At 44.8% G+C, this 288,358-nt stretch overlaps 1 protein-coding gene across 1 annotated transcript; it reads left to right on the top strand.

Annotated features, from left to right (window-relative positions):
• Positions 1–54,823: 54,823 nt before the first annotated feature.
• LOC309565092 (AP-2 complex subunit alpha-2-like) lies at positions 54,824–255,923 on the top strand. The gene is made up of 24 exons (XM_082269852.1): positions 54,824–55,106; positions 109,852–109,920; positions 144,210–144,352; positions 152,354–152,547; positions 156,474–156,603; positions 158,383–158,484; positions 164,438–164,546; positions 185,175–185,325; positions 191,197–191,365; positions 192,608–192,745; positions 192,833–193,015; positions 196,976–197,073; positions 197,494–197,725; positions 202,761–202,931; positions 204,306–204,455; positions 213,572–213,738; positions 214,497–214,574; positions 226,456–226,538; positions 229,656–229,745; positions 236,453–236,576; positions 240,537–240,653; positions 252,308–252,377; positions 253,019–253,153; positions 255,751–255,923. The coding sequence occupies exons 1-24, from the start codon at positions 55,040–55,042 to the stop codon at positions 255,826–255,828; spliced, it is 3,048 nt and encodes a 1,015-aa protein (XP_082125978.1). The 5' UTR covers positions 54,824–55,039; the 3' UTR covers positions 255,829–255,923.
• Positions 255,924–288,358: the final 32,435 nt, after the last annotated feature.

Raw genomic sequence — 288,358 nt, 5'->3', positions numbered from 1 at the left:
TTGTTTTCCGAATCTAGGTGGACCTGGATTAGATTGGTGTCAGCCTGCCCATATGTCTGAATGGAGCTTTTGATCAGGTCCACCTGAAGAGCTGAAGCTGTTGCTTCCTGTGGCCACTAGAGGCAGAGGAGAGCACCACGTGGAGAGGAGAGGGGGAACAGCTGAGGGAGACTTGGACAGAAGCCAGTTAAGCCAGTGACTGAAGGGGGACTGCCGACGCAACCTGACAGACACCAGGCGGTGGGAACAGTACTGGAGGCGTGCGGGGACTGACTGACCGGACAGGAGACAGCAGAAATGTGAGTGTGCTGAATCAGCTGTTTGGCTGAGTGAGGGGGAGGGGGATCACACAGACAGGCACAGACAGTGTGTAGAGAGACTGACAGGGGGAGGCTGCAGGATCTTCCATCAGACGAGGACAGACCAGGGCAGACAAGCAGTAGATTTGACAGTACCTAGTACCTTGATACCTGCACGTACCTTGGTACTGGGAGTAGTACCTTAGCAACCAAGAAAAATACCTTAGACTGACGTGCTGCGGGGGGAGACGTGCGGGAGACCTTCTGGGGGGAAGCCTGTGACACCTGAGACCACTGAACGGCAGCGGAGGACGGTCAGGGGGGCTGAAGGACTGGGAGTGAGCTGGTGACCCGGAACAGGAGCATGTGAGTAGATGACCGATCAGCTGTTTGGCAGCTGGTGGGGGGGGAACCGGAGGGACTAGCTAGGGACTGTAGGCGACTGAGTGTGCTCTGCGACTGCGACTGACTGTGTTCTGCGACTGACTGTGTTCTGCGACTGACTGTGTTCTGCGACTGACTGTGTTCTGCGACCGACTGCTCTGCGACCGACTGCTCTGCGACTGACTGATGGGCGACTGAATGCTCTGGGCGACTGACCGGGCTGTGCGACTTTGAGTGTTGTGCGAATGTGCTCTAAGACAGCGACTGACCGGGCAGTGCGACTGACCGGGCTGTGCGACTGTGAGTGTTGTGCGACTGACTGGGCTGTGCGACTGTGAGTGTTGTGTGACTGACCGGGCTGTGCGACTGACCGGGCTGTGCAACTTTGAGTGTTGTGCGACTGTGAGTGTTGTGCGACTGTGAGTGTTGTGCGACTGACCGGGCTGTGCGACTGTGAGTGTGGTGCGACTGTGAATGTGGTGTGAGTGTGGTGCGACTGTGAGTGTGGTGCGACTGTGAGTGTGGTGCGACTGTGAGTGTGGTGCGACTGTGAGTGTGGTGCGACTGAGTGTCAAGTGAGTGTAGCGGAGTGCCAGAGGATGAGAAGGTAGAGTTAGGAAGCCAGGAAACAGCCACACAGGATAGACTTAGATTACTCAATCCCCATTAGATTAGATTAGTAGGTACAATGCCCGGCGGGTGTGGAGATGCGACTCGGTGTACATCTTGTGATATGTATGCGTTCCTCAGACATGTGATCGAGGGCGAATACAAATGCGCAAAATGTAAGCACGTTGCTTCCCTGGAAGCTCAGGTCCTGAATCTAGGGAAGCAGCTGGCAACACTGAGCCGAATGTCTATACCAAAGGAGAGCCGGGATCGAACCCATCAGGCGCAGGCAGGGGCCTGCACAGAGGTGGGCGGAGTATTGGAGGTGCAGGCATCAGAGCAGAGTAGAGGGGTGACAGTTAGGAGGGGTATAAGGGGACAAGGCAAGGAGGCCTGTCCTGGGCTGGAGCACCCCAATAGATACGCCCCGTTGCATGATGTTGGGGAAACCAGTCAGGGACCAGCATTGCTGGAGCAGAGCGACGCCCCTAGCTGCCAGGGGAAGAACTCCTCCAGTGAGGCCGGGAGAAAGGGAAAGGAAAGACAGGTGCTGGTGGTAAGGGACTCAATCATTAGAAGGACAGACAGTGCAATCTGTCACAAAGACCGTGAGCGCCGAATAGTCTGTTGTTTACCGGGTGCTCGGGTTCGGCACATCGCGGATCAGGTGGACAGATTATTGGGTGGGGCTAGGGAAGACCCAGCTGTCATGGTACACGTGGATACGAATGACATAGGCAGACGAAGATGGAGAGTCCTAAACGATTTCAGGGACTTAGGCGCCAAGTTGAGGAGTAGGACCTCCAAGGTAGTATTTTCAGAAATACTACCTGTACCTCGAGCCACACCAGAGAGGCAGCGGGAGATTAGGGAAGTTAACAAGTGGCTGAGGAGCTGGTATAGTAAGGAGGATTTTGGGTTCCTGGAGAATTGGGCCGATCTTCTCAGTCGGCCACCGGCTCTATGGTAGGGACGGATTGCACCTAAATGGGAAGGGTGTAGCCGTACTGGGTGAGAAGATGGCCGAAAAGTTAGAGGGGCTTTTATACTAGGTGATGGTTACAGATGTAGAATTAGCCAGTGGAAAGCAAGATTCAGAGGGCACAAATGGGGACATTAGCGGTAGGGTGTTCGGAGCTCGTTAAACCCAGGGTGAGTATGGGGAAAAAATCACAAGAGCAGCCTAAAAACATCAAATGAGGATATATGTAAACAGCCAAAATTACGAGGTTTATATACCAATGCCAGAAGCCTGGCCAACAAGATGGGAGAGCTGGAGCTGCTGATGTTTGAGGAGGACTTAGATTTTGTGGGGATAACAGAGACTTGGTTCGACAGCTCTCATGACTGGATGGCGACCATTCAGGGGTATTCCCTTTATCGCAGAGATAGAGAAGGTAAAAAAGGGGGAGGGGTATGTCTGTATATTAAGAACAGTGTACAGGTAAATATGAGGGATGATATTAATGATGGAGCTATGGATGAGGCAGAATCCCTATGGGTAGAACTTCAAAGGGAAGGCACTGTGGGGAAGGTAATATTGGGCGTATGCTATAGGCCCCCCAACCTGAGGGAGGAGGGGGAGGTGGACCTCCTTTTACAGAATGGATTAGCAGCAAGGATGGGAAATGTCATTATAATGGGGGACTTCAATTATCCAGATATAGACTGGGCAGAAGGAACCGCGCATTCAGCCAAGGCTTGGCAGTTCCTAAATGTTTTGCAGGACAATTTAATCGGTAAGATGGTGAATGCACCGACAAGAAACAATGCGGTACTTGACCTACTGATTACCAACAATACAGACCTGCTCACGGATATAGAAATACGGGGCAACTTAGGAAACAGTGACCATAGGTCAATTCGTTTCAGTATACAGGTGTACTTTTATGAACGGGTGAATTTTTTTCTCTGTTGGCTTCTCTGCAGTTCTCCGGGGAAAATGATCACCTCTGGCACCCTTTTTATGAAGCGGAGAACTTCAGTTCTCCCAGGGTGATCAGAGGAGAACGGTTTTCTCAGAGATCTGTGTAGAAGTCAATGGAGCGCCTGTAATCTCGTGAGACAAAGCGAGATTACAGTAGTATGAAAATCCCTGGCGCGCTTTAACAAGCAGTGATAAATGATCACTGCTGAGTACACGATCCCCACTAAGGTTAAAGCTATAGAACCAAGAGGTGCCTGCACATACAGTGGGTACGGAAAGTATTCAGACCCCCTTAAATTTTTCACTCTTTGTTATATTGCAGCCATTTGCTAAAATCATTTAAGTTCATTCTTCTTCCTCATGAATGTACACATAGCACCCCATACTGACAGAAAAACACAGAATTGTTGACATTGTTGCAGATTTATTAAAAAAGTGAAATATCACATGGTCCTAAGTATTCAGACCCTTTGCTCAGTATTTAGTAGAAGCCCCCTTTTGATCTAATACAGCCAGGAGTCTTTTTGGGAAAGATGCAACAAGTCTTTCACACCTGGATTTGGGGATCCTCTGCCATTCCTCCTTGCAGATCCTCTCCAGTTCTGTCAGGTTGGATGGTAAACGTTGGTGGACAGCCATTTTTAGGTCTCTCCAGAGATGCTCAATTGGGTTTAAGTCAGGGCTCTGGCTGGGCCATTCAAGAACAGTCATGGAGTTGTTGTGAAGCCACTCCTTCGTTATTTTAGCTGTGTGCTTAGGGTCATTGTCTTGTTGGAAGGTAAACCTTCGGCCCAGAGCACTCTGGAGAAGGTTTTTGTCCAGGATATCCCTGTACTTGGCCGCATTCATCTTGCAACCAGTCGTCCTGTCCCTGCAGCTGAAAAACACCCCCACAGCCTGATGCTGCCACCACCATGCTTCACTGTTGGGACTGTATTGGACAGGTGATGAGCAGTGCCTGGTTTTCTCCACACATACCGCTTAGAATTAAGGCCAAAAAGTTCTATTTTGGTCTCATCAGACCAGAGAATCTTATTTCTCACCATCTTGGAGTCCTTCAGGTGTTTTTTTAGCAAACTCCATGCGGGCTTTCATGTGTCTTACACTGAGGAGAGGCTTCCGTCGGGCCACTCTGCCATAAAGCCCCGACTGGTGGAGGGCTGCAGTGATGGTTGACTTTCTACAACTTTCTCCCATCTCCTGACTGCATCTCTGGAGCTCAGCCACAGTGATCTTTGGGTTCTTCTTTACCTCTCTCACCAAGGCTCTTCTCCCCCGATAGCTCAGTTTGGCCGGACGGCCAGCTCTAGGAAGGGTTCTGGTCGTCCCAAACGTCTTCCATTTGAGGATTATGGAGGCCACTGTGCTCTTAGGAACCTTAAGTGCAGCAGAAATCTTTTTGTAACCTTGGCCAGATCTGTGCCTTGCCACAATTCTGTCTCTGAGCTCTTCAGGCAGTTCCTTTGACCTCATGATTCTCATTTGCTCTGACATGCATTGTGATCTGGAAGGTCTTATATAGACAGGTGTGTGGCTTTCCTAATCAAGTCCAATCAGTATAATCAAACACAGCTGGACTCAAATGAATGTGTAGAACCATCTCAAGGATGATCATAAGAAATGGAAAGCACCTGAGTTAAATATATGAGTGTCACAGCAAAGGGTCTGAATACTTAGGACCATGTGATATTTCAGTTTTTCTTTTTTAATAAATGTGCAACAATGTCAACAATTCTGTGTTTTTCTGTCAGTATGGGGTGCTATGTGTACATTCATGAGGAAGAAGAATGAACTTAAATGATTTTAGCAAATGGCTGCAATATAACAAAGAGTGAAAAATTTAAGGGGGTCTGAATACTTTCCGTACCCACTGTATATGTAACGGCTTTCTTTGCTCCCTCTACAGTTGAATGCCAGGACAAAACTGTGTAAATCTACAGTACTACCTGATTGTAATTTAACTTGCCCTCCCACCTTCTAAATATTCCTATTGATCATTCAAAGTCCATTATAGCGTGTGTCTAGATTAAATGTGTAGTAGAAGAGATCAGGCAACCTGCAACACTACCTGGAAAGCTGTGATTTCTGTCCTACCTATATGTATTTTTTTCTGTTGTATTGAACTGTATAAGGTTACTTTTGTTCTATAATATGTGGACATCTAGTGGTGGTTTAGAGCCCCTACAATTTGTTTACTCGTGTGAGTATCTCGCTCTGTCTGTTTTCTCACAATTCATAAGACTGAAAAAACAGTCCCTGTTCTCCACTTGTGAGAATTAAAGAGAGTATAGCAATGTTGCAGGCCAAGAAGAGTGTGACAAATGAAGACAATTTTTCTTTAATTAGCAGTAAAGAAAAGAAATCTCACAACCAAATTGCAGAAAATGTACACAAAGGGTAATGTGCTGGGAGCTTAACAGAGGAAAGACACGGATGTAAAGCTACCCATAAAAAGGCACAAATGATCATTCATGTCTGACAGCGTGTGTAATCACAATCGAGTAAAGCATGACAACTAGCAGATCATTTATTTAGAGGTCTAGAATAAAAGAGCTTTCTAAAATATGAAAATTCTCACACAACAGAATAAAAATTCAGAAGTAATGTAATGTATTGTGTTTGTATTGTGATTTTGGACGAAAACTGTACTGATTAACCACTGCCTGTCTGCCCGCCAACAGATGATGGCGGAGCAGTGCGGCTCTCGTTCTGGGACGACCAGTTTAGTCACAAGGGCAATCGCAGGCGTGCCCCAAGATTGGCTCTTAACCCATGTGATCGCATCTAAACAAGAAGGTGCCGTTTATCGGCTTTTCCTCTCTCACACTGACAGAGTGTGAGGGGGGGGGGGGGGGAGCTGACAAGTGGCATCTCCTCACAGGAAATACGTGTAAAGGTAATCAAGGCACTGATCATCAGTGCCCTGATTACAATGCAGCCCCAACAGTGCCCATCAGTGATGCTACTCTGTGCCTATCAGTGACATCAGTCTGTGCCCATCAGTGAGGCCAATCTGTGCCCATCAGTTATGCCAATCAGTGCTGCCTTTCAGAGTCTGCCTATCAGTGCCACCTATCAGAGCCCATCAATGCTGCATATTAGTGCCTCCTCATCAGTGCCACCCCATCACTGCCCTTCAGGGAAAAATTACTTATTTACAAAAGTCTCTTTTTAGTTTTTTTGCAAAAATAAAAAACCCAGTGGTGAATAAATATCACCAAAAGAAAGCTCTATTTGTGTGAAGAAAATGATAAAGAATTCATTAAGATATAGTGTTGTATGACTGCACAGATGTCATTCAAAATGCGACAGCGCTGAAAGCTTAAAAAGCTTAAAATTGGCCTGGGCAGGAAGGGGGTGATAGTGCCCTGTATTGAAGTAGTTAAACAAAAATCATATGAGAAAAATGTTTCTCCCTCAGCTAATTTCGGATGAAAGCTGCGTACGAACGATCAGATTATCGTGTTTATATGTCTTAAGTTTGCTCACCTGTAGACTAGAAAATATATAAAGATATCTGCTGACAACTGATCACTTAAATGAGGGGCTTTCCAATTATAGAAGCTATCATTGCTTATCCTAAATATTGCATGTAAGTATTTTAAATTTACCAATTACAGCCAAAAGGTGGTAAGCATCTTTCAGATTAAAGTCCAACATCCAACTCCAAAAATTAGATCAAATATACCATTACAGTGGGCTCCCCCTGCAGTGCAAGGGTTAACTGCTTGTTAAGTCAAGGGGATCAAGAATAAGCAGAATTGAGCAGACATCTTTAAAAATATTTATTCTACCAATAAAAACCGCAAACAGGGTACTAACACTTTCTCCAAAACAACAAGCATGAAAAAATGACAAAGAAGTGGTGTAGATTTGTTTCAAGCCAAAAACATGGCCGACCTCCATTCAGCTATGTTTGCCATTTGGCAAATTTTGTCATTTTTTCGTGCTTGTTTTGGAGAAAGTGTGAGTACCCTGTGTGCGTTTTTTATTGGTATAATAAATGTTTTTAAAGATGTCTGTGCAATGATTGCCCTGTTATTTCTCCACGTATGTGCCTTGGAATCTGTACTTATGTGAATTGTGTGATCGGATCCAATGTCCAAGCGACTGACAAATGCTTTTTCTGACTGCTATCTAATCCAGTGTCATCTGGTAAGAGGCTGCATGTTTTAGTTTCCTTGGTGGTGGATTCATTGATTCCTTTTCACAGTGTTTATATATATCTCACTGGAGGACTGTTTGGAATACACACTCTGAGCACTGCTGTTTAACTTGATTGTACTACACTATCCTCTACCAATAGGACATTGTGCTAGCAGCTCAAGACCCATTCATTGGACCTACATTCATTACTGTTGATACATGTCTTTTTTGTCCTAGCGCAATTTCTGGATTTTTTTTATGTAGATCTACGTGATTATGTGCACGTGGTCTTGCCGCCGGAGCCGCGTTCCCGCTGTGATTCGACACAGGCCGCCGGCCTCCCGCAATCTTCACAGAAACTGACAGAAGACCCGCCTGCTTATGTAAACAGAAACCCTGATCTCTCTCTGCCTGTTACAGACCCGCCCCCCCCCCCCACAGTCAGTAAGCACAAACAGGCATACATTTAACCCTTTGAGCACTGCCAGTGTTAAACCCTTCCCTGCCAGTGGCATTCATACAGTAACAGTGCAGATTATTTAGCACTGATCCCTGTATTAATGTCACTGGTCCCCAAAAAGTGTAAAAAATGTTAGTTAGGGTTCCGATCTGTCTGCCGCAATGTCGCAGTCCCGCTAAAAAAAAAAAAAAAAAAAAAACAAACTGATAAAAATTTTAGATTTTTTGAATTTTTTTTATTGGGAATGTTTTAAAGCAGAAAGTAAAAAATATTGTGTTTTTTTTCAAAATTGGCGCTCTTTTTTTGTTTATAGTGCAAAATGTAAAAACCGCAGAGGTGATCAAATACCACCAAAAAAAAGCTCTATTTGTGGGAAAAAATGACATCAATTGTATTTGGGTACAGCGTAGCACCAGGCGCAATTTTTTGTTAAGGTAATGCAGTGCCAAATCGCAAAAAATGGCCTGGTCATTAAGGGGGTAAAACCTTCCGGAGCTGAAGTGGTTAAGCGCAGTGTTTTTCTATTTCTAGCAGTATGAAATTAACCAGTTGCCGACCACCCGCCAAGGTGGCTCGAATGCACGAAACGAGGTAACTGTACGTCGGTCATGCCCGGGGCTAGGGGGCCCACGCCCGCCATCCCCGCGATGTGCTGATTCGGTTCAGAACCGATCAGTCATCAGGTCCAGCCTACTGTCCTACGCCACTTCGCTGTCAGTAGCCATATGTGTTTCTGCTTGTCCAGCCAACACAGCTTGTTGTGCCTTTACATGTAAGTGCATATATTTCTTTTGTCCGCAATAAATCTTTTTATACAGAGAGCTCTACTCCTTGTCCCTATCTCCCTTATATCCTCATCATGAATGGCCTGAGTATACAGCAGGATAAGGATCTGTACCGTTATGACCACTATCTGCATATCGGCATTAGGATTTTATCCCTGGAAGGGAACAACTAGTTCTTATCTGGTGAAAGGGGTCAGAACTTGAGGTGAGCGTCCGTCCATCCGTTGATGAAGGAGAGCAAAGACACGGGATTGATTGCAAGAGCACTGGCACTTTATTTTGCATTTGCACGAGTTTTGTACATTTGCACATGTCCATTTTGTACAGTTGTGGGACTTTTATATTGTAATTTGATATTCTTGCACACACATTTGTATGATATCACTATTTTCTAAAATCATCATCACTTTTGATATGCACATTTTTATTTAGATCTGATCAATCAATTTTAGTGGGGCAGCACTGTTTCATTATCAGTCATCAGGTCCAGGCCAATGATTTTTGGCCTGGACCTGGTGATCGGTTCCGATCAATTGCAGAGCATCCTGTGCCCGTGTAATGTAAACACAGGCACAGAAAATGATGCAATCTTCTCTCCTGGAGCCCTTTTCAGTCCCAGCGTGAGAGAAAAGAGCATCAACAGTGATTACACAAGCACTACACTGACACCAGTGCACATAGGCACATTTGTTTATTGCAGAAGGGGGGGGGGGGTTTGCCTCAGATGCCTAATATGGTAGTAAGGTGTGCCCACATCCCTTTTAAACAGTTTTGAGATTTTGTTGGTTCCTCAAGCCAACAGAGAAAAGATGGGACTTTTAAGGCAGTAGAGAAAGAAAAAAATAAGAAGTATCATGCGATTTTTGTATAAAATATATATATATATTTGTTCGTGCTAACATAGATCATAGAATGTGCTTCATTTGGGCAAGTGGCCCAAGAGTGAGTCGTGATAAAGAGTAGAAAAAGTGAGATTTGGTGACTTTAAAGAGGAAGTAAACTCTGCCTTCCTTTTTGCGATTTTCATCTACTGTGATATGAAAATGCATTTACAATCATTGTACAGTATAATGTATGAACAATTGCTTCTTACTTACTATTTTTTAGTAGTTTGTAAAGAATGTTTCTTCCGGGATTAGGCTGCGCCATCTTAAGTACTGTTTTCTGGTTCAGCTTCGGATGTAATTTCCGCCCTTCATTGTTTCACCTGCTTAAATCTCGGGCATGCGCGACAGTGCATTATGCAAGCCTCTTTCTCAACCCGACATCACTATGGCAACCAAGCTCCGCTGTGTTATACCTCTTGTTTTGCCGCTGTCATTCGAGGCTATAAGCTGCAGATGATTGCGGCTGACAGAACACCGCTATAGAAGTCTCTATGAAGCCCTGGTTTACTCCCCGTGTGACAAGGGGAGAACCAGGAAGCTCTGCATGAATGCCCAGTCTCGCGAGTCTTCGAAGCTGTGCCGCAGACAGCAGAACTTTTGTACACCGGCGCATGCGCTTTCCATCCTGCAATCACGGCACGCTCTGTGTGCTGTCTCCCCATTAACAGCATGCCGTGACTCGCAGGACGGAAAGCGCATGCGCCGGTGACGTAATCAAGCATTAGGGAGCAGATTTCAAGAACATTAAACAAGTAAGGAAACTTTTAAAGGCAGCAATGAATATCTTTAATAATGAGGATTGCAATGTGCTGAAGTGGGTTTGGAGGGTTTACAACCTCTTTAACCACTTCCATACCGAGTCATGTAAAATGACGTCGGCAAAGTGGTTGTCTAGATCCGGGCCGATCAGCGGCGCGATCAGGGATGAGGCTCGTCCCTCGGACATAGCCCATCCCTGATCAAGGTAAACAGCCAATAGAAATTGGCTGTTTACCACGTGATCGGCTGTGTCAATCACAGCCGATCACATGAGCGGCTCCAGCACGAGCCGCTCGTTCTCTCAGCAATGCGCGCCCCCGGGGGCGCGCAGAGCAGCGATCGGGGACGAGGCTCGTCCCTCGGACAGAGTCGATCCCCGATCTAGGTAAAGAGCCAATGATGACAGGTACTCGAGTACTCTGATGACAGGTACTCGGGTACTCTGATGACGGGTACTCGGGTACTCTGATGACGGGTACTCGGGTACTCTGATGACGGGTACTCGGGTACTCTGATGACAGGTACTCGGGTACTCTGATGACGGGTACTCGGGTACTCTGATGACGTGTACTCAGGTACTCTGATGATGGGTACTCGGGTACTCTGATGACGGGTACTCGGGTACTCTGACAGGTACTCGGGTACTCTGATGACAGGTACTCGGGTACTCTGATGACAGGTACTCGGGTACTCTGATGACGGGTACTCGGGTACTCTGATGACGGGTACTCGGGTACTCTGATGACGGGTACTCGGGTACTCTGATGACAGGTACTCGGGTACTCTGATGAAAGGGACTCGGGTACTTTGAGTACCTGTCAACGGAGTACCCGTCATTAGAGTACCTGAGTACCTGTCACCTACCCATCAGAGTACCCGAGTACCTTCCACCTGCTCATCAGAGTACCTGACGCCTGAAGTACCCGAGTACTTGCCGCCTGCTCATCAGTACCCATCACTACTCATCAGTACTCATCAGTACCTATCACGTATCAGTACTGATCATCAGTACCCATCAGTACAGTTTTACCTATCACCTATCAGTCAGTGAGTACTACTCATCAGTACCTATCACCTGCCTGTCACCTGCCCATCAGAGTACCCGAGTACCTGTCACCTGCCTATCGGAGTACCCGAGTACCTGCCACCTGCTCATCAGTACCCGAGTACCAGTCACCCTTCATACAGCCACCATGTCCAAGTCCAAAAAGGTTTATATACGTCCTCCGTTTAAACCTAAATACCGGTGTTATGGCAGCAGACAGCTGCCATAACCCTGGTATTTTTTTAAACGGTGGACGGTTGGCTTTCCGATAAGGGTGGTCCCAGCGGCATATTCGCCGTGGGATCACCCTTCCGGGATGGCGGAAGAGGCGCCCCCCCCTCCCGACGCGTTCCGGTCCTTTTCCCCGCTTACCGGACCCGCCGGCAGCGGGGAAAACGATCCGGTCCCGAATCCTCACAGACAGGATGTCGAGTGAGGGCAAGCTTGCCCTCACTTGACTCTATGGTCTTGGAGGACCGGAGCTACGGAAAATGTTGTTGCCTAGCAACCGGTTTAAAGGTCCTTTTTTTTTTTTTTTCATTTTATATTATAATTATTTTTTTTTTTTTTCTATCTTTTAGTGTACTTGTGAGATCTGAGGACTTTTTGACCCCAGATCTCACAAAAAAGAGGTCCTGTCGTGCCTATTTCTATTACGAGGAATATTTACATTTCTTTTAATAGAAATAAAAATGATCAATTTTTTTTTTTTTTAAACGGTGTAAAAATAAAAAATAATAAATAAAATAAATAGTAAAAAAAAAAAAAAAAATTTAAGCGCCCTGTCCCCGTTAGCTCGCGCGCAGAAGCGAATGCATACAGAAACCCCGCCCACATATGTAAACGGTGTTCAAACCACACATGTGAGGTATCGCCGCGATCGTTAGAGCAAGGGGAATAATTTGAGCCCTAGACCTCCTCTGTAACTCAAAGATGGCAACCTGTAGAAATTTTTAAATTGTCGCCTATGGGGATTTTTAAGTACCAAAGTTTGTCACCATTCCGTGAGCGTGCGCAATTTTGAAACATGACATGTTGGGTATCTATTTACTCGGCGTAACATTATCTTTCACATTATGGAAAAAAATTGGGCTAACTTTACTGGTTTCTTATTTTTTAATTAAAAAAAGTGAATTTTTTCCAAAAAAATTGCGTTTGGAAGACCGCTACGCAAATACGGTGTGATAAAAAATATTGCAATAATCTCCATTTTATTCTTTAGGGTCTCTGCTAAAAAAAAATATATAATGTTTGGGGGTTCTAAGCAGTTTCCTAGCAAAACAACTGATTTTAGCTTGTAAACACCAAATGTCAAAAATAGGCCTAGGCAAGTGGCTAGGATGCATGATGGTGCGCCTTGGATGTTGGGCCCCTCTATATGGCTAGGCTGTGAAAAAGTCTCACACATGTGGTATTGCCATACTCAGGAGGAGTGGCAGAATGTATTTTGGGGTGTCATTTTTGCTGTGTACATGCTATGTGTTAGGAATATCCTATAAATTGACAACTTTGTGTAAAAAAAAAAAAAGTTTTCATTTTTTTCCCACATTTTCCAAAAACCTGTGGAAAAAAATGATATGTTCAAACGACCCATAATGCCTCATAGAATATACGTTGGAGTGTTTGCTTTCCAAAATGGGGTCATTTTGTGGACTTTTCCATTGTATTGGTGCTCTAGGGCCTTGAAAAGTGTGATAGGTAGTAAGAAAGTTTTATGTGTATTTATGCTCCTAGAACGCCTGAATGTGCTTCTTGGACGTGGAGTCTCTTTTTGTGGCCAGGCTGTGTAAAAGTCTCACACATGTGGTATTGCCATACTCGGAAGGTGTAGCAGAATGTATTTTTGGGTGTAATTTTTGCTTTGTACATGCTATGTGTTAGAAATAGCTTATAAATTGACAACTTTGTGGGAAAAAAAAGAAAAAAAAAAAATTTTCTTCATTTTCCCAAGAATTGTGGGAAAAAATTACAACTTCAAAAAACTCACCATGCCTCTTACTAAATACCTTGGACTGTCTACTTTACAAAAAGGGGTCATTTGGTCGGTATTTGTACTGTCCTGACATTTCAGGGCCTCAAGAAAGGAGATAGGCAGTCAGTACATCTGGTGTGATCAATTTTCAGTAATTGGTACCATAGCTTCTAGACTCAATAACTTTCACCCAGACTAAATAATATACACTAATTTGGGTTAATTTTACCAGAGACATGTAGCAGTATACATTTTGGCCCAAATGTATGAAGAAAAATTTATTTTTTGCAAAATTTCATAATTGAAACTAAAAAAAAGTGTTTTTTTTTCAAAATTTTTTCTCTTTTTTTGCATATATCACGGAAAAAAAAACCCCAGTTGTGATCAAATACCACCAAAAGAAAGCTCTGTTTGTGTGAAAAAAATGATAAAAATTTTGTTTGGTTACAGTGTAGCATGACTGAGCAATTGTCATTCAAAGTGTGAGAGTGCTGAAAGCTGAAAATTGGTCTGGGCAGGAAGGGTGTCTAACTGCTCTGTATGGAAGCGGTTAAAGGATGCTCTGTTTATCCATGCGATTTCTGGATTCTACATGAGACATCCCATTCTATGATCTATGTTAGCACGAACAAATAAATATATATTTTATACAAAAATCGCATATGAAAATCGCATGATACTTCTTATTTTTTTTTTCTCTACTGCCTTAAAAGTCCCATCTTTTCTCTGTTGGCTTGAGGAACCAACAACATCTCAAAACATAGGCACATTTGTCACCCCCTGATCACCCCCCCCCTGTTAACCCTTTCACTCCCTTTCACAGTGTCACTATATACAGTATACAGATAATTTACTGATCACTGTATTAGTGTCACTTATGACTTCAGTTAGTGTGAGAGGCAGTTAGTGGTAGTTAGAGTCTGTCCCAGATAGGTTTAGGGTACCCGCCATACATCCCCTAATAAAGGTTTAACCCCTAATCACCCCCAGTTAACCCCTTCATTGCCCTGTCACAGTGTCACTATTATAGTGTGCAGATCATTTTTCTGATCACTGTATTAGTGTCACAGGTGACATCAGTTAGCATTAACGTTAATTAGCGTCAATCCAGGACAGCGTCAGATTGCCCGCCACATATTTGGTAATCGATTTTAACCATTTGTTTGCCAGTGATACGCACACTAAACACCTCCATTACTAGTATAGTGTCTGAACAAATAAATATCTTTGATCAGATAAGAACTATAATAGCGTCCCTAATAGTTTAGTATAGTGTTCCCAAAATGCAGCATTAGCAGGATCAGCCCGACACCTGCCAGCACCTGCATTTAGCCCATCCCCCAAGAAGTGCAGTATCAACAGATTACTGTCACTTCTAATACACAGCACACTAAACCGCAGCATAAGCAGAATCAGGCCTGATCTCTTCTAGCACTAGCAGTTACATTTTTTGTAAGCGGTTTAAACAGTCCTTTACAACCAGGTACTTTTTTTACCTGTGAGTCACGCTAGGTACCTACTGTATAAATTTATTGGCCAAAATGTCCAAACAGAGGTACACTAGTGAAGAGGCCTACACAATGCTGAGCATGACAGATGAGAGCGATGGGGAAGCCTCACTGTCAGAATCAGGCTCAGTATTCGAACCTGTAGAGAGAAGCGGCACCCTGACAGATAGCTCTGACAACGGAGAAGTGGTCCCTGCTAAGATCAGGCATACCTGACCCTGTTCTTCTGTTGCTGAGGTGCAACAATAGTGGGGTTCTCGTATGCAGAATGTCAGTACTAGTGCCACTCAACCCTCAGGTGAACTGGCAAGCATCAGCAGCCTTGTACATTGTGGTCATAGTCAAACCAGCACTGCAGTAACACTTTTTGATGTAGCGAGTCCCATAAGTGCAGTTTAAGCTGGTGCGGTGGCTAGCACAAGTAGTGTTCCGCAGCCACCAATTGGTCGAAGACCGGCCCATAGTGTCCATCCAGGTGTGCCTGAAAATCCCAATTGGGAGCCCACCACTTCTGCAGCGCCCGTACTTCCCCCATTCACTAGCCAACCCGGAATTCAGGTGGAAACAGATGATTTTACTCCCCTTGGTTTTCATGAGCTGTTTTTCACTGAAGATCTGTAAAGATCTACTGTGGACCAAAGCAATTTATATGCCAATCAATTAATCGCCGCAAATCCAATTTAACCATTGCCAGAGAATTTGCATGGAATTGTATCACTGTTTCCAAATTTAAAACCTTTCTGGGTCTATCCTTCCTCATGGGCATTACTAAAAAGAGGGAGTTGCGGTCATGTTGGTCCACTGACCCAATTCATCATATGCCCGTGTTCTCTGCTGCCATGGCCAGGTCTAGATATGAGCAAATCTTGTGGTTCATACACTTCAGTGACAATGAACTCTGTCGTCCTCGAGGTGACCCTGGATATGACCAGCTCCACAAAATTCAGCCCCTCATAAATCACTTCAACCAAAAGTTTGCAGCCTTGTATACGTCCCAGCAAGCTGGCTGCGTGTATGAGTCCCTTATTAAATTTTCTGTTTCTCCCCAGCAAGCCTGCGTGGGTCAAGATTTATAAGCTCTGTGAAAGGGCAACAGGTTATACGTGTAGTTTCCGGATTTACGAGGGAAAAGATAGCAATGTGGAGGCCCCCCAACTGCCCAGACTACATAGGGAGCAGGGGCAAGATTGTTTGGGACTTGTCACCCTTATTCGGAAAGGGGTACCATTTTTACGTGGACAATTATTACACAAGCGTGCCACTTATTAGTCACCTTTTTGATTTTGGAATTGGCGCATTTGGCACCGTGCGACCTAATCGCCGGGGCTTCCCAACAACCACTTGTAGATTCCCAACTTAGATGGGGAGAGAGAGCCTGCTTGAAGTGTAATAAATTGCTTGCAGTGAAGTGGAGGGACACACGGAATGTTTTTGTTCTGTCCTCCATTCACGCAGATAAAACAGTCCAAATTGCAACAGCGACTGGTGTTGTTGGGAAGCCCCTCTTTGTCCACGAATACAAATTTAACATGGAAGGGGTGGACTTCAACAACCAGATAATGGCGCCGTGCATAATTGCCCGTAAGGCCAGACGCTGGTACAAGAAAGTGTCTGTATAGTTATTCCAATTGGCTCTGCTGAACGCCTATGCGGGTTACAAATCGTCAGAAAGAAGTGGATCCTTCCTATAATTCCAGGAAGAGATCATCAAAGCCCTTCCGTATCCAGAAGGTGCTGTGGCCCAAATTCACAATACAGATGCAGTGAACTGGCTGCATGAGAGGCATTTCCCGGATGTCCTCCCTGGTGCCCCTACCCAAAGAGCACCCCAAAGAAGATGTTGTGTCTGTAGAAAGCGTGAATATAGGCGTGATACCCGATATATTTGTCCCTCCTGTCCTGGCCAACCTGGTTTCTGCATCGTGGACTGTTTACGCCCTTAGAAAACCTGAAAGCGGTGATTGGTTTTTGGGGTCCTGTACGCGGCTAGACTGCCAAAAAGTTTCACACATGTGGTGTCTTCGTACTCAGGAGAAGCAGCAGAATGTATTTTGGGATGTCATTTCCCCAAAGACCCATGGCATGTTTGAGCATATACCCATGATATGTTTGAGCAATAAAGGACATAAGTTTTGTTTTGGTACAGCATTGCATGACTGCGCAATTACCAGTTAAATTCACGCAGTGCCAAATTGCAAAAAATGGCCTGGCTATTAAGGGGATAAAACCTTTCGGTCCAGAAGTGGTTAAATAGTCGGGCCAAGGGCTTCACTGTCATTCATGGGAAGTCTTGCGTATATATCAATGACAAAGGTTTTTTTCTGATTGGCCAATGTAGAAATTGCAGTTTTATCCACCCACCTCTCGACCTAAGCAAATCAGAGGAAGCCTTGTATTCACTGATAAAAATACAACACTGTAAGTCTCTGTGGGGGGGTCTCTGATGTAAGGGGATGGGGCTCTGTGTGGGGTATCTGATGTAAGAGGGGGTTCTGTGGGAGGGGGGTCTCTGATGTAAGGGGGCTCTGTGTGGGGGGTCTCTGTGGGGGGTATCTGATGTAAGGGGGCTCTATGATGTAAGGGGGTCTCTGTGGGGGGTCTCTGGTGTAAGGGGGCTCTATGATGTAAGGGGGGCTCTGTGTGGGGGTCTCTTATGTAAGAGGGGCTCTGTGTGAGGGTCTCTGATGTGGGGGGGTCTCTGATGTAAGGGGGGCTCTGTGGGGGGTCTCTGATGTAAGAGGGGGCTCTGTGGGGGGTCTCTGATGTAAGAGGGAGCTCTGTGGGGGTCTATGATGTAAGAGGGGGCTCTGTGGGGGGTCTATGATGTAAGGGAGCTCTGTGGGGGTCTCTGATGTAAGGGGGGCTCTGATATAAGGGGGCTCTGTGGGGTTGGGGTCTCTGATGTAAGGGGGGCTCTGTGGGGGTCTCTGATGTAAGAGGGGCTCTGTGGGGGTCTCCGATGTAAGGGGGGCTCTGATATAAGGGGGGCTCTGTGGGGTTGGGCGTCTCTGATGTAAGGGGGGCTCTGTGGGGGTCTCTGATGTAAGAGGGGGCTCTGTGGGGGGTCTCTGATGTAAGGTGGCTCTGTGAGGGTCTCTGATGTAAGGGGGGCTCTGTGGGGGGGTCTCTGTAAGAGGGGGCTCTTTGTGGGGTCTCTGATGTAAGAGGGGGCTCTTTGTGGGGTCTCTGATGTAAGAGGGGGCTCTGTGGGGGGTCTCTGATGTAAGGGGGGCTCTGTGGAGGTTCTCTGATGTAAGGGGAGCTCTGTGGGGGTCTCTGATGTAAGAGGGGGCTCTGTGGGGGGTCTCTGATGTAAGGGGGGCTCTGTGGAGGTTCTCTGATGTAAGGGGAGCTCTGTGGGGGTCTCTGATGTAAGGGGGGCTCTGTGGGGGGGGGGGGAGTTTGTGATGTAAGGGGGTCTCTGATGTAAGAGGGAGCTGTGTGGAAGGGTCTCTGATGTAGGGGGGGCTCTGTGGGGGGTCTCTGATGTAAGGGGGGCTCTGTGGGGGGGGGGGCTCTGATGTAAGAGGGGCTCTGGTGTAAGGGGAGCTAAGTTATTAGTGATCATAAAAAAGTTCCAAGAAAAGCCCAATGAAGTGCAAAAAAGGTGCAAGAAAATGTGTAAAAAAGTGCAAATAAATATTTATGCTGACAAATCTTCAACAGAAGGTGTGCGCCTAAAAAGCACCCTATGTGCTGCTTCCACCAATCACCCCAAACTGACTCACCAGACATAATTAAAAGCCTATGTATTTTATGGAATCACGCTATTAATTTTTTGCACATTGTAGAGGTTATGAATATTTAATTGTTATTTATTTAGTAGTGGTATATGTATACTGTAGAAGCCATGCAGATTTAATTATAAATTTAGCACTGTGCACTTTTTACAACAGAAACAGATTTGGGTGACATATTTATATATCATTTTAGGGTAAATACTTAGAGTATTTTTGTGCTGAATTTTTCCCTGTTTTTATCTTGCTGCTGCACCCACTTGCAGTCAATAGATACAGCCATGTTTAGGGGGGCAAGGAGTGAGGATGGGAGAGCGCCACAAGATTAGCTCGCATGGGGCGCCTGAACACCTAAGACCGGCCCTGCATGAGTCACTCATGCATGCAGTGCTTCTCTATATTAAATGAAAAACTTCAGTGCTCAGTAATAGATCTTGTGCAAGGTCCATCCACCTGTTATCCACCTTTGAGTACAATGTGCGCTTGCCTATAGCACAATGATATCTCGCAGTATAAACAGCCACTCTACACAGGAGAGTCCAAAATCTTCCCTTGAATCCTCCTCTACCCAGGATAGTTAAACTCCACGGTTCAGCCAATGCCCCCAAGTACACAGCACAATGTCCTAGTCCTCCTAGCACACAGCACAGGGTAAGGAGCTGTGTGTGCAAAAATATTGAGAAAACAAGAATATGCAAGGCGTTTTGGGAGCTGAAAGAAATCAAAAATCATGATAAACATGGCAAAATAAATCAGTTTTCATTGACTTCTAGGATAACTGGACCTCTTTTTGTAGATATCATGTGATTTCCTAGTGAAGTTCACTTTCCTTTTTTGGGGGCCCAGCTTTGTGGCAGAGTTGAGGAAGTTCAGTAATCAAATCCAACCAATGCTCCATGACTGGTGGATATACGATCCACAACCATCTATACTTGTTTTCAACCCCCTTAAAGAGTCAATTTAACATATGTTATTTGCTGCCTACAAAGAACCAGAAACCTGTGCTTTACAAGTGTTTTGCTGCCTTTTTTTATCATGCATCAGCTATAAAAGGGTATATATGAGGCTGACTACGGTGAATGGTAAGTCAGCCACGTTAACTGGATAGAAAATTGAAACACTAGGGCTTGTTGCAGCTGGAAAACATACCCAAAGGGGGAAGAGGGAACAAACATTTCAAAACCAATGGGAGTGGGACTAAAGGGCAGTCACTCACATGCAGCAACAACCAATACCTGCAGGTAGGGAGAGACACTGTCAGAAGGGAAAGAGCGCACCAGCGGATGAGCAGTGTGACAAGAATCGGTCAGGTGACAACACAAGAAAGATGCAGAGATGTATAGTAACGAAGTAGAACTACTTAAGTACTGTACTTAAGTACCGAAATGCGGTATCTGTACTTTCCTAGAGTATAATTTTTTTCTCCTACTTCTACTTTTACTTCACTACATTTTTTCGATGATTTCGATACTTCTACTCAAGTATTTTTTTTTGTGCTGCATAGTTACTCGTTACTTTTAAAAAAATTACCACTGCCAGAACAGTAGATGGCAGGTTGCATAAAGCTCAAAAAAATGTGTATAATGTAATTTGTAAATCAGCGCATACGAAAATAAAGGCTGTGTATAATAAAAGCTGCTATACCAAATCTTTCCAATAAAAAGAAAATATGAAACAAACAAATAAATGGTGCTACAGCGCTTAAAGTGCATCAAGAAACTACTAACAAACACAGGTTAATCATTTGAATAAATCATTTGAAATAATAAAAAACAATATGATGTTCAAACTTTTGACTTCTTTCTTTAATAACTACATAACACAGTACTTGTACTTCTACTTTCAGTACTTGAGTAGAAATTTTTTTTCAAAACTACTAGTACTTTTTACTTTTAGTACTTAAGTAGCAAATTTTTTGAAAAAACTACTTGCAATACTTAAGTAAAAAAAATGTTGAATACTTTAGTACTTCTACTTAAGTAACTTTTTCTGTGAGCACTTCCACTTCTACTCAAGTCACTTTTTGATCGAGCACTTGTACTTTTACTCAAGTAGAAATTTCGAGTACTTTATACAAGTCTGGAAAGATGCCAGAAAAGTTATAGTGAGTCAGTGGTTTCAAACAAGACAATAAATAGACTTGTGAAATAACATGGTGTAAAGAGCAACAGTGTGCAGTAATCAACAGCAACACTTTCTCTCTCATTATTCCACACATGCTGAACTGCTGACATCAGGACAAAGGCAAATATGGACATCTGCTTCATCTTTGCACCTGCATAGCCTTTGCACTTGCCTCAAAGGCTTAAAGGCATATTCACCTTTACCAATAAACTGCCTATGCAGGTAAGGGGCACCTATACATGAAAACAAACTGTGCTGCTTTAATTTAAAGAGGTTGTAAACTCTCATATTTTTTTTTTTTTTTCACCCTGCAAGAGAAAGACATAATGAGCTAGTCACGGCACGGGACTCTGAAGGAATGGCACGAGCGTCCGTTCCTTCAGAGCGCATGCGGCAGTGACGTCACTGGCTGCATGTAAGGTAAATATCTCCTAAACGGTACATGTTTAGGAGATATTTACAGTACCTATAGGTAAGCCTTATCATAGACTTACCTATAGGTACAAGTTGTAGAGGAGGGTTTACTTCCTCTTTAAGTTGGAGAAAGTTCTTGCTATAGGTGTAGGCCATTAAGTACCCCCAGAAGCCTGGCTGCAAAACTCCCAGTGATGGCAGCATCCTGTCCTGCTTCATTGCCTAACTCACTCCCAGCTGTTACTGCTCACCGCTACCATCACAGGAGCGAGCTCTAAAATCCCTTGCACATGTGTGGTCCACTATCCCCTCCATTGCAGCATTGCTGAGCTCAGAACTACTGCGACAGGGGAGAGAGCACGCATGTGAGGGGGTTTGAATCAGCTAGGAGTGTCTTAGCAACATCATAGCAATAAAGGCAGGATAGGAGGATGCCATCTCACAGTTTTCAGAAGATATGTAAATAGTCTACATCTATTGCAAGGGCATTTAAGTTTGGTCAAAGCTGAACGGTTTGTTTTTATCTAGTCCAGTGCTGTATTTTAGCCTAGGCCAACAAGGCCTAGGCCTAGGGGGGGCACTTTGCAGGGGGGCAGCAAAATAGCCACCCCCGCCTCCACCTGAGACTCCCCTGGCCACTGTTTGCTAGAGCCAGCTGGTGTCTAGCAACCAGTGACGTCACGGTCATTACTCCCTGGCCTTGCCCATAATTCCCCAAGTGGAGGAGGATTTACCTTCCTCCTCCTCCGCGCCTAGTACTCGTGGGGCCCAAAGAGTCCCACTGTACTGGGGACAGCGGGGTGCAGGGCAACAGAGCAAAATCCGCCAATCCACCGCCAACAGGAGCAGCTGCTTAGCTGCAGCGTCTACACACAGCGAGCGTGCAGCCGGCCGTCCCTGGAGGCTGGCTAGAACTGAGAGCCCTGGAGGGAGAAGACCTCCACTGCCACGGCACCACCCTGTCCTAGGCAGCAGCGGGTGCAGCATCCCTGGTGCCTCCCAGAGCCTGCAGTCCTTCTCAAACCTCCTGTCCGCTCCCAGCTGGGACATCATCAGGAAAACAGGCTGACTGAGGGCCCAGAAGACGAGGACGGGCAGGAGGTAGGTGCATCACACACACCTACCCACAGACAGGGGGGCACAGGAGGGACTGCAGGCAGGGAGTTTCCCACCCCCCTCTCTCTCCCTCCTCTCTTTCTCTCTTCCCCCCTCTCTCTTGTCCCCCCTCTCTCTTCCCCCTCTCTCTCTCATCCCCCCCTCTCTCTCATCCCCCTCTCTCTCATATCCCCCTCTCTCTCTCCCTCATCCCCCTCTCTCTCTCTCTCTCTCACCCCCCCCCTCTCTCTCACCCCCTCTCTCTCACCCCCCCCTCTCTCTCTCTCACCCCCCCTCTCTCCCTCTCTCTCTCCTCCTCTCATCCAACCTCTCTCTCCTCTATCTCTCATCCCACCTCTCTCTCTCTCCTCCCACCTCTCTCTCTCTCTCTCTCTCTCATCTCTCTCTCTCTCTTTCTCATCCTCCCCTCTCTCACACCCTCCCTCACCCATCCCCCTCTCTCTCTCCCACCCTCGCTCATCCACCCCCTCTCATCCACCCCCCCCCCCCCATGAGATCTCAGGGGTTTTTGCTGGGACTTATATTCCTTTAATTTTGGAGGGCGTCACATCCGTTAAACAGGAAGAGGTGGGCAAATTTACATAGGAGGGGGGCACTCAATTTTAGTCTTGCCTAGGGCAGCACAAAACTAAAATACATCACTGATCTAGACGCCCCTTACCTGCATAGGCAGTTTTTTTTGGTAAAGGTGAACTATCTCTTTAATGTGTATTTGTTGTGTCAGATTAAAAGGGAACTTCAGACAAACATAACTCCTCTCCCTCCAGTAATACAATTTTTAGAAACTTATTAAAGCAAAACTTAGCCCTGATTTGAATAACTTGAAGGCAGGAAGGATTTTTATTGCAAAAGCTATATACTATTGTCTCTGCAGTAACGGCTTCTTACCTTCCACCTTGCAAGATGCTATAGAATATACGCTGATTTGTGCATTTGCAGCTTAGTGTACATTCTGGGCACACCTTGGTGCCAGGACATACAAACTCCCGCATGCATGCGAGTTGCGTCCGTCCAGCCCAGCCAATCAAGATGGCCAAAGACCCCGAGCCTGGGAGAAACCAAAGAAAAGGTCTGGGCTGCTTAGCAACTGTAACATTGATACTTCTTGAGGTGAGTTTGTAGTTTGTTCTAACATAGATCTCTGTTGTCACCGTTTCTCAGGGTTCATCTGAGTTCCATTGCAATTTTAGCCGTAATGAAGGATAATAGAGTTGCCTCTGAAACATGTTTTTATATGACTTGCTTCCTAACTATTAAAATTATTTTGAACTCTTTCATCTGTTTACTAGTATTTTACCAGCATAATTGCTCAAATCTGCCTTTATATCATCTTCCTACAAAACTCTGCACAACAGAAATGAAAGGTAGGTTATGCACTCTGAGCCAATCCAGCTTTATTACATTTTACAGTGCTGTCAGGCTTATTTGTTTTCAGGCACTGGGAGCTGGGGGGAAGAGGGGGTGTGAATACAGTTCACAATAATTTTAAAGGCTTAGTTCATCTTTACAGAAAAAATTGTAAAAGTGAACTAACACCATACACCCTCCCCACCCCCGTTCCTGAGCTGTCAGAACTCCCATAGCTGATCCAGTGGTCCAGGGATTGAAATCTCCACTCTTCTCCCTCTTCTCTGTGCAGCGCTTTCAGGATGGACCATAGCAATTTACTGTATATGTGCTGACCAATCACAATCCATTAGATCTGTTCCAGAAGCACTGAACAGGGAAGAGGGAGAAGAGAGGGAATTTCCAATCTCTGGACCGTTGGACCAGCTGTGGATGCCCTGGTCACTCAGAATTGTCAGAGGTAAGTACAGCGGAGCCTGGAAGGGTGGGGAGCATATACGGTGTTAATTCATCTTTACATTTTTCCTGTAAAGGTGAAAAAACACTTTAGGAAGCATGATGATGCCAGCTCAATGTCCTATGTGCATGTTACTGGCACCAGGGTGCCTCAAGTACTGCAAACATCAAAATCTGGGGATCGCTTATACAGTGCTTGAAATCAGATGGTGCAAATGTCAATGAAGCAAAAAAATTGGGGCTGCTTAGAGAAACCTATCGGAGATGGTTTTATTAAACCAGATAAATAGGATACCAGATTGGTTGCTCTGTGCAGTAACAACACTTTACTTGTACAGTATTCTCTCCTTTATTTTTATACATCTGCTGCTCCTAGTTAAATATATTATACATTCACTCAGATTACAGCATAAAATCGTGTAAATTATTCTAAAATCATAAATAAAAAAGTAATAAATAATAAAGCAGCTATTCTAGCAAAATTCACTTTCAATGACATTGAACAACAAGTTGAAAAAAAAATAAAAATGACCCGATTCCCCCATCCACACATTCGACATGGAAGGGGGAATCACTCCTGCTGTGCTGTTGTGTTCTGATGGCGGGGAGCCTTCCCCACTGTCAGAAGACACTGATCAGTGTTGCCGGCTATAGCTTACGCCACTGATCGTTTGGGGGAAAAACAGACAGACTGGTTGTATGGCAGTCAATCAGTAGACTGACTTCTGTACAACCAGGGTGCCTATACATAGATCCAAATTCTGCATCAATAACATGTTTGCAGCTGAACAGACCGGAAAATGCCTTAGTGCCTGTGATTAGCACTGTGCAATATCCGCTTACTGGCAGGATCGGGCAGGTGGGTTGGGACTAGGATCCCGAACACGCCGGAGCCGATCTCTACTGATATGTAGTGAAGCCAGGATCAAAATGACAGTCCCAGAGCCTTTATGAACCAAGTCAGCATAGGCAGCTCCCGTTTCTCCATCCTTAAAGGATACCTACCCAGTATAAAATGATTATAACATGTTCTGAATAACTGACCAATACAATAACAAATCATATACTTTGGCTTCTTTCACACGGCCGCTCCGCTGTTCTTATCCGCTGCGGGACTTTTTTTTTTTTTTTTTCACGGAGCGGATGACACTTGTGTCATCCGCTCTGTGTGTCCGCATATCATCCCATCCGTTTGCAGATGATATGCGGACATAATGTAAGTCTATGGGCATTTCGGATGTCAGCGGATGACACCGCTGACATCCGATTTTCCTTCCTTTCCGTTTTTTACGCGGAGGAAAAATAGGGTTCTGTTCCGTTCCAAAAAACGGAACAGAACTGAAAGGAAGAAAATCGGATGTCAGCGGATGGTATTCCGCTGACATCCGCAATGCCATTGACTTACATTATGTCTGCAAATCATCCGCAAAAAAATAGGATGATTTGCGGACAAGCGGAGCGGCCGTGTGAAAGAGCCCTTAAGCATCAAAAGTCAAGACCATGGATAAGATGTGAGCTGTGTACACAGTACAGATAAACATTGAACTTGCTTCCCCACAGCATGGGCATTTTCTATTTACACTAGGGCAGCTTCTAAGCACTTTAGCTGGGCAAAAGCATTGAATTCTGTGACAAACTTCTTAATCAAGCTCATCTGGTGCCAGTCCTCATAGCAAGCAACCAAGCAGCTTCCCCGGTTAAATTTTTCTGCACAGCTTAGAAAAAAAAAAGCTTAATCTATTGCCACCTTAATCCATATTGATAACAGAAACAAGTAATAAAACAAAACCTTTTTTTTTCACCACTTGCTGTGTCGAGCAATTTTGACTTGTTAAAATCAGCATTTTATTTGCTAGAAAATTACTTAGAACCCCAATCATTACATACACTGCTCAAAGAAGTTAAAGGAACACTTTTTAATCAGAATATAGCATCAAGTCAATTAAACTCCTGGGATTTTGATCTGGTCAGTTAAGTAGCATGGAGAGTTGTTAATCAGTTTCAGCTGCTTTGGTGTTAATGAAATTACAAACAGGTGCACTAGATGGGCAACAATGAGACAACCTCCAAAACAGGAATGGTTTTACAGGTGGAGGCCACTGACATTTTTTCCCCTACTCTTTTCTGATTGTTTTCACTAGTTTTGCACTTGGCTAGGGTCAGTGTCACTACTGGTAGCATGAGGCGATACCTGGACACTATAGAGGTTGCACAGGGAGGCCAACTCCTCCAGGGTAGCACATCAACACGTGCCATTTCCAGAAAGTTTGCTGTGTCTCCCAGCACAGTCCAAAGCACATGGAGGAGATTCCAGGAGACAGGCAGTTACTCTAGGAGATCTGGATAGGGCCATAGAAGGTTCTTAACCCTTCAGCAGGACTGGTATCTGCTCCTTTGTGCAAGGAAGAACAGGATGAGCACTCCCAGAGCCCTGCAAAATGACCTACAGCAGACCACTGGTGTGAATGTCTCTGACCAAACAATCAGAAGCAGACTTCAAAAGGGTGGCCCGAGGGCCCGATGTCCTCTAGTGGGCCCTGTGCTCACTGCCTGACACCGTGGAGCTCAATTGGCATTTGCCATTGAATGCCGGAAATGCCAGGTCCACCACTGGTGCCCTGTGCTTTTCAAAAATGAGAGCAGGTTCACCCTGAGCACATTTGACAGATGTGAAAAGGTCTGGAGAAGCCGTGGAGAATGTTATGCTGCTTATAACACTGTTCAGCTTGACTGGCTTGGTGGTGGGTCAGTGATGTCTGGGGAGGCATTTCCATGGAGGGACGCACAGACCTCTGCAGGCTAGACAATGGCACCCTGACTGCCATTAGGTAATAGGACGAAATCCTTGGACCCATTGTCAGACCTGACACTGGTGCAGTGGGTCCAGGGGTCTTTCTGGTGCATGACAATGCTGGGCCTCATGTGGTGAGAGTATGCAGCCAGTTCCTGGAGGATGAAGGAATTGATATCATTAAATGGCCTCCACGCTTGCCTGACCTAAATCAAATAGAACACCTCTGGGACATTATGTTCGGGTCCATCCGATGCCGCCAGGTTGCACCTCAGTCGTTTCAGGAGCTCAGTGATGCCCTAGTCCAGATCTGGGAGGAAATACCCCAGGACACCATCCGTCATCCCATTAGGAGCATGCCCCGATGTTGTCAGGCATGCATACAAGCACTTGGGGGCTATAAAAACTACTGAGTACCATTTTGAGTTGTTACAATGAAATTTCCTTTAATTTCTAATACATTACCCAGTTCATATCAGTATAGGTATCCAGCAGGAGATTTTCCCCCATTGAGATCTGAAGTGTTTTCAAAGCGTTCCTTTAATTTTTTTGAGCAGTGTATTTTATGAAAGAAGAAGCCCTGGAGAACAAAATGGTGGCTGATGCAATTTTTTTATGTCACACGATATTTGAGAAGCCTTTTATCACATGCAAAGAAAAAATACACTAAAATTAATTTTGGTGCACACAAACACACTATCATACCCAATTTGTTGGTATAGTATAAAATATGATGTTGCTTCGAGTAAATAGATACCAAACATATCAAGATTTAAAATTGCACACACCTGTGAAATGGCGAAAAACGATGGTACTTAAAATTATCAGTTATTACCAGTTTAGTGAGCTTTGGGGGTAGAAATATTGCTCTCACATTCTCGGGGATATCACACGTGTGATGCAGTCAGCATTTACATATGTGTGCAGGACCTTTGTGCATGAGCATGGGGGGGGGGGGGGGCTGGGGTGCTTTAAAAAAATGTTTTCATGGTATTTAACATTTTTTTTTTACACTTTAAGTTTTTGTTTCTACTTTATTGCTATCATAAAGTGTGAACACTACCCCTTTTGATAATTTGGCCATTGACATCTACCTGTTATGATGAGATTGAGGGTCTATTATACCCCCATATCTACAATTTTTTATACAGTATTATTCTATGGGATCTGTCATTTTATTTTTCATGGATTTGGGCCGAGTGTGCTGAGTTTCCTGGTCCAAAGGAGCATCCCAATTGGTCCCACTGTGAAAGAAATACACCGTTTGAATTGGGCATTTGATGATATACATTCTGGTAAGAAGTTTGTACAGCCAGTGGTCTTCTCATTTATTTATATTAACTCAAGGATTATATATACAGGGACTTTTTAGACTTGTTGCTCTTAATATACAAGTTTCTTTTATTATTGAACTATTGATATACGATTTACGAATCATATATGTAGCACTATTTGTCACTGGTCACAAGGGTGATATTTAATAATTCAGGGCGACTTACTTTTATTATTTCTAATTTGTGTTTGTCACACTTTAAGTTGCTGCTCGTTTTAGGAGCCTAGCGCGATTAATATCCTTTTTTTCCTATACCCCTGATCCCTCTGCTGCCCTCCAAGGCAGCTGATCAAACAGGGATCTGTTTTATTTGCTGCTTCCTTGGCTGTACTGGCCAGGAAAACACAGCACTGAAAGGGGAAGTGACGAAATCCTCATCACTTCCGACTTCATTCGTCACAAGGGAGATCAGAGAACAGATTGTTCCACCATAGCTCCTCCATCTCCTTTGTGTCAGTGCTCAGACCATACACCGCACACTGCATCAAATTGGTCTGCAGGGCTGTAGTCCCAGGAGGCCTCTTCGAATTATGATGCACAAGAAAGCCTGCAAACAGTTTGCAGAAGACAAGCAGACTAGGAACATGGATTACTGGAACCATATTATGTGTTCTGATGAGACCAAGATAAACTTATTTGGTTCAGATGAAGTCAAGCGTGTGTGGTGGCAATCAGGTGAGGAGTACAAAGACAAGTGTGTCTTGCCTACAGTCAAGCATGGTGGTGGGAGTTTTATGGTCTGGGGCTGCATAAATGCTGCTGGCACTGGGGAGTTACAGGTCTTTGAGGGAACCATGAATGCCAACATGTACTGTGACATACTGAAGCAGAGCATGATCCCCTCCCATCAGAGACTGGGCCGCAGGGCAGTATTCCAACATGATAACGACTCCAAACACACCTTCAAGATGACCACTGCCTTGCTAAAGAAGCTGAAGGTAAAGATGATGGACCGGCCAAGCATGTCTCCAGACCTAAACCTTATTGACATCTGTGGGGCATCCTCAAACGGAAGCTGGAGGAGCACAAGGTCTCCAACATCCATCAGCTCCATGATGTCTTCATGGAGGAGTGGAAGAGGACTCCATTGTCAACCTGTGAAGCTCTGATGAACTCCATTCTGAAGAGGGTTAAGGCAGTGCTGGAAAATAAGGGTGGCCACACAAAATATTGACACTTTGGGTCCAATTTGAACATTTCCACTTAGGGGTATACTCCCTTTTGTTGCCAGTGGTTTAGACATTAATGGCTGTGTGTTGAGTTATTTTGAGGGGACAGCAAATTTACACGGTTATACAAGCTGTACACTCACTACTTTACATTGTAGCGGGAAGTGTCATTTCTTCAGTATTGTCACATGAAAAGATATAATAAAATATTTACAAAAATGTGAGAGGTGTACTCACTTTAGTGAGATACTGTATGTGAGTTAGGGACCATAGATTGTAAGCTTCCTGAGGGCAGGGGTTGATGTGAATGTATAATAAATATCCAAAGTGCTGTGTAAATTGACACTGCTTTATAAGTACCTGTAATAAATAAAATAATAAATAAAAGTGGCCTTATTTATTACACAACAAAACATTCAATGTGCTTCTGCCAATAGCACCAAACTAAAGGATCTGAGAAGTTATGTGTAGATATACAGTTTATAAATAATGTATTTGTTAAATCCTATTATCTTACTAGCTCTGGGTTCTGGACCTCCAAAAGTATATAACAATGCACAACAAACATCCTATATCAGAATAATTGAGTACACATTAATAATTTAGAAACTGATACCTGGCAAGTTAGAACCTGGAAAAGCAATTACTTCATGCGACACTAGGGGGCAGCAACTCTCCAGCTTCATCAGGCTATTTAGAGATGTGCATTCTGGTCAACTGGGGTAAAACAAGCTGAGATTGTGGAATGAAGATAACTGAGATTAAACATACATAAAATGGAGGTGGACTCTGCAGGCTCAGCAACAAATTAATAATGTAACAGTTTGCAAATCATGTAACTTAGCACTGCCTGGATACTAAGGCAGGCCAAAGACGGTGCAAACTTCTTTCCTGCAATCGCGGGTTGCAGGAAAAAAAATTGCATGACCCCCTCTATTAACACAGACAGTGCTGACAGGGGAATCCGTCCCACCGAGCAATTGTCTTCTCCTGGCGTAAGTAAGTATCGCTAAATCGATTCAATTGGTACATTCAGCCTGACCATTAATGGTTTGAGTTTCGGCTGGTTCCTGCTGAACTGGCCAAGATTCGAATTGTGTATTGTTGGCATTAGTCCCCTTTCACATGGAGTGGATTCCATTCCGATTAGCATGGGGTCAGTGAACAGATCCCTTGCTGATCAGAGCAGAGAGGATGGATGACCAATCTTTGTCCGCTAGAGTTGCCCTTTTTTCACATACACAGCTGGGAGGGTAAAAACAAGCAACTGAGCTGCAGTTTTATTGCCCTCTCTGAGCGCCCAACTAAGAGATGACATACAGTAAAAATTGTACCACAGCACTGCCCCCAAACATGACCCATTCAATAAGGAGGGCCACACCACAGCCATGAGCCAAACACGGCTCACAGTTGTGGTGCAGTATTTACTGTCTATACAAAATCCCCATTTGGTTTGAAAAATAAAGAAAACAGCCCATGAATGCCAGGCTGCCTGCCTAGTTGCTTGCAGGAGGACTCAGGGATACTGCTTATGTATTGAGCAGAGGCTGCAGGCAGATGGCGCCTGTGAGGTGTGACAGGTCTGTAGAATCTCTCAGAAGGATAGTCTGTACGTGCCAGGATCAGGGGCCAGGGGGGTAACAGAGCAGACAAAGTCAGTAGGGAAGCTGAGATCAAACACAAGAAGCAGGCAGAGGGTATCCACTGGACAAGCCAGGGTTGAGGACTGAAGCAGGCAAGAGACAGGTCAGGAACAAGCCAGGTCTGTAACTAAGGATCACAGGAGCAAGGAACCACAGGAAACACAGGTAAAAAGCTGAAAATCAATCAGCAACTTTAACCACTGGCAGGCTTCCTTATAAAGGCCCTTGTGAAGTGCTGGTAGAGATGCTGGAACCTAGAGTCCTTCTCCTACCATTGGTACCCTGACACATAAGCAATAGGTAGCAGCTGTAAAAGGAATGTCTTTAGTTCCGAATCTTCTGCCGTCCTGCCTTGGGGCCCAGTTGTACCAGTGGTGCATATGAGAATACTCTCAATCAAGCCTTCAGGCTTCAAAAAGGCTACTAGATGGCTGTATGGTCAGTTCATAAAAGGCTCAGTCTCTCTCGCAGCAGATAGTAAATCCCCACAGCAGCCGCTCACGAGTCTCCGCAATATTACACCTCACCAGTCACACATATTGATTAGTCCGCTCTCTGCTCTGTACCCAGATGACTCTGGCTGTCGGCACATCTGAACTCAGCACTCCAGATCCTGCTCAGGCCGCCGATATGCAGCAGTGGTGCACACAGGGCAACAATATGCACTCTCCATTTTCACTCATGGCAAAAGGTAGGCATAGGCGTGCGCACAGGGTGGGCCGGGTGTGCCTGGGCACACCCTAATCACCTAGGGCACATTAGCATTATCGCTGTTTGCCAGTGAGGAGATGGGAAAGATCTTCCTCGGAACTGCTCTGCCATAAGAGAAGTGCCACACACTTCTATTTCACTTTGCCAGCAGGGAGAGTAATGTACCGGGGCCATATACATGTAGGCCAACAAATGCATGTGTATTTAAACTTTGGGGTGCACACCCTAATGCAGGGGCGTAACTACAGGGGTTGCAGGGGTTGCAATCGCTACCGGGCCCCATGCTCCAGGGGGCCCGGTAGCAAACCAGTGGGTGAACTTCTAGGATCTCAAAGGTCACACTTGCGACCGGGCCCTGGCATTTCACCACTGTGGGGAGGCCCCAAGATTGCAGGAAAGGGGCCCACTGCAGAACTTGTGAAAGGATCCTGATGCGGGACCATAATAAAAGGCCATGCAATGAGATTAAAGAGCCCCAGGATTAGTGGGAAGAGCCCCGGGCTTGAAGGGAAGGGCCCCGGCCAGGGGTCTGGGGGGCCCTTCATGGTTTCTTGCATCGGGGCCCTGAAGGTTCTAGTTACGCCTCTGCCCTAATGCAATAGGCTGCGCACACCTATGAAGGTAGGTGTGTCCTCTACAGCCAGAGAAAATGCATTTTTTTCCTCTCTTTGTGGCAATTTTTGTCTGGGAAATGCAGTTCAAAAAGTCTTGATTTCAGTAGATTCTCTCTTCTCTGGACTACAATTCCAACTCCCAGGCAGCGCTGGTATATTACGGTAGATCATAGATAGGACTGGCTTCCATATCGTTCTGACTCCCGTGCACCTCTCATCTCTGCTTCCCCGCACCTGTGGTGTCTCCTGGCTATTTCCTTTTTTTTTTTTTAATTGTATATATTGTGTATTGCATACAGCTAATATTTTACTATTATATCCCTAGAAGGTGTATATATTAAAATCCTCCTGAGGAAGCGGACTACAACCGCGAAAAATGTTGAGGAATATACATCCAGAACAGATTCATCACATGGTGAATCGCAATCGCAATAAGTACTGACCGGATGGATATTGGTAAAAATCAGCCTTGATTGATATGAGTTATATTTTTTTTGTAGAATGAATGTTTTTGAAATTATATTTGTTTGTCTTCATGCTTTTTAACCATGTTGTGTATCAAATAAATGTTGTACTTTTATAATACTTGCCTGTTGTATATGACACTTTTATCTGAGGTACCGAGAAAGTCCAAATCTTTTGTAGTTCTCCTTCCCCTCAATGGTTGGAGACTGCAGTATATTTTGGGGACTGTATTTTACACATCTATTTTTTTGTATTTCAATAGAGCTATTAATTTATATATTTGATCCCTCTCTGATTATATTCCTGTGCACATGTAGCGCTCTTAATTATATGCTGCTGGCAATCTAGAGGATCACTCCCCCCCCCCCCTTTCGTTCCCTCACGTCTTATACTGCTATAGGGGCGACGGTTTATAGAATAGCATAAGGGTTATTTGACTTTATTACAGTACCCTTCTTTACCTATCTCCAGCTGAGGTGAGGTAGCAGTGGCATTTTTATTTTTTTGTTTATATGCATACAGTTCCCAGGGTGCAATGCTGCCTGACTCAGTCATTGAACTCCTCCTGCTCAGCAGCTTTCTCCTCTTGCTGACATAACTGTCAATCAGTTCAAGTGAAACTTCACCCCTCTTCCCCCCTCCTCTGCCATATTTGGAACATATTTTTCTTTTGGGGGGGGGGGTACCTGTTAAAACAAGGTACCTGCCCCCCCCAAAAAAAAAACATGTCCCCCCCTACCCTGCCCACAGCCTTCTAGGACACATCACAGGTCCCAGAAGGCTGCAGGACCATTGACAAAGCACAGCGTGGCTAGCGCATGTGCAATTGGCAGCCGGCTGTGAACTGTGAAGTCACAGCCAGTTGCCCACAGTTAACATTCTGGCGGTGGTGACCCCGAAGAAGACTGGTGAAGACCCGGCCCGGGTGAGGACAGCTCTGGATCCTTGGACAGGTGAGTGTTTTTTTATTAAAAGTCAGCAACTTCAGTTTTTGTAGTTTTTCTGAAATGACTGAAGGATGGATTTAAACACCACAGGGCAGCAGTTGCAGAGAGCAGCTGCAGCCAGTGTTTCTCACATTCTCTCTTCTTAGCCAAGCAACTGGCTACAAATGTCTTACCAAATTGTTATCTTCCCTAGATGTGAGAGTCTCTCATTACAGGTGTTACCATAGCCGGCTCTAGGCTTTGTGAGGCCTTAGGCAAAACTTAGACATGAGGCCCCAATCACGCCCATAATGGGAAAAATAATTCAAGCAATTAAATTTTTATAATAAATTGCACTGCACAGTGTAAAATGAAATGATGGCAATTCACCCATCGCCAGTCCAGCATGTCATTGGATCATATCACACCAGGATATGCACTGCAACACAAGCTCCCTCTGTATAGTGATTGTCACTTACTTCCATCCCTTATACCTACTTTTTACATTACCTTGGCCATAGATCCATCATCTATTTTTCCAAACCTACAGTGGGGGAAATAAGTATTTGATCCCCTGCTAATTTTTGCCCACTTACAAAGAAATGACGGATGTATAGTTTTTATCATAAGTGTATTTTATATGATAGAGACAGAATATCAACCAAAAATCCAGAAAAAAACACATGATACAAATGTTATAAATGGAGTTGCAGTTCAGTGAGTAAAATAAGTATTTGATCCCCAAGCAAAACATGACTCAGTAGTTGGTGGAGAAACCCTTGCTGGAAGCACAGAGGTCAGATGTCTCTTGTAGTTGGTCACCAGGTTTGCACACATCTCAGGAGGGATTTTGGTCCACTCTTCTTTACAGATCTTCTCAAAATCTTTAAGGTTTCTTGTTTGTCGCTTGGCAACTTGAAGTTTCAGCTCCTCCATAAATTTTCAATAGGATGAAGGTCTGGAGACTGGCCAGGCTACTCCATGACCTTAACCACTTAAGCCCCGGAAGATTTGGCTGCTCAAAGACCAGGCCCTATTTTGCGATTCGGCACTGCGTGACTTTAACAGACAATTGCACGGTCATCCAATGCTGTACCCAAAAAAAATTGACATCCTTTTTTTCCCACAAACAGAGATTTCTTTTGGTAGTATTTGATCACCTGTGCGATTTTTATTTTTTGAGCTATAAACAAAAAAAGAGCAACAATTTTGTAAAAATAACAATATTTTTCAAATTTTTTTATATGAAATTCTCAAAAAAAAATTTAAAATACATTTTTTTTAACATTTTAGGCCGATTTGTTTTTTGCTACATATGTTTGGTAAAAAAATCGCAATAAGCGTATTTTGATTGGTTTGTGCAAAAGTTATTGCGTTTACTAAGGGAAAGATTTGTGTCATTTTTATTGTTTTTTATTTTTTACTAGTAATGGCGGCGATCAGCGATTTTTTTTGCGGGACTGCGACATTGCGGCAGACAGATCGGACCCCTGACTGACATTTTTGACACTTTTAGGGGTTCCAGTGACATTACTACAGTAATCAGTGCTATAAATATGCACTGTTACTGTCAAAATTACACTGGCAGGGAAGGGGTTAACTTTATTGGTGATCAAGGGGTTAAGTGTGTCCCTAGGGGTGTGATTCTAACTGTGGGGGGGCGTGGCTTGTGATGTAACTACAGAGACATACGAACCTACATCGTATGATCTCTACAGTTACACCAGGGAGAATGACAGACGGTTTTGTTTACATCAGCCATCTGCCTTTCTCCCTCTCTAGCGGGAGATTGCGAGTGGCCGGCGGACATCGGAGCCGCCGGTCACTCGCGCGGGGATGCCTGTGAATGAGTGGGGGCGGGAGCATGCCCCCGGCGGCGCGCTCTCGCCCCCTACAGGCGGCTGAGCGAGTGACGTACCCCTATGTCACTTTGCCCAGCAGCGGCTGCCTGCCGCAGTATATCTGCTATGGGTGTTACTCACACAAGGTGTTCATTCCTCGCACACAAAGGAAGATACTCCACAGACTCAGAGGGCTTACTAAACCAAGCCTGGGACCTGCTGGGTGAGGGTCAAGTGGGATAAGGTTCCTCTTTCTGCTCTCAGAGTGTCTTCAGTCACCACCCTGGCAGCTCAGCCCTGCAGAGATCTCTCAACTGCAGTTCTAGGACAGCACTACATCTTGGGTAATCTGGATTGTTCTGCTCTCATAGCCCAAGTGCACTGGGCCCAACCCACAGCTGGCCTATATAGAGGCAATATAATCACCCATCCCATTACTACAGAAGGGTACAAAAATGTAAGTAGCAATAAACCCAAGCACAATCTTACCAATTATTAGATGTGGTGGCTGCATTGGTTTTTCTTTATAGGCATTCTTTCAATTATTTTCACCTGGTGATCTGGCCAGTAAGTTTGTTTTTCAAGAGAACAAGCTCTCTTGTAAATATAGCAGTCAGAATGTTGAGGCAAGGCCTAGGGCTTTCCCTGTGGTTTGACAAAAGGACGGACCCTCGAAACGCGTAACCACGCCCCTGACGAAGAGACGTCATCACCTCACCCCCAGCAGAGAGTGGCGAGCCAGCTGAGGATACTGAGAAGCCGCCGCTCTACAGCGTTGCACTCGGTTTCGCTTCCCCAGCCACAGCGCTCCTGTCTGCTCTGCCAAACTGCTCCTTGGCCAAACTCTACATTTCAGAAGAGTGTCAAGCAAGTCGAGGACACCCAGACGCTGATTCACACCACGCTGCTGGCCTCCCTATTCTCCAGCGTATCCTTCTCTCCACCCAGCAGCTTCCTGGCCGATCTCTGCACAACACCAGCCGATTGTCTGACGATCTCTGCTAGAGATGTTTGGAGTTTTACAGATAACAAGCCGATACTTCCTCCATCAATTGTGAGTGCTTTATTTATTCATTACTACCAAATAGCTGTTTCCAATGCTGCACACTTAAATAGAGGCGCCCCCTGTTTTTTGTGTTTTCACACACTAGGTTTACTCAGGACCTATATAGGGGAGCTGCCTCTTCCCTCCAAATGTTGCTGCATTACTGGTCTGGTTACAGCAGGGCCATCATTTTTTCACACTGTTGAGACAAACCATTTACTACTGACAGGGGTGCTTACAATGACCAGCTTTTCTTTATTTAACCACTTAAGCCCCGGAGGATTTGGCTGCTAAAGGACCAGGGGTTTTTTTGCGATTTTTTACTGCGTGACTTTAACGGACAATTGCGCGGTCGTGCGACGCTGTACCTAAACGAATTTGACGTCCTTTTTTTCCCACAAACAGAGCTTTCTTTTGGTGGTATTTGATCACCTGTGCGATTTTTTGATCACGCGCTATAAACAAAAAAAGAGCGTAAATTTTGCAAAAATAACAATATTTTTCACATTTTTTTATATGAAATTCCCCAAAAAAAAAAGTAAAAATCAAAATTTTTTAACATTTTTCGGCCAATTTGTTTTATGCTACCTATGTTTGGTAAAAAAAATCGCAAAAAGCGTATTTTGATTGGTTTGCGCAAAAGTTATCGCGTTTACTAACAAAGAGAAAGATTTTTGTCATTTTTGGTGTTTTTTTTTTTAACGCGTAATGGCGGCGATCTGCGATTTTTTTTCGGTACTGCGACATTGCGGCGGACAGATCGGACCCTTGACTGACATTTTTGACACTTTTGGGGTTACCAGTGACATTACTGCAGTAATCAGTGCTATACATATGCACTGTTACTGCAAAAATGACACTGGCAGGGAAGGGGTTAACTTTATTGGACAGGGAGGGGTTAAGTGTGTCCTAGGGGCGTGCTTTCTACTGTGCAGGGACATTCCTATTGGTGTAAAAGCAAAGATCAACCGTTCTACATAGTAGAACGGTCAGATCTTTACTTTTACACAGGGAGAACTGACAGGCAGCTTGTTTACACAAGCTGCTCTGTCTTTCTCCCTTCACAGGAGCGATCGCAGTGTGACTGGCGGACATCGAGTCCGCCGGTCACACGCACTGACTTGCCTGTGAACGAGCCGCGGCGGGCGCGCGCCTCGGCGGGCGCGCGCCCGCCCGCGATAGGCTCGCAAGTCAGTGACAGGCGAGTGACGTACCGATACGTCACTCTGCCTGGCCGGGGCTGACCGCCGCAGTATATAGTCGTGCGGCGGTCGGCAACCGGTTAAAACATTTGTCCCAAAAAATTTTGCCAATTTGTTAGTGTATTGAAAATCTGACAGTCCATCTACCCCCCCCCTTCCCCACCTCCTCCAGACTGACAATGCTGCTGTCCAGAGGTTCCCCCTGTGTGCCTTCATCCACTCTAATACAAGTTACAGGCCAGATTACCAGGGGAACACAGAGGGAAAAGGCCTAAAAAAATAAAACGAATGCAGCCACTACATTTAATGATTGGCAATATATTACATTTTCTATTTTGGGCTTGATACTGCTTTTTAAGGGCACTAACACCTAATAACACACTGGCCTTTACTGAGAGCATGCATTACTCATAGAAGGAAAATCACCTAGTTCACGTCATACATGCATAGAAACTGATAGTAAAAACATGAAGATTGACTTATTGAGACAGGAGTTTACATGAATCTTTATGCACATTGACATCAGTTTTTATGGGCGTTTTTACACTACATCCTGTGTCATCACTTTCTCTTCCCTTTTGTGGGTTGAGAAAAACTGTAAGGGGTTTTGCTCCATGTCAGACCTTCAGGATTAAGATCTGACATGACTATCAGGGGGAAAAACCAGCACCAAAAAGTAAAAACAAACAATGTATGGGGTTTCTCTCCATACCAGACCCTCATCCAAGATTAAAGTCTGACATGAATACAAAGGGGAACACAGCAAAAATTAACAAAAAAATGCAGGGTTTATGGTTTGATATGAATATAAGGAGGAGTCCCCCAGAGAAAAAAATAAAAAAAAGTGTTAGGTTCCCCTATCCATATTAGACCCTAATTCAAGATTAGGGTCTGATATACTGTAAATATTAAAACAAATCCTGTGCCAAAATGAAAGTTAATATGTATGGGGTTTCTAAAAGACTCTAATCTTGCATGCAGTCTCAGAAAGGGGGACAGGGAGGGGTCAGCCCTTCACTCCTGAATCATATTAGGACACACGCCTGTAACATGGGGAAGGCACCTTGTGATGGGGGCCTCTTCTCCACAACCCTGACCCATTGGTTTTGGAGGTCTGTGGGTGGGAGGGGATTATCAAAAACTGGAGGCCTTTTTTAACTTAAAGAGGAGTTCCAGCTCAGGGGAAAAAAAATGTAAAAGTCAGCAGCTACAAATAATGCAGCTGTGACCGTAATAGCTCTCTAATAAGACTAACTGCAGCGCTTGCTGAAATGAATATACCTTTGTTGGCATAAAAGTGCTATATGAAATATATGGGCAATAATACTAGGCTCTTAACCATAATAAAAAGTGCTAAGTGCAATAGATGAAGCCGTAATTAAACCAACAAACATCAATTAGGTATATAAACACAAAAATATAACACACTCAATGGTATATACTGTAAATAAATAAGATTTTACACTGTGATGTTGGTTTAAAAGTGCACGTGACCCATAAAAGTTAAATCAAGTCCATGTAAAGTGACTGTAGTGATCAAAACTGTTAAAAAAATATATAATCCTTGTGCAGGTATGCTCATCTAATAAGCTCAAGGTGCAGGTACTCGATGGGATTTTATATTCAATATCCTTTGTGACATAGATCTTTCCACCGTGGTAAGGGTAAATTGGGTGACTTACCAGAAATAGTGGGTCCTATATGCCTTATGGCATTAAGACCACTTACGCTTGAGTGGTCCTGAGGACGTCACAGGAAGTGACGAAATGTGTTAGATTGGAATGCACAGCGTGACGGTGTCACGTCAGGTGGAGCGCAAACCGGAACCTCCGCTCGCCACTCTGCAGAGCGGACGTACAGCCTGTCAGTTACACTGCTCTGCATCGTTTTTATGCTACTTTTTATGCCTTTACCCATGGATTGGGAATAAAGCAATTTTAAACAATGTTACTACACCATCTGGGGCATTTCTTTCCCTTACATACCTTGGCCCATACCCTGTGAAAGGTGAGAGGAGAGGAGGAGAGGAGGAATCCTACATCACCCCACTACCCTACCAGAGAGCCAAGGAGGAATCTATCTTGGCCCTGGGGGCCACTCAAGCGTAGGTGGTCTTAATGCCATAAGGTATATAGGACCCACTATTTCTGGTGAGAGGAGAGGAGGAGAGGAGGAATCCTACATCACCCCACTACCCTACCAGAGAGCCAAGGAGGAATCTCTCTTGGAAAACAACAAGAGAAGGGCACACCGACCTTGTGCATTACCACTTAAAAGTTTATCAAAATCAAAGAAGGGTAGCGTACAATATACTCACAAACGTAGCATATGAACAAGCATATAGGAAATGGGCACCGTTTGCTTCCAGGACACTTCTCTACTGCTGGATAGCGTGATGGCGTCCTCAAAACCTGATGTGGCTTACGCATTTCGAGGGAGGACAGAGTGGGTCCTTTTAAGTGGTAATGCACAAGGTCGGTGCGCCCTTCTCTTGTTGTTTTCTTGTAGTGCCTTTTGGATACCCTTGGTCCTGAGGGGGGCAGCAAGACCACTTCTTTTGTGTCATAAAACCACCTAGAAGATTCACCTTCCCGCATACCACTTGAGCACAGGAGAAATATTGTTGTTTTTTGGGAATCTCTCTTGGCCCTGGGGGCCACCCAAGGGTAAGTGGTCTTAATGCCATAAGGCATATAGGACCCACTATTTCTGGTGAGAGAAGTGGAGGAATCCTACATCACCCCACTACCCTACCAGAGAGCCAAGGAGGAATCTATCTTGGCCCTGGGGGCCACTCAAGGGTAAGTGGTCTTAATGCCATAAGGCATATAGGACCCACTATTTCTGGTAAGTCACCCAATTTACCCTTACCACGGTGGAAAGATCTATGTCACAAAGGATATTGAATATAAACTCACATCGAGTACCTGCACCTTGAGCTTATTGGATGAGCATACCTGCACAAGGATTGTATATTTTTTGAACTGTTTTGATCACTACAGTCACTTTACATGGACTTGATTTAATTTTTATGGGTCACGCGCACTTTAAACCAACATCACAGAATAAAATTGTATTTATTTATATACCATTGAGTGTGTTATATTTTTGTGTTTATATACCTAATTGATGTTTATTGGTTTAATTACGGCTTCATCTATTGCACTTAGCACTTTTTATTATAGTTAAAAGCCTAGTGTTATTGGCAATATATTTCATATAGCACTTTTATGCCAACAAAGGTATATTCATTTCAGCAAGTGCTGTAGGTAGTCTTATTATTAGGCTATTATGTTCACTTATCATCATTATTCTATAGCTGCTGCTGCACCATTCACAAATTTTAATATTTATATTCTCATATTACTCACCACTTTCACACACCTCCAGGCGCGGGGAATATACCTTGGTATATTTTCTTTCACAAATAATGCAGCTGCTGACTTTTAACCTGTCATTGAAACTTACCTGTCCAGGGATCCCGTGATTTTGGCACCCCAAGCCCATCCGTCCATCGGCTCCGGGTGCAGGTGCCGGCATCTTCACTAAGGGAAACAGGAAATTAAGCCTTGTGACTTCACGGCCTGTTCCCTACTGCGCATGCGCGAGTCATCCCGCTGTCTTCTGGGACCTGTGTGTCTTCAAGGAGGCAGCTGGGGGAAGGAGGAGTGGCTGGAAATTTCGTATATTGCCACACAACGATTGTGGCCATCTTACCCGGAAGTGGAAGCGGGTACCTGGTTTTGGCAGGTATCCGCTCCCCTAGAAAGGTGCAAAATGTGGCAGCGGAAGGGGGGTTACATTTCTTTAAAATAGCAAACATTTTAAATTTACCTGCTCCATACCTTCCAACCATCCCAGATTTGCCAGGACGATCCCAGGATTTGATGTAAGTCCTGGAGTCCCTGCGAATAGAGGCTAACTCCCGCTGGCACTTGGCTTCAGGGACTTGCACAGCAGGGGCCCACTAGCGTGGGCACTAGTAACATCGGTCCACGGCTTGTGCGGGGTGTCTGCGGTCCGCTGTAAGCAAATTTCTATATGGCAGCTGGCATCTCTCCCGGCCAGCTGGCTCTCACACTTACAGTGAAAAGCGGCTGAACCTACCTCCTCCTCGGCTGTGATCTTTTCCTGAATACAGACAGGAGAAGGAGGCAGGGAGGAGGGACGCTACTCTGCATGTGCTGTGCTGATCTGAGGTCTGTAGAAAGCACAAAATACAATAGACTTTGCAGGGGAGGGGGACACAGTGACTGGGAAGAGTGGTGGTGGGGGGCAGGCAACAAAGAGGTATACTTTGGGGGGAGAGGCACCATGATTGTCCCCTCTGTGGCCCCGTAGGGCTTGCTGTATAATGACTTGTTGGGCCTCCTCTGATTACCAGCACACAGTCACTTAGGGTACTAAGGGTATTCATCCTTACTCCCAATGGATCGTTGCTCAATAAACAGTCCAGGGGTGTTGGTTTTTAGTATTTATAGTGGAACTTGGATGGGAGAAGTGAACAGTGGGATACTTCAACTGGAACTATGTACATTGGATAAGGACAACTCTCACTTGGCCTCACCAGGTTGCTTGTGTAAGCAGTCACACTGCTTAAACCATACTGCTACATGTATAGAAAGGGTTAAGTCTTCTTGCTCTCTCTCTCCAACAATAGACTTGGGGATCTACATTATCATCGGAACACTCACTAGCATCCTCTTTACTGACACCTGTCCACTGACTCTTCTAGCTGCAGGGGTGGCCCCCCTCAGGTCAGGCCCCTTGACACAGATCAGTACTCACTGTACTGCAGAATCAGATCATCCAGTGTCTCCCCTATCAGTCAGCTCCACCAGACCCCCGAGTTCAGTTTCTCTCAGGCTCTCTAGGCCCTCAGGTCAACTACCTGAGGCCACATAGCACCTCTACAGAGGAGGATGTAGCCACTCCCTCCCTCCGGGACTCCGCTATCCAGCCAAAAGACCCCGGGCACATGTTCTCCTGGCTTTTACAGTATCCCAGCATGCACCGAGGCACTTTCCTCTGCCAAATCACCAGGACTGTATCAAACGCCTGTGCACTCATTCCTCAGGTTTCCAATTTGCCTCTCTATTGGACCAGTGTGAAATACTCTGCAGACAGAGCACAATGAGCAGACCTCACTAACAGATCCTGCTCTCTGGTAGGCAGAGAACAATATAAATTTACCTGCAATCCCTCTGGTAAGCAGACAGGATTCAAAAACTATACTTTCTCTCTAGCACCTACCTAGGAGGGTCTACATGTGCAAATAAACACATTGCGTTTACGACCTACATTTGGGTGTCGTTAGGTTTACACTGACACTCACTGCAGATCACAGCTGCTGACGGTTTGAAACGTGGGTTTCCCACAGCCCATTCTGGTGTGAACTGGCCCTTATTCCAGATTAGCTGGATTTCGTTCATATCTTGGGAAGGTCCCACCAAAACTGGGACAGTTGGGTAATATGGATTTATATTAGAAGGAGAGAGGATTTGTGTTTTTAGGTTTTGTATTGGGAGGGGGGGATTTGGGTGGGAGGATCTGCAATAAAACTGGGGAGAGGACTTGCACTGGCGTAAGAGATTTGGGGAAAAGAGGATTTGTGCTGGGGAGGATGGGGGGGGGGGGGGGATTTGACCCATAATGGTAAGGGGGGATGTGCTGGAAGGGAGGACTTGGGGGAGAAATTTTTTTCTGGGAGGGGGATTTGGAGATGGGGGGGGGGGGGTGGATTTGTCGTGGTGGGTTTTGAAAAGGGGAAAGAAGGGTTTTTGCTTGGATAGAGGAGTAAGGTGGCTTTGTGTTAGAGGTGGGAAGAGGTTTGAGCTGGGAGGGGATTTGGGGGTGAGGTATTTGTGGCTGGAGGGGGGATTTGGGGGATAGAAGAAGGTCTGTGCTGGGAAGGGGAATTTGGGGAAGATGATTTGTGCTAGAAGTGGAGAAAGAATTTATGCTGAGAGGAGGATCTGTGCTAGAAGAGGTATTTTCGGGAGGGGGGATAAGAAGGGTGAGAATTTTTGCTGGGAGAAAAAATTTGAGGGGATTTTGAGGGGGGGTGCTGGATTTTTTTTTCTTGTGGAGGGGAGGGAGTGGAGTTGCCCCCAGAGCAAGCAGCTTGCTCATAAGCCACCACTCTGTGTCTATAAGACACACAAAGCGCGGCTCAGCCTTGCCCCCTGCTACCGCCTAACTGGCTGTGATTGCTGTGTCTTAGCCAATGAGGAGGGAGAGACCCGGGAGAGCCGGGGCTCCAGAGCACAATGCAGGATCGAGATGGGGCTCAGGTAAGTATTAGGAGGCTGAGGGGGGAGCTGCACACTGAAGGTTTTTTATCTTCATATATAGAATGCATGAAGGTAAAAAAAACTTCATCCTTAACCACTTGCCGACTGCTCACAGTAATCCTACTGCAGCAGTGCGGCTCCCATGGGTTGTCTCAGCGGCGCGCACGCGCCGCCGGAGGCTCGCTCCCGCTGTGTTTAGACATAGCGGGAGTCGGGCTGGAGGAGGAGAGGCAACGATTGCCGCCTCCCTTCCCCGATCGTCGGGGAAAATGTGAGATGTAAACAAAGCAGGCGGGTCTTCTCAGTGACAGATAGAGAAAGATCACAGGATTCAGCATAGCTGAACCTGTGATCTCTGTCTGTGTCACAAAACCCCCCTCCCCCCCACATGTCAGTAAGCATGAGGCATACATTTAACCCTTTGATCACCCATAGGGTTAACCCCTTCCCTGGCAGTGTCATTATTACAATAACAGTGCATATTTATAGCACTGATTACTGTAGTAATGTCACTGGTCCCCCCAAAAGTGTCAAAAATATCAGTTGGGGGTCCGATCTGTCCGCCGCAATGTTGCAGTCCCGCAAAAAATCACAGATCGCTGCCATTACAATAAACATACATAATACAATAAAAATGTTATAAATCTTTACCGTAGTTAGTAAACACAATAACTTTTGCGCAAACCAATCAAAATATGCTTATTGCGATTTTTTTTACCAAAGATATGTAGCAGAAAACAAATTAGCCTAAAATGTTAAAAAATTTTAATTTTTCAATTTTTTTTTTTGGGGAATGTTATATAGCAGAATGTGAAAAATATTGTTTTTTTTTTTTTTCAAAATTGTCGCTATTTTTTTGTTTATAGCGCAAAAATTTAAAATCTCACAGGTGATCAAATACCCCCAAAAGAAAGCTCTATTTGTGGGGAAAAAAAACCGTAAATTTTGTTTGGATACAGTGTCGCACGACCGCGTATTTGTCCGTTAAAGTAACGCAGTGCCGAATCGCAAAATAGGGCCTGGTCAGGAAGGGGGTAAAATCTTCCGGTCTTAAAGTGGTTAAGAACCACTTTAGGAGGCTTCCAGATATCTGGCCACCCCCTCCATGTAAATCGGTTATTCATTCACAAACAATGTAGACTGTAAATAAAACACAGTCACACACACACAAAAAAATCCTTAATTAAAATGACACATTATTAATAAAATAAAATATTCTTTATTAAGAAACCTAAATCCATCCCACAGATGAAGATTTATTCTAAAAGCAGAAGAATCAAAATAATGGACACATCATAATAACTGAAGGTTTACCTCCTTGTGCTAATTTTTTTTTATTTTTAGATTTAGTTAAACTAATGCCTCGTACACACGTGCAGATTGTCGGCCGAAAAGATTCGGCCGACGACCGATCGGCCGATTTTCGGCTTGTTAGTATGATGCTTCCGACAGCCGTCAGCGCACTTTCGGCCGAACAGAATCTGTCGTGCAAGCATTAAAATTTTTGTATGCCATACCAGAACGGCCGATTGTTCGCCAGTCAGTACAGAATTCGGCCGACAGACAGCAGATTTGCAAGACTGGGCATGCTCAGAAAAGAAAAAACACAGGGAAAGTTAACCATCACATGACATCACTTCTGCAGTCGGCTGTTGTTGGCCGACAATATTTGTGTGCAGTCTTTTGCAGTTTTCAACAGACACGACAGACCTTGGACAAAAGACGGCCGATCGTTCGGCCGACAATCTGCACGTGTGTATGAGGCATTAGGCTTTACTCATTGCAAGCCCAATGCAAAAACACCAAGTAAAAAAATTGTTCTTGGTGTAACCTGTTCACATCTTACAAGAGTGTTTGTATGCACTGAAAAAAAATGCAGCATGTGCAACAGACCTAAGTGCATAGTAATACACGAATGTGCATAGATTTAAATGACCCTAAACATTATCCTTATTTAAAAGAAATAATTTATAATTTATACACATCCACTACATAAAGGCTAAGTTCACCTTTCAAAAAAATTTAAAAAAGCACATATTTTTGCAGGTAAAAAAATGCCCATTTATTATTTTTTTACACCGCAGCCTGTAAAGCATTGCCCCCGTAATCAGCACATCACAGGTGCAATGCCAGGGTCCTGTAGACTCCCAGCTGTCTGTCCATACCTCCTGTATGAGCAGACAGTTACTGAATTGCAGAAAGAATCAATGAACTACAAGAGCATTCATTAGAGCCCTCACAGTTCATTAAGAAATACAAGCCTTGTCAGCCACAGCGGCCGGCGGCACTTGTAGTTCATTAATTCACAGGAAGCTCTGAATGAATGATGCACCTGAGTGAGTGGCCACTGCACAGCTGCATTGTTTTCAGTGACGGCGGGTGCGGGGAGTGCTGGCGGCGTGAAGCGAGTGTGGCGGATCGCCTGGCACCCCGCCTTGGTGCTTCCACCAAACAGTACCTCCTGCCCTCCAAACCCTTCCAGCAGACCGAGAGCTAATACCAGCCCTTTACCCCAAGCAACCTACATATGCACAATACAAATTAGGGACAGACCGATTATCGGCAAGGCCGATATATCTTTGGGCAATATGTACTTTCCCCGATATATCGGTATTGGCCCTGGAACTGGCCGATATTGCCGATATTTTTGTGACGTCATTCTGCCTTCTTAGGCCGCCTCCATCGCCTTGGACAGCCTCGTCTGGAGTCAGGACTAGTCTCGCGGGAGTGTACACAGCCATATACCCACCCACAGCAGCCCGGTGCCAGCCAGCCACCCACATCCACAGGCCCTGTACCAGCCAGCCAGCCACAGGCACTGTACCAGCGAGCCAGCCAGCCACAGCACTGTACCAGCGAGCCACCCAGAGCCCCTGTGCCAGCCACCCACCCACCACAGCGTGCCAGCCAGCCAGCTACCCATCCACCACAGGGTGCCAGACAGCCAGCCACCCACCACAAGTTGCCAGACAGCCAGCCACCCACAGACAGCCAGCCACCCACAGGCCCTGTACCAGCCAGCCACAGGCACTGTACCAGCCAGCCGCCCACAGGCCCTGTACCAGCCAGCCACCCACAGCCCCTGTGCCAGCCACCCACCTACCACAGGGTGCCAGCAAGCCAGCCACCCATCACAGGGTGCCAGCCAGCCAGCCACCACATGGTGACAGCCAGCCAGCCACCCACCACAGGGTGCCAGACAGCCAGCCACCCACCACAGGGTGCCAGACAGCCATTCAACACAGGGTGCCAGCCAGTCACCCACCACAGGGGGCCAGCCAGCCAGCCATTCACCACAGGGTGCCAGCAATTCAGCCACGCACCACAGGGTGCCAGACAGCCAGCCACCCACCACAGGTTGCCAGCAAGCCAGCTATTTAGCATTAAACAAAAATGAACATGTTCAGTACCAGATTTGTGTCAAAAATTGTCTTTATTTTTCAAAACTTTAAATATACAAAATATCGGCCTATATCGGCCGATACCAATACGTTGTCACTAAAATATCCGTATCGGTATCGGCCCTGAAAAAAATGTATTGGTCTATCCCTACTACAAATCCCATAATCCATAGACCTTAGCTCATCTAGAGAACGAGCAAGAGAGGGTGGCTATGTTTCTGCATACAGTGGACCATGGACAACGAGTGTATCCACCCTCTAACAGAAAGTCCGATCACAGCAGCAAAAACAAAGGAATTTGGAGATTTGGTTTACACTGAGAGCAATAGAAAGTACTTTTTTAAGCTAAGAATACATTAAAATAAGAAAATGTATTTTTTTCTTTTTAACGGGTTCCTGACTGGCCGCCACCTATTTACTGCAGCAATGTGGTGTGGCTCTCCTGCGCAAACTGACGTAGGGCTACGTCGGTCACGAGCAGGGAGCTAGGGGGCGCGCTCCCACCCCCATTCGGCAGTGGGGAAGCTGATACACGGGTCAGGCGGCTCTGATTGCCGCCTGACACCCACAATCGTTCCCCTCTGAGAGAGAAGAATGGTCGGCTATTGTAAACACAGCAGGCTGTTGTTCTCTCTGGAATGAACACAGAGCCCCTGTCATCCTTCTATTTAGGACCACAGATCTCTATGGTCATTTCAGAAGCCACGCCCCCCCACAATTAAATTAAAATTTAACCCCTTGATCACCCACAATGTTAACCCCTTCCCTCCCAATGTCATTATTACAGTAACAGTGCATATTTTTAGCACTGACTACTGTAGTAATGTCACTGGTCCCCCAAAAAGTATCAAAAATGTCAGTTAGGGGTCCGATCTGTCCGCCGCTATGTCGCAGTCCCACTAAAAATAGCAGATCGCCGCCATTGCTAGTAAAAAAAAATAAAATAAATAAAAATGACATAAATCTTTCTCCTTGTTTGTAGGCGCGATAACTTTTGCACAAACCAATTTAAAATAAGATTATTGGGATTTTTTTTTTTTAACCAAAAATATGTAGCAGAATATAAATTGGCCTAAAATGATAAAAAAATTTGATTTAGAATTTTTTTTTTGAGAATGTTAGATAGCAGAAAGTGAAAAATATATATTTTTTTTCAGAATTGTCGCTCTTCTTTTGTTTATAGCGTAATAAATAAAAATTGCATAGGTGATTAAATACCACCAAAAGAAAGCTCTATTTGTGGGAAAAAAAAGGACATCAATTTTGGTAGGGTACGGCGTCGCACGACCGCGCAATTGTGAGTTAAACTAACGCAGTGTCGAATGACAAAAAATGGCCTGGTCATTAAGGGGGCAAATCCTTTCGGCCCTTAAGTGGTTAATAACACAACAAAACGATCGATGTGCTTCTACCAATAGCACCAAACCAAAGGATTCCAGAAGTTATGTTAAAGTAGAACTGCAGGCAAAATCTTTTTTTTTTTTTTTTTATTTTGGCTAGAGTTTGGCTCTGTTCACGTATTGGCATCTCAGGTCGCAGGCTGAATCATAGCAATTCTGCCCGCGATCCCGAATTATTACAAATCGTGGGACGCCCAAGTGATTCCCGTGACTTGCAATGGCACCCCAAACGGGGTGCGATTTTAACGCAATTTGTCGGACGACAATCGCAGTAAAATCGCACAAACAGTATCGTGGGATGCCTGTCGCCCAAAAAGTTAGGGGGCCATTGCAAGTCACTGGAATCGCATGGGTGCCCCGGGATTTGCAATGATTTAGGATCGTAGGCAGAATCGCCATGAATCTGCTCGTGGTCTGAGACGCCAAAGTGTGAACGTAGCCTGAGGGAGGGTTATAACTTCTGTCAGTTTCTTTGTGATGTGTGTCTCATTGGGGAGATTTACCTTCTCATAGCCAAAATAGGAAGTGAGAGGAAATCCCTCTAAATTAAAGTATAACTAAAGGCAAAACTTTTAATCTAGCTTTGGATAGAGTGGAGAAGGCTTAACCCCGTTCAGCTTTTATTGCTGTCTGTGACCCTGTTAAGTAGACTCCTTCACTCCATTTGCCCTGTTTACCATTATCATTGAAAGTGAATGTAAAAGAAAATCCTAAATATTGGGTTGTCCCCCGAAAAGTAATAGAAGGGAAATCTTCCAATGGAGACACTAGTTCTAGTGACCTGGGAGTCCCTAAGGAATTCTCTTCATTTGCAGGGATTTTCGCTCACTTCCTGTTTAGCTATGGCACAGGATGTGAAGGGAAATCCCTGCAAATGAAGGAAATTCATTGAGGACCCCCAGGTCCCCAGAAATAGTTTATCCATTGGAAGATTTCCCATCTATTACTGTTTTGGGGACAATCCAAAATTTGGGATTCTCTTTTACTTTCGGTGATAGTGGTAAATAGGGCAAATAGGGAGAGTGAATCTCCCTACATGGAGGAATAAAAAACTGACAGGTGTTATAATGATTTTCCACTCTGTCCAAAACCTAAAAAAAGTTCTACCTTTAGTTAATTGTTTAGGATATATACAAATAATACATGTGTTACATTTTAGTACCCAAGCCCTGAGATCTGGAATCCAAAGGATCAGAATGAGCAAAATGATGCTTGGCTCAATATGGCAGGAAACATTATGTCATTAAATGGGTCCACCAGTCTATGCATATATGATGCAGGATGTATTTGGAAGCTAACTGCTGATTAATCTGCCCACATTTTTTTGCTGATAAATAGAAATGTTATAGGTGGATTCTATGAAGGCTTGTTCACACTGTGCTCAGCGCTTAGCTCCCAACTGTCCCTGATTTGGAGGGACTGTCCCTGATTTGGGGGGACTGTCCCTGATTTGGGGGGACTGTACTTGATTTGGAACAAAGTCCCCCGTCCCTCTTTCCTCCTCATTTGTCCCTCATTTTGGTCTGATCTATAGAGTTGTATAAAAAATGCACTTTTTATCTTTCAAAAAGTGTTTCCCAGTGCTAAACCTTTCATTCAATTTCTAAATTGTTGCATCTGTAAAATTCAAAAGCCAATATAAAGGAATAGTAGTGGTAAAAAAAAAAAAGCACTTGTAGGTTTAACTAACTGTCTATTCATAACTGAACCATAGTAAACTGTGTTTAGTATGCTTCAGTTTGTGAATGAACAGGAAGCCGCTCAGCACAGAGAACTTTCTATTCATTCACTGTCCAAGGCAGCTGAAGCTCTCATGTGTGTTTAAGCTATGGGGTGCACACCTTAATGCGATAGGCTGCACAGCCCAATGATATATATATATATAAAGGATTCTTGCAAATGGGCACCTCATTCTGTTCAACAAAAATTCTGGCGTTTCATCCCTTGTGACAGCAATAGGCAGGTACACTTTATGGAAAGATCTGGGGTCTATAAGACCCCAAATTTCTCCTCTGCTCCTAAAAGCATTTGATCACACCAAGATCAGTGAGACCAAATGCATTTGATTTTTAAAAATGGCGCTGAATACATCTAGGTAACCCTGAAGTGATTGCTTCCAGGTTACTATATCATAGAGTCCAACAAAGCTGATTGGGTCTTCGTTGGGCTCTATGATTAGCGCCGGCTGGTAGATCGGGATTGGAGTTCCCTGTACAGCTACAGAAGGCTGCAGAAGGAAGGATATCCCCTCCCATTGCTTGTAAAAGCAATCCGGGGGCTAGTTAAAAGCTAGGATTGCTTTTGCAAGAGAGCCGACGACTGGCTCTAAAAAGATGATAATAGGATGATGCCTGCTACTGCAGTAACCACTTGAAGTCTGGCGACGTATGGGTATAACGCTGGATGGCTAGTGTTTAAGGCTAGATTTACACTTGTGGTTGGGGAGGCAGTAAAAACACTAAATTGAGCCACATTTATCCCAAACCCTCAACAGCTCCCCTTTAGGCCTCATTCACACGTGTGTACTGAAAGGGTTGATTAGCCTTTAACAAGAAATCTGTGTATGAAGATATGGCACTTCTGATGGTTAGAAAAGCCTGTGGATGACCAAAGTTTAACAATGCAGTGACGTAATGGCGCTGCTTGGCGCCTCTTATAAAGTTACAGCAGGGCTGGGGGAGCCAGGAGGAGTGGACTCAGGACACTGCATTGTGTAATACAGGGGAATGGAGAGATCTAATTGGATGATCATGCCTGTAATTCAGTTGAGTAAAGCTGATGACTCTGTCCCCCCCCTCACCTCCATCCACCTGGCTCCATCTCTTCCTCTCATTTGTCCACCTGGCTACATCCTCCCCTACACTTGGCTCCATCCTCCCTCTCTTCTGTCTTCCTGGCTCAATCATCCCTTCCACCTGGCTCCATCTCTCCCTCTCTTTTGTCCACCTGGCTCCATCACCCCCCTCTACCTGGCTCCATCCCCCTCTCTTCTGTTCACCTGGCTCCATTCTCCCCTCCACCTAGCTCCATCCCCCCTCCACCTGGCTCCATCCCCCCTCTCTTCTGTCTATATGGCTCTATCATTCCCTCCACCTGGCTCCATCCCCCCCTCTGCCCACCTGGCTCCATCCTCCCCTCCACCTGGCTCCATCCCCCCTTCATCTGGCTCCACCACCCCTCTTCTGTTTACCTGGCTCCATCCTCCCCTCCACCTGGCTCCATCCCCCCTTCATTTGGCTCCACCACCCCCTCTTCTGTTTACCTGGCTACATCCTCCCCTCCACCTGGCTCCATACCCCCTCTCTTCTGTCCACCTGGCTCCATCCCCCTCTATTTTGTCCACCTGGCTTCATCTTTCCCTCCATCTTGCTCCATCCTCCCCTCCACCTGGTTCCAACCCCCCCCCCCCTCCATCCTATTTTGTCACCCCCTCCTCCTGGCTCTACTCCAGTCCTCCATCCACCTCACTCTGTCCCCCCACCCCCTCACCCCCTCACCTCAGTCCACCTGCCCCATCACCTCCTCTCATGTCCACAGCCTCTAAGCATCTCCTGTATCTTGTCCAATGCCTCTATTCATCTTGTGTATCATGTCTGCAACCTCTAACCATTTCCTGTGTCATGTCCACAGCCTCTAACCATCTATCATGTCTGCAGCCTCTAACCATCTATCATGTCTGCAGCCTCTAACCATCTATCATGTCTGCAGCCTCTAACCATCTATCATGTCCACAGCCTCTAACCATCTATCATGTCTGCAGCCTCTAACCATCTATCATGTCCACAGCCTCTAACCATCTATCATGTCTGCAGCCTCTAACCATCTCTTGCCTTCTATTGTGTCTACAGTTTCTGGGGGGGAGCCTGCAGAGGAGTCAAGATCTGCCAGACGTGTGTGAACTGTGAAGAGGAGACTATAGAATGAAACCAGAGCCACCAAGCTGGAGCCTGGAGAGGACAGTCTTACTGAGCCCTGCGCACCTGAGAGGAGGCAGTGACAGCGCTGCAAGGCTAGTCTGGGGGGGGGGGGTGTTCAATGATGTAAAGGGGGGAGTATACAGTATACAGAATACAGTAAGGTAAGGGGGGACTTAATATAAAGGTTCTCCCTTATATCAGTAACCCCCCTCAACAGAGTACTCCCTCACATCATAGTTCTCGGTGTTCCCCCTTATATCAGTGTCCTCAGAGATCCCCTTTACATCAGAGTTGGCAGGATTCTGCCTTACAGTGCAAAGAGGAACTCTGCAGACCCTGATGTAAGTGGGAACTCTGATGTAAAGAGGAACTCAGCGGACCCTGATATAAGTGAGAACTCTGATGTAAAGGGGAACTCTGCAGACCCTGATGTAAGTGGGAACTCTGATGTAAAGGGGAACTCTGTGGACTCTGATGTAAGGGGGAACTCTGTGTTTGGTTATATTAATATCATGCAAAAGGAGAAATAAGTTTTTTGACTTTTGTTATAACTTAAACACATTGCTAATCACACTAGAAATATGTGTGTAGCTTAAATATTGATATTTGCACTGTTTTGCACTTAAAAAGGCCATTTTATGTATTCTTTTCAAATGCCAGTAAAAAATATTTCTCTGTCAGTAAATTTTATGATGTTTGTCAGTATAAATTGGTGCTACTTCTAAATTTTGGGCATCCTGTCAGTAAATTTCTCTTTGGTGGGTTGACAACACTGATGACCAGGCCATTTTTTGCTTTTTGGCAGAGCTGGGACAAGGGGTGGGCTGGAGGGACGGCTGTCCTGGGCACTGTGGTATCATTTGAGTTGGGGGGGGGGGGGAGATTGGGGTGGAGGAGATTTATGTTGGAAGGGGGCATTTGGGGGTAAGTATTGTTCTGGGAGAGGACATTTAGGGGGGGAGTGGTGATTTAGGGGGGATTTATGTTGGGAAGGGGGATGGGGGAAGAAAGTTTGCGCTAGGAGGTGGAATTTGGGGGGGGGGGGGATTTGTGTTGGGAGGGGGAAATTTGAATTGAGGGGGATAAGATGTGTACCAGGAGGGCCCATTTAAGGGGTAGAGGATTCGTGTCAGGAGGGGTACATTTCTTTTGGGGGGGGGGGGCATTTGAGCGAAGGTGATTTGGGGGAATTTGTGCTGAGGGGGGGGGGGGGGGTTATGCTTAGAGGGTAATCATGCAGATTAGTGCTCAGTGTTTTTGTGTAAGGATTTTTGCTGACACATAATGCTCACACATTTGGGGGGGGGGGTGCAGTTTGGCATGTTTGCCCTGGGATCTAGATGACCTTGTCCTGACACTACTTTCTGGCATTGCGTTAGATTCACTGAGAATTGTGCGGTCATGCAACGCTGTACCCAAATGACATTTGTATCATTTTTTTCACGCAAATAGAGATTTCTTTTGGTGACATTTGATTACCTTTTTTTTTTTTTTTTTTTTTTGGGGGGGGGGGCTATGAACAAAAAAAAGCAATATTTTAAACTTTCAGCTATAAAACCATCCAATAAAAAAATGTAAAAAAAAAATAAAATCCAATAAAAAATTAAAAAAATCAAGTTTCTTCATCACTTTAGGTCAATATGTATTCTGCTACATATTTTTGTTAAAAAAACAACACCCACTAATCATATATTGATTGGTTAAAGGAACATTATAGCATCTACAAACGATGGGATATATACTGGAATTTTAATTCATTTATTTTTTTACATTAGTAATGGTGGTAATTTTTAGGGGTTAAAACAGACATCAAACATGGCTAAAATGCCCTCTGAAGAGCGATCTACTGAGTGTAAGTGACCTATAAATATTTAAAAAAATGTAATGGTCTGAAATGAATGATAGAATTATAAATTCAGCATTTATTTATAGACGTATATGATGGAAATCTCGGTCACGCGACACTCCTATTAAATTAATCATTGCAAACTGAGCGGAGCCGCTAGCCGGGACCTGTCACTCACAGACTGAAAACCACGCCCCTTTATTCCTCAAGAAGGCGGGGACAAGCATCTCACGGGCACGCGCCTCCAGTACCCTTATCTCTGCGCCGCCTCTCCTGCGCGTTCGCATCCCCGGCTTAGCGCGTTCCTGGCGGGCTCGGAGTACGAGGTGTGAAGTCGGGGGCGCGCCGGGGTCGGAGAAGACACAGCTAGATAACCCGGTGGTCGCATTCCAGCCAGGCACACCGGCCCGGGGCTTCTCCGCTGCTTTTCTGGGGTCCGGCCATTGCCTCCTTCTCAGTGGGCGAAGATGCCTGCCGTGTCTAAAGGAGATGGAATGCGGGGCCTGGCCGTGTTCATCTCGGATATCAGGAATTGTGAGTATGCGGGAGAGGGCAGATCCGCCCGAGAGACATCACTTGTTACCGGGGAACCTGCGACGATGGCCGCCAGGGGGCGTGTTTCATGTCAGGGGCTAGGCACTGCTGTCCTCTGGATGGGGGATGATTGGGGGGTCAGTGACTAACCTTCTACCTGGGGCACTGGATGGGGGATAATTGGGGGTCAGTGACTGTTATCCCCTCTACCTGGGGCACTGGATGGGGGATAATTGGGGGTCAGTGACTGCTATCCCCCTACCTGGGGCACTGGATGGGGGATTATTGGGGGTCAGTGACTGCTATCCCCTCTACCTGGGGCACTGGATGGGGGATTATTGGGGGTCAGTGACTGCTATCCCCCTACCTGGGGCACTGGATGGGGGATTATTGGGGGTCAGTGACTGCTATCCCCCTACCTGGGGCACCGGATGGGGGATAATTGGGGGTCAGTGACTGCTATCCCCCTACCTGGGGCACTGGATGGGGGATAATCGGGGGTCAGTGACTGCTATCCCCTCTACCTGGGGCTCTGGATGGGGGATAATCGGGGGTCAGTGACTGCTATCCCCTCTACCTGGGGCACTGGATGGGGGATAATCGGGGGTCAGTGACTGCTATCCCCCTACCTGGGGCACTGGATGGGGGATAATTGGGGGTCAGTGACTGTTATCCCCCTACCTGGGGCTCTGGATGGGGAATAATTGGGGGTCAGTGACTGCTATCCCCCTACCTGGGGCACTGGATGGGGGATAATTGGAGGTCAGTGACTGCTATCCCCCTACCTGGGGCTCTGGATGGGGGATAATTGGGGGTCAGTGACTGCTATCCCCCCTACCTGGGGCACTGGATGGGGGGATAACTGGGGGGTCAGTGACTGCTATCCCCCTACCTGGGGCACTGGATGGGGGATAATTGGGGGTCAGTGACTGCTATACCCCTATCTGGGGCACTCAATGGGGGGATAATTGGGGGTCAGTGACTGCTATCCCTCTACCTGAGTGTGTGTGGGGGGGGGGGCTAAATGGGAGGGTGGCAACTGCTGCCATTGCCTGGGGTGATCAAGTCGGTGGTGACTGCTGCCCTCAAATCCTAAATTGGGGGCAGGGGGGGTGGTGTAATTGGAGGTTAATGACTGCTGTTAATTGCCTTGGATGCTGGATCTGGGGGACAGGGGCGGATAATTTGGAGGTTAGTGACTGCTATCCCTTTGCCTGGGGGCACTGGATGGGGTATAATTGGGGGGTCAGTGACTTCTGTCTATTGCCTGGGGCACTGGATCTGGGATGAGGGAAAAGGTAAATGGAGGGTGTCGACTGTTCATTGCCTGGGGCGCTGGATGTGGGGGGGGGGGGGGGGGGATTTGAGGTCAACAACTGGTCTGTGGAACACATACAGTATCTCACAAAAGTGAGTACACCCCTCACATTTGTGTAAATATTTTATTATATCTTTTCATGTGACAACACTGAAGAAATGACACTTTGCTGCAATGTAAAGTAGTGAGTGTACAGCTTGTATAACAGTGTAAATTTGCTGTTTCCTGAAAATAACTCAACACACAGCTATTGTGTAAACCGCTGGCAACAAAAGTGAGTACACCCTTAAGTGAAATGTCCAATTTGGGCCCAATAAGCTATTTTCCCTTCCCGGTGTCATGTGACTCGTTGGTGTTACAAGATCTCAGATGTGAATGGGGAGCAGGTGTGTTAAATTTGGTGTTATCACTCTCACTCTCTCATACTGGTCACTGGAAGTTCAACATGGCACCTCATGGCAAAGAACTCTGAGGATCTGGAAAAAAGAAAAGAGTTGCTCTGCATAAAGATGGCCTAGGCTATAAGAAGATTGTCAAGACCCAGAAACTGAGCTGCAGCACAGTGACTAAGACCATACAGAGGTTTAACAGGACAGGTTCCACTCAGAACAGGCCTTGCTATGGTCGACCAAAGCAGTTGAGTGCACATGCGCAGCGTCATATCCAGAGGTTGTCTTTGGGAAATAGACATATGAGTGCTGCCAGCATTGCTGCAGAGGTTGAAGGGGTGGGGGGTCAGCCTGTCAGTGTTCAGACCATATGCATTACACTGCACCAAATTGGTCTGCATGCCTGTCGTCCCAGAAGGAAGCCTCTTCTAACGATGATGCACAAGAAAGCCTCGCAGACAGTCTGCTGAAGACAATCAGACTAAGGACAGGGATTACTGGAACCATGTCCTGTGGTCTGATGAGACCAAGATAAACTTATTTGGTTCAGATGGTGTCAAGCGTGTGTGTGGCGGCAACCAGGTGAAGACTACAAAGACAAGTGTGTCTTGCCTACAGTCAAGCATGGTGGTGGGAGTGTCATGGTCTGGGGCTGCTGCACTGGGAAGCTACAGTTCATTGAGGGAACCATGAATGCCAACATGTACTGTGACATACTGAAGCAGAGCATGATCCCCTCCCTTCAGGGACTGGGCCGCAGGGCAGTATTCCAACATAACGACCCCCAAACACATCTCCAAGACGACCATTGCCTTGCTAAAGAAGCTGAGGGTAAAGGTGATGGACTGGCCAAGCATGTCTCCAGACCTAAACCCTATTGAGCATCTGTGGGGCATCCTCAAATGGAAGGAGGAGGAGCACAAGGTCTCTAACATCCAGCTCCGTGGCAACCTGTGAGAACCCTCTTGGGCATGGAGTTCACCAGAGCTTAAGGCAGTGATGGAACATAATGGTGGCCACACAAAATATTAACACTTTTGGGCCAAATGTGGACATTTTTACTTAGGGGTGTACTAACTTATGTTGCCAGTGGTTTAGACATTAATGGCTGTGTGTTGAGTTATTTTGAGGGGACAGCAAAGTTACACTGTTAGACTCCGTTCATACTGGGGCGACCTGTCAGGCAACCTGGTCGCCGGACAGGTCGCCGTAGGTCGTCTGCCATAGAGAAGCTGTGGACCCGTTCTAATAGGAGCGACACAAGTTGCTCCGACATAGAAAAAGGGTCCGGAGCTTCTTTGGGGTGACCTGCACTGACTTCAATGATATGAAGTCCGTGCCGGCCGCTCCGAGGTCGCTGTGCACCGCGACCTGTGAGGTCGCCCCAGTGTGAACGGGGTCTTATACAAGCTGTACACTCACTACTTTACATTGTAGCAAAGTGTCATTTCTTCAGTGTTGTCACATGAAAAGATACAATTAAGTATTTAAAAAATGTGAGGGGTGTAATCCTGTTTGTAAGATACTGTACATGAACAGGATGGGATATATGTGATCTGTTCTAATTCATTGTGCACCCCCCCCCCCCCCCTCCGAGTGATTAAAATGCATGGTGTGCCAAGATTTGGTTTTGTTTTCTCCTCTCCACCTGCAGAAGCAATGACTGGATAAACATTCAGTATGTATTCTGCTCTGATCATCTTTGCTAGGCTTTAGTTGCTCACAAATGAGATTTCATCTTGTGTTTGCAAGCCGTGGTCAGGCAGCCCCCGGTGACCCCTGACTACATAGGATTGGTGGTTATGTAAGGGACCATTGACGAGGATTACAGTCAGGAGCTGGTACTTGTAGTTCCTCTGGTCGATTAGCTATGTCTGTAAAATCTCATTTGATTGTGAATATAGCAGTTCAATTCCCAAACTTATAATTCATATAAATGTAGAGGAATGTTGGGGGAATTTAAAATGAAACTAAAGGCCACATTAAAAAAATAAATGGAATAAATGAGGTTATGCTTGCCTGCTCTGTGCGATGATCTAGTATAGAAAGGTCACTTTCCTCTTCTGGCCGTCCCTGTCTGCACCATCGGATTCTCCTTCCTTCCTGTAACAAGATTGTGCGGTGACATGTGGCACTCTCCATGTCTGCATTTTCTGTCGGCTCACTACCCCTCCCGGACTACAATGTGAACAGGACACCGTTATTTTGTGTGTCATAGTGGTGATATATGTGCATCCAGTCATGAGTTATTAGTTGTGATGTTTTGATGAAGGCTCCATAGCTGAAACGCGTCAGCATATATTTTGTAGCTTGCAGCAATAAAGTACTTTTATTCAAGAGCACACGGTGTTGCCAGCCTTTAATCGAACTTTCAAACTAGCGGTAGAGCTAGGGGGACTTTTTTTCTTGCCTTTGATCTTCCCTATGTGCATCCAGTGCAGTAAAACACAGGTCACCACACTATGTGTGAACAGGGCATTGGTTTTTAGCCACTTTAGGACCAGGTCGTTTTCTGACATTTGTTTTATAAATAGAAATCTGTATTTTTTTTGCTAGAAAATTACTTGGAACCCCCAAACATTGTGTGTGCATATCTATAGCTCTATAAGCAGAGACCCTAGAGAATACAATGGCGATGATTTCAATATTTTATATCAATATTTATTTGTGTGGAGGTCTTTCAAACGCCGTTGTTTTGGAAAAAATACACCTTTTTAATAAATTAAAAAATAAAAACAGGAAAGTTGGCCATTCATTTTTTTTTTTTTTTTTAATAATTTGGAAGATGTTACATTAGATACCATGCTTTTAAAATTGCTCACACTTGTGGAATGGCGACAAACTACAGTACATAGAAATCTTATTAGGCGATGCTTTAAACCTTTTTACAGGTTACCTTTTCAGAGCTAGAGGAGGTCTAGTGCTAGAATTATTGCACTCACTCTTAACGATCACGGTGATACCTCACGTGTGGTTTGCACAACGTTTACATATGCGGGCACAACTTTTGCATGGGATAGTGCGCTTTTTGCTTTATTTATCACATTCATTCCTATACCAGGGTTTGTAATAGACGGGCCCTCTTTATTGAGAAAGCTGGGGTAAAAAAATAAAACTGCTCCAATCTCTCATTTACCTTTTTTTAAAAAGGGGGGAAGAAATAGATTTTTGACTTAACCGTAAAATCTTTTTCTCTGAAGTTCATTGACAGACGCAGCTCCATATAATTCTTTACCATTGAGTTATGCTGCCCCCTACAGGAGTAGAACACCTAGCAGGAAAAAGCTTTACCACGCCTACGGGGCCATCCCTGCAGGCATACACCCACACACTCTGCTATAGGCTTCAGTTTCGTTGCAAGCAGTGTTTAGAGGAAAAACCCCAACCCACTCAAGATAGAGGGGCGGGTACTGCGTCTGTCAATGAACTTCAGAGAAAAGGATTTTACTGTAAGTCAGAAATCCAGTTTTCTTTATTATTCATTGACAGACGCAGCTTCATATAATCCTTGACCACTGGGACGTCCCAAAGCAGTATTTGCATGAGGGGTGGGAAAACAATGCAGAAAAAGAACGTAATTCCCAAAAAAGCAAAAACTTTTGCCAACCAGAAAACATGGAGCTCCACAAGGAATAACTGGAGCTCACCTGGAAAAAAAACACCCTCAGACTAAAGTCTTTCAAACAGCAGCCTGCAAAACCTTGCGGCCAGCAGAAGCATCCGAGGATGCCAACACATCTACTTTGTAGAATTTAGTGAACATGTGCACAGACGACCAAATTGCCGCCTTGCAAACTTGTATTACTGACGCCTGATGACGAAAAACCCAAGAAGCACTCGGCGCCCTAGTACAATGCGCCTTAAACAGGGAAAGGTGGAACCTGACCCTTCAGTGAATAAGCATGTACCACCGTTTGCCTGATTCGTCTGGATATGTTCGCAGCAGATGTAGACAATCCCTTTGGAAGAAACGACTGATTCGATCGAAGTACCACTTTCTCTGTGGACTACCAGATACGGTGAATGGCAGGATAGCGCCGCCAATTCAGATACTTGGCGAGCAGAGGTAATAGCCACCAAAAAGCCTGCCTTCTGTAACATTGAGAACATTAGGGAGATTCCTCTGCTTACAAAGGGAGGTTTTCGTAGAACAGACAGTACCCAAGGCCAACCGTTGTTCAACCCCTCTTTGGAGAAAGGCCAAAATCCTAGCTACCGGAAGTAAAAAAAAAAAAAAAAAAAAAAAAAAAACAGCGAGGATGCCTCTTCAGCGATTCACACAATGAGATGTACGATGGTAGATTTTCTAGCCTTCAACAGTGTGGGAATCACTGAGTTAGAAGTTAGAAAGACCCCTGTCCTTCAACACCTGGCTTTTTAACAGCCATGCCGTTAAAGCCAGTGACTGTGAAGCAGGATGGAAGAACAAACCTTGAGACAGGAGAACTTCCCTGAGAGGAAGTCTCCGAGGAGCATTGGCAACCAACCTTACCAAATCTGAGTGCCAAGACCGGTAAAGCCAATCTGGGGCTTCCAGAATGACATGAATCCCTTCCACCTCTATTCTGGGTAAAATCTTCGGCAGGAGCTTCAGCTGAGGGAGCGCATAAATCGGCAGATACTGACCCTCAAGAAGCCACCAGAGCATCTGAGGCATCGGCCAGAGGATCCTGAGACGTGGCTTCAAACCTCTGCACCCCCCCCCCCCCCCCACACCAGACACATAGCAGGTGAAACGCCTCCGGGTGCAGGGACTATTCCCCCCCCCCCCCCCCCCCCGATTCAACACCTGACAACTCAGGTAATCTGCCTGCCAGTTCTCCATTCCTGGATAGATATGCAGGGCTGGAAAAATATGTTCTGCCCATTTCAGGATCTCTGCCACCTCCCGAGCCACCAGGACACTCTTCTTGCCCCCTTGATTGACGTAAGCCACTGCTGTGGCATTGTCCGATTGAAGCCGTACTGGCCAACCCAGCAGATCATTCATCCATCCAGTGACGGCCCCATAGGCGTGGTAAAGCTCTTTCCTGCCTAGTGTTCTACTTCTGTAGGGGGCAGCATAACCCAATCGTTAAGAATTATATGGAGCTGCGTCTGTCAATGAATGATGGAGAACACATATTGTGTGTGGTGGTTGTGTGTTTTTTTTTTTTGACTTGGGCTCCTTTCACACGGTCTGCCTCTGGCAGGCTCCGTGCTGCTCAGCGGGGGATTGATAAACAGATCCCCGCTGAGCAGGCAGGTGACGGCTCCCTCTCCTCCCCCCCCCCACCAAGTGTCAGTGTCAGATTTGTCAGCCGCAATGTCGCAGACCCGCTTAAAATCGCAGATCGCCACCATTACTAGTAAAAACAAAACAAAAAAAAAAGTCCATTGGTTTGCACAATTTATAGCATCAATATACTTTTTTTTTTTTTTTTTCTTTTTACCAAGAACATGTAGCAAAATGCATATTGGCCTAAATTGTTTTCTTTTCCCAAAATTGTTTTTGTTTTATAGCGCAAAAAATACTGCACATGGGAGCAAATACCACCAAAGGAAAGCTCTATTTGTGGGGGAAAAAAAGACATCAATTTTATTTGGGTACAGCCTCCCACGACGCGCAATTGTCAGTTAAAGCAACGCAGTGCTGTATCGCAAAAAAAATGGCCTGGTCATTAGGCGGTAAAACCTTCTAGGGCTGAAGTGGTTAAAGGGGGGGGGGGGAGGAATTGATGTCAGAGGTCAAATCCGGTCCTCCTAGGGCATAGAGCCAAGTAAGGACCATCTTGCCCTCACTTGATTTCTTGCCCAGCCATCGACCAGATCGCTTCTGGGATTACCCAGGGGGGGGGGGGACCTCTCCCCTTGTTTTTAAAAGTCATCCCGTGGCGAATCTTCTGCTGGGATCGCTTTTATCGGTAAGTCGGCATTCGAACAAAAAAAGATACGCAGGTTATGGCAGCAACCCGTAGCTGCTGCCATGCCCATAACCCTGGTATTTAATGTAAAAAAGATGACGTACAGTTAGGTGGTCGGCAAGTGGTTAGATTAGAACTAATTTAATCGCTTGCAGACCACCTCACAAGTAGGGTGGGAAAGTGCTCTCTAAATCTGATACGTGATACAACTCAGGTAGGGCGTGCGTGTGCTGCCCAGCTGTGCTGTGATTGGGCACAAGCCAATCAGCAGGTCCTGGTCAGTTGTTGATGGCCGGAAACTGCCTATTGGCAAAGCGGATTGACATCAAATTTTGGGTTTTAGGGCTTTTCACTAAAATGCCTTTTTAGTTTGTCGACTAAAATCTCCAGTACATTTTATTTGACTAAAATCGAATAGGTTTAGTTAAATTATTACACAAAATTTAAAGTGGTTGTAAAGGCAGAATGTGTGTGTGTGTGTGTGTGTGTGTGTGTGTGTGTGTGTGTGTGTGTGTGTGTGTGTGTGTGTGTTTTTTTTTTTTTTTTCTTTGCTGGCAAATCTTTTTTTCTTCTTCTTTCCACAGTGTTCTGTTGATCCACCTAGGTCTGCTCTGCCCCCCCCCCCCCCCATTGGCTCACTGACTGACAGCAGTGAGAGCCTATGGCGCCCGCTGTGTGTCTCACCCATTAAGGAGGGAGAGTCCCGGGCTGCCGAGTCTCTCATGCAACATTGCCGCATCGAGATGGGGCTCGGGTAAGTATGAGGTGGGCTTCTGCACATAGGTTTTTTTATCTTAAGGCATAGAATGCCTTAAGATAAAAAAAAAAAAAAAAAACCTTTTGCCTTTAGAACCACTGTAAGGGCTCTTTCACATGGGCGTTCCGTATGTCCGTTTTTCATCCCCATCCGTTTGCGGATGAAAAACGGACATAATGTATCTCTATGTAAATACGGATGTCATCGGATGATCATCCTCTGACATCCGTTTTTTGTCAGTTCAGTTCAGTTTTTTTGAACGGAGGAGAACCCTATTTTTTCTTCCTTTCAAAAAACGGAACTGAAGCAAAAACGGATGTCAGTGGTGTCATCCGCAGACATCCGTATTTACATAGACATGCATTATGTCAGTTTTTCATCTGCAAACGGATGGGATGAAAAACGGACATACGGACCGGATGACACAAGTGTCATCCGTGTCCGTTACAAAAAAAAAAAAAAAAAGGACCTGATCGTGCAAAAAAAAAAGGAACGCCCGTGTGAAAGAGCCCTAAGGGTGCAGCTACACTTTAAAACAGGTGGTGACAAGTTTCAGGCAACCACATTTGATTGACCAGGAATCCAATATATGATCAACTGGTTGCTTGGCGCTAAGCATCTACTACCCATGCGTTTGCTTGGCCACCTGAATTCAGTCCCTAGAACTTTCAAAAAAATTTACAGCTTCAATACAAGTTATTGTAAAAAAAAAAAAAAAAAAGTTATGAAAACTAGAAGAAAAATTAAAGGCTGTTCTTTCTTCTAAAGCTATCTGCTTGCGGTCGAGGGAATTCACCAATTTTTATGTCTAATTTACGAAAAAATAAAAGGGAATGGAAAGTAATAATTGCTCAAATCAACTTGCCAGCTTAAGACCTGAGCAATGTATATTTTGCTTATGAATATTCTTTGATCCATTGTTTCGGGCCTGGCTCCTAATCTTATTAGGACTTCATTTTAAAGGAGATTTATAAATGTCAAACTTTAGATTAACATTGTTGCTGTGTTGGTGCCACCATTGCTGCTTAGCTTTATTTTTTTTTTTTTTTTATAATTCTATCATGTGAGAAACCCTCAGAAGAAGGTGTTGGTGTTGATTTCTCCCCTTCCAGGGAGCTGAGCCAGATTTTTTTTTTTTCCATTTAGTTCAGTGCTTCATTCTCTTTGTAATAATTGGATTTATTTTTTTTTTTTTGTTAATTTTCCCCTGGAGTTATCTCTATAAGGCCATGTGTTCAGCAATTTTTTTTCTATATACTACAGTCTGATTATTTCTTGGAAAGGTCATCTTTACCAGAGCTGGCTGAATGTTCGGTAGCCGGTACCATTTAGCCAACACGTTCGACAAAAATGTGTAATTTCCTACTTTTGAAAATGCTAGTTGCCTGGATATCATACTGATCTATTTCCTTATTCTTTCTGAAGCACTTGCCTGGAACCTGCCTAGTGTGATCAGTTTATTTATTTTATAGGAAAGCAGAGGGACTAGCAGGAACATCAGGGATTTCACACAAAGGAATCAATACAAAAGAGAACAGGATACTTTTTTCATACAAGTACATGGTACAGCAGGCACATATTAAGAATATGAAATGTTTTACATACTCCTTTTTTTTTAAAGTGGTATTCACCACTTCTCCTAAAAAACGAGTTACCTGTACCTCGGCTTGAAGAATTGGTTGTACCAGGGTGATGCCTGCAGCTGCAGGCATCAACCTGGTATAGTTCTTTTAGAGCCGGTGGTCGGCTTTCTAGAGATAACCGATGTGGCTCAGCAGACTCTCGGCCGTTATCCCAGCGAGCTGGAGGGGACGTCTCCCACTGACTTCTGCGGCTCTGCCCGGGTCTCCTGTTCCCATCGAGAGACCCGAGCAACCAGCCGGCGGACGTGTGTGGTTGGAAGCCCGAACGAAGCCGGATTCGGCTTCAATCACTTAGCTGATCGTGTAACCCAGAAGCGGCGTCATAACGTCGCTTCCGGTTTGTTTGGCTGCCAATGGCCCTGATTTAAAAAAAAAAAAAAAACGACCGTTTTCAAAAATGCAGATTTCGGTGTTTTAATACTTTCAAGTGCAGTGGGGAGGGGTCTGCACTTGAAAGTATTAAAAACGCCAAAATCCCCCCCAGATCCCTCCATAAAGAGTACCTGTCACTGCCTATTACTGTCCCAATGGATGTTTACAGCATGTGACAGCAATAAACTGATCAGATTTTTCTTTAAAAAAAAAAAAAATGTTTTAAAGTGTCCCGTGAGCTTGTGCACCAAAGAAAATGCATATGCAAGTCGTGCCTGCAAATAAACTGTTTTCAAATCGCAGTATCGCCGTGATCGTCAGAGCGAGAAAAATAATTCTAGCAAAAGACTTCCTCTGTAACTCTTAAGTTAAGTGGGGAATGGAGGACATCAGCTATGACGAAAGACTACAAGCATTGAACTTATTCTCTCTGGAGAAGAGACTGAAGGGGGGGATATGATATCAATGTACAAATACTGTACTGGGGACCCTAGCATAAGGAACAAACTTTTCAGAGTAAGGGAATACAATAAGACACGTGGCCACTCACTAAGACTAGAGGAAAAAACTGTTTAATCTTAAAATACGTAAGGGGTTCTTCACTGTAAGAGCGGTAAGGATGTGGAATTCTCTTCCACAAGCAGTCGTATCAGCAGGGAACATGGATAGTTACAAAAAACGATTAGATGGGCACCTTGGAGACCACAATGTACTTTTTTTTTTTCTCCCCCCCCCCCGCCCCCCCCCCCCAACTTATCTTTTCTGACTGTTTTTCACTAGTTTTGCTTTTGGCTTGGGTCACTGTCACTACTGGTAGCATGAGGCGGTACCTGGACCCGATAGAGGTTGCACAGGCAGTCCAACTTCTCCAGGATTGTGCATCAATACATGCCATTGCCAAAGGGTTTGAGGTGTTCCCCTAGCACAGTCTCAAGAGCATGGAGGAGATTCCAGGAGAGCTGGACAGGGCTGTAGAAGGTCCTTAACCCATCAGCAGGACCGGTATCTGCGTCTTTGTGCTAGGAGGAACAGGATAATCACTTCCAGAGGCCTACAAAATGACCTCCAGCAGGCCACTGATGTGAATGTTTCCTCAGAAACAGACTTCATGAGGATGGCCTGAGTGCCCCAACGTCCTCTAGTGGCATTTGCCATTGAACACCAGAATTAGCGGGTCTGTGCTTTTCACAGATTAGATCAGGTTTACCCTGAGCACAAATAAATAATTCCGCCAAGCGCTCACTTCAAAGGGGAAGACTGGCGTGCTGCTCTCCTCAGGCAGGGAACGCCAAATTGGGTACATGAAAGGAAAGGAGGCACAAACACCTAGTGCATTACCCGTGGTACTGTATAAAATTTTTAATGAAAATGCCAAATGCATACTCGCAAACATGAAGAAATAAAATCGTGTTACAAATTCCCGTCACACGTGTGCTGGAACATGTCCTTTAGGATGCGACCGCTAACGCGTTCCCCGAGTCAAGCTTCCTTCTTCAGAGCTGGTCATGACCATAGCAGATGCAAGAATATATAGAGTAGCTTCATGTTCCTCCACCCATTCCTGCTCCCCCCCCCCCCCTAGAGAGAGGGGGCGGGACCATTCAGTGTCAACTAACACTCCTACTGTGCCTATGTGCCTTAAACCTCAAAACTTCTATGCTCACTGGTTGTGTGTCCCATGGGACAGTTCAAATGAAAACTGCCCTCAGAACTTATATCAACAACCAACAAAGGGGTCCACAAAGCAGGGAATGTACGCCAGAAACGGCACTCTTATGTGCAGACAAAAGATCTCATAAAATCATATGTACATTCTGGGTATGCTTTCCCTAATTCTACCCTGAGCACATGTGACAGACCTGAAAGGGTCTGGAAAACCCATGGAGAACATTATACTGCCTGTAACATTGTTCAGCATGACTGGTTTGGTGGTGGGTCAGTGATGGTCTGAGGAGGCCTATCCATGGAGGGACGCACAGACCTCTGCAGGCTAGACAATGGCACCCTGACTGCCATTAGGTATCGGGGATGAACTCCTTGGACCCATTGTGAGACCCTACACTGGTGCAGTGGGTCCTGGGTTCCTCCTGATGCACGGCAATACCCTGCCTTATGTGGTGAAAGTATGCAACCAGTTCCTGGAGGATAAAAAAAAAAAATGGGTTACCATTGAATGGCCACTGCGCTCGCCTGACCTAAACCCAATAGAGCACCTCAGGTACATTATATTTTCGGTCCATCTGACGCTGCCAGGTTGCACCTGTTCAGGAGCTCGGTGATGCCCTGGTCTACGGGGAGTGCAGAATTATTAGGCAAATGAGTATTTTTTAAGGATTAATTTTATTATTGAACAACCATGTTCTCAATGAACCCAAAAAACTAATTAATATCAAAGCTGACTATTTTTGGAAGTAGTTTTTAGTTTTAGCTATTTTAGGGGGATATCTGTGTGTGCAGGTGACTATTACTGTGCATAATTATTAGGCAACTTAACAAAAATCAAATATACAGTATACCCATTTCAATTATTTATTTTTACCAGTGAAACCAATATAACATCTCAACATTCACAAATATACATTTCTGACATTCAAAAACAAAAACAAATCAGTGACCAATATAGCCACCTTTCTTTGCAAGGACACTCAAAAGCCTGCCATCCATGGATTCTGTCAGTGTTTTGATCTGTTCACCATCAACATTGCGTGCAGCAGCAACCACAGCCTCCCAGACACTGTTCAGAGAGGTGTACTGTTTTCCCTCCTTGTAAATGTCACATTTGATGATGGACCACAGGTTCTCAATGGGGTTCAGATCAGGTGAACAAGGAGGCCATGTCATTAGCTTTTCTTTTATACCCTTTCTTGCCAGCCACGCTGTGGAGTACTTGGACGCGTGTGATGGAGCATTGTCCTGCATGAAAATCATGTTTTTCTTGAAGGATGCAGACTTCTTCCTGTACCACTGCTTGAAGGAGGTGTCTTCCAGAAACTGGCAGTAGGACTGGGAGCTGAGCTTGACTCCATCCTCAACCCGAAAAGGCCCCACAAGCTCATCTTTGATGATACCAGCCCAAACCAGTACTCCACCTCCACCTTGCTGGCGTCTGAGTCGGACTGGAGCTCTCTGCCCTTTACCAATCCAGCCACGGGCCCATCCATCTGGCCCATCAAGACTCCCTCTCATTTCATCAGTCCATAAAACCTTTGAAAAATCAGTCTTGAGATATTTCTTGGCCCAGTCTTGACGTTTCAGCTTGTGTGTCTTGTTCAGTGGTGGTCGTCTTTCAGCCTTTCTTACCTTGGCCATGTCTCTGAGTATTGCACACCTTGTGCTTTTGGGCACTCCAGTGATGTTGCAGCTCTGAAATATGGCCAAACTGGTGGCAAGTGGCATCTTGGCAGCTGCACGCTTGACTTTTCTCAGTTCATGGGCTGTTATTTTGCGCCTTGGTTTTTCCACACGCTTCTTGCAACCCTGTTGACTATTTTGAATGAAATGATTGATTGTTCGATGATCACGCTTCAGAAGCTTTGCAATTTTAAGAGTGCTGCATCCCTCTGCAAGATATCTCACTATTTTTGACTTTTCTGAGCCTGTCAAGTCCTTCTTTTGACCCATTTTGCCCAAGGAAAGGAAGTTGCCTAATAATTATGCACACCTGATATAGGGTGTTGATGTCATTAGACCACACCCCTTCTCATTACAGAGATGCACATCACCTAATATGCTTAATTGGTAGTAGGCTTTCGAGCCTATACAGCTTGGAGTAAGACAACATGCATAAAGAGGATGATGTGGTCAAAATACTCATTTGCCTAATAATTCTACATTCCCTGTAGATCTGGGAGGAAATACCCCAGGACACCATCCTTCATCTCATTAGGCGCCTTAGGACGTTGTCGGACATGCAAACAAGTATGTAGGAGCCATACAAACTACTGAGTACCATTTTGAGTTGCTGCAATGAAATTTCAGCAAAATGGACTAGACTTATGCATCATTTTTTTTCACTTTTGATTTTCGCAGTGTCTTTGAATTCAGCCCTCTGTAGGTTAATTTTCGTTTCCATCAAACGATGTGCCATCCCTTTCTTCCTAACCCATTACCCAGTCCATATCAGTATGGATATCCAGCATCATATTTTGTCTTCAAAGTGTTCCTTTTTTTATTATCTTTGAAATGTATGTATCACACATCCACACTCCACCCCCCCCCCCCGATTTATTTTTCAGGTGCGCCTGCCCAGCTGTGCTCTCATTGGCTCCCGCACATTGCGATCAGCAGTTCCTAGGCATTGATTTATTGGCTGGAACCCAGCGATTGTCAAAGCGAGTGACTGGAGAGAGCTTTGTGTATGTAAACACAACACACTCTTCTGACAGCAGGGATGTGCTGGTTTGTGAATAAAAGCCAGATCTTTGCTAAGTAAAATCAGCACACATTACACATAGTAAACCTTGTTAGGCACGCATGTAACCCCTTCATTGCTCCAGATGTTAACCCCTTCCCAGCCAGTGTGAATGTATCTGTGTATATTAGCACTTACCACTGTGTTGGTGTCACTGGAGAGGTCCGTTGCAGTTAGCCTGTTCTCACAAAGTGTCAGATTGACATAGAAATGGTATACATTTTGTTTGAGTGGTCATGCAATGCTGTATGCAATCGCCAGTTAAAGTAGCTCAGTACCGAATAGAAAAAAAAATAATGGCCTGGCCATAAAGAGGGTAAAATCTTCTGGAGCTGAAGTAATTAAAACAGTTTTCCTTCGGCCCTGGCCTTCACCCTATTTTAGGTTTGACTTTAATTTGTCAAACTTTGGCAGAAGGGCTTAAAACTGAACTCCCGGCATACAACTTTTTTTTTTTTTTTATGTTGTTGCTAGTAATTTTAAGAGAAAATGAATGTACATCTATTTAAATCACAGGCTTCCTTGTGATTTTCTTTTCGGTAAGACCGGTGGCTGCTGCCCCACCCCCCCATCCTCCCAGCTACCAGTCTTGTAAATTCCCCATCGTAGTAATGTACGAGTGTAATGGATGGGTCTTGGGAGTCTCAGACTCCTGGTCTGTACCTCCCACTCATAAGCATCACAACACATCTCTGTCCTCAGCTCAGACCCAACCCTGCTCTTCTCTCAATGCAGAACTCCTCTCCACCATCAGCACAGCCCAAGCTTCCCCCCCCCGCACACTCTGCCATGGAATCCTGTTTCTTCCATTGCACCATGGGAAATGTAGTTCTTTATACCCGCATGGATGAGATGTGTGGCAATGCAGATAGTTGAAGGGATTTTTTTGCCCTAGCATGACCTCACAGGGTTCTGAAAATCAAGGAATGCAAAAAAAAAAAAAGTAATACCGATTTGACTTAAACTTTAGCAGTGTTTTTTACAGCTGCTGGGAAGAGGATCTGAATAAGATAAACTTGTAGAATCCTGAAGTTCAGCTTTAAATCCCTGGAAATCTCTCCACTGTGGTAGTGGAGCCTTTCCTGATGGGAGCAGTTGTCTGGAGTCTTAAGGCCCGTACACACGAGTGGAAATTCGGCCGGGAATTTTCGTCCAACGGCCGATCTGCCGATTTTTGGCTTGTTAGTATGGTGCTCTCGACAACCGACTCCGACTTTTCGGACAAAAAAATCCTGGTGTGCAGGCTATAAAATTTTTGTCCTCCATCAAAACACGTCCGATTTTCATGCAGTCAGTAAAGATTTAGATGGGGAAAAATCTTATGAGCAAGACTAGGCATGCTCAGAGATGAAAGAACACATACAAAGCAATCCAACACGAGACGTCACTTCTGAAGTAGAATTCTGTCGTGCGGGAAAATTTGTGTGCAGTCTAGAGCACATTCCAACCAACAGACACCACTCTGGACAAAAGACGGACGACCGGTCGGCGGAAATTCGTTGCGTGTGTACGAGGCTTTAAGCTTCAGCTGGCACGAATCTAGGCTTGCGCCTTGTACGAGTCTGTCTATACACATGCAGACTCTGCAGAGAGCTAGTTTAAAGTGCTATCATGCAGGCACTAGGTCTAAGGAGTTCACCTACCTCAGCGCAAAATCTAAGGAAAGGTTGGAAAGTCCCATCCTTCACCTACCTCTGGAGTAGACAAGATTATACCCTCTAACCCTGGTCATCTGGCCCACCTGGAAGTAACCTGCTAAACCCCCTGGGAAGCCTTCAGCATTAAGGTGCACCTCCTCCGTTTTCAAAATAAGGCTTGTTTCGTAATCTTTGCAGGTTCGGTCTCCTCAGTCTTATCCGTGCCCTCCTAGAGTTCTCCAGAATTTTGGCTCCTGTGTTTACAGTATTGCCTTTTCATTGCATTCCCATTCTAGGACACTGACTACTTGCTGTTGAGTCTTATTGGGAGCTAGTGGACATGTCCCTAAAACCAGGATGGATAAAAATCATAATTTTTTATTAAAAAAAAAAAATGAATTTTACTAAAATGTTTTTGGAGTTAAAATCTATCTAAAGATAGCTTTTTAGTTAAGATCCATTAATATTTGTTTATTTAGCATGGAATAGAGTTTAGGTATGTAGCATGAGGCTCTTTATTAAATTTTTACATTTATAGTAAACTTGTTCAATGAATGCAAGCTGAGAGAACATGCACTGCATTGATGCATTCACACCATTTCAGAGTAACCATGAGATAAAATGACATTCAGGAATATTCCTTTATCCCATTGTTTTGCGAATCTATGTGCACTAAAAACTTGTTTTTTAAGCCCTGTCTGTTATGTCTCATTCAAGTGCAATCTACCGAGAGCCCAGTCTTCCCCAGCTGGTTACATTTGAGCGTACCGCAGTGGTCCACGCATTGAGGTATGTTTCAAATTTCACATTGTAGGTGGAGGACATTGGAGGAGGGCCCCATGATTCTCTGGGCTATCTACATAACCGGTGTCCTCCGACAGTAACTGTGAATGCCTTAAGGATTTTAGGGGTCTGTTCACCTGGGTTTAGGCCCTTCTTTCCTGGCTATTTTGAAACTCTTAAAGCAGATCCCTCTGGTGATCTTCCCGGTTTTAGGTTTTCCCTGGCAAATGTTCTTCACTCGCTGTCCTAAAAAAGACTTCTGACTGACGGTTTTAAGGCATCACTGGATCTGGGGAGGCAGAGTCTCTAATGCTGTGACTCTGTGATAGTTCAGGATGGGCTACTTAAGGCATGCTCCAGGGGTGCTGCTTTCTCTGCCGATAGGTGGGAGTTGAGCTTGGTCCTCAGCTCTATCACAGCTGTGTTCCTCTTCACTTTCTTTCAATTAGACCTACCTATCTACACAAGTACACCAAATGACAACTAACATGGCAGTCACATGGTGAACTGTTGCAAAATTTCCCTCTTTACATTGTCTTATTTCTGTTTGTTCATGTATATAAAGTTAATTGACTGTGAACCCAGGCTTGCAGTTCATAGTATTTAGGAATTTGCTGCGTCAGCACCATTCTTGTTTTGACAGACCTCCCATTGTCCAGGGCTTGACAAATTTTCTTTGTATTTAGGAGCCAGCTAAAAAAGTTAGGAGCCAGTCTTTCAAATCAGCTGCCCGGGGAGGGGGCAGGAGAATGGGAGAGTGACCGGGAAGTAGGGGGGGGGGTTAGGAGAAGGGGAGAGCAAGCCGGAAGTAGAGGGGGGGGGTGGTGAGCCAGAGGGGGATGGGGGGGGTGGGGGTGAGAGAGGGAGAGAGTCAGTCTCAGGCAGATGTGTATATGTACAGTGAGGTCCCCTTGGCTCTATGGTGTGTACAGAGGAATCCTCCAGAAGTGTGGCACTCTCCCACCTCTACCTTCCTCACTTATACCCAGAAAATGGCCAGCTCTGCTCCACCACACACGTCTATAGGGAGAGGGAGAGACCTGGCCAATTAAAGGTAAACTGTGCCCCCCCAACTACACGGCAGGATGGACTCAGTCTGCACTCCCACCTCCCCCAGGGGCTGAGGAAGCAGTGACACGCAGGCAGGCTGGAGGGGTTGATACATAAAATTCTGTGCAGAGCCCAGGCCCGATGCACCATTCCCCTGCCTCACACACCGCTCAGCCGCGGGATCTGGTACTCTTACCTGATATCAGATAGATGTGTGCCGGGTGACCGCAACGAGGAGGGCTTGACAGTGGCAGAAGTCGAGCAGTGCATCCTATGGATGTGGAGAAGAGGCAGCCAGTTCTGATTGGTCAGCGCCGGCCATGTGATGGTGCTGACCAATTAGAATGCCTCTCCGTACACTGAGAAGTATGGATGGGAGCCGCTGGGATTTCAAATCTCTGGATCAGTGAAGCGGTGTCCTGATGCCTTATAGCAGATGGCTGAAATCCTAGGCGCCCGGACTCAGTTTCTAGTCGCCGATGCGACCTGGCACCTGAGATTTGTTGAGCCCTGTCATTGTCAAGTAATGAACTAATTTGTTTTTAATTTTTTTGCCTTTATTTTAAAAGGTTCAGTATGTAAGCGTGTTGTGCTTGTGTGTGGAACTCAGTAAAATATTTTACTGTTGCTTAAGCAAATATCTTTAAACTCAGGAGAGGAAATGTCCTGCAGTCAGGAAGAAGATTCTATCAGCAGGAATTTTTTGCCGCCTCCCTACCCTTCTTTTTATTTTATTTAGTCCACATCTAGATCAGTGTACTTAAACCCAAGAAGAAAAATGTAATATATTGCAGCTTACTAGTTCCTAGATATTCGGACTGTAGGAGAACTAATGCAACCACCACATCTAAGAACAGTAAGCAATGGGTACTTTCATGTTTCTATCCTGACAGACATTCTTTTGAAAATGGAAAGATGTCAGATCATCTATTTTAAAGATCCAGGGTGTTTTTGTTTAAAACCACCTAAATTAATATACACTTGCTGCTTTCCAGAAGGTATTCAAACCATAGTTTGTCCTAAATATGAGTTTTGACAGACGTAAAATAAAACACAATGCCAATCTCCCAATATGGGCTCACTATACCGAAGATGTGCCTACTTTTAAAATTTTTTATTAAACCTATACAGGGTATAGTTGGGCAGGTCATATAGAGTTGGTGGAAGTTGCCTTTAAGCAATGCCCGTAGAGCATGGGTGTCCAACCTTTTGGCTTCTCTGGGCCACATTGAGTGTAGAGAAATTTTCTCGGGCCGCATATAAAATATATACTATAGTTAAGGTATACAAGTAATAAAATGCCGCCGTGCCCTTCCCGCGCGGCCGCACACCCCCCTCCCCCCGCACTAATTTAACACAACTAGAGGATGATCAAATGAAATGGAATCGGTATACGGAGGTTTACTTCTTCTGACAGATATTAAAGGAACACTCTGACCACCATGACCACTTCAGTGATTTGAAGTGGTCATGGTGGTAGGAGTCAGAAACACTGCACATGCTCGCATCCCCCCCCCCTCCGAGGCAGCCTCTGCCTACCGTTAGTTGGAAGTTGCTGTGGCCATGCCCCCGACCCGACTTCCTTCCTCCCCAGCAAAATAAAAATTGTCAGGGGGCAGTGGGCCGCATTGCCTGGGGTTCTGGGCCGCAGGTTGGACATGCCTGCCGTAGAGGATGCCTTTTTATGTTTTGGATAAATATGCTCCTGGATAACTTCGAAAATCCTATTGTCTATGGAGGACAAAGGAAGTCATTACTGTCGCATTATACTGTCACCTACAAGAGGAGTTGGACATTGGCAAACCAAACTAGTGTCCTAGGACAGGGGTTTTCAAAATGTATAAACAAAGGGCCAGTTTAATGTCCTTCAAGCTTTAGGGGGTCGGGGGGGGGGGGACTGTGGCAAGCGGTTATAGAAAATGCCTTTGCATCAGTGGAAGTAAACATTGCCTCCTCGTTGCTTTTTAGTGGCAGGCATTGCGCTGCATTGTTGGTATCAGCAGGAGAATTGCTGTTCTATTGTTTGGTATGTAGGAGAGGAGTGGTGCCCCGTCAATGGCGACCGTGGCAGGAATGGTGCCTCAAGTGCCGGATAAAGACAAGCAGAGGGCCACTCTGGGAAGAATTTAACCTTTATTTATTTATTTTTTTTTTTTTCTTCAATCAAGGTTCTTTGCTATATTTCTTCTTGAACAGGTTTCCACAATTGCATCTGTGTATCAGCCTAGCTTTCGAGTGCTGTACCCAGACCCTGTTGGTCTGGACATAGTTTAGTTACCATGGAAATGAAATTGGGCCACTGGGTTCCACTTTTGGTGTTGCACAGACCTAGTGGGGATGATCTTGCTGCAGTGGGTTACCCCCAGCTTATGCTTCAATAATTCCAGAGACAGTTACTCTGTAGCCGTTGAAGGCACTGATATCTGTTGTGTAATCTTTCAAGCCCGTGGTTATTGGATCTACTTTTATCATCGTCTCCCCTAGCTCTGTCCGTTAAGGCCAAGCCTCTACCTTGTTGTCGGGGTCCTCTATAAAACCTGGCAGTAGTGGCTTCCTGGGTGTCTTCAGGGACTGTAAGAAAAGGATTTTGCGTGAAGTACAAAAATCCTATTTTTGACGTAGCCTGCTGACCTCAATAGTTGCACAAATAAGCCCATCTATAGCTGTCCTTGTTTCATCACGAATACTTGTGAAACCATACGCAATGATGAGAAAGCAATTTTAGAGTCGTGTTTGCCAGAATGTAGTAAACATTGCTATGCTATGATTACATTTTGAAGATTTCACTCTATAGAATAAGAAACCTAAATGTGCTGCACAATACTGTCAGATGTTTAGTACATGATGGATGAAGTTGCATCTGAGCTATTCTTTAGGCTTTTGGTCTTGCCACTTTTGGTCTTGCCACTTTTGGGTGGCACACAGTTTTACGGCTGTAACGGCTGTGACAGGATGAGTTTGGTTTTTGATCCTACTACTGGTGCGCCTCCACTTTCCATGTTCTACAGAGAATATGGGCTGGGGAAGAAACACTGCTATAAATTACATCAAGGATTAGAATGGTCACAATAGTGGCTTACTGGCTTTGCAACACCTGGCACAGCCTAGCTAAGCAGGGTTGAACAGATCTTGGTGGACAGCTCATCATTAGGAAGTAACTTTTGTATGAATATTTGTACAAACATTTGTACAAAAATTCTGATCAGTGCTTTTGATGACTGGATGAATGTCGTTCACAAACATATTTGCTTTTTACCATTTTGTTTTTGGGGTAAATTAACTTTTCTTAAACAAAAATCTCATTCACTGTTAGAAATTTGTTTAAGAAGAAAATTCCTCTTTGCATTTTTTTGTTTGACTCCACTAGTGAATACTGGGGATTGATGGGGAGCAAACCCTTGGCAATGCATAGTGGGTGGAGTAGCTTTCTATTAACCCTTTCACTTCCAGGCCCTGTGCTCCACTTGTAAACTTAGCTGGCCAGGCTATTTTTGAAATTTATCCATTGCTTTTTTTTATTTTTTCCCTTACAGCTTACTCATATTTTCTGAAAGTACATGACCAGTAGAATACAAATAAGGTGCTACTGATTTTTAGGGCACAATGATATTTGCGCAAATGTTTATCTAAAAAAATTTCTCTTTTCGTTCATTGAAACACAGTTCTTCATCTTCTTGACCGTAGGGTTTTTTTTCTGCCTAGTCAGGTGTAAGGACCTAGTTCCTTGCTGGGATCTCTGATCCTGGCAATTTTTTCTTTTTACATGGAATTTTTCCTCTTTAAATTTTGTTCCTGTGAGAGCTACATTCAAGTGCTGGATTGGGTGAGGAACTGAATAATCTAGATCCTTAGGGCACCCCCGTCCGGCCAGCGAGCGTGTGCAGACCACAGCTCCGCGCTAGGTCGGCCACGACATAGCCCCACTGGATGGGGGCTTGCCTGGAGTGTTTTTGGGGAGGGGGGGACTGGGCCCCTCCCTGGGATGGTCTGACCCCCAGCCCCTCTAAACTTTCGGTGGTCAGGGGGTTGAGCAAGGTTTCCTGCCACCCTGGGGGTTGGTGACTAGGGCAGGGGTTTCCTCTAAGCTCCCTGTTTGGGCTGGGGGAGCAGATGTTTTAACATCCATGGGTATGCGCCTCACACAGCTGGATCCGGCCAAAACTTTAGGCTGCGGCTTTGCGGCCTACTCACTGGAAACCTATGTGAGGCGACCCCTTTTGAGGGTGGCTGATGTCACTGCCTCCCGTTTGGGCATCCACCTTCCCCTCCGCTGCCCCTGGGTGGTCGTGTCCGCTAGGGCTTGCGCCCTGACTACTGGGCGCCTTCAAAATTTTGTTTTGCAGCCTAATGACAGCCTTGCCGCCATTGTGTGTGTGTGTGTGACACCTGCCCTGTTTTAGTGAGGGTGCCCTGCCTGCCCTTCTGTGTCATTGTGGGCAGCCCCCTTTTTAAGGGGGCGATTTCTGATTTATGTCCTCTATGGAGGGCGACCCTCTTGTTTTTTTTTTTTTTTTGCAGGGTCTAATAGGTGGTCCATTGTGGGCCTTGGCCGGTGTCCTCTTTGCTGGACCGCAGTTGGCGGCCTCCCCTGATTTGTTTTTGTATTTTGAGATGAGCTTAGTATATATCGACCCTACTGGGTCTGCTTTCACGTACTCTTGAGTGTTTAGATAGTGAAGATGATTCCTCTGCACTTAAATAGGCGATGGTGGGTGCACTTTGATTTGTCAGTGCGTGAAACTTTAAAAATGGAGGTTGTGGCTCATGCTGCGTTGGAGGCACTGTTTTCTTTTGGGCCCCAAAAGGGCCCTCCCAAAGCTGCAAGGGTATTCCTCTTTCCGCTTACCTTAACTGTACATTGTCACAAAACAGTGAGGTTGTCCCAAACGCAGTGGTTGCTATGAGGATTAACTGCGTTTACAGGTGGACGGTTCCATCTATAGTGGACTCGCCAGTTTCAAGGCCAAATTGATCTACCTTCATTCAAGTTGAGTCCCCGGCCTTTACAGGTCCAGCTAATAAGAGGGCAGAGGTTCTGGCCCACCATATGTGGCTGGTTCGGCGAGTAGGGCAGTAATTACTATTGCCCTGGTGTCGCAAACTCTGACCGGGTGGATGAAGCTATTACGTCAGGACCTGGAGGATTACCGGTCCCCCCTGCCTTGGTGGAGCTGGCGGATCAGTTTGTTTAAAGGCTACAGTTTGTCTGTGATGCCTCTTTGGATGCTGCTCCCCTGCTTTCTAGACTGTCTCAGCAGTGGTCCTGCGGTGCATTATCTGGCTGAAATGCTGGTCTGCGGACCAGGCTTCTAAGAAGGCCTTGTCTGATCTTCCATTCATGGAGGATCACCTGTTTGGAGCTTCCTTGGATGACATCAAGTGCCTCACAGGGGGAAGAGTACTCTTCTTCCTCAGGCTTCCAGGGGTAAAGAGTCCCGCCACAGAGGGCTCACAAGGGATCCAAGACTTTTCAGGCCTCCGCTGGGGGGTCCAAAAAGTCTTGGTCGTGCAAACCATGAGCAGGTGCTGCCAGACTTGTGGGCAAAAATTCCTCCGCATGAAGGGGCGCCCTCACCCATATCTGGGGTGGGGGGATGTATGCGCTGCTTTCCTACATCTGTGGACCTCCCTGATCCAGGACAAGTGGGTCCCCGAAGTCATTCGCTCCAGCTACAAAATTGGGTTTCGCTCATCTCCTCCTCCGGAAAGGTTCTTCCCTTCCAACCTGCACTTATCCCTCACTTGAAGGCTCTCTATGGGGCGGTGCAAGATTTGTTTCTTCAAGGGGTCTAAAGATAGTCTCTGACTTTCATCTGAATGAAGACATTGTGTTGCCCTCCCTGTGTCAAGCCTAAGCATCCTAAGGAAGTTGCCTTTCACTCCCTGGATGTGGTTTGGGTAATACGGGTGTATCTGGCAGCTACGGAGTCTCTTGGGAAATCAGACCCACTATTTGTCCTCACTGATGGACCTCGCAAGGGGCTGGCTGCTTCTGCTGTGACCATTTCCAGATGGATCAGACAGACACTGGTTCAGACTTATTCTATTAAGGGTCAGGTTCCTCCTTTCCCTGTCAAGGCTCACTTTACTTAGTGCTTAGTGCCTCCTGGACCTTTTGTCATCCGGTGTCAGTGATTCAGGTTTGCAGGTGGCTACCTGGTCCTCTGTACACGCATTCACAAAGTTTTATAAAGTTAATGTGTTTGCATCTGCAGGTGCTTCTTTTTGCCATAAAGTTTTGCAGGCTGCTGACTTGTCCTCTTTTGAGGGTTTGTTGTGTTGGTTTTTTTTTTTTTTTTTTTTTTCTCAGGTGAGCTCCAGTTGACCGAGCTCCAAGTTACCAGGTTGGCTATGCTTAGCCTTGGAAGTTTATTTTTTCTGCTTTTTTCCACCCCCTGCTTTGGGATGTCCCTATGGTCAAGAAGATGAAGAGCAGTGTTCATCAATGAATGAATGAAAGAAACAATTGGATTTTTGTCTTGGATTTTTGTCTTACCGTACAAGCCATTTCACTAATGTTTGACAGCCACAGCACCCACCCCTCTATGGAGTTGGATTTTTTTCTTTCTGACACTGCTTGTTACAAAATTGAATACCTATAGCAGGAAGTGGGAGTATACCATCAGGGACTGCCCCATAGGCGTGTTCAAGCTTTTTCTCTGCCTAGTGTCCTACTCCTGTAGGGGACACTATAACCCTACAGTCAAGAGCTGTGTCCGTCAATGAACATCAGAGAAATTGATTTTACAGTAAAACAAAAATCCCCATTTTTCACTAAATACACTAAAACCATTATTAGCAGATAAAAACACAGCCTATTTTTACAAAATTTCTACTAAATATAAAAGCTAACCTGTATTGAGTTAATAAATAACCACTATTTGTAAATTTTAGATTGCGCCTTTTTGCAAAATGTTGAAAATTGAACAAAAATCTAGAGGGTTTTCATTGTTCCCTTAAAGCTTTTAGAGTTTGAGGACCACCCTTCCCCTCCCAAACCATATATTTTCTAAAAGCTGGACCGATAGAGTAAATGGAAGGTGCTACTGATTTTAACGCCCTGCGACATTTGCGCAAACGTTTATCAAAACAATATGTTCGCAAAAAATTATCTTAAATCAATCATTTTTAGCAGATATAAGCAAAGCAAATTTTACAAAATTCCTACTAAATATAAAAGCTTAACCTGTATTGAGTTAACAAATATTTGTAAACTTTTTAAATTGTACCTTCTTTGCGAAATGGTGAAAACTGAACGTACACGCAACAACTATAAATAACCAAATTTCTCAAAAAAAACCTCTAAAAGCAAAAAATGAAAACCTCCAGATATTTAAAGACCTCCAAACCTATACATTTTCTGAAAACAAAGGGCTAGTAGAATAAATGGAAGATGCTACTGGTTAAGGCCCTGCGATATTTGTGCAAATGTTTAACAAAACCTTTTCGCTAGAAATGCACTAAAATTCTTATTAGCAGATCTAAACACAGCAAATTTTACAAAATTCCTGCTGACTTCCTTCTAACTATACAGCTAAACCTGTATGGAGTTAAAAATGATAAATATTTGTAAATTTTAATTGGAGGAAAAGTGTAGTTTTGAAGTCCGTTTTCTAAACTTGATGTGCGTTGAAAGAAAATTTGAATGGTAATTGGCCTTATTCGATGAGGGGTTGCCAGGGCTGCTTTAGAATGACAGAGCCAGCCTGATCACTGATAGCAGAGTACAGTGTGTCCTACTTTACCACAGATCAGATAAAAGGCTAGGCACATAATAGAGAAACTGCAGCTACACATGGGGATTTACTAAAACTGGAGAGTGCAGAAAACTGGTGCAGCTCTGCATTGAAACCAAACCGCTTCCAGGTTTTATTGTCCAATCTTAACTGAACACACTGAAGTTAGAAGCGGATTGACTACCATGCACAGCTGCACCAAATTCTGAATGCTCCAGTTTTTGTAATTCTCCCCCATGGTCTTTCGTGGCTTGATTGCTTTCTGTGTGGGATATAGTGACTATCGTGACTTGTATACATTAGTAGAATTTAGTGTTTATATTTTTCTTGTTCAGGAACGTTCATGTGATTTTTCTACTCGTTAGTGGTTTTCTTCCACCCGCAGCGATGGGAAAATTTTAAGGAGCAGGATTTTTTGAACAAATGCGTTTCTAATATTGTATGTGGTTTTTCATTCGGGAAAGTCCATTCTTTTAAAAATCGAATGTTGCAAATTAATTGTGAAGTACTTTCAAATGATACTCATCACATTCTCAGATGTACTGAGAATTTACATACAATGATGCATGGAGAATGTCATAGCACCACTCTCTGCATTGTTGAATACCACCCACAGCTGGAGAAGATCTAAAGAGAACTCTGTCTATTACATGAAGACATCTGGAAAGGTTTGTCTCTCGTTCATTGACAGACACAGCTCCTGATTCTTTTTAACCATTGGGTTATACTGGCACCTACAGGAGTAGGACACTAGGCAGGAAAAATCTTGACTACGCCTATGGGCAGTCCCAGGGGGAATACACCCACACTCTCAGCTATAGGCACTCAGTTTTTGTCTACCTAGTCAGGAGTAAGGACCTAGTTCCTTACTGGGATCTCGTCCTGGCAAATTTTTTTTTTTGTTTAAATGGAATGGAATTTAATTTTTTCCTATCTTTTTTTTTTTTTTCTTAACTTTGTCGTTTTTTTTTGTTCCTGTGAGAATCTACAATCGCCGGACTGGGCAATGGACTGAATAATTTAGATCCAGAGGGTCCCTCCAGTCTGGCCAGTGAGCGCGCACTGGCCTCAGCTCCGATAGGTTGCCCAAGACCTATTCCCACTGGACGGGGGGCTGGCCTGCGTGTTAAACGTCCCGCGAGGCGCATACGACCTGGCCTGGGCTTGAGTTGCAGCGTTCCCTCTGTCAGTGTTTCAAATTTAAAAAATGGGGGTTGCAGCTGATGCTGCATCAGAGGCGCCAGCCAGTCCCTTTCGGCACCCATAGGCACTCCAAAGCAGCGCGGGTGTTCCCCTTTCAGCTTACTTTGACAACATTGTCACACAATAGTGGGGTTGTCCAAAATGCAGTGATTCCTAAGCGTTTTTACCTTGCGGTATCCTTATGAGGATTGACCTGCTTAAAAGGTGGACGGTCCCACTTGTAGCGAACTCGTCGGTCTCCAGGTTGAATAAAGCTAACTTCATTCCGGTTGAAGAGTCCCCAGCCTTCACAGATCCAGCTGATAGGAGGGCCGAGGCTCTGGCCTGCCATATGTTTGCTGTGGCTGGTTTGGCACTTAGACTGGTATTTACTATTGCCCTGGTGTCGCAAACTGACTGAGTAAGCTAAACTTTTACGCTGGGACCTGGAGGGGAAACCACTTTCCCCTGTCTTGCAGAGGAGCTGGCTGATCAGTTGATCCTGGGGCTACAGTTTATCTGTGATGCCTCTCTGGATGCGACTCCTTTTGCTTTCTAGGCTGTCATCAGTGGTCCTTCGGGGTATTATCTGGCTGAAATACTGGTCTGCGGACCAGACTTCTAAGAAGGCCTTATCTATCTCCCCCTTTGTTTATAGGGGATCGCCTGGAGCTTCCTTGGATGACATAGTTGAGTTTCTCACAGCGGGGGGGGGGGGGGGGGGAGGAGGTAATCTTCTTTCATCAGCTATCAAGGGCAAGGAGCCCGTTGTAGATGTGGGCCATTCTCCTCAGCTCATGAGGTTTTTTCCGTCCCTCAGGGCCCCAAGAAAAAGGATCAAAAGTCAGGGCCTCCACCGGAGGTTCAAAGAGGACCTGGTCTGGCAAGCCACGGATGGGCTCTTCCAGAACTGCGGACAAAGCTGCCTCTGCATGAAGGGGCACCCTCACCCCTATCTGGGGTGGGGGGGGGGATGTCTTTGCTGGTCTCCGGATCCATGGAGCTTCCTGGTACAGGACGAGTGGGTCTGTGAAGTTATTAGGTCAGGCTACAAGATAGTTCGGTCTTATTCTTTGGAAAGGTTCTTCCCTTACAACCTGCACTTGTCCCTAGGTCATTTACAGGGTCTCTTTGGGGCAGTGGAAGACTTGTTACGTAAGGGGTGATTGTTCCGTTCCCGACTTCTGAACTTTTTCAGGCGTCCCTCCATCAGGTTTTCTTCTCGCTTCTCTCGACATCAAGGATGCCTACCTGCACATTCTATAATGTGTCTGTCACCAGCGCTTCCTCCGTTTTGCTGTGGGCGTGGAGCGGTATAGGTTTGTGGCGTTTGACCTTTTTATGTCTCGCCTTCGCTCCTCTAGTCTTCACAAAAATGTTTGCCCTAGTGCTGGCATTGAGTCAGCGGGGGATCGCGGTACTGGGGTACCTGAGTGAACTTCTGCAAGCAGAGTCTCTGACTGCTCTGATGGACATCAAGAGATTTCTGTGCGAACTCTGAATGAGATTGGTTGGATTCTGAACCTTCAGAAGTCTGTTTTGGTTCTGGTGCACACAGCACACAGAGGATCTCCATTCCCACAAGATTGCCATCACATTTAATCAATAGAGATTGCTATTAAAGATGTATGCTTGGTGCACTTGAAGCACCCACTAAATGTGAGTATAATACTGCTTTTATTCAATAAATATTATTTGAAAGATATACCGTATTTTCTGGCGTATAAGACGACTGGGCGTATAAGACGACCCCCCCCCTAATTTTCATCTACCAGTAATACTTATACTTAGGTTACCTTGGAGATATTATACTCGGCGTATAAGACGACCCCCCCATTTTTGGGGGATTTTTTTGAGGTTCAAAAGTAGTCTTATACGCCAGAAAATACAGTAAGCGCTATTAGAGTTCCCCCCCCCCCCCTTTCTTTCATGTGACATTGCATGGTAATGTGAGGGACATCAACCAAAGTGAAACCCTCTCCTGGGAGGCTGACATACCACCGACTCTGGGACGGTAAACTGCGCTATATGACCTGGCTTAGCCGCTAGGTCACAGGAGTGAAGGTCATCGGAGGCTGTTATTGGATGCACTGTTTTAATGGACTACTTATAGAAGTCTGTGGAAAGTGCGATACCCAGCACTGGAGATTAGCATCTGGCACTTTTTGCACCACCTATTTTGAATAAGTTTTTTACACTTGGATTTTTTCACTCATATTTTATTAGTTCTTAAAACTTTTTATATAATTCTTTATTTATTGTTGATCGTATTGGCACGTTATGCACTTTATATTTGATTGATTACCACTACAAATATTGAATGCACATTTATATATTTATTGCCACTACATTAATATTGAATGCACTTTATGCAATAATTTATTTATTTTATACTCGGTGATTATAATTTGTATATATGTATGTGTGTGTATATATATATTTTTGGAGCACTTTAGATTGCGCGGCATTATTTCTATTTATGGTTTAACAGCAATTGAGTACCATCAAGGACCAGGTATCGGCTTGGCGTGTTCCCCCCCCCCCCCTCCCAACGACCTTTTGGCTACACACTCCCTGGTGCATACCTTTCTTCAGGTTGTCTGCCATTTTGGTTCCTTCAGTGTGTGCTCCGTTGCCGCCCTGGATCTTCATTTGGTGCTTTCAGCTCTACAGAAGCCTCCCTTTTGAAATTATTTGGGAGCTTTTCCTGCTTTTGCTGTCCCAGAAGGTGGCCTTTTTGGTGGCTTTTACCTCTGCGCTCAGGGTGTCGTAACTGGCGACATTCTCCTGTCATTCACCTCATAGAGATTCACTAGAATAAGGTGGTGCTTCGCCACTGTCTGCCATTCCTTCCTAAGGACTTTCATTTGACAAGACATTGTGTTGACTTCCCTGTGTCCCAGGCCTAAACCTTGCCCAAGGAAATTGCCTTGGATGTGTCCGGGCAATTAGCATGTACCTAGCAGCTACGGAGTCTTAAGCTGGATACACACTATCCAACTTTTGTGGTTGGATTTCCTTCAGATTTACCTTTTCTATGTAGTGCAAGGGCCTGCCAGATTGCATACAAATTGAAAGTGTTTAGGTTTGATCTCCATATTATATGGTTTTGGTAAGTCTAAAGGAAAAGTCTTCAGAAAATCTTATAGTGTGTATGGCCCATTAGGAAGTAATGCCCCGTACACACGTGCAGATTATCTGAAGACTTTTGTCTGCAGACTTGCCAAAACCATATAATATGAGGTCAAACCTAAATACTTTCAATTTGTATGCAATTCGGCAGGCCCTTGCACTACATAGAAAAGGTAAGTCTGCAGACAAAAGTCTTCAGATAATCTGCACGTGTGTACGGGGCATTAGACTCTCAATTTGTGCTCACGGACAGACCTCCCAAAGGGTTGTCTGCTTCCACTGTGACCATTTCCAGATGGCTCAGACAGCTGGTGGTTCAGGCCTATTCATCAAGGGTCAGGTTCCTTCCTTCCCTGCCAAGGCGCACTCTATTAGGGCGTCTCATTTCTTCTGGGCTTTCCATCATCAGGCGTCAGTGATACAGGTTTGCAAGGCGGCCACCTGATCGTCCGTGCACACGTTTTTATAAAGTGGATATGTTGGCATTTGCGGATGCTTCTTTTGGCCGCAAGGTTTTGCAGGCTGCTGTTTTAGAGGACCTGGTCCTCTTTGAAGGTATATTGTTTTTCAGGTGAGCTCTAGTTTATGGTGGAGCTCTGTTACCTGATTGGCTATGGTTAGCCTTGGGAATTTTTTTTCTGTTTTCTCGCCCTTCATTTTTAACACTGCTTTGGGATGTCCCAATGGTTAAGAATCAGGAGCTGTCTCAGTCGATGAACGAAAGAAAAAATGGCATTTTTAACCTACTGTAAAATCCTTATTTGAGAGAATCCTTATTTGAGAGAGGGAGATCTACCACCACATTTGTGGGTTTGCAATGGTACTGGGTTTGCCTGCTGCTTTTTACAGTGCATTTTTGGGGCGTAGCTTAACAGGTTGTCAAGACTCTGATATTCTGTGGGCACAAGCACAGCTTTGACATCTTGGGAAAAGGCAAAATATGCGTAGTGCTGTGAACCTGAGTTTTGGGGTCTCTCAGGGTGTGCTGATGGAACACCTTGCAGTTATTAGTTTGCAGCTAAGGTCATATTTCTACTTTGTCACCTTTTTGGAAGCAGGTGTACTTTAAAGTTTTGGTTATATAGAACTGGCATTTTAAAAGTCCAAAATTATATATTTTGTTACATAAGCTTAGTTAGTGCTCCATAGTCTAGGAACATATTCTATATTATGTACATTGACCTGTGTAGCATCAAAGTGGTATTGGAAAAAGTATATTTTGAAGAATTGGGCCTAATACATGCATACTTCTGAACCTGCTGAATTTTTGTTAAGTGTACCGCTGTCTAACAGAAGCCAACGACTGACTTCTGCTGAACGGTCATGCTGGACCACCAGCATTAGATCAGCACTCGCAGCCAATGACTAAGTACTGATCTTTGTATTCTGAAATCGCAATACAGCAAAACAGCAGGGGAGATGCCTGCATCAACATTGCTTGTGTTGATGCGGCGATCTCTGTCAGTTAAAAAAAAAAATGTACATGTGTACCCTGGTTGAGGCTACCAGAAACTGTCAAAGATGCTGGCATACACATAAGTTTTATGGATCTCCAGAACTCTAATGGTGAGGATCTCTTCATGTGAGTGCCTAGGTCTGCACAGCTTCATTGGCCATTAGGGGTTCTTACCCTCAGTGCTGTAGTATTTTGACCACCATGTTACACCTATCACTTTTCAGTGGACTGACCTTATTAGAGGTTTGCATTGTTTTCTATGGTGATTGCAGGTGTGACATTTTCTCATTTTGAGCTTGGAAAATATTGGTAAGGACTGCCTTATTCTGCTGCAAAGGTCTAAAGCAACGGCCTGCTTGTAAGTTAATGGAACGCACAGCCTCTGTTTGTCACATACAGTCACTATAATGTGAAAATAAATGTCTGCTTGAGTTTGTCAGCCCTGACCTTTGTAAAATCATTAACACATTCATTACAACGATATACCCAGTATCCCAAGGATTTCCATGTTGCTTTTTCTAGAAGCAGGCAAAGTTGGAAATCCTTGCCCAAGATAACATAAAAGCCTGTTTACCTACAAATCCAATACAAAATAAGTACTAGGGACCTAACTTGCCTTCAGTGTGATGAGTCCCTTGTGCTTCAGACTTCTAGATCAGTAGAAGTCAGGCACTCATGAAGAGTGCCCAACTATGTCTGCCATTTAGTTCCAGCTCCTCCCCTTCATAGTGTTACTACAGCTTCTATGAATGAAACCAGATGTATTAATGGAGGGGGCAGAACTATCAATCATCCATCTGTCCTCCATTCATTGTTTCATTCATAGAAGCTGTAGTAACGGCTATTATGCATGGAGGAGCTGGGTAGTAGGGGCGGGCATAGTTGGGTACTTGTGATGAGAGCCTGACAGCTCCCTCACTTCTTTTGCCCCCTGCCACATCAGAAGAATACAGTGATGGTGGTGGTGGGGGGCATCAGAGGACCGAAAACAGAAACACATGAGACATATCACATTGAAGGTCAATATCATCCCTTGTGATTTATTTTTTTTCCAGGTAAACTTGCAGCTTAGCATTCCTGGAAGTTTAAGTTCTATAACTCATAACATCCATTTAGAATGCAGTTACCTGATCAGACTAAGGCTGCATTCACACTTTAGCGTAGCGTTTTTTACCGCAATTCCAGGCGTTTTTTTTTCCAGCGTTTTTGGAGGCAGGCATTGACATCTATCAAAAATGCTGGTAATCAGCCCAAAAAGAAGCTCATGTACTTTTTTTTTTCAGCTACAGGGACCATTTAAATTAATGGGGATTTACTTGTTGGGCGTTTTGGAACTTTTTTTTTTTTTTTTTTTTAAGAGTTTTTGGAGCTGAAAAACGCTCAAAAACGCCCAGGTGTGAATGGAGCCTAATATGTTATAATTTTAATTTATTGTTATGGCACTTTACATAGTGCTTTGAGTGTTTTGTGAAGCAAACCTGATGGTTTCTCTTGCACGTAGGTTTTCTCTTATTGCAGGCAGCGTGACACAGAATCTCTAGTAAGTATGTTCTGCTTTTTAACCTTTGAACTTCCTGTGTTAATGACTTTACAAAGTTCAAGTCTTGGAGAGTTATTCATATTCCACGGCTTGTTTCCTTTTCCAGTTACTATTCAACTAACCGTAAATGTGAGCCTTTTGCGCAGAAGACTTAACCACCTGAATTAGTTGCCTTTGGACTCCTAAGCATCACTAGCTGTACCAGTGGTCTTGTCCAATGTATCATATGTATAAGCTATATATGTGTGTGATAGAGAGATGTACAGTATCTCACAAAAGTTACTACACCCCTCACATTTTTGTAAATATTTTATTATACCTTCATGTGACAATACTGAAGACATTACACTTTGCTTCAATGTAAAGTAGTGAGTGTACAGCTTGTATAAAAGTGTAAATTTGCTGTCTGCTCAAAATCGCTCCCCACACACATGTCCAGAACCAGAAAAAAATAAAAATGTTCTTAGAATTTTTAGTAGCACAGGGATATGGGCATTTTTGTTGCAGGCATTTTTTGGGCGTCTTTGGAGGCAGGCATAACTTTTTTTTTTTTTTTTTTTGATTTAGTGTCTGCCCGATAAACGCCTGCAACAAAAACGCCCAGGTGGAGCGGAGCCCCGTCCCTGTGCTACTAAAAATTCTAAGAAAAATCTTTTTTTCTGGTTCTGGACATGCTGCAGAGCTGGAACTTCACAGGTACACTTTTTAGACCCCCCCCCCCCCCCCCCCAGACACTAAATCCAAAAATCTTTTTTTTTTTTCAATATTTTTTTCAATAATTGGCTCTCTATCAAAAACAACAATTTTTAAGAACTTTTTTTGGTGTGATTGAGCATGACCCAGAACCATCATATTCTGATTGGCCAAATACAAAGTCGTACAAAGTCGTCTATCATACAAGTCGCGCTGAATTTGCGCAAAGTCGCGCTAACAAGTCGCCCCTTATGAGGCGACTTTCTGGTCGCGATAGTGTGAATGGGGTCTTACCGAGCTAACAATGGGTAACCAATAATAAAAAAAAAATATTGCAGCGCTGGTGATAAAAAATAAATTAAATTGCAATGGATATGTGAAAAAAGTTTCAAAACATAAAAGTCAGTATGTGAAAAAGAAGCAAAAATTGTGCAAACATATATTTAAGTGTATTGTGACAAAAACTGTTAATGATCATGAAAGTGCATACAAACAGTAGATAATAAAAATAAAATGCATATAGTCCATCCCGTTTTAAGAATAAATGGATATAAATTTGTCTGTAGAAAAGTGCAGAATCTTCTTAGAAGAAATATTGTGATCTCTAGTGTATGTGACCAACACCGGGGGAATAAAGTAGGTACGGAGCTTACCAGATTATTAGGCCTCAATAGATTTTATACTCTTTAGGTCACTCCCATACGTATATGAAGAAAAATGGTTGTCGCTGTATTGCTGATGCTGGAATGCCTTCAGTGCTCTGGAACCGCCTCCAAACACATCACACCATCCATATAGGAAAATCAATGGGTAACCTCTTGAGATCACACCTGGGATATCCTCTGTAAAAGCTCAATGCAATAGAAAGCCCAAATAGTGTGTACCAGTAAAGGAACCATTTGTTTTAAAAGTAGGAACACTTACAGTAATATTCAATGGGGAAAAAACCCTTTTAGATAGTTGACAAAGTAAACGCAAGCCCTGTAGCTGACCCAAGCCCTGTAACTGACCCAATGTGTTTCGTCTCACAAGACCTCATCTGGGGTGTCTAGCTGCTGGTGTTGCTACAATAAATGCCTTTTGGGGACCTCCACAATTTAGACTCCCATGTAACTTCCGGATTCAGCTCCGCTGTGTGTATGCCTACACTTCCTGTTTATGTCAAAATGGCAGCGTTGCGTGCTTTCCAAACCTCGTTTTGGAGAGCGTAGTTGAATAGCGCTGGATCTGAACATGCGTTCCAAGTCTCAATGTCTGTCCCGATACGGAACCACAGAGAGGAGACGAGATCCAAGCCTCATCATGGGAGTGTTTAGAACCGGATATGGCTAACGCATCCACACTCAAGCCTCGTTTTAAGGAGGAATCAACGCTGGCTATAGACATGAAATCCAAACCTCTCTATCAGTCCCAAAGAGGAGCATCATAGAGGGAGGGCACGGGCCAAGCCTCGTTAGCGTTAAGCCCCTTTTCGATCACTCTCCTAACAGCTCAAAACAGCCCAACCTATTTTTATTAGAAGTAAGGGCAAATCAAGAAAAACACTTAACTGGCAAACCAGTTCTAGTTAATCAAAAACGAAAAGTGTATAAAAACGGGACTGAATACTGTAAAGGAGCAATGACTAGTGAATGGTTACTAAAAAAAAACGTGTACAGTTTTTATTACTGTATACTTATTTTCATGTGTTCCTTGAGCCTTTTGTCACTGCTCTTTCTAGCATAAATCCGCTTTTGACATAAAGCTTAGCTTTCGCTTTGTTTAGTGTAGTGTTTAGTAAATGACTTTGTTACTTAATCTAACCAGCTGTTGATATTCTGGTTTTACAGCAATCCCAGGGAAAATGCCTATCCTATAGTTGTCACCGGCTTGCATTCTAGTTGGTTGACTAGTGAGCAGAAGTAGCTAAGGTAAAATGCATGGTTGCTTCAGCACTAGTTGTGTATCGGGTCAGATTTCGAGCCAGTTCACACTGTAGCGATGCCAGACTTGCATGTGATTCGCACTCCTGTGCAAATCGCATGCGATATCTGTGCGATGCAAATTCAGCCATACAGATTGTATGGCTGAATTTGCATCGCATTTGGACCAAATTTGTGCAGGACCCTTTTTTTTTTTTTTTTTGGCCCGCACCAGAATCTGATCGCATGGGTTTGCATTGCGATATGTGAACTGATGGGGGGGGGGGGTTGTCATTAACTTTTGTATTGACACTCCCAGCGGTTTGCATATGGCAGCGTGAATGGCTTGCGAGTCGAGTGGATTCGCAAGGTTCCTGCATCGCACCAATGTGAACCGATCCTCAAGTAGGAATTCATCAATTCTTGCTTTCAAACTGCACATTTTTAATACCTGCTTTTATGCACACTTTAGTGTCTGTTCACATCACTTGTGTTGGGCTGCCCAGCACAGTCCCAATGCAAAGACAAGGTAATTTGCAGTGCAATCCATGGCACACCAGCGGCTATGCATTCGGCAAAACTTGCTGGTGTGAAAGGGCCCTTTTTTAAGGTAGATTAAATCCCTCATGGGATGAAATTTTTGTTTGCTAAATAACAGTGTATCCTAAACAAGTGCCATTTTCACTCCTGAAAAATGCTGTTTTCAACGTGTGTGTGTGTGTGTGTGTGTGTGTGTGTGTGTGTGTGTGTTGTCCCATTGCAGTGTTGCGCTTTTTGTGGGGTCCCCCTGGTGACCTAAGGAGTCTTTGAAGCACATCTCCCCACCTGATCCCCTCTTTGTCCCAACCATCCATCGACAGCGGTTGTGGAGCATTACCAGTTTGCCAGTTTGTGGCATTACCCTTTTGATCTAGCCTCTTCTCCTCGGGTCTTAACAAAAGTGTTAGCCACGGTGCTAGCGTTGTTACGCCAACGGGTGATAGTGGTACTGGACTTTTTGAACGACCTCCTTCTGCGAGCCGAGTTTCCTACTGCTCTGGTGGGTAAACCTGGATATCACCATACAAACTCTGAGGGAGTTTGGCTAGATTCTGAATTTTCAGATGTCTGCTCTAGTTCCACCACAAATCTGGCCTATCTGGGTCTGACTCTGGACTCTGCCTTAGCCTGAGTACTCCTTCCTCTGGACAAACTTCAGAATTTTCAGGCTGCAATTCGTCTCCAGCAGATGGTTATCCATCTGGACTTGCATGCGGGCGCTGGGCCTGATGGTGTCTACTTTGACTTTTGAGGCAATTCCGTTTGCACGGTTCCACACGAGGTCCATGCAATGAGAGATTCTGGCCAAATGGGACAAGGCGCCGCAGTCCCTGGACAATCGGATACGACTGAGCCGGGGAAAGAGGCAGTCCCTGTTATGTTGGCTTCGTTCTCCAGCGCTTCGGATGGGCAAATCCTTCCTCCCCTTGTATTGGACAGTGGTCACCATGGATGTTAGCCTGTCCAGCTGGGAAGGCGTCCTCTGCAAAAATTCTTCTCAGGGGATCTGGACACTGGAAGAGATCAGACTGTCTGGACCATTGGCCGGATCATCTTCAGGGATGTTCAGTGCGCATTCAATCGGACAATGCCATGGCCGTGGCTTATGTCAATCACCATGGGGGCACCAGTGTCCTGGCGTCTCTGAAGGTAGCCAGCATTCAAAGGTGGGCAGAACGGTTCGTTCCAGCCCTCTCCGCCGTACACCTTTCCAGGGTGGAAAACTGGTAGGAGGATTACCTCAGTCGGCAGGCTTTGGACCAAGGGGAGTGGTCTCTTCATCTGGAGGTGTTTCATCAGTTGTGTCTCCGGTGGGGCATCCCCGAGGTTGATCTGTTGGCTTCCCGGCTCAACAGAAAGGAGCAGAGGTTTGTGGCCCTGTCACAGGATCCTCTTGTGGACGCCACAAATGCGCTGGTGGCTCCCTGGGGGCTCGTCCTGAGTTGCGCTTTTCTATTTCAAGCTTCTGCTGAGATTTCTACACAGGATCGAGGCCGAAGGGAATTTCGGTCATCTTAGTGGCCTTGCCGGACTTGGTACACCTGTCTGGTGCTGCTGGTCGCCGACGTTCCTTGGAAGCTTCCCCCTCAGGGAGGATCTGCTGTCCTAAGGACCAATCTTCATCCTGCTTTTATGGTCGCTGGCTTTAACGGCTTGGCTGTTGAACGCCAGGTGCTAAAGGATAGAGGTTTGTCTGAGTCGGTGATTCCAACACTGTTAAAAGCTAGGAAATCTACTTCTAGGTAGATCTACCATCGTATGTGGAAGACCTACATTGCGTGGTGTGAGTCTTTTGGGGTTCATCCTCGCTTTTGTATGGTGGCTTGGATCTTGACCTTCCTTCAATGGGGGGTTGAGCAGAAACTGGCATTGAGTACTATCATGGGTTAGGTGTTGGACTTAGCGGTCTTCTTTCAACGGGCCGTGGCCACATACTCCCTGGTGTGTACTTTTTCTTCAAGGAGTTAGGCACTTGACACCTCCAGTGCTGCCTCTGTTGCCACATTGGGACCTCAATTTGGTGCTCTGTCCTCCAGAAGCCTCTTTGAGAATCTTCTGGAGATTCTCCTGCTTACGCTTTCCCAGAAGGTGGCCTTTTTGGTGGCTCTCACCTTTGTGCCCAGGGTGTCTGAATTGGCGGCCTTAGCCTGACGTTCACCTTACAGGTGGTTCACATTTGGTTAGGTGGTTATTCATCCCTTTCCATCATTCCTTCCTCAGGTTGTCTGATTTTTCATTTGACTGAAGACATTGTGTTGCCTTTTCTGTGTCCCAGGCAAATGCATCCAAAGGAAATTGCTTTGCATGCCTTGAATGTGGACCGGGCAATTACGGTGTACCTGGCAGCTATGGAGTCCTTTAGGAAGTCCAGACTCTCACCATTTGTGCTCATGGATGGGCCTCAGAAAGGGTTGTAGGTTTCCTTTGCGATCATTTCCATATGGGGTAAGGTTTCTCCTTTCCCGGTCAAGGCGCATTCTACTCTGCCACTCAGTGCCTTCTGGGCTTTCTGTCATCAGGTGTCAGTGATGCAGGATTGCAAGGTGGCCTCCTGATCTTCTGTGCACACTTTCGCAAAGTTCTATAAAGTGGATGTGTTTGCATCTGCGGATGCTTCCTTTTGGCTGCAAGGTTTTTGCAGGCTGCTGTTTAGAGGACCTGGTCCTCTTTGAGGGTGTATTGTTTTTTTTGGGTGAGCTCCTGTTTACCTGGTTGGCTATAATTTTAGCCTTGGGAGTTTCTTTTCGGCTGTTCTCACCCCTGATGTTTACACTCCTTTGGGACGTCCCAAAGGTAAGCAGATCAGGAGCTAGGTCCGTCAATGAACGAAAGGGGAAAATGGGCTTTTGACTTTATCGTTAAATCCATTTTTTAACATACTTGCAATGGCCAGTTATAGTCACCACTAGAAGTGCATATGACCATGCAGTTGCTCTCCTGTTTTGTGCATTAACCACGTGCCTACTGGGCATGTTTACCCCCTTCCTGACCAGGCCAATTTTTAGCTTTCAGCACTATCACACTTTGGAGCACAATTGTGCAGTCATGCGACACTGTACCCAAACATTTTTAGCACTTTTTTTTTTTCACACATTTGTTTCTTTTGGTGGTATTTAATCACTACTTGGATTTTTTTTTTTTTTTTTTTTTTCAAAAAAATACAAATAACTTTTTCATAGTTTTGTTAGAAAAATATTGCTAAACAGGTAATTTTTTTTTCTCCTTCATTGATGTGCGCTGATGGGGTGGCACTGGAAGGCAGTACTGATGGGTGGGCACGGTTGGGACTGCACAGATAATTGGCACACGGATTATCAGTGTACATCTCCCTTTTTAAGAGAAGCCAGTTATCGTCTCTCCATCTCTCATGCTGTCAGCCGATAACTGGCTTCTGTTTATCACGTGATCAGCCGTGTCCAATCACAGAGGTAAAGAGCCGCTGACTGACTCCTTACCTCGGTGCACGCGCCCTGCAGCGAGTGCGTTTACGTGAGACCATCACTTGGCAGCCTCCCAGAACTTGCCGGTTGCGCTGTAGCCATCGTTCGGAAGGAATAGTGCCCAGTGCCCCATTGTTGTCAGTGGCAGGAATTATGCCCATCTGTTGGCATCAGTGGCCAAAACAATGCCTCAAGGGCCGCATAAAGGCATTTAAGGGGCCTAATCTGGCCCTAGGGCCGCAGTTTAGAGACCATTGCCATTTAAAGTGGAGTTCCGGCCACAAAAAAATATTTTCAATGAAAATACCCCCGGGACAGTCAGGGCTAGTACATTCCACAATGGATAGCCTCTGATCTGTCCCGGTTCGCACTTACCTGCAAGAAGAAATACTCCCTTTTAAAATTTCTTCTCCAGCGTTGCCATCTCTGATGTGGGCAGTTGAAGCCAGCGTGATCCTCTTCTGCGTCCTCTTCCGTGTCCTCCTCCCAGAATGCACCTGCACCAGCCCCTCTCGTCACTTCCGGTGCGGCGCCGCGTTCCTCCACAGCTTCTGGGCATGCCCAGAAGCTGTTTAGCAGGGAATGCGGCGTCGCACCGGAAGTGATTCCTGGGAGCGATGACGTTCAGCTCCCAGGAATCATTGCAAACCGGAAGTGACGGCGCAGGCTGCGACCGCCGAGGGAGGAAGTGGAAGAAAGGTGAGTATATTTTTCTACAATAACAAGGTAAGTAAAAAAATCCTAACTATCAGTTTCCTTTTCTGGTGATGAAAAGCAAGCGGATGGCCACAAAATGGGATTATGTCGATTTTGTGGCCAGAACTCCGCTTTAAGACCATGCTTCTTTTGAGGAACGTGTTGTAGCACACAACAAAGCAAGGTAAAGCACTACTGTGTGTTGTGGTCTGCTGCATCAGGAAAAATAGGCATGCAGCATGTTCTCTAGTGCCTGCTTTTGTGAGGACTAAATGAATGTAATTTTATTATTTTTTTTTTTCCTTCCAGTCTTTGGTTCGCAGCAGCAATTCCTGCTGTTTATGCTCTCTGCTACTAGATGTTCTCATTGATTCTGTTTTTGTGTAGCTTGGATTTCTGTTTGTGCCTAATGCATATTTTTACAAAAATAACAGTATTCGTGAAATTTTGTATATTAGGCTTTCTGCTGCAGTGAAGCAGAAAATTCAATTACGTTTTCCTGCCTTGTAGCTGTGTGCTAGCGGTGAATGTTCTTGAAACTTCACTATATAAAGACAGGATTTCAGAAGCACAGCTCTACTGTGTTTTGTCAGTGCTCTGAAAAGCTAACGCATAATTAAAAAGCAATAGCTAATGTAGACTGTGAACTAACCTATGTTAACCAGTTGGGTGTTCATGTTTCATTTATTCACCTGATGGTTGAATATTAATTGTTATGTAGTCATTGTAGTGTGTGTGTGTGTGTGTTTTTTTTTTTCCTCTAATTTAAAGTGACCTTATCCATTCTTTCTGTATGTGGATGATGGCACGGTAAATATTTTGATTAAAAAAAAAAAAATCCAAGGTCCCTTCTTTCCTCATTGATACTTTATAGCGGTCACGTGACCCAGCTCTTTTGCAACCTGTCTGTAGGGAAACCCTAAGCAGTAGGAGCTTCTAGTCCCCTGCTGCTGGTCACATGTTAAAAAAAAAAAACAAAAAAACAAAAAAAAAAAACAGCCTTGGAAATACAGAGTAAAAATAAATAAACTGTTTGTTTTAAACTGTCATACAAATGCATATATATTTAAACTGAATTTTTTTTTTGGCAGTAATGTGGTGTAGGTGGATTTTTGACAACCGCAGGCTGTCACACCCCACGCCTGTGTCTTAACAGGGAGATGAAGCCTCCATCAATCAAGATGTAATACCCTACCCCCATTGTGTTTAGCTGGGTAGTGGGCTGTCATTTACAATTGTGTGTTAGGGATAAACCGATATGTTTTTTTTTCAGGACCGATACCGTTTTTTTTTTTTTTTTGGCCACAAAGTATCGGTATCGGCCGATATGTTCATTTAACGTTTTGAAAAATAAGACAATTTTTTACACAAATATGGTACTGAACATGTTAGAGCCCATTCACACTAATACGACTTGTCAGACTGACAAGTCCCGGTCCCATTGTGTGGTACAGGAACGGTTCTAATAGGAGCGACACAAGTCGCTCCGACTTGGAAAAAGGTTCCTGTACTACTTTGGGGCGACCTGGAGCGACTTGCATAGACATTCATTCTGTGAAGTCTGTGCAAGTCGCGCTGCACGCGACTTCACAGGTCGCCCCCAAAGTCGTGCCGCGTTGGTGTGAACCGGCACTTAATGTTAACATTTTTAACATAAAAGGCTCGTTCTTCACATCTTACCTGCATGAAAACTGATAGGAAAACCACGCAGCTTTCACATGCAGGTACATCAGTTTCACATCATGTGAACGAACGAGTCCTAGAAGAGTAGACCACTGTGAAAAATAAAGTGCTGGGAAAATAACTAAAGGCTTCCCAAAACAAAATTGACAAACTGCTGCAGTAGTGCACTCACTGTCTGCAATGATTAAATCTAGTAGCTGCAGTGCAAAAGAGTGGACTGGACACTAGTACTACTCACTTCCAATGCTCCCAGTTAAAGCGGTAGTATACCGCTTTTCTTTTACTTTTAACTGCAGGTAAGCCTATAATAAGGCTTACCTGTAGGTACCCATTAATATCTCCTAAACCCACACGGTTTAGGAGATTTTTGCTTTGTATGCAAACGGTGGACCTTCAGAGTTCCTTTCTGAGAATTGCCGGAAAATGACTCCCGCGCACATTCGCGTGAGTGACGTCATTTTCATTTTCTGTATTCCGCTGACATCCGCAATCCCATAGACAATCCGCAATCCCATAGACATTCATTATGTCCGTAAATCACCCGCAAACGGATGGGGTGATTTACGGACACACGGAATGTCTGTGTGAAAGAGCCCTTACTGTGATTATGGCTGAAGAGATCAGCCATAACCCCAGTATTGATTTATTTTTATTTTTTTCAACAAGTGGCTGTTTCCTTTGAAAGTGTTCTGAGGGGCTCATGAGCCGATGGAATCCTTTCAGAAGTGGAGGAAAGGGATGAACAACTAACCACCCTTTCTGCCGGCTCGCCTGAGAAATGATCTGATGGTGCTGTCAGCTGGTCAAAGAGTAGATCATCTTTGATCCCCCTCTATATCCTTGGAGGATCAGAGTGATGTCATGATGTCCCTTCCAGACCAGGGTGGAAGTAAACACATTTTCTCTTACGTCCTCCGACAGTCGCCGCCTCTTCATATTCGTCACTAATGGGGGTTATTGACCTTTGCTCCGTAGGAGTAGCTAGGCAACAGAATATATTATCAAAGCTTTTAGCATATCCCACCCCGAGGGGGTGGTCCCCTCAGTCAATACCTCCCTGCTTCCTGCATACCAACTCAGTTTCATATGCCTAGCTCAGGAGTATGCAGGCTGTTCCTGTGCTGGGGCTCTTAGTCTCAGCCACTTTTCTCTTTTTTGATTTTATTTGAAGTTTTTTCTCTTTCTTCTACTTAGCTGTTTATTTTCAGCATTAGTTAGTTCTTCTGATGAAGATCGTGTGGCGCTGGGTCTCAGTCTGGCCACCCTGGATCCCAGGGCTCAGGGTCAGGGGCTTCCCAGCCTGCCATCGAGCGTTCAGCTTAGGTTTTGCCCTGGCACATTGAACGACCCATCCCTGTTCGCTGCAGGGATGCTATCGGTGAGGTGGCCACCTCACTGGACGCCATTGCCTTTTCGCACCGCAACTCCACTGCGTCAGGCTTGCGACACTCCCTGTCCTCAGTACTGCGGTTTGGTCGCTGGAGCAGGCTCCCCACGCCATCCGAGATGCTTCTTTTGGCCGTAAAGTTCTTAGTGCGGCAGTGCCTTAGGGTCCCTTGTTTGGGCCCTTGGCTGTTGGGGTGTTTTTACCCCTGGGTTACTTGTTTTTTTCCTGGGTTGTTGCTCCTGTTGAGCACGTTTTCCTGTTGCCCAGTTGGTTCTCTTACTTTGGTAAGGTTCCTTTCTCTGATGTGGGTATTGCGTTGCTTTAGGCGCGGCTGCTGTTTTCCCACCCCTCATGTCTACACTGCTTTGGGACGTCCCCATTGGTGACGAATATGAAGAGGCGGCGACTGTCGGAGGACGTAAGAGAAAACGGAATTTTTGTAAAATCTTACCTGTAAAATTCCTTTCTCTGAGTCCTCCGACAGTCGCCGCCCCCGCCCCTCTTTTGGGGTTTGTTTATGTACTCTACTGCTATTCTACTGAAACTGAGTTGGTATGCAGGAAGCAGGGAGGTATTGACTGAGGGGACCACCCCCTGGGGGTGGGATATGCTAAAAGCTTTGATATTAATATATTCTGTTGCCTAGCTACTCCTACGGAGCAAAGGTCAATAACCCCCATTAGTGACGAATATGATGAGGCGGCGACTGTCGGAGGACTCAGAGAAAGGAATTTTACAGGTAAGATTTTTCAAAAATTCAGTTTTTTTTTGTTCTAAAGCAAAAGATCAGTTTTTTTTTTTTTTTTTTGTTTTTTTTCTGGTTTTAAAGGTAAATAAGAGATTTGGGATCTTTTTTTTTACCTCCGATCACTTTGTAAAGAGGACCTGTGATCCTTAGTCCCATTACAAGGAATGTAAACATCCCTTGTACTAGAAATAAGTGCCGGTTCACACTACCGCGGCACGACTTCGGGGGCGACCTGTGAAGTCGCGTGCACCACGACTTTGGCGCGACTTGCACGGACTTCATATAATGAATGTCAATGCAAGTTGCTCCGATGTCGCCCCGAAGTAGTACAGGAACTATTTTCTAAGTCGGAGCGACTTGTGTCGCTCCTATTAGAACGGTTCCTGTAGCACTGCATGGACCGCGACTTGTCAGGCTGACAAGTCGCGGTAGTGTGAATGGGCACTTAGGCCCCGTTCACACTGGGGCGATCCGACTTCCCGGGGCGACCTCACAGGTCGCGGCGCGCTGCTCGCACCGTGACCTCGGAGCGGCCGGCACGGACTTCATAACATTGAAGTCAATGCAGGTCTCTTCAGGTCGCCCCAAAGAAGCTCCGGACCTTTCTAAGTCGGAGCGACTTGTGTCGCTCCTATTAGAACGGGTCCATAGCTTCTCTATGCCAGGCGACCTACGGCGACCTGTCAGGCGACCAGGTCGCCCCAGTGTGAACGGGGGCTTAAAGTGATCAAATATAAAAATAAGGGCATAGTTTAAAAATAAACAAATAATTAAGAAAACATTTTTTTAAATAGCCCCCATCCCTCTGTGCTCGTGCATACGTAAGTCGCACACACATATGTAAGCAGTGTTTGCACCACACATGAGGTATTGCCACGAACGTTCGAGTGAGAGAAATAATTCTATCAATAGACCTCTGTAACTCTAAACAGGTAGCCTGTAAGGGCTCTTTCACGCGGGCGGTCCGATCAGATCCGCCTGTCAGTTTTTTAGGCGGATCTGATCGGATGCCCCATGCATCCCTATGGAGCAGCGGATGTCAGCGGTGACATGTCCGCTGACACCCGCTGCCATCCGCATCCGATCCTGTCCGTAAAATCTGGACGGATGGAAACCCTATTTTCCATCCGTCCTGGGGATCGGATGAAAGCGGACAGGTGGTCCGCTCTCATTCGATTCCCCATAGAGAGCAGCAGGGGCTGTGACACCTCCCTCTCCGCACTGCAAGTGGAGACGGAGCTGTCATCCGCGGGATCGGCGGATCGATCCCCGCTGAGCAGCACGGATCTGCCTACGGAGGCGGACCGTGTGAAAGAGCCCTGAAGGTGTTTAAAGCATCGTCTGTGGAGATTTTTAGGTACTGTAGTTTGTCGCCATCCCATGAGCGTGTGCAATTTTAAAGCATGACATGTTGAGATTATCTATTTAGTCCATGTAACATCTTTCATATTGTACAAAAAATTGGGGTATATAGTGTGTGGTTGTTTTTTTTTTTTTTTTTTTTCTTCGAAAACAATTGCGTTTGAAAACTGCTGCGCAATTACTGCGTGACCTAAAAAAAAATTGCAAGGATTCCCATTTTATGCCTTAGGATCCCTAAGGGAAAAAAATAATATATATTATAAATATGTGTGTATTTTTTTTTTTATTTTTTTTTTTTTTTTTTTATTCTAGCAAAAAATACTGATTTAAACTTGTAAACAAAAAATGCCAGAAAGGACTTGATCAGCTTACACACGATACTCCTGTTAGAGCATCTACGTTTTCTGGCGTAATTGTAATGCGCGCATTTCCGCGCTTACGCGCTCGCGTAAATGCGCGTAAATTTATTCTAGTGTTCTTGATATTCAACTGGCATTTTGGGTCATTTGAGCATATTTGCGCACATCAGTCTTAAATTACTGACCAAAAATGCAGATTTTACTGAAGAAAACGCGGCGTTAATTTACGTGGCTGTGTGCATAGGCACATTAAGAATGAATGGGCTCTATTTTAGCTCAGGAAAAAAAGTGTACTGAGCATTTTTAAGCTGCAGTGTGCAAGAGGCCTAAATGGGTAATTTAAATCCTCTGTGATATGGAAACTTCTGGAAATGTTGAGCTCCATGGTCACCAACCTGCTGGCATCCTTGTCCTTGCAAAATACAGCAATTTGATGTTTACGGATATTAAATGGCAGCTCTGGGTGTACTGGAGCTCTGTGACTTGCTCGTCATTTCTGCATTATAAATCGCTTTTCTGCAGAAGCTTGATGAATTCAATGAATCCACTTAAAGTTCTTTTTAGTGACATCCTCCTGAACACCTTCATTTATAATTGGTAGCTGAACACTCCCATTCAGTTTGGGACTTATGTAGATAGGGATAAGGTTCAACCTACAAATTGATATCAGTTGCAGTGTGCTCTTTGTGGGCATTTGACACTCCCTGTCTATAGATCTCAACGTGGGCTTGCCTGGCTTTGTGCCATTTGACTGTTGAAAGCCGTTATCTCCCAGAGCTGTGCGAGAGTTTTCTGATCTGGGTTGTGAGATGTCTTGCTAGGTTGTTGCATGCATTTTTTTTTTTTTTTTGTATACTGGGAACCGAGGAGAAGGGGGGGGGGAAAAAAAAAAAATATATATATATAAAAATTTTTTTTTTTTTAATTTTTACCTTGCAATCTGGCTAGTAAATTTTGTATTTTTCATCCTTTTAAAGTGGAACTAAACTGCAAAATACTTGCCTTAGCTCCATCAGTCTGATGCATGTGAGTTCTCTTGCTGGCGCTGGAATCTTCTTCCACCATCGTGATTGGCCAGTGTGGGTTGATGTAACTCCCGCACATGCCCTGGAGTCCTGTCATCCCGACAGACAGTGCCTGAATGTATGATGAGCATGCGCAGCTCAGTTTACATTTTGAGGACAACTGAGCAGGCAGGGTTATTTTTATTGCAGAAGAGGCATTGCATGTGTACTATGGATATTAGACCGCCTGCCTGCTTAATCAAGTGTTTAGTTCCGCTTTAACAGTAGTTTTTTTTTTTTTTTTTTCTGTTAAAGCGGAGTTCCACCCAAAAGTGGAACTTCCATTTTAGGTAGTAATAACCCCCTGACATGCCACATTTGGCATGTCATTTTTTTGGGGGAGAGCGGGTACCTAGTTTTGACAGGTACCCGCTCCCAATTCCACTCGGAGCGCCGCAGTGCCTTAAACGGAAGTTCTCCTCTCCCCCTCCCTCCCTGCAATCTTCTGGCACATGTCAGAGGTCCCAGAAGATTGCCGGCCAATCAAGACACGCAACGCAACTCGCGCATGCGCAGTGTGTACCTGGCTGTGAAGCTGCAAACTGTCACAGCTAGGTGCCCACACCGGTGATGCCGGCGCCGCCGAGACCAGAGGGAAGAGGATCGAGGCTTCGGGCGGCTGCATCGCTGGACCGTGGGACAGGTGAGTGAAAAGGCTGGAACTCCGCTTTAAGTCAGCTGGTGGAAAATAAAAAAAAATACTGACGGAATCCCTGCATCAATACAACTGTGTGATGCGGCAAACTCTTTTACACTGAACTATTGTACTCTGACAGAGCCCCCTGCTAATAATACACTGATCAGCACTTGCAGCCATTGGTTGCAAGCACGGATTGAATGCTAGTTTTCCAGCATGACCAATCGGCAGAAGATGGTCATTAGACCATCATTAGACCGACTTTCAGTATGTGTGCGCCTAGCTTTAATCTGCTAGTATGTCCTAATATACCCATACCGTAGATTGACTGTGCTTCTTTGCAAAGATTTCTGTTCCAGTGGAGTGGAGACACCCTAAGACGTGAAATGTATTACTGGCGAAAAAAGGAGGGGGGGGGGTGTACCTTTAACTACTTGCCCTCTGGAAGATTTTGCCCCCTTCATAGCGAGGCCATTTTTTTGCTATTCGGCTCTGCTCTACTTTAACTGACAAATGCAATGCTGTACCCAAACAATATTTATAGTTTTATCACACAAATTTTGGGGGTATTTGATGAACACTTTTTTTTTTTTAACTTTCTGCTATAATACATATCCAAAAAAAAATAAATAAAATTCATAAATTTTGACCAAAATGTATTCTGCTACATCTTTTGGTGGTGTATATTGGTTAATTTGTGTGAAAGTTAGTGTTTATAAACTTCTTTTTATACTACTAATGATCAGCGACCTTAATGAGACTGTCAGTGTGGCGGGCAATCTGACACTAAGGGGGACTGACTAACTCCAATTGACATCACAAGTAACATGAATACAGTGATCAGTGCTAATATGCACTGTTACAAGCCGTGGCTCTGTGTGTGAATGGACACAGAGCAGTGGCTTGGCTCCAGTGCCCCCATAGCAAGCTGTTTGCTGTGGGGGCACCCGACAGGAGGGGAGGAGCCAGGAGCGCAGGCGTAGGACCTGAAGATGAGGATCCAGGCCACTCTATACAAAACCAATTGCGCAGAGGAGGCAAGTATAACATGTTTATTATTTTAATGAAAAAAAAAATTAAAGCTTTGCAATCACTTTAACCACTTGCCGATCACTCCATGCAGATTTGCTGCAACAGGGTGGCTGGGCTGTGCATAATGACGCAGTTTTATGCGATTAGACACAGCAGGAGGCAGACCGCGGGAGGAGCGGGCTCGATCGTCGCCGACCTCTCACGATCTTCGGCTAAACTGACAGGAGAGCCGTCTGGAATGTAAACAATGCAAGACGGCTCTCCTGTCAGAGGCAGGGAAAGATCAGCTAAGCTGAATCACAGATCTCTCTCTACCTGTTAATTCCAACCCCCCCCCCCCCCCAGTTAGTAACCACAAATGGGGAACACATTTAACCCCTTGATCACCCCCAGTGTTAACCCCTTCCCTGCCAGTGTTATACAGTAACCGTGCATATTATTTAGAACTGATTACTGTATTAATGTCACTAGACCCCCAAAAAGTATCAGTGCCAGATTTGTCCGCTGCAATGTCGCAGTCCCAATAAAAATGGCTGATCACCGCCATTACTAATAAAATAAAAAAATAAAAAAAAAAATGTCCATAAATCTATCCATAGTTTGTAAGCGCTATAACTTTTGCGCAAACCAACTATTATACGCTTTTTGGGATTTTTTTTTCTTTTACCAAAAATATGTAGCAGAATACAAATTGGCCTAAACTGATAAAAAATTTAAATCAATTTTTTTTTTTTTTATTGGGAATGTTTTAAAGCAGAAAGTTAAAAATATTGGCGTTTTTTCAAAATTGATTTCTATTTTTTTGTTTATAACGCAAAAACGAAAAACTCCAGGGGTGATCAATTAACACCAAAAGAAAGCTCCTATTTGTGGGGGGAAAAAAAGGACATCAATTTTATTTGGGTACAGCGTTGCACAGCCACGCAATTGTCAGTTAAAGCAACGCAGGGCCGAATTGCAAAAAAAATGGCCTGGGCATTAAGGGGGTAAAACCTTCCAGGGCTGAAGTGGTTAAGACTCGGGTTAACACTACCGCGACCATAAGTCGCCCCATGACGGCGCAACTTGTGAATTATTTAAAGCGACTTGTATGATAGACGACTTTGTATTTGGCCAATCAGAATATGATGTGTTGTGACCTAATAACCCTTTTTCTGTACTCATTTCCTCATTGCCCACCAGTACCACATATGTGCCCACCAGTGCCACGTATCAGTGCCACGTATCAGTGTCCACCAGTGCCACTGCCCACCAGTGCCACTAACAGACCAGGCAGAGATAATGGTATATAGGAACTGTAGGCATGGCTGCAATGTGGGGAATGCCTGGCTAATTTTCCTTCTTCCTGGAAAGTCGGATCACAGTCGCTTGACAAGAGAAGGATCCGACTTGGAGGCAACTCCCATTGAAGTCTATTGGCACAAGTCGCCTTGAAGTAGTACAGGACCCTTTTCTGAAGTCGAAACGACTTCAGTAGTGCCAATTAAGACGGCTCTCATTTACATTGCATTTATGACAAGCGACTTGAGGGCATACAAGTCTCCTGACAAGTCGTACTAGTGTGAATGGAGCCTAAAGAAAGCCATGTACATTTAAAACACTTCAGTTATGTATTTACGCAGCGTCAATTTACACAGCGCTTTACATATACATTGTACTTTCACATCATCCCTGCCCTCAAGGAGCTTACATTTATTAAACGTTTATAAAGTACACTGGCATAGAGTAGAAGTATAGGCAAAACTTTTTTTTTTTCTTCATTTTGGATAGAGTAAGGAAGGGTTATAACCCTTGTTAGATTTTTATTTTTTTTTCGCTATCTTTGTTGCATTGTGTAGATTTCCCTTCACTTCCTGCCCCATAGCCAAACAGGAAGTGAGAGGGAATCCCTGCAAATGAAGGGAATTCCTTGGGGACCTCTGGAACTAGTATCCTCACTGGAAGATTCCCCTCCATTTACTTTTCTGAGGACAACCCTAAATTCAGGGTTTTCGATTTACTTTCAATGATAATAGTACACAGGATAAATCGAGAGAGTGAATCTCCTTAATGGGGGAGCAGACGGCAATAAAAACCTGACATGGGTTCTAGAATTTCTAATCCCTCTCCACTCTTATCCAAAGCCAAAAAAAAGCTTTACCTTTTTTTTAGTTCTACTTTAAGCTATTCAATGCAGCCACCAAGTGCCTCCTTCACATATCTTTGCTGCAATCTTCCACAGCCTGGAAACCTCCAATCCTAGGCAATTGCTTCCTGCAAGTGTTGGGAGTCCAGACGTCACTTACCTCCCACATCTTTCTCTGTAAGGCTGATGTTCTCGTGGGATATAAAGAAGGCAAAAAAGGGGTCTCATTAGGAAATGTAAACACTTGGCATTTGCAGCATGCTGTGAAAAAAATGCCAATTAAGGTATCTACAGGCACCTCTGAAGATACCACGGGCTATTGCTGGAGCCTGTCGGCACCACTGAATTAAGGCTACTACTAAGGCCTTTAAAGTGACCCAGTCATCAGACAAAGCCCACATTGACCAGAACATGTGTGTTTTTCTGTAGCCTTCAAACTCCCTCCATACACGCACCCCTGCAGCGGTAATCTTCCTGTGCTGTGGGCGTAATGCAGCTGCTAGACCTGTCAAAGGCACTCGCCAAGACTGCCGAACTGTGCCTACCCTTTTCATCCCCTTCCTTCTTCATAGAAGCTTTGATATGACACTGTAAGCTATGTGCAGTAAGCACTATTTCCCCCCCCCCCCCCCCCAAGAAAAAAAAGAGGCAAATGCTGTAGCCACAGTATGTAATGGTGCCTTACTTTACTGTGTTTCAAATGCCAGACTAATCAAAATGTTTAAATCGGCCAACTATCATCAAAGCAAATAAAAATCTTTGTACCTGTCATCCACTGATCTTAGTGTTGTCCTGTTGGAAGATGAAACTTTGCCCCAGTCTGAGGTCCAGAGTGCTCTGGAGCAGGTTTTCATCAAGGATTTCTCTGTACATTGCTGCATTCATCTTTTCCTCCTTACTGAGTAATCTCGCAGTTCCTGCTGCTGAAAAATCTCTCACAGCATGATGCTGCCACCACCATGCTTCACTGTAGGGATAGTATTGGCCAGGTGATGAGCGGTGCCTGGTTTCCTCCAGACAGGACGCTTGCCATTCAGGCCAAAGAGTTCAGTCTTTGTTTCGTCAGACCAGAGAATTGTTTCTCATGGTGTGAGAGTCCTGCAGGTGCTTTTGGCAAACTCCAGGTGGGCTGTCATGGGCCTTTTACTGAGGAGTCTACCAAACAGGCCTGATTGAGTGCTGCAGAGTTGGTTGTTCTTCTGGAAGGTTCTCCTCTCTCCACAGAGAAATGTTGGAGCTCTGTCAGTGACCATCGGGGTCTTGGCCACCTCCCTGCAGAGTTGGTGGTTCTTCTGGAAGGTTCTCCCCTCTCCACAGAGAAACGCTGGAGCTCTGTCAGTGACCATCGGGGTCTTGGCCACCTCCCTGCAGAGTTGGTTGTTCTTCTGGAAGGTTCTCCTCTCTCCACAGAGAAATGTTGGAGCTCTGTCAGTGACCATTGGGGTCTTGGCCACCTCCCTGACTAAGGCCCTTCTCCTCCCAATCGCTCAGTTTGGCTGGGTGGCCCACACTAGGAACAGTCCTGGTGGTTCCAAACTTCTTCCATTTAGGAATGATGGAGGCCGCTGTGATCATTGGGACCTTCAATGCAGAAATGTTTCTGTACCCTTCCCCAGATCTTTGCCTCTGTACAATTATTTCTCGGTGGTCTAGACCAGTGGTCCTCAACTCCGGTCCTCGGGGCCCACTAACAGGCCAGATTTTAAGTATTACCTTGAGGAGATGCAGACTAGAATACTGCAATCACTGAGCAGCAAATGATATCACCTGGGATGTATTTCAGTTATCTTGCAAATCTGGCCTGTTAGTGGGCCCTGTAGGCCAGGGTTGAGGACCACTGGTCTAGACTATTCCTTGGACTGTGGGACCTTTTTATATAGACAGGTGTGTGCCTTTCCAAATTCTGTCCAATCAACTGAATTTACTATAGGTGGACCCCAATCAAGTTGTAGAAACCTCTCACGTAGGATCAGTGGAAACGGGATGCACCTGAGCTCAATTTTGAGTGTCATGGCTAAGGATTAGAGCTGCACGATTCTGGCCAAAATGAGAATCACGATTTTTTTGCTTGGAATAAAGATCACGATTCTCTCACGATTCTCTGTGTAACATCTTTTACTTTATAAAAAAAAATTGGGATAACTTTACGTTTTTTTTATTTTTTTTTATTCTTTAAAGTGTATTAATTGCGTTTGAAAGACTGCTGCGCAAATACAGTGTGACAAAAATTTACAACAATCACAATTTTATTCTGCAGGGTTTCTGCTAAAAAAATAAAATATATAAATGTTTGGGGGTTCTAACTACTTTTCTAGGAAAAATAAACTGATTTAACTTGCAAGCAACAAGTGTAGGAAAAAGGTTTATGCCCCATACACACGTGCAGATTATCTGCAGACATTTGTCTGCAGACTTACCAAAACCATATAATATGAGGTCAAACCTAAACGCTTTCAATTTGTATGCAATCCGGCAGGCCCTTGCACTACATAGAAAAGGTAAGTCTGCAGACAAAAGTCTGCAGATAATCTGCACGTGTGTACGGGGCATTAGTCTTTAAGAGGTTAAACTTCCTTCCTCTGGCAGAGGGAAAGAAAAGATACAATGTAATCATTTGTGTTTACAGTTCAGTGGGAGACTAATGCTGATAGGCTTTTGTGGGAGGCTCTTTTTTTTTTTTTTTTGACAGCTGCTCCCTCATAGCTATGTAAAGGATCGAGCAAGTGTCATGTTAAGATCGTCAGGGGGAGTGAATCGCGATCTCGATTCGGTTACGATTAATCGTGCAGCTCTACTAAGGATGGGACTACTTTTTATGTAAATGTGTGTTTTTTTTTTTTGTTTTTTTTTTGTTTTGGTTTTTTTTTTTTTTATTGCAAAGATTTCAAACAACGTTCTTTCACATTGTCATTATGGGGTATTTGTAGAATTTTGTGGAAAATAATGAATTTAATCCATTTTGGAAAAAGGCTGTACCATTAACAAAAATTGGAAAAAAATGAAACGCCTTGAATACTTTGTAGATGCAGTGTAATACGGTGTTGAGTCACACAAGTACCTATTATTATATCTATACAGGATGTAGATATGCAAAACTTGGTTGAGTATACTTCATACTGCCAGTGAAAGAGTTGGCATTTAAATATGCGTCGTGTTAATATAAGCTATAATGTCTTTTGGAGTTTGAGTGACACAATCTCTTGGGTAGTTACACGTACTAGGTTTCTGGAAAAAAAAAAAAAAAAAACAAAAAAACCTTTTCTTGGCTTTATGCTTGACTACAGGTCATCAACAGCTAATGTTTTATTGCCATAAAATTTGCTGTACTATGTGTGTTTTGAGATGAATTTTAGAGCCTTTCCCATGGGCGTTCAGTTTTTTGGACCGATCCTGACTGAACCACAATGTAGGCCTATGGAAGGGCGGATGAACGTTTTACAACCGTTTACATCCAACTCCGTTTATGTCTGCACAAAAAATATTTATTAATGTTTGCATTCTTTTCTGACTTTGTGAACATAGGTTGATATAAACTGATGTAAAATGAAATTAAGACCGATGTTGCAAAACAATGGAGATTGATGTAAATTGGATCAGTATTCATCCATTTTATTTCTTAGCAAATACGTGACTAAACTAATGACGCCCGTGGGAAATGGTACACTTTTTTTTTTTTTTTTTTTTAATACTTTTAGAACTTATTTAGTTAATAACTGAAGCTATATATAAGCATTTATTTTATAAATACTCTCCACTTCTGTTTTCTCAGGCAAGAGCAAAGAAGCCGAAATAAAAAGGATAAACAAGGAACTGGCCAACATTCGCTCAAAGTTTAAGGGTATGTATACTTTATTCTTTTCAGATCCCATTCGATATCTGATTTCTTTCAGGGCCAGTTCAATCCACATGCAGTCCAGAGCATTTTTTTTTTTCTGCATCAAAAACTTATGGAAAGTAATTATATGGTTTCCCATGGCCTAGTTCACACTAGTGCATTCCAGTTCCAGAAAAAAATAGTAGACCATGCTGCATTTCTCCTGCACTGGACTGTATTGGAACGCTGTAAAACGCAAAAATGCACTGAAACACCCACATGTCTTTATTTGAGGCACCAAAAACGCATCAAAAATGTGTGAAACGCGCATGCAAAAAAGCATCTGGAATGCACCTGGACTGCATTTTTATGGTGTGAACCGGTCCTCAGTGATGGCTTTTTCTGATCAGAACTGTTTTCATTTGGCAAATTATGAATATCCCTCTTCAGTAGATGCTGGTTATGATTTTGACCATTTCTGTGCAATGCTCTACATGGCTAGTAGGTCAGTAACCGATCTTTTATTTATTGTTCTCTTAAGCTTTCCATATTACTTCTCTTAAGCTTTCCATATTAGAAGTATGGATTTAGTAGTGTTTTCTTTTTAATTTTTTATTTTATTTTGGGAATTCTACTTGGGTGGATGCAGCATTGTTGCGATGCTGCATCTGTCCCCCGGCGATTCTACACTTCTACGGCGGTGTTCGATCACTCGGTTCTGTCAGTCAGCAGCTCTTTGCTCTGCTCCCTCCTCGCTCATTGGAGCTCTGAGCTGCGGAGGGGCAGGGAGCAGGTGTCAGTCTAGGCACCTGGCGGATCCCGAACTCCGTGATCGTGATGACTGGGTGCCTGGACCGACATCTGTGACGTCAGCATAGAGCGAACTTCAGACCACTCTCTGCTAAAAATGGGTCACAAGAGTGCAGAACGACCGGCACTCCTGTGATCCATAGATGTAGAGCCAAACAAGCTTTAAAGGAGATATAAAGGCAGAAGGTTTTTTTTTTTTTTTTAACAATGCATTAAGATAAAAAGCTTCTGTGTGTAGCAGATGCCCTCATCCCCTCTAATACTTACCTGGGCCCCATCTCTATCCAGCCATGTCCATGAGCCCCTTTGGCCGTCCAGGACTGTCCCTCCTGATTGATATCAGCTGAGCCATTGGCACTGCTGCTGTGTCTCAGCCAAAGTCAGTTAGCCAATCCGGTGAGAGGGGGGGATGGGGGTTGAGAGGGGGGGGATGGGGGTTGAACAGCAGCTCGGTGTCTGAATGGACAGCTGCTTGCTGCAGGGGCACTCAACAGGAGGGAGGGGCCAGGAGCAGCAGAGAGGGACCCGAGAAGTGGGGGATTCAGGCTGCTCTGAGCAAAACCACTGCACAGAGGAGGGAAGTATATAACCTGTTTGGTTTAAAAAAAAAAAAAAGCACGAGACTTTACATCACTTTAAGGCTGGGTTCACACTGACGCTGCCATGGGTTCGTGCCTGGTGTCCGATGCATGTCTGTTAACGGTTTCCGGTGCGAATCAGGACTGAATCTTTGACTGTTTTCACTCCTGAAACGTAGCCAAAGAAGCACAAGACCTTTTTCCATTGCATTCCGCGGCAGCGTGAACCAGCTCCATTGAGAACCAGTTGCACTCTCCTGTCATGTGAATTGGATGCAGGGAAACCCACATCCAATTCACATCAGTGTGAACCCAGCCTTAAGGATAAGTTCACCTTTGGGAACATGATTCATGTCCCACCCATTTTTTAGTGGCATGCAAATCCCAGGTGGCACAGCGAGCACTAGGCAAACAATAAACCTAAACCCTTCCTTATTGCTATATAGGAGGGAAGGAAGGGCTGACAGAGGGTGAAGATCTGCTTTAGCATCTCGTAGGTTTTTATAGCTGTCAGTGTCTGTGTATAGAAACATTAGTGCAACATTTTTTTTGAGCTGCTAAAAAAACAGGCGGTGAGGGGAAATGTCCAAAGAGGAAACCTGTTCTGGTAACTAAAAGTGAGAGATTTCTCTTCACTTTGGATAGATTTCTTTTTTATTTCCTTCTGTTTCCATGGGACAGGAAATTTTAAAAATGTCTACCAATAAGGTGAAGACCCTTTCTAAAAATCATGATTATGAAATAGGTTGTGGGTGTTCTTATCTCATCTCATGATCAAATAAATAAATATATAATAAACCTCTGCCATACACAGGGCAATGATCTACTGGGCATTCAAAACCTATACACAAAAATTTTACACACAATGGTTTTAAAATCTTCTTTTATTAGATTTTTTAAAGAGATGTGTAACAAAGATCCATTACAGCAAGATCATCCCTTGCTGGAAATGACAGGAAATCTCCCTGACGGGACACATGCTGCAAGAAAGAATATTGACAGGGTTCTAAAACTTTCCTACGCTTTCTAGAACTTGAATAGAAAGTTTTGGCTTTATATATACTTGGAATGGTTCAGTAAATTATTAGATTTTTTTTTTGAATGACAGTTTGTGTATATGATGATATGATAATATGAAAGAAGGGTCAGAAAATGTGATTGCGTGGTTTCCAAACCAGAGACAAAATGCACGTATTAAAGTGGTCATAAATCGCCCCCTCCCTGCAGGAATTTACCCATTTCCACCCACGCTATAGCTGAAAGATGGCTACAGTGTGAGCAACTTTTCCAGGAAGAGATTCATGCTATGCGGCCAGTAAAAGAGCCGGAAGTGACAAAACCGTCACCTCCAGGTCATGTTACACCGTAGAAGGAACAGCTTCGGAGGAAGAGTCCAGAGCTGGTTTCTTCCGGCTGTATCGTTACTAGTCTTCACGATTGCTCGGGAGAACCCGGTAAAGATGGTGGCAGCAGAAGTGGGGTGGTACCCCTTCTGCCAAATTATTGATTTCTTTTTTTTTTTTCATAATCCTTAAAACCTTTTCACAATCAAGAACCTCTATCCTCTCGGACCTTCCGGACTTAGCAATGTGCATGGAGGCTTGAGGCAGGCTCCGCTGTTGGTGGAGAATCGGGCAGACCCAGTGTGCGGGAAGTGGATTAGCTTGTCAGGTTGTCAGCCAGTCGAAGACCTGGACTGAGACCTGTGCCTGAGAACCAGGGAACTTGGGAACCAGCACCTAGAGGATGGCTGGTAATGAAGCGACAGGTGGTGGCAGCCGGCGGGGCAAAGTGTATGCAAGGCAGAGTGGATTATTTGCACCGGGGACCGGCGAATGGGAGTGGGCTGCACCTGAGGGGGAGAGAGCTGTGAAGCAGGCTGCTTGGAAGTAGACAGACACAGCAGGCAGCTATTCCCTAAGCTTGCTGTGTCCCCCCCACCCCCTAGACTGGATGTCTGTGAGACGGCTTCAGAGCAGATCTTCTAAAAAGTTCTCGGCTTGCTGTCATTGGACAGTGCACTCCCCTCTCTGTGAATCCTGTGGCTTAGAAAGACCTCGTGGATACAGTGTATGCACAGTGAATATTAAATAGCCTTGCATAGTTTCCGCTATTCCTGCAGGAATGACTTGCAGGCAGAGGAGGGCTAACCAGCTCAAACAGCAACCGAAACGGGCACCAGTCGGTCAGCAACGGGATAGAGTGCGTGGTCAGACATCCCTTTTTCCATTAGACAGGGAACGGCTCCCCTCTTGTTTATAGATCCCGTAGGGGCTGTGGAAGCTAAACAATAAATATGGCGCAGGGGTGATTCAAGAAGGTAAGACAATACAGTGAAAAATCCAGTCCATATAAAATTGTCCATTGGCAGGCATAGTACATACAATCTTTGGATGGCGGCAGCTATCCTCGGAGTCTAGCGGGCTCTGAAAGAAGAAAAGGGGAGGGCAAGAAGGAAGCGCCACTTAAGTGTAGTGTATTTAAAAAAAAAAATATTTCCACACATGGGTTAAAGACTCACAGGATGCAGGAGTAGACAAGCTCATAATAGTGCTGTATAGTGAGGAGCCGTCTCCGGTTGTCCCAAGACCAGAGCAATCCACTGAGCTGTGTGGTGTAGAAAGCCAGGAGTTCAGTTGTCCCGTGGCCACCGGGAGACAAACAGCATGTACCGCAAGGAAATGACGTTTACTGTTCCGGTGACGTCATTTTTATCTCAGTCTGTTAGGAGCAGCTATCGAACAGATTATCTTGTCTGATCATGCTCAGGTCTCAATCACAATTATACCTCCCGTTAGGACGGAGAGGGAATGGACGTGGTGCATGAACAACATCTTGGATGACCCTACTGCTCTAGCAGCAGTAACTGAAGCAATTTAAAAACCTACTTTGAGATAAATGTTACTGACAAAGTTCCCCAAAAGATAATATGGGAAGGGCGTAAAGAAGTTATTAGAGGAGTTTTGATCTCTGAAGGCTCAAGAAGCAAAAATCTGAGGAAATGCAGTGTTTGGTTTCAGAGGTACAGCACCTGGAAAATTTTACACAAACGTTCCCAATCCACACACACACCTTTCATAAACCCTAAAATACAGGAGATAAAATATGAAATTTAATCAAGGTGCTACAGGGTTCCGAAGAAGTTGGCTGCTGCTTACCCCTCAGTCTCGGCTAGATGTTTGGCGGGGCTGGGGGCAACAATCATATTCAGATCTGGTGGATTTTGAGCTGAGCTTAAGAAATCGGTTACTAAAAGAACAACCTTGATCAGGGATGACCCTGTGCAATGCCTTTTTCATGGTATCCAAACTCCTAGCAGGACGAATAAGAAGAGTATAGTTCCACACCTATTAGATGCAGCTAAAGGGCTATTCCCGGTCTATTAGAAAAAAACACAAGCACCTACTATAAAACACTGAATGAAACAAGTTAATGAAATGATGGAAGTTGAGAAATGGGTCTGTAATTTATAGTAATAGATCTAAAGATCTATTTAGTAAAGTGAACAGGAGTCCATAACCCCTACCCTGTGAAAGACAGGTGATATTCTTGTCTTTTTTAAATGTAGAATTTCGCCTACTGGGTATTCAGGATGCTGTAGCATGAAAAATTGAGGACCTACCATCCCCCCCCACTTTTTCTTCCCTCCTTTTTTTTAAAAGTTTGTTGGATCCGCCACCTTTTTAAAAAGTATTCCAGTGGCTCAAATTACTTTTACTTGAAAGATTATCTCCGGCACTAAAAACTGATACTGGGATCATGGTTGTAGCCTCAACCATTAACCTGCTATAACCGATTCCCTACTGTGACTTGCATATGCTGTGATTGGTAGTGAAGCGGTTAAGTCATAATGTAATTATGAGCCGCATGCTCATTATAACAGACTTCCCTGTACCTGGAGCCCCCCCCCAGTGCAGCTCTGTTACAGCTCCACACCACTTCCACACCACTTCCATTTTCACCCAGTCTTCCTTCCAGGTTCACGGGCTGTGGCTGTATAAATGGTCAGGGTCACTTTCACTTTAAAATCTGTTTAAATCCCAGCTCCAGAAATTGGACAAAATCTACCCTTGCGCTGGGGCAACCCCCGCACTGCAAGGGTTGCCTGCTTGTTCATTCTAGGGGTAAAGGACTAAAGCCTAACACTTTACCCTTCGCTTCAGCAGGGTCCCTCAAATCGTGCAATCGGTCCCGCAGAGCCTCCTCTGTAAGGTGTACTGCACCACGATTGCACGCCTGTTGCCTCCACATACAGGTTAAGTGTATTGATTTTTTATTCATATATTAGGTTAGCGCACTATTCATTCTTTTCACTTTATTAGGTACATCTTGCTAGTACCGGGTTGGACCCTGCCTTCAGAACTTTAATTCTTCATGGCATAGATTCAACAAGGTGTTTGGAAACATTCCTCAGAGATTTTGGTCCATATTGACACAATGGCATCATGCAGTTGCTGCAGATTTGTTGGCTGCACATCCACAATGCCAATCTCCTGTTCCACCACATCCAAAAGATGCTCTATTTGATAGAGATCTGGTGACTGTGGAAGCCATTGCAGTACAATGAACTCGTCCTGTTCAATAAATCAGTTTGAGGTAGGACATTTGTGACATGGTGCATTACCCTGCTGGAAGTAGTCATCGGAAGATGGGTACACTATAGTTATTAAGGGGCTGGACAAAACTCGGGTAGGCCATGGCATTTCATGATCCTCAGTTGGTACTAAGGGGCCCAAAGTGTGCTAAGAAAATATCCCCTACACCATTAAACCACTAGCCTGAACCATGGATACAAGACAGGATGGATCCATGCTTTCATGTTTACACCAATTGTTGACCCTACCATCTGAATGTTGCAGCTAAAATAGAGAACAGCACCAACAACCATTCCACGTTCAGGTCACTTAAATTCCCTTCTTCCCCATTCTGATCTTCGCTTTGAACTTCAGCAAGTCATCTTCGCCACATCTGGATGCCTAAATGCATTGCGTTGCTGCCATGTGATTGGCTGATTAGCAATGTGTGTTACCAAGCAATTGAACACATGTACCTAATAAAGTGGCCAGTGAGTGTATTTAAAGATCCTTATTGTTGTAAATTATTTTAATTGCTATAAAATGCATATATTTTTCCATGCCCTCTTATTCATTTTATTTTTTATTTTATGGCTTCTAAATTTGGTTTTCTCTGAAGACTAAATTACCCATCTCCGTTTTTACAAATTAAATTGAATGTGGTGTGTTTTGCCCCCCCAGACCATAGGCACCCTTTGTATTGAACACCTGTTAAAACAGATGCAATAAATCACCTGGTTAATAGATGCAGTCTTTCAGCCAGGCATTCAAATTGAGAAGATGCAAATTTATTTTATAAAATTGTTTTTATTTTTCCAATGGAAAGATTGCTAATGACCTATTGGTCTAGGTAAATGCTAAACTCCGGGGAATTTCTAGAACCTATAAAAAGAAGAAAAATCTTGTCAGAGACCTGGCAGAGGAGAACGGGCAGCTTGTTTGGGTGATGGTAGTGCTGACAGATTCATGGTCCAACATTTTGAGAAATTTATCAAGCACCTGATTAATTCCATGAAGAATTTAGGTATTTCTGAAGGCAAAAGAGAGCCCTTCATCCTACTACTCGTATACCTTGTAAATGGCTTTAGGTGTGTGTGTTTAAAAAAAAAAAAAAAAAATTCTGGATGAACCCTGCCCCTAGTCCTCCCTTCACGCTTGTGCCAGTCCAGAGATATCGCCACTGAAGTCGTACAATTGTGTCTCAAAATCCCCAAAGGCCTCATTCACTGGAACTCCTGGGTTTAGCTTTTCTATATGGAGAAGTGCACAAAGTGTGCTCGTGTTGGATTACTCCTACAGGTGCCACATCCCCGGTGTGATATATATATATATATATATATATATATATATATATATATATATATATATATATATATATATATAATATATATATATATCAAAAAGGAGATTCCCCTGGTTGTGGGACTTTATAGGCACTCATAAAACGATTAAAAACTTGATATGAACAATACAAAATGTATGAAAATAGCATTTATTGAAAAAATGACACCTGAAGTTTAAAAATGGCAAGCTAAGTACAATACATCACATCAGCATACAAATAGTGACCACAAGACCCCAGGGTGAAGACCCAACGCGTTTCGGAGTGGCAATGATTACTACTCCTTCTTCAGGGGTAACCTTGGATAGTGGTCTGCAGATAATTAAACAAAAAAATCATTTTATAATAATACCAGCATGTAATCACATCAAAGTTTATAGGCAAATGTCCTCAAACAAAATTTCAAGACAAAACACATATGGAGAAGTTGTCTGTCTTTTTACCCAAGTTTTTCATTTAATGCTTGTTCCTAAAAGCATTTACATAATTTTAGTCGCAGTTAGCGTTCTCAATTTGATCCTGGATGCATACCTATTTTCTCTGAACGTGGCTAAAGTGACTGCACCAAAATGCAGGTAGGCGCTCAGTGTGAATGGCAGAATTGAAACATGCATGCATGCATGCATTAATCCAAATTTTAGAAATCTTCATGCATTTGAAGGTTTGACACTGCTATTGCGAATGTAACCTGGAGCTGGACCAATACATACGCTTTGCACACTCACTTCTTACTATGAAGAGTTTATACACTATGCAGGAGGACAGAATGCATGCACCGGCCCAGGTTAAAGGAAAAGTTATAATAAATGCACTTTTTTTTTTTTTTTCTTTACAGGAACCTGGAAAGCATTGCACCAGCGATCAGCAGATTGCTGATGCCATGCAGGTCTCCTGCACACTGTCAGTGTATCTGCTTACCCATACATCCTGTACACGGAGCTGTGTATCTGAATGACGCGGCCGAGTGAGGGGATCCCCGCACAGTCGAGCTGTTTTCAGATAGTGGCAGCTAGAATGGGGAACCTCTCCCTGTACTGCAACCTTAGGTTGGAGGTGGGGGCTAAGCAGCAGGTGGCTGCTGCTGCAGCACTTGGAACATGTTGCATGTTCCATGTTCCATGTTCCACCCCAAAAGTGGGTGTAACATGTTCCTAAAGGGGAACGTATCCTTTCAAGGTTTTTTTTATAAGTGCCTCTATGGCTACAGAGGTGACCTCTCGCTGGATCCGAGACCGGTAAGTAAGATTGGCGGGGGGTGCTAGGAGCAGGAAGAGGTGCTATATTACTAACTGCACCAAAGGTGTGGCTACAATTCAATATGTAAAATGTCGGCTCTCCTAACTTGAACTTTCAGGATACAGTACTTCTGCAGGCACAAACTAATGAGCAGAGTGTTTTGGATCACTTTTATTATATGGGTACTCCCTACCAGACTGTCCAACACACAATAATTATTGCACAACTTAGGCTGGGTTCATACGTGCTGCGGCCGTGGTCCACAGCTGGGGATCCGATGCATTCCTGTTCACCGATTCAGGTGCGATCGGGTCTGAATTTCTGCCTGAAAACGCACAGGACCCTTTTCTAATGAGGACCGCGGGCGCTCCAGAGCTGTGTGAACCAGCCGGCAACATTCTCCTGTCATGCGAATTGGATTCTGGGGTAAGCAGAGGTGTAAAACTTTAATCTTGTGTGCTGCATCCACACTATGGTTGCCCTCATGGCCGGTTGTATGTGTAAGACTGTATCTACTCTTATCATATTAAATAATTACCCCCCCCAAAAGCGTCTTGCATCTCATCTGCCTGGCCGTAGTACCAGTGTGCAATCGGCCTCACCTTGCAGGGAGATCATTGATTACCCTCTGCCCCCACCTGGAGCACGAGCATTGATCTTTTCAGAGCAGCGAGCTGCCAAGAGCAAAGTTGTCCTTGTAAACACAGAAGGCTTGGTGTTTACAGATGACAGCATGGTGCGGAGGGTGAGGGCTGGAAAAAAGCGCTGGGTGCGAGGACCACATGAAATGGCCTGGCGACCTGTGGACCTTATGTTGGACACGTGCTGTAAAGAGTTTACTTATATGAAAGTCTCCTAAGCCTTTCACTATTCATAGTATTTCTTTTTTGGATGTTTACATTTTAATAGCGCTAGTTTTTAGGAATTAATTCTGAAATCCGTGCTGGGGATTCGATGAGCATGACGCGGTTAGTATCTTGCAGCAAGTGGGGATTTGAGTTGCCAACATTGCTGTAGAAATTAAATATCCTGAGTAAAAATATTACAAGAATTGCAAAGATTATGAATGCATGATCTCATAGCAACCAAACAATTGGAGCTAAACTCCAGGTATGATCCTAATTGCATAGTTAGTGGATATAAAAAGTCTACACACCCCTGGTAAAATGTCAGGTTTCTGTGATGTAAAAATAAATAAATGAGACAAAGATAAATAATTTCAGAAATGTTTTCACCTTTTTAATGTGACCTACAAACTGTACAACTCAGTTGAACAACAAACTGAAATCTTTTAGGTGAAGGGAAGTAAAAATACAATCTAAAATATGGTTGCATAAGTGGGCACACCCTTAAACTAATACTTTGTTGAAGTACCTTTTGATTTTAGTACAGCACTTAGTCTTTTTTGGTTTGAGTCTATCAGCATGGCACATCTTGGCTTGGCAATATTTGCCCACCCTTCTTTGCAAAAACACTTCAAATCTGTCAGATTGTGAGGGCATCTCCTGCGCACAGCCCTCTTTAGATCACCCCACAGATTTTCAATCAGATTCAGGTCTGGGCTTTGGCTGGGCCATTCCAAAACTTTAATCATTTTTAATCAATTTCCTTTGTTGATTTGGCTGTATGCTTTGGGTCGTTGTCATGCTGAAAGATAAAGTTCCTTTTCATGTTTAGCTTTCTAGCAGAAGCCTGAAGGTTTTGTGCCAATATTGACTCGTGTTTGGAAATGTGAATTCCCTCTACATTGCTCAAGGCTCCTGTTCAGTTCTGGCTAAAGAGAACAGCCCTAAAGCTGTTTGTGGCTGATGCTGCCACCACCATTCTTCACTGTGGGTATGGTGTTCTTTTGGTTTGGTGCAGTGTTTTTTTGCGCCAAACCTCTTTTGGCATTATGGCGAAAAAGCTCAACCTTGGTTTGGTCAGACCATAACACATTTTCCCCCATGCTTTTGGGAGACTTCAGATGTGTTTTTGCAAAATTTACCCAGGTTTGGATGTTTTTATTTATAAGAAAAGGCTTCCATCTTGCCACTCTACCCCATAACCCAGACATATGAAGAATACGTGAGATTGTGGTCACATGTACCACACAGCCTGTACTTGCCAGATATTCCTGCAGCTCCTTAATGTTGCTGTAGGCCTCTTGGCAGCCTCTCTGACCAGTTTTCTTCTCGTCTCCATCAATTTTGGAGGGACGTCCAGTTCTTGGTAATGTCATTGTGCCATATTTTCTCCACTTGATGACTGTCTTCACTGTGTTCCATGGTATATCTAATGCCTTGGGAATTCTTTTCTACCCTTCTACTGACTGATGCCTTTTAACAATGAGATCCCTCTGATGCTTTGGAAGGAAGGACCATGGCTTTTGCTGTAGGATTCGACTAAGAAAATGTCAGGAAAGACCTACTAGAACAGCTGAATGTTATTTGGGGTTAATCAGAGGCACTTTAATTGATGGCAGGTGTGTACTTCTATTTAACATGAGTTTGAATGGGATTGCCTAATTCTGAATCCCGCTACATCCCCAGTTATAAGGGTGTGCACACGTATGCAACCACATTATTTTATTTTTTTGTTTTTACTCTCCCCTTCGATTTGTTTGTTTTTTCATTCGAGTTGTACAGTTTATAGGTCACATTTAAAGGTGGAAAAAGTTCTGAAATGATTTATCTTTATATATATATATATATATATATATATATATATATATATATATATATATATATATATATATATATATATATATATATATATATATATATATATAATTTTTTTTTTTTTTATCCATTGAACCTTGGTTCAGCTTGTATGCATGCTTCATATCTGATTGCGGTCATCTCCCAGGCTTTGTGCTGAGCAACTGGCTTACTCATACTGATTATTGGGGGTCACTCACTGGGCACTGCCGCCCTTCAGAGCGCCTATCTCAGATTTAATGAATAGGAGATCATTTCACGGCCCACCTGTTCACTTAAGCTGGATACACACTATACAACTTTTGTTGTTAGATTTCCTTTAAATTTACCTTTAACTATGTAGTGCAAGGGCCTGCCTGATTGCATACAAATTGAAGTGTTTAGATTTGACCTCATATATTATATGGTTTTGGTAAATCTAAAGGAAAAAATCTAAAGACAATTGTATAGTGTAAAAATACTTTACATAGCGTTTGCGGGACTTTAAATGAGGCAAATTGATCCTTGATTAGGAAAGGTTTACTTCAATTTAAGATAAATGAATATACAAAAGATATTAATGATTAAACATTTCAAGGCATACAACATAATTTAACATGGGTCAGATTGCAATTAAAACCGGTAGGTATAATAAGAGCTGACATGTGAGGGAATTCATTCCTGCGTTGCACATAATGTATATTAGATGGTACATAGTGTTCTTGGCATCTGATATGGCATTAAAAAGCATATCATCTTGGCATCCATATAAGTCAATGCATTTAGTGAAACGCGTCAGCGTTGGTGTCGTGGCACCCCGCACATTGTGTCCCCCTGTGCAACATTATCCACATTGCTTGCTATCCCTATGGTCTTGGCCAGCGGCTGTTCCCCCTTACCAGGCACCCGGCAGATCGTACTAACCGGAAGTGACGTTTCCCACTCACACCAGGAAGCTATTGAATCCTTCATGCCGTGGTAGCCGATACCCGGGTTGAACGCCGCACGGAAGAAGCCAGTGGACCGGACTGCACAGTACAACAGGACTGGGACGGAGCTTTACCCCTCAATGGATCCCGTCTAGAGCCCAGACGGACCGCACATCCATCTAAACACCTGCAGGTAAAGCTGTATGTACCCGAATACCTGTGGAACATTCCCCATGCTTCCTGCACGTAAGCTTGTCTTATGAGGATACTCTTCCCTTACCGGCACATGCAGCAGCGAATCCGAGGTTTCACGGGACTCTAGCAGCTGACCATCACATCCATTCGCCAACTCCCTGTGATCAATCCACTGTCCCCTTTCCTTTGGAGCCCATAGCCCCCTTACATCTCTCTCTGGAGAGGACTGTATGATCCACAGTTATTTCCTGTTTCATGTGCACACCTATACAGGAATACTGTGAGCTATTGAGGTGACAGCGGGTTTATATCCTACTGGATTTGGTTTTCAGGTTGTACATTGGATGCATCCATAGAGGCTACCACATACCACCCGGCAATTGTGCCGACCTTATGGTTCGACATATGCCGCACGGTATGTCAGGTCATTTTGAGTGGTTTACCCACTAGCTGGTCTTGGGCCCATATCACCCCCCTTGGGTGTGTCAGTTATTTCAGCTAATACATTGGTTCACTCTCATGTTTTATGTGACATGCTCCAGTCCTACTTTCATTTGTGTTCAGTGCCACGTTTTATGTTTTGGTTTTAAACAGTGTTATTGCAGTGTGTCTCTCCATTGCCCTGCATTGTGTCTTATTTTTTACCTATAGGCACAAGTGCCTTAATAAAATTTACTTTTTTTCATTACTTCATTGCTTGAGTATCCTTAGTTGGTTTTTCGGTGGGGGGGTTCTAATCTGGACCACCCCCCACTATTTGTGTGTTTTTTTCATTTCGTGGTACTGTGCCCACTTCGTCAGGAGTAAGATGCAATAAAGATATCTACAGGTCAGCTCAAAAAAGCAACCAGCTCCAGAGATAAATGGGGGGGGCGTCAAGAATATGTCTCACCCGGGCTAAGGTGGGAGAGACCAGCCCCAGCCACAGAGAAACAAGCCAAGGACAGGCCAGGTCTGTGAGAAGCCATTTCCCAAGTCATGATATGTAGAAACTAGTATCATCCGTTTGTCTCTGCAATGAAGGAATGGTTGTGAGTGATAGTAATTGTATAGTGCAGTGATGGCGAACCTTGGCACCCCAGATGTTTTGGAACTATGATGCTCAACTATACTGCAGAGTGCATGAGCATCATGGCAAATGTAGTTCCAAAACATCTGGGGCGCCAAGGTTCGCCATCACTGGTATAGTGTGTATGGGCCATAAGTCTAATCCACAAACCAGGAAGATATCCGTGGTCTCTGTAGTAGCGTTGACTAATATAGTGATTGTCCGCTATAGATAGAAGTCTATCGGATAGGAAATGTGCATATTTACATTTGTTTAAACTGGACCAATGTGATGTTTCCATTAAGATCATACTTGGAGTGCAGCTGTAATTTTGCTTCATATAAATAAACCGTGTGTTTTTATTTTTTTTGTTTTTGTTTTTTGAGATTAAGCCTAGTTGATAATCCTTCATCCAATGACCCTATCCACTAGTGCAAACCAGATCTCTACAGCTCATATTAATGTTGCAATCACGTTCTATTTAGCAGAGTTTGTCTATTTAAATTTAAATATGTAAGAAAGAAATGTAGCAGCTCAAGTCATTTACTCCTTTTTCTCTTTTTCTCATTTTTTTTTTCTCCAATCCTTTTCCCTTTCATGTCACCTGTTGCATGCCTGGGATCAGACAAGGCTGTATTATACAGGAAGTGGAGGAGTTAATCTGACTCCAGAATAGCAGCATCATAATGTCGTGACAAAGAGATTCCAGCACCATAGCAACCAGGGAGGATGAGCAGTCAGACAAGCTGTAGTGTTTTCTCATCTACCACTGTCAGAACAACCTCCTGTTCTCTCTAATGCTGCCCTCATATTTTGCACAGACATCCCATATTTATGGCTTTTTTAATACAAATAAAAATAATACCTAGATTATTATATTATTATTATTATTATTTATTATTATTCAGGATTTATATAGCACCAACAGTTTGCACAGCGCTTTACAATATTAGGGTAGACCGTACGGTTACAATCCAATACAGTAGGAATCGGAGGGCCCTGCTCCTTGGAGCTTACAATCTAGGATACCTGCTTGTCTATGTAGGCGGTACTGCTTTTGGATACACATATGGATCATAATAAACTCTGATCAGAGAGGTGTTTAAATTGATTTGTAAAGGGTTTTTTTTTTTTTTTTTTTATTTATTGAACTAAAAAAGATGTACTTGTCTGCTCTGTGCAGTGACATTGCATAGAGCGGTCCCTTACATTCTTTTTTTTTTTTAGTCCCCCGCCAACACTTTCTTTCTCCTCCTTCAGGGGCCCCCTGAGCAAGCCGGGTGCTAAGGGGACACCTGTTCAGGTACGCTCCTGAGCCAGGCTGTGTGTGTTCATAGACGCACACAGTGCTTTTAAGCCACGCCCCCAGCCCCTCTTCACAGGGGTTTGACAGCAGCAGAAGCCTGTGGCCCCACACTTGTGTTCAGTCTAGATCAGTCTCATTTTTTTCGGGTAGATCAGACTGAACCAGTATGTGTGTCTGTCTATGGGTGAGTGGAAGTAAACAGATGATCTGATGATCATTAGTGTAAATCAGCCTACATCTGTGTTTGTTCAGGTCCTGTTTTTTTTTTTTTTTTTGACGGAACAAGGCTGCATCCTTTTTTCTATTTAGATGGCCCTGAATGGATGTAAATAGATGCCATCTGTTGACATCTCTTCAGTTTTTAGGTCTGTTTTCTAGATAAACCTTTTTTCTTTTCTACTTTAGGTTCCTTTTGGTTTCTGTAACAACTTAGGAAAAAACCAGGTGTAGACAATGCTTTTTCTTTGAAAAAAATGTGACTAATTAGATGTCTGTGTAAATGGGGCCTAACAACAAGATGGCGCCTTTTTCTTTCATTTAGTTGTTTATGTATCTTTGTTTATACAAATACTGTAGCTGCTGACTTTAAGCCCCCGTTCACACTGGGGCGACCTGTGAGGCGACCTGGTCGCCGCCCATAGGGAAGCTGCGGACCCGTTCTGATAGGAGCGACACAAGTCGCTCCGACTCAGAAAAAGGGTCCGGAGCTTCTTTGGGGCGACCAGGAGGCGACCGCCATAGACTTCAATGTTATGAAGTCCGTGGCGGCCGCTCCGAGGTCGCGGCGCGCTGCTCGCACCTCGACCTCGGAGGTCGCGGTGCGAAGTAGCGTCGCCCCAGTGTGAACGGGGGCTTATTATTCGGACATGTACTTGTCCAGGGATCTCACGATATTGGCACCCCAGCCAATTTTTCAATCGGCTCTCGGGTGCTGCTGCTGCCATTCCTTGTAATGCCTCGTACACGCATCGATTGTTGGCCGTGAATTCACGGCCAACGTCCGATCGGCCGATTTTCGGCTTGTTAGTATGATGCTTCCGACAACCGACTCTGACTTTTCGGCAGAACAAAATCTGGTGTGCATGCAAAAAAAGTTTTGTTGGCTGTCAACAGAACGGCCGATTTTCCGTCAGTCAGTACAGATTTCGGCAGACAAAAATCAGATGAGCAAGACTGGGCATGCTCAGAGAAGAAAAAACACACGGAAAGTCAACCATCACATGACATCACTTCCGAAGTTGGTTGTTGGCCGAGAAAAGTCGTGTGCAGTCTAGAGCACATTTCAACCAACACAACACTGGACAAAAGACGGCCAATCGGTCGGCCGATAATCGTTGCGTGTGTACGAGGCTTTAGAGAAACCGGCAATGAAGCCTTAAATACAGCCTTGAATACATTTGAGTTTAGAAGCACTTTAAAGTGTACATTTTACCAAACAGTTGGAGTAGTTAATTTTTAGTGCCGGTTGGTGAAAAAGATCTGTTTGGCTAAAGAGAACACCTTACTACTTCTCCTTATTTACAGATTTAATGCCTTGGATTTATGTATGGTGCTAAAAACTAGGGGTTATAAATACAAGGTACAGTTGTATGTATAAAGTAAAATGGTCAACTGCAGTATTTTTGATGTACCAGTGATACCAAAATTGGAGTGCATGTGCTATTCTAAGTCCAATTACCTGGGTCAAATGATTTGACACCCCTTCCTAAGTGTAGTTCTGCTTGGATGTACCCAAAGAAATGTGATAAAGCTTTGCAATTTTGTTATCTTTTTCTTAGCTAGAACTATCTCCTTTCTTATGCCTGTGGGCTATAGGAAATGGCAGGGAATGGCTGCTGTTGCGGTGAGGAAACAACTGGAGAGGTTAAAAATCCTGCCCAGTGTTTGTTCTAGTAGGCTACTGCTTGCTTTGCAGGAAAATCTAGATTCAATTCTACAAAAGGGCTTTGTATTCATCCTACATTTGTGTTGCTTTTCCATAGGAATGAATGAATATTCTTCCAAATATTAGTGAAAAAAGTGGGTGTGGTTGTAGTTAGCCTTTTAAGAAAGGAAGGCTATGGGCATAAGTTAGCAAGAACCTACTAGCCAGCTGCTGAAAGGCTACACCGTGCTGTGACTCCAAGGAGGTCGGGGTTATTCTGGATTGTGGAGGTCCATGTTCTTTACCTGTAAAAGTCTCCCTTGTGTGGACTTCCAGAAGCCCTGACTGCGGCTGGGTGTTCCCATCGTTGATGTAATGTCAGCAGCCCTTGAAGAGTCAGAGCTGTCACTGAAGTGACAATCTATAGCATGGGTGCTAAATCTGCGGCCCTCCAGCTGTTGTGGAACTACAAGTGCATGAGTCCTTGCAAGGCTGACAGTTACAAGAATGATCCCTAAAGACAGGGCCACAATGGGACTTGTAGTTCCACAACAGCTGGAGGGCAACAGGTTGTGAGCACCCATGATCTATAGCAACCCTCAATTTCTACTTGCCTGCTCGCTTTGGCAAGAAGTAAAAGCTTAAAGGGTGAGTGTGGGGCTGCCCCATGTGGGGGCGCGAGCGCCGCCAGCAGACAGGGTTGAATGGGAGTAGTTTCTCTCTCTCTCTCTCTCTCTGATCCTGGCATCAGTGAGTCTTCCCTGATAGGCACCGGTGAGGCTGTGCGCCGTGTAGTCTGCCTTGATAGGCACCGGTGAGGCTGCGCTGATGGGCACCGGTGGGCCTGCCTGCCGGTTAGTCTGCCCCCATGGGCACTGGTGAGGCAGCGCTAATCGGCACTGATAGTTTTATTTTTGTAACTTAATTCTGTAAAACCTTTACCTGTCATTTCGGAGATAATTTATGGGGGCGGGGTTGGGAGGGGCAACTGGTGCTGAGTAACCCTTAGGCTCCATTCACACTACCGCGACTTGTCAGCCTGACAAGTCGCGGTCCATGCAGTGCTACAGGACCCGTTCTAATAGGAGCGACACAAGTTGCTCCGACTTAGAAAAAGGGTCCTGTACTACTTGGGGGCGACTTACATAGACATTCATTATATGAAGTCCGTGCAAGTCGTGCCGAAGTCGCGGTGCAGGGGACTTCACAGGTCACCCCCAAAGTCGTGCAGGAGTCGTGCCGCTGCAGTGTGAATGCGGTCTTAAGGTCTGGCTAGTAGCTCAGGGCTTAAAATTGTTAGACCTGATCTATAGTATTCCTCTTTGCAGCTCCTCTGGCTGCTATATAAAAGGTACGGTAGGGAGGGGAGGGGCAAAAACAGTCCTAAAAGAGGAGAGGACTTCTAATCTTTAGAGAAACATGGCAAATAAAATTGTTTATGAAAAGGAAAAATGCTTCAAGTAAGCCTTTTTAAAAAACTTTTTTTTCCCCTGTGCTTTTGCTTGCAGTTTTTAGTTAGTGACCTGTTCTCATTTTAAAGTACAGTAAAACCTTGGTTTGAGAGTAACTTGGTTTGAGAGCGCTTTGCAAGACAAGCAAATTTTTTAAATACATTTTGACTTGATATACAAGCGATGTCTTGATATACAAGTAGCGTTATGTATAAAAAAGAAAAGAGGAGCCTCTAAAGTGTAGCAATATGGTTACATTTAACGAAGGTTCAATATTTAGCAACTCAGATGGTTGATGAATAAACAGGCACACCTAAATATGCAGGCATCCGGGGTAAAGCTGTCCACATAGACCATCCTCTGCACAGCCATCTTCATCATCCCTTTCCCGCTGCACTCCGAGTGATTCAAAGCCTCACTTTCAGATCACTCTACTGCAGGCTATTCTTCCCGGTCACGATTGCAGACTAACAGTGGTGAGAGCCGGTGGTTCAGAAGATGGTCTATGCGGACAGCTTTACCCCGGATGCCTGCATACTTAGGTGTGCCTATTTGAATCATCAACCATGTGAGTTGCTAAATGTTGAACCTTCATTAAATGTAACCATATTGCTACACTTAGAGGCGTCTCTCATCTCTCTTATATTCTGTAGCTCTGCTAGATTTTGCTTCTAATCCCCTTGGGAAGGCTGCATATTGTGGATGGACATTTTATGGTTACACAACCTATGACATTGCTATAATCTTTGTATATAGACTATAAACCGAAGGACTTGTGGAACGAATCATCTGAGTTTCCATTATTTCTTATGGAGAAATTTGCTTTGATATAAGAGTGCTTTGGATTACAAGCATGTTTCCAGAACAAATTATGCTCGCAATCCAAGGTTTAACTGTATAGTAAAAAAAATAATCTTTTGGGCATACAGCACCAGTCTAATGTACCTCCAATATAGTGCATATCAGATTTTCTGGCGCTGTAAGGATTAGAGGTTGGGACTGTAAAGATTGTGCTCCTTTTACTAAACCTTTTGCTGTCTCCTCGGCCATTCACTGAATGCAAGACATTCTGCGAATGGAAAGTGGTCCCCCCTCCTTGATTTAAGGCTTGTTACACCAGGTGGACTGTGAAAATCTTGCATTTTTTCCCCATACCGCATGACTTAAAAAACAAGTGTCTGTACTATTTTTTGCATGTTTCACACGTGTAGGGAAGCCTATTGAAGTTGGTGATCTGCCCTAAATGTGCCACATAGCAATGCACAAGAAGGGCATGCTCAGAAACACCTTATGTGAACAAGCCCCCACAGAATGCCCTGTATTCTGATAAAACGGACCGGTGCTGTATGACCCAATATTTTTTTACAAATCCGAGCTTTTACAATTATCAGTTGTTAATGCTGTAGATGGTAGCCAATTCCATCTAACAAGGATCCTGCAGCTTGCACAGGAGATCCAGTGAGCTCAAACAAAAAAATAGTAGTGCAGGATCTTCATTCACATGCTAAGAGAAATAAAAATGGCACACTTGCATGTAAAGATCTTGACATTTGGCATAGGGAGTAGGTGAAAGCAACGCAAAGCTGTCAGTAAGCATCAGCAGTTCCACTGTCTCCAGCCAGCGTGCGAGTGAAACAAGGTTTTGACAGCTGTCAAGCCGCCAATACCCGGCATCCAACACCATTACACTCAGCCCTGTGGCAACCCCTGCGTGATTGTGGGAGGGCGGTGGTAACTCGTTTCAGAGGCAAATTCTTCCTTTGTCAAAAACCTGAAAGCAGACTGCAGCATGGGTATGTATAGACATTGCAGTCTGGTGTCCCATCCGTGAAAAAGTCAGATCTGCTCCCAAATTGTAAAGAAATGTTGGCGGCCTGTCCTCTTCCGGCACCCATGTGTGTTGGACCGGTCATCTATAAAATTGTTTTAACGGCAAGGCTGGACATAAATAGTTCTATAGCGATAGTAAATATGTAGAACTGTGTAATGAGTGCCTCCCACCCACCCTGACCTCAAAATGTAAGAATTTATGGAGCCCAGGGCTGTGGCAGCATATTGGATTCATTGACCAAGAGTTTGAAGAAGAATGTGCTTGTCCATGTTTGCCTATTCACTTCCACACGTGCTATTAGCGCATGCTTTGGGCACATTTTATACATTAGTTTATTGATATAATTTAAAACCTTCACAAAGATGCAGTTTAGAATAAAAGTTGCAGCTTCATAAATCAGTTTCTGGTAAGGTCATCAGGGATTGTAAGTAAAGTTTTGAGAAGATCAGCGAAAAAAAGACTGCGTCCTTTATTGATGAGAATTTGTTTTTTTAGTGATAACATTGTGATGCTTTCAGGGTCAGGGTTCTTTCAAACAGCTGAGGTTGTAGAAATTGTAGAGAACTGCAGAGCGGTTCCTTGGAAAATCAAAAACAGGAAACTGAGAGTCATCCTTCCTGTCATTTTTAGAGTTTTTTTTTTTTTTTTTTAAAACATGAATCTGCAATTTCATGGTAATCGGCTAATTCCAGGGCTTGACAAATTTGACTTTGAATCTAGGAGCTAGCTAAAAAAGTTAAAAGCCACTTTTTTTTTTTTTTTTTGTGTGTAGCATGGGTAGTCAGCGCCCAGGGCGAGTGTGAGTAATTGTGTGGGGTGCAGAATGCAGGACGCGAGGTGCAAGCCTTGTAGTACAGAATGCAGGACATGGGGTGCAGGGAACCGGAGAAGGGCGCAGGTCACTGCAAGACATGGGTTGCAGGAAAAATTGTACAGGTCACCGCAGGACAGGGGGCTGCAGGCAAAGGGTACAGTATGTAGTGTGCAGGATATGGGGTGCAAAACGCAAGAGGGATGCAGGACAGTAATGCAATCCCCCACTACCCCTGTGTCGCCCTGCATGTCCTCCTGTGCATCTTCCCCAACAGTAGACGTCTGAGAGCAGAGTGGTTGAACAGGGCAGCTGTAATTAGTAGATGTGATCTGTCCACCACACAAACTATACTCACATCATCGATCTGCAGCTCCTGTGGGATACCTCTTACTGAATGTGCCATCTCCCGTTTACAAAGGTTCGGATTCTCCCAGCTTCTACACAGCAAATCAGAGCAAACCCTTATATTCGTAAATCGGAGGGAGTTTTCCTACATGGCGCTCATATTTTTTTTTTTCTTATACCAACTTTATATACCGCACCTCAGGCGTTCCCGCTCCTTCCTCTGTTCTTCTGGGGGTTCTGCAGGGACACAGGCAGCTGTGGGTGGAAGCAGGAGCCCATGCCCGGCTTAGGAAAGGAAAATTAAAAAGCGCTCAGTGAGGCAAGTCCTCTCATACTGCGCTCGACCACGGTTTTGTCCCCCTGCCCAGTCCACCCCTGACTTCACAGGTCAGGTGCCGCCGCCTTCTCTGCTCCTCTGGCCCCTTCCTCTAGCCCCCGCTCTGAGCCACATTCCTGTCTGAATAATGTGTCTGGGTTTCAGTCAAACACATTACTCAGACCAGCAGTGAGAATGGGCTGACGAGCCCAGGCGCCAGGACGCCATTTCTAGTTTCCATGGCAACCTGGCGCCTGGTATTTGGTACTGGCAAAAAAAGGAGCCAGTTTTATAACGAACAAAGTTTTTTTTTTGTTTTTTTTTCAGCATCAGAGAGCCTTAGGCCCTGTTCACACCTGTTCACTTTAGCCACGCTAGAACGCACCTTCACAGCGCATGAAGAATAGTCCTTGTTTTAAACTTTAACCATTCACATCTGTATGCTGCACTTTGAAAAGTCCGGTTTGAGGGACCTTCTGCACCATATTTGAAAAATGCACCTTCTGTTGAAGTCTATGGGGTGCACCAAAAACACATTGCATTTTCTTAAGTGCACTTTTTAAGTCCCCTGTCAATTTTTCCCAGGTGACAACCACCTGCAAAACACATTATGCACTCCATTCATTCAATTTTAAAGCAAAGTATTAAAACACAGTAAAAGTGCAATATGTGGTTTCATAAAATGTATATGGTCTTTTCCAACACACTAATGTGAACAGATCCTAAGAGCCTGCTTTCTTCTCCCGATTCTCTTTTGTGCAAACATTCACCATACACCAAGCCATGAGGTTGGAATGGAAGGTCACAATTACATGAAACATTTTCTCTTTCGGTCATTGATGAACACAGCTTTTGATCGTCATAATCATTGGGTTATGCTGCCCCCTACAGGAGTAGGACACTAGGCAGAAATAATTTGGCTATGCTCATGGGCAATCCCAGGGGATATACTCCCTCTCCCTGCTATAGGTACTCAGTTTTTTTTTCTGCCTAGTCAGGTGTAAGGACCTAGTTCCTCGCTGGGATCTCTGGTCCTTGCAAACTTTTTTAGATCGAAATTTTTTTCTCCTGGATTTTTCTGTGAGATCTACAATCAACTGCCAGACTAGACGATGGGCTAGATAATCTAGCTCCAGTGGTCACCCCAGTCTGGCCCCTCCTCATCCCCTGGTGCCGACTCCTGGATCTTTTCACTTCCCGATTGCCGCATGTGGAGTGCAGACTGTCCTGGTAGCTGCAGGTGCCTGTTTCTGCTGGGTGGGCAGTCTGGTGGAGTACTCTCCCTCTGCTGAAGGGTAGCTTGGTGCTTGCACCTTGCTACCGGGGGGGGGGGGGTGCTGCCAGCACAATGGGGGCAGGGTTTTAAACTTTCTGTGGGGTTTGTGGGGGTCCCCCTGGTGTCTAATGGAGTCTTTAGAGCACATCTCCCCCCCTGACCACCTCTTAGGCTGCGGGGCCCTCCTGGCCTTCCCCAGCCTCATCTGTATCCTCAGGTCCTGAATCTAATTCGGCGGACGTGGGTCACCCTGCTGAGTCCGCGACCGTGCGCCCGGAACCCTCAGTGAGAATGATTCCTCCACATCTGCAAATGCGCTGATTGTATCTGTGCGTGAGACCTTGAAGATGGAGGACACAGCTGCTACGGAGGCTTTGGTTTCCTTTGGGCACTCAAGCCATCCAGAGCGGCAAAGGTGTTTCCTTTCCCCGCCTATTTTGACAGAATTGTCGCTACAGAGTGGGGGCGACCAAAGCGTCCCCGTGGGGTGCCTAAGTGCTTTACTAGGTGTTACCCCTATGAGGATCCAGCTGACAGGAAGGCGGAGGCTGTGGCCCGCAATATGTTCACTCTGGATGTTTCGGCACTGGGGCCGGAATTCACCATTGCCCTGGTGTCACAAACTCTGACCGAGTGGGCTAAGCTTTTACGCCGTGACCTGGAGGGAGAAGCGATCCCTCCTGCCTTTTCTGAGCTGGTGGACTAGCTGGTCCAGGGGCTGCAGTTTCTGTGATGCCTCTTTTCATGTGGCTCCCCTAGTGGCTCGCCTCTTTCTGCAGTGGTCCTTTGGCCTGTCTTTTGGCTCATGCTGGTCTGTGAACCAGACTTCTGAAAAGGCCTTGATTGATCTCCCCTTTCAGAGGATTGCCTTTTTGGGGCTACCGTGGATGACATTAAAGGTCTCACAGGGGTCAAATCCTGGACCTCAAGGTGCTGAACTGCTTGGTGTGGGTGCAGAGCTTCAGGATGAAGTCCATTCGCACGGTGGTGGCATCCCTGCATCAGGGGGACTTCTCTATTGTTCATTGACAGACGCAGTCTCTGATGCATATCAGTAGGGTTATACTGCTCCTACAGGAGTAGGACACCAGCGAGAAAAAAATTCTGGCTACGCCTATGGGCAGTCCCAGGGGGTATACTCTCTCTCTTCCTGCATAGGATGTCAGTTTTAATCTACCTAGTTCCTTCTTGCTGGGATTTCTGGTCCTGGCAAATTTTTTTTTTTTTTCTGGATTTTTTTTTTTTTTTTTTCCCTGTGAGATCTACAAGCAACTATGCCAGATCAGGGCGACGGGTTGGATGTATAGATCCAGTGGTCACCCCTGCCGGCCAGCGAGCGTGTGCAGACCTTAGCTCCACGCTGGGTCGGCCACGACCTAGTCTCACTGGACAGGGACTGGCCCTGCGAGTTAAACGTCTCGCCAGATCGCATACGACTGGGTCTAGGCCCGAGTCGCAGCGTTCCTATTTGGCCAACAGCCCCCCCCACTTCGGAGAGGGATTCCGTCAGGAGATGGCGCCCGCCTGTTCCGGTATGGTTGGTAAATGTTACCCCCACCCCCCCTCTTCCCTTAGCGGATTTTGGGGTGGACGCGGGTCCCTCCCTGGGACGTTTGGACCCTCACATTCCCGGGTTCCCCTCTGTCCTGTCACGCACCCCGTCTTCTACCTGCCCCCCCACCTCACACTGGGGTCAATTGGGCCTACTCCCTGGGGCTGGGACCATGCTCCGGGCAGGATGTGGGGGCGGGGGGTGGGGGGAGTGCCGCCGGCACCAGACGAACGATCGTGCAGGGGGGAGGCGTCTCTACCTGTTCCTCCAGGGCTCACCTGCCACCTGCTGATCGATCCCATTTTGGAGTCTGGGGGGGTCCTCAGCTGCTCTGCAGGTCGGGAGGGACCACCATTTTCTTGTAGCCCCGTGCTGAGGAGATTGGCGGCCATCTTGGTAAACCCGGCATGGCCATTTTGCGGTGGTTCTCTATAGGAATCAGAATGGGAGTTCCTGGAGGCATTTTTTTTGTGGGTGGAGCCCCTCCCTATACCCTTTCTCAGATCCATCTTTCTTGGATCGAGCTGCTGCTGTGCAGGCGTTCTGGGCTTCCTGCTGCACCTGGGTACAGTGAGTCTGGGGTCTCCAGTGCACTTGCCGGGGGCGCGCTGTAGCCCGATGGGACTTTTTGAAAATAAAACAAAACTTTTTGCCGCTTTTGCGGACGGGTTCCCCTGGTTCAACATGGACCCTACAGACTTTGTGTCCGCACCTGACACTCTTGGGGAGGCCGCAGGGCCCTCCGGACCTCGGCTATCTACAGATGTAATTTCAGCAGTCCTGGAAGAGTTTGTGTCCCGGGTAGAGGTGGCCTTTAAAGGGCGAGGTTCTAAGAGACGCCTTCCGCCTACCCCTGCCTCGTCTGATGTCTCGGGTTCTGAGTCTGACTCAGCCACCGCAGACGTGGGTCTCCCTGCCGGGTCTATTGCCTCGCACTCTGTCTCCTCTGATAGTGAGGATGACATTTCTACCTCCACTGCCACGCAAGATAAGGCGTTGGTGGACGCACTAATTGTTTCTATGCGTGAGATCCTAAAAATGGAGTATGCGACTGAGGCGCGGGTTACGTTTGGCACTCACAAACCATCCAGAGCGGTAAAGGTTTTTCCCTTTCCCGCTTATTTTGACGCCATGGCTCTCCTCTGCTCTTCACAAATGTGTTGGCTCCTATCCTGGCGCTGTTGCAAACGCGGGGGATATTGGTCCTGGGTTACCTGAATGTTTTGCTTCTCTGTGCGGAGTCTCCTACGGTGCTGGAAACTAATTTTGGAAATCACCATGAGAACTCTGGAGGAGTTCGGATTTATTCTGAACCTTCAGAAGTCATCCTTGGTCCCTTCCATGAGACTGGACTACCTGGGCCTGACTTTGGACTCGTCCTCAGCCAGGGTGTTTCTTCCTTTGGAAAAACTCCAAAATCTCCAGACTGCGGTTCAGCTATTGCTGTCCAGCAAATGGTTGTCCCTTCGTAACTGTATGAGAGTTCTGGGACTGATGGTGTCCTCCTTCGAGGCGGTCCCCTTCGCTCAATTCCACAGGAGGATCCTCCAGAATGAAAACCCTTCTCAAATGGAACAAGAATCCAAATTCCCTGGACATGCAGATCCAGCTGAGCCAGGTGACCAGGGAGTCCCTGATCTGGTGGCTTGGGTCCCCGATGCTCGAGCAAGGAAAATCCTTCCTCCCTATATATTGGACAATTGTCACCATGGATGCAAGTCTGTCTGGGGGGGGGAAGAGGGAGAGAGTTCCCAGCAGGTTGTCTGGTCCCTGGAGAAATCCCGGTTACTGATCAATGTTCTGGAGCTGAGAGCGATCCGGCTTTGCCTAGTCCACTGGACCGAGTACCTGCAGGGTTGTCTGGTGCGCATTCAATCGGACAGTGCCATGGCTGTGACTTATGTCAGTCACCAAGGGGGCACCAATAGTGTCCTTGCTGCCTTGGAAGTGGCAGACATCCTTAGTTTGGCGGAATGCTTTGTTCCAGCTCTCTCCGCTGTTCACATTCCAGGAGTGGCAAATTGCCAGGTGGATTACCTCAGTCGACAGGCCTTGGATGCAGGGGAATGGCCCCTCCATACGGAGGTGTTTCAGCAGTTGTGCCTTTGTTGGGGCACTCTAGATGTAGATCTGTTGGCGTCTCGGGTCAACAGAAAAGTACAGAGGTTTGTGGCCCGCTCCTGGGACCCTCTGGCAGATGCACTGGTCACATCAGCTGATGTATGCCTTTCCTCCTCTCAAGTTGCTGCCAAGATTTCTTCGCAGGATAGAGGCAGAAGGGATTCCAGTCATTCTTGTGGCCTTGCCGAGCTTGGTACGCCGACCTAGTCAGGCTAGTCGCAGACACTCCTTGGAGACTTCGCTCAAGAAGGATTTACTGTCTCAAGGGCCAATCTTCCATCCTGCTTTACGGTTGCTGGCTTTGATGGCTTGGCTGTTCTAAAGAACTACAAATACCACCATGTCCAGCCAGCAGGTACTATGCTAAATGCTGCAGCTCCTTCACAGCTGGAAATCCATAATTGTTTCCATCTAACACATTAGCCGCAGTAGCCTGATTTCTGATAATCAATCCAAGTCCCCCCTACCTGCACTGCCAGCCTCGCCTGAGCCCATTAATATGGGGGACACTATTGGACTTCCTCAGGCTGCCATCTCTGGGGAGCTCCACATCCAGATCTTTCTCCTGAGACATGATGGTGACAACGATGCTCCACCAATCCTCCTCCTTTTCCCTCCCCAGTACAAGGCCACGGTAGAGAAGCTCAGGGCTCCATCTTACAGCCAAGAAAGTCAATCGCTGCTCTCCTGCCACCCTCTATACTGTGGCTGAGGATGCCCAAGGCCAAGATTTCCAGCCCTCCCTATGCTGAGACTGAGCTCATAGTACGCATGTGCACATCTGATGATTGCGCACCGAGGGTGGCCTGAGTTTGGTAAGAGCAGACCCCTCCGGTCAGTGAATGGGCTGAGAAAAGCACAGGCATCGGGACACAAATTATAGCCACCATGGCGACTTGGTGCCTTGAATTTGTTGAGACCTGTGATAGGGGCCGTTTTTAAAAGTGATTTCTCAGCAAAATTAAGCATAGAGGCTTGGATGGATGGTTGAGTTTGCTTTGAATATTAAAAATAAATTAAATTGTGTTTTGTGGTGCTTGGATGCAGTGTAGTTCCGCTTTAAAATGTTTATACAGTACATATATGACCCAGTGCTTGTTTATCTCCGAGAAAAAAATATTGTAGTAAGTATGATGTGTAATTGGCTCTGTTGGGGAGATGTGTGGGTGTAATACAGAATTCACAGCACTGACAGGCATCCTGAGACCTGGGGAGCTTTGCATGGTTTTAGGAATCAAGTCAGCATATTTTCTTCTTATTCGCCAAGCTGACCTCTCCCTGCTGCTTGGAAGGCAAATCTGCACTGTCATCAGGCCAGATTCAGCAGCGTTTCCATTTTTCATTCAAACTGTGAAATCTGTTTTTTCAAATTTTAAATGTTTTTCTTGGCACCATTGACGTGTACATTACATGTTCTCTTTACTGAATCATCCCAGCTGCTTTTAATACAGTATATACAGAGGAGTTGTCTGTTTTTGGTTCATTTGCATTTATTTTACTTGCTTACCCTTTCATGCCATATGTTCTGACACGTGGCATACTATGTCTATATTCTAATGTGGTGTGTGTGAATTTATTTTTTGGACCAGGCACAATATTTGGCTTTTTGAAGCAGACCTAAATTCAGAATACAGCTATAGCTAACCATTAGGGGTTGACTTAAATTCTGGTCTGCGGACCAGACTTCTAAAAAGGCCTTTACTGATCTCCCCTTTCAAGTGGATTGCCTGTTTGGGGCGACCTTGAATGAGCGCAATAAATGTTTTACATGGGGATAGAGTACTTTTCCTCCGCAGGTTTCTAAGGGCAAGGAACCTCGTAGACGTGGGCTCTCCTCCTCGGCTCATAAGTTTTTTTTTTTTTTCTGTCCCTCAGGGTCGACTGACAAGGGTTCGGAGCCTTTCAGGGCCTCTCTGGAGGATCCAAAGAACCTGGTCTGGCAAGCCGAGAGCCGGCTTCTCCAGACTCACGGACAAGGCTCCTTCAGCATGAAGGTGCGCGCCCACCCGTGTCGGTGGTGCGGGGGGGGGGGGGGGCGTCTTTGTTGGTGTCCAGACCCATGGACTTCCCTGGTACAAGACAAGTGGGTCCACGAGTTCATTCGGTCCGGGTACAAGATCAAATTTCACTCTTGTCCACAGGGAAGGTTCTTTCCTTCCAGCTTGCTCCTGTCCCTGGACAGTTAACAGGGTCTGTTTGGGGCAGTACAAGACCTGTTGCTTCAAGGGGTGATTGTCCCGGGTCCGATTTCAGAACGTTTCAGGGTTTTTACTCAAACCCGTTTACAGTTCCTAGGAAGGAAGGCAAGGTGCGTCAAATCCTGCACCTCAAGGCGCTGAACTGCTTTGTGCGGGTGCAGATGTTCAGGATGGAGTCCATTCACACGGTGTTGGCCTCCCTGCATCGGGGGATTTTCTTGCCTCTGCCGACATCGAGGATACTTACCTTCACATTCCAAATGTGCTGGTCATCAGTGCTTCCTCCGCTTTGCCATGGGAGAGGAGCATTATCAGTTTGTGGCGTTACCCTTTGGTCTCTGGCCTTCACAAAAGTGTTAGCCCCGGTGCTAGCATTGTTACGCCAACGGGGGATTGCGTTACTGAGCGGCTTGGGCAACCTTTTTCTGTGAGTAGAGTCTCCTATGACTCTGGTGCAAAACCTGGAAATCACTGTACAAACTCTGAGGGAATTTGGCTGGATTCTGAATTTTCAGAAGTCCGCTCTGGTTCCGTTCACAAAGCTGGACTATCTGGGTCTGACTCTTGACTCTGCTTTAGCAGAGTGCTCCTTCCTCTGGACAAACTCCAGAATTGCAGGCTGCAATTAGTCTCCTGCTGTCTAGCAGATGGTCATCCCTCCGGACTTGCATGCGGGTGCTGGGCCTGATGTCTATCTTCGATGCGGTTCCGTTTGCACAGTTCCATACGAGATTTTAGCCAAATGGGACAAGACTCCGCAGTCTCTGGATGCTCAGAGGATCTGAACACTAGAGTCTAGACTACCGATCAGTGTCCTGGAACTCGGAGCAAGCAGACTGTACCTTGACCATTGAATGGATCGTCTTTAGGGATGTCCAGTGCACATTCAATCGAAAATTGTCATGGCCGTGGTTTATGTCAATCACAAAGGGGGCACAAAAGGTGTGCTGGCGGCTCTGGAGGTAGCCGGCATTCTAAGGTGGGCATAACTGTTCATTCCAGCCCTGTCCGCCGTACACATTCCCGGGACGCAAAACTGGTAGGCGGATTACCTCAGTCGGCAGGCGTTGGACCAAGGGGAGTGGTCCCTTCATCTGGAGGGGTTTACTCAGTTGTGTCTCTGGAGGGGCATCTCTGAGGTGGATCTGTTAGCATCTCGACTCAACAGAAAGGTGCAGAGGTTTGTGGCTGGGTCAGGGGATCCTTTGGCAGATGCCACAGATCAACAGGTGGCCCCCGTGGGGTCAGTATCGTCTGACTTATACCTTCCGTCTGCTCAAGCTTCTGCCAAGACTTCTACGTTGGATCGAGGCAGAAGGAATTCCAGTCATTTTAGTGGCTTGAGATGGGCCTCGCTGGGCTTGGTACGCCAATCTGCTTCCTCTCAGGAAGGATCTGCTGTGTCCCTAGGACCATTCTTCAATCCTGTTTTTAGTCGCTGGCTTTGACGGCTTGGCTGTTGAGCGCCAGGTGCTGAGGTATAGAGGTTTGTCTGAGTCGGTGATTCCAATGCTGTTAAAAGCTAGGAAATCTACTTCCAGGAAGATCCATCATCGTACGTGAAAGTCTTGCATTGCGTGGTGATTCTCTTGGGGTTCAACCTTGCGCTTTTTCGGTGGCTCTGATCTCGGCCTTCCTTCAATGGAGGGTTGACCAGAAATTGGCCTGGAGTACCATCAAAGGCCAGTTATCAGATTTGGCGTTCCTCTCCAACGACCCTTGGCCACACTACCTGGTGCGTACCTTTCTTCAGGGTGTCCGATTTGGTTCCTCCAGTGTGGTCTCTTGCCGTTTTGGGACCCTAATTTGGTGCTTTTGGTTAAGATTCCCTTGCTTACGCTGTTTCAGAAGGTGCCTTTTTTTTTTTTTTTTTGGTGGCTATCCCCCTCTGCGCGCAGGTTGTCGGAACTGGCGATGTCATCCTGTCCCTCTTACCTGGTGAGTCAGTGATTAGGTGGTTCTTTGCCCCTGTCCGTTGTTCCTCCCAAAGCTTGTCTCTGATTTTCATTTGAATGAAGACATTGTGTTGCCTTCCCTGTGTCCCAGGCCGAAACATGCAAAGGAAATTGCCCTGCAAGCCTCGGATGTGGTCCAGGCAATTAGGGTGTACCTGGCAGCTACAGAGTCTTTTTTTGAAGTCCGACTCCCTATTTGTGCTTGTGGATGGGCCTTGGAAACCGTTGTTCGCTTCCTCAGCGACCATTTCCGGATGGATCAGATGGTTATTCAGGCCTATTCCATCAGGGGTCAGGTTCCTCCTTTCCCTGTCAAGGAGCATTCTACTCGGGCACTTAGTGCCTCCTCAGGCGTCAGTGAAGCAGGTTTACAAGGTGGCCACCTAGTCGTTGGTGCACACTTTCACAAAGTTCTATAAAGTGGATGTGTTGGCATGTGTGGATGCTTCTTTTGGCTGCAAGGTTTTGCAGTAGAGGACTTGATCCTCTTTGAGGGTACATTGTTTTTTCAGGTGGGCTACAGTTGTTTTCGTTGTGCTCTTGTTGCCTGGTTGGGTACTGTTTGGCCTTGGAAATTTTTTTTTTTTTGCTGTTCCCACTTTTCATGTTTAACACTGCTTCGGGACATCCCAATGGTTATGAAGTTTAGGAGCTGTGTCTGTCAATGAACAAGAGAAAATGGGATTTTTGACTTACCGTAAAATCCATTTCTCTGATGTTCATTGATGGACACAGCACCCACCCCTCTGTGGGGTTGTAATTCTGCTGACACTGCTTGTAACAAAACTGAGTACCTAGCAGAGAGAGGGAGTTTCCCCCCCCACCTGGGGACTGTCCATAGGCATAGCCAGATTCTTTTTCTGCCTAGTGTCCTACTCCTTTAGGGGGCAGTATATGGTTTTGAAGGTCTGGAGCTGTCTGTCAATAAATATCAGAGAAATGGATTTCACTGGAAGTCAAAAATCCCCATTATTTCAAAGGTTCCATCCTAATTGGTTTCCTGATTCCATGCCTTTCTCTTCCACTCTCAATGGTGCTGGATGTTCTCTTAAGGCTTGGCCAATACTGATGCGACGTGCACTCCGACTTTAGAAGTGCATGTTGCATCAGAAGTCACGTCCCATTTAGTGCAATGGAACCATTCTAATAGAGACTTGAGGAGTCTGACTTAGAAAAAGGTTCCTGCATGACTTGCATTGAAGTAGTATGCAGGTTGTTCTGGGATTCGGCTTCAAAGTCGCGGCAGTGTGAAACTGGGCTCAGGCGTATTAAAAAAAAAAAAAAAAAAAATTCTAGCATCAAACTTTTTATTTCCTTTTTTCTTTTATATATATATATATATATATATATATATATATATATATATATATATATATATATATATATTCACAGAAGTATATTTATTATCTACATAAAATCCCTTTTGATCTTGTCAGAAATGCAGGGCTGTCCTACTGGATGTCCTCTGCAAGCTTACTGTTTACCTTTTTGAAGAGGCTATTTTGGCTACCTCCAAAGGTTTTGTACAGAACAGCCACCATCCTAACTTTCTCAGGTCCCCCACTGGTTCTTACTGGCTCTCCTCCCCGCCAAGTGCCCCCTTAGCAAGTCCCTTGCTCTGGGAGCACTTGTGCATGTTCGCTTATAAGCCCAGCTCTGTGTCCATTGATGCTCTCCCCTGCCCCCTCTCCCCTGCCCCCTCTCCCTCATTGGTTGTGATTGACAGCAGCAGGAGCCAATGAGGAGTGAAAACTGCTGCTCTTGTACACATTGTTGGATCGAGATTGGGCTCAGGTAAGTATAAAGGTGAGCTGGGTGGGGGAGCTGCATGTAGAAAGTGTTTTTTTTTTTTTTTTTTTATTCTGGATAGACTATGGGAGGGTTGTAGCCCCTTGTAATGTTTTATTTTTGTACCATTGCCAAACAGGAAGTGAGGAAATCCCTGGAAATTAAGGGATTCTCTTGAGGACCCCCAGGTCACTAGGACTAGTGTTCCCATTGGAATATTTCCCCTCTATTACTTTTCTAAGGATAACCCAAAATTTGGGATCTTTTACTTTCACTTTCCATGGTAATGGTAAACAGGGCAAATAGGGTGAATATCCCTAACAATGACACAGACAGCAGAACTGTCAGGTGTTCTAATTCACCTCCCTCTATCCAAAAAAAATGTATTGCTTTTAGTTTAGAATTTCATGTAAAAAAAAAACCTTACGCCTTTTTAGAACCACTTTAAGCACAGAATTTGAATGACTCAACCTCTTATTAGACAGCTCCAGCTGAGGTTTCAGTAAGACAAAGGCAGATTCAAGGGCAAAGTCTCTTTTAAACCACCTATAGCACTTTAAGAAGCCTTTATCATATGTTAAAGGCCAACTGAACATAGTTTAAATCTGCTACCTACTAGACTAGAGCATAACAAAAGATGTGCAAATCCTTAAAGAAAAAGTTTACCTTTTTGGAACATGTAACCTGTTCCAGTAGCTGCAGCTTCTTCAAGCCCCCCCCCCCCCACCCCCCTCATGACAGCAAGCAGGGGATCTTCTCCCTGTGCACGCTGTAACTATTTCAGAACGCAGGAGGTTGTTCGGCACAGGCATATGTCATCCTCTCCACCTTTTGTCCATTGAACAGAGATGTATAGTAACGAAGTAGAACTACTTAAGTACTGTACTTAAGTACCGAAATGCGGTATCTGTACTTTCCTAGAGTAGAATTTTTTTCTCCTACTTCTACTTTTACTTCACTACATTTTTTCGATGATTTCGATACTTCTACTCAAGTATTTTTTTTTGTGCTGCATAGTTACTCGTTACTTTTAAAAAAATTACCACTGCCAGAACAGTAGATGGCAGGTTGCATAACGCTCAAAAAAATGTGTATAATGTCATTTGTAAATCAGCGCATACGAAAATAAAGGCTGTGTATAATAAAAGCTGCTATACCAAATCTTTCCAATAAAAAGAAAATATGAAACAAACAAATAAATGGTGCTACAGCGCTTAAAGTGCATCAAGAAACTACTAACAAACACAGGTTAATCATTTGAATAAATCATTTGAAATAATAAAAACAATATGATGTTCAAACTTTTGACTTATTTCTTTAATAACTACATAACACAGTACTTGTACTTCTACTTTCAGTACTTGAGTAGAATTTTTTTTTTCAAAACTACTGGTACTTTTTACTTTTAGTACTTAAGTAGCAAATTTTTTGAAAAAACTACTTGCAATACTTAAGTAAAAAAAATGTTGAATACTTTAGTACTTCTACTTAAGTAACTTTTTCTGCGAGCACTTCCACTTCTACTCAAGTAATTTTTTGATCGAGCACTTGTACTTTTACTCAAGTAGAAATTTTGAGTACTTTATACAAGTCTGCCATTGAAGAACCTTTTGCATTAATTGAGAAAAGCAGGCAACCTCCCGTTTTTCAGTAAGCAGCAGGGCAGCTGCTTGGCACTGGACCCAGAAGCTAATGGACATCACTGTAGTAGTGGTGCTTTCTATTGTGATTTCCATCTTCCAGGGGAATCCCATAGGTATGGGACAAACTTACTTACCCAAGCTGGGCTCATGTAAAAATTTGCCATAACTCGAATTCAGCTTTGAACTAGAAGTTTAATTGGGCTTTCAGTGTTTTGCCATTTTTATATATAAAACCAATATCAATTAACAAATTATACCATTTGTAAACCCCAAATTTAAAAATGACCCTAAACCATTATCATTTGCCTTTTTTAAATGAAGCAGATCTTTTATTGGGAGGGGGTGTACGCTTTCAAAACCAGATGTATTTATTATGTGCTATTGGTGGATTCTTGGATCTTTGTAATGCAAATGTTAATATTCTGAATTGATTTCCTTTATTTTGCTTCCCTCCCATCCACAGGAGATAAAGCTTTGGATGGCTACAGCAAGAAGAAATATGTCTGCAAGTTGCTTTTTATCTTCTTACTTGGCCATGACATTGACTTTGGCCACATGGAGGCGGTGAATCTGCTCAGCTCCAACAAGTATACAGAGAAGCAAATTGTGAGTCAAACCTTTTTAATACCTTTTTATAGCACTTCTAAAAAACACTAGTGTGCATGGAGCCTAAAAGGGGGCTTTTAACATCCCATGTTCTCTGCAGTGTTGTTTTAAAGCATAGTTCCATCCATTTTGGTTTTTATTAAGTCAGCCACTACAAAAAGTGTAGCTGCTGACTTTAAACAACACTCGCCTGTCACACAGTCCAGGCAATGCCGGAGGGCAAATTGTACTGCTGATGTAGCTCGGGCAAGGTTTCTGGGATAATTGTCTCTACATTAATTTAGAGACAATTAAAATTTATAATATCTTATAGATATTATATTTATAATATCTCTTAAGTGTCTATTTAGCTTTTAGGCTGTAGTAGTTGTAGATTGTTCCCCGTGCACGTTGTATAAGTTTGCTCTAATTTTCATTAAAGCCATTTTTAATTAATGCCACAAGTTAGTCACACAGATGTATAGTTTACATGGATATTAAATATTAGAGGCTTGTTCTGCAAAAACTCATTGCTGGAGTGTTCCAGAATGCTGGAATGTCGAAGGTGTGGGCAGGGGAGGATTTTTAATTGGTTTTAATCACTGTTTTCTGTGTGAGGATTGCCAATGGTTTGATTTTGGAACCATTTTCTTTGTCTCCTGGGCTTTTGCCTGGGTGCCCCCCCCCCCCCCCCCCTGAGCTTGCTTGGGCGGCTTTGAATCCATTTTGGTGCACATGCATGCCATTTTGGAATGTGCATAGACCCAGCTTAGACTCTCTTGTCTCCATCACTCGCATCAGTGATCCCTTGGGATGTTTTCTTCTGGCATCTCTGCTGCCTTCAGTGAGGATCACAGGTGGTGTTAACCCCTTCTGCTTGGAAGTGTTTGGAGTACTCCTGGGGAGGTCTTAGTGATTCATGTTCATCTAACATGGGTTGACTTTAGGGGTCCTCATAAAGTCAGCGTGGACCCTCTGCCCTCCCCAGGGACCTCCTTTTAACCCCATCTGAGTGGATTACTCCTCTTGTTTATGGGGCTCTCAGCCTTGGTCAGCTCTCAGCCTTGGTCAGCTCTCAGCCTTGGTCAGCTCTCAGCCTTGGTCAGCTCTCAGCCTTGGTCAGCTCTCAGCCTTGGTCAGCTCTCAGCCTTGGTCAGCTCTCAGCCTTGGTCAGCTCTCAGCCTTGGTCAGCTCTCAGCCTTGGTCAGCTCTCAGCCTTGGTCAGCTCTCAGCCTTGGTCAGCTCTCAGCCTTGGTCAGCTCTCAGCCTTGGTCAGCTCTCAGCCTTGGTCAGCTCTCAGCCTTGGTCAGCTCTCAGCCTTGGTCAGCTCTCAGCCTTGGTCAGCTCTCAGCCTTGTTAGAGCCCTGTGCCCATAGTTGTGCCAAATGGGCCCCTCTACCTCTCCCCCAGAAAAACACCTGCATCAGATGTCTAAGAGGAGGATGGTCCTGTGCCAGAATCTGAGGAATTGAGCTTATGCTAGCATTCTGACTAAGGACCTTTTTTCGTTCCACATTGACGTAGTGCGGCTTGACTTAGAGCTGCCTGTGTTGATCTTGCTAAGGGTCAAAAGCTGGGTTCTTTTAAAATTTCTTGATCGGCTAATACCTTCCCTGTACTCTCGCTGCTAAAGCATGTTTGGCGCTTGAGGGAGAGAGGTGTTTAATTTACTGTTGCACCCTGTTCACTGTCCCCCCAAAGGGAGGCATCCACCCTATTCTCAGGGCCGGTTCACACCAGAATGTGCGTGTTTTTAATTATGGCAAGTGTGATTTTACAAATCATGCGGCATAAAACTGCATGGTATTGTGGTACTATGCTGTTTGGTGGCAGCAAATGCGCTGCGTTTTTTAGATGCGTTTTGGGGTTCCATTAACCATTGATGCTATCAGCGAATCTAACAAGGGCAGCGTGTTCCTGTGCCATTAGGGAAATGTGCCTTTGCCACACCACCTTATGTTGTGAACAGGCCCTCAATCTAAAGATTCTTAACGCATTTCTTTGTTTTCAAACTTACCTATGAACTCTGCCCTGTCTGTCATTTTTGTTTCTCTCCACCCTGGGGATTTTCTGATCCCTGTGGGCTAGGATGTGTACTTGCACATCTCTCTTCTTCCCAATGCATCAACACTACCTGCTTTTTGCTTTGGGTGCATGGCATTACATATTTGTGGCTTATACCTTTGGTCTAACCACTGCACCCTGGGTCTTCACCAAAGTGCTAGCCGTGGTTTTTTATTATGCTTTGCTTTTAAGGCGTACCAATTGTGGGATATCTGGACAGTTTTCTTCTCCCAGAGCAGTTAGTGAATCATCTGTCTGCAAGTGTCCTTTTGTTGACTGTTCAGAACCCGCAGAGGTTCAGGTGGATCCCAAAATCTCCAGAAAACAGGGCTGAAACGGTCTCATTCCTTGGAGTATCTGGACATGGTCCTGCCCATGCCCAAGGTCTTCCCTCCAATGGAAAAACGCTAACCTCTTCTTTTTATGTATAGACTCGACAGTGCAGGAGACAGCCAACCTTATGCATAAAGGTTTTGAGCCTGTTGGTGGCCTCTTTGAAGTAGTCCCATATGCATAATATTCCAGACTGTTGCAACTCAAATTACTGGCAATGTGGGACAGGTAGGCTCAGTAACTGGATCACTGCATCTGCCTCCCAAAACCAGGCTTACACTGGCCTGGTGGATAACAAGTCTGGCACTGGAAACTGGAAAATCCTTTTTTCCCAGTGCTTTTGAGCATTATTACGACTGACAGCAGCCTGTCAGGCTGGGGATCAATCCTTGGCACTCTCAAGACAAGAAATTCGGTCACTGAGGGAAGCTTGTCTGCTGATCATTATGCTAAAGCTTAATGTGATCGTGATCACAATCAAGTGCCAGACTAGACATATGCCGGTTTTCGGTAATTCGATATATCGCGGTATTGCATAGCCACGGTATTGTTATTGTGGCATTTTTAAAATACAGAGTTTCTCTGTCAAGTCTGCCTGACTTGTGAATTGATACATTTCAGTGAGCTGGATGACTCATTCACTCACACAGCTAACCCCTTTCAGCATTAAGTCTCCTAACTATAAACAAAAATGATTACATTGTATCTTTTCCTTCCCTCTGCCAGGGAGAAAGGAAGTTTAACCTCTTAAAGACTGGATCTTTTTCTGACACTTGTTGCTTGCAAGTTAAAATCAGTTTTTTTTTTGCTAGAAAAGTACTTAGAACCCCCAAACATTTTATATATTTTTTTAGCAGAGACCCTACAGAATAAAATGGCGATTGTTGTAATATTTTATGTCACACTGTATTTGCGCAGCAGTCTTTCAAACGCAATGATTAGACTTTAATGAATAAAAAAAAAAAAAAAAAAAAACGTAACAGTAAAGTTATCCCAATTTTTTTTTTTTGTTACACAGAGAATCGTGAGAGAATCGTGATCTTTATTCCAAGCTAAAAAATCGTGATTCTCATTTTGGCCAGAATCGTGCAGCTCTAATAAATATATATATATATATATATATATATATATATATATATATATATATATATATATATATATATATATATATATATATATATATATATATATATATATATATATATACACACACACACGCATAGCAGCCCACATTACATTATTATATAGCCATCAAGCAGTGTCTACAAAAAATGCAGAAAGCTTGCCAGAGCAGGAACTTCAGGTTAGTCGCATGGTGCAAAAGCAGGATGGATTTCAAGGCCACTGAATTTTAAAAAAATGCTGCATGCACCTTTTTTCTGCGGAAAATGAGGGCATAGCAGCCCGTTCAAATCAATGGGCTGCTATGCCTGTGCAAATGTGGGCCGCCAACCCGCATACATGTGAACCGCCAACCCGCATACATGTGAACCAGGCCTAAAGCAATAGTAAAGTCATTTATAAACACCTCCTTCAGGTTTAACCACTTCTTGACCACAAGGATTTGCCCTCTTAATGACCAGGCCATCGGATCGGAGCCGAGCGCCAGGACCAGTTATCACCAGTTAGGCCAGACACTGCTTGATGACCTATTTTAGGCCTGGTTCACAGAGTCTGTACTGACTGACTATATAATAATGTGCATAAGTGAACCAAAGCCCCTAAATTCAGCAATGAAATTGAAGTGAGGTGGAAATTTAATAATTTAAATTTAATAATAGAATACCGTGATAATACCGTATACCGTGGCAAAACCTTAATCAATTAATCGCAGCATGAAAATCTGATACCGTCACAAGCCTATGCCAGACTGGGCGGCAAACTGGATAATCTAGATCCTTGGGGATCCGGCCAGTGAGCACATGTAGACTGTAGCTCCGCGCTAGGTCAAATGCGACATAGCTCCACCAGACAGGGGCTGGGCCTGGGAGTTTAATGGCTCGCGAGGATGCATACGAACTGGCTTCGGCCTGAGTCGCAGCATTTCCTCCTGGCCGATAGCACCCGCATTACGATGGAGCGGTGTCCTGTCCAGAGCAGTGCCCACCCTGTTCCTGGTGTGGTAAGTAGCAAAGTAGCTCCCCCCCCCACTACCCCTAGAAGGTTTTGGGATGGACGTGGGCCCCTTCCTGGGATTGTCGGACCCCCGGGTTCCTCCCAGCCTCTTTTTTTTTTTTTTTTTTTTTTTAATTTTAGTCACTGTAGGTCTTTCGCCCCCGCCTGGTGAGGTGATGAGCTGGCTTTGCCACATGCTCTTAAGGGGGGTTGGTTGTAGTTGCTGCTGACCAGGTTTCCCTGGTGCGTAACGGGGGATTGGGCAGGGTTCCCTGCCACCTGAGGAATGGTGATTAGGGCAGAGATGTCCTCTGGGCTCCCTGCGGCAGTTGTTGGGCTGGCGGAGCACATGTTTTTACCATGTGAGGCGGCCCCTGTGAGGATGGCCCCAAGGAAGGGGGTATGCCCCGAAACGCGTAAGCTGCATTTAGAGGTTCCACATCTCTACACAGTCTGTACCTGCACACCATGCCCAGTGGACCTCCTTGGTGGACTTACCATCTCTATTTATGCCTATGTTTCATCCATTCTTGAAGTATGTTGTATACATGTTTTTAACAATAAACTGTTTTTAAGGTAATGCGCTAGGTTGGTGCACCCTCTGTATATTTTTTCTTCCATATTTAACACTGCTTTAGGACGTCCCAGTTGTTAAGAAGAATCAGGAGGTGTCCATCAATGAACGAAAGAGAAAATGGGATTTTTGACTTACTGTAAAATCCATTTCTCTGATGTTCATTGGCGAACACAGGACCCATCATGTGGCTTTCTTCTGACACTGCTTGTAACAAAATTGAGTGCTTTTTGCTGCCTAGTGTCCTACTCCTGTAGGGGGCAGTATAACCCAATGGTTAAGATTCAGGAGTGGTGTCCATCAATGAACATCAGAGAAGTGGATTTTACAGTAAGTCAAAAATCCCATTTTTCTTCAGTCTGTTGTGGGTCAGCGCTTGGCCTTAAGTATTATCAAGTATCAAAACTCCATCCTAGGGTTTTTCTTCCAGAGATCTCTTGATTCTCACTCTTTGTGAGGTTCTAATGCAGGGTGCCTCTCACATTATTCCTCCTGTGTGCTCCCCAGTGACTTAGTGGAATCTCAAACTGGTTTTATCAGCTCTTTTGAAACCACCTTTTGAACTTGGTTATGTTCCTCTATCAATTCTTACTCACAAAGTTGGCTTTCGTATGCTACAGGACAAGGTTGTTTTGAGGCCCAGACCTCTTTTCTTCTTATGATGGTTTCTTCCTTTCACCTTAACTAGAAAATATTTGGCACCTCTGTTCTGCTTCTGAACATTCTTCTCCAGTTTGTCTCTCAGCTGCAGCTTCCCTGTTAGTCCTGAAGGTCCCTGTGAGGAACGACCTGCTTTTCGCCCCACTATTGCCAGGTGGATTCCTCAGCTCCTCCAATAACGCTTATGACCTGTGGCGCAGGGTTCCCTCTTTTCTCGTTAAAGCAGTCTTCACTTGAGCCACCCTTGCTGTTCTGTTTTGTTCCTTGTAGGCCTGTTAGCCTTTCATTTGCTGTTGCCTACCCCTCAGTTAAGAAACAAATATGATATGGAATGTATCGCAGTGAGAAATTAACAAACGATAAATATATAATGCGATCATCAATTTATCCCATTCTTTTATGTGGTTTGATTAATTATACAATGGATATAAAAAGTCAACACCCCCCTGGTATAATGTCAGGTTTCTGTGATGTAAATTAAATGAGACAAAGATAAATTATTTCAGAAAATTTTCCACCTTTTTAATGTGACCTATAAACTATACAATTCAGTTGAACAACAAACTGACATCTTTTAGGTGGAAGGAAGTGAAAATAAAAAACTAAAATATGGATGCATAAGTGTGCACACCCTTAAACTAATACTTTCTTGAAGCACCTTTTTGATTTCATTACAGCACTGTCTTTTTGGGTAGGAGTCTTATCAGCATGGCAAATCTTGGCAAAATTTGCCCACTTTTCTTTGCAAAAACACTCCAAATTTGTCAGATTGAGGGCATCCCCTGTGCACAGCCCTCTTCAGATCACCCCACAGATTTTCAATATGATTCAGGTCTGGGCTATTCCAAAAGTTTAATTTTCTTCTGGTGAATCCATTCCTTTTGATTTGGATGTATGCTTTGGGTCGTTGCCATGCTGAAAGATGAAGTTCCTCTTCATGTTCCGCATTCTAGCAGAAATATGGAACTGTTCATAATTCTCTCTACCTTGACTAAGGCCCCTGTTCAGCTGACGAAGAACAGCCCGAAAGCATGATGCTGCCACCACCTTGCCTTACTGTGGTATGGTGTTCTTTTGGTGATGTGCAGTGTTATTTTTGGCGCAAAAACATCTTTTGGAATTTTATGGCCAAAAAGTTCAACCTTGGTTTCATTGGACCCCATAACACCCATAACACATTTTCCCACATTGACTGACGAACAATCGGCCGTTCTGTTGACGGACAACAAAACTTTTATAGCCTGCACACCTGATTTTGTTCGGCCAAAAAGTCTGAGTCGGTTGTCGAAAGCATCATACTAACAAGCCGAAAATCGGCTGATCAGACGTTGGCCGAAAATTCACGGCCAACTATCGATGCGTGTGTACGAGGCATAAGTCTCCAGCTCTCTGCTTTGCCCTTCTAGTGCTCACAAGGCTGTGGAGGGGGTGGAAGAGGCTGGCTCATGCTCTCAGAAGATCGCTGAGAGGCTGAACCGGTCCATGGTTCTGAGTGGATCTCGAACATATGGTCAGGATCTTTTCAGAGCCTAGACCTGCGGGCTTCAGCTCGCTGTCTGCTGAGAACTGGTCACAAGAGTGCAGAACAAACTGCACTTTTCTGATGACTAGCAGAAATAAAGCCAAAAAAGCTTTGGCTATACTTTTTTTTTTTTTTTTTTTTTTTTTTTTTTCCTTTTTAAATAAAAGCAATAAAATAACATTCGTAGGTCAGAAGATATATGGAATAGTGAAGCAGTCCTATTTTCTAGTAAGCCCTCAAATGGAGATCAAGCCACACTTGCATATAGTCGCTTCTTCCTTGGACCCCCAGGCTGAGCACAAGCACATTTGATTTATACAGCTCGGGGTGATTCATCACGTTGTGTGTGTGCAGCTTGGTATTTTTGGGCTGTTGTGTGGAATAATTATTTTGACATAACATTCCTCAGACTGCTTTTGGATGTTCCAGAATACTTCATTTAGTGTCCTGTAATGTGCAATTTAGGAAAATAATTTTAAAGCCACATTTTAATAACTCCTGTATATTTAGAAAAATTTAAAATGCATGCAAGAACCTACCTGATCTGTGGTGCTAAGCAGGAGGTAGTTTGCGTAATCAATTTTTTTGGATTGAATGATTAATACCCCTGTTTGTCGTTCCCTGTTTCTATTTGAGAAGTTTTTCCTTTACTTCATGTCCAAGGATCTTGGTCTGCCACTTTTTGCAGCAAATAACTTGAAGATTTAAGTCTAAAACGACATGTTACCAATTACTGTCTTTTTCTTCGTCCTAGGGTTACCTCTTCATCTCCGTGCTGGTGAATTCAAATAGTGAGCTTATCCGCCTCATCAATAATGCCATCAAAAATGACTTGTCTAGCCGCAACCCCACATTCATGGGATTGGCTCTGCACTGTATCGCCAATGTAGGTAGTAGAGAGATGGCAGAGGCCTTTGCTGGGGAGATCCCAAGGATACTGGTTGCTGGGTAAGAATGTTTTCTATAGATCTACTGTACATTTATTATATCTATAATACTCGTATAATAACATCCTGAGATGTATGGACAAGAGTTCTCATCCTGTAACCTGTTGGCCAGGTGATTGCACTTGTGTTAACCATACATTCACAGAGAAAATGTGAAATAGCACTTCAAGAGTTATTCCTGAATTATTATAAAAGTCTGCTTTTATTTGTTACAAACGCAAATCTTGATGAAGTCTATCGGAAGAAACGTGACATTGTCACCTGTGTCCCACCTCTCAGAAAGTGGGGGAAAAAAGTATTTGCAAGTAAAAAAGGAAAAAATGTTTTAACGAATGGAAGATGATTTTACACCACGAAGAGCTGAACTTTTGATGTGATTTTTAGGGAAAGGGGGGAACGGTCCATTTGAAAATGAAGATTGCTGTTGTGAAGCTTTCACTATATTAAATATGATTTCTACATCAGGCAATGCTGTATGAACTGATGCTATTTTACTATTTTGCACTGTGCATTATGCTGGATGATTACGTCTTACTGCATTTTATATAATGGAGGATGAAGAATCAACGTGCAGTCTGCTTAAGGCTGGGTTCACACTGATGCAGTCGCGGATCACAGCAGGGGGTCCAGTGAGTCCCTGTTCACCGATTCAGATGCGAATCGGGTCCAAATATTTGCCTGAAACAGAGCCTAAGATGCACAGGATCCTTTTCCAATGTGGACTGCGACCGCATCAGAGCTGTGGGAAGTTAGGACTCCTGTCATGAGACTTCGATGCCAGGAAACCCACATCCAACTTACATCAGTGTGAACCCAGCCTTACTGGACGCAAGTTTGTGGATTGGGATTATTGAACAGAGCACCTCTCAAGCATATATGCAGATATGTGCATTAACCACTTCCCAGCTGTCTCATAGCAGATTTACTACTACAGGGCAGCCGTTCTGTGCACAATCACATGTGTGTCATATATATAAATATGTATGTGTGTGTGTGTGTGTGTGTATGTGTGTGATGGACCACATAAAGTGGCACATAATTGTGAAGTTAAAGGAAAATTATAAATTTTTACAAATATCTGAAAAGTGTGGCGTGCATTTGTGTTTAGCCCGCTTTACTCTGATACCCCTAACTAATATCGAGCTGAACCAGTTGCCTTCAGAAGTCACCTAATTGGTAAATAAGAGTTCATCTGTGTGAGAAGTTTAAAGCCGGTTTAGGTTATAAAAAAATATCCCAAGCTTTGAACATCTCACAGAGCGCTGTTCAAGCCATTATCTGAAAATGGAAAGAATATGGCTCAACTGTAAACCTACCAAGACATAGCTGTCCACCTAAACTGACAGGTTGGGAAAGGAGAGTATTAATCACAGAAGCAGCCTAGAGGCTCATGGCAACTCTGGAGGAGCTGGAGATGGCCACAGCTCAGGTGGGAGAATCTGTCCACAGGACAACGATTAGTCATGCATGCCACAAATCTGGCCTTTATGGAAGAGTGGCAAGAAGAAAGCCATCGACAGCCATAAGAAGTCCAATTTGTAGTTTGTGGGAAGCCATGTGAGTGACACACAAAACGTGGACGAAGGTGCTCTGGTCAGATGAGACCAAAATTTTACTTTTTAGCCTAAAGGCAAAACGCCATGTGTGGTGGAAAACTAACTGCACCCTGAGCACACCATCCCTGGTGGTGACAGCATCCTGTTGGGATTCTTTTCTTCAGCAGGGACAGGGAAGCTGGTCAGAGTTGATGGGAAAATGGATGTAGCTAAATACAAGACAATCTTAGACGAAAACCTGTTAATCTGCAAAAGACTTGAGACTGGGGTGGAGGTTCGCCTTCTAGCAGGACATCGACCCTAAACATACAGCCAGAGCTACAATTGAATAGTTTAGATCAAAGAATATTCATGTGTTGGAATAGCCCAGTCAAAGTCCAGACATAAATAAAAATTGAGAATCTATGGCAAGACTTGCTGTTCAGACGCTCTCTATTCAGTCTGACAAAGCTTGAGCTATTTTTGCACAGAATGGGCAACAATTTCACTCTGTAGATGTGCAAAACTGGTAGAGACATATCCAAAAAGACTTACAGCTGTAATTGCAATGAAAGGTGGTTCCATAAAGTAATGACTCAAAAGGGCTGTATACAAATGCACGCCACACTTTTCTGATATTTATTTGTAAAAAATGTTAAACATTTATCATTTTCCTTCTACTTCACAACCATGTGCCACTTTGTGGTGTTCTATCACATAAAATCCTAATAAAATCCTAATAAAATACATTTTAGTAACATGACAAAATGTGGAACTTTTTAAGGGGTATGACTTTTTTTCAAGGCACTCTATATATGCGATTCTGCACTTCGCCTAGGGGGGGCGTTCATGTCCATTGCTTCTGCTGTGATTAATTGTGGCGTATGTTTGCCAATGGATGTCCGCCGACCCCTGCTGGTCGGAGAGCAGAGACACAGGACAGAGCTCTGCCTATGTAAACAAGGCAAACCATATATGCCTAAGTAAACGAGGCAGAGCTCCGTCCTATTAGCAGGGATTTGATGGATTTTCATCAGTTGTCAACAAACCGGCGCATGTCTGGTACGGTTCTCTTCTCGTACGCTGTACACAGAGATCCGTACAGTATGAGTGTAGAGACCGCAGCACCGCTCACCCCTACCTCATTCATGCCCCTTCTCGCTTCGGCCATGCCCCATCCGTGCCCACCCATGCCCCATCTGTGCCTTGTCAGTTTTCATCCATGCCCTACAGTGCCTCACAAAAATGTAACGGGTAGTCAGGAAATTAAATTTATAATTTTATGTCCCTAGAGCACCTGACGGTGCTCCCTGAATGGTGGGCCTCTGTATGTGGCTAGGCTGTGTAAAAGTCTCACACGTGGTATCGCCATACTCGGGAGGAGTAGCAGAATGTATTTTGGGGTGTAATTTTTGCTTTGTACATGCTATGTGTTAGTGATGCCCTGCTCTCCTCATTTGCTCACTGGTTGGGATTGCCGGTAGCCGGGGCCAATGGTTCCTGCTGCCGTCTTACCCAATGAGGAGGAAGAGACCTGGGATTGCCTCTGCTCTCAGGACATTGCTGGATTGAGAGAGGAATCGCGGAAGTATTTTAGGAGGGGCTGCTGAACACAGGTGTTTTAAATCATGCATAGAATGCATGAAGGTAAAAAAACCTTGAGCCTTTACAGCATTTTTAAAGGAAGGCTCCTTTCACACCTGCCTGCTGCGGTCCGTTCTCTGCTCAGCGGGGATCGATCCCCGCTGAGCAGGCGGATGACAGCTCAGTCTCCTCACTGTGTGCGGAGAGGGAGGTGTCAGAGCCCCGCTGCTCTCAATGGGGGATCGGATGAGAACGGACCGCCATCCGTCCAGATTTCACGGACAGGATTGGATGCGGATGGCAGCGGGTGTCAGCGGACATGTCACCGCTGACATCCGCTGCCCCATAGGGATGCATAGAGGATCCGATCAGGTCCGCCTAAACTGACAGGCGGATCTGATCAGATCGTTCATGTGAAAGGGGCCTAAGCCTTGGAAAGAAACTCTGTACAATTGGGTGTTTCAATTTTTTTGCTCTCCTTGGTCCTTGGATGAAAAGCCAGTGTCTTATTTTATAAAGCTTTTTTTTCTGTGTCTTAAGCAGTTTTAATAAAATGGATATTACTCAATTCATTACATTTGATATTTTTCCATTATCCCATTTAGTGTTCATGTGCAGAAATACCATATTAATAGTGTTCTAGTAGGATATTTTTAACTGGAATAAATTTTTACGCCTGTAATTTTTGCTTTTGTTGAGTTTGATGATGATCCTGAATATTGACATTTGAAAAAAATACAGATTTAATTTGTCAGTTAGCCATGATTTGTTGTATGCAGCATCTCTACTGTTATTTCTTTGTTACCAGAGACACCATGGACAGCGTTAAACAGAGTGCTGCCCTCTGCCTGTTGCGTCTGTACCGTACATCTCCGGACCTGGTGCTCACAAATGAATGGACTTCACGAGTGGTTCACCTGCTTAATGATCAGCACCTGGTAAGGCAGTCAGAAGCTGGGCTTGTGTTTTGACAGTGTTCTTATTTTATTACCTAAAAACGGAATGGGTCTCATTCTAAAACCTTTACAGGTGTTTTCACAATCTGTATGTTGCTGGAAGGTTACGTTACTTGTAGACATTAGATGGAAAACTGGTCAGGTTTAAGAAAGATCTTTCATTTAAAGCGTATGCTAAAACAAAAATGTAATATATTGCAAATTATTATTCCTTAGATGGTGGCTGCTAATTTTCTTTTTTTTTTGTTTATGGGATGTGGGCAGCTGAGCTGCAGCTCAGTGTGTCCATTTAGACATGGAGCTGCTATTTGGCCCCACCCCCTCTCCTTATTGGCTAACTGGACAGCCACTGGAGCCAATGGCGCCATGGCTGTGTCTCAATGCCAATCAGGAGGGAGAGTCCTGGACAGCCAAAAGACTCGTGGACATCGCTGGACAGAGATGGACCTCAGGTAAGTATTAGGGGGGCGCTGGGGAGGCTGCTACACACAGGTGGTTTATTTATCTTAATTTATAGAATGCATTAGGATTAAAAAAACCTTCTGATTTTACAACTCCTTTACTCCTACAGCTAACACGATTCATGTCCTAGGGTGGATATGCTCACTCACTCCACTGACGAAGCCATGGTTGGCCCTTGGCTGCTCTGCACTGCTAACTTCTCATCTGCTTTCATAAGGTGGTGTTCTTTTGTAGTCCACAGAAGGCAACTCAGACAACGAATACATTTAGTTGGAAATGTTCTGTATATTATATAAAAAATATTGAAGCATGCACTGTATCTACGGGAGGAGACACGCACACAGAATGGCTGCAAGACAGTTCTCTTGCCTATTCAGTAACTTTCAACAGCTTTAGTATGGTAAAAGAGAAGGTTGGATCACGTGTCAGCTGCCTTAAAATACAGTTCTATGTTTGACACTCAAGGTCAATACTGGCTATATGCTTGGAAATGCAAAATGTTGTCTTCTATTTTCTCATGAGAACGCAGCTGAAGAATGAAAATTTTAAAGAATTATGTGTACACCCAAAAGGAAATTGAGTCTTTAAAGCATATCTGAGCAGGAAGTAATAAGATCAGTGGAGTTCATTAGAATTTATGTACTTGTAGAAAATGCACTTTAGCCTAAAAATTAATGCAGCCACCACACCTAAAAAAAAAAACGTATTCTGCAATATATTACATTTTTGATTTTGGGTTTGGCTATCCTTTAATTTTCTTATACTTGACCCATGCATCCAAACCTTTTGTGGTCCTGGATAGTGGCTAATTGGAGTAGAAAAATAGTGGCTGGTTACTTGTTCAATTCAGTAATTCCAGCATTTTTTTCTTGGTGGTGCCCTAAAATTTCAGCTGTTTGTATCCTATGCATGGCCAATTATAATTCATATTGGTTAGACATCTTATGTGCATTGGTAAGGACAGACAGCTACAAGCCTTTATAGTTGTCCGAAGTTTTTGCAATTTGGCATTGGTAATTCCATTGAAAAAATGTCTGTACTTGGGCACCTTCTTATGGAAAAATACACCAAAGTTGTATCCATGTGTGTAGAACATTTACCCATAAGCGGAGTTTGGGAGAATGCTGGGGTGGGGCTTGCTAGTTGCTGTTGGCTTTACACTTTTCCAGTTTTTTGTGGTTGAGCATGGTCAGCGTTTGCAATTAAGTCTCACTAATGGAATAAACTTGTATCTTCTCAGGAATTATGAATCAGAATTTTCATGTAGTATATAATTTCTTCCTTTTATTTTTCTCGCAGGGTGTAGTAACTGCTGCCACCAGTCTGATCACCACCCTGGCACAGAAGAATCCTGAAGAGTTTAAAACTTCAGTTTCGTTGGCAGTGTCCCGGTTGAGCAGGGTAATCATGAACCTCTTACCATTGTTTGAGTCCTAATTTCTAATGCCAGACCTTTCTCTGCTTGGTGCAATGTGTTTGATTTTATTACAGCTTTGCTTAATAAAATATATTTTTCTGGCTTTTTAGATATTCGTAGAGAAGGTATATTTTTCTGGCTTTTTTGATATTAATAGAGAAGATATTCAATTTTTCTGGCACACTATTAGGCCTCATGTACACTGCTGCTAATAAACAGACGTTTAGGAGCAGTTGGGTGTTTTTTTTTTTTTTCAGCAGCCCCTGAACTCTCCTCTGGTTATCTGTCCATGTACACTGAGACATTTAAAGTCGTTTAGAGGCAGTTGAGTTTAGTGGCTTTTTTTTTTTTTTTAAAGCAAAAAAATACGTTCAGATGGAGGTTTATTGGAATTTGAAATGCCAAATGCTTGTAACAGCGTGTAAACTCAGTAACTCCCATTTATAAGCGTTTCATGTTAGAGCGGAGTTCCAACCAAAAGTGGAACTTCTGCTTTAAATAGTCCTAACCCCTTGACATGCCACATTTGGCATGTCATTTCTTTGGGGGGGGGGGGGGGGAGCGGGTACCTAGTTTTGACAGGTGCCCGCTCCCACTTCCGCTCAGAGCACCACGGCGCCCTGAGCGGAAGTTCTCCTCTCCTCCCTCCCTCCAATCTTCTGGGACATGTCAGAGGTCCCAGAAGATTGCCGGCCAATCACGACGCATAGCGCAACTCTAGCATGCGCGGTGTGTACCCGGCTGTGAAGCCGCAAACTGTCACAGCCAGGTGCCCACATCAGTGATGCCGGCGCCGCAGAACAGAGAGGGAGAAGACCGCGCATCGCTGGACCGTGGGACAGGTGAGTGTGCGGTTAGACTGGAACTCCGCTTTAAGTCGTTTTTTTGGGGATACATTTCTGACCATTTTACAATGTAAAAACGGAATGCAGTGCGTTGTGCTGCTGTGAAGTCACATAAAGTGTCTGTACACTACAATAATGTTTGCCTAAAAAACAAAAAAAGCTCTGTGATGTGATAAAATGCGCAGTACACTGCCCCCTACTGCATGGCTCTGTAGCCCAAAAAGCTATGCAGGCAACAGCAGGTTGGACTGCAGTACATTGTGAATAGCCTCTTATCCTGGCCATTGCAAAGTTTACTTTTTGTACTTTAGAAGTATTTGGCTGTCCCACAACACACAGTAGCTTTAATACTTTCATTATACCCAAGCTTTTTTTTTAAAGTTCTGTTTTAGTTTGACTCTACTTTTCTCTATCGTTCATTGATGGACGAAGTCTCTAATCTTCGTATCAGTAGGGTTATACTCCCCCCCCCCCCCCCCCACCCCCCCCCTACAGGAGTAGTACACTAGGCAGAAAAAAGTTCTGGCTATGCCTATGGGCAGTCCCTCTAATACCCTCTCTCTCCCTGCTATAGGATGTCCGTTTTAATCTGCCTAGTCAGGAGTAAGGACCTAGTTCCTTGCTGGAATCACTGGTCCTGGCACAAAAACATTTCTAGATATAGTTTTTTCTAGTCGTCTTTTTCTCCTGATTTTTTTATTTTCCTGTGAGATCTACAAGCAACTAAGCTGGATCTGGGCGACGGGCTGGATATATTGGATCCAGTGGTCACCCCAGCCAGCCAGCGCGTGCTTGCAGACCCCAGCTCCGCGCTAGGTCGGCCACGACATAGTCCCCCACTTCGGCGGAGAGGGTTTCTGTCAGGAGATGGCGACCCTGGTCTGGCAAACAAAAATCGAGTTTCTCCAGACCTGAGGACAAGAGCCCTTCGGTGCGCCCACACCCATATCTGGGGGGGGGGGGCGCGCGTTTGCCGTTTCCTGGACCTGTGGTTACCCCGGATAAAAGACAAATAGGTTCACGAGGTAATACGGTCCGGGTACAAGATCGAGTTTCGATCCGTCCCACTGGTAAGGTTCCTCCCTTCCAATGTGAGATTGTCCCCGGTTCGCCTACAGACTCTTTGGGGCGGTACAGGACCTGTTACAACAGGGAGTAATAGTTCCAGTTCCGTGTGGGGATGGTTTTCTGGGCTTTTATTCAAATCTGTTTATGGAATCCAGGAAGGACGGCAAGGTGCGTCCAATCCTGGACCTGAAGGCACTGAATTGCTTTGTGCGAGTTCACAAATTCAAGGTGGAATCCATTCGCACTGTGGTGGCTTCCCTATATCAGGGGGATTTCCTGGCCTCTATAGACATCCAAGATGCCTACCTTCACATCTCAATATGGGCAGGACATCAATGGTTTCTGCGGAGTCTCCCACGGTGCTGGTGACAAATTTGGGGATCACCATGAGAAGGAGTTTGGGTTGATTCTGAACCTTCGAAAGTCATCCCTGGTCCCTTCCATGAAACTGGACTATCTGGGCTTGACTTTGGACTCGTCCTCAGCCAGTGTGTTTCTTCCTCCAGACAAACTCCAAATACTCCAGAGTCCAGACTGTGAGTTAGCTAATGCTGTCCAGCAAATGGTCGTCCCTTCAGACCTGTATGAGAGTTCTGGGACTGATGGTGTCGTCCTTCGAGGCGGTCCCCTTCACTCAATTCCTCCAGAAGGAAATCCTTCTCAAATGGAACAAGAATCCAAATTCCCTGTACAATCAGATCCAGCTGAGCCAGGTGACCAGTGAGTGGTCCCCGATGCTCAAACAAGGGAAATCCTTCCTTCCTATATATTGGACAATTGTTACCACGGATGCCAGTCTATCTGGGTGGGGAGGGGTTCTCGGCAGGTTTTCTGCTCAAGTAGTCTGGTCCCTTGAAGAAGCCAGGTTAACTATAAATGTACTGGAACTGAGCGTGATCAGGCTTTGCCTAGTTCATTGGACCGAGTGCCTTCAGGGTTGTCCAGTGCATATTCAGTCAGACATTGCCACGGCCGTGGCTTCTGTCAATCACCAAGGGTGCACCAAAAGTGTCCTGGCTGGCATCCTCCAATGGGCAGAAAGCTTTGTTCCATCTCTCTCCGTTGTTTACATTCTAGGAGTGGAAAATTGGCAGGCGCATTTCCTCAGTCGACAGACCTTGGATCGAGGTGAATGGTCTCTTCATCCGGAGGTGTTCCAGCAGTTGTGCCTTCGTTGGGGCTCTTCAGATGTAGATCTGTTGGCATCTTGGTTCAACAAAAAAGTGCAATGGTTTGTGGCCCACTCTCGGGACCCTCTGGCAAATGCCACGGACGCGCTGGTGGCCCCATGGGGTCAGGATCAGCTGATTTATGCCTTTCCTCCTCGCAAGTTGCTGCCAAGACTTCTTCGCAGTATCAATGCGGAAGGGATTCTGGTCATTCTTGTGGATCCGGACTGGCCTCGCTGAGCTTGGTATGCCGACTTGGTCAGGCTAGTCGCAGACTCTCCTTGGAGACTTCCTCTCAGGGAGGATTTACGGTCTCAAGGGCCAATCTTCCATCCTTGGCTTTGACAGCTTGGCTATTGAAAGCCAGGTGCTGAAGGACAGAGGAAGGTCTGCTTCAGTGATTCCTATTCTGCTTAAAGCAATGAAAGCAACTTCTAAGAAGATCTCTCATCGTACATTTTCATTCAAAGTCCCGACCTTCTTTTTCTATTCAATCGTACATGGAAGTCGCATATTGCGTGGTGTGAGTCTCTTGGGGTTCCCCCCTTGCTCTTACTCGGTGGCTCGGATCTTGGCTTTCCTTCATCGGGGAGTTGATCAAAAGTTAGCCTTGAGTACTATCAAGGGTCAGGTTTCGGTCAATTTTCTTCCAAAAGCCACTACCTGCCCATTCCCTGCTGCATAGTTTTATCCAGGGGTTGTGACACTTGGCACTTCCGGTGCGACTTCCGTTGCTACCTTGGGACCTTAATTTGGTGCTGTCGGTTCTCCAGAAACCTCCTTTTTGAAAGTATTTGGGAGATTCCCCTGCTTGCCTTGTCCCAGAAAGTGGTCTTCTTGGGGGCTATTACTTCTGCGTTTAGGGTGTTGGAACTGGCAGCCTTGTCCTGTTGTTCTCCCTATCTAATGGTTCACAGGGATAAAGTGGTACTTTGCTGGATCCGTCCTTCCTTCCGAAGGTGGTTTCCAATTTTCACTTAAATGAGAACATTGTGTTTCCCTCTGTGTCCTAAGCCTAAACTTCCTAAGTAAATAGCATTGCATACTTTGCATGTGGTTTGGGCACTCACGGTGTACTTGGCGACTGCTGAGTCTTTTTCGAAAGTCAGATTTGCTCTTTGTACTCACGGATGGCCCAAGGAAGGGGCTGCCTGCGTCTGCTGCTACCATTTCCAGATCGATCAGACAGACAGTTGTGCAGGCTTATTTAAGGGTCAGGTTCCACCTTTCCCTGTTAAGGCAAATTCTACTCGGGCGCTTAGTGTTTCCTGGGCTTTTCGCCATCAGAAATCTGTGCTTCAGGTTTGCAAGGCGGCTACCTGGTCGGTCTGTTCACACTTTCACAAAGTTTTACAAGGTGGATGTGCTTGCATCTGCCGATGCCTCTTTGGCCACAAAGTTTTGCAGGCTGCCTTTTTAAGGGTGTTTGTCTCCCTTGAGAGTGTTTGTTTTTTCAGGTGGGTCTCATCTTGTTGTTTCTGATGAGTCCTATGTTACCTGGTTGTCTATGGTTTAGCCTTGCGGAATTCTGCTGTTCCCACCCCTCAATTTTATGGCACTGCTTTTGGACGTCCCTACTCGTATGAAGATCAGAGACTGCGTCCGTCAATGAACGAAAGAGAAAAATTGATTTTTGTTTTACCATAAAATCCTTTTCTCTGATGTTCGTTGATGGCTGCAGTACCCGCCCCATCTATTGAGTTGGGTTGGTATATTCTCTGCACTGCTTTGATACAAAACTGACATCCTATAGCAGGGAGAGAGGGTACACCCCCTGGGACTGCCCATAGGCGTAGCCAGAACTTTTTTCCAGAACTTTTTTTCTGCCTAGTGTCCTACTCCTGTAGGGGGCAGTATAACCCTACTGATGTGAAGATCAGAGACTGTGTCCGTCTATGAACATCAGAGAAAAGGATTTTACGGTAAGACAAAAATCCAATTTTTTTTTCAGTGGTTCAAAACTTTTGTTGGCAATGGTGCAGGAATTTACTCGTAAATGTTTATCAATTTATTTCTTTACCAAAAAAAAAAATGCATTCTTCATTAATAATTCTGCTCCCAAAATGAATGTGCTGTAAATTGCCTCCAGCATTTCTTCTGTTGCTTCCTGCTGGAGGCTGCTATTTTTGTTGAAGCTCAGAGCAGTCGCTTCCTTTATTTGAAACACTCCCCCACTATTTTTGTCTCAAAACGTTTCACTTTCTTCAAATAAAAGATGTGCATTTCCAGCCTTGATTGTATGCCTTGGTGAAGTTGGAGAGGAAGGCTGACAAAAGCTTTAGTCCTGTTTCACCTAGGCTTCAGCTTGTGTAAGAGCGGTGTGAACAGCAAGCTTTGACAAAGCATTTGCAGAGATTTTGGCAAGTTTTTTGAAGCTTTAAAGTACCATTCAGTTCCAGTTTGTAAATATTGAACACAAATCCTAATCAAATAGTTGATTGCCACTTTAAGCAGGCTTCTTCTGCATTCAAAAAACTGCTGCCCAAATATTGTGTGACATAAAACGGTTGCAACACACTCCATTTTAATCTCCAGGTCCTTTGCTTAAAAGAAAACAATGTTTGGGGGGTTCTAAGAAATTTTCTGTGCAAAATGCAGATGTTTACATGTATGACAGAAATGTCAAGATTTGACCTGGGAGTCAAGTGGTTGATTCAATTATGTAGGTGGCAGTTTGTTTCCCATGTACCTCTGCATGATAACTGATTTTCTGTTGTACCTTTTGCTAACTGTATTGGGTATATAGCCTATTCCTGTGTTCCGAGGTGCCATGCCTTGGCTGCATTTGAACATTTAGTTTATTTTTTTATTTGCGTATTGTCTACAAACTATTTTATGTGCTTTTCCATTTTTAGATTGTCACTTCGGCCTCCACAGACCTGCAGGATTACACATACTACTTTGTTCCAGCTCCCTGGCTCTCTGTGAAACTGCTAAGGCTTTTACAGTGTTATCCTCCCCCAGGTAACAATGTGTCCGATCTCAGTGTGCAAGCAATAACCTATTCATGCTTAGGCTGGCCATACATTATACAATTTTCTTACAATTTTCTGTACAATTTTCTTTAGATTTACCTTCAACTATGTAGTACAAAGGTCTGCCTTATAGGATACAATTGAAAGTGTTGTTGAGTTTTGAGCTCCTATTATATGGTTTTTAGTAAATCTAACAGAAAATTGTACATGTATGGCCACATTTGCAAGTCATCAAACTAGTGGGGATGTTTTAATTTACAGACAGAAGTTTATATCAGCCCTGTAGTGTTATTTGTCCTGCATTTAGCTATATCCTTCTTATTCAGGTCTACAACATGCCTTATGGAATTAAATATAGCTCCAAAGAGCTCTTGTAAAACATGCAGCCTTAGCTTATGTCTTGGGCAGTTTCATGTGCATTTTCTGCTATGCCAAAGGTTTCACATTCAGAACTTTTACAAAGAGAGCACACTTCATGACCAGTAGTTAAACACCTTTTTGTTGCTTGATTACATGACCAAGTTTATCATAGTTTAAAGAGTAATAGAGGCTATATTGCCGCCTCCAGGAGTAGGACTAGGCAGAACAAAAACACCTGGCTACGTCCATGGGCCACCATCAGCTGGTATATAACCCCCCCCCCCCCTCTAGGTAATTGGTTTAAATCTGTCTAGTCAGGAGTAAGGACCTAGGCTCCCGGGTAGGATCCTCTGGTCCTAGCAATTTTTTCTCCTTCCTTACATCATTTTATTTTTTCTCTCGGGTGATCTACAATAAACTGCCAGGCTGGGCAACGGCTGGATAACTTGGATCCAGTGGTCCCCCCAGCCCAGCCAGCGAGCGGGTGCAGACTGCAGCTACGCACTAGGTCGGCCATCCATAGCCTCACAGACAGAGGCTGGCCCGCAAGGTAAACGTCTCGCAGAGTGGCATATGGCTGGGCTTGGGTCTAAGTCGTATCAGGCCCTTGGCCGACAGCTCCCCTACTTTGGTGGTGAGGATTCTGTCTGGAGTGTTACCTGCATCATGGAAGGTTAAGTACCTCCAGGGACGGTTACCAGGGACGGCTCTTCACATCCTTAAATCCCTCATTGAGCTTGGCTTCCCTACTCCCTTCCCCCCCTTTCTGGACCTGGAGTCTGGTGGGGGTCCCAGGGCAGAGGATGCAGTGGAAACCCCTGGGGACTCCCCCCGCTATCCCCACTCTGTAAGGGTTCTGGGATACTTTTTTCAATGCCCTGGTAGTCTGGAGGGGTCCCAGTGTAGGAGACTCCTAGGTTCATACCCTACTGTTTGCAGTGTGGGTGTAGTGCAGGTGGGTCCCGGTGCAGAGTGCTCAGCGGAGTGTCCCCTAACGTGTGTCCTACCTTCAGGGGGGCCCCGTGGAGCATTGCAGAGGGTGCAGGAAAGTTCTTGGCAGCATACTTCAGCATCTGTATCTGATGGTAGCCATTTTCTCTTAGTCTGGCTGGTCTCCAGTTGGCGACCATGTTTGTGCAGCCTGATGTCATGGGGGGGGGGGCGCATACTTCCTTAGTCCCTGGAGCCGACCGAAGCCTCGTGGGAATGCCGAAGCTCCTTTTCCTCTTCCTGTGCCTGGGACATCTGAACAGGGATGGCGTCCATGGTGATGCTGGGCCAGAATTGTCAGCGCTCCTCCAATCAGTAGGGTGAGTCCTTTTGGGTCCCCTGTTATCTCTCTCTCTCTCTCTCTCTCTCTCTTTCTCTTTCTCTTTCTCTTTCTCTTTCTCTTTCTCTCTTTCTCTTTCTCTTTCTCTTTCTCTTTCTCTTTCTCTTTCTCTTTCTCTTTCTCTTTCTCTTTCTCTTTCTCTTTCTCTTTCTCTTTCTCTTTCTCTTTCTCTTTCTCTTTCTCTTTCTCTTTCTCTTTCTCTTTCTCTTTCTCTTTCTCTTTCTCTTTCTCTCTCTCTCTTTTTCTCTTTTTCTCTTTCTTTCTCTTTCTCTCTTTCTCTCTCTTTCTCTTTCTCTCTCTTTCTCTCTCTTTCTCTTCTCTCTCTCTCTCTCTCTCTTTCTCTTTCTCTCTCTTTCTCTCTCTTTCTCTCTCTTTCTCTCTCTCTCGACAGGTACCTTGAGCCTGGAAGGGGGGGGGGATCCTTTAGTGGTGCTAAAAGATTGTTTTTGTACTGCAAGGTCTTCCTTTCCTTATGGAGTCTCAGGGTCACATCTCCCCCACTGACCCCCTCATGGAGGTGGCAAGTCCCTCTTAACCCCAACTTCCCATGGTTGCACTGACGGTGGTCCTGCAGTCCTTAGTGTCCTGCTTGGAAGTGGTGCGTGGGCAAAGGCCCAGGAGGAAGCGTTTCCTGCTCAGTCTGTCTCATCTGATTCTGAGCCTGATGCCACTGTGGACGTAGCCCATCCAAGGGGGGCTTAATATCACACCCCCAAACCCATCCAATAGTGAGGATGATTCCTCCATGGTCGCAGCAGCGAATTAAAAAGCGCTGGTGGACACACTTATCACTGCAGGTGCGTGAGACTTTTAAAAAATGGAGGATGCGGCTGATGTAGCCACGGATGTGGCTGTGTCGTCTGGTACGCACAAGTCACCTCACACTCCAAAGGTGTTTCGTTATGTGCCTTATTTTGACAGGTTTTCCTGTAAGAAATGGAAACATCCAAAACTTACCCTTTGTGGTACCCAAACGTTTAGCTGTACGTTACCCTGTTGATGAGTCCCTTTTAAAAAAGTGGACTAGTCCACCAGTGGTGGACCCTTCTGTTTCCAGGTTGAACAAAAGCAACCATGATCCCAGTCGAGGAATCCTCGTCCTTAAAGGACCCGGCTGACAGGAAAGCAGAGGCTGTGGCATACAGCATGTTTACTATTGCTGGTTTGACATTGCAGCCAGTCTTTGCCTCAGTCCTTGTGTCTCAGACTCTAACTGAATGGTCCAAGCTTTTGCACCAGGGTCTGGTGGGGAGTAGGTTTCCGCTGCCTATGTTGATTTAGCAGACCAGTTCGTCCATGGACTGCAGTTTATTTGTGATGGAGCTTTGGATACAGCTCCTTTTGCTGTCCAAACTTTGTTTCAGCAGAGGTGATTAGGCATGTGCTGTGGCTTAAGAATTGGTCCACAGACCAAGACTCTAAGAGCTCTCATTGATCTGCCCTTTCAAGGTGGTCGCGTATTTGGGGCTACCCTGAATTACATCATTAAGGGTGTCACGGGGGGGGGAGAGTACCTTCCTGCCAGAGTCTAGGGAAGGAGTCTTGTCCCAGATAGGGGCCCTCCTTCTCGGCACATAGAAAATTCCTTTGTGCTTCTGGGACGAAGAATAGGAGAAATGGATCTTTCAAATCCTCCCCGGGAGGTTCCAAGCCTCCTTGGTCTGGTAAGCCTAGAGCTAGCTTCTCCAGACCCGCAGAGAAGACCCCCTTCAGCATTAAGGTCTGCCACCACCCATAATTGGGGTGGGGGGATATCTTCACTGGTTTCCGGCCTTGTGGACCTCCTTCATGAGCGTCAAGGGGATCCACGAAATTATTATTTTGGGGGTACCCAGAAAGGGGGACAAAGCTTGTTCTCTTCAGGTTTTTTTCGGTCCTGAGTCTGCAAGTTTTTTCCGTCCTGAGTCTGTGTGGATTTAATTCCTGCAAAGGTTCAGGTGATGTCCAAACTACCTAAGGTCCCCCCTATCCCTGTCCAGGTCTGATTCGAATTCTAGGGGGCGGAGCCTGTTATCCACATCTTGATATTCTTTCTATGCATGTGACATATCTTTTATGGAAATAAAATTTTTAAACGGAGAGCACTAGTATCTTTCCTCTATCTTCCCTATATCTACACCGAGATTGCCTTTATCCTCGAAAGGAAATCGCCAGTTCTGACCTGCTAATGAACATGAGGTGTGCGGCCATCCATTTTTTGGTGAAGGCGATCATGAGCACTGGATAATTTACAAGAGCACTTGCACGTTTTTTGATGTTGCACATTTTTTGCTATTTTGCACATTTTATTCGGGACATTTGCATTTGTTTAATTTTATTGGTCACATACTATGTTTAATACTGCATTTATCAATTTACTATACTATTGATGTGCCCGGTTGAACATATTTGATTTGTATTTATTATTCACATTACCTAAAGTGGCGCAGCACTGTTAGCTAAGTTTTCTGATTCTAATTCTAACCAGGGTGGTCCTTCCTCTGGACAAACTTCAGGAATCCCTGGCCATGATTCACCGGCTGCTGTCACACAGATGGCTCTCTCTCCCATTTTGCATACAGGTTCTGAGTCTGGAGGTTTCCACCTTCAAGACAGTTCTGTTTGCACAGTCCTACACGCAGCTCCTTTTAACAGGTTCGGCTCCAGAGGACAGTATGGAGGTTCGTGGCGAGATCATGAATTCTTCTGGCATACGCTGTAGGCATCCAAGAGCCACGGTAAGGCCAATATCGTCCTTCAGCAACTCCTGCGAGGAATCAAGGGTGAGGATCTTCTAGGATGTTCTAATCAGTCTGGTGGCCATAAATGTCCCTTGGGGGCTTCCTCTCAGAGAAGACCAGTTGTTCCAAGTGTCGAGCTACTATCCTGCTTTAATGTCGCTGGTTTTAATGGCTTGGCTATTGAAAGCCAGGTACTGTGGGATAGAGGTCTGTCTGGATCATACTATCCCTACTATGGGGAAGTCAATGTAATTTTCCAGCAAGATATACCATCGTATGTGGAAAGCGTACATTTCTTGGCGCTCATCCTCGATCCTTTTTTGTTTTCTGTGGCTCGGATCTTAATCTTTCTTCAACAGAGTATTGATCAGACATTGGCCTTGAGTACCATCAAGGGCCCGGTGTCTGCCCTGGCAGTCTTCTTTCAGCGATCCCTAGCCACGCACTCTTTAGTTTGTACCTTCATTCAGGGGGTTCGACATGTAGCTCTACCTGTACAGTCTCTTTTTTGCCGCCATGAGATTTTACATTTTTATTACTTTCGGTTCTCCAGAAACCTCCATTTGCGAATATCTGGGAGATTCCGTTGTCTACGTTATCCCAGAAGGTAACATTCTTGGTGGCTATTACCTCGGCATGCAGGGTATTGGAATTGGCGGCATTATCCTGTCGCAGTCCCTATTTAGTGATTCATAGGGATAAAGAGGTTCTTCGTCCCTGTCCATCATTCCTGCCCAAAGTTGTCTGTCTTCCATTTGAATGAGGACATTGTGTTGCCTTCCTTGTGTCCCAAGCCGGCTCATTCCAAGGAATTTGCTTTGCATACCTTGGATGTGGTTCGTTGCCATTTGGGTGTATCTGGCAGCTACTGAGTCCTTTCGGAGGTCAGACTCGCTTTTTGTGGTTACTGACGGATCAAGAAAAGTTCTGGCCGCTTCTTCGGCTACCATTTCCAGAAGGATCAGGCAGCCGGTGACTCAGGCCTATTCCATTAGAGGACAGATTCCACCTTTCCCTGTCCCTTTCCTTTCCCACATCTTCAAAGATGTGGGAAAAATGGGTAATTTTTATCGCTTTTGTGTGCCCTAAAATTAACGTATTTTTTTTTCCCCTAAACTTTTTACTGAAATTTTTGCATTTTTTAGTGGTAGAGCAAACTTTTTAGGTCACATATATTACCTCAAAAGGACCATTTTATTCTCTAGGGTGTCTGCTTTCAGAAAATAATATATAACGTTATGGGGGGGGGGGGGGGGGGGTAATCTTCAGGCCTAATATAATTTATGCATGTGTGCTAAAAATGCAAAAAACGGCTCTGGCAGCAAAAGGCTTAAATGGGCCCGAACTCAGATATCGTTTTTTTTTTTTTTGTTTTGTTTTGTTTTGTTTTTTCGGATATAGATCAGAGTAATCTATTAAAACACCTCAACTAGGGAACCTAGAGCTACTTTATTATCCCTAGTGTTATCATAATGTATAACCAAAAGCTTGTCAACTGACCTCTGTTAAATGGAAAGATTAAATATTTTGGATCCTTTATTTTCTTGATTTTAATTTTTGTTTGAATACATGATACTCATCTACACCTTTCTGGAGAGTAACAATGTATTTTCTCTTGTTCATTGACGGACACAGCTCCAGAATCTTCTTGACAATTGGGGTATACTGCACCCTACAGGAGTAGGACACTAGGCAGGAAAAAGCTTTACTACGCCTATGGGGCGGTCCCAGGGGGTATACTCCAACTTCCTGCTATAGCGTTCAGTTTATTTCTGCCTAGTCAGGAGAAAGGACCAAGGTCCTTGTGAGGATCTCTGGTCCTATCGTTTTTTTTTTTTTTTTTTTTTTAACTGTTTTTTTTCTCATTTTATTTTCCTGTGAGAACTACAATCAACTGCTGGACTTGGCAATGGACTGGATATTCTAGATCCTTGCGGTCTCCCCAGTCCGGCCAGCGAGCGTGTGAAGAACTCAGCTCCGCGCTAGGTCGACCGCAACATGGCCTCACTTGATGGGCTGGCCTGCGAGTTAAACGTCTCGTGAGGGCACATACAACCTGGTTCAGGACTAAGTTGCAGCGTGTCTTCTGGCCCACAGCACCCCCATTCCGATGGTATGGTCTGCCTGGAGCAGTGGCCACCCTGTACCATGGCATGATAATGTCCCCCCTTCCCTGGTGGCCTTTTGGGGTGGACGTGGGCCCCTCCCTAGGACAGTCGGACTCCTGGGTTCCCCTCTCTCCTGCCCCCACTCTCCCCCCAGACCCTCTAAATTTCAGTCACTGTGGGTCTTTCAGGTCTTTCAGGCCTTGCGGGATCGCATTCGGCGGCCTCCCCTGATTTATGTTTCGGGGTGAGCTTAGTATGTAGTCCACGCGCTTCGAGGGCTCAGATAGTGAGGTAATTCCTCTTCTACTGCAGCCGTGCATGAGAAGGCGATGGTGGATGCACTGGTTGTATTGGTGCGGGCAACTTTAAAAATGGAGGATGCAGCCGGAGGCGCCGGTCCCCTTTTGATACCCGCAGCTCCTCAAAAGTAGCAAAGGTACTCTTTTTTCCCACCTACTTTTACAAAATTGTCGCAAGGTCAGTGGGGTTGTCCTAAACACAATGTGCAGTGTCTAAGCCTTTCACTCAGTATCTCTTTGAGAAGTATCTGTGGAATAAGGGGATAGTCCCACCTGTGGTGGACTTTTAAATTTTTCTGGTGGAGGAGTCTCCGGTTTTTAAAGATCCCTTTGACAGGAGAGCCGAGCCTTTGGTCCGCCACATGTTTACTGTGGCGGGTTCTGTCCTTAGGTCGGTGTTCACCATAGCCTTGTGTCCCAGACTGTCAGAGTGGGCAAAAAATTTTGCGCCAGGATCTGGAGGGGGAACAGCTTCTCCCTGCCTTTGCAGAGCTGGCAGACCAGTTGATCCAGGGGTTGCAGTTTGTCTGATGTCTCTCTGGATGCAACGGCCTTAGTCTCTAGGCTGTCTGACAGCAGTGGTCCTTCGGCGCAGGATATGATTGAGATGCTGGTCTGACAGGCCAAATGTCCAAGAAGTCCTTATCTGATCTTCCCTTTGTGGGGGATCGCTTGTTCATTTTTCCTGGATGATATCATTAAGCAGGATCTCAAGACAAGGGATCTTAGTCTGGAAGGACCTCCTCCTGAGGTTCCAATAGGACCTGGTCTGGTAAGCCGAGAGCGGGTCCTTCCGGATCTGTGGACTTCTGTGATTCAAGACAAGTGGGTCCACGAGCTGATTCGGTCCGGCTACAAGATTGAGTTTCGGGCTTGTCCTCCAGAGGTTCTTTCCTTCCAACCTGTGTTTATCCCCAGACCACCTACGAGGTCTCTTTGTGGTGGTGCAAGACTTGCTACTACAAGGGTTGATTGTTCTGGTTCCAGAGTCGGAACGTTTCAAGGGTTTTCTTCAAACCTGTTTACAGTTCTCAGGAGGGAAGACGAGGTACAGCCAATTCTGGACCTCAAAGCTTTGAACAGCTTTGTGCGGGTACAGATATCCTGAATGGAGTCCATTTGTACGGTAGTGGCATCCCTACATCAAGGGTGGCCTCTATCGATATCAAGGACGCTTACCTTCATATTCTGATATGTCGGTCATCCGCACTTCTCAAATCGTGGCATTAACCTTTGGTCTCGCCTCAGCTCCTGTGCCTTCATAAAATGTTGCCATTGTTGCACCAGTGGGGGAATTGCGATACTGGAGTACCTGGACAATCCTCTTCTGCAAGCAGAGTCTCCAACTGCTCTGACAGAAAATCCGGTGATTACTGTGCGGACACTGCAGGAGTTTGGATAGAAATTAAATTTCCAGAAAACTGCTCTGGTTCCATCCACCAAGTTGGACTATCTGGGTCTGCCTCTGGACTCTGCCTCAGGGTGTTTCTCCCATGGGACAAGTTCCCAAAGCTGCAGCATGTAATTCGGCTCCTGTTGTCCAGCAGTCACTCATTTCTCAGGACTTGCATGTGGGTGCTAGGCCTGATGGTGTCTACCTTCGAGGTGGTTCTGTTTGCACAGTTCCACGCGTGGCTTCTGCAAGGGAGATTTTTGCCAGCTGGGACAAGAATCCAGTCTCTAGATAATCTGATCAAGTTGAGCCAGGGTACGAGAGGGTCCCTAATTTTGTGGTTTCTCTCTGGCAATTCAGCATGGAAAATCTTTTCTTCCCCTGTACTGGACAGTGGTCACCACAGATGCCAGCCTGCCCGGGTGGGGTGGCGTTCTCGGCATCAGACTTTGTCTGGCACATTGGACGAATCCCCTTCAGGGGTGTCCGGTAAGGTTTCAATCTGACAAGACCACGACCATGGCTTATGTCAATCACTAAGGGGGCACATGAAGTGTCCTGGCGGCTCGGGAAGTAGCCGACATTCTAAGGTGGGCAGAACACTTCGTTCCAGCCTTCTCTGCTGTGCATGATCCAGGGGTGGAAAATTGGCAAGTGGATTATCTCAGTTGTCTGGCATTGGACCAGGGAGAATGGTCACTTCACCCGGAGGTGTTTTTATCAGTTATGTCTCCAGTGGGGAACTCCCGAGCTGGACCTATTGGACTCTCAACTCAACAGGAAGATGAAGAGGTTTGTGGCACAGTCTCGGGATCCTCTGGCCAACGCCACAGACGCACTAGTGGCTCCTTGTGGCCAGTATCATCTGAGATCCGCCTTTCCCTCTCTAAAAACTTCTGCCAAGACTCCTGCAAATGATCGAGGCAGAAGGGATTTCGGCCATCCTAGTGGTTCGCCACTTGGCTCCCCCTGTGCGGTTTCGGTTGCCCCCATGGGATCTCAATTTGGTGCTGTGGGTTCTTGAGAAACCGCCTTTTGAAAATATTTGAGATTCCTCTGCCTACATTGTTCCAGAAGGTAGCCTTTTTGATGGTGATTACTTCTGCCTGCAGAGTGTCGGAGCTGGCAGCCTTGTCTTTTGGTTCACCTTACTTGGTTCAGAGATGGTGGTGCTTCGCCCTTGTTAGTCGTTCCTTCCTAAAGTTTGTCTCTGGTTTCCATCTGAATGAAGACATTGTGTTGCCCTCTCTGTGTCCTAAGCATCCTGAGGAAATTGCCTTGCGTTCTCTGGGTGCAGTTGGGGCGATCAGGGTGTACCTGGCGGCAATCGAGTCTTTTAAGAAATCGGATTTACTATTTTCCCTCACGGATTGACCTTGCAAGGGGTTGGCTGCTTCTGCCGCGACCATTTCCAGATGGAACAGACAGACGGTAGTGCTGGCCTATTCAATTAAGGGTCAGGTTCCCCCTTTTCCTCTTGAGGCGCATTATATGCGGGCGCTTAGTGCCTCCTGGGCCTTCTGCCATCAGGTGTCAATGATGCAAATTTGCAAGGCGACCATTTGGTCTTCTGTGCACACTTTCACAAAATTTTACAAAATATATGTGCTGGCATCTGCGGATGCAGGTTTTGGTTGGTTGAGGGGACTAGTCCTTGAGGGTGTATTTTTTTTTTTTTTTTTTTTCAGGTGCGCTTGTGTTCTTGGTTGAGCTCCATGTTACCTGGTTGGCTAAGTTTAGCCTTTGAATTTTTTTTCTGCTGTTTTTTCCCACCCCTCAGGTTTAACACTGCTTTGTGATGTCCCAATGGTCAAGAAGATTCTGGAGCTGTGTCCGTCAATGAACTAAAGAAAATACTGGATTTTTGCCTTACCGTAAAATCCTTTTCTCTGTTCATTGACAGACACAGCACCCACCCCTCTATTGAGTTGGGTTATTTTTCTTCTGACACTGCTTGCATCCAAACTGCCTATAGCAGGAAGTGGGAGTATACCCCCTGGGACTGCCCCATAGGCGTGGTAAAGCTTTTTCCTGCCTGGTGTCCTACTCCTTTGGGGGGCAGCATAACCCAGTGGTCAAGATGATTATAGAGCTGCGTCCCGTAAATGGGCATCAGAGAAAAGGATTTTGCGGTAAGAAAAAAATCCAATTTTCGTTCACCAGATATCTTGCTCTTGGTCAGTGTCAACTGTGAAAATGCATTTCTGTAACTGACAGTATCATCATAGAATTGGATTATGCACGCAATAGCTTAAGGCTACCAAATCTTACAAAACAGATTTTCTTCATTAGTGTCAGATAAGCTAAACTTGCATTATTTTTTTTCTCTTTCGAAAAATTATCTAGGACTGTTATTTTGTATTTGGATATTGACAGTAAAACTGAACTCCTTGCTGACCGATGAAAACATGGTTGATGTTTAGGTCTTTGTACCTGCTACAGATTTGTGCCTGCCGGAGAATTCTTGGCCTTTTTGATAGCTTCCCTCAGGCCTGTACCATAAGGCCAATTTTACTCTAGACCAATGCAACTGAACATTCTGGTAGTATGGGACAAACCGACTCTGTTACTGGACTCTCACTTATGTCTAACCCCTAGGGCCAGACCTTTCTTATCCTTGTGGATCAACCTCCCTGACGGTATTCCCAAGTGTGACTCGGGGTTAACTTTCAGTACCAAGAGTGGTAACCCTGAGCCACACTCGGGATTACCCCGCAATGTTACTCACCTTCCCTGCGCTCCCCCACCTTCCTCCCCGTCTTCCTCAGTCTCTCCCCGCTCTGTGCATGGCAGATTGCCGGCACTTGCCTTCCGGTTCCCTCCCTGCGATCATTGCGACGCAGGCGGGTGGAACCGGCGGCAAATTCAAAAGTGTAAAAAACACTAAATGACATAATACAAAGCTGTGATCCTAACACTGTATCATGCCATTTCAGCACAGGATTGCACCTGGTGACTTTCCCAGTGCCCTGCCTGTACTTTTCCAGTTTTGTGCCTGGAAAATTTTGAGCGACCATGGCGTCCAAAAAGTGTTTTTTTGTTTTGTTTTTTGCGCAAAAGCGCTTTTAGACGAACTGGAAAACAGCGACAGCGAAACGGAGTTACTTAAACTGAGCGATAGCGATTAGGTGGAAAATTCGTAATCAGGTACGGAAAGTGACGGCAGCGACGATTCTGATGTCTCTTTATGGCACATAGCTTGTGGAATTTGGGAAGTATATCAAATGATTCTTCAGAATTTCCAACGGAGCTATGTGCCAGAAAGAGACATCAGAATCGTCGCTGTGGTCACTTTCCGTACCTTACGACAAATTTTCCCACTAATTGCTATCGCTTAGTTCAAGCAACTCCGTTTCGCTGTCCCTGTTTTCCAGTTCGTCTAAAAGCCCTTTTGCACAAAATAAATGCGTTTTGGACGCCATGGTCATTCTCTATTTTCTAGGCACAAAGAACTGGAAAAAGCACAGGCAGGGCACTGGAAAAGTCACCAGGTGAAATAACATAATACAGTGTAATCCGTTAGGATCACAACTTTGTATCATGTCATTTAGTGTATTTACACTTTTCAATTTGCTGCTGGTTCCACCCCCCTGCGTCGCAACGCTCGCAGGGAAGGGAATTGGAAGACAGGTGCCGGAATCGGCCGAGCACACAGGTGAGCACAGCAGGGGAAGGTGAGTTTTTTTAAAATGTAAAACCGATTTCTATGCAAAACAATGTACTGCTTTTAGCACAGAAATCGGGACATAATCAGACTGCCAGGGAGGTTAACAACCTAATGCTGGACTTGGGGAAATCCTTTCCTCCTCAGTTGTGGAAAAATCTCAGGACAGACACCAGCTGGGGTGCAATCCTACGTATCCTCTTGGTGCAGATAACGTGGTTTTTAGAGGAAGTTCATCTTTCTGTCAACATTCTGAAACTTGGAGCAATATTGGTTGTCCCTTTAACACTGGACATGAGGATAGCCTTGTCAGCCATTCACATTCCTGGTGTGGAATACTGTTAGGTGGATTTTCTCAGTCAGTGCCTAGATCTGAGGGAATGGGCTGTTCCTCTGGAGGTCTTTCAGGCTCTTAGCCACAGGTGGGGTATACCGGATGTGGAAATCCTAGCGTCTGGATTGAGCAGCAAACTAGACAGGTTTGTGGCCAGGTCTAGGGACTTTTGGGCATTTGCAGTGGAAGCTCGAGTTATGCCTCGTACACACGTAGCGATTGTCGGCCGAACGATCGGCCGTCTTTTGTCCAGGGCTGTAGTGTCTGTTGAAAACTGCAAAATACTGCACACTAATTTTGTCAGCCAACAACAGCCGACTGCAGAAGTGATGTCATGTGATGGTTAACTTTCCTTGTCTTTTTTTCTTTTTTGAGCATGCCCAGTCTTGCTAATCTGCTGTCTGTCGGCCGAATTCTGTACTGACTGGCGAACAATCGGCCGTTCTGGTGTTGGCCAACAAAAATTTTAATGCCTGCACGACAGATTCTGTTCGGCCGAAAATGCGCTGTCTGAAGCATCATACTAACAAGCCTACAATCGGCCGATCGGTCGTCGGCCGAATATTTACGGCCGACAATCGGTACGTGTGTATGGGGCTTTACTCTGTAGAAATTTTTCAGCCTGATCTATGCCTTTCCTTTTCTCAAGATATTCCCTTACCTCCTTTTTTAAGATGAAGATGGAGGATCTATTTTGGTAATTCTCATGACACTGAATTGGCCCTGGTGTAGCTGGTACTCAGACATACTTGGCTATCTACATTTCAACCCAAAGAGGGCTCCTAACAATTGTTTCTAGCGTTCAAAAAGAGGAACAAAAAAAGCATGCAATGTGTTTCTGTGGCTTCTCTCTTCCTCCATCAGGGTTTTAAAATAAGATATCAGGTGGACCCAAAACAAAGCTCCTGGAAAATCTATGCAGAGCTGCTACTGACATGAACTTTGTAATCGTAAAAGATTAGCCTCATGGTTTGCATGTTCATGCTTAGACTTTTGGCATGTGGTTGTTTCTGCATTGACCAAACCTGCTGTCCCAAGGGCCAGTGTTCATCCTGCTTCTCACTCATTGGTTTACCAGCATGGCTATTAAAGCCTTGGTCTTGAAGGAAACAGGCTTCTTGGATTTTGTCAATTCTACACTCTTTTAAAAGCTAGGAAGTCTGCTTTCAGCAAAACTCTACAGTCGCACCTGGTAGTCCTACTTTGCTTGGTGCAAGAAAATGACCTTCATGAAAGTACCCCTTGGGACATAATCTGTCCTTCCTCCAGATTGGTATGGACCAGCTTCTGGCCTTGAGTACCAACTGACAATTCTCAGTCATCTATTTCAGAGACCTCTGGCCTCTCACTCACCAGTTAAGATGTTTTGTTCAGGGCGTAGCACACATTTCCTCCTATGTGGCCTTGTGTGTGTTCCTGTGTGACCTCAATCTGGTTTATTCGGCTTTACAAATAGTCTTTCTAAACTATTAGGGATATTCCCTTGTCTGACCTTTCAGGCAAGGTGGTTTTTCTGGTTGCTATGACAGCTGCAAGAGCAGTCTCTGAATTAGTGGCCTTATCCTGTAAGAGGCCGTTCTTAGTATTGTGCATTACAAGGTTATATTGAAACCTAATGCCTACTACCTCCCCAAGGTGGTCTCTGCCTTCTACAGTAACCAAGATATTGTCCTTTCTTCCTTATTTCTTGTTCCAAAGCATCCCAAAGAAATGTCTCTGCCTGGGCAATTGTGCACATTGGGAGTCTTTACTCGTCACCTACTGCTTCCTTTCAGAAATCGGATTCTTTGTGCTTCAGGAGGGCTCATGCAAGGGTCTTCCTGCATCCTGTTCAACCATGGCAATGTGAAATAGACAAATTATTGTTGAAGCCTATACAGTAGGAAAAATAATTTGATCCCCTGCACATTTTGTAAGTTTGCCCACTTACAAAGAAGTGAAGGGTCTTTTTATTTTTATCATAGGTGTATTTTAAATGATGGGACAGAATATCAAAAATCCAGAAAACCCAATACAGATGTTATAAATTGAGTTGCAGCTCAGTGATTAAAATAAGTATTTCATCCCCAAGCAAAACGTGACTTAGTACTTTGGAGAAACCCTTGTTGGCAAGCGCAGAGGTAAGACGTTTCTTGTAGTTCGTAACCAGGTTTGCATATATCTCAGGATCTCAGGTTCTCTAAACAGATCTTCTCTTAATCCTTTAAGGTTTCTTTGCTATTGCTTGGCAATTTAAAGTTTCTGCTCCCTTCATACATTTTCTATAGGCCTAGAGCAGGGGTCCTCAAACTTTTTAAACAGGGGGCCAGTTCACTGTCCCACGGACACTGTTGGGGGCCGGACTATAGTTTGAAAAAAATATGAACGAATTCCTATGCACGTTTTATTTGTAGTGCACAAAAAACAGGAAAAACAATACAATATTTAAAACCATGGCCTTAGGAACTAAAGTGCAAGCAGTGCCTGTATGAACCCCTCAGAGATGAAGACCTGACCCCCCCATGTAGTGAATGACTACAAGTCCCAGCATGAACCCGTGAGATTTAAGGGGTCACATTCTTAAATCTCAGGGGCTCATGCTGGGACTTACAGCCGTTCACTAGTTGGGGGGCTGTCATGTCGTCAGCTCTGAGGGGTTCATGCTGGGACTAGTAGTCCTTCACTTTTGGGGGGGTCACATTCTTAGATTTCAGGGGTTCGTGTTGGGACTTGTAGTCCTTCACTACTTAGGAGGGGGTGTCACATCCTCAGCTCTGAGGGGGTTCATGCTGGAACTTGCAGTCCTTCACTTGGCCATGGCCTGTGGGTCCTGCTGGGAGCTAACCATGGCCTGTGGGTCCTGCTGGCCACTGGCCTGTAGGTTCTGCTGGGAGCTGGCCATGGCCAGCTCCCAGCAGGACCCACAGGCCATGGCCAGCTCCCAGCAGGACCCACAGGCCATGGCCAGCTCCCAGCAGGACCCACAGGCCATGGCCAGCTCCCAGCAGGACCCACAGGCCATGGCCAGCTCCCAGCAGGACCCACAGGCCATGGCCAGCTCCCAGCAGGACCCACAGGCCATGGCTTAACAGGAACCCACAGGCCATGGCTTAACAGGAACCCACAGGCCATGGCTTAACAGGAACCCACAGGCCATGGCTTAACAGGAACCAACAGGCCATGGCCAACAGGGACCAACAGGCCATGGCCAACAGGGACCAACAGGCCATGGCCAACAGGGACCAACAGGCCATGGCCAACAGGGACCAACAGGCCATGGCCAACAGGGACCAACAGGCCATGGCCAACAGGGACCAACAGGCCATGGCCAACAGGGACCAACAGGCCATGGCCAACAGGGACCAACAGGCCATGGCCAACAGGGACCAACAGGCCATGGCCAACAGGGACCAACAGGCCATGGCCAACAGGGACCAACAGGCCATGGCCAACAGGGACCAACAGGCCATGGCCAACAGGGACCAACAGGCCATGGCCAACAGGGACCAACAGGCCATGGCCAACAGGGACCAACAGGCCATGGCCAACAGGGACCCACAGGCCATGGCCAGTTCCCAGCAGGGACCCACAGGCCATGGCCAGCTCCCAGCAGGACCCACAGGCCATGGCCAGCTCCCAGCAGGACCCACAGGCCATGGCCAGCTCCCAGCAGGACCCACAGGCCATGGCCAGCTCCCAGCAGGACCCACAGGCCATGGCCAGCTCCCAGCAGGACCCACAGGCCATGGCCAGCTCCCAGCAGGACCCACAGGCCATGGCCAGCTCCCAGCAGGACCCACAGGCCATGGCCAGCTCCCAGCAGGACCCACAGGCCATGGCCAGCTCCCAGCAGGACCCACAGGCCATGGCCAGCTCCCAGCAGGACCCACAGGCCATGGCCAGCTCCCAGCAGGACCCACAGGCCATGGCTTAACAGGAACCCACAGGCCATGGCTTAACAGGAACCCACAGGCCATGGCTTAACAGGAACCCACAGGCCATGGCTTAACAGGAACCCACAGGCCATGGCTTAACAGGAACCCACAGGCCATGGCTTAACAGGAACCCACAGGCCATGGCTTAACAGGAACCCACAGGCCATGGCTTAACAGGGACCAACAGGCCATGGCCAACAGGGACCAACAGGCCATGGCCAACAGGGACCAACAGGCCATGGCCAACAGGGACCAACAGGCCATGGCCAACAGGGACCAACAGGCCATGGCCAACAGGGACCAACAGGCCATGGCCAACAGGGACCAACAGGCCATGGCCAACAGGGACCAACAGGCCATGGCCAACAGGGACCAACAGGCCATGGCCAGTTCCCAGCAGGGACCCACAGGCCATGGCCAACAGGGACCCACAGGCCATGGCCAGCTCCCAGCAGGACCCACAGGCCATGGCCAGCTCCCAGCAGGACCCACAGGCCATGGCTTAACAGGAACCCACAGGCCATGGCCAACAGGGACCAACAGGCCATGGCCAACAGGGACCAACAGGCCATGGCCAGTTCCCAGCAGGGACCCACAGGCCATGGCCAACAGGGTCCAACAGGCCATGGCCAGCTCCCAGCAGGACCCACAGGCCATGGCCAGCTCCCAGCAGGACCCACAGGCCATGGCCAGCTCCCAGCAGGACCCACAGGCCATGGCCAGCTCCCAGCAGGGACCCACAGGCCATGGCCAGCTCCCAGCAGGGACCCACAGGCCATGGCCAGCTCCCAGCAGGGACCCACAGGCCATGGCCAGCAGGGACCCACAGGCCATGGCCAGCAGGGACCCACAGGCCATGGCCAGCAGGGACCCACAGGCCATGGCCAGCAGGGACCCACAGGCCATGGCCAGCAGGGACCCACAGGCCATGGCCAGCAGGGACCCACAGGCCATGGCCAGCAGGGACCCACAGGCCATGGCCAGATCCCAGCAGGACCCATAGGTCATAGCCAGCACAAGACCTGACAGCCAGATAGTGTTGGGGGCCATTTCCTATTTTGAGGTTACTGGGTGGGCAGGGCACTGGGGCAGGGTAAATTGGGTGTATGTGGGGGGGGGGGAGAGATGGGATGTGGGGGTGTCTCACCTCAGCGATGCCGATGACAGCTCATCAGGGCCTTGCTTGGCCTCCTGGGGGTGATGACCACTACAAGCTGCAGCCAGTCACATGCGTCCCCTGGCAGGCTGGCGTTCCCTGCCCACCTCCAGGTCCAAAATAAGCTGCTCTCACTCTTTTTAAAAACTTCAGGCTACACTTTTGCAGCCATCCAGCACCCAGCCTGAAGCGCCATGCACCGCGCCTCTGCCCACCTTCAAAATCTCCAGGAGTTGTCATTTCTTGCTACCCGCCCCCTGCTCAGTTCTCCCCACCCACCGCCACAAGGAACTTCAGCGCGGTCAGGACTACAACTCCCAGAATGCAGCGTGGCAGTAACACAGCCAATTGGCGGCCGCCACAGCCGATTTCCACACGCAAAAAAAAGTCAGCAGATGGCGGCCGATTTGTAATGGGGGTTTATGTCCCTGCTATTGAGCAGGGTCTCCTCTTCTAGGGATGTGATTCTCTGCTCAGCCTTCTGTATTTGCTGTTTATGCGTGGCAAGTTCTTTCTGAAATTGTGTCAGCCCTTGTGTGATGGCTGCCTCTATGGTGGCTTTAATGGTGGGTGACAGGATGGCAGCAACAACTTCTCCCATCTTCTGATACACTGGATCAGAGAGTTCATAGGTAGCAGGGGCGAACTGAGGCTGAGCAGGTCCTGTGTGTTGCGAAAGTGAGACAGGAGTGCTCACCCCCCTCCTCTCTTGATGCATGTGCTGCCGTGGGCCATAGCTGTTTCAGTAAGAGGAGCTGCAGCGGTCTCCGTTCGATCCTTGCTGGGGGTGGACTGGGCATGCTCGTGCTCTATGAATCAGTCCATGAGACTCACCTGACGGGCAGGGTGATAGAGGCGAGGTCTGCTTCTCTCTGTGCAGGCTCTGGCGGCGGCTTTATATAAAAATCAGCGGCGGGAGACGGGAGAGTCACTCCACCATCCTGGGCGCCGGAAACCGGAAGTACAGCGGCCGTTTTGATTATAGGTCAGGCGGGCCGGGTTCAGGACCCTGGCAGGCCGGATGTGGCCCGCGGGCCGTAGTTTGAGGACCCCTGGTCTAGAGACTGGCTAGGCCACTCCATGACCTTAATGTACTTCTTCTTGAGCCAGTCCTTTGTTGCTTATGTTTTGGGTAATTGTCATGCTAAAAGACCATGACCAATCTTCAGTGTTCTGGCGGAGGGCAGAAGGTTTTCATCCACGATTTTACAATGCATGGCTCCATCAATTGGCCCCTCCATGTGTCAGTGGGTCTTTACCTTAAGCAGAAAAATAGCCCCAAAACATAATGTTTCCACCTCTGTGCTTGACTGTATGGATGGTGGTGTTGGGGTCATAGTCAGCATTTTTCTTCCTCCAAACACGGCGAGTTCCCCTCAAGAAGGCACATGTACTGCCATGCCAAGGAACATCTAAAGGATTCAGAGAAGGCTTGGGAGAAAGTGCTGTGTTCCGAGGAGACTAAAATTGAGCTCTTTGGCATTAACTCGGGTCGCTGTGTTTAGAGGAAGAAAAATGCTGACCATGACCCTAAGAACACCATCCATTCCATACAGTCAAGCACGATGGTGGAAACATGATGCTTTGGGGAGGTTTCTCTGCTAAAGGTACAGGCTGACTTTGCCTCCATTGAAGGACCAATGGACCAGGCTATGTATTGTAAAATCTTGGATGAGAACCTTCTTCCCTCAGCCAGAACACGGAAGATGATTTGAGGATGAGTCTTCCAGCATGACAATAGATTTTGGGTCACTGCCAAGACAACAGAGTGGCTCAGGAAGAAGCGCGTTAAGCTCATGGAGTGGCCTAGTCAGTCTCCAGACCCTAACCCTATAGAAAATGTATGGAGGGAGCTGAAACTTCGAGTTGCCAAGAGACAGCCAAGAAAGAGCCAAGGATTTAGAGACGATCTATAAAGAGTAGACCAAAATTCCTCTTGAGATGTGTGCAAACCTGGTCACCAAGTACAAGAAAGTTCTTACTCTGTGCTTGCCAACAAGGGTTTCTCCACCAAGTACTAATCAATGTTGGGTTTCTCCACCAAGTACTAATCAATGTTTTGCTTGGGGATCAAACACTTATTTTACTCACTGAGCTGCAACTTCATTTATAGCATTTGATGTGTTTTTTTTCCCTGGATTTTAAGTTGATATTCAGTTTCTGTCATTTAAAATACACCTATGATAAAAATTATAGACCCTTCATTACTTTGTAAGTGGGCAAACTTACAAAGTCTGCAGGGGATATTTTTCCCATTGTAGTTTTAAGGATATGAAGTCTCCTTGTCCTGTCAGGGCACGTTCCACTTTTGGATCTGTAATGCTTCATAGGCTTTTCAGCACAAGGCACCCGTTTCCCAGATTTCAATGCTGCCACATGGGTGTACATGTTTAAGTTTTACGATTTGCATTTTCAGACCACCTTGTGATGCCAATTTTGGGTATAGGGTACAATAGGCTAATCTGAGTTTGAGTGGTCTTTAACCATTTAGATATGTGGGCCTGTTGGCACAGTTTGCCCTACCCCTCAGCTATTTGGAAAAAAATATATTTTGACTTGCCAGTAAAACTGATTTCCTTTAAGTACAGGGCACAGAACCCATTGTTCTTATGACCTCCCTATTGCTTGCTGCAAAACTGGGGCTAGCTGGGAGTGGAAGAGGTTATATGGGAGATGTCCCAGCAGCCTGTTACCAGCCACCTGGAAGCAGCTGCATATAACCCAGTTGTAAGGATTTAAAGAAGCTTGTGTCTTTTTATATGGTGCTCCAGGAAACCGATTTTACTGGGAAGTCAAAATCCTATTTTTTTTTTTTTTTTTTTTTTTTTTTTTGTGGCCTGTTTTATAACAATACAATAACTTTTTATGTTGTGCAAATTTGGAAAATTTCTAGATTTTCTTTCATTTTGAAACCACACTGTATGCCCAGTGTAGCCATATGTCTAATCAGGCATAAGGTGCAGTAGCATTATTACCCCCCTCTTCACCCTAATCTGCTCTGATTGGGAAAAGATCTGATCCTCATGGTAGTTTCTAAACTTGCCTGTCCCCATACATTCCTATTTGTTCACCACTAAAGGGCCACTTAACTGCTCAAGAGGAATTTGGAAGGCTTTGCCTGATCAGAACATACCACCCTAACAATTTAGACAGAACAGGGGTATGAAAAGCTACTGCAGATATACCATCATACCAGTAAGCAGCTTTACATGGGCAAACTTTTAGATTAAAAAAAAAAAAAAAAAAGTCAAATATTCATTTTGACCTTTTACATATTCCTAAAAATACTTGTATGCACGTACCTTCACTGTGATGAATAGCTTTATTTTACTGTTACAGAGGACCCTGCTGTGCGAGGACGACTTACAGAGTGCTTAGAAACCATTCTGAACAAAGCCCAAGAGCCTCCCAAATCCAAGAAGGTGCAACACTCCAATGCCAAGAATGCTGTGCTATTCGAGGCAATCAGCCTCATTATTTACCATGACAGGTAAGTCCAGATGTATTTTTAATGAAACTTTTACTTCAGTATTAAACGGTTTTCTTATTAACCGTGTTCTAGGCCAAAATACTTGGTGGACAAAGCTAAATAATTTCAGAACTTTTTACACCTTTAATGCGACCTATAAAACTGTACAACTCAATTAAAAACCAACCTGAAATCTTTTAGGGGGAGGGATTAAAGAACTATAAAATAATGTGGTTGCATAAGTGTGCACACCCTGTTATAACTGGGGATGTAGCTATGTTCGGAATTAAGCAATCCCATTGAAACTCATGTTAAATAGGAGTCAGTACACACCTGCCATCATTTAAAGTTTCTCTGAATAACCCTAAATTAAGTTCAGCTGTTCTAGTAGGTCTTTCCTGAGTCCTGACCTTTTCTTGGTCGCATCCTACAGCAAAATCTATGGTCCACAGAGCGCTTCCAAAGCATCAGAGAGATCCCATTGTTTAAAAGTTATCAGTCAGGAGAAGGGTACAAAAGAATATCCAGGGCATTGGAACACAGTGAAGACAGTCATCATAAAGTAGAGAAAATTTGGCACAACCGTGACATTACCAAGAACTGGACGTCCCTCTAAAATTGATGACAACATGAGAAGACTGGGGAGGGAGGCTGCCAAGAGGCCTCCAGCAACATTAAAGGAGCTGCAGGAATAGCTGGCAAGTACTGGCTGTGTGGTACATGTGACAACAATCTCTCGTATTCTTCATATTTCTGGGCTAGGTGGTAGATTAGCAAGAACTAAACCTTTCTTATGAAGAAAAACACCCAAGCCTGGCTTAATTTTGCAAACTCACCTCTGAAGTCTCCCAAAAGCATGTGGGAATATGTGTTATGGTCTGATGAAGGTTTGTTGTTCAACTGAATTGTACAGTTTATAGGTCACGTTAAAGGTGAAAAAAAGTTCTGAAATTATTTCTTTGTCTCATTTTTTTACATCACAGAAAGCTGACATTTTACCAGGGGTGTGTAGATGTTTCCACTATGTCTAACTGTTCTGTATTGGAACAACTGAAAACCAGATGTTGGAAATTACAATTTGTAAATGTTTTTTCTGTTGGCAACATCATTTTCTTTTTGCCATTTATCTCTTGAATGCATAAGGCTCAGGTATAGAATCTGAAAAGAGAAAAACTATTTTCCTCCTATGACCCCTTCAGTTTTTTCATAGCTTGTAAATGTATCGTCATGTCTCCTCTAGGCTGTTCTCTGCCAGGTAGCTTTCCAATCAATGAACATCTGGGTGCTGAATATTTTCTCTTTCAGATGGGTCCACTATGTGTAGGGCCAAACCTAATAAATTTAACTTTGGATGAATACCTCCAGGGTGTATGCAGGCAGGCATTGTCTTTTACTTCTTAGGCACGAGTCTGCATTTGGATATACTTGCAAAGTGCTCTCCGTGAATTTTCTTTTCTTTTCTTTTCTTTGTAATACTAATTTTATTCTGCTTTGTGACTGACAGCGCTGTACAAAGTATTCCACTTGAACCAAATACAGCTAAATGTGCCATGTTCTCTTAAGTGCAGTTTTTTTCTACACTGACTGTACCCACTGCACCTTTTCAGTGGTATATTTGCAGTTAAGGTAAAAAATCCTGTTTTCTTTATTGTACAGTAAAGGACAGTCTAAGGCAATATGGAGGGGAGTGTAGCAAGGCAATTAAAAACCTGGCAACAGACCCCAATACAAAGAACAAACCTGACCTCAAAGAATGGCCTGCAACACTTTACAGCCACAACGAATCCCTAGGGGGGTCTCTGGAACAGACCAGGGCCAATTTCTGATCCAGCCCCAACTGTAAAAGGCAAGCAATTGACCCATAGAATATTGGGTGAGGATGAAGTTCCTCTGCACGTCCCAATGGAAATGTGTTCCAACTACAATGATACACCTTGTGAAATGGTCTGGTTGGTGCCTCTGATCGAGAGGGGTGGGGCTGAGCCACTGCTCTGTGTCTGAATGGACACAGAGCAGCGGCTCGGGTGTCCCCATAGCAAGCTGCTTTCTGTGGGGGCACTTGGCAGGAGGGAGGGGCCAGGAGCTTCGGCAAGGGACTTGAGAAGAGAAGGCTCTGGGCCACTGTGCAAAACCACTGCACAAAGCAGGTAAATATAACATGTTCGTTATTTTTCAACAAAAAAAACAAGACTTTAAGAGCCGGTTCACACTGGGGCGACTTGTCAGGCGACCAGGTCGCCTGACAAGTCGCCGTGGGTCGCCTGCCATAGATTAGCACAGGATCCGTTCTAATAGGAGCGACACAAGTCGCTCTGACTTATAAAAAGGGTCCTGTACTACTTTGGGGCGACCTGGAGCGACTTGCATTGACTTCAATGATATTTAGTCTGTGCATGCCGCTCCGAGGTCACGGTGCGCGCTGTGCACCGCAACTTCACAGGTCGCCCCGGCAAGTCGGGTCGCTCCTATGTGAACCGGCAGTAATACCACTTAACTGTCTAGATTTCCTCACACTGAGAGATGCATCCATCACTTAAGGACACTAGCAAAAAACTGAGGATTGCATGCTGGAAGGGGTTGTACGAGTGAATGTTAAAGCTTTGAGCGGCATATTTGGGTCCAGTCGTCTGAAGGTGCAGCATATACCCCCTCCAATATGAATAAAACCCGGTGTCTGTACTGTACAATAAAGAAATAAAGATCCTTTAAAGCCTGGGACCCTGCCATAGTTTGTTTGCTTTGTGAATTTCATGGGTTTAGGTTTATATTACAATCCTAGTTTATTCCAGTTTCAAAGCGATACATACAGTGCTTTGAAAAAGTATTTATACCCCTTGAAATTTTCCACATTTTGTAATGTGATGACCAAAATCGTAAATGTATTTTATTGGGACTTTAGGTGATAGACCAACACAAAGTGGCACATAATTGTGAAGTGGAAGGAAAATGATAAATGATTTTCCAAATTTTTTACAAATATCTGAAAAGCGTGGTGCATTTTGTATTCGGCCCCCTTTACTATAATACACCTAACTAAAACCTAGTTGAACCAATTGCCTTTAGAAGTCGCCTGTGTTTAATTTAATCTCTGCATAAATACAGCTGTTCTCTGAAGCCTTCAGAGGGTTGTTGGAGAACCTTCATGAACAATCCGCATCATGAATTCCAAGGAACACACCAGACAGGTCAGGGATGTAGTGAAGTTTAAAGCAGGGTTAGGTTTTAAAAAGAATACCCCAAGCTTTGAACCTTTCACGGAGCACTGTTAAATTCATCATCCGAAAATGGAGAGTATGGCAAAACTGCAGACCTACCAAGACCTGATCGTCCACCTAAACTGACAAGCCGGGCAAGGAGAGCATTAATCAGAAAAGAGGCCCATGGTAACTCTAGAGGCGCTGCAGAGAGCCACAGTTTAGGTAGGAGAATCTGCCCATAGGACAACTATTAGTCGTGCACTCCACAAATCTGACCTTTATGGAGGAGTGACGAGAAGAAAGCCATTGTTGAAAGAAAGCCATAAGAAGTCCCATTTGCAGTTTGTGTGAAGTCATGTGGGGGACACAACAAACGGGGAAGAAGGTTCTCTGGGCAGATGAGACCAAAATATAAATGTTTTCAACCTTTTTTTTAACAAATATCTGAAACAAGTGTGGAGTACATTTGTATTCAGCCCCCAAGTCAATACTTTGTAGAACCACCTTTCATGGCATGTAATTGCTGCAAGTCTTTTTGGAGAGGTTTCTACCTGCATATCTAGAGAGTGAAAATTTTGCCCATTCTTCTTTGCGAAATAGCTCAAGCTCTGTCAGATTGGATGGAGAGCGTCTGAACAGAAATTTTCAAGTCTTGCCACAGACTTTCAAATGGATTTAAAGTCTGGACTTTGACTGGGCCATTCTAATACATGAATATGCTTTGATCTAATCCATTGTGGCTCTGGCTTTATGTTTAGGGTCGTTGTCCAGCTGGAAGGTGAATCTCTACCCCAGTTTCAAGTCTTTTGCAGACAAACAGTTTTTCTTTTAAGATTGCAGTATATTTGGCTTCCCATTAACTGGGACCAGCTTCCCTGTCCCTGCTAAAGAAAAGTATCCCCACAACATGATTCTGCCACCACTATGCTTCACAGTGGGGATGGTGTGTTCAGGATGATGTGCAGTGTTAGTTTTCCGCCACACATAGCGTTTTTGCTTTTAGGCCAAAAAGTTAATTTCCTTCCATTTCACAATTATGTGCCACTTTGTGTTTTGTCTATCACACACAAGCCCAATAAAATACATTTACGTTTTTGATTGTAACATGACAAAATGTGGAAATTTCAAGGGATATGAATACTTTTTCAAGGATCTGTATTACATTTCCACTGAGAACAGCAAATACCAAGCTGCTAATAAATAAAAGCATTGCAATGCTTATTAAATAAGAGCCTGCAAAGATCAGCTATAATGTACCGCAATCCATAGTAATCAGTGAGAATTCTCCTTCTGCTCATAAATGAAATTTAATTAGCTGCCCGGGACTTTGAGCATCATCATTTGGAAAAAATTTGTACATTGACTGCTCCTGCCATCTTTCTAAAAAAATTACTAGTCTGACTATCCTGCCAAAACATTTTCTTCAGTGCTTAGACCTGGTACAAGCATGTATATTTGGCTTAACGTTCTGTATACTTGTGTACCATCAATAATAAAAAAAAAAAATTAAAAAAGAAAAAGCAGGCCATGTTATGTGAGCTTTCTGAGTATTTCTTGCTCCTTTTTTAGCAGTCACTGGCTGTGTGTTCTAATCAGAACACATTCACTTTTAAGAGATGGGAGCACTCTTCTGATTTGGGATGAGCAGGACGACAGAAATTCTGGATTTAATGGTTTGAAAATGTTTAGGTTCGGGTAATCTGGTTGGATCAGTATGTGCAGGCTTGGGAATAAATTGGGGAGATATATGTATGTATGTCTGTCTGTAGGTGTGTGTGTGTGCGTGTGTGTGTATGTGTGTGTATATATATATATATATATATATATATATATATATATATATATATATATATATAATATATATATATATATATATATATATAATGTGTGTGTGTGTGTGTGTATATATGTGTGTGTGTGTGTATGTGTGTGTGTATGTATATATATATATATATATATATATATATCTCCAGTCCAGCAGTATACCTGACCACCTTTTTTCCTGTAGTGGCTACTTGCCTGCTTGTAGTTATCCACATCTAAAGCTATGGGCAATGATCTGATACAAGGGCAAGCTTGTTAACAGAAGCTTTAGGGCAAAATGGAGGAGGATACAACCAAACGTAGTCAAGAAGAGCTTTTTAAATGCATATAGCACTTTCAAAAAAAATGTATTGCTTAATGTTTCCTACTCTACCCTCCATCTACCTGTTCAGCCTAGAGTTCTTCTTTTCAAACAGCTGGAAAGTGAGAAGTTGCCTAAGCCCTTCATAGACACGTATGTTCAGGCCTACCACCAGCCTTCCCTCTTTGATCTCTCCTGTGAATATTTTGTGGTGTTTATGCAAACAGATCCCGTGAGCTGGGACAGAAGTTCTCGGTTGTAAACACAAGGCCATAATCTCCTAAATTTTGAGATTACTAGAGATGAGTAAGTGGGTATTGGCTTTTGGGTTTATGGCAGAGAACTGTTTTTTTGCACAAACTGCAAAAAGCAGGAGTTTTCAGATGGGAGGGTTGAGAGACTCTTATGAGTGTGCCAGCCTTCTTCCATAGCAAGCAACATCTGTTGTAGATTTAAACGCCACCTGCATTCAGGTCTTTCCAATTCTGCAGCTCCGAAGGGAGATATCAGCACTACAGCCTACCAGGCCATTACACATAGCCCATGTGTCTCTTCTATCCTGCTCTCCAGTGAGCCCAACCTGCTGGTCCGGGCATGCAACCAGCTGGGCCAGTTCCTGCAGCATCGGGAGACCAACCTTCGCTACCTGGCATTGGAGAGCATGTGTACCCTGGCCAGCTCCGAGTTCTCACACGAGGCTGTGAAGACACATATTGAGACCGTAATCAATGCACTAAAGGTGAGCTGCTAATATGAACCCATTTCAATAGAATGTTTGTTAGCAGAAATGTTCTGTTAAATCAGATTTGCTAGATGTTTTTTTTTTGTATTTTTTTGTCACATCTAAGAATCTTACTCCGTGCTGGGGGCTGTTATTGCTGAACTCTCAGAAGCAAAGCTGGCACCAGGGCAAAGAACTGTATCTCCAACAGTGGCAAGTCTTTCCTAGAGTCAGCACAGTTTCCAGGAGAAAGACACAGTAGCAGCCTCCAGTACTGGATGGTAGACTTAACTGTGCCAGGTAACCACTCTCCTGACAGCTACCCTTTATTAGTAGTAGTTCTGTATGTAGTAGCCCCCCTAAAGCCTGAGCTCCCTCTCGATCCAGCAATGTTACACGAGAGCCACGAAGTCTGGGAACACTCTCTCTCCAGATTGGCTGAGACACAGCAGCAGGTCCATTGGCTCCCGCTGCTGTCAATCAAACTCAGTGAGCCAATGAGGAGATGGGGCCAAACAGCAGCTCTATGTCTGAATGGACATAGAGTAAGCTGCTTGCTGTGGAGGCACTTGGCAGGAGTGAGAGGGGCCAAGAGAGCAGGCGGGGGACCTGAGAAGAGGAGGATTGGGGCTGCTCTGTGCAAAACCAACTGCACAGAGCAGGCAAGTATAACAGGTTTGTTATTTTTAAACAGAACAAAAAAAAAATTCTTTAGCATCACTTTAAATACAAGATCTACTATCATGCATTTATGTAAACATGCAGCCAGATGGTACTTCTCAATCCGTGGAAAAAAATGGCAAATCCTCTAAAGTGGTGGTTAATGGGAGAAGGGTCTCCTTCTATTGGTGATCAGGGAAAATAATTCTGGGTTATATCTGTGGTCAGTGTAATGCCCTCTGAAAGTGTAGCTAAAGAAAACCCCTTTTTTATATTATTTTTTTTGTTTGTAGCGGGGTTAGAACACCTTCAGGTTTTTAATTGGTGCCTGTGCCCCCATTAGGGAGATGCCCTCCTCTGTTTCTTATTTTTACCATTATTACAGAAAGTAAAAAAAAATCACATTTTGGGTTGTCACCAGGAGAGGAAGACAGGAAATCTTAATATTATCCTATCAAAAATAAAATTAATATGCTTTGGAATTTCCCTCTAGAATTTTTAGTATATATGTGTATTTTTAATGTGTTTAATTTATTTGTATTACATGTGATCACTGACCAAATACTTCAGTGATTGTATTTTTTTTTCTCCCCCTTACAGACAGAAAGGGACGTAAGTGTTCGACAGCGTGCAGTGGATCTACTGTATGCAATGTGTGATCGCAGCAATGCTCAACAGATTGTAGCAGAGATGCTAAATTACCTGGAGACTGCAGATTACTCCATTCGGGAAGAGATAGTAAGAACTATGCGTATAGTCTGGAGTGATTTATCATATACACATGTGCTTTTTGTGACTCAGTTTTTCCTGTTTTACTTATTTCAGGTTCTTAAGGTAGCAATCCTTGCTGAAAAGTATGCAGTCGATTACACGTGGTATGTGGACACCATTCTTAACCTCATTCGTATAGCTGGGGACTATGTCAGTGAAGAGGTCTGGTACAGGGTAATCCAGATTGTCATAAACAGAGATGATGTTCAGGGATATGCAGCCAAAACTGTGTTTGAGGTAAGACATTATCTATTTAACCTTTTGTTTGTTTAGCAAGCTAAGGTTGGCTAAAATGTCACAAGTATAAATGCATCTAGTTTTATTGAACTTTATCAGAGAGGGGAGATGTGGACAGACTAGCACATAACTTGTGAATTACACTAATCATTACTAATTTGCATCACAATTCAATTACAAATTAGTACAAGGGGTCAAAAATTGTTTTTTTTTTTTTTTTTTTTTTAAAATGGGTAGTCGTCTGTCCTAGAGCTTGCACCTTTCAAAGTCATCTGTGGCATTGAAAATGTATCCATAGTTCCATTCTAACAAGTTGCTAAAAAAAATCTATTTTATTTGTGGATCTGACAAGGCAACTTGGGGCATATCTCACCTGTTTATCATCTGCACAACTTCTCATGTGTGCCCACTAAAGGGCTTACTCCACTAAAACGAATATTCAAGTTTTTCCTCTCATCCTTTGAAAGACACAGGGGGACATGAAGGCTACGTGCATTTTCAAAGTACACTTATCTTGTTGGCCCACTTAAGCTGACCTAACCGATTTCCCCCTGCAAGTGATACATACTTTCCTCAGTCCAATGGCTACAGATCTTAGGATTTACAGCAGCAGATGCAAACAATCCCCGTTTCCTGCCTGTGCCAGTGCAGTAGATAAGTCTGTGGTCAGGGTGCAAGCTGTCTAATGCTTTATGATTGTAAAGTCTCAAGGTTTTTCCCCCTTAATGCATTAAGGTGAAAAACTTTGTTGCAGCTGCCCCTAGACCCCCCCCAGAGCCTAATCTGATCCAGCGACTATCACGAGCTCGGCAGCTTCAGGCACGCTGTCTCTCCTCATTGAACAGATTCACAGCAGCGGGAGCCATTGGCTTCCGCTGCTGTCAATCAAATCCAGTAGTGCAGGGCTGAGTTCAGCAGCGGGACTCAGGAGCGTGTCCGCATTGGTTCCCCCCCTCATAGAAAGCGGCTTGCCTTGGGAGCACCCGATGTAGGGAAGGAGCCAGGAACACCTGCAGGACACCCCAGAAGAGGAAGAATGGTGCTTCTCTGTGAAAAACCCGGGCATAGAGCAGGTAAGTAAAACAGGTTATTTTTTTTTCTAAAAAAAAAAGAAACCTTTACAACCCCTTTAATCCAGAAAAGGGCTTAGACGCCGCACACCACTAGCTCAGCTGATGAAAAGAAATGTGAACGACCTCAGGTTTGAACTCCTTCTGAGCTCTGTCTTTGATGCATTTCGCTCTGCCCATCGGGGCATAATCGTAGAAATGAAGTGGAGCAAGACAATAATGTTCTACATCATCGGCCACTCGTAAAGTAGAAGATTGAATTGTGCAAGCAACACATGGAAACGATGCTGAAAAAAGTTTTTTTTTTTTAAGAGATAGCTGCCTCCTGACAGTGATGTGACCAGATTATGATGAAAGATTTTTAAATATATAAAATAAATATTCAATAATCCACTGAATGTTTTATAATAATTGACTGCAAGATTGCATGAGTTCTGCTTTGGGAGTTGAGACAGCTAATCTAAAAAAGAGTAGAGTACAAAAAAAAAAAAACATGCTTTATTAGCAAGCTAAAGAAACAAAATTAAGTGGCTGTAAAAGATTGGGGGGTTATAAAAACAAAGGTTTGTGTGTGTATATAAAGAGATACTTGTCATCCCGTTAAGAGTCATCATAGAGGATGGCAAAGAAGAAAAAATACATGTTTTTATATCTTTTTAAATGTTCATAGAAAAAACTGTTCTACTCTTGATAGTTCTCTCTGCCTCTCTTGCTGCTCCTCTTGTGTCTCACTAAATCAAGAGATTGTGCCATAGTGTGGAAACCCTGCAGTGTTAGAGCCCTATGAAATATCCTGATTCGTCTGCCAACAAGGACCAGGCTGTCCCTGGCTTGGAGAAAATCTTTATTCAAAGAAGTCCTCCGTGGAAGTCCTTCTTTCTATTATTTTGGAAAATCCCCATGATGGATGCCAGCCTGATGAGCTGGGGAAGCACACTAGGCACTCTATCAATGCAGAGTGTCTCCTGATCAGCGTGCTTGTAAAAGCAAACCAGCTTTTAAAAGTAAACCCTGCTGCTTGCCCACAGGGCTAAATGTAAAAAAAATAAAAATAAAATCCAAAATATACCCAGCGCCCAGGACTGCATGTCTTCAGCATCAGATGATATGATTTGTGCATCCCTGAGTGTTTGGACTATCCTCTGCTCATACCCTTGTGACTCCGAGGGATCTGAATCTGGCTCTTGACACTTCCTACACTGCTGTAACACCACCCCCTTTCCTTGGCTTTGTGAGATCTAAATCTAGTTCACGTGTTTTTTGGAGTTTCACCTGGTGGATGTTCAGGCCTCATCTGATGTCCGCTTTAGACTTAGGTTTTTTTGAATAGTGAATAATAGACTGTTGACCAACAAAGCGGTGCTGGCAGGTCCATTCCCTGCTTGAATTTCGACCAAGCAAGTAGGAGTTGGCTGAAATTAAGAGTTATTTTGCCAGCTTTTATTAGGACAATTCACTGAGGGTGAATACTACAATAAAAAGCAATCTAGGTAGCGCAGCAATCTAGGTAGCGCAGAAAAGTTAACTAGGCTGATCAGATGTAATAATTGATATTTTATGTCTCATTTTGGGTGCTCACCTAATTGAGTAGGCAGCACACTCCACCATCATACTATGGCATAGGTGTGCAGTTTTACATTTTTTTTGCAAACCTATACAAACTAAACTGTTTTTTAAAACAAAATAATAAAAATTCTAATCTAAGGCCGGCCATACATAGTTTGAATCTCTGCCGGTTTAGCAGGAAGTGGCTGGGATTCGACCAGTTAATGGGCAGGCTAATTGGATCAAGTTGATCGCTCAGTCTTCTGGATTCTCTTGTGGTTATCGCTAGCGGCTGATAGCCGAGAGAGTACAATGGTACAGCAGGAGGGATTCCCTCATCAACACTATCTGTGGTGATGGAGGGGGAATCAAGCAAATTTCTTTCCTTCAATCCGTGGTTGCAGAAAATAAATTTGGCCCGCGTATAGCCGGCTTGACTGGAGTGAGTGCTGGTGATTTTGTATATTGTGCACGAACTCCATGCAATCGGTCAATCTTCGTTCATTGCTCAGACTACTATTAACAGAGGAATGGGGATCTCAAGTAGCTTAGGGCTTTTGTGAATGATTACCGTTTCAACTCTGTTAATAAATAAGCCAGAAAGGCTTGCCATACCATGTCATTATGGATTTGGTACAAGAATAAAGATTGCAAGTCGGCATAAAAAGGTTTTTTTCTTTTAATCAAGAAGCAGAACTTCAGTTTATGGATTGTTCCTGAGTCATTGGAGCAGCTTTAATACCGCATGATAACTTTGAACTACTTGGTAGTAGTCCTGGTTTAGATGACCCACTGATTTAAAGCGGGAACAAAACCTGTCGAATGTAGGTAGAAAAATGAACCGTGATGTACTGTAGTTCTACATGGAATGCCACAAAATACTATAGTTTTACTGTGTTGAGAATTGATGCAGATAAATACTTGAAACTCCAGAGAATAGGGATTGGAATGGAATTCTTCTGGGTTTTTTGCGGTCTGTGATACCACCAGGAAGATCCGGTGTCTGGAAATAAGAATGAGGGGATGGGGAGAATTGAGGCAGAGAGACACCGAAAACAAGGGACACCAGACAGAAGCTCCTACCACTTTTCACTATAATAAATATATTTTCTCAATCTGTACACTATGCAATTTCTTTTCACCCCTGTACCAAAACTCTATGCAATGCAAGTTTGTTTTCGGATAGAGCGGAACTGTAATAAAAACAGATTTTCTAACCCTACAACTTGTTTTTAACTGTAGTTGTGTCCAAGATGGGTCCCAAATTAACTGAGATTGTAATCCTAATATGTTTCTCTTATGTGACTATTTATTGATTTACTTTTCTTTTGAATATATTTTTCAGGCTCTTCAGGCTCCTGCCTGTCATGAAAATTTGGTCAAAGTTGGAGGGTATATTTTGGGCGAGTTTGGTAATCTTATTGCTGGTGATCCACGTTCTAGGCAAGTTTGAAAACTTGTGTGATTACTGTTTGCATTGTGGTACATTCCCTGTGTTTGGATGTCCCACTTTACAAATCACTTCTTTCTGTTATTGTCTGAGGGTGACAAAGCACACGTAAATTAACACAATATGGAGATTGATGCATATCTTTTAATATCTGTTTAAAACTGTTTTTTAATGTTTTGTAATTTTAGCTGGTTGGGTAGTTACAGTATATGGTGTTCTCCAAAAGATGTTTTATAAGAATTCGTAAATCCTAGATCTATGCATTTACCCTTCTGGTAATTTTTACAGTAAAACCTTGCTATAAAGCTATGGTGCAGTCGTGGTACCTTACATTTGATAAGGTATTTACAATAGATTTACATTATAGTTGTGAACTCTGTATTTAGACTTATTTTTCTTTGTTTTCTCTACAGCCCCTTGATCCAGTTTAACTTGTTGCATTCAAAGTTCCATCTTTGCAGTGTCCCTACCAGGGCTCTGCTCTTGTCGGCCTACATAAAGTTTATTAACCTCTTCCCTGAGATTAAACCCACTATCCAAGACGTGCTACGAAGTGACAGCCAGCTCAGAAATGCCGATGTGGAGCTTCAGCAGAGAGCTGTGGAATATCTGCGCCTGAGCTCGATTGCCAGTAATGACATCTTGGTATGCCCATGGGGAGAATTCTTGAGTAATAAAGACTGACATGTTAGCAACTTGATTCATTTTTGCAGCTTAATTCATTTTATGTTTAGGCAGTTATGTTTTATGTGATGTTTATAACGGTTCTCCTAAATATAAAGCCACCCAGTGCGGATATTTAGTGTAGTAAATTATACACTAGATCCTTTCTGCATTAAGTCAGCCCACACCACGACCCAGCCTGTAAAGAAGCACATCTGTATCTAACTTCCTGGTGGCCCGTGTCTTGCAACCTTACCCTTTCGGGGTCCCTACCTGTTTCCCCCCGCTACGGGTAGTCTATTTCCTCATAGGCTTTTACATTCCGTAGTGATATGCAGGCTGGTGAAAGCAAAAACAGCGCAGTGAGGGGAGCAAGTAGTCCCAGTTGGAAGGGTTTGTATACCTACTATGACAGGGGAGCAGTGAAGTGGAGCATATCAACACACGTGCAACTGGAAAGGTAAGTATAGGTGTGCTGCTTTACAGATCTTGGCTTTTTTTTCCCCCAGTGTGTCACCCATGGTGACAGGGTCACTTTTAAAACTGTGGGGGACATTTTATTGTACCTCCTCTCCCTAGTATGATTTGTTAAGATTAAATGGCCAATAGCAATCCTAGAAAAAAAAACCAAATGTTTGTTTTTCTTATGTTTGACAGACACAGCGCTCCATAAATCATAGCTACTGGGTTATATTGCCTCCTCCAGGCATAGGACTAGGTAGAACAAAAACACCTGGCTACGCTCATGGGCCGTCCTCAGCTTGGTATATAACCCCCCTCTGCTCTAGGTAATCCGTTTTAATCTGTCTAGTCAGGAGTTAAGGACCTAGGCTCCCGGCTGGGATCTCTGGTCCTAGCAATTTTTTCTCCTCTCTAACATCATTTTTTTTTTTTTTTTTTCCGGGAGATATACAATCAAGGGCTGGGCAATGGGCTGGATAATCTAGATTCAGTGTCCCGCCCAGCCAGCGAGTGCTTGCAGACTGCAGCTACACGCTAGGTTGGCCGCGACATAGCCTCACGGTCAGAGGCTGGGCCGCGAGTTAAATGTCTCACAGGGTCACATACGACTGGGCTTGGGTCTGAGTCGCAGCGGTCCCTTGGCCGACAACTGCACTACTTCGGTGGCGAGGATTCTGTCTGGTGCGTTACCCACACCATGGAAGGGCAAGTACAGTCCCTCTGTCCTTTTTTGGTGTTTTTTTTTTTTTTTTGTGGTGGATGCAGGTAACCTCCAGGGATGGTCCTCCCATCCTTAAATCCTTCAGTTAGCTGGGCTTCCCCCACTCCCCCCCCCCGTTTTGGACCTGGAGTCTGGTGGGGGTCCCTGGACAGAGAATGCAGTGGGGACCCCTGGGGTTTCCCCCGCTGTCCCCACTCTAAGGGTCCTGGGATAATGTGTGTCCTGCCCTGGTGGTCTGGCGCGGTCCCAGTGTAGGAGATCCCTAGGTGCATGCCCTACTGGGGTCCCAGTGCAGAGTGTGCAGCAGTCTCCTCTAATGTGTGTCTTACCTCTGGGGCTGCAGAGGGCACAGGGAAGATTCCGGCAGCATGCTTCAGCATTTGTAGCTGATTGAAGCCATTTTCCCTTAGTCTGGCTGGTTTCCGGTTGGTGACCATGTTTATGTAGCCTGATGTCACGCTGACCATTTTCCCTAAGTCCGGGAGACGCTGAAGATGACCGAAGCCTCGTGGGAATGCTGAAGCTCCTCCTGTTCCTCTTCCTGTGTCCGGGACATGTGAAGAGGGAAGGGCGTCCATGATGATGCTGGGTTAGAATTCTCTGCGCTCCCCTGGTCGATAGGGTGAGTCTTTGGGGGGGCTCTGTTATCTCTCTCTGATGATAGATACCCTGAGCCTTGAGGGGATCCTTTAGTGGTGCCAAATGATTGTTTTTGTACTGTAAGGTCCTTCCTTTACTTATGGAGCCTCAGGGTCACATCTTCCACCACTGACACCCCCTCATGGAGGTGCCAGGTCTTTCGGAACCCCAGCTTCCCATAGTTGCATTGACGGCAGTCCTTAGTGTCTCGGAGGGAAGTGGCGTGTGGGCAAAGGCCCAAGAGGAAGTGTACCCTGCCTTCCCCTACTCAGTCTGTCTCATCTGATTCTGAGCCTGATGCTGCTGTGGACATGGCCCATCCAGGGGGACTTAATAGCATACCCCCAGATCCATCCGATAGGAGGATTCCTCCATGGTTGCAGCAGCGAATTAAAAAGCACTGGTAGACGCACTTATCACTGCAGTGCGTGAGACTTTAAAAATGGAGGATGGGGCTGATGTAGCCAAGGACGAGGCTGTGTCGTTTGGTATGCATAAGTCACCTCGTACTCTAAAGGTATTTCCATATGTGCCTTATTTTGACAGGTTTTCTGGTAAGGAATGGGAACAACCAAAATTACCCTTTGTGGTCCCCAATTATTTTGCTGTACGTTACCCTTTTGATGAGTCCCTTTTTTTAAAAAAAAGTGGACTAGTTCACCAGTGGTGAACCTTCCTGTTTTCAGCTTGAATAAAGCAAGCGTGATCCCAGTCGAGGAGTCCCTGAACTTTAAGGACCCAGCTGACAGGAAATGCAGAGGCTGTGGCACGCAGACAAGACCCCCTTCAGCATGAAGGTCTGCCCTTACCCATTATTGGTTTAGGAGGACCTCTTCACTGGTTTCCGGCCCTGTGGATGACTTTTGTAACCGTCAAGGAGATCCACGAAAAGGTTTCTTTTAGGGGCACTCAGAAAGGGGGGCAAAGTTTGTTCTTGTCAGGTTTTTTTTTAGGTCCTGAGTCTCCTTGTGAGGATTTTCGGGTAATGTCCAAACTACCCAAGGTCCCCCCTATCCCTGTCCAGGGAATTGAAGTACCTAGGTCTGTTTTTAAATCTGACCAGGGTGGTCCTTCCTCTGGAAAAGTTTCAGGAACCACAGGCTGTGATTCACCGGCTGCTGTGACACAGATGGCTCTCTCTCCCAATTTGCATACAGGTTCTGACTCTGGTGATATCCACATTCAAGACAGTTATTTTACATGCAGCTCCTTTTAGCAAGTTTGGCTCCACTGGAGGATACTGAAATTCACGGGTTCCTCTGGCAGACGACACAGGCATCCAAGGGCCACGGTAAGGCAAGTATCCTCCTCGGCTCAGGCTTCTTCCGCAGTTCCTTTGAGGACTCAAGAGGGAGGATCTTCCAATCATCCTGGTGGCCGTAAACGTACTTTTTGGAGGTTTCCTCTCAGAGAAGAAGAGTTGTCCTAAGGGCTAATCCACCATACTGCTTTAGTCATTGGTTTTAATTGCTTGGCTATTGAAAGCCAGGTACTAAGGTATAGCGGTTTGTCCGGATCAGTGATCTTTCTATGGTGAAGGCGAGAAAGTCGTCTCCCAGCAAGATATACCATCGTACATGGAAAGCATACATTTCTTGGTGGAGGTCGATTGGCGTTCATCCTCGATCCTTTTCTGTGGCTGGGATCTTAACCTTTCTTCAATGGGGCGTTGTTCAGAAGTTGGCCTTGAGTACCATCAAGGGCCGGGTGTCTGCCTTGGCAATCCTCTTTCAGCATCCCCCTAGCCACGCACTCTTTAGCTCGTACCTTCATTCAGGGGGTTCGACATGTGGCTCCACCTGTACGGTCTCTTTTGCCGCCATGGGGTTTAAATTTTGTGTTTTCGGTTCTCCAGGAACCTCAATTTGAGAATATTTAGGAGATTCCCTTGTTGGTTATCCCAGAAGCTGACATTCTTGGTGACTATTACCTCGGCCCGCAGGGTATCGGAATTTGCAGCATTATCCTGTCAGTCCCTATTTGTGTGGTCCATAGGGATAAAGTGGTTCTTCGTCCCTGGCCACCTTTTCTGCCCAAAGTTGTCTTGGACTTCCATTTGAATGAGGACATTGTGTTGCTTTCCTTGTATCCCATGCCAGCTCGTCCCAAGGAATTTGCTTTGCATACCTTGGATGTGGTTTGTGCCATTTGGGTGTATCTGGCAGCTACGGAGTCCTTTTTGGGGGAGGTTAGACTTGCTTTTTGTGGTTACGAATGGACCTAGAAAAGAGCTGGCCGCTTCTTTGGCTACCGTCTCCAGATGGATCAGACAGAGGGTGGTCTCAGGCCTACTCGATTAAAGGTCAGATTCCACCTTTCCCTGTCACGGCGCATTCTTCTCGGGCGCTGAGTGCTTCTTGGGCCTTCCATCATCCGGCATCAATATATCACAAGTTTGCAAGGCGGACACTTGATTGTCGGTGCATACCTTCACAAAATTCTATAAGATAGATACTTTGGCATCTGCGGATGCTTCTTTTGGCCGCAAAGTTTTGCTGGCTGCTGTTTAAGAGGGAATGTTCCTTCTTGAGGGTTTTTTTTTTTTCTTTAAACTTTTATTTTTCAGATGGGGATCCTGTGTCCTGGTTAAGGGATCATATGTTTAGCATTGGGTTATTTTCCTCATTTTCCTTTTGGCACTGCTTTTGGACGTCTCCGTAGTTATGATTTGTGGAGCGCTGTGTCCGTTGAACGAAAGAAAAATTGGATTTTTGTACTTACTGTAAAATTCATTTCTCTGAGTTAATCGACGGACACAGCACCCATCCCTCTATAGAGTGCTGATACTTCTAATACTGAATACCTAGGGCAGAGAGGGGGGGTTATATACCCAGCTGAGGAGGGCCCATGGGTGTAGCCAGGTGTACTTTTTTTGTTCTGCCTAGTCCTACTCCTGGAGGAGGCAAAATAACCCAGTAGTTATGCTTTATGGAGTGCGCTGTGTCTGTTGAACTCAGAGAAATGGATTTTACGGTAAGTACAAAAACCCCATATTTTTTATGCTGCATCAACACTTGGCCATAGGATGTTCACTGGCTTTGATGATCACATAGGGACCAATACTACCTATTTTACCCATAATTGGCTAAATTGGACAAATGTTTTTTCCTGAAGGAAAACCTTTTCTTATGCATGTTAGGCATTGCTGTGTTTTTAAACATTTTAAAAAAGGTTTACAATTTTTCTGCTTTTAAGGCTACAGTCTTGGAGGAGATGCCGCCTTTTCCTGAACGGGAGTCCTCCATCCTGGCCAAGTTGAAAAAAAAAAAGGGTCCCGGCACGGTCACTGACCTGGAAGATACAAAGAAGGAGAAAAACAGCTCTGATGTGAATGGGGGCACTGAGCCCGCCCCTGTTAGCACAGCGGTACGTCACTATTTAGGGAGGTTATGCACATGTTGACTTTCTGCTGCAATATTAGAATTCCAGCTAGATTGAATGTTGTGTATGAAATGAGAGAGCTTGGAGTCCCCCCCCCCCCCCCTTCTTTTCTTTTTTTGTACTTTTATTTTTTTTCTTTTATTTTTTGTTAGGGAAGGCACAGTCAGCCACTTCACTATCTAAGCCCTGCCTGCATTGCACTTGTCGTTTTTACCGAGGGAACAGTATCTCCTTAAAGTGATTGAATAGTTTTTTTATAGCAAACATGTTATACACACCTTCTCTGTTCAGTGGTTTTCACAGGACATCCTGGGTCCTCCTCCTCCTTCTTGGGTCCCTCTTTACTGCTCCTGGCCCCCCCCTCTCCTGTCGAGTGCCCCCACAGCAAGCAGCTTGCACCTGAGCCGAGCTGCAGCTTCAGGTGTCGATTCAGACATGGAGCTGCTGTTCGGCCCCGCCCCCCTCTACTGATTGGCCATCTGATTTTTGACAGCAACAGGAGCCAGTGACATCGCTGCTGTGCCTCAGCCAATCGAGAGGGAGAGTTCCGGATGGCCGAGGGACTCGGGAACATCGCTGGATAGAGATGGGGCTCCAGTAAGTATTAAAGGGTGCTTTATATCCTAATGCTTAGAATGCATTAAGATATAAAAAACCTTCTGCCTTTTCAACTCCTTTAAGATAAAATCCTGTTAAACTCCCAAACACACAGCAATACTGCTTCTCAAATGATTAGTGATCCAGTGCAACATATACACAGTCTTGGGAGGTAGGCACTCCGACTGGTGTGAGCGCAGCCTAATTTTAAGCCGGCCATAGACTGTTCGAACCATGTATGGACTGGCTGATTGTTTAATTGGTCATACGATTATTGCCAGCGGCTATAGCTGCAAGCAATGATGACTGTTGGTGATAAAAAAGTAACCATGTATGGTTCAGAGGTACTGCTGACATGTATGGGCAGGCTGACTGACTGATCGATCGTCGATCAACTTGGGTACAACCAGCATGTCAGATTTCTAGCATGTGGTTATTGCCAGCGACTATAGCTGATAAAAGTAATTGCTATTCTTCTGGCGGGGACGGCTTCCCGTGCTCTCCTTCCGGTTGAACACAATAGCTCCGCGGGACGGATTCCCCCATCAACACAGACTGTGTTGCTGTGAGAGTCAAGCGATTTTTGGTTGCCGCAAAGAAAATCACTCCATCTATGGCCCGCTTTAGAGTGGGGCTCAGTTGGCTGGTTTGAAAGACTGTATAGATGTATATTAGCACTATAGTACAAGCTGGGAGTAAACTAGGTGTGTTTTGTACATACCTGGCATTAATGTGTTTATTTATCCTCTTTGACTGAAGCAGCAGTGTGTCATCTCTGAAGAACAAAGCATATTTGTGGCGCGCCCTCATCCATCTTCTTTCCTGGCACCCCTCTCATCTAGCAGCCATTACCCACAGTCTGGAATGAACTACCCTTTAGCAGCACTTTCAAACTGCCAGGTTCTAAAAAAAGTAGGATATGAATTATACTAAACACACTCCTGTGTAACGCTTGCTGCCAAGATATTTGCCTTGCCAGCGGTTAATGAAACTAACATTATGCTTTTTGTTCCAATATGGTGGGGTTTGCCGTTGTTTGTTTCTGTCAAGGATTTATGTTTTTTTGAAGTATGTTTTCTCACTTGCCTGTTTTATTATGCTGGCTATACAACTTCCTAATGAACTGGCCAAAATTTGCTCCTTGGGTGGCCCTTTCTGCACACACCCACCCATCATCCTTTAATTGAAAAATCAAAGGCGCTAGACGAAACCTGTTTGGGTATTTTGGGTATGACAGTCACTGGCGCTGACTAGTTGAATACAATAGCCAAAGCGGGAGATTCCTCCATCCACACTGTATGGCATAGCTGGAGGAATTTATTCATGGCAAGCATAAAAAAAAAAATCTGTGTATGGGCAGCTTACCCTTTTTTTGGAGAGAACCGTTTGCACACAATTAGTGGAATCCCGAATTAGTGTTTTAATCAATAAAGTTGCCAGAATGATTAACTAAGTTAGGCAATAAAAGAATAAAAGATATTACAGCAAGGATTCATTTTCTTGTTGGCTGCAGATTTCGCATATTACCTGGCCGGTACATTTTAGACCGGTCTACACAGCTCCTGTATCAAAACAGATGTTTAAAAAAATTTAAGTTACTCCAGCTGATTGTATTCTACCACGTTTAGTTAGCACTGCTGACAAACCTTTACATACATAGTTAAAGCCCTTTTATTAGAATGGTTTATTTTGACATACTTTGACATACAATAGAGCTTACAGGATGGCATCATTATGTAGACCGTTAATTTCTGCAGCTTCCTGTGCCACCTTCTTCCTTTTAACCCGATGGATTGTGAAAAAGCATTAGGACTATGATAAAGGTCTCATTGCTTCCAGTAGGCCTTAATGCATTCTCCCTGAGTCCCAAGTTCCTAGGACAAGTTGGGATGTGAGCCTTATCCTTTGTAATATAGCCTGATTTGCTCATGGCAAATCCTTGGTATGCAGGGTGTTATGGGAAGTCTTCATAAAGCGAGTTTGCAGGTACTAATGGAGATGGCAAATTTGGCAGTTATTGAATGAATACATTTGGATTGGAGTGTTTGACTGAAGTTCCATTAAGGGGTCTGAGCTCAATGAATTTCTACTGTTTCTCTAACAGATTTATTCCTATATACGTCGGCTCCATCTAATGGCCAAAATACAGTATAGTTTTCTGAAATAACGCCTTGAGAAAATATACCCCATTTTGGGCACTAGATGAAACTGATGATCATAGCCATTAATCTGTTTGAGAAATTTGAGATTCATTGAGCATGCATAAATGCGTTTGACATTGGTCTAATGAATGTTTTAAAAATGGAACCCTTATAGTGCACTGGTACAATGTATTTTAACAACCATGTTACTGAGCCCCAGTTAAAAACCCTGCTCTATAGACTGCACAGATCTTTAAGGGTCTCCATTTCTATTTGTCTCGGTCAGATTTTAGCACCACCAACCCCCCCCACACTTCTTATTCTGAGTACCACATACCAGAGAAGGGGCACGAGGGTAATGCAAGATGCACCCACTGAGCAATAAAGCTGCAAAGTGATGATCTAGTTGCCTTTTTTACACACTTCTTATTCTGGGGGGGGGGGGGGGTGTTTTGGAGGCAAAGTCACTGTGCATTCAAAGGCCGGTGAGGTGCTTTTGATGATTTGGATTTAATTGCCTGGAAACCCCACTTTTCACGCAAGCTTTACTGCTTCAGGGTAGAGCCCTTCCTTAGGTTTATAGATCTAAAAATAGACAATCTGTGCTAAAAATCTGTGACCTAGAATACTCTACAGCGGCTGTGCATAACCCGCAGTACTGTGAGCAAACCATAAAATGCCCCATGAAAAAAAAGCATTTATATAATCTCAAACCAATTTGGAATTAAATGTTGACGCACTAAAAAAATGTATACTAAATCGGCATTCCAAGTTTCATTGAACCTTAAATAATTTGGACCAAGTTTGCCCAAACAATTAGCTTCACTAACTGGTGTGCTTGCTGCCAGCACATTCTAAAATATGTAGCGTTGGCCACATACAGTATATCGCACTGTTCCTGCACCAGTACGGAGACTGTTGTTCTCCTGGAACAAAGCAGATCAGGCTGAGCTGTGCTTGGCCAATCAGAGGATGTTGTTTGTTTTTTTTTTTTTTCCCCCTTTTTTGAATGAATATATAACTTCCTCTGACTGTGACATCCACCCGGCCCTCCATCTCAGCCAATCTTCTGCCAACCACAGGAAGCTTTATTCATACAATACAAAGCTTCCTCTGAATGGCTGAGCAGCGCTCCTCCTGAGTCTTTTTTTTTGTTATGTGAGTGCAACAGGAAGTCTCCGTCCTGCTGCGGAAACACAGCAATGTATACTGTATATAGCTAATGCTACATACAATTTATAATGGCAATCGCACCGGTTAGTGAAGGAAACAAACTGTTTATTTTTGCATTGCGTGGGGGATGGTATGAAGTGCTGTTAGAAATTGATTGCTCTGTCCTCTTCTGAAGGTTTTTTCATGGTCAGAATACAATGTCCCAGTGGGAGGGATTTCTCTCTCATTTGTTTACATGGGATCAGCTGTGATTGGACACAACTGGATCACATGGTAAAGAGCCAATATGATTGGCTCTTTACCCTGATCAGTGATGCGCTTTACCCTCATCGGTGCACAGCAGATAGAGCTTAAACATGCAGATCAAATCGGCCTGGTGAGGGGTGTGGTGTCTTGTGACTGTCCGGCTGTACCCATACCGGGTGACCCTGAAGGTAAACAGACCAGTATTGGAAAGTCCGTTCACCTGAAGTACTAAGATATTTATTGTCAATCTCATCTTCTCCAACAACCGCATTTCCCGAACCAGCAGGTTTCCTGGTGTTTCCTGGCGTCCTCTGCCAGCATTCTGCTCATAGATCTGGACGCTTGAAGAGTCCAGACTGCTGATCAATGTCTTGGAACTCCGAGCAGTCAGACTTTGTCTGGATTATCTTCAGGGTTGTCCAGTGTGCATTCAATTGGAGAATGCTACAGTCGTGGCTTAGGTCAATCACCAAGGGGCACAAGAAGTGGCCTGCGTGCGCGTGCTAGGCCTGCTGGTGTCTACCTTCGAGGTGGTTCCGTTTGCACAGTTGCATACGAGGTACCTGCAGAGGGAGATTCTGGCATAATGGGACAAGACTGGCTGGGGAGGCGTCCTCGGAAGACATTCTGCTCCAGGGAATTGAACACTGAAAGAGTCCAGACTAACAATCAATGTCTTGGAACTCCAATCGATCAGAGTGTGCCTGGACCATTGGACGGATCGTCTTCTGGGATGTCCAGTGTGCATTCAATCAAACAATGCCACGGCTGTGACTTATGTCGATCAATTGACAGGTGGATTACCTTAGTCGACAGACGTTGGACCTAGGGAAGTGGTCACTTCTTCCGGAGGTGTTTCATTAGCTGTCTCCCCCGGTGGGGCACCCCCAAGGTAGATCAGTTGGCGCCTCAGCTAAACAGAAAGGTGCAGAAGTTTGTGGCTCTGTCAAAGGATCTTCTGGCGGATGCTACAGATTTGCTGGTGGCCCCGTGGGGTCAGTATTGGCTGTTTTACGCCTTCCTACCTGTTCTCTCAAGCTTCTGCCAAGATTTCTATGCAGGATCGAGGCAGAAGGGATTCCGATCATCTTAGTGACCCTGGACTGGCCTCGCTGGGCTTGGTACGCCTATCTGGTGCGGCTGGTCGCTGACGTTCCTTGGAAGCTCCCTCTCAGGGAGGATCTGCTGTCCCAAGGAACGATCTTCCATCCTGCTTTAGTCGCTGGCTTTGGTGGCTTGGCTGTTGAATGCCAGGTGCTGAAGGATAGGATGATCTGAATCAGTGATTCCTACCCTGTTGAAAGCTAGGAAATCTAGGAAGATCTACCATTGTACGTGGAAGATGTACACTGCAAGTCTCTTGGGGCTCATCCTCGCTCCTGGCTCAGATCTTAACCTTCCTTCAACGGGGGGTTGAACAGAAATTGGCCTCAAGTACCATCAAGGGCCAGATGTCAGCTTTGGCGGTCTTCTTCCAACGACCTTTGGCCACACACTCCCTGATGCGTACCTTTCTTCAGGGTGTACATTTGGTCCCTCCAGTGCGTGCTCCGTTGCCGCCTTGGGATCTCCATTTGGTGCTTTCAGCTCTATAGAAGCCTCCCTTTAAAAATATTAGGGAGATTCCCCTGCTTACGTTGTCCCAGAAGGTGGCCTTTTTGGTGGCTATCACCGCTGCGCTCAAGGTGTTGGAACTGGCGGCGTTATCCTGCCCACCTTATCTGGCGATTCACAGGGATAAGGTAGTTCTTCGCCCCTGTCTGTTGTTCCTTCCAAAGGTTTTCTCTAATTTTCATTTGAATGACGACGTGTTCCCTTGTTCCCGTGTTGCATTGCATGCCTTGGATGTGGTCTGGGCAATTGGGGTGTACCTGACAGCTACGGAGTCTTTCAGGAAGTCAGATTTTGCTCACGGATGGACCTAGAAAAGGGTTGTCCGCTTCCTCTGCGACCATTTCCAGATGTGGGTCAGGTTCCTCCTTTACCTGTCAAACACTCTACTGGGGGCGCTTGGTGCCTCCTGGGCCTTCTGTCATCAGGCGTTGGTGACGCATGTTTGCAAAGCGGCCACCTGGTCGTCGGTGCAAACCTTTTTCAAAGTTTTATAAAGTGGATGAGTTGGCATCTGCAGATGCTTCCTTTTGGCCACAAGGTTTTGCAGGCTGCTGTTTAAGAGGACTTGATCCTCTTTGTGGGTGTATTGTTTTTCAGGTGGGCTCCAGTTGTTTGGTTGAGCTCCTGTTGCCTGGTTGGCTAATTTTAGCTTTGGGAATTTTTTGACTGTTGCCACCCTTCATGTTTAACACTTCTTTCTGACGTCCCAATGGTTATGAATACCAGGAGCTGTGTCCGTCAATGAATGAAAGAAAAATGGGATTTTTGACTTACTGTAAAATCCATTTCTCTTACCATTGACTGACACAGGACCCACCCCTCTGTGGAGTTATTATTTTCCTGACACTGGTTGTAACAAAACTGAGTGACCCATTAAAGTGATTGTAAGGGCGGAAGGTTTTCTTTAATCTTCCTGCATTGTGTGCATTAAGATAAAGTGTGCAGCTGACCCCTCAGCCCCCCTTATTACCTGAACCCATCTCGATCCAGCGATGCTGCAGGAGAGACTCTGCTGTTTGGACTCTCCCTCCTCATTGGCTGAGACTGCAGCGAAGCGCCATTGGCTCTGGCTGCTATCAGTCAGTGAGCCAACGAGGAGAGAAAGGCGGTGGGACCAGGCTGGGATTCAGCACCGCTCTGACAACTTAGTGGAGCCATCACAGGGCAAACTATGCAGGGATCCCTCCTTACCTGATGTATGAATTTGGGAGCTTTTTCTTAACACCCCCCCCCTTTCCCTCACCCCTCTGCTTGTGCTCGGCTATGGCTTGCTGAAGATTTAGACCTCACCCCAGGATCAGGAAACAGTTGCCCAGCTCAGATGAGTATTTGGCTGGCAAGACACGTGGCTTAGTGACCTTAATGCTAAAGCATTCCCCCAAATACCTGCAGGGATACACCATGGAAAGTCATGCTGCTGCTTTTGCAGAGAGGAGTGACTGTATTCACCTGAGGACCTGGAGAGCTCTTCCATGTCTGTATTGGGCTCCTAGGAATCCAAAAATGACAGCCATGCTGGTGCAGTTGACCCACTGCTACTGCAATGTAGCACTCTGTACCGAAGAGAAACTACATTAACAAATACAGTAAAACAGGCAACAGAGTAAAGGCAGCTATCTTACAGCCCCATCTCCAGCAGTACACCATCCAAAGAACCCTGCAGTACAAGGAACTCGGCCCGATGGAGGTACCTGTGGGAAAATAGATCCCGATCACTGTGATAGTCTCTGTAGGCTATCACAACGATCACTCATTCTGCAGCCGCAGCCTGTTCTCCTCTGTGAAGAGGGAAGTTTAGTGAAGAGAAGCACAAAAATGTCTGAAGAAAAACAAATAAAAATGAACTAGTGCTTGACTTTGCGCAGTATGTTTTCTTGTTAGTGGCAGTGTCAGTTTGAGAGTGTCCATGCCATTTATTGGCCGTGTTAGGTGTACTAGGTGTGTTTTAGTGTGTCAGTGTGTCAGTGCGTTTTAGGTAGGAAAAAAATGCATATAATTTCGTGGCCCTACTACCTGTAACGCACACATGTGGTATTGCCACGATTGTCCGGAGTAGGAGAGTTTATTATGCAGATTTTTGTGGTGGATCTTGTTAATGGTATACAAATATAAGGCTAAATTTAAACTTTTTTTTTTTTTTATTTTTTACTATTTTGGGCCAGTTTCCCTTTCATAATAAAAAAAAAATGGGGATTTCCATTATCATTTACATCCGAATGAAAGCCCAATCTGTCCTGAAAACAAAAGGTTTAATTCACCTGGCTACATTAAGCAGTTGTGATGATATGTACTTTTACTAACACGTGTCAAAGTTGCAAAGTTGGGCTTGGGCGTTAACCGGTTGCCGACCGCTGCATGACTATATACTGCGGCGGTCAGCCCCGGCCAGGCAGAGTGACGTATGGATACGTCACTCGCCTGTCACTGACTTGAGAGCCAAGCCGCGGTTCGTTCACTGACAAGTCAGTGTGTGTGACCGGCGGACCCAATGTCCGCCGGTCACACTACGATCGCTCCGGTGAAGGGAGAAAGGCGGAGCGGCTTATGTAAACAAGCCGCCTGTCATTCTCCCTGGTTTAAAAATGAAGATCAGACGGTTCTACTATGTAGGACCGTTGATCTTTGTTTTTACACTAATAGCCATGTCCCTATACAGTTAGAATCCCGCCCCTAGGACACACTTAACCCCTCCCTGTCCAATAGTTAACCCCTTCCCTGCCAGTGTCATTTTTGCAGTAACAGTGCATATGTATAGCACTGATTACTGCAGTAATGTCACTGGTAACCCCAAAAGTGTCAAAAATGTCAGTCAAGGGTCCGATCTGGCCGCCGCAATGTCGCAGTACCGGAAAAAAAATCGCAGATCGCCGCCATTACGCGTTAAAAAAAACAATAAAAAGGCCAAAAATCTTTCCCTTTGTTAGTAAACGCGATAACTTTTGCGCAAACCAATCAAAATACGCTTTTTGCGATTTTATTTACCAAACATATGTAGCATAAAACAAATTGGCCGAAAATGTTGAAAAATTTTGATTTTTTCATTTTTTTTGGGGGAATTTCATGTAAAAAAAAATGTGAAAAATATTGTTATCTTTGCAAAATTGACGCTCTTTTTTTGTTTATAGCGCATGATCAAAAATCGCACAGGTGATCAAATACCACCAAAAGAAAGCTCTGTTTGTGGGAAAAAAGGACGCCAAATTCGTTTAGGTACAGCGTCGCGCGACCGCGTAATTGTCCGTTAAAGTCACGCAGTAAAAAATCGCAAAAAAAACCCTGGTCTTTTAGCAGCCAAATCCTCCGGGGCTTAAGTGGTTAAGGTTTGTTTTGACCCTGATCATAAAGCACTAAGGTTGTTGGTTCGAATCCCAACCACAGCACTACTTGCCTGGAGTTTGCATGTTCTCCCTGTGCCTGTGTGGGTTTCCTCCGGGTACTCAGATTTCCTTCCACACTCCAAAGACCTGCTGGCAGGTTAATTGACTACTGTCCAAATTGGCTCTAGTATATTTGTGTCAATGTGAGCTAGAGACCTTATATTGTAAGCTCCTTGAGGGCAGGGACTGATGTGAATGAATACTAAATTTGTAAAGCACTACGAAAATTGACGACGCTATATAAGTACCTGTAATAAATAAAATAAAGTGGTGGTTCACCTTAGAAATGAAATATGAAAAAGCATATCCCTCTATAATGTGTATGGTGTCTCACGTAAGCGCATTAAAGCCCCGTACACACATACCGAATGTCGGCCGAACGATCGGCCGTCTTTTGTCCGGTGCTGTCCTGACGGTTGAAAAGTGCTAAAGACTGCACACGAATTTTGTCGGCCAACAACAGCCGACTGCAGAAGTGATGTCATGTGATGGTTAACTTTCCGTGTGTTTTTTCTTCTCTGAGCATGCCCAGTCTTGCTCATCTGCTGTTAGTCGGCCGAATTCTGTACTGACTGGCGAACAATCGGCCGTTCTGGTGACGGCCAACAAAAATTTTATAGCCTGCACACCCGATTCTGTTTGACTGAAAAGTCACAGTCGGTTGTCGGAAGCATCATACTAACAAGCCGACAATCGGCCGATCGTTCGGCGGCCGAATATTTACGGCCGACAATCGATACGTGTGTGTGTTTTCTGTCTGTTGCTTTTTTCCTTTGCTATCCATATCAATATGGTAAGTTTTCCTGACACCAGGAGTAAAATGGTGACGGGGAGGATCCTCCAGCAGAATGATAGCCTAAGCTCTGTTCATGTGAGCTGTGTGGAGTGGTCTGTATCTCTTCCCTCCAATCCGCTCCCAGAACTTACCTCACTGAGCTCTCCAGAATGTAATTTCAGCTCCTCCTCCCTTTTTTTAAATGCTCAGACAAGGTTTACAAATTCAGCACTTTAAACGACTAGAGAATAGAACACTATAGCTAAGCGGGTACAACTTATGTGGGAAGACTTGTTTAAGCTCTGTGTATCGCCTGACGCCAGTTGCCTTACTGGGTATAGGTATGGGTTTACAACCACTTTAAGAAAATGTATTCTATATGCAATGTACTAATATAAGATGTTACCTGTAAAATTTTGCACTCAACAGCCCACTGGCCCGCTATTAAATTAGTCCCTAATCTGCAAAGTGTTTTTTGTCAGGCTGCAAAATGTCTTGTGTGCTGCAAAATGTCTCGTGTGCTGCAAAATGTCTCGTGTGCTGCAAAATATATCATGGCTGTGTGAGTGTACCAAGTGATGCATATTGCCCTGGGATTCAAAGGACTGATGGAATTATGACAAGTATTTTCCTGTAAAGAGACCATGTATTTTTGAGTGTTTTATGCATGCTGATACCGTTTTTTTCTTTTCTTTTTGGCAGTCCACTCCTTCTCCTTCTGCTGACCTCTTAGGCCTGGGAGGTCCGTCAGCTGCTAACCTTGGTGCGCCCCCTGCTGCTTCCTCTGATAATCTGCTTGTGGACGTTTTTGCAGATACATCACTGCCTGTTGCTGCTGTCACTACAGGAGAAGAGGAGAACTTTTCTAGGTAGGATGCTGATACTCAAAGGGGGAATGAGAGCTAAAAATGCATAGACTAGTACATTGAATGTGAAGTTTTTTTTTGGATAACTTAATATTAACAGAAGTTTTGGCTGGGACAGCTATGTTTTCATACTTGTTTGAATGTAAGCAGACTAAAGTGTATATGTTGTCAAAATCTGAGAACACTTATTCAACCTTGTTCTCCAATACATGTACAGTTCCCTGTGTTATGTCTGTTTCAAAAAACAAGTACCTGCTAGAAATGCAGTCAGCTCCTAACTCCCTGTAATGGGTTGACAACCTCATGCCTCTTGCACTGAAATAGCAGGAGAGAGGAAGAAGCAGCAGGCAGCCGGTATGGGAGTGGAGGGAGTGCTGAGAATATAAACTAATGAGCCTTATGGAGATGTGGTGAAGGGTATATGCTGATGTCCAGCAGAGGACTCAAGCAGGGCAAACAACAGTGCTTGGGATTTCAGTGCAGCAGTGGCAGAGTTGTCAGCTCTACAGAAAGTTGGGAGTCCACTGGATTTCTGGTAGGATCATCAGGTGTTTTCTATGTCCCACTGTATCTTTTTAAGAGCAGAAAAGGGAATGTATTTCAGAGCTGTGCTAAATATTTATTGATTTTGCCTCTACATATACTTTAAGTTGCATTTTATTAGTGTACATGCTGGGATTAGGGGAACTAATGGTGCTCCATATTGCTGCCTCTCTTCCCCTTGATTTTTTTTTTCTACCTGCCGCCGATGCCCGATACAGCGAAGCTCCAACTCTCTCAGAAGGGGCATCTGGAGAGCCAGACCCTTCTGTACATGATGCAGATGATTCCTACTACAAGTAAGCAAACCCAACCCAATCAGAAAGGCTCATCTGGTTTAACCATCCTCCTTTCCTACTGCAGTCTAGCGTCTCATTTCTAGGTGTCCATGGTATTAAAGCAGCAGTGTGCACGTACATACAGTAGGCAGGGCAGAACACCTAGAGATATATATTTGTACACTTTTAGACTTTTCAGTTGTCAAAAACTCACTAGTCTGTATACTTTTAAGATGAGGTATATTGTAAAATAAAAGGCTATTTAGTTCTAAAAGGTATATAAACATAACCAGAGCTATTTCTTAGGGAGTGCTGCTCTGTATTGCAGAGATCTATATTCTAAAGCATTGCATGCAAACTAAAAAAAGGAAATATACCTCCTATCTGGCTCACCAGCACCTGCAGTTTCTTGGTCTTGTCTCCATTCGTTTTTACTGGTGAAATCCCACGTAACAGTCCCTCCTAATAATTGAAAGCGTAGGAACGATTATGTAGTCCTGGAAAGAGCTTTTTTTTTTTTTATATAGGGGCAAGGACAAATATTTAAATCCATCCTTTTGAATGTCCCCTCAACCTTATTACTATATATTTAAATAAAATTTGAATTATACTCATTCACCTGTCTACACTAATATAGGTATATCTGCCTCTAACTTATTGATTTTCAATTATTTAAAGCAGTGGTCCTCAACTCTGGTCCTCAGGGCACACTAACTGGTCAGATTTTAAGTATTATCTTGGGGAGATGCAGACTAGAGTACTGCAATCACTGAGCAGCAAATGATATCACCTGGGATGTATTTCAGTTATCTTGCAAACCTGGCCTGTTAGTGGGCCCTGTAGGCCAGGGTTGAGGACCAATGATTTAAAGGATAAGTTTCCCTTTGGGAACATTGTTAGCTGTTTTTAGGGTGGAACATGTAACCTGTTTCAGCTCTCGCATCCTCTCCGCAACCCTCCTAATTGTGACAGCGGGGCACTGCTCTGCCCACACGGCCATATCGGTCATTCAGAGTTCTGTGAATGAATAAACTAGAAGTACTGACAGCCTTTGCGGCTTGTAGTTCTCAATGAACTACCCGTGCGCTGGTGAGCTCTCTAGTAGTTCATTGATGATTCTTGTTTTTTCTAACAGTCTGGCCATATGAGATGCAGGCAGAGAGCTACACAGACTGCAGGAGCTTGAGATTGCATCTGTGATTTGCTGATCATGGTTGCAATGCTTTACAGGCTCCTTTAAAGAATTTCAATTAACTGTAAAAAAAAAAGTATTATTATTAATTTTTATAAAGGTGAACTTTCTTTTTAACTAGCGAGGCATTTTTTTTTTTGCACTACATACTGTATGAAAAAATCAGCAGAAAACCACTGCCTCTTCAATTCCTCTCATTACTGATGGATGTGGTTCTTCACTAAAAGCATTTTTTTTTTTAAGAGATGCTGTGATCCTTCTCACAAACAGCTATTTGACCAAGACAGGAACTTAGGAGAAATCACTATAGTTGGAACAAAGACAGCAGTAAAATCACATTTTTAATAGAAGCAGAACAACTTCTGATAGGATTCAGGCAGCGATAAAATCTCATTACAAAAGTCTCTTGCTTCCCATGTCATTGAATGCCTTCAATGGGACCAAAAATGTCGGAAAAACTTGAGCCTCCTCCACTTTGTCTACATTCTTTACCATACCTTTACTATACCCCGTGGATTACTTCCATCAAATTATTTTACTTACACGGAATACAGACAATAAATATATTTTAGAAACCTACAAAAAATGACTTTTGCACTGAATTCCTTACCTCAAATGTTGACTTTCTTTAGGTAGATAAGACGTCACTGCTGCTTTAATCAGACTACTGTTACATGCAGAAATCTTCCATCTACCCATGTAACAAATACCATGTATCAGAGGGCCTCCTGGAGCGCTTTGATTTTTGCATGAATTGCAGTAGGAGTGCCCTAGTTTCCATATATCTAACATGGTTCTGACTGAGAGCCCACATCAGATTAAATAACCTGCTACAGGTGGTCTCCCTGCCAGATAGATCAATCTCTGTGCTTCCTTTCTAGTCTTAATAGTATTTTCCTACAGCATTTTACCAAATCTTCAAAATGCTGCCATGCATGACTATAGTAGATTTACTAAAGTAGGGTCTGTGTCTTCACAAAGCACACCAATCTTTTTACTTTATTCTTTTTAAAAACTAACTTCCCACCTGGCATCTTAAAGTAGACCTGCAGTAGTCCTAGTGCTGCAAAGGATTGCAAGGCAGGCAGGCATTGTGCGTTCTTATTTATCTAAAAATTAATAAAATTACCATCACAGGAATCAGCACGGCACATGTCAGCATAACTAAATGACCTTATTTTTTGGAGTAAAAATACCTTAGTAAGGAAAGTAGGATTTTGTACTTACCGTAAACTCCTTTTACTTAGAGTTCATTGAAGAACATTTGGGTTATACTGCCACCTACAGGAGGATTTGGGCACTGGGGAAAGAAAGTGATCACTCTGGATCTCATTGAAAAGAAAAGCAGAAGACTAAAGCGTAGATCCCTCTGTACTCTGTCCTCTCCTTCTCTCAGCCTGTCTCTTGTTAGCACAACTGACTGGTCTGTGCTGCTTTTTCCTTTCCCAGTCTGAGTTTTGCTGTACATTGGATTGCGAGGTGCAGATACCATGTTAAATTTAAGTGCTTGCATTAAGAGAAAATTCACTAAATGATACAATCAGTAAATATAGAGGTTAATTTGTATTTCTTTATCTGCCTAAAATTTAGCTTTCAGGCTACGTTCACATCTAGGCATTGCTATTTTCTTTCGTTCATTGACTGACACAGCTCCTGATCTTCCTAACCATTGGTTTATACTGTCCCCTACAGGAGTAGGACACTTTTTTTTGGCAGATTACAGGCGTTTTTATTTTTTCATTGGACACTTGTCAACCTAAAAACGCTTGAAAAAATGTGATTTTTTGACTTACCGTAAAATCCATTCCTCTGTTCATTGATGGACACAGCTCCTGATCTTCTTAACCATTGGGTTCTACTGCCCCTTACAGGAGTAGGACACTAGGCGGAAAAAGTGTCTGGCTACGTCTATGGGCAGTCCCAGAGGGTATACTCCCTCTCTCTGCTATAGGTACTCAGTTTTTTTTCTGCTTAGTCAGGAGTAAGGACCTAGTTCATTGCTAGGTTCTCTGGTCCTGGCAATTTTTTTCTTTTTAGATCTTTTTTTTTCTTCGGTTTTTCTTTCCTGTGATCAACAACCAACTGCCAGATGGGCTGGACAATCTAGATCCAGTGGTCACCCCAGTCTGGCCAGTGGGCACACGCACCAAATGGGGGCTGGCCTGTGAGTTAAACTCCTTGCGAGGTTGCATACGGCTGAGTCTCGGCTCGAGTCGCAGCATTCCTACTGGCCGACAGATAGCCCCCCCCTTTTCGATGAAGAGCAGGTTCTGTCTGAAGCTGTGCTCGCCTGGTTCCTGGTATGGTAAGTGACTGTCTCCCCCTGGAAGGTTTTGGGGTAGACTTGGGCCCTTCCATGGGACAATCGGACCCCTAGGTTCCCCTCCCCCCCCCCCCCCAGGCACCCACTCATCGATCTGGTGGTCCCTATGGGCCATGTCGCCCTCCCCATCTGCCCCCCCCCCTCCTTTACTGACACTGTGGGGTGGCCTGGTTCACCGCCTGGGGTGGGGGCAGGGTGCTGTGCTAGCGATGGAGGTGTGCGCTGTCGGGAGGAGGCTGTACCTTGTGGGGGCACCTGCCAGGGGCCCCCCTTATTGTCTGTCCCATTTTTCTGAGACCTAAGGATCCCTCCTGGGTCCCTGGGAGCCTCGCGCTGCCACCATTTTGCTGTAGCTTGTGTGCTCAAAGGCCACGTTTGTGTAGTTTGGCAGCCATTTTGCTGTGGTTTGCCATTGAAAATGGCGCCAGTCATGACAGTGGAGCCCTGTGGGTGGCAATTGTAGCTGTAGGAGCCCCTCCTCATCCCCTGGTGCTGACTCCTGGATCTTTTCACTTCCTGATCGCTTCAAGTGGAGTACAGATTATCCTGGTGGCTGCAGCTGCCTGCTGCAGCTGCCTGTTTCTGCTGGGTGGTCCTCTCCCTCTCTGCTCAGGATCAAGTAGGTGCTCTGTTACTGGCAATTAAGTGGTGCTGCCGGAGCGGTGGGGCTGTCCCTTTAGCAGTGGTGCTATACCTTTTCTTGTGTAGTCCCCCTATTGACTCATGGAATCTTTGGAGCACATTTCCCCCCCTGATCCCCTGATCCCCTCTGAGACTGCAGGGCTCTCCGAGTCCCAACCATCAATGCACCGACGGCAGTCCTGGAGTCCTTTGTGCCCCGGGTGGAGGTGGCTTTTGGATAATGGGCTAGCAAAAAGCACCCCCTTCCTTCCCCCCACCTCATCTGTCTCCTCAGATCCTGAGTCTGGTTTGGCCACCTCAGACGTGAGACTCTGCTGGGTCTGCGACCACGCGCCCGGAGTTCTCAGATAGTGAGGAGGATTTCCTCCACTTCTGCAGCCGTGCACAAAAAGGCGCTGTTGGGTGCACTGATTGTATCTGTGCTTGAGACCGTAAAAATGGAGGATGAAGCTAAAGCTGCAATTGAGACGTTGGTTTCATTGGCACTCACAAGCCACCCAGAGTGGCAAAGGGGTTTCCTTTCCCCGCCTATTTTTACAGAATTGTCACGAAAGAGTGGGAATGGCCAAAATGTCCTCTTGTGGTCCCTAAGTGATTTTCTGTGGTACCCCCTATGAGGGGTCCCTTTTAAAAAGTGGATTGTTCCACCGATGGTGGACCCTCCAAAAGTCTCCAGATGGAACAAAGCAACCATGATCCAGGTCGAAGAGTCCCTGACCTTTAAGGACCCAGTTGACAGGAAGGCCAAGGCTGTGGCCCGCAATATGTACACTGTGACGGAACCTCAGACCCACACTATACTTGTGGTCTTCCGTCAGTATACGGCTTCCTCACATTCATGAACATAGATATCAAATCCCAGCCGCTGTCATACAAAGCTAGCCTGACACTTTGTATACTGGAAACAACTAACTGCTTTATTGAAAAAGAAACCTACTTTTATACACTTGAGAAGTATGTCAGTCACAACATGAATTGATAACGAGGTACAGCTGACTCATGGCTAATCCCAATTAACATGCTAATTTAACTCATTTCACTTAAGCAAGCCTGGAAGAACAGACTGCCGGCACCAAAGCTAAAACAAGATACAAATATGCATATCATAGTGTAAATACAGAGAACCCACCGTAAACAATAGGTGAGCAAATTGGCATAATTTACAATTCGTGGAAGACAGGTGTTTGAGCTGACGACATGCATCTGTTACAAGTCTGACCAACTGAAGCAGTCCAAACCATCAATTTATCTGTCACATAGTTTTTTCACACTCAGGAACGGTGCGTACCGTCACATCTTCCCCCCCAAAGGTAGACGAACCAGGTACCAGACCTCCAATCTGTCTGTGCCTGAGTTAGTCGGGTAACTAGTCCCAAAGAGTCAATCCATCATGGCAGCTTCCTTGACAAAGTTCCACATAGTTTCTAAGTTTGTCCTGGTAAGGCGCGTGGAGCTCTTGTAGCCAATTAGTCTGTGAAAGTCTTGTTTGGGCAGGCCAGACTGGGCTCCCTAATAGACACAGGGTGACTTGCACATAAGAAGTGCATAGGGGGTTAAGAGTTATTTCCCAACCTCTCTAAGGTAAGCTGTGTTCCACGGGCCCCCCAACCAAAGTGACTCCAGTCACATCTCTCCCCTTCCGGAAGGAGACTAACACAGGAGGGGACCCCAAATGGGTTGACTTTGACGGTAGTCTGTAGTTCTAGCCCCCCAATGTCTATAGCCACACAGTATCCCAAGCAAATTGTCCCAAAGGGAGCATTACTCACGCAGCCAACCTCTGCCTCTCTTGTAAAACATACCCGCTGCTGTGGATAAACCTGGACTGGCCCTTCTCTTTCAGTTCTTTCAGCTGCTGGAGAGAAGACAGGGTGGCTGGGTTCACTCCCTCATGCTGTTGGGGACCTGGGCCGTCTGCCCAGCATCCCTGGGATATAGAGGTGGAGACTGCAGTCCCATCCACTATCACAGAAACTTCATTTTTTGTACATTGAGGGCAGAGGCCAGCCGCACTCTGCTCTGTTGCCAGCACTTCTGCTGGGGACTTCACGTAATCCGCTCCAGGTAACTGTTGGGAGGGAGGACGACAACCTTCTCTCTCTTCTCCCCCTGGATCCTGATCTGCTGCTGGGGGGTGATCACCAATTTCTCACCCTGGGCCTCTGGAATTGCTGAAAGTTCAGGGCAGGGGCTGGTGGCACTTGGGCCCAGTACCAACACTTTGGCGGGTGATTTATCTTCCATATCATCCTCCGATGGAAAGTTAATTCTGTGATCTGTGTTTGGGGAATGAAGATGGCTTCCTCTTCACCCATACCTTTATCCAGCGGCTGATCAGATGCATTCCTCCATCCAAGCTCGTCCTGTGCAGAAACGGGTTCGTCAAGGTGAGTCAGCACTTGCTGCATCCGCCATAAGACCTCCGCATCCAAAACCGTGGGTGCAGGTGAGCAAAGCACACTTTTACTGTGCCACATTGACAATTCTTCAGTCAGGATTTCTGGACTGTCAGCTGATACTTCTGGATGTTCCCAGGCAAGGGGAGCCCAGACCCAGCACTGAGCAGAGTCTAGCAGCCATCTGTAGGCTTTCTCCAGCTCCCATTCCTGATTGGCTCAAAATTCCAACTCTTCCAGTGCCCAGTGCAGGTCCAAGACATTCAGCATCTGTTCTCTGTATTCTAAGATTTCCTCCAAACGCCACTCCAAATCGCTCCCAAAGTCGGGGTCCTCAGACAGCCTCTCTAATAACAGCCCCAGGCCGCCGTAGCAAAAGCCTTCCGTTGGGCTGTTATCTGCTGTCCATGGGCACACTTGGGTTACATACCAGCGGACGGCCCTATAGCTCTCATCCAACCGCATCTCCGCCTGGACCAGCCTGCTTAACTCAGCTTTCCATTCCTTATGCGGTTGTCTCCCCAAAAACACCATTTGCATTTTGTACTGCGATCAGTACCTTTCCTGGAAGAAGGGGAAAATTTTTCCCTGGTGTCACTGCTCACGGGCTAGCGCTTCCTCCCAGAGTTCCAAGCGGATTGAATCATGCCATCCCAGCAGGACCTTCTCTGACACTGGTCCTCTGTGCATCTCTCGCAACCTCCTTCCGAATTCCTCTTCCATGGCGGCTGATATCTGTACCTCTCCTCTTCTGCTCCCCGAACCTTGGATCCCGGGGGAGGATTGGATGTTCCAGACTGCAGGAAGCATCCCACCACTTGCCACCAATGTGACGGAACCTCAGACCCACACTGTACTTGTGGTCTTTCATCAGTATACGACTTCCTCACAGTCATTAACATAGATATCAAATCCCAGCCGCTGTCATACAAAGCTAGCCTGACACTTTGTATACTGGAAACAACTAACTGCTTTATTGAAAAAGAAACAAGACTTTTATACACTTGAGAAGTATGTCAGTCACTACATGAATAGATAACGAGGTACAGCTGACTCATGGCTAATCCCAATTGACATGCTAATTAACTCATTTCACTTAAGCCAGCCTGGAAGAACAGACTGCCGGCACCAAAGCTAAAACAAGATACAAATACACATATCATAGTGTAAGTACTGAGAACCCACCGTAAACAATAGGTGAGCAAATCAGCATAATTTACAATGCATGGAAGACAGGTGTTTGAGCTGATGACATGCATCTGTTACAAGTCTGACCAACTGAAGCAGTCCAAACCATCAATTTATGTGTCACATAGTTTTTTTACTCTGTGACGGTGCGTACCTGGCTGGTTCTGCACTGAGGCCGGTATTTGTCATTGCACTGGTGTCGCATGCTCTCACCGAGTGGGCTAAGCTTTTATGCCATGACCTGGCGGGGATGCCGCTCCCCCCTGCCTTTGCTGAGCTGGCGGACCAGTTGGTTCAGGGGCTGCAGTTTATCTGGGATGCCTCTTTTGAATGCTGCTCCCCTAGTCGCTAGGCTGTTTTAGCAGTGGTCCTTTGGCGTATTTTTTGGCTCAAATGCTGGTCTGCTGACCAGACTTTGAAGAAGGCCTTGACTGATCTTCCTTTTCAAGGAGATCACCTGTTTGGAGCTACCCTGGATGACGACATTAAGGGTCTCACAGGGGGTAAGAGTACCTTTCTTCCACAGCCTACTAAGGGTAAGGACCCTTGTCTCAGATGTGGGCCTTCTTTCTCAGCTCATACATTTTTTTTTTTTTCGTCCCTCAGGGGCGACTAATGAGATCAAAGCCATTCAGGGCCTCCTTTGGTGGATCCAAGTGAACTCGGTCTGGCAAATAAAGAGCGGGCTTATCCAGACCCGCGGACAAGGCTTCTTCAGCATGAAGGTGTGCCCTCACCCGTATTGGGGAGTGGGGTGACGTCTTCGCTGGTTTCCGGACCTGTGGACTCTCCTGGTACAAGACAAGTGGGTCCACGAAGTAATAGTCTGGCTACAAGATCGAGTTTCACGCTTGCTCCCTCCATCAAGGTCCTTACCTTCAAATTTGCGCCTGTTCCTGGACAGCTTGCAGGGTCTGTTTGGGGCAGTACAAGACCTGTTACTTCAAGGGGTGATTGTCCCAGTTCCGACATCGGAACGTTTTCAGGGTAACCTGTTTACAGTTCCCAGGAAGGAAGGCAAGGTGCGTCCAATCCTGGACCTCAAGGCGCTGAACTGCTTTGTGTGGGTGCAGAAGTTCAGAATTGAGTCCATTCGCACGGTGGTGGCATCCCTGCATCAGGAGTATTTTCTTGCCTCTATCGACATCACGGATGCTTACCTTCCCATTCTAATATGTGCCAGTCACCAGCGCTTCCTCTGCTTTGCCGTGGGAGAGGAGCATTATCCATTTGTGGGGTTACCCTTTGGTCTCGCCTCTGCTCCTCGGGTCTTCACAAAAGTATTAGCCCCGGTGTTAGCATTGTTACGCCAGCGGGGGATTGCGATGCTGGGCTACTTGGGCGACCTCCTTCTGTGAGTGGAGTCTTACTGCTCTGGTGGAAAACCTGGAAATCCCCATACGAACTCTGAGGGAGGTTGGCTGGATTCAGAATTTTCAGAAGTCTGCTCTGCTTCTGTCCACAAAGCTGGACTACCTGGGTCTGACTCTGGACTCTGCCTTAGCCAGAGTGCTCCCTTCTGTGGACAAACTCCAGAAACTGCAGGCTTGAATTCGTCTCCTGCTGTCCTGGGCCTGATGGTGTCTGCATTTGAGGCGGTTTCGTTTGCACAGTTCCATATGAGGCCCCTGCAAAAGGAAATTCTGGCCAAATGGGAGAAAGCTCCAGAGTCTCTGGACCATCTGATCTGGTTGAACCGGGAAATGAGAGTCCCGGATATGGTGGCTTCAGCTGGGCAAATCCTTTCTCCCCTTGTATTGGACAGTGGTCACCAAGGATGCCAGCCTTTCCGGCTGGGGAGGTATCCTTGGCAAAAATTCTGCTCAGGAGATATGGCTACTGGAAGTGTATAGGCAACCTTCCGATCAATGTCTTGGAACTCCAAGCGATCAGACTGTGCCTGGACCATTGGACAGATCATCTTCAGGGATGTCCAGTGCGCATTCAATCGGACAATGCCACGGCCGTGGCTTTTGTCAATCACCAGGGGGGCACAAGGAGTGTCTTGGCAGCTCTGGAGGTAGCCGGCATTGTAAGGTGGGCAGAATGGTTCGATCCAGCCCTCTCCACCGTACACATTCCCCGGAGGGGTGGGGGGTAAACTGGCAGGCAGATTACCTCAGTCGGCAGGCGTTGGATCAAGGGGAATAGTCTTAATCACGGAGGTGTTTCATCAGTTGTCTCTTGTGGGGGTATTCCCAAGGTGAATCTGTTAGCATCTCGGCTCAACAGAAAGGAGCAGAGGTTTGTGGCTCCGGTCATGGGATCCTCTGGCGGGCGCCACACTGGCCCTGTGGGGTCAGTATAGTTTGATTTACGCCTTCCTTCCTCTCAAGCTTCTGCCAAGACTTCTACGTAGGATTGAGGCAGAAGGGCTTCAGGTCATCTTAGTGGCCCTGGACTGGCCTTGCTACGCCGATCTGGTCCCCGGCGGCAGGTCCCCAACTTTCCTTCAAAGCTTCCTCTCAGGTAGGATCTGCTGTCCCAAGGACCAATTTTCCATCCTGCTTTAGTCGCTGGTTTTGATGGCTTGGCCAATCGCCCCAAAAACGCCAAGATGTGAACGTAGCCTACAGCAAACCTTGGGAGAAATATGGGGATGGCTATTGCTGACCACCTCCCTAAAAATGAAAGTTCTAGTTGATATGCTTGCTCTCTGGTTCCAATACTTTCTGACCTAGAATGAGTGTAAACTTCAGAAATTTGAAAGTAATGTTGACGTCCTTCTCTGCATACTTGTTCCAGGTCTGTGACTATTTAGTATTGAAGCCAGAGGGTCAGTATCATAGCCTGACAATTGGCATTCTCAGACTTGATCAACAATGGAAGCCTCTGTATTACTCTTATAGAGGGCTCACCCTCCTGTGTTCTTATTTTCTATGCATTTACCATTGCAACACCAGGAGGAAAATTGTGTGACACATGAGAGCCATTGCTCAGCCTTCATTTTTAATGATTGGATTGGAAAGCAGTTGTAGGATTTAGGATTTTCTGGTCTGATTTTTCTGCTCTAGAATAAAGGTGGGAGCTGGAAATTGTTAATATAGAGCCGGGATCGCCAAACTATAGCCCTCCAGCTGTTGCCTAACTAAACGTCCCATGAGGCATTGTAAAAAGGACATTCACTGACATGACTAGGCATGATGGGAATTGTAGTTCCTGAACTGGAGGGCCACAGTTTGCAAACTTCTGATATAGAGTAAAAGGGATACTCCCGGGTGACACTTATTTTTTATTTTTTTTTCCCCCGAAGACCAGTCTGAGTGTTGGGCAGGTTGGCATTTGTTTCAATGCAATGATCAATCGCTAGTATCACAAGCTATTGTTTCCACAGATCTTCCAGATTTCTAGAAACTTAAGACTGATCAAGAAGAGCAAAAGAGAAAAAAACTTTGCTCTTCGGACAAGGACAGGACAAGTTTTTCAATTTATTAGGAAATCAAGATATACAGATTTAAAATGTGGAACTGCTGAAATCCATTATAATGCAGTCAAGGACCTTCCCTGAATTATGCTGATGGAACTAAATACCTCACACAGAGCAAGATGCAGGGGTAGTTGATTCACCAGAGCTGAGTCTTTTCCCCTGATATAAGCCTTTAAGCTATGGCATATTAAATAAGGCACACTTTATTCCCAGTGTATGTAATTGTTCTGTATGTTGTGTGCCCAGACTAGAAGGGAATAGTGCTTTGTGCTTTTCTTCAATGCCACACTGTTGGAAATTCCCAAACCGCTATAATAAAAAAGCACAATGTCTACCTCCATTATTTTTGTAGCATTCTATTGGCTAAAAAAAGCAGGTCCACTTTGTGAAATTTTGCCAGTTCAAATCAGCCCCTATCATAATGATGCCTGCTTATTTGTGGTGATCTTTGTGGTTCCCAGAAATGAACGTCATAACCCTGATAATGCAAATTTCTTATTTGTTACCATTCTATGTGGCATTTTGTGCTTGCAGAATAGCTGCTAGAAACCCTTTCCCTGATTGCAGAAGTTCTAGTTCTCAAAATGCCATATTCCTTTAGTGCTTTAGTAAATTTAGTCATACTTTTAGTCATACTTTATCCTTTACCCCTCATTAACGTTAAACTTTTGAAAAATAATTCCTTCTCCTCTTTATGAGATCATTAATTTTTTCTTTTGTCCTACATTTTCAAGGTTTATCTGCAAAAATAATGGTGTCCTCTTCGAGAATCAGCTACTTCAGATTGGCCTGAAATCTGAGTTTCGGCAAAATTTGGGTAAGCGTTAGTAATGCAGTCTGAGCTATTAAATGTTTATCCAAGCTGCCAAAATAAGTTGTTTTATAACCGGGGTATATGCCGGGAATATAAATGCAAACACGATACTTAAAGCAATAAAACTCTACAGATGTGAAAAATATATACAATGCAGCTAACATTCGTTGTTTATATTCATTCTCTTGTGTCTGTGATTATGTTTTAGAGAAAGCGATAGCGCAGTCTATATTGCAAGAAAAAAAGGTTAGTATGTATAGGTCAGCACTGCTCAAAGTGCCATAAATCATTAAGTAAATATTATAATGAATTAATAAATAATCATCAAATAAATAATGAATAAATAATCATCAAAGTGCTCAGTGCAAACTGTGCTCAAACTTTTAGTGCAACACTATATAAAAAATAAATGTCCTCCTATTTCAGTTTGAACAGTTCATAAAAGCAATGGTGCTGCAAAGTGCTTCAGTGCTCCACTCTGAAGAAAGTGCTAGTGCTCCCCCTTTTGGTCCCTACTCACCGGAACAGTGTGCAACTCTTAAAACACAAACTGTGCGGGATTGTTGTGCCCTTCAGAGATATCCTCAAAGTCTGGTGTTCCAATCGCCGTTCCTGTGCTCAGCTGTGGGAGGCTGCTGGAGTTTAGTGCCGGCCGGGTTTCCCCTCAATGGTATAAGGAAATAAAGCTCACCATGGTGAAGTACGTTGAGAAATTTTATTAGATCCAAAAGAAATACACTTACAATAAAAATAGATCAACAGCGCCTTGCGGTCCAGTGGTTACTGCTGGCGTCTAGAGCGTACTATTGGATTAAATAGCAGTACACTCCTCCTACTACACCCTGTGGCGTGCGGTACACCTCACGTTCTCATTGGAAGTATATAGGTATATCGTGTAAGCACTCATTCCAATAATACTCTGCCATAATTTACTAATATCTAAACTCTTGCTACTATAAATACTGGGCAATGTAATAAAATATTATTATTCTACGCTGTCACCATTAAACTAAATGGAGGTCTGTAGAACCTAGTGACCCCTAGTGGACATATATTATATAGATCTCAAACTCATGTTCCATTACATATTATGCTAAAAATAATCGCACCATCATTCAAAATTCCTTAATGTGACCTAAAAATCGTAGACCATAAATACTTGTATGTATGCCCCACTACTTAGGTCCCTGTAAATTCTTGAAGGCATACATACATACATATTATTAAAAATTAATCTACTAAAATATATAACATTTTAGTAGTTTTTTTATGATAATTTTTTATGGTCTATGATTTATGACTATAGTAGCAAGAGTTTAGATATTAGTAAATTATGGCAGAGTATTATTGGAATGAGTGCTTACACGATATACCTATATACTTCCGATGAGAACATGTGGTGTACCGCACGCCACAGGGTGTAGTAGGAGGAGTGTACTGCTATGTAATCCAATAGGACGCTCTAGATGCCAGCTACAGATGATGCCCAGGGGGAGAGGGAAGCGTATCTAGCGAGGCAGAGCGTACGATGTCCTATTCGGTCGGTGGAACGCACACTGCAGGAGCAGTAACCACTGGACAGCAAGGCGCTATTGATCTATTTTTATTGTAAGTGTATTTCTTTTGGATCTAATAAAATTTCTCAACATACTTCACCATGGTGAGCTTTATTTCCTTATACCATTGAGAGCCACAGCCGAGCACAGGAACGGCAATTGGAACACCAGACTTTGAGGATATCTCTGAAGGGCACAACAATCCCGCACAGTCTGTGTTTTAAGGCCTCAGTTGCACACTGTTCCGGTGAGTAGGGACCAAAAGGGGGAGCACCAGCACGTTCTTCAGAGTGGAGCACTGAACCACTTTGCAGCATAATTGCTTTTATGAACTGTTCAAACTGAAATAGGACTTTTTCTTTTTTATATAGTGTTGCACTAAAGGTTTGAGCACGGTTTGCACTGAGCACTTTGATTATTTATTCATTGATTAATTATTCATTATAATATTTAATTTATGGCACTTTTAGCAGCACTGACCTACACATAACTTACATTTAAAGGCACACGCACATTATTTGTCAGCAGCAGTTTTCACTTAATTGTATTTATATTAGCACTTGTATACCCATAAGCGCGAGGATCTCCCTTTCATTTTTATGAAAGAAAAGTTATAAGGTTGTTTGAAAGCTAATTTCCCCTGCTTTAGTATGATGTGTATGTATTGAAAGAATGCATAGGCAATAGGTTTTTCCGTTAAGAAAAATGCATGTCTTACAGTCAGTAGATCCAGAGACTCGGGTTCAGTGCCAGGACAAGGTCATTTAGGGCCCAGGCAAAGATGCCAAACTGTGCCTTTCCTACTAAGATGTAGGAGCACTACGTCAGAAAAACCCCTTCCCTCCTTCCCAAAAAATCACACTACTCTGCAGGCTTAGCCCTTAGGCATAAATTCTCCCCAAACAAAACTTTCCCCTCCTCCCACGATTACATATCTGCCTCTGATTAAATCCTCCCTCCCAGCACAAATCTTTGCCCCCTCATCCCATTTTTTTTCTCTCCCCAAATGAGCCCTCCTAGCATAAACCCTCCCTTCAAAATCACCCCTCCTAGCACAAATACCCCCCAATCAGCCAACCTACCAAATCTCCCCTTAAAAAAAAAAGGTTTACACCTATAATTTTTTTGTGCAATTGAAGTTTTGCAGAAACACTTTACAGTCCATTTTAACAAGGTTTCCTATGGGTCACATTCACATCTGTGCATTTTATGGAAAGGGCCAGGGACTTTTTTCTGGTTTTTGGTTCCATAGACTTCAATGGATCAAAAATGTGTATTGAAAAACGCAAAATGCCCCTGGAGCTGCAACCTGCATAGTTGTGAACTAGGCCTCAATAGCCGGGACCCGCTGATTGGCTTGTGCGCCTTTGCCCGGAAGTGCTGGTTCACGTATCTAGTATGTGATCCAATGCAGAAGAGCCTACTCCTATGTGAGGCGGTCGGCAGGCGGTTAATTTAACAGGTATTTGCTTCAAGAATACAGAGCTGTTGTATTACCATCTGTAGCCTGCAGAGAGCAGTCTAAGCATTTATTCATTTAGCCATGTCTTGATCTTTTCTCTAGGTCGTATGTTTATTTTCTATGGCAACAAGATGTCTTCTCAGTTCCAGAACTTCACTTCAACACTAATGTGCTCAGATGAACTTAAAGCCAATATCCTTTCCAAAAATGATTGATAATTGTGTAAATAGCTGTGCTTATGTATACAAGTAATGGTACTTGCCGTACAAATGGAGGTTGTGCAAAGCACAGAAAATTATTTGTGTAAAGCTTAATGGTGTAATAGTAATCCTAAAGGACTTGTTCTAGTATATATGAATGCATTGTTCTTCCATCCTTATGTCCTGCTCCAGAACATCCCATAGAGATTTTTTTCTCCACTGCTGAGTCCACCTCTTGGCCACAGCTGGTTTTAGGCAATCGTATTCCCACTTTGTTCTTCCTGAGGGTTCCCCGCTTCCTGCTCCACTATTGGCCTCCCCATTGATGTTCGATAAGGGTGTTAATTAACCCCTTTGCGCTGCATTAGTGGCCAATGGCAGTGTTAACTGCTTTGTAATGCAGTATGAAGGGTTAATCAACACTACCACTGGCCACTTATGCAGGCCATACATGGAGTGAGTTTCTTTCCTGCAACCACAGGTTTGCAGTAAAAAAATTTGCTTGATTTCCCCATTAACACAGACAGGGAAAGGGGGGTTCAGGGGAAGCAATACTCGCTGGGAGGAGACAGTGATTATCGCTATACCAGCCACTAGTGATTATCGCATGTAAAATCTGGCAGATTAGTTGTACCCAAGTTGATAGATTACCTTGGTACAATCAGCCTGCCTGTACATGTTCGGGCATGGTTGGAATCTCAGCCAGTTCCTGCTAAACCTGCCTAATTTGAACCGTCTATGGCTGGCCTATTGCAGAAGCAGTCAGTGTAGTGTGAAAATGTATCTAAAGGCAAAACTTTTTTTCAGTTTTGGATAGAATAGAAAGGGATAACATCTGTCAAGTTTTTATTCCTTTTCTGCTCATGTTTGGGAGGTTCACCCCTTTTGTCATGTTTACCTTTTTTATTATCAAAAGTGAAAGTTAAAAAAATCCAACATTTTGGATTGTCCCCAGAACAGTAATAGAGGGGAAATATTCCAATGGGGCACTTGTTCTGATGACAACCACTGACCCTTCATTTTGAAGTGAAATCTACCCAGTGGGACAAAGATGGCAAAAAAAACATGACGGGTTTTAACTCTTGCTTTTTCTAAAATGGAAAAAAATGTTTTGCCTTTTGGTCCTACTTTAACAACCCATGCTGTTTATTGGCCAGTGTCAAGGTTTAACCCCTTCACCCTTACCTACTTTGCACTCAACCTGCTCCTACGTGGCACCACTCTTTTAGTGTCTGAATGATGTTATGTCAGAGGCCAGGGCTAATGGTCATCTATCAGGACAACATCATTCCACTGGTCATCTATCAGGACAACATCATTCCACCTAACGGAAGTGTGACTTGTCTTGGATGCAGGGTTGAACAGAATGCCCCAGCACTCCGCACCCCTCTTCATCCACACTCATTGAGAACACCATTGAGCGTTACCCTGGCTGAGAGACTTAAAGGATAGGGATCCTCCCGTCCCTGTTAAATTGCAATCTACCAAATCTGGTAATTCTTATTTTCAGATTTTGCAGGATTTTCTTCTAACTAGTCTTCTGTTAACATTTGTTTTACCAGGCAGATATTCACGCCACCTCAGGTGCCAGTTTTAGGCATTGGGTCCTAAAAGCTTCTCACTGACTGACTTGTTAAGTAGGCCTGTTGGCATTTGTTTGCCATGTTGCCCACCCCTCAGCTGGACTGCTTTTTGACATCCTGTGGTAGACTAAAGATCCTGTGTGGTAGAGCTGTACGATTTTGGATAAAATGAGAAGTGCAATTTCTTTCGTTCATCGACGGACACATCGCTCCATAATTCATAACTACTGGGTTATATTGCCTCCTTCAGGAATAGGACTAGGCAGAAAAAAACACATGACTAGGCCCATGGGCTGTCCTCAGCTTGGTATATAACCCCCTCTCTGCTCTAGGTAATCAGTTTTAATTGGTCTAGTCAGCTTTTTTTTTTCTCATTCGTTAGATTTTTAGTTTTTCTCTTGGGAGATCTACAATCAAATGCCGGGCTGGGCGATGGGCTGGATAATCTAGATCCAGTGGTCCCCCCCCCCCCCCCCCAGTCAGCAAGCCCGTGCAGACCGCATCTACATGCCAGGTTGGCCACCACATAGCCTCATGGACACAGGCTGGCCCCCGAGTTAAACGTCTTACAGGGTCGCATACAACAAGGCTTGGATCCGAGTCGCACTCGGCACCCCTCCTCATCCACACTAATTGAGAACACCATTGAGTGTTACCCTGGCTGAGAGACTCAAAGGATCGGGATCCATCCTTCCATGTTAAAGTGTAATCTACCAAATCTGGTAATTCATCTTTTTCAGATTAGCAGGATTTTCTGCTACCTAGTCTTCTGTTCACATTTGTTTAACCAGGGTTTGGGTCTGAGTCGCAGCGGTCCCTTGGCCGACAGCTCCCCTACTCCAGTGGCGAGGATTCTGTCTGGAGTGTTAGTCACCATGAAAGGATAAGTACAGTCCCCCCCCTCTCCACCTTTGGCAGTTTTTTTGGGGTTGGCGCGGGCAACCTCCAGGGATGGTCGGACCTGCCTGCAGGTTCCCTTCTCCCATCCTTAAAAATCTGTGAGCTGGACCTGTCCGGCCAGTGAGCACGTGCAGATCGAAGCACCGCGCTAGGTCAGCGGCGACATAGCCCCACTGGGCGGGGGCTGGCCTGCGAGTTAAACGTCTCGCGAGGACGCATACAAACTGGCTTCGGCCTGAGTCGCAGCGTTTCCTCCTGGCTGGCAGCACCCCTATTAGGATAGAGCGGTGTCCATTAGGATGGAGCATGGGAAGTAGCTGTATCCCCCCGCCCCCCACTACCCCTGGAGGATTTTGGACGTGAGCCCCTCCCTGATCGCAAACCCGCTAGTAAAGAATTTCCTAAAAATTCTGTTAGTGTTTTCGGTTCTCCAGAAATTTGAGAATATTCGGGAGATTCCCTTGTCTGTTATCCTAAAAGGTGACATTCTTGGTGGCTAATACCTTGGCCCGCAGGGTATAGGAAATTGGCGGCATTATCCGGTCGATGTCCCTATGTGGTGGTCCATAGGGATAAAGTGGTTCTTTGTCCCTGACTATCTTTTTTGCCCAAAATTTGTCTCTGTCTGGCTCCATTTGAATGAGGACATTGTGTTGCCTTCCTTGTGTCCCAAGCCGGCTCATCCTAAGGAATTTGATTTGCATACCTTGGATGTGGTTCGTGCTATTCTGGTGTATCTGGCAGCTACTGAGTCCTTTCGGAGGTCGGACTTGCTTTTTGTGCTTACACACGGACCAAGAAAAGGGCTGGCCATTTCTTCGGCTATCATCTCCCAAAACGGTGTGACATAAAACATTGCAACGACCACCATTTTATTCTCGAGGGTCTCTTATAAAAAAAAAATATATATATATATATTTTGGGATTCTAAGTAATTTTTTATTGCAAAAAATGCTAATTTTAACTTGTAGGCGACAAGTGTCTTAATCTTCAAGTGGTTCAACTGACCGTATTTACAGACCGAAGTTGATCCCTTTGATCTAAAAGAACAAAATGATACAATGTTTCTGTTTATCTCTCAGCGCTGAGCAATGTTGTGATAAATTTTGCCGGCTGTTTTTATTATTTTTTTTTATTTGACAGCTTTGAGCAGAGAACAGCTCTGCACTTACATGAATCATGAAAATCGAGATCACAACTATTTAACAATTAATCGTGCAGCTCTACTGTGTGCTGTACTGTACAACTAAGACTTAACCATCAAAATCTGTCAATAAATTACTCGGGTCTCGCCCTCCTATTCTTTATGATCTCCATATTGTATGCCGCCAAACTGAGGCTTGCTTGGAGGGGCTTGGATTATATATAGGGGATATCCCTGCAGTCCCCCCCCCCCCCCCCCCATAGTGTCTAACTGCCTGAAGGTGATGCATATAACTCACGATTACTCACTAAAGATCCTGTGTCCTCTACTTCAAGAAATGGATTTTACGGGTAAGTCAGAAACCCTGTTTGAGTTCTAAAATTTCAAAAGTAAATGTACTTCAATAATTGAAGACCTATTCTCACCAGTTTATGCAGAATCTAGTCGTAGTTGTTACACTGCCCGTTCTTATTATAGAAGCATAGAAACCAATCCGCTTCTAACTTCAGCTTGTTCAATTGAAAGTGATTGTAAACGATCACCTTGTATAACAACCCATTCAGTTTAAAATAGAAATGAAAGAATAAACATTTTGGTATACATATAAAAAAAAAAAATAACTTCTCTTTTTTTATAAGTGATGACATTCCCTCTGTTCTCCGCTGCATAAGAGCAGGAGGGGGAGGCAGAAACAGCAGCACATTGAGCTTTCCAGTGAATGGCTATGCAGCGAGGGCATGTTAGGACAAATCTGATCACTGGAGGAGGGCACAGTGAGTTCTCAACATAGCTAGAGAACTGACCATGGTGTGCTCTTTTGCTTAGTGTGGTCAGTTTTTAATAGGAAAGCAGCGGGACTGGCAGGAACACCAGGGATTTCACACAAAGAAAGCAATACACAGGGAACAGAATACTTTCTCATACAAGTACATGGTACAGCAGGCACATATCAGGAATATGAAGTGCTAGGGTAACAAACACTTTAAGCTTTGACAATAAAACCTGGAAGCTGATTGGGATCTATGCAGAGCTGCTTTAAAAAGGAGCCTGTTTAGTGAACATAGCACACACCTACCTAAAGTTTAATGCTTCAGATAATGGTGCACTGTATAAATTCTGGATTTACCATTAGAAGCTATGCGCCTGTGCCTTTATTTTAGATGGCAGCATTAAAGAAGAGACTTTAGTTCTGTAGTTGATCAAACATTTTTTCCCCCATCCTAAGAAGAAATGTGCTCCTCTTAAATAAGCATAGTTACAGTTTTGGCTTATTATAAGCCAAGTTAAGTCCAGTTAAAGAAGAAAATGTTCTTTGTAAGAAGGTATTTAGCAGAGGGCTGTCGTTTTGGGCATCAAAAGTAGTGTTATCAGTTTCCAGTGATGGAAATCTTTCCCGCCACATAAAATATAAAGTATTAAAAAGGCCATAAGAGTTTCACAGAGTATGTGCATGAATGTCAGTTATACAATTTTTCGAGAACATGAATTTTCACAAGAAATTTCAAATTTTCTATGGAATCTCTAACTTCGTGCCGGCGGCTAAATTGCCATTGATTGTTGCACTTCATTCACCTCTGTGGCTTAAAGAGTCACTAAATCCACATCCTAAAAAACTATCAAATGGCATAATACATGCTGTTCATACTTGGTCACTATGAGATTTGTTTTCTGTATTCTGCAAAAAGAAAACCTGGTCGATCCTGCTGCTCTCTATCTTCATCTTCTGTTCATGTCCCCAATTTAGCTTGGGATTTTGCAGAGCAGTGTTGGCAGCTCTGCACATGGTCCGTTTTCTGTGAGTTTCTATGCTGATTAGTTCTCCCCGATCACATCTGATCAGCCCATGTGACTAGTGGTAAAAGACAGCCCGCTTCTTCCCTTCCTCCCTCCTCCATGCACACTAACGAGCTAAACGCAATTGGGGCGGGGCATATTGCATGTAGATTATTGGAGGCTTTACCTCCCTCTTATTCGAAATCATAGGCTGGAGGGGTGTGACACAGCGTATGACTGGCAGAAATCCACCCACGCCGTGCTGTTTTTACAAAATAAAGATCTGATTGCAAATATAAATTTGTATGCCAATTTAACCGCTTGCCGACCGGCCATCGTAGTTTTGCTGCGGCAGGTTGGCTCGGTTTCATGAAACGACGTACCTGTACTTCCCTTTGTGTACAGATAGGTGGCGCGCATGCGCCTTCACTGAGGTGCACAGATTGGCTAGAGGGGGAGCCAATCAGCGAGTCCGGTGGACGCAATGTCCGCTGGGCACCCGCAATCGCTCGGGTGCGGTGCGAATTTAGCCATACAAAGTGTATGGCTGAACTCGCACCGCACAGCCGATCGCATGTAATGAAGGAGCAGTGCGCTCCGACATTGCATGCGATCGCCGCATCAGTGTGAACCGGCACTAAGGGGTAAAACTTTAAGGGGTTACATTTGAGATTTATGTATTTTTACTCTGTATTCCAAAGTCTGGTGTTTTTTTTTTTTTCTGTTTTGGTTTTGTTTTTGTGACCAGCAACAGAGGACTATAGGCTCCTGCTGTTTGTTCCCATGCAGATAGAGGCCATGTGACAGCTGTATTTTGATAAGGAAAAGGTACTTTGTTTTTTATTTTCTTATTACAGTGCTATCCTCTACATACAGAAATAGGACAATATAAAATGGCGTATGTTAGTATCACTTTAACTACAAATCACTAAAGGAGAGAAATTTGTAGCGGAGCACTACCCAATGGTGTAGCACTATTGCCATTGGCTTTAGTGGTTATATTGCTAGCGGTTACTTATTAGTAATGTGAAGCAGTGACTTATCTCTGCTACAAAATTCTCATGTGACTCAACCTTTATGATTAAATATGATTATTTGCTTTGTTTTCAAAAAAGCACAAAACACATTTGCACATACGGTTTCACTGATGGAAACTTCAAAAACTTTCTCTGCTTTGTAAGACTTATTATTGAGGTTACATGTTCAATATCAAATGTGCAGTGTAAACATAATGTATGCATTTTCAAAGAGCAAGGTCTGTCAATCTGCAATGCCTTATTCTCCTTGACGGCCCTGCATGTCTGAATCTCCAGTCTAAGCCAGTGGAGTCTACAGTTGATGGAGGTGCCCAGGTACAGCAAGTGGTCAACATTGAGTGTGTGCAAGAGTTTGTGGAAGCCCCGGTCCTCAACATCCAGTTCAGGTATGGCCACCCTCTCATTTCTGTTGTGAAGGCTTCTGGACTCCACATCCAATTCAATCCAAATGGACCTCCACTGCACTTCAAAGTATTCAAAACGCTGAAATCAGCATTTCTGAATACTGACAGTTTTTATTCTGAGTCATTGGCAGCTGAGTAAACCGGAAGGGACATCCCTTTCCGGGTTAAATGATCGAAGACCCGATCAAAGCCAAATCCGGCTTCCTTAAGGACTCCAACCAGCCGGCGGACATGAAGCCGCAGAAGGGGGGGGGGGGTGTTGTGTAACGTCCCCTCCGGCTCCCTGGGATAACGGCCGACTTTTCTTGGTTAATACTCCTATATACATTTTTAAAGTGGTTGTAAAGCCTAAACAATTTTTACCTTAATACATTAGGGTAAAAAAAGTATTTCAGCATAAGTATACCCCCCCCCCCCCCCCCCCCCAAAAACCTCATCAAATTGTTTCCAAATTCAAACAGAGTCCAGCAGTAAACTGACATAATTTTTTAGATTGAAATACCCTGGAGAGGTCTTTCTTTTCCTGCTTCTTTGGCCATTGGTTACTCCATATGGATATTTGAGGATTAATTTAATGGAAAAAGGTTTTTCTCTTGAAATATATACAATATGGTGCTGTGAGCATTGGATGGTGCCCCCTACAACATTTTTGCTGCTTAAGAGGTTGTAAACCTCCGAAATTCTTTTTTTTGAAAAAAAAAAACACCTGAAAGACAAACCCATAATGAGCTAGTATGCATCTCATACTAGCTCATTATGAAATACCTTAAAACGAAGCCCCAAAGTGCCGACCGCTCACCTCTCTCATGGGTGACATGTTCTGTCGCCCTTCTTCCGGGTTTGCGGCATCCGACCATTTGATTGGCTGGAGCCGCGATTACGTCACTCCCGCGCATGCAGACGGTCACGGCACGGGGCTCTGAAGAACGGCACCAGCGGCCGTTCCTTCAGAGCGCATGCGCCAGTGATGTCACTGGTTGCATTTAAGGTAAATATCTCCTAAACAGTACATGTTTAGGAGATATTTACAGTACCTATAGGTAAGCCTTATCATAGGCTTACCTATAAGTACAAGTGTCAGAGTAGGGTTTACTTCCTCTTTAATGAAGGGTTGTTGTCCTGTGACACCTTCTCCTGCACAGGATGTTGCACACTGTTGATTTTCCGACAGACCATGTATTCTCTTGCTCTTAAAAAAATAAAGGGTTCTATTATGGTGATACTATTCACATGTGCTCCTGAGAAAGACCATTCAAATCACGTTGAGTCTACGTGTGGATTATTTGGATGTAAGCAATATGTGACTCCTTATAGTAGACCTACATTACATTGATAAAGTGTGTGTATATCTTGTCTGTCTATCGTTATCTGTACAATCACTTTAAATGTACACTTACCTGTTGCTTTAGGAGACCATAACTTCCCATGATGTGCTAAATTCTTTATTGTTACAGAGATTAATAAGGAGTTAGACTGTGAAAGCTGAGGGAACATGGTGAAAAAGAACTGCACCATATTAGGATAATTATTCCAAACATATCTCAGATGCTATCTTTGTGATTTGGGGACAATGGGAATTCCATAGAAAGCAAGGTTGATACATTGTAGTCAGATGTGTGACACTAGTTATTAAGTAAGCACACAGAACACATTGACAGAGTGCTGCTTTACTGTGCTGTCTGTAGAGTGAGGAGAGAGACATGTCCTACTATGAAGCCAAGCAGAGCAATACCACGGTGTATGAACTTACAGCGGTAGCTGCGATACCAGTATGTACCTATATTAGAAGTGTGTTATTAGACATTTTAGGGTGCCAGGATTAGGGCAATTGATGTGGGGAGGCAGTTTTTGAAAATGCCATTATAGGGATGTTGGAGTGTAAATCAAGAAATGGAGGTTATAGGCGCAGAGGCTTAGTCATAATACCGAATATGCAAGAAATGTAGTTATAAGGTGTAAGTCCAAAAATGTCCAAGACACTAGGGCAGGTTTCTTGGTGGAGTTTAGCAGACTCTGGGTATATACAGGCAAAAGCAGAGAAGCGCCTCTAAGTGCAGTTTTAATAAACCCCACAACAGGTCTACTTATAATAGATGAGTAAAAAACAGGCACATCAATAAGTGAAGGTCTGGAATGCCACTTGGAGCGGGCTGGGGAAGCTGCTGGTACCGCCAGGCGGAATATGACAGGAGTCCCTGTGTGAAGGAGAAAGGCGGCCAAAGTCCTTCCTGAAGCAGGTGGAGCGCAGCGTGGAACACAGCCAGGAGCAGGATGACGCGGGCTGAGCGCAGCGTGGAACACAGCCAGGAGCAGGATGACGCGTGCTGAGCGCAGCGTGAAACACAGCCAGGAGCATGACGACACAGGCTGAGCGCAGCGTGGAACACAGCCAGGAGCAGGATGACACAGGCTGAGCGCAGCATGGAACACATCCAGGAGCAGGATGATGCGGGTTGAGCGCAGCGTGGAACACAGCCAGGAGCATGATGACACAGGCTGAGCGCAGCGTGGAACACAGCCAGGAGCAGGATGACGCGGGCTGAGCGCAGCGTGGAACACAGCCAGGAGCAGGATGACGCGGGCTGAGCGCAGCGTGGAACACAGCCAGGAGCATGACACAGGCTGAGCGCAGCGTGGAAAACATCCAGGAGCAGGATGACGCAGGCTGAGCGCAGCGTGGAACACAGCCAGGAGCATGATGACGCAGGCTGAGCGCAGCGTGGAACACAGCCAGGAGCAGGATGAGGCGGGCTGACCGCAGCATGGAACGCGTTTCGGAGCATGCGTGGTACCACATAGGGGCATGGGCGTTCCCTTTTTAAACGCATACACTTGCTATACCGATCTATTGTAAGTATCCCTCTTGTGGGGTTTTTTGAAATACACTGTCTTTACTGTACTTCTCTGCTTTTGTTTTTGGAGTGTAAAACAGCTTGACTTTGCAATCTTCCCCAGCTTACAGAGCCCAAAGTGGTTTTGACTGTACAACTAGCAAGAGCACCTTAAAGAAAACCTTCACCCCCAGATCACTTGAAGCTCTGTGCACAGCTACCCCCCTCCGCCAGATGAATTAGTATTCCCCACACTTTAGTCCTGGCCCTGCCCACCCACTGCTTTTCTTTCCCATGTACCTGCTGTCTCAGCCTCCTGAGATTCCATGTCTTCTATCCCAGGAGGCTGCAGAATTGGGTAATAAAACCGGAGAGTGGGTGGAGCTGTGATTTTGTCATTAGAGGCTGCTGCCTGAACCCGGAAAAGGCAATCTCCTTCTAAAGACTCAGGATGACCAAGATGGCGGCTCAGTACCTGGGTTGCTGCACTTTATCAGCAGATCACAGCAGGACAACACTGGATCTGCTGGGCAGGTGAGAGTTGAATCCAGGACAATGCTGTATGATGGAAAAGTAGCTCTAAAAAAATCAGGACTGCTTGAAGTTTCCCTTTATTATCTTTAAATCGATTGTAAAGGATTTTTCTAATTAATAATCAACATCTCTATACTTACCTGCTCTGCGCTAATGAAACCCCCTCATTCCCCTGCCGGTGCTCCTGGCTCCTCCTGTCTGTCCTTTGGGTCCATTGACAGACAGCAGGACTTGGCCCCGCCCCCTACTCCCTTGTCACTGGCTTGATTGAGCCAGTTCGATATGGAAGTGAGGGGAGAGAAGAGACGTGCACAGCGCTGGATCAAATAAAGGCTCAGGTAAGTGATGCCTAAACATTTTTTTCCATTTAATGCCAGGCATGCATTAGGGTAAAAAAAAAGTTGTTTTAGGCTTTAGAACCACTTTAATTAGCCCTAAGCTGTGACTGTGAATGTTTGGGCTTTTATGGAATATTGCACATTTTTACAGCCAAGCAAAGCACAATATTTTTCATCCAGCCTGGGTGATATAATGCTAACATACATAAAACATGCTAATTTAGTTATGTTCTCAATAGGTACGGAGGCGCTTTCCAAAATTTCTCAGTGAAGCTGCCTATAACCATCAATAAATTCTTTCAACCAACCGAGATGGAAGGCCAAGACTTTTTTCAGCGCTGGAAACAGCTCAGTGGGTAATGTTAACTCCATTACTATATCATTTGAGTAATGTTAGCTCATTGAACAGCACATGTGTGATTAACTAGATGGCTAGTTACAGCATTCTATTGATGTGATATATTTAGCTAGGCTTATTCAGCATGAGGTGTGATAAGCAAAAAAACCTAATTTCAAGAGGCTTAGTCCTTCCTTTTCCACTCTCTAAAATCAATACAAATTGCTCCGCATGGAACAAGGGCTACTAGTTACCTTCTTGTACTTGTCTGCATGTGTCAATGTAGAGGTGTACAACTTCTCACTCAGGAGGACCTCCTCTATACAAATTCTGGTGAATCCAGTTTTAAAGGGATGTCTTACTCCTTAGATGAGAACATCAAATATACATGCAAGAAGGCTTCCAAAATCCACTTGTCAGACTTGTATAAAAGTTACTTTATTTATTCCTAAAGAGCGTTATCGCCATAAGGGGGATAATTACCAATGAAAATATATGGTGCCAACAAATACCTTTTAAAATCTTTTTGCACATGAATAAACTCAATCGACCTCCCCATCTTTACAGTGTGTCCATATGGATTAATGGGCTCATGATCATCATGTAGTTTCTCCATAGAAAAAAATAATTTTTCATTACATTTTTCATTAAATTTTATTTGTACTGACATCGTTATTGAAACAGATTCTGCTGTAGTATTATTGAGACCTACAGCAACAGTTGTGTTTACTTTTATTAGGCTAATGTGTTGTACAAAGTAGATAATAAACCAAAGAGTATTCTGCACTTCTACCAGTATACATGAAGTCTATAGCAGATCTTCTAAAGAGGCAGGTCTATTGCTCCTGGTAACCCTTGTGTTGGATTTGTATATTCATAATAATGCCATAGGCAGTATACAGTATAGATGCCACTACCTTCTTTTCTCTGTCGCTCATTGACAGACGCAGTCCTCTTTGATTAATATCAGTAGGGTTATACTGCCCCCTACAGGAGTAGGACACTAGGCAGGAAAAACGTTCTGGCCACACCTTAGGGGCAGTCCCAGAGGGTATATCCTCTCTCTCCCTGCTACAGGATGTCAGTTTTTTTCTGCCTAGTCAGGAGTAAGGACCTAAGTTCCTTGCTGGGATCTCTGGTCCTGGCAAGCTTTTTTAGATAAAACTTTTTTAGTTAGCTTTTTCTCTCCAGTTTTTGTTCCTGTGAGATCTTCAAGCAATTATGCTGGAGCTGGGCGACGGGCTGGATGTTGAGATCCAGTGGTCACCCCAGCCAGCCTATGAGTGCGTGCAGGCCCTAGCTCCGCGCTGGGTCAGCCGCGACATAGTCCCACTGGACGGGGACTGGCACTGCGAGTTAAACGTCTCGCCAGGTCACCTACGACCAGTCAAAAACGGAGTCACGGCATCCGACTGCCAGACCTGAAGATAAGACCAATACAGCCTGAAGGTGCGCCCCCACCCATATCTGGGGTGGGGGGACGTCTTCACCGGTTTTCAGACCCATGGCTCTCCAGGATTCCAGACAAATGGGTTCAAGAGGTCATACGGTCGGGATACAAGATCGAGTTTCGATTACTTCCACCGGTGCGGTTCTTCCCTTCCAATATTCGACTATCCCCGGACCGCTTAGAAGCTTTGCTGGGGGCAGTGACGGATTTAATGCAACAAGGAGTTGTGGTCCACGTTCCGTGGACAGAACGTTTTCAGGGGTTCTATTCAAACCTATTCACAATACCCAGAAAAGAGGGCAAGGTACGTCCAATTCTGGACTTGAGAGCACTCAATCATTTTGTCCAGGTGCAAAAATTCAAGATGGAGTCCATTCGCACTGTAGTGGCCTCCCTGCATCAGGGGGATTTTCTGGCGTCCATAGACATCAAGGATGCCTATCTTCACATTCCCATTTATGCAGGACATCAGCGTTTTCTTCTCTTTTCCGTGGGAGAGAACCATTATCAGTTTGCGGCGTTACCCTTTGGTCTCGCCTCTGCTCCCCGGGTCTTCACAAAGGTCTTGGCCCCAGTTTTGGCACTGTTGCGACAGCGGGGCATATCGGTTCTAGGCTACCTAGACGACCTTCTACTCTGTGCGGAGTCTCCACAGGCTCTGCTGCTAAACTTGGAGATCACGATGATCTCTTTGGAAGAGTTCGGGTGGCTGGTGAACCGGCAGAAATCATCCCTGGTCCCTACCAGGAGACTGAACTATCTGGGCCTAACTTTGGATACATCCTTAGCAAGAGTGTTTCTCCCGGTGGAGAAACTCAGAAAGATTCAGTCGGCGACTCAGTTATTATTGACCGTCAACTGGCCTTCCCTGCGGACTTGCATGAGGGTTCTGGGACTGATGGTGGCCTCCTTCGAGGCAGTACCGTTTGCCCAGTCTCATACCCGGATTCTCCAAAAGGAGATTCTTCTCAAATGGAACTGGAATCCAGATTCCCTGGACAATCGGATCCGGCTGAGCGAACGGACCAGGGAATCTCTGGTTTGGTGGCTTCGATCACCAATGCTCAGTCAGGGGAAGTCATTTCTTCCAATCTATTGGACGATTGTCACCACGGATGTCAGTCTATCCGGGTGGGGTGGGGTTCTCGGCAGACGATCTGCTCAGGGGCTCTGGTCCCTGGAAGAATCCAGGTTACCGATAAATGTATTGGAACTGAGAGCGATCAGACTTTGTCTGATTCACTGGACCGAGCAGCTCCGGGGCAGCCCGGTACGGATCCAGTCAGACAATGCCACAGCAGTGGCTTACGTCAATCACCAGGGGGGCACCAAGAGTGTCCTGGCGGCCATGGAAGTGGCCAGCATCTTTCGTTGGGCGGAACGATTTGTTACAGCCCTCTCCGCAGTATTCATTCCGGGGGTGGAGAATTGGCAGGCAGATTTCCTCAGCCGTCAGATTCTGGATCAAGGGGAATGGTCTCTTCATCCAGAGGTATTTCACCAATTTGTGCCTTCGTTGGGGCACCCCGGATGTGGATCTGTTGGCATCTCGGCTCAACAGGAAGGTGCGGAGGTTTGTAGCTCGCTCCCGCGATCCTCTAGCGGACGCCGCAGACGCGCTGGTCGCCCCGTGGGGGCAGTACCAGCTATGTATGCCTTTCCTCCTCTCAAATTGCTGCCGAAACTTCTTCGCAGGATAGAGGTGGAGGGAATTCCAGTTATCCTGGTAGCTCCGGAATGGCCTCGTCGGGCCTGGTACGCCGACCTGGTCAGGCTGGTCGCAGACGTTCCTTGGCGACTTCCTCTCAGGGAGGATCTGCTGTCTCAGGGACCGATCTTCCATCCTGATTTACGATCGCTGGCTTTAATGGCCTGGCTGTTGAGACCAGGTGCTGAAGGACAAGGGGTTGTCAGCTTCAGTTATTCCTACTCTAAAGCAAGGAAAGCGACTTCCAGAAAAGTCTATCATCGCACATGGAAGTCTTATATATCACGTGGTGTGAATCCCTTGGGTTTCCTCCACGTTCCTACTCGGTGGCCCGTAATATTTGCTTTTCTGCAAAAGGGGGTTGAGCAGAAACTGTCCTTGAGCACTATCAAGGGTCAGGTTTCAGCATTGGCAATCTTCTTTCAGAGGCCTCTGGCTACTCATTCCTTGGTGCGGAATTTCATCCAGGGGGTGCGGCACCTGGCTCCGCCGGTGCGCGCGCCCTTGCCGCCCTGGGATCTTAATTTGGTGGTGTCGGTTCTTCAGAAACCTCCCTTTGAAAATATTAGGGAGATTCCCTTGCTTACTTTATCCCAGAAGGTGGCCTTTCTGGTGGCTATCACTTCTGCACGCAGGGTGTCAGAACTGGCCGCATTGTCCTGTCGTTCCCCATATCTGGTGGTTCATAGGGATAAGGTGGTTCTTCGTCCGAATCCATCCTTCCTTCCTAAGGTGGTTTCAGATTTCCATCTAAATTAAGATATTGTGTTACCTTCCCTGTGTCCTAAGCCCAGTCATCCTCGGGAGTTTGCGTTGCACTCCTTGGATGTAGTTCGGGCGATCAGGGTGTACTTGACTACTACGGAATCTTTTCGTAAGACGGATTCACTTTTTGTGATCACGGATGGCCCTAGAAAGGGGTTGCCTGCGTCTGCCGCGACTATCTCTAGATGGATCAGACAGACGGTGGTACAGGCTTATTCTATTCAGGGTCGGGTTCCTCCGTTCCCTGGTAAGGCGCACTCCACTCGGACGCTTAGTGCTTCCTGGGCCTTCCGCCATCAGGCGTCAGTGGTTCAGGTTTGCAAGGCGGCTACCTGGTCGTCGGTTCATACCTTTACAAAATTTTACAAAGTTGATGTGCTGGCATCGGCGGATGCCTCTTTTGGCCGCAAGGTTCTGCAGGCCGCTGTTTGAGGAGACCGGTGGTCTACCTCGAGGGTTTTTTTCTGTTGGGTTTTCAGTTGAGTCTCATCCTTTTGTCTGATGAGCCTTTAAAACTTCTGGTTGGCACCGGTTGGGCCTTCTAGATTGGATTTTGATTTCCGTTATCCCACCCCTCATTTGTGGCACTGCTTTGGGACGTCCCTACTGATATTAATCAAAGAGGACTGCGTCTGTCAATGAGCGACAGAGAAAATTTGATTTTTTGTAAGAACTTACCGTAAAATCCTTTTCTCTTAAGCTCATTGACAGACGCAGTACCCGCCCCTCTATTTTGAGTTGGGTTTGGTTAAATTCTCTGACACTGCTTTGTGACATAACTGACATCCTGTAGCAGGGAGAGAGAGGATATACCCTCTGGGACTGCCCCTAAGGTGTGGCCAGAACGTTTTTCCTGCCTAGTGTCCTACTCCTGTAAGGGGCAGTATAACCCTACTGATATTAATTAAAGAGGACTGCGTCTGTCAATGAGCTTAAGAGAAAAGGATTTTACGGTAAGTTCTTACAAAAAATCCAATTTTATGTAGTCCTCACCTCAAGTGTCTTCCAAATCATAACAAGGATAAAGCAAAGGATTGCTCCAACCAGCTGCAAAATATGAGAATTTAATTAAATACTTATGGGATAATTGCAATGAAAGTCACATGTAACAACCAGTTATCATTGGTGTAGTGCAATAATCAAAGCCATCAAAACAGGGCTACTAAGTAGCGGTTCTGGTTCCATCAACACATAGGATCTTTAATGCTGGTTATGATTACTTCTAGGGCTTACACAGTGGTAACTTCCATAGATTCAAACTCTAGATTTTGTACCAGGTGTAGAATATGTGGAATGTCTCAGTAGAATGTGGCTTGTCAGACATTCAGCATAGAGTATTTGTATTAGAAAAACAAACGTCTCTCTAGATGATATCATTGTCCAGGAAATAAAGTATATATCTTAATCGTATAGGACACAGCACCTGTATCCATATACCATGGATTAAATGCAGCCTGCCTTCAGGTGATTGTATACTGAAAATAAAAACTTGCTACGGCTTCCCCCAGACTGCACTCCCTATAATTCTGTCCACTTCGGGTTACTCCAATTTTTTTTTTTTTTTTTTACTAGGGTTTTTTTAGGTGATAGACCTGTTCTCCCTGGAGAAGTATTTTTTTTCTTTTTCAACATTTTTTTTTTTTTCTCAACTATGTTATTTATATATTTTATTTATATTACTTTAATGCTTCTATCAACATCTGACTGCTTACTGCCCTGGGCTATCTAGCAGTTTCCAGATCCGTTAAGTGTCCTTTTCATGCACTTTAAAGACAGGTATGCTTCACCAATACAGCCCTCTTCTTACTAGATCTTTCTATTGAACTACAAAATAACAAGGGGCCTAGTGCATTACCCAGATGGAAATGTATTAAGACAAGACATGCCAAAAACATACTCCCTAAAAGGCAAAAGGCTAAAAACCGTGAATAGAGCAAAATGCAAGTGGCAATAGGCTGAGATGTGGAAGTATATCACCGAGATCCAGGCATCACTCAGACTCACATACTGATGTGTTTCAAGGGGCAAGCCCTCTTGTCTAGAGAATGCGGAGTTTTGTGAGTGTATATGGCATGTCTTGTCTTTTAATCAACTTTCATTGGGTAATGCACCAAGCCTTGGCGCCACCTTTTGTAATCTTGGACAGTATACGAGTCTGAATGTTCGTTCTTCAGGTTAGAATTGCTTTTCTAAGGTCCCACATGAGGACCCTCAGCTCAAAACCGCACCCATCAGTAGGCATCTGCATCAGGGTTTTGGGCTTGATGGCAGCCTTTCATCAAGACTGTTCCCTTGACCTGTTTCACTCCTGACCTCTTTAATCCAGCATATGCTGTGGAACAGACAAATTCAATCACTGGATCATCCAGTTTTTGTCCAGCCAGACCAACTATTCCCTTACATGGTTTCCTTCAAGGTCGTGACAACAGGTGGCAGTCCTACAAGCTGGGGCAGAGTTTATAATTCCCTGGGTGTCCAGGGTACCTTGTCCCCACAAAAGGCCAAACTTCACATTTAACATTCTGGAACTGAGAACCATCAGATTATTTCTACAACATTGGACTTCCCTGCAAGGTCTACATAAACCAGAAGGGTAACATCAGAAGTCAAATTGCCCTAAGAGAAACAAGTGTGACTCTCCTGGGCAGATTCTCACATTCCAGGAGTCTCGGCTGTCCATCTCTTGAGTAGACAACTGGCAGGCAGACTACTAAGCTACCTTGCCTAGACCTGAGGACTGGTCATTGCACCTCAGGAGTGTTCAAAATCTGTCAAAGGTGGTGTGAACCGGATGTGGACATCCTGGCCCGCAGGTTCAACAACAAATATGTAACCTACACCAGGGAACCTCCAGCCTTTGCAGTAGATGCTCTGGTGATTTAAGCTGGACTTGGACTTCAAGCTGGTTTTTGCCTTACCTCTCATTAAGATCATTCAGGAAAGAGTTCGGGCATATCTGATCACTGCACATTGGCCCAGAAGGATGGGGTTATCTGCCAGTTAAGCCTTGGCCTCTTCCAAAAAGGCCTGACTTACTGGCCAAGGCACCCTATTCTATCCTGCTTGCTTTAACGAAATGGCAATTTAAACCATTGTACTAAAGGATAGGTGAAATTCTGATTGATAATCCCACCTTACCCAGAGCAAGAAAATCCAAGTATTACCACACGCACAAGGAAGGCTCACTTTGCCTAGTGCGAGGTCAGTAAGCGGAGTCTCTGGGAATACTCTTATCACCATATTTTGGCCTTCTCTTCAGTCTGGGCTTGACCAGCCTCTGGCCCTTAGTACCCTTAAGACTGGTTTCTGCCTTATCCATTCTATTCCAGAAAGCTCTGGTCTTCCAATCCTTAATCAAGATGACTTCAGGGAGTTGCTCATTTAAATCCCCCCAAACTCCTGTGTCAATATCATTTGATAGAGTAAGTTCCAGTTCACATCTGTGCGATCACAAAGCTCGCATGTAATTCGGAGCACACTGCTCCTAAAATTACATGCGATGTCTGTGCGGTGCAAATTCAGTTTGTATGGCTGAATTCGCACCGCAATCGCACTAAAACACGCACAGGACCCTTTTTTTTTTTTTGTCCGCAGCAGAATCAGATCACTTGGTGGTTCACACTAGTGCGATCCAATTCTGTGCGAACATTCAGATCGCACTGCGATATGCGATCTGATCTGGGGGTTTCAACTTTTAATTGCATAAGGCAGTGTGAACTGCCAGGGGTGCGGATGCGGGAACACGCTGTATATTCGCAGTGTTCCCGCATCGCCCAAATGGGAACTGTCATGAACAGTGCTGTGAAACAAGAAAGCTTATTGTGATTTTGATTTTTGTTACTTTGTTTATAATAAAAAACATTTTTTTTTTTTTGGGGTAATTTGTTAGGCAGATCAAATCGTGGCAAAATCACAGTAAACACTCACTACATGCTTTTCTGCAGCTTCTCCATTGTAGTGAACCAACAAATGCAAAAAAACACACCATTTTGCGTTTAAAATGTCCCTGACGCTTTCCAGAAATGCAGAGGCACAAAAATGCATTGATGTGAACATGTTCCATAGGAAACCATGTAAAAAAAAAAAAAATGTCCTGCGTTTTCTGCAAAAAGCATGAAAAAATGCATTGGTGTGAATAGAGCCTAAGGGAGCAATCCTTATTGTGCGATCCTCACTCTCGTTACTGGTGGGAGGAAAACCAGCCTGAAACACCTTCCCTATTCAGGAAGCGATCCTCTGAAGCGAACTTTAATGTGCGATCCTCTGCTTTTTCCACAGACAATCTATCAATCCAAGTAGTCGTTCCCGGTATAGGAGGAAAAAGAGGCTTCACATAGCATAAGATCTGTTAAAATCAGTTTACAAATGTATTAAAAACATTCCATCGCTGGGTGGGGACTGCAGGTGTCCTTGTTACGCTGAGCTGGGCGGCAGTCCCCGCCCTGTAGATGGAATGTTTTTAATACATTTTCAAACTGATTTTAAAGCATCTTATGCTATGTGCAGTCTTTTTTTTTTTCCACTTATACTGGGAACCACTACTTGATTTGCGATTCTCTGCTTTTCTCCACAAACTATCTCTCAATCCAAAGACAGCTGCAGAGGATCGCTCCCTGAATAGGGAAGGTGTTTCAGGCTGGTTTTCCTCCGACCAGTACCGAGAGTGAGGATCGCACAGTAAGGATTTCTGTAGAGGGTTGCTCCCTTAACAGGGAAGGGGCTTCCAACTGGTTTATAATCTGACCAGCAACAAAAGTTGGGGAGTTACTTCAGCACATTTACGATGGTGGATACATGGAGATGTTATGAAAATGAGAAAGAGAGAAATAAGAACAGGTTGGAGATACAAGTTGACAATACAGGTCTTTCAAAGTGATTGTAAAGTCTTGTTTAAAAAAAAAAAAACATATTTACCTGCTCTGTGCAGTGGTTTTGCACAGAGCAGCCCGGATCCTCCTCTTTAGGGTCCCCCTTCGGTGCTCCTCCCTCCTGTTGAGTGCCCCCACAGCAAGGAGCTTGTTATGGGGGCACCCGAGCCCAGCCACAACTCCATGTGTCCATTTTAGATGCGGAGCTGACTGACTTTGAAAGCAGTGGGAGCCAGTCGAGGGGGAGTTTCAGGCAGCTGAGAAACTCCTGCAACATTGCTTGATAGAGTTGGGGCTCAAGTAACTATTGGGGGGGGGGGGATGAAGGTGGGAGGGGGGAGGCTGGTGCAGACAGGTTTCTTTTTATATCTTAATGCTTAGAATGCATTAAGATAAAAAAAAAAAAACCTTCTGCCTTTAAAATCCCTTTAAGGGTAGATATTTAACAATACATCAATATCATACGTTACAGCTTGTAAAAAAAGTAAAATTGAATACCATTACGAAGTATTCATGAACAAAATGCAACACAATCCGCTTTCTTGTTTCACAGCGTTGTTAGGCTTACTCAGTTCTAAAAGCAGCAGTGATGAGACATTTATCCAGGCGTGGTTCACACTTTCCACCAGATTTTGGGATCTTAAGTGGGGTACACACTAGTAGAAAATCTGCCGAAAATTCCCATCCGAGGTAAAATCGTACGATTTTCGGCTAGTGTGTACACAACTTTCAGCTGCCGATGCCGACATTTTCAACCAAAAAAAAACGGAGGGACAAACGCCAAAATTTTTTATCGTCCGTCCCCAGATGACCAATTTTCGTTTAATGTCTATGCAGTACGTCCGCGAAAAATCGGATAAGAAAGACCGCGCATGATCTGAAGTTGCTAACGACCCGGAAGTATAGGAACAAATGTCCGAAAAAAAAAAAAAAATCAGACGAGAAATTTCGTGAACATTTATGCACTGTCAACTAAAAACGGTAATGAATGCTGAGCAAGAGAGAAAAATCGGAGGATATTTTGTCCGATTTCCGTCAAGTGTGTATGGGCCTTTAGCTTGGTGTACTTCAGACACATCCCTTTTGAACTAAATTGGTTTTGAGACCAAATCATTCCTTCCTCAATGAAGACCTAGTTCTTCCTTTCCTCTGTCCTGCCTCAAAACATGAAAAGGAAATTTCCCTACATGCCTGGATGTGGTCAGGCCTGTCAGGCTACTTGGCAGCCAGTATCTCTATTTTTAAACCCTTGTCCCTTTTTTCTTCTGCCTTTGGGCCCTTGTAGCGGGTGTCCTGCTTTCCACTCCACCAGGTAGATCAGGCAGCTCAGTTTTTTTTTTTTGCAAATTCTTTCTATTATTTTCAAGAAAAAGTACAGAGCTTTCAGGCATACCCTGGTTTGATAAAAAACAAAACACAATAAAAAAGGAAAAAGAAAATGAACAACAACAAACAATTAACCCCAACCATAGGCTGCTGCTTCAAGGAGATCGAGTGTGTGCTCCACAAAATGGAAGAAGAATAAAGGAAGAACTATCAGCAATTGTATAACGGGCGAGTTCAAGGAAAGGTGGCCAGTGGCCCCGGCATCCCCCCCTGGCCTAAACAACAAAAATAAAAGATGGATTAACGCGCAGTAGTCACAATATCAACACAATCAGTTGTGGTGTCTTCCACCTCCAACCAAATACTCCATACCTTGGTGATTTTTTTGGGGACAGCCCCTATTAGTGTAGACTTCTTTATAGAATGGTATTACAGAGTTCACCAATGCCTTCCACATAGTTAAAGTGGGAGACCCAGCACCTCTCCATCGTAGCATTATCCGTTTTCCTCGCATAAAAGAGCAGGAGACCCAATAGGGTACGAGAGGCTGTGGAGTGAGCCAACACATTTACAAGTCCCATGATGCAAACCTCAACCTTATGTGGTACGGGGGTGGTGGTCAATCTGACAATGAAGTCTAGGACCTCTGCCCAATACGATTGTAAGGACGGGCAGTGCCATATCATGAGTGTGCATTGGGGCATCCAACTGGCAATGCCAGCATGTCCCTGGGACATCAGGTAACACTCTATGTAATCTAGTCAGTGTCGGGTGGAATTTATGTAGGATTTTTAAATTGAACCAAACGGTCTCTGGAAGAGACTGTGTTTAAAGGAGTAGTCTCAGACCTCTTCCCAGTCCTCTGAATCCAACTCCGGCACCTCTGCCACCCAGAATGCCCACAACCCCTCTAGACCCATATGCACACTAGGCAGTAAGGTACCATAGATAGAGGAAAGCGGCTTCTTTAGAGTCACATCACGAAGGAGCATCACCAAGTCTGAGTAATATCAAGAGGGGTGCCACCGAATTGTGCCCGGGAAGGCATGGCGGAGCTGCAGGAACCGGAAGAAGTAGGAGATTGGTAAGGAGAACCTGGACTTGAGCTGATGAAAGGTCACCAGCGTATCTAGCTCAGTTTTTTTTTTAACTGGATTATGATGTATTATAGATGAGATGGTTATTATTTATAGTGATAGTGAATGAAATGTTACCTATTCTTTTTAATGACCATCTTGACCGGCTTCCATAAAAATGGCTTACTGCAATTTGTAACCTAAAGAAATCTACAAAATGCCTAGGTAGTAAAGGTTCCACTGGGATATCTCTTACACAGCATAATTGATTTTTTTATTTCTAAACTGTTTGCTTAGGCATTTGTAAAGAAAACTTTAGTAAAGCTTTCTTTAAGGATCTACCACTTGTCCAAAAGGAAAGGCAGGGTGTACATATTTTTAACTGGTCACGCTTTTCCAAATAGTTTACACAATGTGAAGCAATTGTGAAGCTGCCTGGTAGTTGCTCAAAACGTGTGTACTATTCCTTTGTTCTTGCAGGCCCAAGCAAGAGATTCAGAACATTTTCAAGGCAAAGCATCCGATGGATACTGAAATCACTAAAGCAAAGGTTGGTGCCCTACGCTGTATTCAAATAGATCATCAAGAAGTAATGAGGATTTGGGTTTTTTTGCTTTAGCGCTCTGAAAAAATCTTCTAATACAGGTCTTATTGGCAAATGATCCCAGTAAAAGAGAGGTATATGTGCAAACTGGTTAAGTTTATTTGAAGAGACTGTCACTAGGGAGGGTGTAAACTGCTGCTGATTTGAATTGCAGACATTGAAAGTTGCCTGCACATACCTGCAGCAGCCTCCAAAAGCTCTCTGATCTTAATGAGTTTTAGGTAAAGTTCTGGCATTTACCGATAGTGCTGAGGCTTGCCTACCTCCTTCCAGTTAGGAATGTGTGCAGGATGGGATTAGTGGTCAGAAAGGTCAAGGTTTGGGAGGCTGCTGCAGGCACCCCCTTTCTCTATATATCATTCCTGCTGTAGCAGTTTGGGGTTAAAGACCAGGTTGGTGTGAGGACTGCAGGAGGGGATTCTGAAAGAAAAGTTAGTATGATGGATACCTCAAGTTAGGGCTTCGTTGTTTAGGCTGAAAGCTGCCAGCACCGATATCAAGCTAGAAAAAGCTAAATCTAATGTCATAGGTGGTGGTTAGCATTATGCATGGTTATGGTGTGTAATATCTCTCTTGTTACTTATCAGCTTATTGGATTTGGACCTGCTCTTTTGGAAAATGTTGATCCAAACCCGTCCAATTTTGTGGCAGCCGGAATCATTCAAGCAAAATCCCGACAGGTGGGATGCCTGCTACGCCTCGAACCCAATGTGCAGGCACAGGTGAGTGATCTTAGGAGAGCTTGACAACTGGTAATGGTCCTTATGGAGTCCTTCTAAAAGATTAGTTGTCTAATTTTTTTTTTGTAAAATTAATTCTATCTACTTCAGCGACTTACCGGTAGGTCTCTGGACTTTGGTTATACCGGGGGATACGTGCAGCTGTAGGCATCATTCCAATATTGTTTTTTTAGAGTCAATGGTTGTCTTTCTTGTAAAAGCAATCCTAATGGCTAATTTGCCACTGGATTGCTTTTACAAGAGGCAGGAGTGAACGCCTTACACCCCCGCCACCTTCCGTGGCTTTCTGGGGCTCTCCTGTCCCACCTGGAGACCCGAGTGACCAGCCAGTGCTTCCGCCGGCTAATCATAGAGGTAATCGGAGACCGGAATGGCACTGATTTCTGGAAGCAGGTATAAATCATTTCAGATTTCCCTGAATGTAAACGGCACCATTTTTAAATAGGGAAAGCATTTGATCACACGGATCTTGATGTGACCAAATGCTTTTTTGGGCAAAGCAGACATCTGAGGTCTAATAGACCCCAGGTCTCTCCATAAAGAGTACCTGTCATTGCCTATTGCTATCACAGGGGGTATTTATATCCCCTGTGATAATAAAAGTGACTAGAAAAAAATAATTAAAGCGACAGTGTAAAAATAATGGAAAATAAAAATGTCAAAAGGAAAATAAAAAATGTCAAAAGTATATTTCAATATTTTTATTAGCGCGAAAAAGTACTATAATGAAAAACACCATATGGAAAGAAACGGGGTTTCTCTCAGGTTATCATTCAGATATAACATAAATGGCATTTGTAAGGCATGGAAAGATGATCAAAGAAGAAATTCGTACTATACACAAACTTAACAACCAGAGATCCCTCTGGTAAGACTCAATAATAGCATCCTTCATCACTAAACACATTACACTAATCTATATATAATCTAGAGCAGATGAGTATATTTTAATATCCCCACATAGAAGTGTTGTGAAAATATAATATAATTCTAATAGTAGGGGAAGGGAGCTTGGGGGATTAATCGGTAGAAAAAGCACTGTTTAGGTACCAAAGAGTACGGGCACAGAAACGGTCAGGTAAAGAAGATCAAATGCATCAAGAGGTAAAAATATGATTGAAAAAGAAAGGGTGGCAGAAAAGAGTAGACCTAGAAGAGGGTCAACCAAGGACCAAGGGGATCAACAAATACTGGATCCATGGGTCGTACCTTTTGTCTTATTATGAAGGATGCAGGTAAGCTTGTCATTAACCACAATAAAGTTCAGCTTACTTTGAATGTAGACACCGGTCGCTTCCAGTATGTAGCAATAGTAATATTCGCTGCCAAGAGCATATATAGGATTAGCTTTGGAGATTTTCTTTTTTTTTTTTTTGGGACCTCCTTAAGGCAGTTTCCTATGGATAGTAAAATTTACGCAGTTTGTTGCTATTAAACACGTGTGTGCGCAATTTTAAAACTTAGCGTTTGAGATCTATTTACACTGCATAACATCATTTTTTATATTTTACCAAACAATATTTGTTGTGTGCATTAAAATTTAAAAGTGTGTTTTCTCCAAAAAATTGGGTTTGAAAAACTGCTGCGCAAATACCGTGTGAAAAAAATTGCAACACCCACCATTTTATTCTCTAGGGCCTCTGCTTTAAAAATATATATTTTTGGAGGTTCTAAGTAATTTTTTAGCAAAAAAAAAAATACTGATTGTTAAAATAAAAATGCTGAGTGTAAACAAACTGTCAGAAAAGGCCTGGTCTTCAATACTTGCCGACCCTGCTATAGCAAAATGGCAGCTACAGCGCGGTCGTCGACTTCTGGGAGGGCATCATGACATCCTCCCTTGATCACAGATCCGGGTAAAGCACTAATCACAGCGACTCTTTTAACACGTGATCAGCTATGTCTAATCACGATGCAAATTAACTTGCCGGTTATTGGCATTCCTTTCCTCATGCTGTCACAGCGTGGGAGAGAGATGGTAACTGGCTAGTGTGAAAGGGGACATCTGCTCTGATCATCAGTGCAGCCCCAACAGTGCCCATCAGTGCAGCCCCATCAGCACGAGGGAAAAATTACCTGTTCGCAAACTTTTATAGCAAAAACGTTTCCTTCAACATTTTTGCTCTTTTTTTTTTTTGTTTCTTTAGCTCTATTTGTGTGAAAAAAAAAATATAAAATGGCTTATTGGAACAGTGCTGCCATGCAATTGTCATTCAAAGTGTGACCGCGCTGAAAATTGGCCTTGGCCAGAAGGGGTTAAATGTGTCCAGTAGACAAGTGGTTAAAATATTCTTTGTTACTTTTTCACTAGTGTAGCTGCCATTGTGGACATGTTTTTCAGAGTGCAACCTCTTGGTCTGTCACCCTTGCTTTTGTACTGATCTGAAACATGCAGGTGTTGGGCATCCTGACAGTTGATGTTCACAGGAGTGTGCCAGGTCAGTGATCTACCAAGTAGAGAAGGGTGACAGGCACAGATTTTTCACTTTCAAAAACAAGTCTGCAACAGCTGCCATATGTCTATGCTGATGGAAATCAAAACGGATGAACGCTCACAAGTCTGTTTTTTGTCCATACAGATGTACCGGCTCACCATCCGCACAAGTAAAGAAGAGGTTTCCCAGAGATTGTGTGACCTACTCTCTGAGCAGTTTTAGACCTCAATTACTTTGGTTCCAGAACCCATGTCTTTGTGATCTTCCCTTACTGCCAGTTCCTTATCTCAGTGAAAATAAATATTCCTTACACATTGTCTGTATCTTTTTTCATCTCATCGAGAGTTATACATGTTTCATTGTTGCATCAGCTGGCTGCTGTAACTTATAAAGACTGCCACTTTAGGTGGAGAAGAGGAAACAGGTAATATGAAACTTAGGGATGCACCGAAATGAAAATTTTGGGCCGAAAATGCAGGATGCAGGAAAATAATTTTATATTTGATAGAACAGGGGCATACACCAAAAACAGGCAGCAACGTACACCTGTCGCTGCCACCCTGTCACAGTATATGTACTGTGACGGGTTGGCAAGAGGTTAATTTAATTACCAATGGTATTTGTATTATGCAGCATGAGGGGGTTAATGTATTGTCACTGCTGGTGTCACTGCAGTTAATTAACCCCTTTGTGCTGCATTAGTGCAACCAGTATCAGTGTTAATTAACACTGATACTGGTTGCACTAATGCAGCACAAAGGGGTTAATTAACTGCCACTGGTCGGTCACTAATGCAGCAGTGACCAGCAGTGACAATACATTAACCCCCTCATGCTGCATAATACTAATACCAATGGTAAGCTGCCTCAGCTATCAGCCTCAGCGTCCCTCTCCTACTCACTCAGCTCCTCCGGTGTCCATTATTCAAAAGACGCGCCTCCCGGTGATGTCACTACTACTACGATCTGTCCATGAATGAAGGGACACACCGGGCGGGCGAGCGGCCGCTAATAGAACTATGTGAGCTTCACTTCATTTCCCTGTCAGCGGCACAATGTCCATGAATGAACGGACACTCCGGGCGGGGGGAGCGGCCGCTAATAACTATAACTATGTGAGCCTTCACTTCCCTGTCAGGCATGTATCTCCTCTGACAGGGAAGTGAAGGCTCACATAGTTATAGTTATTAGCGGCCGTTCACTCCCGCCCAGAGTGTCAGTAAATTCATGTGCATCGTGCTGCTGACAGGGAAATGAAGTGAAGTGAAGCTCACATAGTCATATCTATTAGCGACCGCTCGCCCGCCCAGAGTGTCAGTTCATTCATGGACATCGTGCCGCTGACAGGGAAGTGAAGTGAAGGCTCACATAGTTATATCCATTAGCGGCTGCTCCCCCCGCCCTCCCGCTCGGTCTGTTAGTTCATTAATGCAGAGATCGCAGTAGTAGGGAAATCACAGGGAGGCGGGCGGCCGGCCAGAGGCACGTCTTTTCAAACCTGCGCTGCGCCCTCCTCCTTCCTCAAGCGGCCATTAATTTCTGCATTTTAACCCATTTTCGGCCGAAATGGGATAGGCCCATTTTCGGCCGAAAATTTTGGTGGCCGAAATTTCGGTGCATCCATAATGAAACTATACGTCAGGGATCCTCAAACTACGGCCCTCTGGCTGTTGCGGAACTACGCGTCCCATGAGGCATTGTAAAACTCTGACATTCTTAGACATGACTAAGCATGATGGGAATTGTAGTTCCTGAACAACTGGAGGGCCAAAGTTTGAAGACCCCTGCTATACGTGAATGATTTAAAATGGAACTAGACTTTAGAAATTTATTCTTCAAATTAGTTATTTGTGAATGATAAACTGTTTACAGTAGTCATTCTACAACTGCTACTTTACCTAGCCCCACTTTCTATTCCACATGGTCTCTGCAGAATAGCTATTCATTCCTAGACTCTACCACTGATGTCACCATTAGAGTAATCCAGTAATCAAAAGGCAGGAGTATGTGGGATGGGATATGCCTCCTAAAGGTTTCAAACTCCTGATGGGCTTCAAGAATGCAGGTACTGTGTTGTGGAGTCTGCCAGGGGAAGGGGCAGTCTGAGCATGCTCTGCTTAAAGTCTGTGTTGTGGATGCATACAGCCTTCCTGCTCAGGCTTCACAGAAAACACTGTAGGCTTAAAAGACCGGATGCACACTACCGTCACTCTTCTGCTAGCCACGTGGTCACTGCAAGCGTCGAGACTGTGGACCTTCAGGACTCTAAAGACTTTAAAGAAGTTGTAAAGTCAGGATGGTTTTTTATCTTTGTGCATTAAAGCGGTTGTAAACCTCAGAAAAAAATAAATAATAAAAAAGAAAAACCTGAAAGACAAAGGCATAATGAGCTAGTATGCATCACATACTAGCTCAATATGAAATACTTACCTTAGAACGAAGCCTCTGCAGTGCCGCCCACTCACCGGTAACAGGGCAGACATTTTCAGCCGTCCTTCCTGGTTTGCGTCCTCCGACCATCTGATTGCCCGCAGGCGCGATGACCTCCCGCGCATGCACGTGGGAGCCATCATTTACGGCACAGGGCTCTGAAGGAGCGGCACGGGCACAGAGCGGATGATGTCATCTGCTGCATGCTTTGTAAATATCTCCTAAATGGTGCAAGTTTAGGAGATATGTACTGTAAATATAGGCAAAAGTCATTAAGGGGAGTTTACAACCTCTTTAAGATAAAAAGCATTCTGTGTGTAGCAGCCTCCCCAGCACCCCTAATACTTGCGTGTGCCCACTTTCTGTCCAGTGATTTCCACGAGTCCCTCGGCCGTCCTGGGACTCTCATTCCTGATTGGTGGAGATATAGCTGCGGTGCCATTGGCTCCCGCAGCTGTCAAAGTCAGTGAGATAATCAGGAGGGGGTGGAGCCTAAATGAACACATGGAGCTGCAGCTCGGCTCAGGTGTCCCCATAGCAAGCTGCTTGCTGTGGGGGCATTTGATGGGAGGGGGGGGGGCAGGAACAGGAATGCACAGAGGACGGAAGTATAACAGGTTTGTTGTGGGAAAAAAAAAAAATGACTTTATAATCCCTTTAAGTAATTTCCTGCTGGAGGGGTAATCCTGAACTGTCGCTCATTGGCATTCAGAGAGTGACATGTCTAAGAGGGGGTTTGTTTTTGCAGGACAGTGATCACCTCTTTTGCTCCATATGCGGTATATCAACGCAAAAGACTGTGGGGAGCTACAGTATCTCGCAAAAGTGCGTACACCCCTCACATTTTTGTAAATACTTTATCTTTTAATGTGACAACACTGAAGAAATGACACTTTGCTACAATGTAAGGTAGTGAGTGCACAGCCTGTATTACAGTGTAAATTTGCTGTCCCCTCAAAATAACTCAACATGCAGCCATTAATGTCTAAACTGCTGGCAACAAAAAGGAGTACACCTTTAAGTGATCTCTAAATTGAACCCAAAGTGTCAATATTTTGTGTGGCCATCATTATTTTCCAGCACTGCCTTAACCCTCTTGGGCATGGAGTTCACCAGAGCTTCACAGGTTGCCACTGGAGTCCTCTTCCACTCCTCCATGAAGACATCACGGAGCTGGTGGATGTTGGAGACCTTGTGCTCCTCCACCTTCAGTTTTGAGGATGCCCTACAGATGCTCAATAGGGTTTAGTTCTGGAGACATGCTTGGGCAGTTTATTCTCTTTACCCTCAGCTTCTTTAGCAAGGCAGTGGTCATCTTGGAGATGTGTTTGGGGTCGTTGTCATGTTGGAATACTGCCCTGCGGCCCAGTCTCTGAAGGGAAGGGATCATGCTCTGCTTCAGTATGTCACAGAACATCTTGGCATTCATGGATTCCTCAAATAGCACCCCAGTGACAGCAGTACTCATGCAGCCCCAGACAATGACACCCCCACCACCATGCTTGACTGTAGGCAAGACACACTTGTCTTTGTACTCCTCACCTGGTTGCTGCCACACACGCTTCAGATCATCTGAACCAAATAAGTTTATCTTGGTCTTATCAGACCACAGGTCATGGTTCCAGTAATCCGTGTCCTTTGTCTGCTTGCCTTCAGCAAACTGTTTGCAGGCTTTCTTGTGCATCATCTTTAGAAGAGGCTTCCTTCTGGGACGACAACCATGCAGACAAATTCGATGCGGTGTGCGGCGTATGGTCTGAGCACTGACAGGCTGACCACCACCCCTTCAACCTCTGCAGCAATGCTGGCAACACTCATGTCTATCTCCCAAAGACAACCTCTAGATATGATGCTGAGCATGTGCACTCAGCTTCGTTGCTCGACCATGGCGAGGCCTGTTCTGAGTGGAACCTGTCCTATTAAATTGTTTTTCGGTCTTGGCCCCTGTTCTGCAGCTCAGTTTCAGGGTCTTGACAATCTTATAGCCTAGGGGGCCATCTTTATGTAGAGCAACTTTCTTTTTTTTTTTTTGTTTCCAGAGCCTCAGAGTTTTTTGCCATGAGGTGCCATGTTGATCTTCCAGTGACCAGTATGAGAGGGACAGCACCAAATTTAACACACCTGCTCCCCATTCACCCCTGAGTCCTTGTAACACTAACAAGTCACATGACACCTGGGAGGAGAAATGGCTAATTGGGCCTAATTTGGACATGTTTACTTCGGGGGGTAGGTAGATAAGCTTTTGTTGCTAGCAGTTCAGACATTAATGGCTGTGTGAGTTATTTTGAGGGGACAGCTCACTACTGTTATACAAGCTGTACACTCACTACTTTACATTGTAGCAAAGTGTAATTTCTTCAGTGTTGTCACATTAAAAGATAAAATATTTACAAAAAGATATATTAAAATGTTTACAAAAATGTAAGGGGTGTACTCACTTTTGTAAGATACTAACAAAGAGAAGATATTTTCTTTATCATACAGCACACATGGGTAAAGTTCCATTTTAACAGCCTAACACCTTGCTTCTTGCTGGAGGCTGCAATTTTGCTGAAGCCAAGAGCCCCCAAACAGCAGTAAATCATAAAGTGGAACTAAACCTATTTGATTTAAGGGTTTAAAAAATGAACTTCCTGGAATGCCGGTGTTCCGTGAGAATTACCTACCCGTGAGAAAAACCTACCCCTCGTCACTTCCGGTTCACAGCACTGTATGGAATGCAGCCGTTACATTAAAACAACTGGGCTGCAATACGAATCATCTCCGCTCCTGTGCCTGTCACTTCCCTGCTCTCGGCAAGTAAATATAAAAGCGGCGGCGGGTGTATGTAAACATAAATCACGGAGACGCCAGCCGCTTTTATATTTACTTGCCGAGAGCAGGGAAGTGACAGGCACAGGAGCGGAGATGATTCGTATTGCAACCCCGCTGTTTTATTTAACCGCCGCGTGGGTAGGTTTTTTCCACGGTACACCGTCCTATTTCAATACTAGTGCGCATGCGCACTAGTCAGCTCCTCTGTCGTCCCTTTAGGTATCCGGCCCTGTGAGCATGCGCACTGCTGCGCTGCTCAGCTGTTCCTGGCCGGAAGTGACGAGGGGTAGGTAATTCTCACGCTACACCGGGATTGCTAACTGTCACATTTGCTTGTGTCCTCAACCAAACTGTCAAACCATTAAATGGCTGGTGTCATAACTGATCACATGTGCAACACCACGGCAGTTGCAGTTTAAACAGAAGCAGCATCCTTGGTTGTAAAGGATAGGAGGGTTTAATTCTACTTTAAGGCTGTTGGCAGATCAGCCTCTACAAACTTGGCAGTGCCTTAAATGAGCATGTTCGAAGTGGTGTGAAACTGTATATTACTGGATTTTAAACAGTATAGGCACTTATTTTTAATGTTTCCATAGCTATACCTGCAAAAGAGGCCAGCCTGGAGTGATCCAGCAGGACTTCATTTTATGACTAAAGTTACACTTTAATCATAAAGAAGGGTTATATGTTGCACTTTCAGGTGACTGGACTCTAGCAAAACCACTGAAAGCATTAACCTCCTAAAACCCCTCCCACTGTGTGATGATTAGTTTTTTTTTTGCTAGTGTCCTTATGTGACGGATGCATGGGAGATGAATGATGGGAAAGAAATTAGTTCTTAGGGAGAATTGTGATCTCTTCTTTAAAGACAACTTGCAAACTGCACCAGGCCACTGCTGCAGAGGGTGTGAGTTTTCTGGATCAGTGCCCTCTGGCTTCGTGCTGAAGTGGACTGTACCTGCACCCTATGAGAGGACGACTGGTCTATGATGCTGCAACTGCACTGTACTCTGCAAACAGGCGTTGCTCCTGATACAGCAGGTGCATTGCCAACAGGTGCTCTACAGGCCCAAGGCAGAGGTCCACCTGTGGGGGAACCCGGACACTGATGATCCTAACCCCTCAATCATGATTGGGCATAGGCCCCAGTTTAGGAGGGCTGCTGGTATCTCCCTATTGTCACAGGTTTGATTTAACCATACTCCTTTTAAACCCCTCCCACTGTTAGCATAATTGTCATGTGCACGGCATTATTGCTCTCATGGGGGGGGCTTTGGGTCTTTAACAATCCAAGTTATGCCCCTGATTTAAAGAGTATCTACACTTAACACTTTTTTAATCGAATAGGGAAAGTATTTGGAATCCTTGTTGGGTTTTACTGTTATTCAGGACTCTATTGGAGAGATGCAAAATAAATGGGATGGCTTAAAGGCATAGTCTACCTTTACCAAAAAATGTAATAATTGCATCCACATTAAAAAATTGCAAAATGTGCAAGATTACATTTTAGAGTTGAAGCTTGCATGTAGGCGGGGCCAAATCAATGTACCTGAAAATTGAGGGGAATAACCACATGGAGTTATTTAGACACTGATTATGTATTGTAGAAATTGCATAGGCACCAACAAGGCAGGTAGGGCAATGGTACTACATCTGATAGTTTTTTTTTTTTTCTTTTTCAGGCAGTGTGTGCATCATCCCACTGCTAGAAAACTACCTTACTTTTAAAATATTACACTTTCACAAGACCGGTTGCTAGAGGAGCACTTCATTTGGAGAGGTGATAGTGTTACTGAGTCATACTGCAATCCTCAAATGTTTCTGAAGATATCTGGCTGCCCTTGGTAGAGAATGTCCAGGAAGCTTTCAGAGGAGGCTCCTGATAAAGGGAGAAAACTCTCCTAGGAAGGTACCTCCCCATAACTGCACTTTCATTTCCTATCCAGCAAGGGCTCTGTCCCAATCGCCCCCCCCCCCCCCCAACTGCAGGCACACCAAATTATGCTGAATCCCAATATTTACATAATTCTGAGCCAAGATAGCTGCCCAAATATCATGGGATTTCAGCATCCCACACATTTGCCTCCCCCCCGGTTGGCAAAGCAGAGGACAATATTGCTCCTCAATGGGTTTCTGACAGCCTGAAGAGTAAGCGCATGTGCCACCTTCAGGTTCCAGAATGTACTGCAGCCTCCATTTGACTACATGCAGAGCATTTTGCAGCTTACCAATATGTGATGGCTTTATTAATTTACTTTTTAGGCTTGCTTTTTTCTATTTTCATCTGGTGATCAGTCAGCAAGTCTGTTGTTTTTAAAAGCTCAAGCTCTCCAGCAAAATGTATTGGTTTTACATGGATGCGACAAACCACTGAACTTTTGTCTCCTCTTGTCTCTACATTTTCATGTAAAAACTGTTTGCTGTAACTGATTATAAAGTGTGAGCTAGAGTTTTGCTTCACTTTGTGTAGTGTATCTAAATCTGTACTGCTCAAAAAATTTAAAGGAACAATTTGAAAACATCAGATCTCAATGGGGAACAATATCATGCTTGATATCTATACTGATATGGACTGGGTAATTTGTTGGGAACAGAGGGATGCCACATCGTTTGATGGAAATGAAAATTATCAACCTACAGAGGGCTGAATTCAAAGACACCCTAAAAATCAAAGTGAAAAAATGATGCAGCAGGTGAGCGTGGGGGCCATTCAATGGTATCAATGCCTTCATCCTCTAGGAACTGGCTGGATACTCTCGCCACATGAGGCCAGGCATTGTCATGCACCAGGAGGAACCCAGGACCCACTGCACCAGCGTAGGGTCTAACAAATGGGTTCAAGGTTTTCATCCCAATACCGAGTGGCAGTCAGGGTGCCATTGCCTATCCTGTAGAGGTCTGTGCATTCCTCCATGGATATGCCTCCCCAGCCCATCACTGACCAACCACCAAACCGGTCATGCAACATGTTCTCAATGGCTTCTCTAGACCCTTTCACGTCTGCCACATGTGCTCAGGGTGAACCTACTCTCGTGTGAAAAGCAAAGGGCGCCAGTGGTGGACCGACCAATTCTGGTGTTCAATGGCAAATGCCAATTGAGCTCCATGGGGCCGGGCAATGAGCACTAGAGGACGTCGGGCCCTCAGGCCACCTTCATTAAGTCTGTTTCTGATTGGTCAGAGACATTCACACCAGTGGCCTGCTGGAGGGCTCTGGCATTGCTCATCCTGTTCCTCCTTGCACAAAGAAGCAGATACGGGTCCTGCTGATGGGTAAGGACCTTCTATGGCCCTGTCCAGCTCTCCTTGAGTAACAGCCTGTCTCCTGGAATCTCCTCCATGCTCTTGAGACACAGCAAACCTTCTGACAATGGAATGTATTTATGTGCCATCTGGGATGGACTGCCTGTGCAACATCTATAGGGTTCAGGTATTGCCTCATGCTACCAGTAGTGACACTGACCCTAGCCGAATGCAAAACTAGTGAAAAACAGTCAGAAAAGATGAGTAGGGAAAATAATGTATGTGGCCTCCACCTTTAAAACAATTCTTGTTTTGGAGATTGCCTCATTCTTGCCCATCTAGTGCACCTGTTGTTAGTTTCATTAACACAAAAGCAGCTGAAACTGATTAACAACCCCCTCTGCTACTTAACTGACGAGATCACTATTCCAGGAGTTTAACTGACCTGAGGCTATACTCTGATAAAAACGTGTTCCTTTAATTTTTTTGAGCAGTGTACATGCAACAGTACCCTCACCCCAGTACTGAAAATGGTGCTGTCTGCTGTACCTCCTGTTCTCAATCCTCCAGAGTTGTGTCCAATGAGTACAGGAGGTGTATTACTGGCCAGATGTCCAGGTCAAAATGGGGGGGAAAAAAGCCAAAGAAAAAAAAACAGATGCAGCCACCACATCGAATAATTAGTAAGCTGCATTATCCAATTGACGATCGGCCCATAGTAAAAAATACATCATTACTTTGATGTTCAATACCATTGTTCTGGTAGCAGCTAGCTGCCATAATCCTGATATTTCTTTTTTACTATGGCTGATTTTGTTTTAGATAAAAGTGGTTCAGTGGGTGGATTTGCCAAGGGATCACTTTTAGTGGTGGGAGGGGTGCTGCCCCCTTCCCACTGCTTTCTGGATGTTCCCGGACTAATCTAATGAATCGGCAAAGCCCAGGAGCAATCCAGTGCAGGTATTAGCTGGGTATGGCCAAGATGGCTGCCACTCGTCTCTATGCCCTTGGAGGACCAGTGTGATGGCTGACGTTACTTCCAGTTACCGGGCCATAGCAAATCATTTATTTTTTTATTTGAAGGAAAAGTTAAAAAATATATATTTTTTGTTTTTAAGGGCAGGTTAATGCCTAGGGTCTGGTGCGTTCCTGTTCACCGGTTCAGGTCAGAATCGGGTCCAAGTTTTTGCCTGAATTCGCACCTGAATCGGACTAGAAGATGCACATGACCCTTTTTTAATGAGGACCGCAGCTGCCCCAGACCTGTGTGAACCGTCTTCATTGAGGGTCGGTCACACTCGCCTGTCATGCGAATTGGATGTGGGGAAAACCGCATCCAATTCACATATATGTGAACCTGGCCTAAAGGTAAATGAGAGATTTTGGCTCATTTTGGTTTCAGCTTGGCAGCTCTGATTTCATCCTATATTCTCCTACTACAGCCCCCACATGTTGGACCACTCCCGTGACCCACACAAGACAAGAGATGGTCAGAGGTTGTGAACAACTGGACATTGTACAGGAGATGGTACAGGAAATTGTTAAAGGCTGCGGGCAGAATACAGCATATGGTTAGGGGCTGCGGGCAGGATACAGGGGATAGTTAGAGATTGTGGACAACTGCACATGGTAGAGGAGATGGTTGGAGATTGTGGACATGCTACAGGAGATGGTTGGAGATTATGGACATGGTACAGGACATGGTTGGAGATTGTGGACATGGTACAGCAGAAGGGGTTGGAGGCTGTGAGCAGGATACAGCATATGGTTAGAGGCTGCGGGCAGGATAAAGGGGATGGTAAGAGATTGTGGACAACTGCACATGGTACAGGAGATTGTGGACAGGGTAGAGGAGATGGTTGGGGATTGTGAACATGGTAGAGGAGATGGTTGGGGATTGTGGACATGGTAGAGGACATGGTTGAGGATTGTGGACAAGGTACAGGAGATGGTTGGGGATTGTGGACATGGTACAGGAGATGGTTAGGGATTGTGGACATGGTACAGGAGATGGTTGGGGATTGTGGACATGGTACAGGAGATATTTAGAGGCTGTGGGCAAGGGACGGTAAGCCTGTGGATGACTGAGGCAGGTGGAGGGGGAGGGGTATGGAGCCAGTTGAATGGAGAAGAGAGGGGTACGGAGCCAAGTGGAGGGGGTGGCTAGAGGAGAGGGTGATTTGGAGCCAGGTGGATGGAGGAGAAGGGGGTATGGAGCCAGGTGAACAGAAGAGGGGGGGGGTGGCCTATCCTCAGCCTTACTCAACAGATGGGTCCCAGACCCCTTTAATCTCTCTTCAGGCAAATCACAGATCCCTTCAGACATGTCGTTTTGTCACAGAGCACACTGCACAGAAGGCTGGAAGTGTTGTTGCAGGGTGGCCATCCTGTGCCTATTGGCCAGCCGTGCTGCACACATACTGTGATTCTTGCACTGGTGGGAGCGGTGTTACAATTTGAAATTGTGTGGAGGAGGTGCCATTGACCGCAGGATTACCCAGGCATGATCAACGCTGCACTCCCTCCTGAGTCCACTCCTGGCTCCCCCCCAACTCCGCTGTATCTTTGCAAAGGGTGCCAAGCACCACCATTACATCACCGCGTAATTGACAGACAGTTGACAACCCTGATGTAACATGTCCCCACTGTAGAAGTTGTTGCATAGGGTGACCGCTACGGGGGGATCTTCTCACCCTGCTTGCTGTCACTATTTAACAAAAAAAAAAAAAAAAAATAGGGAGGGTGGGAGGGCGGGCGGGGCTCTTCCTGCCAAGCTGCATCATTCATTCACAGAGTTCTGTGCATGTATTTTGGCTGTTGGCTTGTAGTTCTCAAGGAATTACTACGGCATTGTTGAGCACTCTCGTAGTTCATTCTTTCTTGCCCGTATGAGGTATGAGCACACAGATACACTAACAGGTCCGTAAGAGCCCTACATGGCACCTGTGATCTTCTGATCATGGGTGCAATGCTTTCCAGGCTCCATCTATTCTCAATCTTTTCTGCATGCGGCCAAACATAGCATAAGCTCTCTAAAACTAAATCAATCTTGAGAGATATGAGGATGACCTTCAGACTATTAGCTGCCCCTTAGACTTCATTACTTATGAGCCACTGACCTGGGACAAGCATGCAGTAAGTAAAGTCACAACACCCTGATCTGTATATTTGTTTCAGGTTAAGAACTCTGAAGCAAGATTGTCAGCAGGAATCTAGAATTTTCAAAATGTCAACCATGGCAGTCCCTGGTTTTGATTTAATTATAGGTTTACTTTAATTTAATGGCTATCTCAGACACCTCTTAGGAAAGCTTCCATTCCATAGACCACATGTCTACTGCTTGGTGATAACTTTACCAGCCAGGACTCTGAAGACCATCAACTTTATTGGCCTTAACCTCTTGCTGCCCATGTAACACATACTGTATGTACAATGGTAAAGAGGGTGGACCTCAATGCCCACATGCCGCACATAAGCGTCCATGGGTGGCAGAGCTCTCTGTGCTGAGAGCATAGTGACCAATTTTTTAACGACAGCTTTCGGGTCTCTTCTAATGACCAAAAGCCAATCCTGTGATCACGTGATTGGGTGGTCCTTACCCCCTCCCTTTGGGCATACAGACCCTCCTAAGGGGATGCCAGGGCAGGCTTGGAAGGAGTAAAAATAATATGCAGCTTTTAACTGTGGAAGTAATTGCTTCAATCAAAGGTGTCCGCAGAACTAATAGAATCTTTTTACAAATTAATAGAGCCGTAGATGTAATTACTAATGCTTCTTCCAATCAATGATTTTATAAAATAATAATTTTCCAAATTATTAGAGCGATAATTGCAATTATCATTTCTTCTTTTAATCAATGATTTTATAAACTGCTTATAGATTAAGTTATAGATAGTAGAAAAATGAAACTTCCACACCTCTGGCTTAACTTATAAACTTATTTTTTTACCTCAAAATATACAAGCCTCTTCCTCCTTGTTGTCTGTTTAAGGCACTAAAGGTACTGTTATTCATCTGCTTACATACTATATAAATCTGTTCAAGGGTTATGCTGCTAAGTCATTCTGATTCTTAAAATTGCATTGGCACTTACATTGTGTTAAAGTAACCTCTTGGCCTCGGTTTCATGTGGCCCTCACACCCAGGGCTTTTTTTTTTCAGCTGGAATGTGGTGGAACTCCATTCCCGCCACCTCTGGCTCTTGCAGATCCCTGCCTACCCTGCATGCACTCACAGCAGGGTACAGCACTGCCAACCAATGATCTCCCTTCAAGTGAGAGAGAGAGACACATAGCCACCTACACTATGGGGAGGTACTAGAGCCAGGCAGATGAGTTGTAAGGAAGCTTTTTGGGGGGTGGGGGCACTCTGTACATAGCGCACCCATAAACCCTGCACACTGTATGTCATACACTCCTTTACCCTGCACTCTGTACATAGCACTCCCTTGAACTCTGCAATCTGTATGTAGTACACGCGTGAACGCTACACTATGTACACTGTATACTTCTAAGTAGATGCATAGTCTTACAGATACAACCGGCCCTTTAAGGACAACCCTAATGCTGATGCGACCCCCAATTAAATTGAGTTTGACACCCCTGGGTTACATAGCCACATTCATCTATCTTAACCCATTAAAAAGAAAAATGAAAATAACCATACAATCCCAAATACACAATTCTATATCCGCAGTTGATCCAGAGGAAGGCAAAAAACCCCAGCAAAGCATGAACCAATTTGCTACAGCAGGAGAACAAAATTCCTTCCTGATCCCCCTGGAGGCAATTGAATAATCCCTGGATCGACTTTACCTATAAATGTTAGGCCTGGATTCTTTCCTGGGTGTACATAATATAACTGGGTACTTTTTTTTTTTTAAAGCAATCTAGTGAGCTAAAAATAGAGGTCTGGTGTGCTAAACAAAAATGTGAATCACTTGTGCTTAATAAATAATAAATATGAAACACAAATATAACAATATGTGACACTGGTGATCCTACCAACAATACAAATGCAACCAATTGTGTGACAACAGTGATTCCCACAAGTGACTAAAAATTGTCAACGTGGAGTACCCCACTTAGGGGTGTAATTTTAGGTCCAAATAATAATGTCCAAAATACAAAGTCCAAATAATAAAACTCAAGACTCTTGACAAAAGTTCTGGTGACTCCAAGTGGTAAATCTGAATCCAAGGTGAATATTCAAACGAAAACGTGCTCACAAATATTTAGTGAATCCCACCACCTTCAGGATTAGCTTCTTACCAGCGAGTAGGAATATAAGGACAATACATCCACCCAAGTGTAATAACTCCCTGTGCTATAGAAGAGATAGCGCCCTTCTCCATACCACGTGGCAGAGACAAAACAAACCAGCCTCTTACCGGATGGATGCCGTCATGAAGCATATGTCTGTCTCTTTAAGGCCCTTCCCCCCAACAGGGGTCCTATCTCGGTCGATGCCCGCTCGGGGGAAACGCATCTGAGAGGAGGCGCCGCGCTGTCACGATCTACATTCACGGTCTGCACTGCAGGCAGCCGTGGACACCCAAGTTTACTAGCCTACTTTTTTGGTGATTATGTAAGTGTACTACGTTTTTTTTACATTAAAGTTTGCTGGGGTAAGGTACTATTGGCTGTTCATTTCGGTCACCATATGTATGAGAACATCTGGGGAGGACGATTAGAGGAGCATAAACGCCATAAGAGATCACCAACGAGAGACCCAGGCGTCTATCCACTGCGGCAGTTGGGGGGAAGGCCCCTAAAGAGACAGACATACAGTGGGTACGGAAAGTATTCAGACCCCCTTAAATTTTTCACTCTTTGTTATTATGCAGCCATTTGCTAAAATCATTTAAGTTCATTCTTCTTCCTCATGAATGTACACATAGCACCCCATACTGACAGAAAAACACAGAATTGTTGACATTGTTGCAGATTTATTAAAAAAGAAAAACTGAAATATCACATGGTCCTAAGTATTCAGACCCTTTGCTCAGTATTTAGTAGAAGCCCCCTTTTGATCTAATACAGCCAGGAGTCTTTTTGGGAAAGATGCAACAAGTCTTTCACACCTGGATTTGGGGATCCTCTGCCATTCCTCCTTGCAGATCCTCTCCAGTTCTGTCAGGTTGGATGGTAAACGTTGGTGGACAGCCATTTTTAGGTCTCTCCAGAGATGCTCAATTGGGTTTAAGTCAGGGCTCTGGCTGGGCCATTCAAGAACAGTCACGGAGTTGTTGTGAAGCCACTCCTTCGTTATTTTAGCTGTGTGCTTAGGGTTATTGTCTTGTTGGAAGGTAAACCTTCGGCCCAGTCTGAGGTCCAGAGCACTCTGGAGAAGGTTTTTGTCCAGGATATCCCTGTACTTGGCCGCATTCATCTTTCCCTCGATTGCAACCAGTCGTCCTGTCCCTGCAGCTGAAAAACACCCCCACAGCATGATGCTGCCACCACCATGCTTCACTGTTGGGACTGTATTGGACAGGTGATGAGCAGTGCCTGGTTTTCTCCACACATACCGCTTAGAATTAAGGCCAAAAAGTTCTATTTTGGTCTCATCAGACCAGAGAATCTTATTTCTCACCATCTTGGAGTCCTTCAGGTGTTTTTTTTTAGCAAACTCCATGCGGGCTTTCATGTGTCTTACACTGAGGAGAGGCTTCCGTCGGGCCACTCTGCCATAAAGCCCCGACTGGTGGAGGGCTGCAGTGATGGTTGACTTTCTACAACTTTCTCCCATCTCCTGACTGCATCTCTGGAGCTCAGCCACAGTGATGTTTGGGTTCTTCTTTGCCTCTCTCACTAAGGCTCTTCTCCCCCGATAGCTCAGTTTGGCCGGACGGCCAGCTCTAGGAAGGGTTCTGGTCGTCCCAAACGTCTTCCATTTGAGGATTATGGAGGCCACTGTGCTCTTAGGAACCTTAAGTGCAGCAGAAATCTTTTTGTAACCTTGGCCAGATCTGTGCCTTGCCACAATTCTGTCTCTGAGCTCTTCAGGCAGTTCCTTTGACCTCATGATTCTCATTTGCTCTGACTTGCATTGTGATCTGGAAGGTCTTATATAGACAGGTGTGTGGCTTTCCTAATCAAGTCCAATCAGTATAATCAAACACAGCTGGACTCAAATGAAGGTGTAGAACCATCTCAAGGATGATCAGAAGAAATGGAAAGCACCTGAGTTAAATATATGAGTGTCACAGCAAAGGGTCTGAATACTTAGGACCATGTGATATTTCAGTTTTTCTTTTTTAATAAATCTGCAACAATGTCAACAATTCTGTGTTTTTCTGTCAGTATGGGGTGCTATGTGTACATTCATGAGGAAGAAGAATGAACTTAAATGATTTTAGCAAATGGCTGCAATATAACAAAGAGTGAAAAATTTAAGGGGGTCTGAATACTTTCCATACCCACTGTATGCTTCATGACGGCATCCATCCGGTAAGGGGCTGGTTTGTTTCGTCTCTGCCACGAGGTGTGGAGAAGGGTGCTATCTCTTCTATAGCACAGGGAGTTATTACTCTTGGGTGGATGTATTGCCCTTATATCCCTACTCGTTGGTAAGAAGCTAATCATGAAGGTGGTGGGATTCACTATATATTTGCAAGCAAGTTTTCATTTGCATATTCACCTTGGATTCAGATTTACCACTTGGAGTCACCAGAACTTTTGTCAAGAGTCTGAGTTTTATTATTTGGACTTTGTATTTTGGACATTATTATTTGGACCTTGAATCACACCCCTAAGTGGAGTACTCCACATTGACAATTTGTAGTCACTTGTGGGAATCACTATCACTGTTGTCACACAATTGGTTGCATTTGTGTTGTTGGTAGGGTCACCAGTGTCAAATATGAAACACAAATATAACAATATGTATTATTTATTAAGCACAAGTGATTCACATTTTTGTTCAGCGCACCAGACCTCTATTTTTTATTTTCACTATTCCAAATCAGGTATTTGGATCTTTGATTGCAGCTTTATTGTATTTTCTATATCAGCGCACCCTCTTATTCAGTGAACTAGCCAGAACCACCTCTGGAGGGAGTCTATTTCAGATTTTCACAGCTCTTACTGTGAAGAAACCTTTCCGTATTTGGCGACGAAACCTCTTTTTCTCTAGACATAAAGAATGCCCCCTTGTCGTCTATGATGTCCTTAAAGTGAATAACTCAACACCAAGTTCACTATATGGACACCTTATGTATTTGTACATGTTGATCATATCCCCCCTTAATCTCTTCTTCTCAAGAGAGAATATGTTCAGTTGATCACCTTTGATCTTTCCTCACAGCTGAGCTCTTCTATGCCTATTATCAGTTTGGTTGCCCTTCTCTGCACTTTCTCCAGTTCCTTGATATCCTTTCTTAGAACTGGTGCCCAAAACTGAACTGAATATTCCAGATGAGGTCTTACTAATGATTTGTACAGGGGTAAAATGATATCTATCTCTCCGGAGTCCATGCCTCTCAATACAAGAAAGGATTTTGCTTGCTTTTGAAGCCACAGCTTGGCATTGCATGCTATTACTAAGCTTATGATCTACCAGAAGACCCAGATCCTTCTCCACTATGGGTTCCCCCAGCTGTAGTCCCCCTAGTATGTATGATGCATGCAAATTCTTGGCCCCTCAAGTGCACAACTTTACATTTATCAACATTAAACCTCATTTGCCACAGTTTCCCAATTAACAGTGCATTGAGGTTGGCTTGTAAGTTGGAGACATCCTGTAAGAACGTCATTCGACTGCATAGCTTGGTGTCATTTACAAAGACTAAAATGGTACTTTTAATTGCAGACCCTATATCATTTATAAATATATTAAAAAGGAAGGGTCCCAACACTGAACCTTGGGGTACACCACTGATAACCTTAGACCATTCAGAATAAGAATCATTAACCACTACTCTGAATTCTATCTTTTAGCCATTTTTCTATCCATTTACAAACTGATTTTTCCAAGCCTGTAGACTTGACTTTACACATTAGCCGTGTATGGGGAACTTTGTCAAATGCTTTTTTTTACCTCTGTCCAGGTGTGATATCTTCTGAAAGAAACTTTAGCACAACTGAAGTGCTATCACAACTTTACGAATTAAGGCCCGTACACACGTACCGATTGTTGGCCGAAAATGTTCGGCCGCCGAATGATCGGCCGATTTTCGGCTTGTTAGTATGATGCTTCCGACAGCCGACAGCGCACTTTTGCCCGAAAAGAATCTGTCTTGCAAGCATGAAAATTTTTGTATGCCGACACCAGAGCGGCCGATTGTTCGCCAGTCAGTACAGAATTCGGCCGACAGACAGCAGATTTGCAAGACTGGGCATGCTCAGAAAAGAAAAAACACAGGGAAAGTTAACCATTACATGACATCACTTCTGCAGTCGGCTGTAGTCGGCGGACAAAATTCTTGTGCAGTCTTTTGCACTTTTCAACAGACACCGACAGCCCTGGACAAAAGACGGCCGAATGTTCGGCCGACGATCGGTACGTGTGTACGGGCCTTTAGGACCAATGTGCTGCTTTTAAAGCTATAGGCTGCAACTAGTGGGTCATACAGTATAAAGAAGAGAACATGTTACAAACGGTACAATTTTTCTGCTTAACTCTTTGTTTAACATCCAGATAACGCAAGCTTGTGTCTAAAACCAAACACAGAAGATGACACTTATGCATAAAGACAACAGTTTATTATTTAAACTGTTAAGAAGCATTTCAGGTTGAGCATAATGGTCTATTTTACAAGGTGTTTTGTGATCTGGTAAAGAAAAATTGGTTTGAATTTACAAGGCAGAATACATATTGATGAAAGAGAAAACATTTATTTGCTGGTGGAAAAGCAATTAATGGTAATTGCCGTTAGAACATGGTATAATGTTACATTCGCATTGGTCGATTACTTTGATCTGTACAGTAGATGTTGATGAGTCGGGACAGTGAAGATCTATCGATTTTACTATGAAGTGCACCGGACTGCAGCAGCGGCACCGACCTTCAACTGCTTCAAATCCATCGTGATACCTAAAATAAGACGTGAGAAATGCCAGATATGTCAATGTTACAGTAGTGGGCAGGGAGTAAAATGCTTTTATATATTATATTAGGCCAGCTTTTCTCAACACAGAGGAACCCTTCAAATAACTTTCTGGTCTTGGGAAACCCCTGCTAAAAATTGCTATACCTACAACTCATGATGATACATTAGTGTAATGGTCAGTTAGAAGAATGCTCCTTACACGTGTGGTCATTAGGAAGAGTTACCCCCTTACAAATAGCTATAAATAAAATAAATCAATGGTGTCAGTGGGAACATATCTGAGAGGCAGAAATTGCTTATTGCTCAAGAAACCCTTATCAACCTCTGAAAGAACCCTAGGCTTCCATTAAACCCTGTGTTAGGCTTTATTTATGCAAGTGGCTCCCTTTTAAGTCTGGAAGCACTGTTTATATGTTCTGGACACCTCCACTTCATCGTGTGTCACTATGGTGGCACACGTGCAGGCTTGATTCCAGGAAATGCGTACTAATTTTCAGATACTCCAAACTTTCTGCCAGTGTTTAGCCAGCCATTCTTTTGTATAAGCACAGAGTTTTGGGGCTGTAGTTCTGTACACCTAATATAACCAAGTATACCTAATGGCCTACTATGTCTCAACCACTCATGGAAAGATACAGCTATATTATGTGGACACTTGACCATCACATCTAATTGAGCTGGTTGGAAATCCCTTTCCAAAATCATGGTCATAATTCTTCACTCTTCTTGGCAAGATTTTCATATATTTTGGAGTGTTTCTGTGGCAATTGGTGCCCATAATTAGGAGAATCTTTAAATGTCAGTTACTGATAATGGATGAAAAGACCTGGCTAGCAATCTGCATTCCAATTCAGCCCAAGGGGTGTTTAGTAGGGTGAAGGATTCGTAAAGAGATTAGGATACTTCAGTCATGAGTCTGAATTTGCCTAAGTTCTGCTGGGAAGCTGTCAAAGCCTACAGCCAATCATAGGAGTTGAAGACATTCACTGCCCCAAAGCCGCACATATGCGTGCCCCTTCCATACATGTGGCTTTGGGGTGGGAAATAACTCTTACATTTATAATGGCTGGGCAGGCATATAAGATGGCTATATATGTGTATTTCAACACTGTATTTACTCTTTTGCCTGAATTTCAGCTTTAACTGTCCTATTTTATTCAGTTATTCAGCTGAATACATTTAACTATTCTGCCAGTCTGTGCTTAGTAGTATAAATTAGAAAAAAAAAGGTGGTTGCAGGGACACACCCTGTTTTTCCTGGACTTTAATGGCATCACATGAGACAAGGAAAAATTCCAAAAAATTATAGCTTTTATTTACAACATTTTAAAATGCCAACAAGTATTATAAAGTATATAACAATATAAAACATCTGAAAATGTGCTTAGATATGATACATATAACCATCTAACACCTTCCAAAATACTTATTTGACGTAGCAATAAGCTTGAGGTGTACAATTTGTTCCATCCTTCAAGGGTCAACATGTGTCGCTAATTACGTAGCTTCGTCAAGACCCATAGGTTAACCACTGTATATTTACTGCGGCAGGGTGGCTCGTGCAGGCAAAACTACCTAGATCTACGTCGCTCTCCCAGGGGCAGCTAGGGGGCGAGTGCCCCCGATCATCAGCGGGGAAGCCGATGCGGGTGTCAGGTGGCTTCGATTGCAGCCTGACACCGGCGATCGCTCCCCGCTGATAGAGGGTCGGCTGTTGTAAACACAGCCGACTATCCTTCTCCCTGAAATGATCACAGAGCCCCCGTGATCCTTCTATATACGATCACATGTCTCTGTGATCATTTCACAAGCCCTCCCACAGTTAGAATCACTCCCCTAGGCTCACATTTAACCCCTTGATCACCCACAGGGTTAACCCCTTCCCTGCCAGTGTCATTATTACAGTAATGTCACTGGTATCCCCAAAAGTATAAAAAATGTCAGTTAGGGGGTCTGATCTGTCCGCCACAATGTCACAGTCCCGCAAAAAATCGCAGCTCGCCGCCATTACTAGTAAAAAAAAAAAAACAATAAAAATGACAAATCTTTCCCGTAGTTAGTAGATGCGATAACTTTTGTGCAAACGCTTATTGCGATTTTTTTTTTACCAAAAATATGTAGCAGAAAACAAATTGACCTAAAATGTTAAATTTTGATTTTTACATTTTTTTTTGAGAATATCATATAGCAGAATGTGAAAATTTTTATTTTTTTTCAAAATTGTCGCTACTCTTTTTGGCACAGGAAATTAAATACCACCAAAAGAAAGCTCCATTTGTAAGAAAAAAAGGACGTCAATTTTATTTGGGTACAGCTTTGCACGACCGTGCAATTGTCTGTTAAAGTAACGCAGTGCCGAATCGCAAAATAGGGCCTGGTCATTAAGGGGGCAAATCCTTCCGGTCTTAAAGTGGTTAAGTGTCATATTCTGAGCTGTACATGGCAGGAAATCAGAGACATTAAAACATCTGTGGGGAGGACACAGGGGTTACAGCTCCTTGGAAATAACCCAAAGACACGCGGACCAATGCGAGCCCAAAATGGCCTCTTTTTCTAATCGTTTTTTAATCATGTCGTGTTTGAAATTTTTATATAAGCATTCAAACACCAGAGGGAACTATGTGCCAGATAATTCTTCACAAACCTCCATGAGTGTGAGCAGGGGCTGACAGGAAACTTACGGCCCGGAGGCAAGTACAGTCCAGAGGCCCAAGGTGCAGCAACTCGGCCCCCCTCCCTCTCTCCCTCTTCCCGACCTCCTTCTAACCCCCATTCCAGGCTGAAACTCCGCTTCAGGTACTCTCCACCCACCGGCTGAATCCGGGTTCCCAACCTGGCCAGCAGGGGGCAGTTGGGGGGAGCTGGGACAACTCGGTTGGGGCTGGCTGGGGGAGAGTCTCCAGTGGGGCATGGAACCGGCTTCTTGTGCTGAGGGGGGGGGGGCACTGTGCTCTATCCTTGTCCTCAATCTGCACTCAGTAGGTCAGCAGTGGGGACTTATTACTTCTCTTCACCAGCAATCATTTAGGCATGTCTGTGGCAGAAGCGGTGCAGCCTTTTTACAGGGCATCAGAGCGGCCCAGGGGGCAATTGCCCCCTTGCCCCCTGGCTCAGTCCTCCCCTGAGTGTGAGAGTATCTGGCCCAAGGATAGCCCTCAAAGGGAGTTAATCACAAAATGAGATGTCCACTAAAGATAAATAGCACTCTAGTCACTGTAGCTGCTGTATGTCTCTGTAGTCACTATAGTCACTGTATGTCTCTGTAGTCACTATAGTCACTGTATGTCTCTGTAGTCACTGAAGTCACTCTATGTCTTCCCGCAAAATGAGGCACGTGGTGCCGCCAGTATAGAACGTGCCTCCAGTATAAATTAGAGTCAAACTAAAATATAAAATCCATTAGAAGCTCTACTAGTAATAAAATAATTGGTGAAAACAGGATAATTTATTTGTCCCTTACCATGATTCGGACTCGCAGTATCCCTGACACTTGGTCAATGGCACTTCAGCCGTGCAATTATCCTTAGTGATGGTATGTTTGAATTGATGAGGGCTGCAGCTGGTTTCTAAAAGGAAAGACCTAAATTAATATGTTGCTTTGAAAGAAGAATCCCTTACATCATTTTCCTTTCTTATAATACATTATTATATAAATACATTATGCAACAAGAGGGTTTCTCTTCTGTACTTGTGTCTGTTTGGCCTACAGTAGCATAGAAACAATATGGCTGTATAGCGGTTTTACCTCTGACAGTAGCATAGAAGTAGTTTTACCTCTGACAAGAGTATTTTAAAAACTTGTCTCTTCCCAGCCAGAATTAACATTGGCAAGGTTCCCCAGTTCGGCTCAGTTCACACTGCTGTGACATGGGATCTGACTTGTGAGACCCCCAAGTCGCATGACATGTCAAATTCAATGTTTCTCTATGAGAGCAGTCTTAACTGATACTACACAAGTCGCTCTGACTTTAGAAAAGGTTCCTGATCTACTTTGCATGCGATTTCAGCCCTTGTATGGGCTCCTAAATAGCATCCAAGTCGAATCAAGTCAGTAGGAAGTCACAGGGGAAAGTTGTACGACTTTGCCGTCACAGCAGTGTGAACGGAGCCTTAATTGATGGAATGTATTCTCCTGACAATCATATCATTTCACAATACAGTTCACTGCTAGAATTACAAACATATGGTAAAGTAGAACTATAGGCAAAACTTTTTTTTTTCCTTGTGGATAGAGTAAGGGAAGGTTATAACCCCTGTCAGGTTTTTGTTTCACCATCTGTGTCCCATTTGCCAAACAGGAAGTGAGATGAAATCCCTGCAAGGTAAGGGAATTCCTTGGGGACCCCCAGGCCACCAGAACTAGTGTCCCCATTGGAAGATTTCTCCTCGGTTACTTTTCTGGGGACAACCTCAAATGTGGGATTTTCTTTTACTTTCTTTTTCAATGATAATGTTAAACAGGACAAACAGAGAGGATTAATCTCCTTAAATGGGGCACAGACAGCGATAAAACTGTTGTGTTCTAGTCCATCTACACTTTTTTCAGTCCAAAACTGAAAAAAAAATTTGCATTTAGTTATACTTTGTTTTTCTTGTCCATTGCCAAATGAAAACAGTTCACAGCAACCAGGGTGCCTTGTTGGTACCTATACTGGCACTTGTATGTGAACCGAGGGACTGACGTGTATACACAATGTACCATCTGGGTATTGGGCTTCAGAAACATTTTTAAATGACAGACAAATGGCAACTTCCACATGGATGATGTAATCGCTCCATTATTTTGCATTTGAAAGGAGAACTTCGGATGTTTGCCTGAAGCAGGCTTAAAGTAATATATTGCAGCTTATCAATCATTAGATGTGTTGACTGCATTAGTTTTCTTTTTTCAGGCCTTTTTTCCCCCCTTGGCTACATTCTCCAACACAAGCACAATGCATGCTCCTGATAAGAAGCAACATGCAGCCGACTCTTTTCTAGCTGGTTCCCCTCATTTTTCCCTTTTCCATGGATTTTTGTTACAGAAATTGAAATTTGTTAAAGTAGAATTCCAGCCTACACCTAACAAGTCCGAATATATCCTGTCCCCCTCCTCCTATCACTTATGCTGCTCTACCTGTTTAAAAAAGATGTATAGTCTTACCTTACCTACAGTAATTTTAGTCCACTCTGGTCCAGTCACCGTCAGTGCAGGGAAGAAGAAGGAGCCCTTGATGGCTTGGAATTCTGGAGTCATTCATAGACTTCCATGTCCTCGCTGTTCTCCCCGCTCCCTCCTCACCCAGCAGCTGCCACTGACTGACACAGGGGAGCCGAGGCTGGGGATCATGTGACCGGACCCGTGTGGACCAAAAATAGGTAAGTAGTGGGAGTTGGGAGGGAACATGTTTAAGACTATAGGCTGAAATTCCACTTTAAATGATGAACTTTCTCCTTTAGGAAAATGTTTTAGCACATTCCCTTCACCACTTCCCCTGTGACAGCAGACTGTGGTCTCTCTCCTCTGCAGCCGCTGTCACATTCAATATCAACATGGCTGTGTGGGGCTCTTCCTGCACAGAAATCTGTGAACAAATAAACTACAAGTCCTGTCTACATGGCGGCAGACAGCTTGTACTTATCAATGGACTGCGAGCGTGCTGATCAGCATGCTTATAGTCTATTGACACTTCCTACAGCACTGAAACTGACAGCCCATACAGAGGGAGGAGCACAGAGCTGTAGGCAGTGTTTGCAGAAGCTTGACAATGCAACCGGACTCACTAATCACAGGTGCAATGCTCTGGAGGCTTTTGTGAAAGAAAATAATAAATGCACATTTTTTTTCCTGCAAAAATATATTTATTTATTATTTGTTTTATAGAGATGAACATACCCTTTAAGGCCCCTTTCACACACTCCGTCCGTTGCACGGACTCCGTTTTTCTCAGCGGGGGATCGATCCGCTGATCCCCCGCTGAGCAGGAGAATGACAGCTGTTCACCGCGCTGTGTGCAGAGACACAGCTGTCAGCTCCCCATGCATCTCTATGGGGGAATCGGATGGGAAGGGGCCGTCGGTCCGTTCTCATCCGATCCCATCCGATCCACTGGAAGGATGGAAAATAGGGTTTCCATCCGTCCAAATTTGACGGATCGGATGTCAGCGGACAGTCTCCGCTGACATCAGATGCCCCATAGGGATGCATGGGGGGGCGTTCAGATCCGCGAACGGTCGGCCTGTGTGAAAGAGCCCTAAGCCTTTTTCTTAAAGGAGAACTATGAAAAAATATAAATATGGCAGCTCAGCTGCACCCAAGTAACTGAGAATGGGAGTTGTTAAATTTGCTGGCTTTATGCTTGTTGTAGGTCAGGGACTCACTAGGCAGTAAAGCCAGGATCAGGAGGACAGTTTAGCTAGGTTGGCCTCTTACTCTTGTATGTTCATAGGTCCCTTTTAAACAGTATTGCATTAAAAATAAAAAAAAGATCTCTGAATCAATCCAGGAGCTGGGGCTTCTTTCCTCCCTACAGCTGTGCTTTTCTCTATAAAATCACACATTTATTTGTGGCTATATGCAGGTTTTTGTTTGCTAAGGTACCATTTTGGCAGGACCTAAGTGACCCCGGTAATACTGCCAGATGACCTATTGTTTAGGAGGTGTGTTTAAAAAATGCACATTTTGTCCAGCTTGGTGAATAATTGTATATCCAATTAATTTGCTGTGCACCTGTTAGGCTCATTGTGCATTGAAGCCCATTTTCTGCTGTCTTTAGCTGAATTGGCAGCAGGAAGTCATTTATCCGTTACCTGATAAAGGCCAGTACAATCATGAGAAAGAAGTGACGTACAGCTCTTTGTGTGAATGCATGAATCCTGGTGCTCTTACTGACTTATTTTTGTAGGTGTAAGTTAAAGGGCTGTCTTTCTTACCATTGCTCCGCTAACCAGGAACACATATGCAGGTTGGGTGCTCTGACTTTTTTGGCTGAATATTATAGTTTAACACACTGAGCACAATCCAATAAACCTTCCCTAGTTATCTATTTGTTCAAATTCTTACCCCAGCACTTAGTTTACAACTTTCAGATCAGTTGGCTCCTGATTTCTCAGTGCTGCTTCCTTCATCCTCTGGTCTTCACTGGAAAGCATTAATACTGGGCAGAGCAGTCCTCAGCCAGTCAATTAGCTTGGAGGAGGGGTCAGGAGGAGGAAGGAGCAGGGGTGTCCTTTACCATCCTTGACTATGAGGCTGTGTGCTTCTATTGATGCACACAGTGTAAGAAGACACAACTCTAGTCCTTGCATATGTAGCACCCCCCTAGCATAGGAGGCTAGAGCCATTTATTTTGGATTCTTCTGTAGTCAAGTGAGCAGTGATTGTTTGCGCTGACCTGTTCAGGGTTTTACATACTGGGAGTTGGATTGCTTTCCTCTGCCTGAAGCATCAAGAACATAGGGAGGGAGATTTAGCTGATCAGCCTGAACATTTATCATGGTCTGGCCAATCCCTGGAGAGGAGTGTCCAGAAGGTGGCGGGGGAGGTGATAAATAGTCAGAAGCCCTGTAGAGATTGTTCCTTCTCCCCATGAGGGTTCCAAAGCCTCAGGGGCTGCTGTCCTGAGGCAGCTGTGGACTATGTAGCTGTTCTTTAGGTCTCAGCAGTGTCAGGGATGAGGGACTGAAGTGATCTTCTGAGAACCTTGGCTGAAGAACTTCACTATAAGGAATCTGGTATTGTGCTCTTGTGAGTAATGACCCTGAATTAATTCCTGGGGACTGTGTGCTTTTGGGATATAAGCGCCAGAGGTAGCTTAGACTGAGACAGCTCTCACAGGTTCTCAGAGTATTGGCCATTTCCCTGTCCGCAGCAAAATCCTGGAGTGTGAGCTTAGAGAAAAGTGTCTTCTTAATACTGTGCAAGTGTTTTGGAGTATCCCATGCCCTAACCCCTCTCTTGTTTAAGGTTCTTTAAGCAATACATTTTACAAAGACATCCCCTAGACTGAATTTTTGGAACTGGTGTGCATAGACTGGTACTTGTGGTGTTGGACAGCCTCTATACTATATAGGAAGAACTAGCTATTACCAGTGGCCCCTACAGGGGTAGAGCTACACATGCGAAGGGTGTCTCAACAGGATGCTGCAAGAGAACGATCAGCCTAAACTGGAACATAGGCAAGGATCATATGCTAATTTACTAAACTGGAGCGTTCAAAATCTGGTGTAGCTCTGTTTAACTGAATCACCTAAAGTTAGAAGCAGTTTGGCTACAACGCATAGGTGCATGGTGCAAGGCCTTGAGAAGGAGCTGCTTGCTCTGAGCGCATAGCCTCACTTTCTAGTCTCCATGGACCCTGTGTCCCGTACCGGTGAGGTCACTTCTGCTTCCGCATTCCATGCTGGCCAAACGCAGAAGCACTACGGAGGAACACCAGCCCTTCAGCCCCAGTGACATTGGAGCGATCAAGTCCTCCAGGATGCAGCAGTAGGAGATAGATGTCCACTCCTAGAGATGCCTACAATTTCTTACCCGTCTGTAAGTGTTTTTAATCCTTTGCAGTAAACAAACTCCTTATAATACTGCACTTAGTGGCGCCTCCCCCACCCCCCTTTCTTCTCTCTTGTACATACACAGAGCATGTGCAAACCCTGAGGGTGGCATCCTAATCACAATGCAATTTACCACCTGCACAGACAGCAGACTCAATTTCCCAGCCCTTTCTTTAACAGTCCAGGTGACTCGCAAACATTGGAATCTTGGAGCGCCAGACTCCCAACAATATTATGGGAGAGTTATAGCACCTGCCAGTTTTTTTGCCATTTGTGTCCCATTTGGGGGAGATTTCCCTTCACTTCCTGTCCCATAGCCAAACAAGCAGTTAGAAGAGATTCCTCCAAAGTAAAGTAATCCCTTGTTGTTACCAGAACTAGTGACCCCATTGGAAGTTTTCCCCTTCTTTTTTTTTTTTACTGTTCTAAACACATTCACCTTTACCTTCAGTGATAACGTTAAACATGACAAATGGTGAATCATCCTAATTAGGGCACATACAGCAATAAAAACCTGACAGGGGATCCAACCCTTCTCCACTAACAAAAAAAAATGTTTTACCTCTAGTTATACTTTATTTTAGTATTTCTAAAGCCAAACCTTTGTTCTGGTGACTACTGTCTTTGGGACAGACAATAGTGAAAAAAATCTACGACTGCCACCTGAACAGGCGGTAGGGGGAAATCTTTCGATAAGGACACCTTTTCTGGAGACAATTATTTAAGAGTGGATTTTCACTCATTTCCTGTTGTGTCTCCAGAACAGGAAGTGAAGGGAAGCCACCCCAACGGTACACACAGTGAAAAAAACTGACAAAAAATAAAGTTTTCACTCATTCATTACATTACCCAAAATGAAAAATAAGCTGTGTATAGTAGCCAACCAGTTTCCAACTTCAGCTTGTTCAATTAGGCTTTGACAAAAACTACCTGTAAGCTGATTGGTTTCTGTGCATAGCTGAGCCAGATTATGCACTCTCCGGTTTTAGGTTTCTGTGCATAGCTGAGCCAGATTATGCAGTCTCCGGTTTTAGTAAATCAACCCCTCTGTCTCTTTGTTTACATGTGCTGCAGAAATGAATGAGCCAGACTGCAGCTGCTTGAAATAAAAAAGTGAAATTTTAATGTTCAGATAGAGGTGATTTCAGAGGATGCCCAGGCTAATATATGGACTTGCATCTGTTATTTTGCCCTAAATTTAAATGAACCTATCAGGTCAAAACATAGGAGCTGCTACTGCTGAATTTCTTAAAGTACAGGTTCTGAGCTCTTATTCCAATCATAGTTTTACCACCTTGAGAGTGTGAAATGCTCAATTTTGAGTAAAACTGGTCCTTCTTCAGCTGGTCTACCACCTTGTTAGCATTCACGTGTCAAAAGAAATGAATACACCACACCAGACACTCTAGTTGCTTAGAACTTTATTGTTCCATTGAGAACTCCTTATGTCTGGATGGAGTGGAGAGACCCAGGTGGATGCAGTGTTTTTTAGACCAATAAAGTTTTAGCTGAAGTTGGTGTCTCGTGTGAGGACTCCATATCTTTGGACATATATGACAGCCACAGAACACACATCTTAAAACAAGGCAACATTGAAGGCCACCTATTATTTTCACTATTTACTTTAAGGGCATTAGTAGGCAAGACCCTTCAGGCACTCATGGTTCCAGCTCTAGTCTGCTACCAGTATTTGCATTTTATCAGTAATAAATAAAAGGCTGCAGGCTACGTACGTGGTGTAGTTGTTGACTGGTGTGTCGAGGTGGTAGGATGATGAGCTGTTGAAGAAAAATTACAATATTTTAGGTAAAATAAATAAACACACAAAAATGTAAATAATGTAAAAGGATGCAAGTGTCACATTTGCTTTTTTCCTTTGTATATGTCATCTAGGTTTCTATCAGCCTGCCTTAGTGCCTTGCTTCTAACAGAAATGACAACCCTACTACCTTGTAATTTATTGGAATCAAAGTGCCTGTACAGCTTCTTTTGCAACACACTTGTCTGACATACAATTAACATACAGCCTCGGGGGGTCAAAGTAGATACAACAAAATCTGACTTTGAATATGTAGCACCCTCCTAGGTAGGTGGTAGAAGAGCGAGTATAGTTTTTGGGTCTGCTTACCAGAGAGATTAAATCGATATTGCTCTCTGCCTACCAGAGAGCAGGATCCATTGATAAGGTCTGCTCATGGTGCTCAGGTGAAGCTCAGATTATCTAAAATGTTCCACACTGGTCCAATAGGGAGGCATTTTGGACAGTGGAAGGAAACCTGACAAGTGAGGGCACATGGATTGTCACAGCCCTGGTGATTGGCAGAGGAAAGTGCCTCAGTGCCTGCTAGGTGACTGTATAAATGCCAAGGGCACATGTGCTCGAGGTCTTCGGCTGGAAAGCAGGGTCCCAGAGGGAGGGGTGGCTACCCTTCCTCTGTAGAAGCTGCCATGCATCCTCAGGTAGTCAACCTGAGGGCCTAAAAGTTATAATAACTGAACCCAGAGGTCCTGCAGAGCTGATTGGAAGGGAGACACTGGGAAGGATCTGATTCTGCCTATGGTGAGTACAGATCTGTGTCATGGGGCCTGTCATGTGAGGGCCATCCCTTTAGTGGAAGAGTCAGTGGATGGATGTCAGTAAAGGGGATGCTAGAGAGTGTCCTGAAGATAAAGTAGTTGCATCAAGTCTGCTGCTAAAGAAAGCAAGAGGACTTAATTCTTCCATGCAAGTGGCAGTATGGGTAAAGCAATGTGTCTGCTTCCACAAATAACCTGGTGAGACCAAATGAGAGTTGTCCTTAGCTGCTGTAAATAGTTCAGTTGAAGTATCCAACTATTTCCTTCTCCCATCCAAGTTCCCCAATAAATACAAAACCAAATACCCTGGACTGTTTAATGAGTTAAGAGCAAACGCGAGTAAGGATGGATGTGTGAAATATCCCCTAGTGACTGTCTGCAGGTAATCGGAGGGAGACCCAAGCAGTCATCACACAGCAAGCCCTACGGGGACAGTGCTACAAATATATGATTTATAGGTTTTGTTTAATGTGACACAAACAATTATATTTTTCAGTGTAAACCCTCTGGTGCTGTATTCGATTTTACTTTGTCACAGGCAAATATCGCAATATGACCTATTCTATAAAGTTTAATATGTTCTTCTCCAAAAGTTCTCTTAAAATTGTTCATTTCCTTCAGGAGAACAAAATCACAAAGTTCAAGAGAATACCAGGCGCAGAATATTTTGAACTTCATGAAGTATATCACAATAGAGGGCCTGCATAGGTAACATTAAAACAAGGGCAGTAGACATTAGAGACTAAGGACCCATTCACACCTATGCATTGCAAAAACATTGCAGAAACACTTGCTTTACAAGTGCAAAGTACCACTAATGCAAAGTACCTACACTACAGAGCACCATAAAACATGTCATGTGCGTTGTGGTGCACTAATGGAAAAAATTGATTTTTAATACAACTTACCTGTAAAATCCATTTCTTGAAGTACATCACGGGACACAGAGCCATAATCATAACATATGGGTTATATTGGCCACCTACAGGTGAAGGACACTGGCAACGAATCAGAATTGATGACTCCCTATATAGCCCCTCCCACACAGGAAGTACCTCAGTTTTGTAGCAAGCAATAAAAGACCACATAGAAGAGGGGAGGGACCTCTGTGTCCCTTGATGTACTTCAAGAAATGGATTTTACAGGTAAGTTGTATTAAAAATCCATTTTTCTTTTCGTACATCACGGGACACAGAGCCATAATCATAACATATGGGATGTCCCAAAGCAATGCATCTGAGGGGAGGGGGACACCAAAACAATACCGCCATCTGACCCTTAACCGAAGGATTACACCACTGCCTGCAGTACACTGCGGCCAAAAGCTGACTCCTCCTGGGTCCCAACATCCACTCTATAGAAACGAGTGAACGTATGCACCGACGACCAAGTTGCGGCCTTGCAAATATGAGCTTTAGAGGCTTGACGACGATGTGCTTTTAAAGGAAAAGGTGGAACCTTTCCTACTAAACCATATGCCTGGGTAATAACCTGGCAAATCCAACAGGAAATCATAGATTTAGATGCTGCTAACCCCTTCTTAGGCCCTCTGGCAGCACAAACAAGCTCTCGGTTTTACGAATATGAGCTGTTTCCTGTAATTAAAATTTAAGTGCACGCATTACATCAAGGGAATGCAATAACTTTTCCTGCTCTGAGTGAGGATCTGGAAAAAATGAAGGTAGTATAATGTCCTGATTTAAATGAAAGGCGGACACTACCTTGGGCAAAAAATATGGGTGAGGACATAAAATCACCCTATCTTGATAAAATATCAAGAATGTCTCTTTACAAGAAAGAGCTGCTAGTTCCGATACCCTTCTAGCCAAAGTTATCGCAATTAAAAAGACCAGTTTCTTAGTCAAAAGAACCAGGGGAACCTGCCCCAAAGGTTCAAAAGGCTGCTTTTGCAAAACTGCCTTTTCACCAAATTTAAGTCCCAAGGACACAATGGTGGCTTCACTGGAGGGAGCAAATGTACTATTCCCCGGATGAAGGTTTGCACCAACGAATGGGAAGCAATCGGTTCCTGGAAAAAGACAAGATAAAGCTGAAATCTGCCCTTTAATTGTGCTCAGGGCTAATTTCATATCTACCCCTGCTTGCAGGAAGGATAGAATTCTCCCGATGATATATGTGCGGGGATGCCATTTCCTGGCTTCACACCAGGCAATGTAGGGCTTCCAGATCCTGTAATAAATATTTCTAGAGACTGGTTTCCTGGCGTTTATCAGTGTATGAACTGCGGGGCCAGACACACCCTGCTCTTTCAAGATTAGGGCTTCAATAGCCAAGCTGTCAAATTTAGCGACTGTACAGCAGGGTGGAATATCGGGCCTTGAGAAAGCAAGTCCGGACCCAGTGGAAGGACCCAGGGCCTCATCACTGCCAACTTCTGGATTTTTGCATACCAAATTCTCCTCGGCCAAACCGGGGCTTTCAAAATTACTGGTTTCCCCTCCAGCTGAATCCTGCATAACAGACGCGATATCAGCTGTACCGGAAGAAAGGCATAGATCAGGGAATACTCCTCCCAAGGAGTCACCAAAGCATCCACTCCGACTGTGAGTGGTTTCCTGGTCTTGGACACAAATCTCTCCAATTTGTTGTTGAACCTGGATGCCAACAGATCTACGTCTGGGACCCCCCAGCGTAGGCAAATCAATTGAAAAATCTCGGGATGTAAGGACCATTCCCCCGGAGACATCTGTGTGACGGCTCAAGTAATCTGCCTGCCAGTTCTCTATTCCCGGAATGAATACTGCTGTCAGGCATGGCACAAACTTTTCTGCCAAGGACAGGATGATTTCCACCTCTTTCTGTGCTGAAAGACTCCTTGTGCCTCCTTGATGGTTGACATAAGCCACGGCTGTGGCATTGTTGGATTGTACCCTGACAGGGTAACCCGAAGTCTGGGCGTCCAGAATTTCAGCGACCGATTGACTGCCCGAATTTCTAAAATGTTGATGGGGAGATGACTCTCTACCTAAGACCACTTACTCTGGACAGAGGCTTCCTCTAGGACTGTTCCCCAGCTGGAGAGACTGGCGTCTGTAGTCATAACTTTCCAGGTCACTGGAAGAAAGGATTTCCCCTTCTCCAGATT

Source organism: Pelophylax lessonae (assembly GCF_965119305.1).
Source record: "Pelophylax lessonae genome assembly, chromosome: 10".
Classification (NCBI taxonomy): domain Eukaryota; kingdom Metazoa; phylum Chordata; class Amphibia; order Anura; family Ranidae; genus Pelophylax; species Pelophylax lessonae.
The sequence above is the reverse complement of the archived record's forward strand: the minus strand, read 5'-3'. Positions and strand labels throughout refer to the sequence as shown.

What these genes read in the sequence shown, in the direction of transcription:
- LOC309565092 (XM_082269852.1), top strand. Translation starts at nt 55,040, where the DNA reads ATGCCTGCCGTGTCTAAAGGAGATGGAATGCGGGGCCTGGCCGTGTTC. An exon ending in CCAAGGATACTGGTTGCTGG is followed by an intron (nt 152,548 to 156,473) that starts GTAAGAATGTTT and finishes CTTTGTTACCAG; the next exon opens with AGACACCATGGACAGCGTTA. An exon ending in CCGTAATCAATGCACTAAAG is followed by an intron (nt 191,366 to 192,607) that starts GTGAGCTGCTAA and finishes TCCCCCTTACAG; the next exon opens with ACAGAAAGGGACGTAAGTGT.